This window comes from Pleurodeles waltl, chromosome 12 (genome assembly GCF_031143425.1).
Source record: "Pleurodeles waltl isolate 20211129_DDA chromosome 12, aPleWal1.hap1.20221129, whole genome shotgun sequence".
Classification (NCBI taxonomy): domain Eukaryota; kingdom Metazoa; phylum Chordata; class Amphibia; order Caudata; family Salamandridae; genus Pleurodeles; species Pleurodeles waltl.
In genome coordinates this window covers 504,276,143-504,564,500 of record NC_090451.1, presented here as the reverse complement: position 1 = coordinate 504,564,500, position 288,358 = coordinate 504,276,143, and the positions used below count along the sequence as shown (strand labels likewise).

The 288,358-nt window shown below is 44.2% G+C and overlaps 1 protein-coding gene across 2 annotated transcripts; it reads left to right on the top strand.

The window, feature by feature from the left end:
- Positions 1-76,762: 76,762 nt before the first annotated feature.
- On the top strand, positions 76,763-256,791 carry LOC138267965 (receptor-interacting serine/threonine-protein kinase 2-like). Of its 2 annotated transcripts, none has more exons than XM_069217257.1 (12): positions 76,763-76,826; positions 117,244-117,409; positions 134,555-134,708; positions 142,007-142,162; positions 149,592-149,740; positions 208,709-208,758; positions 213,777-213,944; positions 218,995-219,080; positions 223,210-223,281; positions 247,156-247,291; positions 250,417-250,608; positions 254,951-256,791. In XM_069217257.1, the coding sequence occupies exons 2-12, from the start codon at positions 117,258-117,260 to the stop codon at positions 255,256-255,258; spliced, it is 1,623 nt and encodes a 540-aa protein (XP_069073358.1). In that variant the 5' UTR covers positions 76,763-76,826; positions 117,244-117,257; the 3' UTR covers positions 255,259-256,791. The 2 variants fall into 2 exon arrangements, with proteins under 2 accessions (XP_069073358.1, XP_069073360.1); XM_069217259.1 differs by lacking the exon at positions 76,763-76,826 and adding an exon at positions 85,741-85,802 and having other exon boundaries at positions 254,951-255,407.
- Positions 256,792-288,358: the final 31,567 nt, after the last annotated feature.

The following is a 288,358-nucleotide window of genomic DNA, read 5'->3' as shown; positions in this document are numbered from 1 at the left end:
GTGCTCCAGACCTCTGCCATCTTGGAAACAGAGGTGCTGCTGGCACACTGGACTGCCCTGAGTGGCCAGGGCCAGCAGGTGACGTCAGAGACTCCTTCTGATAGGCTCTTACTTGTGTTGCTAGCCTATCCTCATTCCTAAGTAGCCAAACCTCCTTTTCTGGCTATTTAGGGTCTCTGCTTTGGGGAATTCTGTAGATAACGAATGCAAGAGCTCATCAGAGTTCCTCTGCATCTCTCTCTTCACCTTCTGCCAAGGAATCGACCGCTGACTGCTCTGGACGCCTGCAAAACAGCAACAAAGTATCAAAGACGACTACTGCAACCTTGTATCGCTGATCCAGCCACCTTCTCGTCTGCTTTCCTGGTGGTGCATGCTGTGGGGGTAGTCTGCCTCCTCTCTGCACTAGAAGCTCCAAAGAAATCTCCAGTGGGTCGACGGAATCTTCCCCCTGCAACCGCAGGCATCAAAAGACTGCATCACCGGTCCTCTGGCTCCCCTCTCAGCACGACGAGCGTGGTCCCTGGAACTCAGCAACTTTGTCCAAGTGACTCCCACAGTCCAGTGACTCTTCAGTCCAAGTTTGGTGGAGGTAAGTCCTTGCCTCCCCACGCTAGACTGCATTGCTGGGTACGCGTGATTTGCAGCTGCTCCAGCTCCTGTGCACTCTTCCAGGATTTCCTTTGTGCACAGCCAAGCCTGGATCCCCGACACTCTAACCTGCAGTGCACGACCTCCTGAGTTGTCCTCCGGCGTCGTGGGGCCTTCTTTTGTGACTTCGGGTGAGCTCCGGTTCACTCCTCTTCGTAGTGCCTGTTCCGGGACTTCTGCTGGTGCTGCCTGCTTCTGTGAGGGATCCTTGTCTTGCTGCCCCCCCCCCCTGTCTCCTCACGCAATTGGTGACATCCTGGTCCCTCCTGGGCCACACCAGCATCCAAAAACCCTAACCGCGACCCTTGCAGCTAGCAAGGCTTGTTTGCGGTCTTTCTGCGTGGAAACACCTCTGCAAGCTTCTTCACGATGTGGGACATCCATCCTCCAAAGGGGAAGTTCCTAGTCCTCTTCGTTCTTGCAGAATCCACAGCTTCTACCATCCAGTGACAGCTTCTTTGCACCCTCAGCTGGCATTTCTTGGGCATCTGCCCACTCACGACTTGAGTGTGACTCTTGGACTTGGTCCCCTTGTTCCACAGGTACTCTCATCTGGAAATCCATCATTGTTGCATTGCTGGTGTTGGTCTTCCTTGCAGAATTCCCCTATCACGACTTCTGTGCTCTCTGGGGAACTTAGATGCACTTTACACCTACTTTTCAGGGTCTTGGGGTGGGCTATTTTTCTAACCCTCACTGTTTTCTTACAGTCCCAGTAACCCTATACAAGCTCACATAGGTTTGGGGTCCATTCGTGGTTCGCATTCCACTTTTGGAGTATATGGTTTGTGTTGCCCCTATACCTATGTGCTCTCATTGCAATCTATTGTGACTGTACATTGCTTGTACTGCTTTCTATTGCTATTACTGTATATTTTTGGTATTGTGTACATATATCTTGTGTATATTTGCTATCCTCATACTGAGGGTACTCACTGAGATACTTTTGGCATATTGTCATAAACATAAAGTACCTTTATTTTTAGTATATCTGTGTATTGTGTTTTCTTATGATATTGTGCATATGACACCAGTGGTATAGTAGGAGCTTTGCATGTCTCCTAGTTCAGCCTAAGCTGCTCTGCTAAGCTACCTTTTCTATCAGCCAAAGCTGACCTCTTCTACACTAATAAGGGATACCTGGACCTGGTGCAGAGTGTAAGTACCCCTTGGTACCACCTACAAACCAGGCCAGCCTCCTACAGTGTAAAGCAGTGATTCCTAACCTTCTGACGTCTGTGGACCCCCACTTGATCATTACCGGAACCCAGGGATCCCTCATTATTGGAATCCAGGGACCCCCACTGAGTCATGACTGGAAGCCGGGGACCCAAGCCTAACTGCAATACACCAAAAATACTGAAACAAGCATTCCATCAAACACATACACAAATAATAAGACATTTTATTTAATTTGCAAACAAATAAAAAAATATACATTTTAATAGGAAGGTTGGAGCTTTTCTAAATTCAATTGAAGCCACACATTGTCCATACTATATTCTGTTTAATGCACCTTCATTGCTCCCACAAATCAATTTGAGGATATTAATTTAATTTGTACCCTCCAATTTCAATTTCCTTGATATTTACAGTACATTTAAAAATTTCAATTGTATATTTAGCCACTTTATTTCTATACACTTTATTAATCTGTTAATATTTGTTAATTTTCTAAGCACTCACGGACCCCTTGAGGAGTATTTGCAGACCCCTAGGAGTCCCTGGACCACAGGTTGGGAACCACTTGTGTAGAGTAAAGTGGCATAGAGGGGTATTGGCATACAACAGAGTTGCATAGAATGGAATGGGGTAGACTAGAATGTTGTTGAGAGGCATTGAGTAGAGCAGTGGTGTAAAGTGGAGTGGCACAGAGTGAATTGGACTAGAGTGTCAAACAAAAGAGTGGAGTAAAGTAGCATGGCATGGCATAGAGAGAGCTGTGTAGAGTGTCGTAGAGTGGAGTAGTGTAGAGTGAGGTAGAGTGTAATAGAGTATTTGTTGTAGAATGGAGTAGAGTGTAATAGAGTGGAGTACAGTTTACAGGAGTAGAGTGTAATGGAGTGAAGTATCATTGAGTGCAGTGTCAGAGAGTGGAATGTCATAGAGTGCCGTTGAGTGACCTAGGATGAAGTGACGTAAAGTACAGTGGTGCAGATTAGAATGGAATTGAGGGCAGCGGCTAGAGTGCGTTGGTTTTTAGTAAAGTGGTGAAGAGTGCATTGATGCATAGTTGTGATGCTATTAATTGTGTTTGACCAATGACTTTGTGTTTCACCACTGTGCATATTAGTTGCTCAATGTTCACCAGTAACACATTACATGTTGTATTCAGTTTAGCTGCCTATTGGCTTTAACATGACATTAGACATTACGGGGGTCATTCTGACCCCGGCGGGCGGCGGGAGGCGCCCGCCTGGAGGGAACCGCCAGAAGACCGTACCGCAGTCAAAAGACCGCGGCGGTCATTCTGGGTTTCCCACTGGGCTGGCGGGCGACCGCCAAAAGGCCGCCCGCCAGCCCAGTGGGAAACAGCCCTCCATGAGGATGCCGGCTCTGAATGGAGCCGGCGGAGTGGAGGATGTGCGACGGGTGCAGTGGCACCTGTCACGTATTTCAGTGTCTGCAATGCAGACACTGAAATACAAAGTGGGGCCCTCTTACGGGGGCACCTGCAGTGCCCATGCCATTGGCATGGGCACTGCAGGGGCCCCCAGGGGCCCCGCAGCACCCCATACCGCCATCCTGTTCCCGCCAGGAACAGGATGGCGGTATGGGGTGTCAGAATCCCCATGGCGGCGGAGCGATTCACATGGGTTGCGGAAAACCGGCGGGAGACCGGCGGTTTTCCGCATCTGACCGCGGCTGAACCGCCGTGGTCAGAATGCCCTGCGGGGCACCGCCGGCCTGTCGGCGGTGCTCCCGCCGACCCTGGCCCCGGCGGTCTCTGACCGCCGGGGTCAGAATGACCCCCTACATTTGGTATTTGGATCAGCTGCCTATTGGCTTTAACATGGAGTTAGACATTACATTCTGTATTCAGTTCAGCTGCCTATTGGCTTTGACATGGCATTAGACATTACATTTGGTATTTAGGTTATCTGCCTATTGGCTTTAACGTGGAGTTAGACATTGCAGTTGAGACATTGCAGATGAGCTGTGTTTTTCCAAGCTGTGTTTTTTCACATGATAGACCAAGCTGTGTTTTTCATACCAGACCCTAGCTGATAAGAGAGAGTACATTTGGTGTGTTCCTTTCTGCTCAGCCTTGGGAAGAGGAGGGGTCTAGGAGATCTGGCCAGTCTCCAAGGGCTTGCCTTCCTTTCCAAAGTCTGAGAGGAGGGGGCACGTTTTTGGAACGATGGCTCTGGGCAACGGCAGAGTTAGTTAGAAACTATCTTGACTTCAGACAAGAATGGAGACCTCAGTTGCCTGTGTCCGTTTGGGTAGAAAAATCTTTCTCGCAGTTGAACCGGAGTCATCAACTTGAAGCCCCAGAAAGATGAAGCTGGGTTATAGGCCCTACAGCCTTGCCTTACGGTGATGCAATTTTGACTTTTATGCTTTGCTTTGAAGTTATGCTATAATATAATCACATGTATTTGCTGTGTACATTGCAACTGAGAAGTACTTTGATATATTTTGCTTTCATTGCTGCGACTACTTTTGAACGTGTGCTTCCAATCTTCTAATTTCATCTCTCAGGAACCTCGTGGTGAAGTAATAATAACAATAAATATCTTCTTTAAACTCAGAAGTGCATTCCAGAGAGGTTCTGTAAGCTCGGTCATGAGATAAGAGCAGGAAAGCAGAACAATAGTTCAGTGATACAGAGTAAAGTGGCATAGAGTGCAGTGACATACACACTCAGAGTAGAGTGCAGTGGCATAGATTGGAGTACTTCAGGGTAGAGTGGAGTGGTGAAGACTGCAGTGGTGCAGAACAGAGTAGTGAAACATACAGTGGCGTGGAGTGAAGTGGTGTAGAATAGATTAGAGTGGTGTGAAGTGTTGCAGAGTGTATTGGCGTGGTGTGCAGTAGAGTGCTATGGAGTTAAGTGGTGCAGAGTAGAGTGCAGTTGCAGTGAGTGGTACAGAGTAGGGTGGTGCAAACACAAGTGGCACAGAGTACAGTACTGCAGAGTAGAATAGAGTGGTGTAGAGTTCAGGGACGTAGTGTGCAATGATACAGAGTGCAGTGGTGCAGAGAAGGGTGTTGTTGAGTTCAGTGGCAGAGAGGGCAGTCTTGCAGAGTGTAGTGCCATAGTGTTCAGTGGCACAGAGTAGAGTGGTGCAGTGTAAAGTGGTGCGAGTGGCACAGAGTAAAGCAGCGTGGAGTACAGTGGTGCAGATTAGAACTGAGTGGAGTTGAGTGCACTGACATAAAGTGCAATGGTGTAGAGTGGCAAAGCTTGCAGTGGCATAGAGTGCAGTGAGATAGAATGCAGTGAGATAGAATGCAGTGGTGCAGAGTAAAGTGGCATTAAGTTCAGTGGCTGAGAGTGCAGTCTAGCAGAGTACAGTGACAGAGTGCAGTGGTGTAGAGCAGAGTGGCGCAGAGTAGAGTGCAGTGGCATAGAGTACAAGGGTGTAGCATAGATTGTTACAGAGTAGAGTGAAATGGCAGAGAGTGGAGTGGTTCAGGGTAGAGGGGAGTGATGCAGGGTAGAGTGCAAATGTGTAGAGTAGACTGGCTAGAGTGTAGTGCTGTTGAGTAGAGTGGCATAGTGTGCAGTGGTGCAGAATAGATTAGAATGGCATGGAGTGATGAGTGTAGTGGCGCAGAGGGGCATAGAGTTGAGTGATGCAGAGTAGAGTGCAGTGGCATGGAGTACATTGGTGCAGAGTAGAATAGAGTGGCATAGTGTGCAGTGACATAGAGCACAATGGTGTGGAGTGCAGTTGTGCAGAGTAGAGTGATGTTGAGTGTAGTGGGATAGAGTGCAGTCTTGCAGAGTAGAGTGTCGCAGAGTGCAGTGGTTCAAAGTACAATGGAGCAGTGTAGACTGGCGCAGAGTAAAATGATGCAGAGTAAAGTGTCATACAGGTCAGTGGAACCGAGTATAACAGAATGGCATAGAGTGTGGTGACACAGAATGCAATGGTGTAGAGTTGTACAGCTTGCAGTGGCATAACATGCAGTGGTGTAGAGTGCAGTGGTGCAGAGTAAAGTGGCGTTGGATTCAGTGGGTGAGAGTGCAGTCTTGCAGAGTAGAGAGGCGTAGAGTACAGTGGCGCAGAATAGAGTAACATAGAGTAGAGTGGCATGGAGTAGAGTGAAGCAGAAGAGAATGGCACAGAATAGAGTGGTGCAGAGTAGGATAGAATTGCATAACATGCAGGAGCGTAAAGTGCATTGGTTTTGAGTAAAGTGGTATTGAGCACTTTTGCATAGAATGCAGTGGTTTAGAATACAGTGACGTAGAGGGCAGTGGCATAGAGCACAGTGGTGCAGTGTAGAATGCAGTGGCACCAAGTGAAGTGGCATAGAGTGACGCGGAGGGGAGTAGTGTGGAATAGAGCACAGAGATATGGATTGCAGTGGCATAAAGTAGATTATTTCACAATAGAGTCAAATAGTGTATAGTGGACTGACTGGTGCACGGTAAAATGGAGATGTGCAGGGTACAGTGCAGTAGCATAGTCTAGTAGAGTAAAGCACAGTGGCATAGAGTAAGGTAGAGTAGAGCAGTGTGGTGTAAAGTGGAGTGGCACAGAGTGGAGTAGAGTGGTAAAGAATTCAGTGGTATAGAGTAGATTGTTTCAGAGTAGAGTGAAGTGGCGTAGAGTGCAGACGTGCAGGGAAGAGTGGAGTGGTGCAGGATAAAGTGCAGTGGCATAAAGTAGTGACACAGAGTGCATTGGCATAGAGTGCAGTGGCATAGAGTGCAGTGTTGCAGAGTAGAGTGGTATAGAGTGGATTAGCGTAGAGTGGAGTGCTGAAGAGTACAGTGGAGTAGCCTTGACTGGACTGATATAGTGCAGTGGCGAAGAGTGTTGTGGTGCATAGTATAGTGGGACAGAATGCACTTGCATAGAGTAGAGTGGAGTTGAGTAGAGTAGAAAGGCATAGAGTGAATCGGCATAGAGTATCGCACCAGACACCAGCAGAGTGCTAAAGCATGCTGTGATGGTAGCCATTGTTGTTTCAGTGGAACACGTTTATCTAGTTCATTGTCGCCAACAATTGCATCCCTCAAATAATATAAAAAAACTATGTTTTGACAGAGCCAGGATGTTTAAGGCTGTTTTGTAAATAATGGAGTTGTTTCTGGGCTCCTGTTTGTAGTTTTCTCGAACGCAGTAATCTGTGTTGTCTAGGTTTTTATGGCACGACCCTGTTGCCCATGTTTCACTTACTGAGGCTATTGCTTATTAAGTGCAGTTGTGTAGCCTACACCTTTTGTCTTGCCAATGTGTGTTATTATCAAAAGGGTTTGGTACTGCAAATTGCTGACTGTAAACGGAAAGATCATTAGACATTCACTAGAAGGTCACATTAAACAAAAACCAATAGTGCTTTGATAGGAGAACCTCAACATGAATAATTGTTGCCACAGAAAGTGTGCGAGCCTCCACTCTATAGGCCTGTATTGAGAGTTATGGTACAGCCTTGTACTCTGGAGCACATGAAGGGCAGGAGTGGGCTCCACAGGGAGAGTAATCTGCATTCCTCTTGCTTTTCTAGAAACGCTCTCACTTTGAAGTCACAGAAAAAAAAGTAAACTCCAAGCTCCCTCAGAAGTAGGGGCCTGACATTTGACTTTCATGTTTAAATGCACAGCAAATGTGACAAGATAAGAGCAAAATATTCTTCACATGGCCAGTTTACAGTAAGTGTGATCGTAGAAGGATACAGTATGCAAGGTCTGGGCAAGGGAAGGGACAAACTTAAAACAAAAAAGCCAGTAAATGGAAAGCAAGGTAATGTGAGTCACAAACCACAGAGCAAATGTCAAGCAAAGGGCAGAATGCATTCCCAGGGAAGCTTTCTGAATGTTCACAAGATTTCTTCAGCAAACCAGACAGCTGCACTGTGTGGTAGGCTTCGACCGAAAAAAGACTTCTACTTGACCTCACAAATTCATATTTTTAGATCTAGGACCCCCACAGTGTCCTCAGTTCTAGAGATTCCCAGAACTAAAAACGACTCTTTTATGAATGAATGACAGGGAATTTCTCATTAATCTTCCTGAACTGATTTGAGAGATAGAAAAAGAGAGAGAAAGCTGATCCCACCTACTATAATACTATTGTGAATGAAATCAGCCAGACTGTTATTCAACATGAAGAAATAATGGAACATTTGACGTCATGGATCATGTGTGAACGAGTGCTGACAAATACTGAGAATAAATACATTTCCCTTAACAAAAGCCAGAGTCCCTTCTAGGAGGAAATATAACATGTTTCTACAATGAAAGAGTAACTTCCATTTTTTCTGTAATGAAAGCAATGTCATGGTACAACATCAGTCCCTGCCTTGGTAAAGGGTGGAGCCACTATAGTATTTAGTGAGCATGGGCAAAGAGATCTAGATGGTACAACCGGTTGTACTAGTTATAGTATGTATATGCGTGACCTTGCCTTATGGGTGATTTGTAATCTTCACATTAGATATTGTGACACCACAAGATGCGGGGTACTACCATACCATAGTCTTAACAGAGCTGGAGAGGTTATCACAGGAGAGAGGATGAAGAAACAAGGATTGTGGATTTCCGGACCACTTCTAGGGAACAGAAGTTTATACTGAATACTGCATAGACCCATGCCACATGGGTCAATCTAACATTGAGTTTACATTATTGCTTCAAAGCTTGCCACTTTTGATGCCTCCCAGGACCTGTGCCCTATTATGTTAGGTTTTACCCATTGTGACTCTTATCATTCCACTGTTGGCCACCAGCCATACTTTAAATGCTTTTGTCTGAACATCCTAATCATAGTTCATTAAGACGAGGATTTATCATAAGATAGCTAAAGTGAGGTTGGGCTAACCAAAGACATCACACAGTTTGAAGACAAATGCAAAAATAACGAGCGATGAATGATACCACATGAAAGAGGAAGTGAACTTGTAGACAAAGGCAGCAACGCGACTGATTAAACCAAAAATGCTTTAAATTAGTCTGCGGTGTGCCTTAAATCACTACTTGTGTCAGCGTTCTGTGCGTCTATTTTTTTTATTTAAATATTTTAATGTTAGTCATCAACCTCAACCAAGTAGGCTAACGGATGTTTTACATGATTCAAATATAACAAATAAATACATATCATATATATTTATATATTACGATGAAATTGTAACAACAAGATTAGACTACCATGAAAAGAAAAGCGCAAAAAGAAAACTGAAGCACGGGCTGAACATTTTTATCGATGAAAGGGTGTTCAAAACAGGATGACCGACACTCTAGCCCTCCTCCCTCCTGCAGAACAGACACTTGGGAGTGACCATGCCTGGGTACGGCCAGCCTAGTCACATCCGGGCTGCATATCGGCCTTGACCTCTAGCATTTGGAAAGGCTCCTCAGAATTACTGCAGAGAAGCTTGCAAAGAAAATACTAGTGCAGGAACAACCAGTAATAACGGATGAACACGGGTGTGATGTACTCATACTCACAGGCACTAGTCTATGCCTCACCGTGGAGTGCAATGTATTTGTTTTACTGCGAGGAAGCTGATAAACCGACCAAGATGCCAGTTTTTCAATTTTGTAAAAACACAAGATTTAGAAGTCACAGAATTATGTGATTATCAGCTTAGATTCAAAATGAGTGCCGAGCCCTATGGTTCAACTGACACCAGTGAGGGAGTGGCAGAGTGAGGCCAAGGAGAGATTGAATACTAAGTCAGCTGTCAGCAAGGGTAGACAAGAGTGAAGTGGAACCAAGAAGAAACTTAGGGCCTAATTTGGAGTTCAGAGGTTACTCCATCACAAACGTGAGGGATATCCTCTACGCTGCATTACTCCATCACAAACGTGAGGGATATCCTCTCCGCTGCATTACTCCATCACAAACGTGAAGGATATCCTCTACGCTGCATTACTCCATCACAAACGTGAGGGATATCCTCTCTGCTGCATTACTCCATCACAAACGTAAAGGATATCCTCTACGCTGCATTACTCCATCACAAACGTAAAGGATATCCTCTACGCTGCATTACTCCATCACAAACGTGAGGGATATCCTCTCCGCTGCATTACTCCATCACAAACGTAAAGGATATCCTCTACGCTGCATTACTCCATCACAAACGTGAGGGATATCCCATCTGCTAGAGTAACCTGTCTTCCAAAGTCTAAATCAGGCTCTTATTCCTTTAAGGAAGGAGCTTTAAAAAGAGAAAGGGTATTCAGAAAGGATGATGGGAGTCTAGCAGGAAGTGGACATCCCCTAATGACGACATTGAAAGCTATAAGAGGATGTCTTTTGTACATTGTTGAATGGGGATCTGCATTCCAGCCACCAGATCTTACTGTGGATCCACACAGGTGTTAAAATGTGTTGGAAGCAGGATAAAAAACCCTGGCTGGCACTCTACAGGTCATAGGAAGAAAGACAGTCCTTGAAAAACCCAGATGTATTATCTGGGTGTTTGCTTAAATGAAGAAGAATTTGTTGATAGATTGATGGAACAGGTAAAATGTATTCTTCAATACCTCATTACCAAGTCTCGTAAGTTTTCCTTCTGCTATCATGCACCGGTTAGCAAGAGCCACATGCGCAAATGTTATAGGTGGAAAAGCTAAGGTAACTTGAAAGTAGAGGTGAAAAGGAAGGGAAGATGCCATCATGAAGTACTTATGTATGAGAAGAAAAACTCATTTTTTGCAAAAATGTTATAAAGAACAAAGGGCCTGATGTAGAGTTTGACTGCTAGTACTCCATTACAAACATTATGGAAAGCTCACCAGCCATATTACAAGTGCTTTAGGATATAATGCACTCGTAATAAGGTGGGTGTGATATCCGTCAAGTTTGAGACAGATTATGCATCTGACAAACTCTTAATCAGACCCATAGACTGTAAATTGTTAGAATGTACATCACTGTGAGATTACAGAGAACGAACATAAAGATAACAGTACAGAATGAACAGTGAGGTTTCACAGTCATGAAAATGCAAGAACCACAAAAAAGCCTCGAAGTAAGGAGAAATCCACTCCAAGACTCGACTCGCCAGTCCCATATATAGAGTAAGAAAACAATGGTTTATTTAGAATCATTCACTGTGAATTGAACACTTTAAACGAACGTATGAATATATATTACATGGAACTAGTTGATCAGTCCCATATGGACAGAAAGCGTGTTGCTCAGTGATTTGCGGCTGCCCAGGTGAAGGACTGCTGAGGTATGTAGGACAAAAAATAGACTTCCCACCCTCTAGCACTCACGAGGCAACATCTGCCCATGAAGATAACTATAAGGGTGCTGCCAGACGTCAACAAGCCCGATCAAAATAAAGTATATATATGGTGCTGCGAAAGGTGCCAGAAAGGGACCTTTGCTGAACACCATCACTGCAGAAGCTTGCTCCAACATGGCAGCCCCACAACTGTACAGAAGGTTGGGAAATCTGAGGGGTCATGATTAGGTTTCTTCAAAACGACCAAAGCCAGGACTCCTTTCAAAGGATCGGAAAAGTAGTCATGCAGAAATAAATCTTTCATATTGGGCAGCCACTGGTGACAAATGGCAACAAATATTGATCTGATATTTGAGGCAACCAAGGACTAACTTTTAAAGGATGTTTCCTATCAACACATAAGCATCGTCTTAAATTCAGCCTTGCAAACAGGTGGAAAATCATCACCCCAACTGTGGTCAGGTCTACGTCCTTCATTTAAAGCGGGTGAGAAACAATTAAGGCTTTTATTATTGTTTTGATCGTATTGTATTTTATTCGATTTTTACATGGATAGGAAGTGGGTTGCAGAATGGGCCATTATACTGATGGGAAGAATCAGATTTTTAGCGCTCGCCGGAATTCTAGGGGATTGTCAATTCCCCTGATCATGGGTATTAACAACATTGGAAGAAAAAAAATGTGCGACATAGCCTAAGGCAATAAGTTTGCGTAAAGGCAAACAACTTGGAAACTTTTTTTATTTAGACTTGGTGTTCCTGCTGAAATATGGGAAGAAGAATGTTCCTTCCTTACATCGGCAAAAGAAATGTCAGCTGATGTGCAGTGATAGATTTATGGATTCCGGCCAACTCTTGTCACAACGACGTAGAAAATGAAATCTAAGGGTTGAAGGCCTCATTTTCTATGGTGACTTTGACAAGTAGGCAAACTTTGCTTGTGTAATTAAGTGCTATAGCGGAGGGTACATTCTTAGAAGGCTCCACAGCAGAGACATTATTTAACTCTGAAGGTTTTGAGCCAATGAACCTGTTAGAAATGTTTTAAAGGACCTGCAAGACGTCTTGTGCATAACCTAATTTTGAGGAAAAAAAAGAGCAGGAAGTTGAAAAAGAAGGTAAACATTTGTCCTATTTTTCAATGAAGCATTTCTACAAGCAATTTTGTAGCTAGAGATTCGTAAAATTAAAGAGGACTTAGGGCGAGATGTATCAAGGCTTTTTGCATTCGCAAACGGTGCGAATGCCCTTTTGCGAATGCAAAAATGCCTTTCAGTATTTTTGAAAGGCATTCGCAACGCAAATTTAAGGAATTGCTAAAATAGCGATTCCTTAAATTTGAGAGCCCGTTTAGAGAATCGCAAATTGTGATTCTCTAAATAAGAAATCGCAAATGAGGAATCCTTATTTGTGATTTCTAAACCAAATGTATCAAGCAATTCCTTAATGCGAATTTGGCATTAAGGAATCACAATTACCACCAAGTAAAACTTGGTGGTAACCATGTGCAAATTTTAAAAATGCTTTTAAAATGCATTTTTAAAATTGACATGTAACGCCACATGCCTGGGGTTTTGCATTTCCAAAATTGCGAATTCCAGTTAGGAATTCACTATTTGGGAAATGCAAAAAAATCACAAATATGGGCCTACAGGCCCATAGGTGCGAATGGGGGCTGTATCACTATTTGCGATTCGGTAATAGCATTTGCGATTTTTAAGAAATCGCTATTACCGAATCGCAAATATGATACATAGCATTTTGCGAATCAGAAATAGCGATTTCTTAAAATTCGCTGTTACCGGTACGCAAAAGGCTTTTTTGATACATCTGGCCCTTAGTCTTCTAAAATGAATCCGAGTACACATGGCTAATGCAGAACAATGGTCTCTTACGAATTATTCTGATAATAAAAAAACATATCTAGCAATACTTGGGCAAAAGGTCATATGTGCCGAAAGTGATCAATTTCAAAACAATTACCACAATGGAATTCGATCCATAACGGTAATCCAGCCTAGCTTCACATGTACCGATGGACGATACCTACAAGGCATCTTAAACTTAAATTGCAGTTTTTATTAAAATGATATACAGTCTATTAGGTATAAATACATACACAACATTTTTCATAACACAAGTAGTCCTGACGGGGCTGTGCAGGTAAACAAAGTGAGTGAAAAGCAATCCAAAAGACAATTGAATGGACAGGGCGCCGTGGACAGTGACAGGCAAACTTCCTCTCTACTGCCCCTCCCCGTTCCTCTAGGAATAACGCTCACAATTTATGTGACTTGCACCCCCCAGCCAGGCACATTTTGATCTACGACAAATATTTTTCTGGCTGATACATCCACCTGCAGCACCCTGACGTATGTCCTGAATAGACCCAATGATATATGTTGCCATTTAGGATCGAAACATTATCAGATAGTGATAGGACTGAGCTATTGTTGAAAAATGGAAAAAGAGATCCCGGAGCACCCGTTATCATTTTTGTTACGCTGCCGTGTATCTTTCCCCCGACGTGTAAGATGCTTTCAGCAGCTGGACTGGCCCAGTGACAAAGCACCAGAATGGCAGTGACTGCGCATCTTGTAAAGGATGGGATTACCCCGAAAGCTAAGTCAATGCATTCCTTGGAACGGGGTTTTACGTTAGATCAATTACACGATAAATAAGATTTACTCAGGAAACTTGGAGCTGCCTCTCAGGCACGGGCACCCTCTCAAAGTGGGTTCGAGTTGTGAACGATAACCATTTTTATTTCTCGTGTATAGAGTGAATCGTTGCAAAATATTTAAATAAAACCGTTGAACCCAAAAAACAAAAGTCTTTAGAAAGCAAAAAAAACTCTTGCCTTGTGTCTTGCCCTTTTGTTGGTCTGAACTCGCATTTCCCATAATCTGTTTATGCTTTTGTGTGTTTTTCTTCGTTTTTCTTTTATTTTCCTCCTGGATTCTGGTTGTGAGCATTAGTGTGACCGAGACATCTCAGCAATGATTTTAGGGGCTTTCTCCATTGTGATATCTGACAGTAAATAGCTCGCACAACGTGGAGAAAATCTCGCAGACGAATTGTGCAATATTTTCGATGGCTTGTTGCCCAGGTTTATTTTTGGATGCCGGGAAAGGTTAGAATGCATTTTGGAAGATAATTAACCACTGACGTGATTTCTAAATATTTTGTTGGGAAATGTATTCCGGGCCAGTCACCTGGTTATGTCCACTGCCAAAATAAAAAATCCATATCTGCAAAGACAAAAATAACACACTGCGTCACAGCATGTGGTCTGACTAAAATGGAATCATTTTATAGTTTCCTTTTATATCACACGGGTTTTATAAGAGGCTACAGTCAGTCAGATACTGGGGCTGTGAAGCTTCCTGGAAGCCCTCGATAATTCACTCCTTAAACCAAGCGCAGACAAACACCGAGGCCATGCCTGGGTATTGTGGCACTACTGGCAAAGTAGATTGTTTGTGCCCCCCACTTTTGTTTTTCAGGGCATGCAAAGGGCGCTGCTTCCCTTCTTCCAAAACGTCCTCATGTTTCTTCCCTGCTCGTTGTTTCTGTCAATGGAAGAAAGAGCTTCTCTCACCACCAACCTGGCGGTGTCAGACACTGCACTGGTGATGTCCAAAAACCAGTGAAAAGGATAACACCGTAGTAAGGTAAGGGAGTGCTGGAGTTCATGGAGTTAAGATGAGGAGACAGAAGTGGAAAGTCAACCAGAGATGATATGTCAGAGAAAGCGAAATCGACGCACAACCTGCATCCACTAGGCCCTGTGGCGAGACATGAGATGTATTGAGTTGGAATAAGACAGGTTGTAAGGATACCTGATATCACGATGTATGTAGAAAGGAGATGAAGGGGTGGTAAGCTTGTTCTGTACCAAACCTGTAGCAAAATAGTACATTTCACAGGGTGAATGCGTTATTGAGTATAAAAGTAAAATAAAGAATAGCAACTAACTAAGCAACCTATTGACACAATACTGTTGCGTGCTATAGTATAACAGAGGCGTGTTGATAAGAGAATGCTAGTCGAGTTCTATCAAAGCATCTCAGACCTCGTCTGCCACTCTCTTGCATTTTTACTTCTGGGTCTCATGTGCAATTCTTTTACAGTGCCTTCATCTGAACGTGTCCGACCACCTACTTTTCCAGTTCTGAGGCCCAAAGAGCACCTGTGCTAAAGGGTATCTCAGTGTTATCTGTAAATGCACCTCCAAATATCTGCAACCTTTTGTGGACAACAATCCTATCCACCTCGCTGCAGCATCCTTAGCATTATGTGAAATTCCATAAATTATCCTTTGTGACTGCTTGACTATTGTAGCCAGTAGCTGCCATGTTTTCTCGCTTACGCTAGTTCTGTTAACCGAAGTGTCTGTCTCTGAGCTAAGAGGCACCGCTTGCACCCAATGTGAGGATTTTAGATTTCTGCTATGAAGGTGGAACTGTGTACAATGTCGATACTTCCTGTGGGCTGTCTGCACCCACTCATATGAGGCCCAAGCTGCACCCGCTTGTGTGGCAGTGAAACTCTACAGACACGTGACTGGTTCTAGAAGCTTCTGCATTAGTGTAAGAATGTGTGCTCGGGCTCGCTTCGGGGAACTCGATTCCAGAGCTCAGATGGGGGAGGGGGATTTTTCGTTGAGACTTACAAACTTTATTCTTGGTACGTTTTCAGACTCAAGTGAAACTTGAAGCCTAATTTTCTCCTACCGTACACACAGGTCTACCAATGCGTTTTGCATCTGACCTGCAGCACGCCTGTTATTCCTAAAACGGGACTACACAAAACCGCTAAGGCACTCCTTTAGCACTACTTGTTCAGCGAGGGCCGAGTGGCCATTTGTGGCACTATGCAAATTCCACGGTGTTGGGGTTGAATAATGTCACTTTTATAAGGTGACGGGTTCCTGCTGGGCTTGTAAGCACCCCACCTCTGCATATTTCCGTGTTTTGTAGACTGCAGTTTGGTCGGTCCATGCCCTCAACTCACATAACTGAGACATGGCCTCCTTTAGGCTCACCAGTTGCCATAAGGCACCAGCAGGCAGCCTGAGTCGAAGCACTGTGCTCACTCCCTAGCAATCCTGATCTATGTATTTTCTAAAAATACAACTGAAAGATTGACTTTTAAAACAATCACGTTCTTATTAATGAAGAGGCCTAGGTTGATGCTCATTGCTCAGTTGCCAGGGCTGGCCCTTTCAGCGAGCAAGTAGCAGTTTATATGAAGCCCGGTGCTGCAGTTCTAAGCCCAGGCCAGCAGCTCCACTGAAGCCAGTGCACGTCTGGACATTCATTCAGACAGTTAGTATTCCAGCCTGCAGCTAGATTAGGTGGCTAGATGGAACGGGCAGAGATCCCGGGCTACCCTGACATGGCGGGCAGGTTGTGACCTTCGGATGCTAGGCCTGCCCTGTGGGGGGCAGTATTTGCTCACAAGGAGGTCACGAGTGGGGCCCTGCAGCACAAAGATCACTCTGCACGGGTAATTGGCAGTAAATAACACCATTGCGTTTACACATGCTAAAGAAAGTGTGCTTTGCTGAAGAGGAGCTGCATCAGCAGGAGAGCACTCCAAAGCCTATGATTCACCCCAACTCATCGTTCCTAATGAGTTTGTGTGGGAGCACGTGTCTGTGTGTGAGCATGTGGGTGTAAGTGAGAATGAGTGAGTGAGAGTGACAGCCATTGAGTGAGGATGAATGTTGGTAAATTAGTATGCCTGAGTCAGAGTGGGTGAAAATGAGTGAGTTGAAGAAAAATTGTGTGTGTGAGCGTGAATGTATAAAAATCAGTGTGAGGGAATGTTAGTGAAAATGAGAGTGAAAGACAGCAAGTGAACGAATATAGCTGTGAGTGAGATTGAGAGTCACAGTGAATGAGAATTAGAGAGAATGAAAGGGACTAAAAGTGAGTGTGAGTGTGGAAGAATGAGTTTGAGTAAGCGTGAGTGCAAAACAGTGAGTGAATGAGTGCAGGTGAGTGAGCATGAGTGTAAGTGAACGTGAGTGAGAGTAAGAACATATTGTTATGCTTGCTAGTCTACCATTGGAGCTGGCATACTCAAGGTAATTCCTGGCCTATAAAGGCACCAATGGCAAAATACTTTCACTGCTGCATTGTTATATTATTCTTGCAATTATCATGAAACTTTAGCATTGGTAATTATTGTGATGTCGTCAGAGTATAGGTCATATGACATCACTTTCTGGAAAGAGTAATGTCATATGATGCCACTTGCCGTGATGTCACTAAGGCTACAGAGTATATGATCTTACTTCCGCTACCACCAGCATTTTGGTGAATTTGCGTCTATGGTGCTTGCTGCAGTACTCTTTGTTCAGGGTTCTTTGCTGGTGGCTTGGTTGGGTGGCTTGGTATACCTGCTGCATGGGTGATGTGTCTCCGTGTATGTTTGTTTTGCTGCTCTCCAAACTCTGCTGTGAACCCCCTTGCAGCCTCATTTTCTGAACACCTCACTTTCCTCACCTGCCCTTCAACCTCACTCAGTGCTTCCTGCCTCACACGTCTGATCCTCCTGTTTGGAATGCACCCAAAGCTCTGTTCTTCCCCATGTTTGCCTGAAAACCCCTGTCCCACAAAATGCAATAAATGTCAGTGGGAGCTATAAAAACTTCTTAGAACTACTTAAACCTACATTCTACTTATTGATCCATTTTATTCAAAATATGATTAAAAACCATATATCAAATACATATATCAAAAAGCAATTCTTTAATGACCAGTAGTCAAAATCAACTTCCTATAGCAGTAATTATTTACATATTAGTAATAGTCCTTTGTATGATGCCATTCATGTGCTATACATATATTCCTTCTTAGTTATTGTAGAATGACCATCATTCCACTGTATATTTGATTCTCACAGGTTACAGCCAACACGTGCTTCGCAGCCATGTTACAACTTCTTCAGGGCTGTGAGAATAACAGTTCCAAGAAAAGCTAGAGAAAATATATATTACCAAACATGTCAAAAGGATTTAAAAGACCTGCAATATCTGTACATTTCCTGTTTAATCACACAAACAATTTGAAACATATGCACAATTGTTCACAATTACCACTGCATCTTGATAAACGGACAGGTTCAAATTTCATGGGTTTACATACTTTAAGAAACACAAGGGCATGGGTGAATATCTAGAGAAAACATCAAAACAAATACAAATCAATTCTAAGACTACACTTAATTAAATCCATTTCTGCTATTACAAATATTGTTCAATCCAAAATATTGCAGAGCTGCATTGTTAGAAACTGGGTCTCCAGTTGGCAGAGGTAGAGGCATGCACCCTATCCAGGTAGGGACCATAATTCTAGTCAGGGTAAGTCACAACACAAACTAAATTATCCTGTGCTCACCCTCTGGTAGCTTGGCAGAGAGCGGGTAGCCTTAACTTAGAAGGAAATGTGTAAAGTATTTGTGCAATAATTTATATAGTAACAGAGCAAAAACACCACAAAAAGACTCCACACATGTTGGAAAAATACATTATAATTTTATAAATAAAATAAGATCAGAATGGCAAAAATCCAATATGTAGAAGTCGAGATATGAATTTTTAAAGAATAAATGCAAAGTAGCGCTTAGAATCAAATAGCACTCTTAGAGGTAACTTTAGGCCAAGCTGGACCAATGCAAAGTAAAATTTCAGGCTCACAACGATGAAGCGCAGGCTGGCTACAAGAACCACACAGGCCCCGGGGAACAAAGTACCTTTCCTGGACACAACAGCAACATGCGTGGTGAGACTGCTCGATCGGGTCATCGCAGGGATGGTGATGTGTTGATCTGTCCCATGCAGTGAGGGCGACGCATCAGTTCCGAGAGATTAATTGATTCCAAAAGGCAATGCACTGGGTTTTCCCACTCAGTTGAAGGATGCGTTGATCTCCTTAGACTGCTGTTAGGGCGAAGCTTGGTTCCGATGTGTCAGCCTCTCAAGGAAGGGCAGCAGTTCAAGAGAAATGCGCAGATTCTACTCCTGCAACTAGGTCACTGCTCTGGTTCTGCTACATGCAGACAGGAGAAGAGTCAATTTCTGTGATGCAAGGCTCTGGGTCCACTTCCAGTGAACAAGGCACAAGAGAAGGGACAGCAACCTTGATGTCCTTAAGTCTCAAGCAATAGGAGACCAGTCCGCAAGCCCTTGGAGATTACTTGTGGTGCAAGGCAGAGCCCATCTCTCCCTCAGCAGGGTCAGAGAGCAGTGGGCAGCAAGGCAGTAGAGCACAAAAACAGTCCTTCCAGGTCAGCAGTCAGGCAGAGTAACAGTCCTTGTTGCAGCACAATCGTTCTTCTGAAAGAGTCCATTTGTAAGTCCAGAAGTGTCTGATTTGGTGGGGTCAGAGACCCAGTACGTATACCCAGTGGTGCCTTTGAAATAGGGGGACTTTAAAGAAGGGTCTTTGAAGTGCACAGAGGCCCTTTCTTCCCAGCCCTGGCTCCATACTGGCAGTAGAGGGCAATCAGTCCTTTGTGTGGGGACAAGCAGTCCCTATTTAGGTGTAAATGTTGTCTTCCCTTCACCCTTCCTGCCCAGGAAGAGCTATTAGAATGCAGATGAATGTAGATGAGTGCTCAGACACACCTAACCTTCCTGTATTTGTGGCTGCCTAGAAGGAACGCACAAAGTTTAGCTGTCACCCACTCCAGACATGAGCTGTAAGAGCACAGAAATGCTCACTTTCGAAAAGTGGCATTTCTAAAGAAGTAAATCTAGATTCAACTTTACCAAAAAAGAGGATTCATCATCACTATTCCAATGATGTGAAACATGATGCAGCTACTCCTTTCTGATCAGGAATTACAGCTTAAAAGTGTATGAAGGAATTCCCAAAGCTGGCCTGTGTGATGACAGGCCTCACAGTAGTGAAAAACGGCTTTGGAGGGCTTTCACTAGTAGGAAATGTCAAACTTAAAAGTACATGTCCTGCCTTTTAAATACACTGCACCCTGCCTTGTGGATCACAAAGGGCCTCACGTAGGGGTGACATATATAAATAAAAGGGGAGTTTAAGGCTTGGCAAGGGGTTTTAAATGGCAACTTGAAGTGGAATTAAACTGTACACACAGGCCCTGCCAAGGCAGGCCTGAGACAGGTTTAAAGGCTACTTGTGTGGGAGGCTTAATCAGTGCTGCAGGCCTACTAGTAGCATTCATTTACAGGCCGCTTTCAAGGGACATACAAGGACATTAAATATGTCAATCTGGTACGAGCCAATATGAACATATTTAGGGTGGAGAGCACATGTACTTTAGCACTGGTCAGCAGTGGTAAATTGCACAGAGTCCTAAAACCAGCAAAAACAAGGTCAGAAAAATGGAGAGTGGCAGGTAAAAAGTTGGAGGAAGACCACAGGTGCTTTTTGTAAATAATCAAAATAATATTTGAGGAAAAACTCCTACATGTATGAGGGGCAATAATACCCTAAACAATACTAAAGGATCACAAAACTATTTATATTTTAACTTTTTCCTTACCAATATGTTAATCTGTATGGCCATCAAATTATTTTTATTTTTACAGTACCCTCCAAATTGACTTCTTCAAAGTATTAGATCTAACACCCAAGTGAAGATTTTGGTTGGTTAATGTCTTGCACCATTAAAGTAATTAATCAAATTTCAATGTCTCTGGTTAAATCCAAAATAATGTTGCATCCTCACTTTTCATGAACAGCATAATGCTTACTGTCTAGTAGTTCATTTCTACTGTAATGTATGCAACAACTTATACATATTTCTAAAATCCACCTGAATCTCACTGAAAAGCTTATCTCAAATAGTAAACATTATTAATCAATTCATCCAAAAGATATCACAAACCGTCCCATTGAGATAAATGTCTCATAATATCATACATTACAGCAGTTAAAACCATCTCCTAAACACATTAATGACCACATATTTAATCCAAAAAGTCATGAATGAAAGTTATTTTTGTTGCTATTTCCCCTAATGAAAGATATGTCATTGATTAGGTTTGATTGAGAAAGAACAATCATAATACTGAATCTCTACAAATAATGTGTAAAATGAATTTGCTTTGAACTCAGAAATTCAATCAGACTATGCTATGAATTATTCCAAAAGGATAAACACCCTATCTTCTCATTTGAAAGCTGTTGCAACATTCAAATCCTTGTTTTTATTAAAATTAGTATTGCAGCAACACGCAATCTATATATTTAATTCAAAATCTCACTTTTGTGTGTCACCACAAGCATCTCCAATAGTATGAACAAAAAGCACACTAACCCAAATTTTTCCTGTCTCTACCTGAAGGCTGAATACTGGAGTCTATCATCACTTCCAGTCTCTACCATGCTTGCGATGTATCCAAAGTTTAAACAATTTTAGATTACATTTTTTGGCAGTTCTTGTTATCCAATCGCATGTCTCATCAGCAAATATCAAGTCCTCTATACCCACAACCCTTCGCAAATTATCTTACCTAACTCCATAATCTTCTGAGTCACACACAAAATCTAACAAACACAATTAAATGTAAATATATATATATATATATATATATATATATATATATATATATATATATATATATATATATACAAAAAATATAATATGAAATATACACAATAAAGTCAACCTGTTTCTAATATCATCACCAACTTCAAATCAAGGGCTCAATTGTCCCCTTTATTACAATGCTATATACACTAGCAAATAAAGTCACTTTATGTAACAATCAACAGACTTCTCAACATACAATTCCCAATCAAAAAATTATAGGCAGTCTTGAAAATATTTGAAATAGGAATTTCATATGAAATCACACTATATTTCATAGTATAGGTGAAAGGACACACATTTAGAAGAGGCACATCTTTTATACTCTAAAAGCCTCATGCATTAATGTACTCACTATGTGCTGATCGAATATTGTGACATGGAAATTCTTATGTTCAACATTACATAAATTGTAGTTACTGACATAACATTTGAATCTCCTACAGTTTAAGGGAGTACCCACACCCTCTAATACTACAGAAATCATGTTAATTAAATTATTACCTCTTTATCATCAACAAGTTTTATAACACAATAACTATAGCATCACGACTTCACTAATCAATGCTGTTCTCTACAGTTAATTTAAAACAAAAAATGTCATAACTTCCCCGGTGTATTTAAGGTGAATAAATTGTATGACTTACTTGCCAATGTCAAACAGGATCAACCCTACACCTCCCCAAGGGAGGTTATCAACTTATAGTGAAGAAGCGACAAACACAGCCCATGAAATCATTGAACAAAATACAACAACTAATTATGTGGATGGTTCGTCGGCAATATTAATAGTTTCATACAATGTAACAGGACTGGCAAATAAACCCACAATGGTGATTGTTCAAAATATGTTATTGAAGCACAAATAGTCTGTCTTCAAGAAATTTGGTTAACTAACTCATTTGATTTTGCTGGGTTTATATCACTTTGTACAGCGCCCACCCAATCCAGCATGGGTAGGGCTAAATGAATCTTCTTGTTCTGGTCTCTTCTAGAGTATCCCTAAAAGTGTGAATACCATTTTAAACATCATCATATTCTAAGTTTGTGTTATTAATCTTGGATGGTATTCCTGTTCTTCTCATAAATAATTTATACAATAAAATTTTGAGTGTTTCACTGGCTGAAGTGGTAGAAGCTTTGGAGAATGATCTAAAATCTTCTATCCACTACAACACAAATTATGTTTACATAATTTGGGCCTGTGATTTTAATGTTACCAAATGTCCTCTTTCCTCAAAACAGGTGTGAAGCCTTTCTGATATCCAGGGTTAGAACATTGGCCATTTTATACATTCTCCTTATGGTTCGGCCTTAAACAATTTAAAGTTTAAATACAATTTAAATTTAACAGATGTGTATTGCCCTAGCTGTGACTCCCAATGTCCTACCTTTATTGGTAGAGGAAGCAATAGTAAAACTGGTCATATTCTTGCACCAGTGAACAATAGGATTACAGCTACTAATTTTCAGGTGGGGGAAAATTATACTAGAGATCACAATCTGATAACCTTTACAACCGGAAAATCAGCTAGATTGAATATCAAATATCAACCCAGTCGGGCATAATTATATTAAAATAAAATGGACTAGAGTTGAACCCTCTAGCTTCACCTGAGTTAATAACTGGAAACCTAGGTCATATTTACCTTGCCTTGATCTTGAAGCTGACCATGAGCAGAATATAAAAGCACACATTCTAGTCTCTAAATCTATAAGTAAAATTCTGACTAGGAGAATTAAGGATAAATGACATAGGGTTAAAGGATGGTTTAATCAGAAATGCACTTGTGCTCGCAATGATCTTATCAAGTTGTTTCCTTGCCATTCTAGGGATCCTGTTGCTAGCCAAGCTAGTAGAAACAGGCATATAAGGGCATTAAAGGATAGGAAAAAAAGATCTATAAAAGGAGGTCTGGGAAAAAATTTATTCAGTCTGCAGAGACCACCATGGATGATACATTATTCCAAAAGACAATAAATGTTGTTGTTTTAGAAATAATTCTGCACCTAATCTTGATTGCTGAATTCCGGCAGCAGCTTGGGTAGATCATTTTGCCTCAATTTTCTTACAATTTTTAAGATCAGATATATAAGTTGTGTCTCCTTTGGTATCCCCCTTACCCTGTATTGTCTTTACCTTAAAAGAGGTAACTAGAGTATTTGGGAAAACTCCAGTGGGAAAGGCTCCCACCTCTGACAGTGTCCAAGTGGACACCTATAAATACCCTTGCTAACTAAGGTCTTAAATGCTGTGGGTGCTGGATTTATACCAGCATCCTGGTCTGAATTATCAATCATCCCGATCTTTAACAAGGGCTCAAAAAGTGACCCAAAGGGTAATCAACCCAACTCCCTGTTTGATTCTTCAACCAAAGTACTAGGATGAGATTTCCTACAAAGATTAGAACATTGGGCTGAAGGTAACAGTATTCTGACCACTGCACAATATGGCTTTAGGAGAGGGGTGGGAACTGTGAAACAGTTCCTCAACCTGACCCTCTTGGTGGAGAAGTACATAAAGGCAAAGGAAGAGAGCTCATATGTGTTTCATGGACCTTAGTTATGCTTTTGATTTGACAAACCACGAGAAGTTGTGGAAGTGTATGGATTCACTGGGGGCCCTGAAGGACATATTTTCGCTGCTAGGCTATATATATATATATATATATAGTAATTTATTGTCAAGAGTGCAGTATGGGCCACTGTGGTAACTAACACAATTGTTAAGGAAAGGAGGAGGGGTACATCAAGGATGTGTTTTAGCGCTATTTCCTTTCTCTCTCGTGCTCTCTCTCTCTCTCTCTCTCTCTATATATATATATATATATATATATATATATATATATATATATATATATATATATAATGGTATTGATGAGAAATTTCAATCTCTTGCTCCTGAAACTCCTAGAGTTGCTCAACAGCCTGTACTGATTCTTTTGTATGTGGACAATGCAGTTCTACTATTCCTAACCCCAGTACATTTGCACAGTCTTATTAGTAGTAGTAGAAATACTTTATTCGGTTTTCCAAAATCATCAAGGCAAATATCACAAACAAACAGTCTTATAAGTACCTTCACTGAGTTTGTGGAGAAGATAGATTTAAGGATTAATCAATCAGGGAAAACATTTAGCCGACCGCCAAAGCTGCCGGGATGAGACTGCCGTCAAACCGGCGGCCTCACCCCCCATTGTATTACAATGTTTCCACAGGTCTGACCGGCGGTAACATCATTTTACAATGTTTCCGCTGGTCAGCTCAGCGGAAACAGTACCACGGCATTGGCCTCGGCTCCCTTAAGGGAACCAAGGCCAATGCCATCACACAACAGCACCCTTGGAATGTGCATGTCTGCAGAGCAGACAGTGCACATTCCAAGGGTGCTGGAAGGGGCAGTGCAGGCCCCCACCCGCAGCACTGGCTTTCTGTGAGTTTTCTATGATGGCGAAACTGCAATGGAAAGGCTGTCGGAGAGCAGATTCCTGAACAGCATGGTGGTGCTGCTATGGGCACTGCCGTGGCTGAATACAACTCCGACTGCCGCCACCCCATCGGGATCAGTGATCCTGGCGTTGGTGGCGGTCCCCAGGTGGTCAGACTGCCAGGATTGTAATCTGGTGGTAGGAACACCAGGTTTGCAGCTGTCGGACCACCACTGCAAGTTTAGTGGTGTTAAGATTGCCAAACTCAAAATGAGGCCCTAGGTATTGAGCCGATTAAGGAAAAAGCTGGCCCTCTATAATGGGAAAACAGTTGCTGTAGCAACATATGGTGCAGGAATAAGGGCGGGCAATATAATAGTCCAAAGGCAAGAGAATAGGTTTCTGAGAGGACTCCTTGTAGTACCACATTGAATCCCAGAGATTGTTATGCATAAGTAATTAGGTCTCCACTTTTTAATGGCTAGATAGAGGCTAGACCATTACTATTATGGCATTCAGTCTGATCTAAAACTGAGACTAGGTTTATCCAAAAAAATCCTTATAGACTGTTTAGCACTGGACCAAGCACTGAAAATCCCTTGGATAGCCTGTATTAGAAATATTATAAAGGGTCTCGATAATTCAGCTAGGACACTCTGAAAGACTTCTAAAGATATCGTACAGTTCTCAAAAAGGAATTTATGAGATGATGCCTTTGGATTGAGTGCACAGAAAAGGCATTTGAGAGATAAGACAAAGATTACTGTCATGAGTTATATGTTACTTCATAAGTATCCAGAGAAGATCCGCCCCAAGTGCGGACATAAAGACACTGCTCGTAAATGCCCATTGTGAATTCCCAAAGTCGTAAACTTCAACGTTTGGTCTAAGATTAGACCAAACGTCTAGGTTTACCTTTGTGAATAGGGCCCTATGGCAATAGACAACAGAAAGGTGACCAGTCCAGCTTTGCAAAGGGCCTTCCACTGTTTGGCAACATGTGCCACTACATTTTCAATAACCTTTGAACCTTTTGAGCTAGAAACAATTTTTTTGTTACAATCGACAATTGTTTTGACTACTCCATTTTTAAATATAGATGTACTAAGTTTTCCATGAAATCAAGATGTATATATTTAGAAACAAAGATATAATATTTGAACTAAGTATCATGACATGAACCTCTTCCAGCCTTAATTATTCTATTTTCTACATCGCAATGCATTAGCGGTGCATGCTATCTGATGAAGTCACTGCTGTTAAAGATTTGTGGCATCTATGCTATACAAGGATTAAATAACCAATAGATTAGCACCAAACTAACATACTGTTTCACATGGGGCTTTTTCTTTAAAGCCTGACAAAGATCATATTTTAATAAAAGAAGCTCTCCAAGTGGTATCTGTAAATGATCACTACTATACAGAATGAGCCTTCTTTAAACAAAAGGGGGTAGGGCTTGATAGGACACATGGAGTGATATTTAACCTTTTACTTTACATCTGATGTCAAGTATATTGAAGGCAATATTTATCACAATCCTAACTAAAACTAGTTAGTTTATATATAGGTTAAACTGTGGTGTAGAGTGACTTCAATGGTCCCTAATATATCGATCCACTAGATCTGTTTTAGGCATAATGTGTGTTGTCTATCACCACCTCTGTGATATACTTAGAAGCAAAATATAATTAACATTAGACTCACTCAGCAAAATTGGTACCAAGAGGGAATCTATTATCTGTCTTCTTATTGGGATTGAGATGATCCTTCAATTGTTTTTTGTGGGTTTTGATTATTGAGGCAACATATTGCAAACATATATACAAATTACTAGATAGACACTATGGGGGTCATTACAACATTGGCGGTAAAAGCCGCTTACCGCCGCGCAGAAGACCGCCAACACACCGCCGCAGCCGCGGAATTCCGCCACAGCTATTACGACCCACATCTCGAAATCCGACAAAATTCAGACACCCACACAAGTCCGCCACACCAAAGGTCAGTGATAAACTGGCAAAAACAAAACCTCCACCATCACGCCAACAGAAATATGCCCATGCTATCACGACCCAAGAATCCACGTGGCGGTCTTTCAACCGCAGTTTTCCATTGGCGGTACACACCGCCGCGCTCAAAATACACACACACATACAAAACACCGCCACATTGGACAATTCCAAATACACACCTGATACACATACACACACCACTCCCACACACTCAATACAATATAAAACACACACCCACATCACCCACAAACCCCTACTACCACAAATTTCCGAAAGAAGGCCAGAGAGCGACACCACCATCCACAAACTAGCAGCCACAGGCACTCAACACCATCACCCACACAACTTCCATGCACAAAACACCACACACCACTACATATCACCACACTTATCACCACACATACCACCCCACACATCACCCACACTACCCCATGGCACGCCAAAGACACCCCAGGTTCTCGGAGGAGGAGCTCAGTGTCATGGTGGAGGAAATCGTCCGGGTAGAGCCACAGGTATTTGGATCACAGGTGCAGCACACCTCCATAGCTAGGAAGATGGAGCTATGGCGAAGAATAGTCGACAGGGTCAACGCAGTGGGACAGCACCCAAGAAATCGGGACGACATCAGGAAGAGATGGAACGACCTACGGGGGAAGGTGCGTTCTGTGGTCTCAAGACACAACCTGGCGGTACAGCGGACTGGGGGCGGACCGCCACCTCCTCCCCCACAACTAACAACATGGGAGGAGCAGGTCTTGGCGATTCTGCACAATGAGGGCCTCGCAGGAGTCGGTGGAGGAATGGACCCTGGTAAGTCAAACCTTCAACTATCATATCCTCCACCCTACCTGCATGCTATCACAGACCCCCACCCTCGCCCCCTCCCCTATCACTCCAACTCCTCACAAATGTACTAATAAAACAAACCACATATCCCAACACCAAGCCCTGCATGACACAACAAAGCATGGACACCCATCACTAAAGCATGCCCACTGCACATACCCATAACACCCCCCTCAACCATCATCACACTAGCCCCCACACAGGAATGCTAGCACTGGGGTACACGGTCACCCACCCATTGCACACCATGACACACACAGATGCAATAATCATGCTTTTACACCCCTGCAGGACCACTACCCAACGTCACCAGACAGGAGGGTCCAGACATCTCCACCCCACCCCCAGAAGAGGTCCACAGTGATGACAGAAGCTCTGTCCAACTGGATCCAGATGACCAGCCCGGACCATCGTGGGCCTCGGGACAGTCGGTTCCCCTCACACAGGCACAGCCCACCACAGTCCTTCCACCCTCTGGTAACACCAGCACAGCACCCACCCAGCGGGCCCATACCTCCGTCCCCAGGACACGTCAATCAGCTGTGTGTCCACCACTACAGGGAACCCAGGATAACCCACCACCCCAACAACAACAGGTACCTGGGGGCAGTGGCAGTGGGCACACGGTCCAGGGGACGGAAGCACAGGAACACAGGGGAACTGGGAGGGCTGCCGTGCGACAGGGGGCGGACAGGCCAAGGGAACCCACTCTCACGAGGCCCTCTCCTCCACCATGGGAGCATGCCACCACTCCCAGGAGACAATGGCAACGATCCTGGCCAAGTTTCAGGAGACCCAGCGCCTGCAGGAGGAACAGTATTTGGAGTTCAGGGAGGAACTCAGAACCATCAGCTCCACCCTGGGCACCATCATAGGGGTGCTGAAGGAAATACTTAACACCAGGAGGGACACTGTGGCACTCCAAGGGGCCCCTGACTCTAGCATGGACGATGAACTGCCCACCACCTCCGCCGGCGCTAGTGGACAGGAGGCACCGCCACTGGACCACCACACCAGCACCCCCCCCCCTGCAGACGGAGAACCACCCCGCCAGCGGTCCCTGAGATCCAGGAACAAGACAGAACACGATGCCAAGACCCCGCCAAGAAATGAGACCACCCTGATTGTCAAACCACTGTCCCACTTTGTAACCCTGTCCATATTGGAACTGCCCCTGCTCCACTTCCTATGCCCATATGGGCAATGCATCTGTGAGACCAATAGACTGGACTCTGCCATGGACATTCCTCCACCGTCACCCTCACCATTTTACAACCCCCTCCAATACTGAGCACTTCAATAAACACACTTGAAGCACAAAACAATCTGGAGTCAGTCTGTGATTTCGAAATTGTGTATTAGCAATGACAGTGACAAAATGCTTTTTCTCATTTAATGACAACATACCTATGTCACACATCTCAAGTCCATGAGGAATCTAAGCAGATGACACACATTGGAAACCACACCTGTGAAACCGTAAGGGAAATGTGACCATATACTGGTTGAAATCGACAGACAGGATAGAGGTAGAAGTGTTAAAGTACTTGTAGTAGGCAGATATGTTTTCTCACCTGTGTGTCACTGGAAATGTTGCTGGATGACTGAGTCCCTGTTGTCAATGTCTTCTTCCTCTGCTTCCTCCTCATCACTGTCCACAGGCTCCACAGCTGCCACAACACCGCCATCTGGACCACCCTCCTGCAGAAAAGGCACCTGTCGTCGCAAAGCCAAGTTGTGAAGCATACAGCAGGCCACGATGATCTGGCACACCTTCTTTGGTGAGTAGAATAGGGAACCACCTGTCAAATGGAGGCACCTGAACCTGGCCTTCAGGAGGCCGAAGGTGCGTTCGATCACCCTCCTAGTCCGCCCATGGGCCTCATTGTAGAGTTCCTCTGCCCTGGTCCTGGGATTCCTCACTGGGGTCAGTAGCCATGACAAGTTGGGGTAACCAGGGTCCCCTAATAGCCACACCCTGTGCCTCTGGAGTTACCCCATCACATAAGGGATGCTGCTATTCCGCAGGATGTAGGCGTCATGCACAGAGCCAGGGAACATAGCATTTACCTGGGAGATGTACTGGTCTGCCAAACATACCATCTGTACATTCATGGAATGATAACTCTTCAGGTTCCTGTACACCTGTTCACTCCTGTGGGGGGGGACCAGAGCTACATGGGTCCCATCAATGGCACCTATGATGTTGGGGATATGTCCAAGGGCATAGAAGTCACCTTTCACTGTAGGCAAGTCCTCCACCTGAGGGAAAACGATATAGCTCTGCATCTGTTTCAGAAGGGCAGACAACACTCTGGACAACACGTTGGAAAACATAGGCTGGGACATCCCTGATGCCATGGCCACTGTTGTTTGAAATTACCCACTTGCCAGGAAATGGAACACTGATAGCACCTGCACTTGAGGGGGGATTCCTGTGGGATGGCGAATTGCTGACATCAGGTCAGGCTCCAACTGGGTACACAGTTCCTGGATTGTGGCACGGTCAAACTTGTAGGTGATGATCAAACTTCTTTCCTCCATTGTCGACAGGTCCACCAGCGGTCGGTACACCGGAGGATTCCACCATCTCCTCACATGTCCCAGCGGACGGTGCCTATGAAGGACAACAGCGACCACAGAGTCAAACAACTCAGAGGTATGTACCCACAGTCTACACAGTACACCATTCATACACAAAATGTGGCCTGTATTTGTGTTGTGAGACAAGGCCTAGGTATGTGTGACGCAGTTGGTAATTAGGCCATGTGGGCCCCTGAAATGGCGGCTGCCTGATCTCTAAACTGGGACAATGGCATGTGAGGTAACTGCGCTGGCGTTGTACACCGTTGTGGTAGGCGGTCGAAGACCGCGGCGCAATGCTGCATTGGTTAACATTGGACCCTATGGGTCCCAGGAGCCACTGACGATGTACGCCGGCGGTGATGGTACGCACCGCCGCGGACGTCACCGCCGCGGACGTGACTGCCAATTTCTATCTGTTGAATCACTCGATACCTGATCTTCGACAGGAGAGGACCTACACTGCAAGTGCTGCTGTGACCTCGGTCTGGAAGAGACAATGGCTCGTGCATCTGGAGAAAGGGCCCCTGCCTTCACTGCAGAGGAGTTGGAGAAGCTCGTCGAAGGGGTCCTCCCCCAGTACACGCTACTCTACGGTCCTCCAGACCAACAGGTAAGTACACAGGAAGCATGTTGTATGGGCTATGCCTGTGTGAAGAGGGCTGGTTGTAAGAAGGAAGGGGGCACAGTTCTGCGTGCATGAAGGACTGTGAATGCATGTGCCACATGGCAAGGGTAGGGATGTGGGCCACTCACTTTGACGGTGTAGTTGGTAATGACTTCTCTTCTTCCCCTGTACATGCGTTGTAGGTCAGCGCCCACCAGAAGAAGGATATTTGGCATGCCATCGCCAAGGACATCCACCACAGACGGAGCACCCACTGCCGGAAAAGATGGGAGGACATTCACCACTGGAGTAAGAAGACGGCGGAGGCTCAGCTGGGGATGGCCTCCCAACGTGGGAGGGGTGCCCGTCGAACCATGATCCCCCTGATGTTCCGGATCCTGGCGGTTGCCTACCCTGAGTTGGATGGGCGCTTGAGGGCATCACAGCAGACACAAGGGGGTGAGTACACTATCATTCAGCAGGATTTGCACGCAGTGAAGGTCTCTGGGTGGGGGGGGAGGGCTGTGGGTTTCCATAGGCCAGGGCGAGTTCCGTAGGCTAGGCCCCTACGTAATGCAGGCCATGTGGCACCCCACCCCACCTCTGTAGAGTGCCAAGTACAGTATTCATGCCCCTGTGTCATCTATGTGTGCAGATGTCGGCCATAGCCATGTAGGCCATTTCCCAGGAATTGTATCTGTAGAGCCCAACAGCGCGACGTAGTGCAGGGGGCTGCTGTGTCTGTATTGTCCGCCAACGGTAGCGGTAAGCCATGTACTCAACCTGTCTTTCCTTTGTCGTTTCCCCCCCCTTTTTGTGGTCTCCCTGTTCTTGTGTGCATTAGCATCATCAGGCGGAGGTACAGTGGCACCGGAGCACGAGGGAGCTGCATCCCACATGGCCATGGAGGGCCACACCACGGACTCAGAATACACCAGTGGGACGGAGGGCGAGGGGAGCACCACGGCGGTCACAGGATCTGCAACCAGCGACATGGACTCGTCCTCCGATGGGAGCTCCCTTGTGGTGGCGGCAACATCTGTGCCCCCCACTTCTACAGGTACAGCCGCCACCCCCCTTACCAGCACCGCCCTCCCACCAGCCCCTCAGCCTTCGCCCCATGCCCGCTCACCCTGGAGGGTGGGCATCAGCTTCACCCCAGGCACCTCAGCCCCTTCCCCTGTCACCTCTGCTGCCCTCAGTGAGGAGGCCATTGACCTCCTCAGGTCCCTCACTTTTGGGCAGTCTACCATTTTGAATGCCATCCATGGTGTAGAAAGGGAGTTGCAACACACAAATGCATTCCTGGAGGGCATTCATTCTGGTCAGGCTGCCCTTCATCGAACCCTGCAAATTCTGGCCTCAGCACTGATGGCAGCCATTGTCCCTGTGTCTAGCCTCCCCCCTCCAACTTCCTCCACCCAGACCCAATCCCCTGTACCCCAGCCTGTCCAAAGCACACCATCAGACCAGCCTGCACACACCTCACCACACAAGGGAAGCTCAGGCAAACATAAGCACCACACATCCCACAGGCACTCACGCAAGCATCACACACATACAGACACACCAACATCCACTGCCTCCACTGTGTCCCCCTCCTCCTCGTCTCCCTCCTCCCTCCCAGTCTCGTCTACACTCACACCTGCATGCACTACCACTACAGCCACTACGTCCCGCACCAGCACCCCACCACCACACCCCGCTCACGTGCAGTCACCACCCCACTACCATTTCCACGTCCCCTGTGTCCTCTCCCAGTGTGTCTGTGACGCCCCCTCCGAAGATACACAAACGCAGGCACACACCCACCGAACAGCCATCCACCTCACGACAGCCTCCAGCCTATGCACCTGCACCCAAATCCACAAAAGTTACACCTCCTACAACCACCACCTCTTCCTCCACTCCCAAACCCCCTCCAGCTACCTGTCCCAGTGTCTCCCAAAAACGTTTCCTGTCCACCCTTAACCTATTTCCCCCCACCCCCGTCCAACTCATAGGTCCCGTACTAGCACCTCAGCCAAAAAATCTCCGGGACCTGTGGTGCCTGTTGTTATAGGTATGTGGAGTGCACCGGCCACCAGGCCAGCCAGTGTGGCACGGAGCCACAGCACAGCCAGTCCCCCCCGTGAAGCACCAGAAGTTGGACAGTGCCCGGCGGGAGAGGGGGAAGACTCCAGCCAGCAAAGCCGCTCACAGGGGTCCCGGGGGGAGTGTCGACTCAGCTGTGACTCCTCCCAAGGTGGGGAAGGGTCAGAAGAAATCTCCAAAGTCTGGGAGGAGCAGCAGGGCGGAGAAGACCGACATCATCCCCGCTGCCCAGGAGGCCACCACCAGCCCCATCGTCAGTGGCCAGGAGGCCACCGCCAGCCCCATCGTCAGTGGCCAGGAGGCCACCGCCAGCCCCATCGTCACTGGCCAGGAGGCCACCGCCAGCCCCAGAGTCACTGGCCAGGAGGACACCGCCAGCCCCAGAGTCACTGGCCAGGAGGCCACCGCAAGCCCCAGAGTCACTGGCCAAGAGGCCACCGCCAGCCCCATCATCACTGGCCGGGAGGCCACCGCCAGCCCCAGAGTCACTGGCCAGGAGGCCACCGCCAGCCCCAGAATCACTGGCCAGGAGGCCACCGCCAGCCCCAGAGTCACTGGCCAGGAGGCCACCGCAAGCCCCAGAGTCACTGGCCAGGAGGCCACCGCCAGAGTCACTGGCCAGGAGGCCACCGCCAGCCCCATCGTCATTGGCCAGGAGGCCACCGCCAGAGTCACTGCCCAGGAGGCCACTGCCAGCCACAGCCCAGCTGGCCAGGAGGGCCCCGCAAGCCACAGCCCAGCTGACCCATGAAGGACCGCCAGCCACAGCCCTGCTGGGCAATGAAGGACGGCCTTGGCAAGGACCGCTGAACAGGGCAAAGACCGCCATGGAAAGCACCGCTGAACAGGTCTGACACTGGCAACTCAAGCACCGCTGAACAGGCCAAGGACCGCTGAACAGGGCAAAGACCGCCATGTAAAGCACCGCTGAACAGGTCTGACACTGGCAACTCAAGCACCGCTGAACAGGCCAAGGACCGCTGAACAGGGCAAAGACCGCCATGGAAAGCACCGCTGAACAGGTCTGACACTGGCAACTCAAGCACCGCTGAACAGGCCAAGGACCGCTGAACAGGGCAAAGACCACCATGGAAAGCACCGCTAGCCCATTAGCGGCAGGGGCAGTGATGCAACTGGGACCGTCACGGGGTGTGTGCTGCACTCTGGGCACCAGTCCCCCTCCAGATCCAGTAGAGAACAACATCCACTCCGTCTGTCCTTGGCAGGATGAAGCACTCTGGGCACCAGTCCCCCTCCAGAACCAATGGAGAACAGCATCCACTCCGCCTGTCCTTGGCAGGATGAAGCACTCTGGGCACCAGTCCCCCTCCAGAACCAGTGGAGAACAGCATCCACTTGAGAGACTTTGGCTTTGCACTCCCCAGGATGTTACAGTGGGCAAACCACCCACTGTAGAGACTTGAGAGACTGTGGCTTTGCACTCCCCAGGATGTTACAGTGGGCAAACCACCCACTGTAGAGACTTGAGAGACTGTGGCTTTGCACTCCCCAGGATATGGCAGTGGGCAAGCCACCCACTGTAGAGACTTGAGAGACTGTGGCTTTGTACTCCCCAGGATTGAACAGTGGGCAACCCACCCACTGTAGAGACTTGAGAGACTGTGGCTTTGCCCTCCCCAGGATATGGCAGTGGGCAACCCACCCACTTGTGAGGCTTGAGAGACTGTGGCTTTGCACTCCCCAGGATTGAACAGTGGGCAACCCACCCACATGTGAGACTTGAGAGACTGTGGCTTTGCACTCCCCAGGATACATCAATGGGCATGGAGCCCCCTCGTGGATCTGGCGTGGTGCACTCATCTGACTGAGGTGCCCCCCCTTCCCTTCCCCCTGAGGTGCCTGTTGTATTTCGATCTGATGCCCCTGCAGTGTTCTCTCCGTTTGGATCGGGTATCTTGTGTGGGCCTCGCCCATGCATTTTGGGCCCAGTGGTCCACGGACTATGAATGGTGCAATACCTGCACTACTAATCGTGGTGTATATTTTGTTTATTGTGTATATATATATGTATATTTTTGTTTACTGTATTTTTAGATATTACAATGGTTCCACTCATTTCCTTTTGTCTTTGCATTCTTCGGGGGGGTTGGGGGTGTTACTGTAATGTATAGATATGCATTGGTGTGTGTGTTGTAGTGGGTGAGGGTCGGGGTGGGGGTTGGGATGTTGGTTGTGTGTGTCCCTGTGTTTTTGCCTCCCCCCCCCCTATGTCGTAGGGGCAGTACTCACCGTGGTCTTCGCCGCCGGCGTTGATGATCCTCGTAGAGGAGCAGGAAGACTAGCGCTGGCAGAATATGGAGTTCTGGCTCCATGGTGCCCTCCTTCCCCGTGGAGTGTGTAGAGGTGAGCGTTTTCCCTTTGAAATTGCTGTTTCCGCCGTGTTTTTATCCGCGGTGAATCCGCCCCGGAAAAGGTGGCGGATTGGTAGGTTGTGATACTGTGGGCGGTACATTGTCTTCCGCCTGTCTGTTGGCGGTGACCGCTGCGCTGTTTGTTTGTACCGCCATGGCGGTCGGAGTGTTAAAGTGGCTGTCTTTGTTGGCGGTTTCCGCCACGGTCATAATTCCAATAATTTTACCGCCGGCCTGTTGGCGGTCTTACCGCAGCTTTAACACCGTCCGCCAGGGTTGTAATGACCCCCTATATGTGGAATTTCAATTTAAGAAATGTCTATTGTAAACATCCTAGTTTTCTCAAAATTATCAAATGTTTATGTTTTCTCTCTTATGTACTCACAGCATATGCAGTTTTTGCATCTGTAACATCCTACAGGTTTTCTGAGAAGCCAATAGAAAAAAATCCTTATTGCAAATCTAATGGCATCACTGACACTCAGGATACTTTTCAGATTTTCAGATTTCCCATAGTTTATTGAAGGAAATCAAGAACAATAACATCCAATTCTTTTATTGTTTTCAAAATGGTCCAATGTTTTTGCACTATTATTATGAGTCTTGTCATAAAAGCTCCTCATAAAAATTCAGTAGTATATTCCTATTGTTTAAATCTATTGATGGTAGTCTCCTCATCTTTTTTGTTTTCCACTTCCTCACTGCAATCGCGTTTATGTCTCAGCAATTCCCTGAGTGGAAATTATTTTTCTGTTTGTATGGGTGACCAGAATCAGAATGGAAAATGCTTTTTTTTAGACATTTGTTTTCTGTAAGAGCTGCTATGCAATTAATTGTCTTCCACATACAGTTCCAGATCTAAGAAAGTTATCTTTGATTGATGATATTTCAAAGACAGTTTAACATTGACATTGTTACTATTCAAAAAACTGTGATAATCTTGATAATCTTTCAATTCATACTCAGGGCCATTCCCTATGAGCAATATAATATCAATATAACATACCCATGTAATCACATGATTGCATCCTTTTCTGTAGATCGTCATTTCATGCATGCTCCGTCTCATACCAACCTACAAAGAGGTTGAAATAACAGGAAGCAAACCTGGCACCCATCGATGCTCCACAAAGTTGATGATACAGATCATCCTGGTATAAGAAATAGTTACTAAAAAATACAAGTCATTCAGCTCCAATGACATATTGATATGTTGCAAAAACTTGCAGATTTAGATGCCAAAAAGGTTTTCTGGTTTAAGGTTTTCTGAGCAGCCAATTGAAAGAATCCTTCTTCATAAATCTAATGGCATTAGTGGGATGGGATTCAAGATAGATTTAAGAGTTTCAGATTTCCTATAGGTTATCAAAGGAAATTGGGAATGATACCAAGTCTTTCACCGTTTTCAAAATGGTCCAATGTTTTTGCAATATACTATATATTTTAACATTTCCTCCACAAACCTTAATTATGACTCTAATGTTCCTTTTTTGTTGTTGCTTTTCAGATATTCTCTTTTAACTTGTAGATGTTTATTATAATTGCAGTTATGAGCTTTCCCATAAAAGCTTCTCGTAAAACCTTAGTGGAATATTCTCATTGTTTAAATCTATTGATCGTAGTCCCCTCCTCTTTTCTGTATTCCACTTCCTCACTACAATCATGTTTATGTCTCAGCAATTCTCTGAGTGGAAAATTATTTTTTGTTTGTATGTTTGACAGAATCAAAATAGACAATGGCATTTCTAGCCTTTAGTTTCCTGTAAGATCTGCTATGCAATTATTGTCCTTCACATGCAGTTCCAGATCCAAAAAAGTCATCATTGATCAATGATATTTCAGAGACAATTCAACATTGATATTGTTACTGTTCAAAAAGCTGTGATAATCTTTCAATTAATTCTCAGAGCATTCCAAATGAACAATATAACATCAATATAACATACCCATGTAATCACATGATTACGTCCTTTCTGTAGATTGGCATTTCATGCATGCTCCCTCGCATACCACCTATAAAGAGGTTGGTATAGCAGGGAGCAAACCTGGCAGCCATTGATGTTCCACAAAGTTGATGGTAAAGATCACACTGGTATAAGAAATGTACATAATACAAAGTCAGTCAGTTCCAACAACATATTTACGTGTTGCAAAAACTTGCTGATTTAGATACAAAAAAGTGTTGTAATGTTCATGTGTGATTGTATTATAAAGACTTTTTGCATCCATGGTTTCTAATATAAAAGAGCCATCCTTCTAGATCTCGCACAGGTTTTCTTTTAGTTTTTTGTGTATATGATTGTTAGTGGCCAACCATAGATGCCGAACTATATCAACATATTTGGACATCCTCTCTGTACATGAAGTGACTCCTGCAATTATTGGCCTACACAGGGGAAATATGTTCATCCGAATGTATTTGGGAAAGAAATATATAACCAGTGTTATCAGATTTTCCTTCCAAATAACTCCTTTCTTCCTGATCCAGTATACCTATATTAAAGCATTTCCTAAGCTGGCAAGAATGTGACCTTTAGATAGTACCATTGTTGTTGCTCTTGCATTTTTCATATTCATACACAACTTCAAGTTGTTTTTAGCTCCTTCATTATAACTTTCAAAGTCAAGAATGCAACATTCCCTCCCTCATCTGCCTGGCATCTAAGTGTGGAGTAATTCTACAAATTTGTCAAAGCTTCTCTCCCTTCATTGGTCAAGTTGTTTTTTCCCAGAAAAGTTTATCACTTTGCCAAAATCATCACAAACCCTTTGGAAAATGGTTCTGTGTCACACATGCTTCAATATTAAAATATATGGCTAAGTCTTCTATATCATGGGGAAGCATTTCCAAGACTATGAAGAATCGGAGTATTATATAGATCTTTTGTAGTAATATTAGCCACTTTGGGGAAGTGACACTTGCACAATGTTTGTGTGGATTAGTAAAATACTTTTTAAACTTAAGGTTTCTGATATACTTTACAAGATAAATTCAAATACATTTGTTACAATGCCTAGTGAGTGCAAAAGGGAGTCCCTTTTATAATAGCTTCATGTCTTCACTGTAAAGTGGTCTGCCAGATAGGTTTACATTTGTGTTGTATTCTCTTTGTTCTCCTCTCTCATCTTTGATCTTGTTTTGACTCCCTTATTTTGCACATTTTCCCTTTTTATGTTTTTGGCCCTGTTCCACAAACCTAGAGTTATGGGATAAAAACAAGAAGGACTTTTCTGTAGGTACAATCGTGCATTTTTAGGCCTCTATTTGAAGTCATTTTTCTAAACTATGGTGGATCTGACGAGTCAGGCAAGTGTTCCAAAGAGACTGCCAGTTTCTATCGGTCCCCCAGACTCTCTGGTCCATTGCAGATACATCTGCATTCCTGCTATGCAATTCCATGATCATGCTCCCAAATCCCCGCTCAAAATTACCATCTTATTTCCTGTTCATCTTCTTTCCTTGCTACTCTATATTTTCTTCTCTGTCTCCCTTTTTCAGATCACTCTATTTGGTTGCATCTTTCTCCCTCTTTCTCCTTCCATTCTCTTTCTGCTGTTTCCTTTCCCTGTTCTCTCATTCTTTCTGTCTCACTAATTTTTTCTCCTCTCCTTCCTTTACTAAATTCGTTTCCTCTCCACAATGTTTCTGTACCTCACTCCTTCTAGTCCTGGTCACTTTTCATCTGTACACATATTTATTTTATTTGTTATCTTCTTCCCCATCTGTTCTTCTTTTTCATCTTACCCCTTGCCCTACTAACCTCTTTTTCTTCCTCTCTCCTCTTTCCCTTCTTTCTCCTGATCTCTCCTTTCACCATTGTCCCTGTAAGCCTTTCTTCTTTCCATAATCTCTCCACCTTACCTTTGACCTGTGCTCTCTTTGTTTCTCCTGTTCCTTCCTTTGTACTACACTCACTGAACCTTTCATTGACCATCCGTTTCCCCGTTTTCCTTTCACATCTCACAGTGGCTGAAATGTTTCGGGATTTTTCTGAGTGAAAAGAGGTTCCTTTAGAAGAAATGTTGCTGCAGGTCCTCCGTGCAAAACACTGTTATTTGGCAGCAACTACCATCACAATCAGCAATAGAACATTTGCCTTGTGCAAGATGTGCAAGAGATTCTGTAATTTTTAGGTGATTTATGTTTGTTAACCTTTAAAGAAACCCAGATCAGGTAAGACACCCATGCTACATCTGCATAGTCTAGCAATGCCTTGCAGGAACAGAATGCTTTATCAGTAATATGTCATGGTGATTTGTGGCATACTGTAGGGAGCAACGACATGATTGTTTTTGTTGGACTTGGAATACTGATGGCAAAGTTTTGCATAAGGTGAGCGATTATTCCTATTTCCCTTCCATGGCAAAATGGTGGTAATTTCCTAGCCTATTGTGGGCATCAGTTGCATTATTATACCCACCCCTAGTATAATGCTGGCCCTAACATAATGGTGTAAATTGCTGGCCTATTGTGGGCATTCTTGGCATAATGGTATACTTCTGTAGGATAATGCTGGGCCAGGCTTAGTATCAGTGATTCTTGGCATATTGAGGGTGTCTGTAGTATGACAGTCCCCCCCCCCCCCCACTGGTGTAATGCTGCCCGTGACAAATTGGGGTTATTCCCAGGCTATGATGGACATTACTGTCACAATAATATCAATTCTTGCCATATAGGTACCCCTCGCATAAAAGTGGTAACGATTGACATATTGCAGGCATTCAGGGCACAAGATGTGATTCGTGGAGATATAAGGCAGAATCTATCCACGTGTGGTCATAGGTCATGTTAGCACATAATTACATAGAGATGATGTCTGGGCAACAGAAATAGAATTATGAAAACAAAACTGAAAAGCTGTTATTATAAGATTTATTTATTTTTACCTGAAAATAATAAGTATTTGCTCGGCACAAGTTATGTTTCCAAGTTAAAAATCACATATCTTAGATGTGCATTTTTTTATAATTTCGCAAGCTGATTTTTGGTCACAACATCACTGTACTTCCAAATATGTATTCAAAATAGATAACTGGATGATACTCACTACCTCTATTTGAACCACTAATCTGTATGATTTGTGCATACTGATTTAGTCGAGAGATGACAATAGTTGGAGAAGTACAACACAAAACTGCATCAGCACTGGAAAGCACTTTGAAATTGACTCGAATGTAAGTTGAGAACCAGAGTAAGGTCTTTAGAAGTGGTTTGCATGTCCAAGCATGAAACATAAAGAATTCTACAAGCAGTCAGGTTATGAATTACTTAAACCTTTCAAATAAGGCACTTTAGAAGGCCCAAGTAGAGTGCGGTTAAAAACACCAACCTAGTATCCAACCAGAGCAAAAACAGCAACAGACATTAGTCTTCTGCAGTCAAATAATGAAGACTTTTCTCAGTTTCAAATACTGCAGAGCACAGGTTGCGATGACAAATAAAATCTGGAGGGCATGACTTATGCCGGCATCAATCATGATTCCCACATTTCTAACATTGTAGGCAAAGGCTGAGCAACCTTCCATGTTTACAGTCCAGAAATAATTAATGATGCTCGGATTGCTGCTCTTCAGAATCATTATTACTCTTTTATTGGAGTTTATCTTCACCCATTTATCATCCATCCAATTCCTAACTTGAGATAAACAAGATTACTGATGAAACCCTCTGCAGATAGAACGATGACAAATTAGGTAGCATGGGAGTTACTGTAAAGCTTAAAGTAAGCCAAGCAGAGGAAGTTCACCAAAGGTTCCTTAGGATGAGAGATAATACTGAACACTGTGGAACCCCACAGTTTCAAGTATATGAGTTGTTGACATAAACAAAAAGAGAATCACCGTTTGTGAGTGACCTTTGAAAAAGAGAGCAACCAAGCCTGTGCTGTCAGTAATGCCTCTGAAGGCTTAATGGTCAAGTAGGGTGGTGAATGGTATCCAACGTTGCAGAAAGATCTAGAAGGATCAATGCACCAACACAGCCCATACCCATCTCTTTCCTCATATTATCTAGAGAGGCAATAAGTGCAGCCTCCATCCTAAAATTAATACCTAAGCCTCATTGATGGGAGTCGTAAAGACCATGTTGGAAGAACTTTCTCAGATGGATTGCAACATGATTCTGAAGAATATTTGCACAGACCTGAAGTAGTGAAATTGAGGGAAAAGGGGTAAAATCATGAATATTGGATTTGGGCTTCTTTAGTACAGAGACGACATGCTTAAATTATTCAGGAATCATTGTGAAGGTCAATGTCAGATTCAGTATTTGTTTGATAGCATATAGGACCACTAGGGCGAGTTGCCTAAAGATTGATGTAGGAAAAGTATTTGAAGGTGCTCCAGACTTTAAACAAGCAAGAGCAGTTGTAAGTGATAACAACTCCCAAAAGTGTAAAGTGTACCAACAAAGAGAACTTTCCCTTCCATCACTAATTTTTTAATGTGTGGTTTTAGCTGTCAAGTTTGGATCCTGATAAGTTGAAAGATTATTGATTATGCAGTCTTAAAATTCAAATTAAATAAAACTCTCACCATTAAGCTGCTTTCAGACACAAAGACATCAACTTGAAAAGGAAAAATCAAAATTCACCCCCCCCCCCCAACTGTCAGCCACTGTCATCATTTGCACATGAAGTAGAGGGCAAAATAAACAATAAAAGTGCTCACAGTCAACAGTTTTTATTCCATTTCTTTGATCTCTAGAAGAGGAGTGTGAGGCTGTCAGTGGTAAAACATGCTTCGTTAGGAAAGATGTCAGGGCTTCTCAGAGCTGACTGACTTATGGTATTTCAGGATGGCTAAGAAAGGTGATAAGGGAATCTCGGTTAGATATGAACAGGGCTGGCCTACATGTCCCAAGGTCAGCAGGCCTGAAACCTTCTCTGACCTCAACGTCACTCTTGTCTGGTACCAGCCCTGCTGGGGCATAAGGCAGGAATTCTGCCAGCTTTTGTTTTGAGGGGCTTGTCTGCATTTGGGAGTACTCAGGAAAGATGACTTAGCTGAACAAAGATTGCCTAGAATTGGCTTCTCCTTTGCAATATGGAGTAGCCAAAATCTAACATTAGAAATAACCACTCAGCACCAGCAGACGCTAATGAGATGGAGGACTCTAAGCATAGACCCTCACCATGCATCAGTCGCATAGTAAGCAGTGTCTGCACTAGGTCCAGCTTCTTATCACAAGATGGAGGGCAGTATCTCTAGTCTTTCCGATGGTTCTGCTCATCTCAGTGAAATATTGTCTGCATCACCATTTGATTTCATATACCCATTCAGTTCCAGACCCGTTGTCAATGGGACTGGCATGTCATTTATGGAGGAAGTGTAGATCCCTAGTGGCGACTGGAGGGCACATATCCTGGTTATCCCAGCCTGCTTAACTAACCACTCAGCACCAAGCAAACACTCCTGTAAAGACTGAAGAGATCTATCATATATTGCTGATTCTAGAGGGCTGTAACAGAGCCCAAACTTCAGGACTCAATTACACTGAGCACTGCTGTCCAGTGCGCTATACACGTTACAATACAATACATAGTAAGTATTAGAACGTGGCATGTGTAAACGTGATAGATATCAAAATTACAAGTAAACAAATTAAACTTTTCCTGTTCCCATAGTTTGCTTTAGGATGAATGTTACAGCCCCTTAGCTTTCGTTCTAGGGGTTAGTCAGAGTATCCTTAGTTACAATGTGTTAAATCTTATATGGTTCCTTTTCGCCATTGTTATTTTTCATATTTTAAAATAAACTATTGAGTACATTTTAAATAGTTCATAAAACCTTGGCTTGGACCCGTATTGTCTTAAATGTATTGCTTTTTGAAATTTTGAGACACTGTCACATTTGTTTTAACACACCAACCTTTGGAGAAGATCCTCAAAAAGGCAAGCATAGGGAGTCGCTGACGAATCACAGGCTCATCTTTTAGATGTCACTCAGGCTTGACATTTACCTTACCAGAGGTGTCCCCAGCAAGTGAAGGTGCTAATGGGTTCTGACTACCATCAGGTTAAATGACTGCAGAGGCAGCTGAATTCTCATAAATGAAAAGACACCTGTTTGCCATATCTTATATTTCATCTCACCTGAGTGTATCTGTTATCAACGAACAATTTTGAGATACAAAACAACACAACAAACACGCTCAGTCTAATTCTTAAGCATACTTCTGTCTGTACCCAAATCAGAGTTATGAGTAACATATAAAATGCACTCTGTGTAGGTTTTTGCTTGTGTTTTTTTTACCTGTGAAACGTGATCCAAGTCCTTCAGGCAAGTAGTGAATTGTTTGCAGGCCCTTTTGGGTTTCAAAGGCCTGGCACCTCACTGGACGCCCTTATGGGTATATTCAGTGTTCATAAACAAACTCTGAAAACTAAATACTGGATATTTCTTTGCACAAATATTTACTGTTGCTTGTTTCACAATGACTGTCCATTGCTGTACATTCCCCAATGCATTTCACGCAATAGCTCTTCTTCTGCGGGGATTACATTTTTTCTTTATTACGTAATTCGTTTTTTAGCGGATTAAGGGGCTGAACAGTGAGGTCTCCTTAAGGATATTACAGATCATCATTTGTCCTGCTGCCCTCTTGACAGTCTGGGATTATGTGTTAGTAGCACTCATATTGACTACCTGCCAATGCTCTAGACTGTTGTGAAACCCTGCATAGGAGTGGCTTCACTGGTGTACAGTCTGGACCAGTACTGTGCGGATGTTAGCACGCTACAAAATTGAAACAATTGTACGAGTTCATGTTGTTTGAGAAACAGTAGGTATGCTTGTGAATGGAGAGGAACTACTACACAGCTAATGTGTGAGAGACATTGTTAAGGGAACAAACGGGAAGGTCTTTTTCTACAACCTAAAGTAGGACATAGTAAAAGACAGATTTAATAGAAGACATGATAGGGATCAATGGTTGGGCTAGTAAGGCTAAACGAATGGATGGAAAAATACTGACTTTTACATGGAAACATATGTATCCGAAAAGTGTTTTATCTTGTGAAACATTGAGTTCTGGACTACAATTTTAGTTACAATACACTTGAGACAACTGGGATAGTTCTTGGGGAGCAATCAGGGGATCACAATGTTTGCCTCATACATAGTGCTAAAATTTTCCTTTGAATAAATATATTAGATATATTTTGTGGACAAACACATACGCCAATCCCAGCTCCCTGAACTCTGCAGAATGGTTATGGGAGAAGCTGGATTATCAATGCGCCACTCAACACTGATACGCGGATACAGAGATTGGATGGAAGAGATGCAAGAATTGAACAAGCATAACCTGGCAAAGCACTCCATGAGTGACTACTTTTCTAGGGCAGAAGTCAACATGACCAAACCCCAAATTAATACCATACTCACCTGAATTAAGCTCAGTGATTCAAATTAGCAGATCTCTTCTAGAGGTATCACTGCAAAGGTGTCCATGTTAGACTTCACAGAAAATAAGATTTTCATAAAGAGCAGCAACATTCAATATTACGAAAAACATAGTCTCAAGATTATGCCAACTAATGAACCCCAAATAGCTCTAAAGTAGACTATTCTGTTGCTCAGCTAGGTTTCCCCATTAAAAGACGTCTGGATGAAGAAGTGTTTGTTCATTGGTACTGGACTGCAATAGTAGTTATCTCCATTAGTATATCTCACAGATTTTTCCTTAGCAAAAATGCCTCTTCTTGGAAATTTAGGGAGTCATTCCAATCCAGGTGCACTGTTGCAATACTCTGGTATGTGGTAATTTTCAATTGTGCAATTACTGCACCATTCCAAATTTTGAACTTCAGGTTGGAGGATAACACACTAACTGTGTTCCTCTGTTCCAAGATGGACCTTTCCCACATATTTCCTTCCGTAGCATATGTTAATGTTTGCCAAGGGTTGAGAGGGAAAATTACATTAAATATCAAACAATTGTGTAATTAACTGTTGGATCCTGTATCAGTGAAACTGTTGAACTCTTGACTGAACTTTTGGTACTGTGACCTATTGAACCTTTGACTTCATTCGTATGTGCTCACACCTGCTCCTGCTCCTCTCTACCTGCCTCGGGCCCTGAAAGACCAGGGTTTGACAGGTGTAGGGCTGCTTGGAATTTGGTTTGAGTCAGACAAGATGAATAGCAGGCTCTAGGGTCTCTTAAGGGTCACGGGAAAATGCCAGAGTCCATCTCTTTGTTACTCTTGTTCCTATGATATGTATGATTTAGGATCTGAACTGTCTTCTTGAACATTCCTGCCCTCCATATGTAACCTGTAAAAAGTGTATAAATACGTGCTCAATGAAGCACTCTGTGTGACACGCTTTCGGACCTCTGCTGAGTGCGTTACACCGCATTGTACAATGCAATAAACTTATCACACTTTTTCCAGACACAAGGACTGTGGTTTATTGGGTAGCACCCAGGTTGAACTGGCGAGACTCTGATTACACTGAGAGTCAGTCCTGTGACAATTCACTGGGGTCAAATTTGGGACTGCCTGGTGTACTGTCTGCGGGGGCTGCTGTGATATGAACAGACAAAGACTGGCAAGTCGGCAATTTGTGCAGGGTCTCTTCCTGTCCACCGATCAGCCAAGGACAGCGGCAATCAGCAGCCCAGAAGCATCCAGGTAAGGTATATGGGGACCAGGGTTTAATTAAGGTTGGCAAGATAATAGGGTCATTCCCTGTTACAAGGGATCCACTTGAGCCTTCTTCATCAGCTCCTTGATGCCTGCCCCTGAGATTCTCCGGACCTGTGAAGAACAGGAAAATAGTACTGCATGTGACTATCTATGTGAGTGCTTTTCCTCTTCTGAGTGTATGCAGCTTGTGACTCTTGTGTGCGTGTGTTCTTTCCTGATTGCAGGATCTGTTGACTCTAGGTATACAGTTGACAGCCAAACAAATTACAGTGTAAAGGCTCTGTAGTTGAAAGCAAGGGTCCCCGTGTGTCCGACTTTATTTACATGCAAACACATTTCCTTCTCTCTTCACTGTGTCTCTGCTGATTTTTCTCCTTCTCCCTTTTCAGCGGCAAGGACGGGGATGACCTTTGTGATTCGACTCCTATAACAACCTACTATCTGTGTGACTGCCTCTGTGCCCTGGAGAGTGAAGAGAGGGTGTTGCAAAAGAGGAGCAGAACAGACAGTGAAATAATGGGGGGAAAGTTTTCTTGTCCCACTGGATCACTCGAGTGGCACATATGTGTAAGCATTTTTCTGAGTTTTGGGAAAAATTTGGTATCATTGTGTCAGGTTTGGAATAGTTATACGGCTGATAAGCCTGGGTTACAATTTCCTGATGAGGGCACATTTGACCTAAATAGGTTGAGATATCTGCATGGCTTCAAAGAAGTGCCCTTTCTAGGGCAAATGGGCTATTTGTATTTGTGGTACAACGAAGCTTCACGCAGACATGATAAATCTATTAATGCTAGCTTAGAGGACACTAACAAAAAGCTTGAAACAAGAATCATGGCACTAGTGTCTAGTCTTAGTGTTATGTTATCCCAAGGGATGTCATCGTTGAGTCCCAGGACATGTGTCTTAAGTTTGAAAATCCGGCATTGTTCAATCCTAAAAAGGATCCTGGAATCATTTTGTGTTAATTGAGGAACTTGTAGCACCACCCACCATTAGTCATCAGGGCCCTGTTTTTCCGCCAAAAATGTACGCTCAATTTAGTAGTTGAGCAAGCGCACCTAATATTACTACGATGTTCATTGATCCTATGTTTAACTGGTCCCGTGGTCATGCCCACATACCGTAATCCACACGGGAAAGTGATCATGTAGATGCAGTTACGTGTGTTACAGTTAGTGTGTCTATTCAGGTGCCAAAACCAATTTCTCCAGGTGCTTTGTCAAGGGGCAGACATTACATGTGCCACCTGGATAATGGCCAGTTACTGGAGGGAGATTCCATAGAGTAGTCTGTTGGGGCCGATCTGGGTTACTGCGAGGGGGGGTATGTACCACCAGATCCCTAATGTTTGCAGTCCTCTTAAATGCAAACAGGGGCTTCTGCACCTGGGTCCCACCACTAAGTAGAATTGCCCATCTTTTATTCATTAATTTCTTAACAGAATTGGACATAGGGGTATAAATAGAAACACATGTTAATCGGGTCTCAGGGACCTTTGTAGTGGGCATCAGTAGAGCGTCCCTATGGTTATTACGAGGCCTCTTATAGGCAGAACTGATGACATGCAGCGGATAGTGTCTCTCCTAAAGTTTAGCCTTGAGATCATTTGCCTGGGTCTCAAAAGACTGTGTGGAGCTACAATTGCGACGCAGTCTAAGGGATTGACCAAAGGGTAAATTGTCATGTAGAGCCTTCGGATGATGGCTATTGTAGAGTAATAGACTATTGCTGTCAGTGTTCTTCTGATATGTACTGGACGTCAATTTACCATTGTCAATCTTGATCACGAGATCAAGGAAGGCGACATGAGACATAAAAACATAAGCAGTAAAATTAAGATAATGATCAAGGGTATTTATCCATTGGATGAAGGGCTCTACGTCTCCAAAGGTTCCATGCCACACAATCAGAATATCATCGATATACCTCCGCCATAGTTTGACGTGCTCATGAAACGGGTTGGTAGTAGGTAGAATGAATTGTCGTTCAAATTCATACATATAGAGGCAGGCGAGGCTTGGAGCAAAGGTACTCCCCATAGAAGTGCCACGAATTTGATGGTAAAGAGAATCTTCAAATTGAAAGAAAAATGTTGTCATCGCTAAAGTAGTGCATTGCATATTGAACTGCACAGGAGTAGGAGAATTCCAAGTACATTGTAAGAGGGCATTCTCTACCACTTGGAGAGTAGCATCTAGCACTAGCACTAGTGCCATGATTCTTGCACATCCAGTATCACATAGTGAGAATTTTCCTGTTTTGGCCATATATATATATTTTTGAGAATTTGGCCCATCTACCCCTTTTTTGTCACATATATTGTGACAGATTATGCTATTCTATGGTTTAGGCCATTAAGGATATTACATGTTGTACATCCTTTTTCATACTAATATTTAGCTATGGACCCTAGCTTGCCCTATTTTTAACATGGGGTGGGCAAAATTAAATAGCCTGCATGTCCGGGGTATGAGACTACTATTATTTGACTTTTATGTTTTGTCGATATACCATCTATATAGATATGCCGATACATTGCTGATCAACATTATCGGCACTAGTCCTATTGTTATTACAACTGTTTATGAACACTCGTGACTCTGGACGTCCTATAGGAATGTTGGCCTCGGCACCTAGGACTAGCTTTATTATTTGTTGCTAGTCCGTTTTTGATTTTGATTGGGCACGTGGCCGCGTAAACCCAATCGGAACACCGGCAGTACTTCCGGGTTCCGCGGCACTCTGCAGTTTGCTCCGTTTTTAAAAACGCTATGACTATGTTTTCCTGCTGTCTACAGGAGCGTAGCCCCCGGGTAGGTTCCCGGTCTGAAACGGCGGTATGAGCAAGTGAGTATTCACGTCCCCTCTTTGTATATTTGTTCTTTTTTCTCCAAGTGATTACGGACTCTGTTTCCCTTGGTCTTTTTGCCCTACACCTACAGTATTTGTGGTCGGTATGACAAACTCTTCTATATGGATATGGGGATAGCATTATCTTACGACTCATAATCCCTTATGCTTTTTTGATTGGGTGAGTGTGATTTTTATATTTATATATATATATATTTTGACATTATTGGATTATGTGATCTTTTTATCCTGAAACTACGTATGAGCCATGATTCCAAATATGTTTATGACGACCAACGTTACATGCCTATGCCCCTCTAATTCTGTACATATTGTATATTTCTGTTTAGTAACACATATCTGTTTCTGGGCGCGTTTATTCCTATGGAGCCTGTGCCATAATTTGGGACGATAAGCTCATATGTGCTTTTGACTGCCTTCACCTCTTATTATTCACAAGCACAGAGGTTTATTATCACATGCCTGTTTCTGAAACACAACCTGCTTATTATTATATGTACCATTGCTTTTTAGACTCTACGGGCGACTTGCTGACTAAGACTGACCACAACGTGCAGTTACTATGAGTAAGTGACCGTAATTATTTTGTTTTACTGTATCCGTACTGGACCTGGTCACTATCTGTTAGGAGAAGATATGTTTTTTTGGTCCTAAAGAAGCGTCACTGGACCCTATGTGGCCACCTGGGCGCGAAACATGTTGACCTGGCACTCTCTGAATTTGGAATACTGTCCATCTTCCTGGATATGGTACGTGAGTGCAGCTGAGCATTATCTCTATAAGCACTCCCCATACTTTTTTAATCTTGACCTGAACCACTTTCTGAAGTATTAAATGTGATGGGTCTGGTTTAGAGCCAATTTTATATTTTACATATCTTTCGCTCCTCCACACATCTAGAGTTAGTGTCCACTATATGCACCTCCACCATTGGTAGATAAATCTCCGATTAAGAGCCACTTTCTTTTTCTAATAGGGGTGGCCCATCAGACATTGCTGTGCCGGCCTGATGAGGAGCTTGCCCAGTGATGAAGCTTGACATCCTATTGGACGTGTGAGGGCTGTTCCGCTCCTTATGATGCATGCTTGCCTGTATTTTAGGTGTGTTCATTTTCTTTTTTTGTGGAACAGTGTACTTCATTATTTTTATTGATGCATGGAGTTGGTCGACGGTGATGTGAAGGTCAGCACTGCAGCCCTGGAGTCTGTGAAGAGTTCCTGAGGGATGCAGATGACGTCCCACGCTGGAGGAAGAATTGAAGTTGGGTTCTGGTGCAGGAATTCCACCAACAAGCCTTGGCAAAGGAAAATGTCGCGGTTGACGGAAAGTGAAGCTGGTGGTGACCAGCAAGGCCCTGGAGGACTCAATCCAGGAGGGGGAGCCAGAGGGGACCCTCAGCAACACAGACAGCCAACAGGAGCAGAGGCAGCACCCACAGGAGTCCAACAGGAGGGGGACACAGGAGTCTCAGAAGGGCCCATACAGCACAACTGAAGACGTGTCCCACGCCACAGGAGAACCATTCAGAGGGCTGTGTGTCACAGGAAGGAGTGCTGGGGGCTGGAGCTACACCGAGCCTGAAGATCCCTTGGAGGAGATGCAAACAAGCCTTGGCAGCTGCAAGAGACCCGGTGCCCCGGAATACTGTCCTGCGTGGGAAGGCAAGGGCTTACCTCCACCAAAGTTGGACAGCTGGCAGAGAGGACCAAGAGGACTACTCCAGACCACCACTCGTGATGCAGGATCAAAGCAGCTCAGGATGAGAGGAGATCCACGCAGCCATTTGTCATTGCAGTAGGTGCCTGCGGATGCAGGAGAGAGATTCCTTCTTCCTTCTCATGCAGACTGAAGACTTGCCACCCTCAGAGGATACACAGCTGGGGAAATATTGCAGAAGCTGGAAGGAGCCGTGGATACAATGTTGCAAGAAGAGTCTTCTTCGTGGATGCAGCGTATCGGTTCCTGGAGGGTCCAGACGTGGTTCTAGTGGCTAGAAGTCAAAATAGAGGTTGCAGAGGAGTCCTGCTGGAATCTTGCAAGCCGAATCTGAGGACCCATCCAAGAGAAAGACCCTAAATAGCCCTGAAAGGGGGATTGGTCACCTAGTCAGATGACCACCTATCAGGAGGGGGCCCTGACATCACCTGCTTAGCCTGGCCCCTGAGATGCTCCCAGAGGTCCCTGCCAACCTTGAATTTAAGATGGCAGACCCCTGCGAAACTCTGGAGGAGCTCTGAGCACCACCCCTAGGGTGGTGAAGGAAAGGGGAGTGGTCACTCCCCTTTTCATTGTCCTGTTTCTAGTGGCTTGAGGAGGCTACCACTCCCAAGCCATGTAACACCTATTTCCAAAGGGATAGGGTGTTACCTCCGCCTCTCTCACAGGAAATCCTTTGTTCTTCCTTCCTGGGCTTGAGCTGTTCAAGCAGCAGGAGGGCAGAAACCTGTTTAAGGGTGTCAGCAGGTTGGGCTGCCTGGAAGACTAGTAGGAGCAATGCTAAGGGGTCCTCTAAGGAGCCCCCAGAATGAATGGAATCATACTTCCAATACTGGCAACAGTTTTGGGGTATGATTCTGACATGTTTGATACCAAAAATGTCTGGGTTCGGAGTTCCCATTATGTAGTTGGATATAGGTAGTGACCTATGTCCAGTACCCTATGTCCAGTACACGCATAAAATGGCATCCCCTCACTCGCGAAGTCCATGAAAATGGCATTGGAGTTCGTGGGGGCACCTCTGCTAGTGCAGGGGTGCTCTCACACACAGGTACTTGCATCCTGCCCTCTGGGCTAGGAGGGCCTGCAATAGGGGTGACTTATAGTGACCTGGTGCAGTGACCTAAGGTGAAAAAGGGTGCATGCACACTTTTTACGCAGGCTGCAATGGCAGGCCTGCAGAACACTTTGCATGGGCTCCCAATGGATGGCATAATACATGCTGCAGCACATGAGGATCCCCTGGCACCCCAAAGCCCTAGGTGCCTATGTACCATATACTAGGGACTTACATGGGGGTAACTATGCCAAATGTGTGGTGAAAATGATACTAGTTACCAAGTTAGAAGGGAGAGAGCATAATCACCGGGTTCCTGGTTAGCAGAATCCCAGTGAACACAAACACACTGACAAACAGGCAAAATTGGGGCAACCATGCTAAAAAAAGGCTACTTTCCTACAATGTAAGACACTTTTCTTACTCCAGCTGAGAAGCAAGCAGTGGTTGCCCAATCACTTGAGGCTCACAACACTCACATAGAACCTCCTTTGGGACATACAAGCAACAGACAGTGCCCAGTTAGGCACCTTAAGCAATGCCAGGAGGGCCCTCACACAGGCAATGGAAGAGGTGGAAAATCACAAGTAAACTGGACTAGAGTTGAATCATGCATGTAGGGAGTAAATGAACACTCAGTGGATTTTGCTTCTAGAGTACTGGAATTCCTTAGAGCACATGGGGGAGTAAATCCAGACTTCATGGGCTCTGACCCCTTAGTGGTTGAAGTCTATGTCATAAATTCATTTCTTTACATTAGAGGGTACATTGAGGTACATAGCATGGGGTGGTAGGGTATGGGGCTCCTGCAGCTCATTGCCATAGCAGCTCATCTGTGGCAGAGAAAACAGAGAGATAAGTTGAAGAAGGAGGATAAGAAGGGTAAGGTTGCATTTCAGCCAAAAAACCTGCAAGCGTCAGTACAGGTGCCTGGGATGGAGCACAGACAGTGAGCCAAGTAGGTAGAGGGAGACTGAGTGGTAGGAGACAGTGGGGACCCCACCCCGTTGATGAGTGTTGGTATTGTCATGGGAAGGGATACGGGGTGCGGACCTGCCCCAAAAAAAGAAATACGGACATTAGATCTGATGCACCCCAGCCCCAGCATGACCAGCCCCATCATGACCAGTCCCAGCAGGACAGCTCCAGAAATCCCAATGCCATGTACCCCTTTAGCTCTTGACAGTGTTCCCCATCTCCTCAGGTACCTACCGCCATGATGCCCTGTTATATTTAGGACCCTAAGACCCTTATGTTACTGTCACTATTGATGGACTTCCCTATGAAATGCTGGTCGACACTGGGGCATCACTGAGCTCTTTGGGTGACGGGCAAATACTGCCTTCAGATGTTAACACCATTGTTCAAGGCTTTGTTGGTGCCTCCCTAAGCCTCCTACTATCTGAACCTATTTTTGTCTCCTTTGGCCCCATCAAAGATACACACATGTTTCTACTCAGCATGCAAGCCGGAAGTAAACTGTTGGGCCATGATCTCCTTTATAAAATGAGAGCAACAATTCATTGTGACCTTAAAGGAATATACTTCTCTCTCCCAAGTGATGAAGTGCACAGCCTTTGCTTAATACTGACGGCCAACTCATTTGAAGATAATAGACTTAGCATACCTTCCTATGTGGAGAGTGTACCTGTTTATTTATGGTCTTCCCATCCAAATGAAGTTGGATTACTGAAATTTGCCCATACTGTACAAATTACCTACCGTACTGATCATACGTTCCTTTGCAAACCACAGTACCCTCTCCCCATGGAAGCCATTAAGTGCATATGCCCAATCATTACGTCTCTCCTACAAATGGCATATTGGTTCCTTATACTTCACCATGTAACACCCCTATACTTTCAGTGAAGAAGCCAAAATCCTTACCATATGGAACCCCTCATTACCATTTTGTTCAAGACTTTAAAGCAGTAAACAAATTTGTCATCCCCCACACTCAGGTGGTTCCCAATCCAGGCTACTATTCGTACCACTATTCGCGCAAGTGCTACCCACTTTACTGCGGTTGGCCTTTGCTTTTCTTTCTTCTCCATCCAACTACACCCTGATTCTCAGTTCTTATTTGTGTTCAAATTTGAGGGACGTCAGCTTTCTTGGACAAGGCTCCCCGTGGGGTATTGTGAGAGTCCAACCATCTTTTCCCAGATATTGAAAGAAGATTTGTAGAATACTGAGCTCCCGGGGCCTCTGTCCTGACATAGTACGTTGACAAACTTTAGTTGTCCAGTGTCTCTGCTGAAGTCTGCCATTCTGATACCTTCGCCCTACTTACTGAGCTTCCTTAGCAGGGCCACAAAGCGTCACTCTCTTTGCTCCATTTTTACCTTCCCGAGTCACATATCTAGGTCATGTCATCTCCTATGCTTCCACCTTAATGACCCCTGACTGCATACAAGCAGTGCTCACCATTCCAAAGCCTGCCAGCAAGTGGCAAGAGCGCCAGTTTCTAGGTGCTGCTGGATTTTGCTGGTCGTGTATCCCGAATTTCACTCTGTTTGCGCTGATCGCTCAGAGCACCCCAGAACCGCTATGGTGGACCCCTTTAGGAAAGGAGGCCTTTACTCCTCTCAAGCAAGCCTAGCCTCTGCCCCTGCTCTGCGTCACCCTGATAACAAACAGACATTCCCATTGTACTGCCATGAGTGCCAGGGAGTGGCCTCTGGTGTCTTTACACAGCCCTTTTCGGATAAGCAAAGACCAGTGGGCTACGATTCTGCCCTCCTTGACCCTGTGGCACGGGCATGCCACCTTGCCTTCGTGTACCACTCCAGCAGCCACCCTTGTGAAGCGAGTGGCTGATATTGTCCTGAGACGTCCAGTGACTCTTGCAGTGCCACATGAAGTTGCAACTCTGCTTCTCCACTCTAATACCCAGCATCTCTCAGTCCAGCACCAAACCCACTATGAAGAGGCTCTTCTTGGAGACACGAACCTTACAATAGTTTGGTGTACCACCCTAAATCCTGCCACTCTTCTCCCTACAGCGGAAGATGGAGAGTCTCATGATTGCAGAAAAGTTGTGGGCATCACTACCACTCCATGTCCAGATCTCACTGACACACAGCTGCCCAATGCAGACTCTATTCTCTACACTGATGGTTCTGCTTTGCAGGGTAATTTTGGTGCGCTATGCATTGGTGATGTGGTGTGTTCACAATCCGCTACACTATGGGCCGTTGCCCTCCCACAAGCCCACAGTGCTCAAGTTGCAGAACTGGTTGCTCTCACTAAAGGGTGTGAGGTGTCTGTTGCAAATTGGGTCACTAATTGCACTAATTCACTGTATGCTTTTAATGTCTGTCATGCTACTGGTTAGCTAAGGAAGATGTGAGAGTTTCTCACGTCCTCTGGTTCCACTATTTCTCTTGCTGTACTTATTAAAGCTCTGCTTGAGGCTATTCACCTTCCCAAAGAAATTGCAGTTGTCCACTGTCGTGCCCACACTAGAGAACGGACGGATGTAGCCCAAGGTAACGCCCGAGCAGATGCCGCTGCACTCCATGCTGCGCTGCAGGGGACTGCTGCCACTTTCCCTTACTTATGTGCTTTGCAGAAACCCCTGTCTCATTCTTCTCTGACTTGCTTGAAACGTAACAATAGACCACTATTGAACTTATTGCATTTTGGACTTCCTAGGGCTACACCCTAGACCCTGCTTTGCAATTGTATGTTTCTCATGATGGAAGGCCCGAATTTCAACAACAGCTGACATGTGTTTCATTTAATGTCACACATGTGCAAAGGGGGGAGTGCAAATGAGATACTGAAAGATTGGTATGCCCCTGGGATACACCAGCTAGCGAAGGATGTGACCTGCAACTGCATCACTTGTGGGAGGAATAATCCAGGAGGGGCATTAAACAGCAAGAGAAGGGTGCAAGGCAATGAGCAGAATGGCCAATGCCGCATCGTCAGATTGATGTTATGGACTTACCACCATCACAAGGCTACAAACATGTGCTAGTAATGGTGGATAAAATGCCGGGGGCCAAGGCCTTCCCATGCAGGAAAGAGGATGCAATAACTACAGGGAAAAAAGGTAATTTTTGATGTAATCCGCCTGTTTTGGGGTACCAGACTCTACTTACTCAGATATGGACTAAGATGAGAAGTAGATGACAGTGATTTAATTGCAAATCTAATCCACCGTACCCAGAGAGGTAAAGACTGAACATTCATTAGAACTTGCTACACCAAGACTTATAAAAATGTCATCGTTGAGTATTTATATTTACTGAGATAATAAAGTATAATCAAACATTAGTTGGCAGGAATGTGCTGCTTTGATGAACTTGATGGTTACCTGTGTTACCCTCCTGTTGCAGAAGCCAGCATTGCACCCCTTGGTCAAGGTTCATGAGCAGCTTGCCAAAGGTTTGAGTCTTAAGAACTGTTGGATCTGTTGACAACTGTCCAGGCATCCTGGGGACCCTATGTCAGGACCACGAGAGCATGTGGGCGCTATTGTACTAATGTAGTAATGAAAACACACATTGTATATGGTAAAAGACAGTACTTTAGCAGAACAGGTCATTGGTGGTATCATTGTGCTCAAAACAAGAAAAGGTATTGAGGATCAGCATCATGGAAGACTCTAGAATACAGTGGAAACTCCAAGTCCCAGTCTTCCCTTTAATCCAATCATGTTTGGGTATGGTCAGGCTATAAATACCTGCCACACCGTTCAACTGACGCTTCCTATTGTGAGCGTCTACGGAGCGGCTGTGTTCCTGGTGAACAGCTGTCTGGGTTCTGGTATTTGCGAGCAATCGACTCGCGGCGGTGGTGCGTTCCCTTTTTGGAGTCAGCTGAATCTAATTGCCAGCGATCTTTTGGTCTGACGAGCGGACGGCTCGCAGCGGTAAGGAATTCCCTTTTTAAAGACGGCTGAACCTAATTTCCAGGAAGCTGTTTATTTAGCGAGCGGACGGCTCGCGACGGTAAGGAATTTCTTTTTTTTTACTCTAGAGTGACAGCTGAGAATAATTACCAGAGATCTGTTTAGCGCGTGTTCAGCACGCGACGGAGAGGAATTTCTTTGATACTTTGGCACTTTGGAAATCCAGCGTTTATTTTTTGTTTTAAAAATAGGAAACGCTACGCTACGGTGGTGTGCAACAATGTATCTTTGAATATTGATTTTCTCTGGGAACTCTACGACAGCAAATATTCTTTGGACACAATTTTTGAAAGAAAGCTAATGCCAATAATCGTTTCTTTATTTTCATGTTCAAAGAATTCTAAAAGTGTTGGTTTTTTCATTTATATCATGTTTTAAAGATGACATGGTGTATTTCCTTTTAAAAACAGGAACTTGTCTCTTAAAGGAAAGAGATTAATATTTGAGTTTTCTTGTAGTAGAGAATAATTTGAGGAATTTCTTTGTACTGAATTTCAAGTCCATGCAAGAAGTTATTTGGGTGAAATATTCAGCTAAATGTTTAATGCTTAGTTTTTTGGTACAAGGTGTGCTGCTGATGTAACTTCTGAAAACCAATACTCTCTGAGGAATAGTGAATGTTATTTTGTATATACTAAAATTAACCCATTCCTTTTCAGATCTCCCTCCTTGCTGTTCCTTCCCGATTAACCCTTCCCCCGGCTGGGCCACTCGAAAGTTCAGTGCTATTACAGTATCTGACTTTGGTGTTGCCTGGAAGTGGGACCCTGTTCAGCATCGTGCAGATCCCGAGAACTTGGACCTCCTGACAGAATAGGAAGCCCACGAGTTTTCTCTTCTCCTGATCTGCACGACTGCTGAAAAGATGGCCAGAAGAAAAGAGAGCTGCACTTTATTACCAAGGTCTTAAGGAAGAATTAAAGGATGTGCTTGCTCAAATCGATCCTCAACCTAAATCATGTACAGATTTAATAAATCTAACTTTGAGACTTGATCATAGACTTTCTGAAAGAAAGGGAGATAAAAAAAGACCAGATCGCAACTCTTGGCGTCAAGATAAATATTGTCCTGTTAATTCCTCTATTTCCTCAGATGTTACTAACGAACCAATGGAAATTGGAACACTTAGACAACCTTTAACGAAAGAAGAAAAAGAACAAAGACGACGTCGAGGTTTGTGTTTATATTGTGGAAAGAAGGGACATTTCGTAAGGGATTGTTTGGCAAAGCCAAAAAACAAAACTGATTCTTTTGTAAACATTAAGAGTCAAGTGGCCTCTATAGAAAATATCAAGGAAAACTAAAAAACCCAAGAGATGGAGAAGGGAATCCCTTGGGTATTCTTACAATCCCTTCTGTACATTCTCGTTCAAGTCAACAGAATAGACATTTCCGTATTTCAATACAGCTCTTGATAAAGGATAAATGGCAAGAAACTTTTGCATTGATAGATTCAGGAGCTACAGGAAATTTTGTGGACTCTCAAACTGCAAATCGTCTACTTCTTGCATGTCAAAAGAAGACAATACCTGAAAGTGTACAAGTGGTGGATGGCAGTGAACTCGCTGGGGGTCCAATCACTACTCATACCTTTCCAATTCAAATGAGATGTTCCAATTCTAATGGTAAACACCATTTTGAACAAATACAGTTCGATGTCATTAAAGCCCCACAATATGGCTTTATTTTAGGAATGCCTTGGCTAAGGTTACATAACCCTCTTATAGATTGGAAAGAAAACACAGTGACATTCTCATCATCTCTCTGTTCAAGAGTTTGTCTTTCTAATCAATCTTGTATTCAACAGATTGCTACGGCAGCAGAAAAAGTAATAGATTTACCATCTCGATATGCCACATTTGCAGATGTTTTTAGCGAACAAGCAGCTGGTACACTACCACCCCATCGACCGTATGATTGCCAAATTGATTTGGTGCCCGGATCTGCAATCCCTAATTGTAGAATATATGCTCTATCCGAAAAAGAAAATCAACATTTACGGGAATATCTTGATCAATGTTTAGCAAATAAGTTGATTCGACCCTCACGTTCTCCAGCAGCTTCTCCTCTGTTCTTCGTTCCCAAAGATAATGGAGATTTAAAACCGTGCATTGATTGTAGAGCTTTGAACAAGATTACTATAAAAAATAAATATCCTTTACCCCTAATTCCCGTGTTATTGGATCAAGTCAAGGAAGCTGTCATATATACGAAACTTGACCTTCGGGGGGCTTATCATTTGGTTCGCATACGAGAAGGAGATGAATGGAAAACGGCATTCAAAACTCGCTATGGCTTGTTTGAATATTAAGTTATGCCCTTCGGTCTTTGCAATGCTCCTGCTGCATTTCAATATTTTCTTAATGATGTCTTAAGAGAATATCTAGATTTATTTGTCATAGTTTACATAGATGATATTTTAATCTATTCCAGTGCAAAAGAAGATCATGAAGAACATGTGCGGAAGGTATTACAAACTTTACGAGAACATAATCTTTATTGTAAACTCAGCAAATGCGAATTTCATACAGAAGAAGTAGAATTTTTGGGTGTTACTTTAACACCTAAAGGTATGCAAATGACCGACCGAAAAATTCAAGCTGTGAAAGATTGGCCCACACCTAAATCTGTCAGAGATGTTCAGTGTTTTCTGGGATTTGCCAATTTTTATCGGCGTTTTATTGATCATTTTTCCCAGAAGGTAGCCCCCATTACAAGACTACTTCACAAAAATACCCCTTTTCATTGGTCATCACAAACGGAAGAAGCATTCCAGATGTTAAAACAAGCTTTTACCACAGCCCCTATTCTAGCTCATCCACGAAGCTCAGATCCATTTATAGTGGAAGCAGACGCTTCGGACGTAACCATTGGAGCCATTCTTTCACAAAGACATCCTACTACAGGACAATTACATCCTGTAGCTTACATGTCTAAAAAACTTAATACAGCGGAACAAAATTATACTATTGCAGAAAAAGAACTATTGGCAATACGTGCAGCATTCAAAGAATGGAGACACTATCTTTCTGGAACAATCCATCGAATCACAGTCTATACCGATCATCGGAATTTACAATTCATGAGTTCAGCTCGAGTATTGACCCCTAGACAATTGCGGTGGATGTTATTTTTTGCTGAATTCGACTTTGTTGTTACCTTCAGACCAGGTAGTGATAATAGAAAAGCGGATGCTTTAACCAGACGAGACTCAACTTTAGTACATGAAAAGTCTCAACCAATGTCAATCATTAATCCTTCTAAGGTTTTATGTTTAATAGCTGCTGACGAATTTCTGGATTCTGTTCGTGCACATTTCAACAGTATGGAATGGTCAATCTGGTTGGAAAAAGGCACTGACTATTCAATACGACAAGGTTTACCATTCTATAAGTCAACCATTTTTTTACCCACAAAGGAATTACAAAACACAGCTTTTCAATGGTTGCATACTCATCCAGTAGCAGGCCATCCCGCACCCCAAAAAACGCTTGAACTTCTGAAAAGATATTTTTGGTGGCCCACTTTGATTAAAGATGTCAAGCAAATGATAGAGTCATGTGATATTTGTGCCCGTTGCAAAGGTTCTCATGTGAAACCTAAGGGATTATTAATACCTCTGCCAACTCCTAATTCGCCGTGGGAACATATTTCAATGGACTTTATCACAGGTCTCCCCAAAATTAACCAGGTAAACACAATATTAGTAGTTATAGACAGTTTAACTAAATATGCACATTTTATTGCGTGCAAAAGACTTCCCACATCAAGTATCCTGGTTGATCTTATTCTACAAAATATTGTGCGGCTTCATGGTCTCCCAAAAGTTCTGACAGAGGCTCGCAGTTTTCGGCTCATTTCTGGCAGAAATGGTGTCAGGCTTTACATATTAAATCCAATCTATCTACAAGTTATCATCCACAAACTGACAGCCAGACTGAAAGGTTAAATCAAACTTTAAAACAATATCTGCGATGTTACGCAGAAGAAGATCCCTCTTCTTGGCCTTCGCTTCTATGGCTTGCAGAATTGGCATACAATAATTCTTGTCATTCCTCAACAAAAAACACTCCATTCTATGGCCTCTACGGTCAACACCCTCGTATTCTACCAGTTGATCTTCCAAGTTCTACTGACACGATGCCAGCAGTACAAGGAATGATATCCCAGTTAGAAAAGATTCATTTGCAACTTCAACAAAATCTTCAACAAGCCAAAATAAAATATAAACAACAATATGACAAGAAACATCAATCGGGTCCTGAATACAAAAGAAAAGATATGGTCTAGTTATCTACAAAGAATTTAAATTTTAAAGACAAGAAAGCATTTCATCCAAAATTCATTGGGCCGTATGAAATTCTTCAACGTATTAATCCAGTGACATACAAATTAAAATTACCCCCATCTTTGCGAATTCATCCTGTGTTCCACACCTCTTTACTGAAACCTGCCATTACTCACCATAGAACACGTCCACCTCCAATTCTTGTTCAAGACCAATGGGAATATGAAGTACAAGCCATTAGGGATTCCAAATTTAAGGGTAATTCCTTGTGGTATTTAATATCCTGGAAAGGATATGGTTCTGAGGAGGACTCATGGGAACCTGCTTCACAAATTCATGCTCCACGTTTAATACGTCAATTTCATCTCCGTTACCCCAATAAACCAGGTCCGCGCCCACGTTCGGGGAGGGGATGTACTGTCAGGACCACGAGAGCATGTGGGCGCTATTGTGCTAATGTAGTAATGAAAACACACATTGTATATGGTAAAAGACAGTACTTTAGCAGAACAGGTCATTGGTGGTATCATTGTGCTCAAAACAAGAAAAGGTATTGAGGATCAGCATCATGGAAGACTCTAGAATACAGTGGAAACTCCAAGTCCCAGTCTTCCCTTTAATCCAATCATGTTTGGGTATGGTCAGGCTATAAATACCTGCCACACCGTTCAACTGACGCTTCCTATTGTGAGCGTCTACGGAGCGGCTGTGTTCCTGGTGAACAGCTGTCTGGGTTCTGGTATTTGCGAGCAATCGACTTGCGGCGGTGGTGCGTTCCCTTTTTGGAGTCAGCTGAATCTAATTGCCAGCGATCTTTTGGTCTGACGAGCGGACGGCTCGCGGCGGTAAGGAATTCCCTTTTTAAAGACGGCTGAACCTAATTTCCAGGAAGCTGTTTATTTAGCGAGCGGACGGCTCGCGACGGTAAGGAATTTCTTTTTTTTTACTCTAGAGTGACAGCTGAGAATAATTACCAGAGATCTGTTTAGCGCGTGTTCAGCACGCGACGGAGAGGAATTTCTTTGATACTTTGGCACTTTGGAAATCCAGCGTTTATTTTTTGTTTTAAAAATAGGAAACGCTACGCTACGGTGGTGTGCAACAATGTATCTTTGAATATTGATTTTCTCTGGGAACTCTACGACAGCAAATATTCTTTGGACACAATTTTTGAAAGAAAGCTAATGCCAATAATCGTTTCTTTATTTTCATGTTCAAAGAATTCTAAAAGTGTTGTTTTTTTCATTTATATCATGTTTTAAAGATGACATGGTGTATTTCCTTTTAAAAACAGGAACTTGTCTCTTAAAGGAAAGAGATTAATATTAGAGTTTTCTTGTAGTAGAGAATAATTTGAGGAATTTCTTGGTACTGAATTTCAAGTCCATGCAAGAAGTTATTTGGGTGAAATATTCAGCTAAATGTTTAATGCTTAGTTTTTTGGTACAAGGTGTGCTGCTGATGTCACTTCTGAAAACCAATACTCTCTGAGGAATAGTGAATGTTATTTTGTATATACTAAAATTAACCCATTCCTTTTCAGATCTCCCTCCTTGCTGTTCCTTCCCGATTAACCCTTCCCCCGGCTGGGCCACTCGAAAGTTCAGCGCTATTACAGTATCTGACTTTGGTGTTGCCTGGAAGTGGGACCCTGTTCAGCATCGTGCAGATCCCGAGAACTTGGACCTCCTGACACCCTATAGGGCTATATGCCACACATGTGGGGATGGAAGAATATCAAGAAGGTGATGTGTGCCATGTACCAGACGTCATCTGGACGTGTGCAGCAGGGTTAGATGGGAAGCAGCCCCATTCCACCTTGAAATCTAATGTCCAAGCCTAGTATGAATTGTCCCCCTCTCCTGGGGAAAACTCTACCCAAGACAAGTTCCAATTGTGCTTCCGACATCAGTCACTGGGATGCAACCCTGAGGCCCAGCATCTGGGAAAATTAAATGAGGATGAGTGTTTTAACCTACTGGAGTTTGATGAGTCACAGAGAACTGGGAGATGAATGTGAAAGAATTACAGAGTAGAAACTGGACCCTTGTGACCAGGTCACAGAGCCTCAACTACACAGTCCATTATTGAAACCTGGCTATAGACAGAGATACTGTGCTGGTGGCCCCTGTGGGTGCCATATATGATCCCTTGATTGAGGCTCAGAGTTCAAACTCTACCCCTCCACATATAGGCCCTCATTATGATTTTGACGGTATTTCACAAGACCGCCAAAGCCACGGGTGCAAGAAGACCGCAATAATAATACGCAGTGGCAGTGTCCTGATGGTGGGGTGCTGCCGGTGGTGGAAGTGCCTGTTCCTGTTCCCTGACGGACGACCTCCTCACCCGACAAAGTAAGTCGGGCATCCGACAAGGGAGGTGGGTGGGAGGATGAAGGGTGTTGTGTGTGAGTATGCGTTTGTCTGCGTGTGAGTATGCGTATTTGCCTGTGTGTATGCATTTCTGCGTGTGTGTATGCATGTTTGTCTGTGTGTGAGTATGCATGTGTGTATGGGTGTGTGCTTGCGTGGTTGAATGCGAGTATGAGTGCTGAGGTGAATGCGTGTGTGAGTGCTGTGGTGAATGCATGTATGTAAGTGTAGGTGAATGAGTGTATACATGGTGCGTGTGGGTGTCTGTGTGCATGTATGTGGGGAGGGGGTGCTGTACGTTAAGGCGGGGAGGGGGGTGCTGTACCAGAAGGTGGGGGTTTCTGATATGGAGGGGGGTGGGGGGATATTGTGCGTGCTGGGGGGGAGGAAGTCATCTGCCGGTGACAGAGAAGAAATTCCCTGTCACCGGTAGCCTTTCCGCCAGGGTTTTCGTGGCAGTGCTACCGCTGTGGAAACCCTGATGGAAAGCTGGCTCATAGTACCACTGGCGGTCTCCTGTGGATCGCTGGGTCAGAGATGCTCATCTCGGCCCGGCAGGTCCAACCACCCTTGCGGTATGAGTGGGGATGTGGGGGCTTGGCAGAGACCAACCCGCCACACTCATAATGTGGCAGTCGTCACGGCCAGCCAGTTAGCGGTGACATCGCTACCGTGGCCCTGGCGGTCAGAAGACCACCAGGGTCATAATAAGGGCCATAGTCTCTAGACTCCTGGAGTTCCTGCTCTGGACGGCCCAATGCTCATACGCTTCCTTTTGGATGAATTTCACTGGCTTGAAAATAACCTGGAGAGACTACAATTGGTGTAGCAGCTTCCGTCATGATGTGCTAGAAGGGGTAGGCCTCTGCACTAGAGAATATTATAAACCAGGCAAGGACCACCACTCTAGTCAGGGCAAGAGAGCTACACACCCCAGATTACCCCTGCTCACCCCCTAGGTAGCTTGGCAGAAGCAGTCAGGCTTATCCCAGAGGCAAAGTGTAAAGCGTTTGCACAACACACACACTAGTGACACAATAAATACACCACAAAGAAAACTCTACAAGTTATCTTAAAATATACTGTGTTGCATAAAACATCCTTATATCAAAAAAATGTAAACTAAGAAAAGTCTGTAAACAGTTGTCAGATCACCATCATTATCAATGCAAATAAAAGAAATATCCTCATACTTTGCATATACCACAATAGAAACATCACCAATGCAAAATTACCACTCATATTATTCAGCCCCTACAACCACAGACAGTGCTCCTGACTGGAGGAAGCATGACAGACATAAGTATGGGAACATGGATATGCAGCAAGTAATAATAATGACCCCGGAATCAGCCAACACCCGTCCACAACTGGGCTCAGTGTATGAATACAGCGCACCTGCGCTTATATTATATGGTGGACGGTAATTCCTGGGACTCACATGCCGAACACAGGAGCTCTTGAGCTCCTACTACCTCAGGTCAATACTTGTCCAGGCAAGTCATTCTAGCAGGAATTGGGGACCTCCATTGCCACCCCATCCTGCTAGCTTCACACTCAATGCCCCGTGAACAAAGATATGCCCCCAACAGCAAAGGGGAGGGTGGGCACTCACACCTCCCTTGCTGGCAGGAAGATTCCTCTGTGCTCCTTCCTCCTGACAATCAGTGGTCTCCGGCATCTGCACGGCGGCGGGTAACTTTAGCAGCTTCTTCTCAAGCCACCTAGTCACAGATAGCGTGTCTGGAGTGCTGTCTCAGTGCTCCACAAGGCAGCTGCCCACAAGCAGTTGCTCCAGCTGTTGCTACAATTGGGAGGCGGGGCTGCCTGCAGAGGTAGTGCAGCGGCCATAACACTCCCTCCGGATCTGCTGGTGGAGACACAGCCTGTTGCAGCTCCTTGTGGCGGTGACAGCCTGGGCCGTGCCGATGAAAACACCCTGGGAAGAATAGCGGAGCAGAGTGTGGCCATCTTCACAGCTCCAACTCAGCAATAACGTCCTGCTAGGGCCCCGGGGGCACCAAAGAGTGCGCACTACAATCGCACTGACTTCAAACACGGACACTGCCCTACTCGTTCATCTTATCCCCTCCTGGGACTAGAAGACACCTTCCAGCAGAAAAAGACAGAATCCTGAAGTGCCCTCCAGGCACTTCTCCTTGGGCCACAATGCTTGTTGTGCACTAGAAATCCTGAAACAGGGGGAAGGAGGGCACACCATCCAGCCCCTGGAGATCACATGGAGTAGGCCAGCACACCAGGGTTCTTGCAGGCGAAGTGGTAGTCCTTCTTATGGTTCAGCAGGCCACAGGTAAGTACAACAGCAAGTAAGCTAAACGGTTGTTCCTTGCAGCATAACAGCCCTCTCAGCATCATCTGGATCCAGGTCCCTGTAGTGTCCCAGTGTGGCTCAGTGGCTCTGTCCTCTCTGTTTTTTAACATGGGGAACAACCCCTACACTTATACTCAGTTTGCCCAGCTTCTAGAAGTGGGGAGACTGTTCCAACCAGCTCTAACCAGTTTCAGGAATGTCCCTTCTCCTCCAAACAGGCTCCAGACATCAGTAAGGGGTACACAAGCAGTTTGTGTCAGGGCAGGACACAGCCTATGCAAATGTAAGTGTGCCCTGCCTCTACCTCTCCCAGCCCAGGAAGACCGCTCAGTATGCAGATGTACTCCTATTACACCTCCACTCTCCCTGTGTGATGGCTGTTTGGAAAATATCCACAAAGCACAGCTGTCACTCTGCCCCAGACATAGCCCTCATTATGTACTTGGCGGTCGTGACCCGCATGCCGGCGGCGGAAATTTCTGCCTCCGGCATGGCGGTCTCGACCGCCACATAATGTACACAGTGGGGACCGCCAAAGGCGGCCTTCCACCACTGCCAGGCTACCGTGGACAGGCAGTCTCACGATGACTGAATTCTTCTTCTGACAGGATAAAGAACCCTTGTTCTGCCAGCCATTCCCTGGCGGGTTCACCCGCCAAGAAAAGGCTGGCAGAAGAGGTGCTCCGGGGCCTCCCTGGGGACCCCTGCACTGCCCATGCACTTGGCATGGGCAGTGCAGGGGCCCCCGTGCAGAGCCCCGTCGTGCAGGTCACTGCCCGATTTACGGGCAGTGATCTGCGTGATGGGTTCTTCTGCACCCGCCGCTCAGCGGCATTGATGACGGCTCCATGTGCAGCCGTCGGCAATGTCAAAGCGCAGCATTCTGCTGTGCTGGCTGGCGGAAACACTATTTCTACCTACCGCCCCAGCGGAATGTTAATTATTCGTCCGTTGGGGTCTCAAGGGGGCTGGCGGTCTGTGATAAGACCGCCAGCATGGACACGGCAGGAGCTAAGGACCATGGTGGACGAAGTCGAGCCACAACTATTCAGGGCACAGGTGCAGCAGACACCTGTGGCCAGGAAGATGGAGCTATGGCAGAGGATAGTCAACAAGGTCAACGCAGTGGGAAACCATCTACCCACAAGGGACGACATCAGGAAGAGATGGACCGACCTGCGCAGAAAGGTTCGGTCTATGGCATCCAGGCACAACATCGCCATACAGTAGACTGGTGGTGGTCCCCCACCTCCATCCCCAAATACACCGACTTGGAGGAGAAGGTCCTGGCTATCCTGCACCTGGAGGGCCTCACCGGACTCACTGGAGGACTGGACTCAGGTAAGTCAACTACAATATCTTCATAGTCACCACACCTTTAATGCATGTGTCACACCATCCCCTCACTACCACGAGGACCCCATCCACTACCCAGTCCACAACACCCACTTCCAAGTCCCCTGCATGCTCAGAATCCCACAAATAAATCTCCATCCAGCCCCCTGCACAGTCACCTACCTCTGCATGGAATCCCAGTGGCACAGCAGCACCCACAGTGTACCTCCAACCCCCATAAAAAAAATGCACCAAAATGTACACAAAGGGATCTTGGATGCCACTACAGGGGAATATAAGCAAGAAATAGTGCAGACCAGTGCAGCAATTGCCGAAAAAGTACAGGACACCCACATGTCTATTCTCCCATACACAGGCCTCACCACCCATGCCACCAGGGCGGAGACGTCAAGGAGTACCAGTCCTCCACCTGAAGATGGATGCCCCATTCAGGAGAGTGCAGAGGGATGTCTGGACACAGATGAAATCCCTGGCCCATCCCACAGTCCTAGACTGTAACCCTCCAGAAGCTCCACCCAGGAAACCACTGACACCCCTAACACACAGCCACCATCATCAGCTCTGGCCAAATGACCCCACACCAGTGTCTCCCAGCCACGGACTGGATGCCCACATGTACAGAGGCCAGAGTCTCCACCCACCAACAGGCAGGATGATGATGGGCCCAGTGCAAGTGGGACTGCCAGACCTGTGCAGGGGACAGAGGCACAGGTGGCTAGGGCCAGTGGGAGGGCATCAGTGGCCCAGGGGGGTGGCCAAAGGATGGATGCTACAGCCCAGGAGGTGATATCTGAGGTCCTGGGAGCATACCACCATACCCAGGACAGGATGGGTAAGATCCTGGCCACCCTGGGGCAGAATCAGAGGCTGCAGATAGCACACCACCAGGAGACCATGAAGCAATGGAAACAGCTCAATGCCACCATGGCCTCCATTGCAGGGGTGTGCAGCACCAGTACCACAGCCAGCCTGAGTCCTCCACCCACCTGCAAGCCCCTACCACTAGCCAGGACACTGCCCTCTCTTTTACATCTGCAGCATCCACTGGTCTGGTGGCACTGCCAGAGTACTCACAGAAAACCAGTACCCCTACCCCTGTAGCCCTGCTTCACCTTCGCAAACGTGCCCTCAGACCCAGATATCCCACTGAAACACCAGCCAAGACCAAGCCCAGGAAGTGACTCTGCCCTGAACTGTCTCTCCTATGTGCCACAAAGCGACCTTGTTGACATGCCACTGCCATCACACTATCTTCCAATTGCCACATGGTCTATACCCCAGTGCAACCAACAGCTGAGCATATGTACCTTAGAATGTTTTTCACCATGTGCCCACTTCCTTTCACTGCCCCAACACTTATGTATATATTCCCATTAAATAAATACACCTACGCACTTAAATAATATACCCTTCATCAATATGAGAGATCAGTTTTGAATGTGAATGCATTAGCCAGTTACTATCATAATCTCACTTTTATTGCAGAAGGGGATCCAACATACTGTAATGTTTGAAGTATGTCTCACTGTCCCTAAAATTGCATTCCCTGGCACATGCCACTTCAGTCATGATTTAGCATTGTCACTGACAAAAGACACCACAGTACTTATTACATGAGCCAGACTGTAACTATGCAGTGAAGACATCAGCTTCATTGAACAGTACCTTAGAGTCACTGGAAGTATAGCCGGATTAGCTGGGTCCAGGAGTTGAGGTCTTCCCCCTCTTCTTCCTCACTATCACTCTCATACCCTCTCTGAGGTTGCAGGGCTGGTTGGAAAGCACTCTCCTCTTCCAGAAGGGGGATAGCTTTCCTCACAGCCAAGTTGTGCAGCATGCAGCAGGTCCCCACTATCTTACACGCCTTGTCAGGGACATAGCACAGGGATCCCCCAGAGAGACGGAGGCAACAAAATCTTGCCTTCAGGAGTCCTATAGTGTGCTCTCTCGCCCTCCTAGTATGACAATGGGCTTCATTACAATTCCTCGCTGCATCTGTCCTGGGATTCCTCACAGGTGTCAGGAGCCATTGCAAGTTTGGGTAGCCAGAATCACCTGCAAAAGTGGGCGAAAGAGTGTTGAAACACACACATCTTACTTGCATACAGCCTGGCTGTCAGCTATGTAACTGATCCAGTGTCATACACACTCACTTATGAGCCAAGCTCTGTCCCCATGTAGTTGTCCCATCATGTATTGCACACTGCTGTTTCTCAGGACAAATGAATCATGGACTGATCCTGGGAACCTGGCATTGACATTTGATATGTACTGATCAGCAGTACACACTAGTTGTACATTCATGGAGTGATAGTTCTTACGATTCCGATGCACCTGTTCATTCACTCTTGGGGGTATGAGAGCTATGTGGGTACCATCAATGGCACCTATCACATGGGGGATATTAGCGAAGGCATAGAATCCTGATTTGATGGCATTGAGCTCAGCCCTTTGGGGAAACTGGACATAAGTTTGCAAGTGTTGAACGAATGCATCCAGGAAATTGGACAGGATGTGGCTGAACATTGGCTGTGAGACCCCTGCAGCCATTCCCACTGTCATCTGAAATGAGATTGTGGCCAAGAAATGGAGCACAGATAGCACTTGCACAGTTGTGGAAATGGCATGCTGATTCCGATTGGATGGCTTCAGAACAGGATCCATTAATGCACAGAGGTCATGGATTGTAACTCTATTGAGTCGGTAGGTGATAATGATGTGACGTTCCTCCATAGTGGCCAGATCTACCAGGGGTCAGTAAACAGATAGGGACCTCCCTCGCCACATGGGTCTGTACCTATGGGGGAGAAAAGAACACATATTGAGTGTCAACATACACTTGCATCATATGATGTCACTCTACTTTTCAAAATGCGTCACATAGGTAACGCACCAAAACAGAAAGACTGAGGTACACTGTCAGGCTAATATGTGCTGAGGTTTCTCTGTCATAATGGCATCACATTTGTATACACACTTCCAACCGTGACTACATGTGTGGATCAAGGAATCATGTCAGTAATCAACGAATGGAAGAGAGAATGGGGCCAAGGATGAGGCCCCCGGCAAGGCTATTGAGACATGGTGAAAGCAAAACGGCAGCCTCCTGCAATCCAGGTATGGTAGTGTGGAAGTCTGGGCGTCTCCTTTGTCCCAGGCACCTCATCCCCGCCCCAGTCAGCCCTGCTGCCCTCACGGAGGAGGCTATTGACCTCCTGAGAACCATCTCTGTAGGACAAACAACCATCGCGAATGCCATCCAAGGGCTAGCATCCTAGATGCAGCAATGCACTGCATACCTGGAAGGCATTCACCGTACCATGTCTGGCCTGCAGAGATCTTTTCAGGTGCTGGCCTCCTCTTTGATGGCAGCCAGTGTCCCTGGTTTTTCCGTCCCCCCGCCCACCACGTCTACCCCTTCAAGCACCCTTCACCCATCCCAAGCACACATACAGACAGCCATGCACACAGATCAACACACAAGAAGCACACAGACAAACACAGGCACCGCACTTCCCACCACAGGCAGTCACACACCTAACATACCAAAGCACACACAACAACATCCACTTCCCCCAGTGTGTCAACCTCCCCGCCAACCTGTCTGTCACCTCACCATGCACACTCACATACACTGCACCCTCAGTCACTGCTGTTGCCCCCATTCATGCAGTCACCACAACATCTGACATCCAGACATGCACCCCAGACACCATACCTGCAGTCACCATGATTACATTTACAGACACTTGCAGCACACTCACCAGAGCTGCAGACACGCAGAAAGACATCCATCTACACTGGCAGCCTGTCTTATCCCACTGTGTCCACCCCCCTCCTCCAAAAACAATAAAACGTTCACACACATCCACACCACACACATCCGCCACACATAAGCATACTATACAGGCACCTGCATCCACGTTCGGCACACCTACACCTGGTACAAGCACTCCCTCAACCTCCACTACCAGACCTCCCTCAAAATCCCCTCCAACTGCACCTAAGAAGCTTTTCCTATCCCATGTTGACCTGTTTGAACCCACTGGCCTACCCCGTCTTGTCCCTAAACCTTCCCATCATATTCTTGCCCAGTCCACTCCTTCCTCGTCTAAGTCTGCCCTTCCCATTCTTGTGCCCCTTCCCCAGGGAGGAAGAAGCCCTATGTTGCCCCAGGTCCCGCTGCCACCCCCCCCCGGGTCCAGGCCCAATCCCCCTCCTTCCAAGGGCAAGCCCAAAACCCCTCCACTTTCCAAACCTAAGCCCAAGACCCCCCCTTCCGGGCCTAAGTCCCCAACCCCACGCCCACCACCCCCTGCCCCTGTTCCCTGAGGTGCCACGCTGCCCTGTTGATGCCCCTTTGCAGTGGAGTTCCCTTTGAACATGTGGGAGTCAAGTTTGGGCTATATTTGCCCTTCGGGCACTTTACGATGGACTGGCCAATGGCCTTATTTGGACATTACCTTTGATAATTCAAATACATTTTAAGTGGCCAGCAGTGCCGTTGGCACAATATAGTGACGTGGTTCAGCTTTTCACTGTGGGGGTGTGGGGTTCACAGGTGTATACATTTGTGCAGGTATTTGTTGGCCTGTGTCTGGTAACTACATCTTGTTATGGTAAGAATGGCTTGGGATGGTGGGAGGTGTTGGGAGTGCGTTGTGGGGTGGGTTGGTGTGTAACTTTGCCCTTTCTTCCCATGTGTACTAGGCTGTGGTACTTACCGTCATCGTCTTTGTCATCAGTCAGGATCCTAGAGGAATATAGAAAGGAGAAGCACTGCCATTATTTCCACTCTCGCTCCATGTCTGTGTCGGCGTGTTCTGTGTCCCTATGGTGAGTGTTTCCTTTTATATTGTTTGTATCCGTCACGCTTTGCCTGGCAGTGGTTCCCACCCCGGAACTGATGGCAGTGTGGTGTTTCATTATTTGGTGGGTGGGTAGGGCCTTTCCGCCAGCCTGAGGGCGGCCTCCTCCGTCGTCATCCGGACTACAAAAATGGTGGTGTGTGGATGGACTGCTACTTGTTTCTCATGGGCTTCATTATTTGGCGGTCTGGACCGCCAGCCTGTTGGTGGTAGTAACTGCTACCGCCGCCGGTGCGGTGTTTACCGCCATGTTCATGATGATCACCTTTGATTTAGCCCATTACTGCGGTGCACAGGTTGATATAGGGATTTCTGAATACCAGATAAAGTCTGGAATGGAACCCTTGCGTGCTAAGGGGAGATCTAAGAGAACAATATGAGTGTGAAAACACTAAGCCTCACCTCTAGGGGGTCTCAGTATGGAAAGATTCGACAGGGAGAGATCCTTAACACCCACTGACAAAAGAATGTTAGTGCACAATGCCATGTACAATATAACTTGTGGGAATGGAAGCAACCCCACAAACTTGACTGGGCAGACACCAGCCACATACTGCAGCAGCCAACAAGCAGTGTGCAGCGTAGGAGTATCAAATCTATCTAGGTGCTGCACCCTGCTCACCTTCCTACTTCAGATAATGCTGCCACACTGTGTGTTTTTAGCATACCTTTGTTTACTATCTGCAAGGTTGCAAATGCATGGCACTGGGCAGCTCTGTGGTCAACTGGCTCGGATGGCACCAGGTAACATGTTGCACACTCCTCCTCTTCAGGTGACTTTGAGAGCAGAACTAAAGGCACAAGTGATTGGGCTGGGCATGCGTACTTAACAGACATATAGCTAAGCTCAATCAGAACCTGACTACCCTGATGTCGTCATTCATTCTTGTGCTCAACTTTGCAATTTTTAGGAGAACAGGGCCCAGCTGGCACACAGAAGAATAAACAAATGAAATAAAGAAAGAAGTAACTGTGTTTTTAAAATAGTTATTACAATGTGACAGTCCTGATCAATTAATGAGGACCCCCTTGAAAGGTGGGGCATGGGGCCAGACCCCACTTCACTGATGCCCTACATTGTCTCTGGGTAACTGGATATTCAAGGATAAGCTGCGAGTAAATTGAGTACATTTTTTAGTGGTTAGAAGAGTTGTTGAGGTTGAGCAGAACAGAAACTGATTAGAACATTATTGTAGGATTGTTTAGCGGAACTGAAATGGTATGATTTCTCACAACTCATCTAAAAATATTCTTAAATGAATCCAAGTAACTTACTACACTGATTCCATTTGCTGAACTTCAGATTCACTCAGGTTTTTTCTTGCAGCAGTTGTGTTCTATTCCTGATGTAGGTGTGACTTGATACTGGATTTTCATGGAAATCATACACTTAAGGAAAAACTAAGTGATGGTTATTTCATCCAGTAGCTGCACATATGTAGTTCAATTCAACCAATTATTATTACCATATATTGATAGGACCAGAGCAAGCAATCAGCTGTTAAAAACTTCCTCTGCATATTGCTAATGTAAAGGGAAGCACTGATGCTACATTCTTGTTCAGAGTGCCTTCACACCTCTGGCACCACATGAAAGAGTGCTGAACATTTACTTTTCAAGACATTAACAGATCTGCAAACCCTGCAGCCCCCTTACTCCTTTGTTTATAATAAGTACCATACTACATTACTACTACATGCACTACCATTTCACCTTCAAGAACATTACAGCACCACAATTACAGAAGGTTCAGCTTCCCTGTTAGAAAGGTCTGGGATTCCCTGATTTTGAGTTTTTTTGTGTCTCAGGGTAAGGGGTAACCAAGTGGTTTGCAGACATGTCCGAGTGAAGATGCAATATGTGACGGAAAGTTCACTAAACATGATCATGAACATGTTATTTTCCTCTGACACTTCACATTGGAGGCTGACACAATTGCTAATATAGACTTATAGCCTGCCGTAGCGGGTTATAACGGCCATTAGAGGCCCAAGACAGCGTTAACAAGGGAGCAGGCCTTTAATGCCTGGTGTAGCCCAGCTACTGAGGACTAAAAGACTACTAGAACATTCCACCACTAGAGGGCAGAGTATTCTAATAAATAAAACAAAGGTGTTCACAGAGCTCAAGGAGATTAGAATCCCCTCGGGTTCCCTGAGGCCGTTGTGCGACAAACATTGGAAAGTTGGAGCTCCGGCTTTTACCACCCATTAGAAGCCTAGAGCACTCTATTGTCTTCAGTGGAGCTCCCAACATTCAAGTTTTCCTAATGGCAGTTAAGTCCTGTTGGACATGGTGCCTACAGTGGAAGTCCTTCAGGACGGTGATTGCTCCTTGGCTCCTAATCAAGATGCAAGGCAGAGGTGTACCTTTGGGGGCAGTGTTTGGAGTGTGATACCCCCCAAAAAATGTTTTCTAAATTTGCTAGTTTGGTCTAGGGGCACTGAGTCGGGTCTGCTATCTCTTTGTTAGTTTTTCTCATCTTGAAACTAGAATGTAATATAAAACATGGGAGCAGGTTTAAATGTCGTACATTGGACTCTAATTTTACGATAAGCAAATGGTCTGTAGAAGCACGAGATTCAAAATGCAGCAGTTTAACTATCTACACAGATTGTATATACCCCCAAAAGAATGTCCACGGTATACCCTCCAGTGTGCAATCAAATCATCCTAGGTGCAGTGCCTCATGGCAGGCTTCTACCACATGGTTTGGATATGATTGTTAATTGTTGAATACTGGTGGAAAGGTGTTCTTGCATTTGAGGGAATTTTGAACAGAACAAGGGTTCTGAAACCCAAAGACAGCTTACTAGGTTTAATATCCTGACCGAAGACCGAAGAAAAAGAAGCTTGGCTATTGGTATATTTATTTGGCAATGATAACTGTCAACAGATGCATAGTGCAGGTGTGGAAGTCACCCAGAGCCCCAGGGTTTAAGCAATGTGTTGGACGGGTCCATAGGCTGACATCGAGGAGATGGTCCTCTGCTCAGAAAGGTACAAAGGGGGTGGTATCATGGGCACTACTCTCATGTAGGACGAGATTATGGTCATTGAATAATGTATTGAATGATCATAAACCACCACCACTTTGATTACCCTCTGAGAGATAGTTGAAGTACCCACCCCACTGCCTCCTTGCATCAAGGCATTAACCTTACAAAAACTAGGAACCCCCAAACAGTTACTGTCCTTGTCCCACAATGCCCCATCATCGATCCTTGGTGCCACCACCAGCTAGACTAGATTATAAGAGAACTATTTCAACACACCAGAACTCATGGTAGGGAATGTTGCAGACATTACCAATGTGCTATGATAGTCACGTAATAGTACAATTTGACATTCATGACATAATTTATCATCATTGCTATGTTGACAGCCAGACCTTGACAAGGTATTGCTTGCTTTTGCGTATCAAACATGTAGGATTATATTTGAATTAAAAAACAATAAAACTTGTGTGGGAAAAAAAACACTACAACTCCACGACTACAGCATCTCAATTACAGCACCACAACACTGCATTTACAAACTACCAGACCAGCACCACAACTATAACACCAAGATTACTCTAGACATCCAGCTCTATAGATCTACATCACTCTAACTACAACAGGACTGCAGCACAACACCACAGCTACAACATTACATTAGAAACACAGCAACACACAGCGCTAAACCCACTGCACACTGCAAGGACAACAAAATATCACTACAGTTATGTATGTCTTAATACTCCCTCATATCCCTGAAGGATAATGTTGAAGAACAAGGAGCATTAGGCGCACCCAGTTAAACGTGCCCCGGTGTGACCAGAGGCAACAACCCCTTCTGTAATACGGTCCCAGATGTCCAAAGGTTCTTCGTGGCCAGACACACGCACACCACCCGGAAGTGTAAAACTGTAACAAAACCACATCTACTGAGTTTTTGAGTTCCTTTTATTAAGGTTGTGGCGTTATGACAGCCACTTGTTGAATATAGGAAGCCACTAAACAATCTCAATGGCACGACAAATGAATAGATAGGAAACGTATCCACTTGTATATACGGTTAAAAAGTTGGATTCTACGTTACGTCAAGGCAACGCCATTGGAATAATGCAGCAGGGAGAGAACACATTTAATATCCGGTTTGACTAAATTATGCAGTATAATACTGCTCATTTTGTAATAATGTTACTTTATTATTTGTTCATTTTTCCACAGTTTAATGCATCTAGACAAAGATTTCAACTCATTACTACCAGTTAACACCGAAATTCAGCAATATGCAACGGAAAACAGACCCATTAACCTTTGCATACGGCCTTCCACTGTGAAGCCATACTTGTATTTGCGTTTTTAGTACCTTTTGATCCATTTGAACTATTTTTTTTAACAATTATTTTTTCTACAATCTGCAGGTTATGCAGTAGATGATGGATTATTTGGCAAATGTGGCAAATCCATAATGGTGCGCAAAGCGCTGCGGACCCAGAATCCTGCACAAAGGCACAGCACTGCAGCTCCCGTCAGTGAATGAATTTGCCCCTAAATAGAGAGCAGTGGAAAAACTCTGCATGAGGAACGCCAGGCGCACCCCCTAGCTTCAAAGACATCCTGCGAAAGCTCAGAATTATTTATCTCGTAATCTAAAGGGAAGGAAATAAACGGCTGCACTGCGGCGAGGGCAGAGTTAAACTGAAAGGGGAATTTTGATATACAGCAACCAATTAAAACGAGGAAAACAAAGCAGCCTGACTCATACTGGCACGCGCCCTGGTCCCAGGGAGCCCTGCCACTCTGCCACGGCTTAGAGTGCACACAGCAGCTCCAGAGTGAGGTAAGCCTCTAACCGCTTTTTAAATCAGAAGTTTGATCTTATTTATTATAAACACATGTAAGAAAAGTCTTGAGTGGCACAAAGCTAAGGGGCGTCTCAATTCCAGGCATGGCAAGCACATTTTAGGTCAGTGTGAAAGTGAAAGAGATGTGGCTGGGCTTTTAGCACATCAACGGCTTCTTTCCGTTTTAACGCTTGTTTTCTGAAGATTAGTATTTTGTGACATTTTAGATATACAGGAGGTATTACTACGAGTCACACATTATGATTATCTGATACTAAAGAGCATCTAGGTTAAATTAGTTGATTGCAGCTAAAAACAAGCAATATCGTATTGCCACCCCCTGCTCTGTTTCTTCTTACATTTTGTGGTTTTGTCGTTGCTTTAGGCATATTGATTTTTTAAGTATGTGTTATGTTTGTGGCAGGCAGGCACAGTTATGTTGTGTCATGCTATAGGTGTTTGTGTAGCTCTGGTTCTCTCTTTACTAGGGCCTCGAACGTTAACTGATGGAAGAATCACGTGTCTCCAGTGTATCATATTGTTAATATAAAGGTACGTAAAAGCTGTCCACTAGGCCGTATCTAGAAATGAATAGGAATATTTGTGAATGATAAACTGCTTTTATGTAGGAGATGTCGATACAGTTTTAGCGTTTTGCATCACTGTGCGATTTTAGCCTCATAATGAACCGGCAGACTATCTTTATCCAAGTGATCCAGCAGCCAAAGCAGTATACAATATAGGGCGATCCACTCAGTAGTTCTTCCCAGGTGTTTCTGAAATAAACAGCTCTCAAAACAACCATGTCACTCCAGCAGGTTTCAGAAGAGTCTGTGCAGGTTTCAAAGGCCTTGAGTCAACTCTCTAGGACTCTGAAGTGTTCCAGGCAGCTCTAGGCAGAGAAGGCGCTATGTGATTCTGAAGATGCACAGTCCTGGATTGGAGCATTGTATGTCCTGTATAGTTCATTTTGTTTTGGTGCTAGGAACACAAAACAGGAAAGCTGAACATGGTATTTACCTTAATTTTCCTTTGAATCTCTGGATGCTTGAATGTTTCTATTCTAAGTGGTTTCATTTTGGATGTATCTTTGTGAAACTATCGTTTACCACTGATGTCCTAGGGTTTTGGAATCTTCTATGCTATGCACTTAATGTTGGATATTACTGTTTGGCTCTACAAAGACAGAATATTCAAACCGTTTCAGCTCACTTTAAAGTGGGTAAGGATTTGCAAATCAAATGCGATAGGACACAAAGTAAAAATATTCAAGAAAGGTCACTGTATAGTCAGAGCTGTATATTTTGAACAGCATAGGTCTTGTTTACCATATGAAAATACATATACATTATATACAATATCAAAGTGGCAGCAACTTCTGGGGTCAAAACACACCTAAAAAATTATGGTAGCATATACACACCTTATCTCTATTTCCATTTAACATAGTCAGGTGCACTACAACATTAGTTCCGACACACTCAGTCAGCGGATTAAATATGTTAGAGAATCTGTAATGGTGTGTTATTAGGGCAATGTCCTAATTCCACAGTACCCCTGGACCTAAACAAGGTAGTTCAGTAGACCTCAACAAATACTGCGGCACCCGTGCTAAACTCAACCTTCCCACATTCAGAAGGGCTATTGGGATCCCCACCAAAATTGAAATGTAAGTGGTGGCTGGCATTGGATGCACTTGATAGTGTGTCTGGTTACTGGACTATCTATTATACTGGAAATCAGCATAGCAGGAAGATACTAGACACAATGCAGGGAAGAGCTGCGGCTCAGACTGGTCTCCACCAACTTACTGGTTGCCAAGGTTCCTGGCAAATAGAATTGGTGCAACATTTCTAAGGTCAATTCAGCCGACCTTAGTTGAGAGAGCACTCTACAGGTGCCCATGGTGAAATGGAGTAAAACTGGTGGATTCAGGAATGGGCAGTACAAGATTCCACCAACTCAACCTTTTTCTTTTTTGTTTTTATATAGCACACAATCACTCATGCTACAGAGTCTCTTTGAACATAAGACAAGATACCAGAAACCACAGCTTGGAATGCCCTCCCCTTGAATTTATGGGCAATGAAGGATGAACATTGTTTCAGACACAGTCTTAAAACCTGGTTATTCCAATCGGCTTATCAGTAGGATAGCCTTTGTAATTGTTTTCAACTATTCTGCCCACCGCTAGGACACTCTTCGAGTAGCCATGCACTTTACAAATCCTTTGACTGAATATTTTTTGCTTGGTTTGCAGACATTTTCATTAAATGTAAAAAAGGTTGCTCTCCTGCTAATATAACTATTACTATCCAACCTGCACCTGCCCTGTCCTGCGCTATAAAGCGCCTACAACAGCCCTGTGGCGTGTGACGCTATCTTCACATCAAAGCCCTCCTGGAGGACTCTCTTTACCAGCGTCCACAGCTTCTTGGAGGAGGGGCCAGTAATTGACTGTATATGCAATTTCCTGCACTATAAAGCACCTACAACAACTCCACGGCACAAGAAACGTGCGGGACGTGCCTGGACGCTAGGCCAAGACCGGGCCAAGTGCAGCCCTGTCCAAGCCCAGAGGAGGCTGGGCAGGGTCCACTCACTTTGGTTCATTGCTTTAGAGACATACTTTCCCCCTGTTTTAACATTATGTCATCATGGGAAAAAGAAAAGCTTTAACTTCTGCCCCCACCCCCCATTAAAATGTACCACATTTGATAGAAAGCTTGAGAAGGCAGTGGGGATCATCGGCACTGAAATAGCTTTGACTGAAAGGGTGTTGTCTTTGCATTGCAGCACCACAGTAACTCCATCTGGTGAACTTTCAGCAGACCCCTTACTTAGCTCCACTTGGCAATTCTTTAGTTGCCTTTTCAATCTCAGGTCTGGGAAACTCAGGTCAGAGCCCATCTTCATTAGATACTTTCCGGAACACACGACCAAAAGGCAGGACCCAGGGGAAAAAAGACCAAGACACACTTTGGAGCTATGGCAGCACAACTTAAGTCTATCTTTCAGTACCACCTTACCACCTTGGTCAGGAGCAAATCTCCCTAATCACCAGAGAGCACAATAATGTAGGCGTGCCAATGATTCCTGGGCATGCCCATCCTGGAAGGGTGGTTGATGCGCCTTCACCTTCTAGCTGCCCAACATCTCATGCCACAGGAACCTCTGCACACTGCGCAGGCGGTGGGACCACCAAAAAACCTAAAACTCTCAACCGCACCATTTTGAACCTCCCGCCAGCTGAGTGCTTGTATGTTGTGGTGCTGACAAGTGTTACCCCCTTAGGGGAAAACCAAGAGGAGTTTTACCCTAAGCTACGGAATAAAGTGCTGCACTGGTTAGTACGGAACAAAGATTTTCCCCCTGTTCTGGCCAGGGAGATTTTGTTTGTGCAAAGCGTTTGATGGATCGGGCCTGGCCACGCTAATGGCAAAAGTGATTGTGGCTGTGTTGCTATAAATCGTAAATATCCAATTATAGTAGCAAACATTCTAGCTGTAAAAAAAAATTAGTAAGTTCACCTAGTTTCATCGTCCTCGTTTCCCTTGGGTATTTTTTATAAATGCCACCATTTGCTCACCCCTGTAGATAATGCACAGCAGTGAGTCGAACCAGGGGGTGGTGAATATTTCCTTAGTGCCTGCTGTATTAGGGGACATTGTCCAGCCCCTGTATCCCACACTGCTAACTGGGATCAGTTTTCTGTCCCAGTGAGAAACCGGTTTGACGTTTTGTCGTAAGTCGACTGACTGCAGCAGCTTCCCACTAGAGATTTGTTTACCACAAGTGATGTGGGCTGTGAGGCTGGGGCAGTTCCTGTTGGTGTGGCGCACTCTTTCTCCCCAGTTAGCTGGAATATAGCTGGTCTTAAAGACAAGGTCAATATTCCTGACTGGTTGGACTTTATTGACAGGTTCGACTTTGTCGTCCTTCAGGAAGCCTAAGCTTCAAAAGAAATTTCTTGCAGTGGTTTTTCATGTTAGTCCTCTCCCGCTATACCCTCTATCCATGAGAGAGCCAAAAAGGTGGCCTATCAATTTGGATCAACCTGGATCTTGAAGTGGCGGTAACCTCCCTTTGCTACTGGTTACCTTGCTTTCCAGGCAGTGCTTATTAAAGATGTAGTGGGGTCTTTTTATTTCTATTTAGTTAGTTTTTATAATAGGGTTTTTCCTAATTCTTTTATCATCTTTTTGATGAAGTGTTGCTGTTTATTACCAGCCTGAAACCAGTTGGCATCAGTAATATCTTCCAGTGAAGATTTTTGCTTTGTGACGATTTTAATGCCAAACTGGGGGAACCTACAGGATGATTTATGCCCCGCTGGCCCATTAAGCACTTTAAGAGATATGGACACCAGGCGAAGAAAGCTGACTTTTTAGCCTCACATGATTTAGTGGATGTGCTTGCTTGCTGACTATCATAAAAATGGGCGGAGTGTTCCTACTTTTAGGGGGAGGGGCGGTCCTCGGTCATTGACTACGTCTTTGCCTCAAGGAGTTTTTACCTGTGGCTCACCAGCTGCACTATATCTGAGTCTCAGTGGGGAGACCATAATCTGCAGTGTCTTGATCGGGCTCTCCCGCTGGGCAGGGAAAATGGGCCTGTAAGGGGTGGTGTAATAAATAAACATTCCAATGATGGCTTGAGGTTTCCTAAGCATCCTGAAGCCACATTAAGGCCCTCATTATGACATTGGTGGTGACTTTTAAAGTGGCAGTAATACCGCCAACAGGCTGGCGGTAATTACTGCCATATTATGACCATGGCGGTGATAACTCCCATAGACAGCCAATGTACCACACAAACCACCAGGGCGTAAACACCACTGGCCATGGCGGTGGCCATCAACAACCAGGCGGAAGCCAAGGTACCGGCCACCATATTATGACACTGCAAACCGCCACGATTTCCGTGGCGGTACGAGCGCCTTCAAAAACCTAGCGGAAACACATCACAAAAGACCAAAGACTCACCAACAGAGACACAGAGAAGACCAACGCCGCCATGGAACCTGAACTGCAAGTCTTCTCAATGCTGTTCTACGCCATGCTCCACTTGGAACGCCAATGCCGACAAAGACGGTGAGTACAGCCACCTAGCACACAAAGGAGGGAGAGAGGAAAAGGAGGGTGACACACACACGCATGACACACACCAGACACACACACACCATACACTCAACCAGCTGCAGACGTAAACCAATGGCACGACGCATGGCATAATAATACAAGGACTACAGTTCGGCAGTACTAACATAGTAATAGCAAGGCAACACCCACCATATGAACCAATTTTAGAACAAAGATACATGAACAATTGTCCAGAAAGGGACAAGTCCAAAGTGCATAAGGCCCACATGGCACAGTCCAAGCCACAACTTGACGAATTCCGCACAACACTGTGCAGGGGAAACATCTCGGAAGGAGACAGGCACCTCAGGGGGAAGAGGTGTGGGGGGCACCTCTGCTGAAGTTGGGAACTTGCCCACTGCTCCTGGAGGGATCTCCATGCCCATTTCCCAATGCTGGGAGTGCAAGGTCACAGTCTCTGAGGTGGGGAACTTGTCCACTGCTCCTAGAGGGGGCTCCATGCCCATTTCCCAAAGCTGGGGAGTGCAAGGTCACAGTCTCTGAGGAGGGGAACTTGCCCACTGCTCCTGGAGGGGGCTCCATGTACAACCGTCCCTGAAGGGTGGCCTACATGCCCTTTGCTGGAGGTGAGGGCTGCATTGTCTCTGCTGGGGAGGTGTCTCCTGGGCAGCCTCTGCTGGAGGTGAGGGCTGCATTGTCTCTGCTGGGGGAGGTGTCTCCTGGGCACCCTCTGCTGGAGGTGAGGGCTTCTTGCCTGTCATTGGTGGTTGAGTGGGAACCTTTTCCGACATTGGTGGTTGAGTGGGAACCTCTTCTGCCATTGGTGGTTGAGTGGGAATCTTTTCTGACATTGGTGGTTGAGCGCTGAGGGGCTACTGGGAGGGCAGTGCTGGTACGGGGGTGGCAGCTGTACCTGCAGCTGGGGTGGTCAAAGAGGTGCCCGCCACCACCAGGGAGATTTCATCGGAGGAGGTATGTGAGTCAGTGTTGTCACCTCCTGTTTCCGCCGTGGTGCTCCAACGGCATCCGTCCCACTGGTTCCCTCAGCGTCGGTGGCCTCCTGTGTCCTGTGGGATGCAGCTCCCTCTGTCGCCGGTGCCCCTGCTCCTCCGCCAGATGATGCTAATGCACACATGGACAGGATGACAGAAGGAGAAAGGGCGGGAGAGAAAGGGAGCACTGGGTCAATTACAGCACCAACACCACAGTTGGCATACACAGCACCGTCACACACAGGCATCAGGATTGAACACTATGTACTGCACTGGCATTGAGTTGGCTAGATGCCACAGCAAGATGAGGGCCAAACACCGTCAACTACACACCTCCTGGGACCCACAAAGCAGTGACTGACATGGAATGCTAACGACCTAGGTTACCTGCATTTGCCATACACCCATCACCCTTGAGCTTGATCACGCTGCAATGTCTGGCCTGACATTAAGGGGCACCCACTAACTAACAACCACCACCCGGATCCCATGCCACCTAACAATTATTGTAGTTAGGCCCACTGTACGCACCCCCTTATGGCCGCTGTGATGCCCTCAAGGGCCATCTAGCTCTGGGTAGGCACCGCCATCAGGGGAATCAGGTTCCAACAGGCACCTCATCCTCGCTGGGAGGCCATCCCCAGCTGTGCCTCTGCGGTCTTCCGTGCCCAGCGTCTCAGGTCCTCCCACCGTTTCCTGCAGTGCATGCTCCACCTGCTGTAGACCCCCGGGCTCTGCACGTCCTTGGCGATGGCACGCCACAATCCCTTCTTTTGATGGGCGCTGAGCTGCAGAGGGAATACAGACAGGAGGACAGCATTACACATACAATCTAGCCTGTCACACATGTGCCCCACAAATCCCGTTTCCAACTCAATTGGCACACACATCGCCCGGAGCACACTATGTACACTACATCCAGACATCCCACCCCACATATGACACGATGCCTGCACACACATCTCCATGCAACCCACCCACATGTATCGTGGCCAAGGTGTACTCATCTGTTGGTCTGGAAGCCCATACAGCTGTCCATACTGGGGCAGGACCCCATCCACCAAGCGCTCCCACTCCAGCGAAGTGAGGGGAGGGGCCCTTTCCCTGGTCACACGGGCCATGATAGGTTCCAGACACAGGTCACAGCAGCACACGCAGTGTAGGTGTTGTCCTGTGGAAAGTCAGGGATCAAGTGAGATTATAGACAGAAAATGGCAGTTATGTCCATAGCGATGTACACCGTCACCGCCGATCCCCATTGCCCACTGTACTCCATAGAGCCCCATATTAGCCAATGAGGAATTGCACGGCGGTGCAAGACCGCCTTCAGCCACGACTGCCAGTGTCAGCGGAGTTACCTCACTTCCACCTGTCTCTAGATACAGAACAGGCGGTTGCCATTTCATGGTGGTGGACTACATACAGATCTTCCATAAATGCGGCATTTAAGGAAGTCGCACATACATTGCCATTTCCTCTGTCCCATCACATTAATGTTGTATGCACACTGAGGTGGTGGTTTCATTGTACAAATTGTGACAGCCTACTCACTCTTTTGTCCCTTAGATATCTACCACTGTCGATGAATAGGAGGAGGAGACAAACCCCCGTGTACAGATCCCTTGTGGACTTGGCTACACTGGAGGACAGGCACATTATACTCACCTATAGATTGGACATGGCCACAATCACACAGCTGTGTGACCAATTGGAGTCTGACCTGATATCAGCTAACCGTCATCCCACTGGGATCGCCCTCTAGTGCAGGTTCTATCAGTGCTCCATTTCCTGGCAACTGGTTCTTTCCAAGTGCCGGTGGGCTTGGCAGCAGTAATGTCACAGTCAATGTTCTTAATCGTGCTGGAAAGGGTATTGTCTGCCCTGGTGAAACACATGTGCAGATACATTTCTTTCTTCCAGGTGGAAGATTTGGCCATTGTGAAAGCGGGATTCTATGCAATGGGTCATATTCCCAATAATATTGGGGCGATTGATGGTACACATATTGCATTTGTCCCCCCGCCAGAATGAACAGATGTTCAAGAATCAGAAGAGTTTCCACTCATGTAATGTGCAAATGGTGTGCCTGGCGGACGAGTACATCTCTCACATTACTGCCAAGTATCTTGGGTCGTTGCATGACACCTTCGTTCTGAGGAATAGCAGCATCCCAAATGTGATGGCCCAACTACAGAAGCACAGGGTGTGGCTAGTAGGTGAGCCTGAGTCCCCACCCACTGTATGTCAGTGTATGTCTTAAAGTGTTATCCCCATAGCATTGTGTAAGGAAAGACTTTGTCCCTCAATACTTGCTGGTGACTCTGGCTACCCAAACCTATTGTGGCTCCTGACCCCTGTGAGGAATGCCTGGACAGGGGCTGCAAACCGTTATAATGATGCACATGGGCAAACCAGGAGAATAACCGAGAGGACCTTTGGCCTCCTGAGGGCGAGGTTCAGATGCCTGCATCTGACAGGTGGATCCCTGTGCTACTCACCCAAGAAGGTCTGCCAGATAGTAGTGGCATGCTGCATGTTGCACAACCTGTCCCTCGAGCGACGTGTGCCTTTTCTGCAGGAGGAGGGGACCGGAGATGACCCTGTGGCAGCAGTGGACCCTGAGGACAGTGAGGATGAGGAGGCTGAGCATGAGGATGAGGACAACAGAACATCAGTTATACGTCAATACTTCCAATGACACACAGGTGAGACAGTGGAACTGACCATTGCTCTGACTATTGATGTTTTCTGTGTGGCTGTAGCATGAAGGCATTCACTTCCTTTGCATCTCAACTGACTGTCACCTATGGCTTGTCCTTTTACAGATGATGGTGAAATGACACCAGTGTCCTGATGTGTTTACTGCCGACAAATACAGGTAATTATTTGTTTGCTATCACAGTGTTCAGATCCTTTGCACTAGATGTGACTGTTCCCATAAATGCACATTTTCAGCACATAAAACGGTGTCACTCAAGTTGTGTTCAAGGGTGTTTTAGTAGTGCAAATTATTGATGGAAAAGTGCAATGGAATTCGGTGATGGTAGAGGAAAGTCCAGGGTATTGTTCCAGTCTGTTTTTAGCACAGTGTCGAAGGGGCCATCGGAAGGGGAGCAAAGGCAGTTCAAAGTGGACATGGTGACAGGGTGGGACACAAGGGGAGCAATGAGGAGAGTCTCATTTCCTGGTGGTGGTCTTGGTCTTGGCAAGTGTCTCTGGCTTCGTCTGGGTTGCAGGAACGTTTGCGGGGTGGTTCTCCTTCTGCAGGGGAGGAGTGCTGGTGGCCTATGGGTTTTGTTGCAGGGGCTCCTGCCCACTAGCTGCAGCAGAAGTGGAGGGCTGGTCAATAGACTGGCTAGTGGTAGGGGCCTGCTGGTGTGCTGTCGATTCCCTCATAATGTTGGCCATGTCTGCCAGCACCCCTGCTATGGAGATCATGGTGGTGTTGAGAGCCTGCAAGTCCTCCCTGATCTCCTGATGGTGTTCCTCCTGCAGCCGCTTATTCTCCTGCATGTTGTTAAGGATCTGGACCATTGTGTCCTGGGATTGTTGGTAGGCCCCCAGGTACATGGTGAGTGCCTCCTGGAGAGTCGGTTCCCTGGGCCTATCCTCCCCCTGGCGCACAGCGGTCCTCCCAGTGTCCCTGTTGCCCTGTGCCTCTGTCCCCTGAACGGTGTGCCCACTGACTCCAGGTCCCTGATTGTCTTGTGTGCGAGGTGTGGATTGGGGTCCCTGTACAGATAGGCACACTGCTGATTGACGTATCCTGAGGACAGAGGTGTGGCAACGCTGGGTGGGTGCTGTAGTTTTGGATACTGAAGGGGGAGGCTCTGTGGTTGACTGTGAGTAGGCTGGGGTGACCGACTGACTAGTGGTCCCTGATGGGCCAGATAGTTCATCCAGATCCTGAAGTCCAGAGTTACTGTCATCACTGGGGGCATCTTCTGTTGGGGGACTGGTTTGTAGTGGCACCTCCTCTCCGTTGATATTGGCTGGGGCACCTGTGGGGATGTAAGTGATGTATTATGCTTTATGTCTGTGACATATTGTACATCCCTAGCTTCCCCTCTATCGTTGCTGTTGCCCTGCCCCCTTTGTTTGTGTATGGTGATGTATTGTGGTTCTCCATGTTGTGCATGCTTTTGTGATGGATGTCCATGCAGGGCTGGGAGGGCTGTCCATGCAGGGCTTGATATTGGGGTTAGTCATATGTGTAGGTCCAGTGTGTGGGATTGAGTGGAGTGATGGGAGTGGGAGTGAGGGTGAGGGTGTGAGAGGGCATGCAGGTATGGGGAGTGATAAGTAGTAAATGTTGACTCACCAGTGTCTAGTCCTCTGGCAACTCCAGTAAGTCCCTCAGGATGCAGTAATGTCAAGACTTGCTCCTCACATGCTGTGAGCTGTGGGGGAGGAGGTGGGGATCCACCGCCAGTCCTGTGTATGGCAAGCTGGTGCCTTGCTGCCACGGAACGTACCTTCCCCTGTAGGTTGTTCCACCTCTTCCTGATGTCGTCCTTTGTTCTTGGATGCTGTCCTACGGCGTTCATCCTGTCCATGATGCTCCACCATAGCTCCAGCTTCCTGGCAATGGATATTTGCTGTACCTGTGCTCCCAACACCTATAGCTCTACCCCGACTATTTCCTCCACCATGACCACAACTCCTCATCTGTGAAATGGGGGTTCCTTTGTGGGGACATGGGTGTTGTGTGTAAGTATGTGGATGTTGAGTACTGTGGTTGGATGTGTGAAGTGGGGTGCATGAGGGGTGTATGGGTTAGTGTCTAGCTGTCGCAGTGGTCTTGGTGTAAGTCTGGTGGCAATAATCTGTGTTTGTAAAGGTTTGTGGTTAATGTGGGTGTGTGTTTTATAGTGCTGTGGGTGGGTAGGTGTGGTGTGGTGTGTGTATGAGTCTCGGGTGTGTGTTTTTAGTATTGGCCAATGTTGTGTAGTTTAGTACATGGGTGTCTTTTTAGAGGGTGCCACTGAGTACCGCCAATGGTTTACCACTATTGAATGTCCGCCGTGGTGATTTGTGGGTCATAAGGTGGTGGGCGTTGTTTTGTTTGCCGTAACGGTATGGGTGTTGGTACAGCCACTTTAGCACTGACCTCTGGGTGGCAGATGTGTGTATGTGGCAGTATTCTGTCGGATTCGTGTGTGTGTATCACAATTTGGCGAACGGATGTTCGTCTCCGCGGCGGTATGTTGGCGGCTGTCACCACAGTGGTAAGCGGGATTTACTACCAATGTCATGATGAGGGCCTAAGTTCTTTACTGAAGAAGTACTTACCTATATTCTTGGGGTATTTATCGGATAATTCAGGAGATACTTTAGCTGCGTGTTTCCAGAGCCTATGCCTATGCATCAGGAACTTTCTGTCATAACCCCTTATCCCCGAATCAGGCTATCCACATTGGTTAGAAGGCCAGTGCTTGGCGGCCAACCGTAGCCTGAGGAAGGCCCTTTCGGAGCAGCCTAGAGACATCAAGGAGGTGCAGGAGGCTAGAAGGGCCTGCTATTGTGTCCTCAAGGACAGAAAAAAGCTTTTAACTAATAGGGACTGGGACTTTTTGGAGCAAGCTGCCTTGCAGAAAAGTAGTAAAGCTTTTTGGGGTACTATTGCAGGTTGCGCCAAAGTGATGTACTGCCCTGAAAATGGCTAGAGTGCAATATTTGCACCACAGACGGGGTTAGACACTTTTCTTCTATTTATCAGCTTGACAGAGTGAGAGTTGAACCACCCTCCTGAGTGCCCACTTGGGTAATTCTCCCATCCCTTGCAAGTTTCTCTAGAGGAAGTTGATTTATCAATTAGACAGAGCTCAGGCGGTAAGGCCCCAGGGCCAAATGGAATACTCATGGATCTTTAAAAATCTAATATTGGGTTATGGGGCAACCTGTTGACATACTTGTTTAATAATGTCTTATGTGTTAAGCCACCCAAATCCTGGGCTCAGGAAATCATAGTTCCTATTTTTAAAAAAGGAGACCGGGGTTCACCCAAATGGTATTGCCCCCATCTCACTGGTCGATAGCACGGTGAAGATAGTTGAGCGAGTAATCTTTAACCATTTGCAAAGTTGGGTTAATCTTAATAAAATCTTATCCCCCTGCCAGTACCACTTTCAGCCAGGGCTAGGCACAGTGAAGCAGTGCTTAATCTTACATCTGATAATGGGAAAGTATGTCATTGCTAAATGCTGTCCACTGTAGCTCGCCTTCATGGACATTTCCACTGCTTTTTATTGCGTTGATAGGACTAAGCTGTGGTTAACCCTCTTAGATCTCGGGGTGGAAGTCTCACTGTGAAAATATTATACACTCTTCATGAGAATCTAGGGGTGACGGTTAAATGCAGTCGCTCAGGGGAAATCACAGATGTTTTCCCCATAGACAAGGGAGTGTGGCAGGGTGTATTTTAGCTCCTTTGCTATTCATCATTTACATAAATGGGATTATTTGAAAACAGCTGCACAGATGTACCTAACATAGCCAACGCCTTGGTTCCGGTGTTGTTGTATGCTGACAACACTGTTTTAATGGCACATATTGCAAAAGCTCTGCTCAGTTTGGCCAAATCATTTATAAGCTTTATGGGGAACCTAAATTTGACAACTAACTTTGGGAAATCCCACCTCATGGCCTGCTGCCCGAGGAAGAGAAGTTTGGGGTCTTTAAGAGTCCTAGGTCAGTCCATGAGCTCAGTCCAAAGTTTTAATTACCTAGGGTGTCCTTTTGGATTCTTCTAGTTCCTGGCGGTCACAGGTGAACACCCAGACTCAGTAATGCCTCAGGCTCTCTATCTAACCTCACCTGGAAGGAAGGCAGAGGTTTGGTAACCCCTTATTTTAAAATGTATAATTTGCAGTGTGTTCCCACAGCAACGTATGGGGCTAGGGTGTGAGGTTACCATAATGTTATGCCCATTCAAGTGGAGGAAAGCTAGGTTTGTAGATGGCTTCTTAACCTCCCTCCTCCTACCTCAAATTACATTTTGTATGCAGAACTTAGTCTGCATCTCTGACATAGTTAAGCTGGCACCTCTTCTATTATGGGTGAAAATTTGGACTGAAATGTCTTAGCCTCAAACCCTGGTCCATACCCTGGTTGAAATATATTAAGAGGTCACTCACAGACATTGGGTTATGTGAACTGTTTACAACTCCAGCAAATCTGAAAATGTCTGATAGGCAGCTAGTTAAATCTAGATTTGCTGTGCACACCAGCTCATTAAGAACACAGAAAGTGTGCCCAGGAAGCCCTATTCCAGAGATTATTATATTGTTTTTACCTCAGGGGATATGGCCTTCTAGATATGGCCTTCTATCTGTGCCTGGAACTTTCGTGTTGCGAAAGGTCACTTCTTTTTAGATTTACATTGGGCACGGTCTGGCTCCTGTTGAGCTTCCCTGAATGTCAAACCCCTGGGGGGGTCGTTTGCCACCCTGTCCATTAAACGGGTCGGCAACACAGTCTTGATGCACTTTATGTTTTTTTATGTTTTTTTACAAACTTTTCTTTTTAAGCTGCCACAAGAATGTTCTTAAACCCTGGGCTTTTCCCAGATGTACTGATGCTCTCTCATGTTCACAGCTGCTCGATAGCCCACTGGTTTGTTACAAGCATTAGCTGTTTTCTTAAACTCTCTGTTAGAAGTAGGAAAACGATGAACGGTTAAGCCGTATTGTCCCATAGCTGAAGGAAAATTTACTTGTTTCTTGTAGGGATGTGGTTTTTATGTGACAACTGGGAGGGGATTTTGCCTCTTTTAGCAAATTGTATCTGTTTTTATTTTTATTTGGTTCTTGCAAATGCTTTGTAGCTTCCAATTTATTGTTTTAATGCTCTTTTATGATTTTATCTGTAAACTCGAATTTGAACTATTACTATCCAAAATAATTTCATATTTCAATTTCTTTGTTTTAAAATGTTGTACTTGAACTTCTGTCTGTTTTAACATGTAATTTTAAGAGCAATAATTTTTATATTATTTTAAAGTTTTAAGATTAATATGTACATTGTTTTACTGCTGTTTGTATTTTTAAATATATATTACAATTAAACAAGATTTACCTTTTCATTTTGAACATAGTATACTTTCTTTTATGTTTGTGGGGAAGTAGTTAGAATTTTGAATATGATCTTCCAAATTGATGCACTTTCCCCAATGCTTCTTTGACTGCAGATTGAATAGTTAATGTGACCCCAACCCCACAAATATATACACTTCACCCAATGTTTGTTGGACTGAAGTTAGAATAGTAAATATGACACACCAAGATATACGCATTTCCCCAATATTTGTTGGATTAGAGTTACAATAGTAAAGTAAGTGCATGAGTAAATCAGGTTGGTTAAATTTTGATTTTTTTTCTGTGTTTGACTTAAAATTCTTCACCACCTCATTCACTTCCCTGGTGTTATATGCAACATTTGTGCTGGTAGATGAGGGCAGCGGCCACTCCTCCCTAACACTAAATATAATGATATTCCTCCTTGTATGTTGGACTGGAGTAAGAATAGTGAATGTAACCTCGCCTCAAACTATATTCACATTTCCCTATATTTGTTGAACCCAAGTTATATTAGGATTGTTTACCCCCCTCATCCTTCAAAATATATGCATGTTTGTCAATGTCTGTTCATTCACTGTACTGGATTTACGATAGTAAATTTAAACCCCCAAAATTATGTACTCTCCCCAATGTTTGTTTTGGCTGGTGTTTGAATAGTAAATATGACCCCTTATCCACCCAAACAGGATCACTTTCTCCAATATTTGTTGAATGAAAGTTAGAATAGTAAACCCTCTCAAATGTAAGTATTTTCCCTAATTTTTGCTGGAATAAGAATGGTAAATGTAAACCAGCTTCCCCTAATGTCTCTACCTTCCTCAATATTTGTTGGACTGGAGTTACAAAAGTAAATTGTACCATCTCCAAATAGTTGCACTTTCCCTGATATTTGTTGGATTGGAGTTAGAATAGTAAATCTGTCCTGACATTTTCCCCAGTGTTTGTTTGACTGGAATAAGAATAGTAAATCTACCTTCCTGTTAATATAATTTTACCAATGTTTGTTGGACTTGAGTTAGAAAAGTAAATATGATCCTCCCAGCTCCCCAAACATGTTTACTTTCCTAAGTAAGAATAGTAAACCTGGCTCACCCCAGCCACCCAAACATATGCACTTCTCCTAATCATAAATGTATTTACATTATTGTATTTTAAATACATTATTAATGCCAGGAGTATTATTAAAGCTCTCCATTAAAAACAAAGGTTGCAAAAAAAACTCCTGGCAACTATAGGCAAATTGTTCTCTTGGATGCAGTTGAGAAATGTTTGCAAGTAGTGTACTGGATTATTGGAGCATCTACAGTTGTGGGTTTAGGAGAAAAATAGTATCCTCTTTGAGCAACTGGGTTTTAGGCCTAATTTTTCAGTTGTAGATAACATTGCTCTGGTTAAGACTATTTTAAATAAATACATAGCTGTAAAGAGTCAAACTGTTAGCTAATATTGACTTCGTAACAGCCTTGCAGACAGGTTACCATTTTGTTGAAAATCGCTTCAATTAGGTGTACCAGCTAATCTATTGAGACTGATAGAATCTTTACACACATCCACTTGGTGCACAATTGTACTGGGGGAAACAAAGGTTTGTCACCATTGATCAAGACACATAATGGATTGAAGCAACTTTGTCTTTTAGTCTTACATTTTGTTTTCTTTATATCTGTATGATTTACCATCCCAATTTACTAATTTGAAGAATTTGTCACCAAAAATAGGTCACAAATCTTTATACATTCTTTTGAATGCTGATAATGTGGTTCTGTTTGACTGAACACAAATAGACCTTCAACATGATTTGAGGAGTTGAATAAATATGCCCAAAAGCATTTTTTAAAGATCAGCAGCTCCAAAACAAATGTTTTACCATTTAGGGGAAAGAAACAAAGCATATCATATAATTGGACCCCATGGCAAGAAAAGCATGAGGCAGTTATAACTTAAACATATTTGGGTAGACTTGTTTTGAGCTACTTGACTAAGACATTTCACTTTACTGAACTAGGAAGGAAGGCCCTGGCTCAATTTTTTGCCTTTAATACTTATATGTCATGGGGGAGAAGACATTTTAATTTTCTAAAAAATCTCTATAAAATAAAAATACATGCCACCATAAACTATGCATAGAATTTATCCCAAATTCAAAATTATCTTTTTAAAATGTTTATGAAGGGTAGATTGTGCACAAATTGTGTGCTCGCTCGAAGCTTAGCAGTCCCTGTCTACTTACTGCAAACAGAACTTGGATTATCTGGGTAATAAATCCAATCACTTGCTAAAGTCATCTGATGCAATTCTCTGTATACCACATGCTTCTGAAGGATTCCTGAGAGCACTTTTATATGAGGATTTGGTTAAGAGCCCTTGTAAGCAATAGAGTTACAATCTAAATATATAACATTGTGAAAAACTAAAAACCTTTTTCTAAACATACCATTCAGTCATGCCCAGCCTTAACTTTCGTTTTTTTATCAAGCATAAAGTAAGGTGATTAATAATGATAATGTGAATAGGAAATATGCCTCTCAAATTCTTGATGGGAGATGGGTAAGACAATCATAAGACTTTCTCAAATTGATCTCTGTCAGTGAGGACATCAACCTCTGTTCCCATTTTGCAAGTATGACCCGCACTATTTGATTACAGAAGGTGGTATCCAGGTCCACTAATTTATTAAATATAAGGTTGATGTGTATAATGAATGAATTAATCTTATATTGAATCCTCCAAATGATCAAGTATGCTATAATGTGTTCACATTTTTCTGAATTTTTCAAAAATATTTCAAAGATACACATTTTTTTACAATTGGATTAACAAACAGGTTTACTTTTTTAATCTATTTATTAGTTGCTCTATTATTATTTTATATTGTTGACATCAGTCTGGATCTAAATCAATTAAATAAAAACGTGAACTTGAAAATTGGAAAAATATTGAACAAATAATGTCATATTTGTTTTTTATTTAGATGTGTTAGTATTAATCTAAACACTGTAATTTATACATATTAAACTTACGTAGATGTCCTGTAATAAAATTAATTAAATTTTTACTCATTTTAAAAAAAACATATTTTTTAAAAATTATGGTGCTTGAACTTTGTTTCATTTAACATATAACATTTAAAAACAATATTTTTGATTTCATGTAAAAAAAAGATAATGATTATAACTTGTTTTTAATGTTCTATATCCTATTTATAAATATATTGCTTTTTCCAAAACATTTAGGGCCTCATTATGAGTGTGGCGGTACAAGGACCACCACACTTGTGGTGACAGTCAAACCGCCACACTCCAGGAGGTCCGACCTCCACATTACAACTCTGGCAGGTGGACCAACCAGGGGCCTGCTGTCCCCGCCGGGTGAGCGGGGACAGTAGGCATGAGTCCCCGTCTGAGTTGTACTCAGTCACGGCGGTGCTAGGCACGGCTCCTCTGTTTGGGGGGAGGAATGTCGCCCCCCTGGCAGCAGCAGGAGACTAAATGGAGTCGTAAACTGGTATAATGTAGCCAAATATAATACAATACCATACCCGCATGTAAATATTAGCATTATATACAAATATTTGGGCCTGTATTTAAGGAACTCTCATCTTGTTTTACACCCTCCCATGCTATCTATGTGCATAGAAAGTCATTCACAAGAAGCACAATTTTCTGAATTTTCTTTATTTTTCCACTTTTACAGTAATTACAGACAAAAAGCAATGTGTTTTCTGTTTGTATTTATCTGTAAATAACAGTAACAACTGGAAACTGGGAGCCTAATTACAACAGATCAGATTTGTTTTTTGCTCTTGAGGCCTCACAATAATATTCTGGAATCCTTCATTGTAATTCACACTTTCCCATCCTTTTTTCTAAGCTTTATTTTGTTTTATTTTCCTTTTCCGTTCATACAGTGATGGCATACAACTTTATCTGTGCACCACAAAGAGCACAACCATTACTATGGGCCTGATTACGACTTTGGTGGAGAGTAATACTCTGTCTCAAATGTGATGGCTATCCACCTGCTGTATTACGAGTTCCATAGGATATAATGGACTCGTAATTCGGCAGGCGGGATATCCGTCACATTTAGGACGGAGTAATCCCCTCCGCCGAAGTCGTAATCAGGGCCAATGTCCTTTATTACTGCCAGTCTGCTTTGGGTTTTTGAAAGGCCACATGTATACTAAAACTAAATGGATCCAAAAAGAACAACTGTTCATCAATGCTAACTTTTCTACCACCCAACATTGGAGGAAGCAACAGGTTTGGCAGAAGCAACATGGAGAGTCTGAGAGAAGCAACACAGGGAGCTGGGTGGGTTGGAAGCAACATGAAGGACTTGAGTGGGGGAAGGAAAGCAACGGGCAAGAGAGCTAATGGAAGAAGCTTGGGAGTAGCAGGAGAGTACAGGGGTTGGGAGGAAAAGCAATGGCCTAAAGAGGATAATTCACAGAGGGAGAAGCCGCACAGATGACGGGGTGGGGAAGAGAAGCAATGAGCCAGAGAGCAACATGGGGTTGTCAGGGGACAAGCACACAGACAAGAAAACAACAGAAGGAGAGTAGAAGGACACTAGGGTGAGAGCAACATGAAGTGGGTTCGGGAGAAACACACAGATGACACAGAGCAACACGTTGTGCAGGGAGAGAGAATTACATAATGGAGACAGCTGGAAAAAACATGAACTCCCGTGGGGAGGTTAGCCGAAAAGAAAATAGTAGTGCTTGAAAAGCAGCAGTGGAAGGATGATAACCATCCAATCAAAAGTTGCTCCATTGGAGGGTCAAGCACAAGACTGACAAACTGGGATATGAATAAGAAGCAGACAAATGAAAGTGAAAGAAAAGCTAACCAATAGTACACAGTGGGAGGGCTCAGAGTCCCTGTCAGTTCTTGGTAAGTCCACAATATGCTTCACAACAGATAGGGCATGCGCTGTCTCCTAGGTGAGGCCTAGAAATGATGTTTGAGGCCCATATACAGTCCATAGCCAGTACATCCTAAAATTACTTGGTTCTAGTCGAAAGACATCTAGTGTAGGTCCCAGAGGTTTTCATCAGTGCTCGAACTTCGGGATATTCATGTGATAAATGTCTGTTTTTAGAAAGAAATGCTAACCCACTATTTTTTTAAACCTATTCACATCTCCAACGTTAAGCTAGCTCATGCCTTGTGCTGAATCAGAGAGGTGTGCTTTAATTACAAACAATCATCCATTTATTCATACATTGATGCAACGTGCAGTTTGTCTGGTAGTATTTGTGATGGATGTGTCAAATATCTTCAAAGAGGTAGGGAAGGCTTTGTGCAACATGCATAGTGTCATTTGTATCTTTCAAAAAAGGTACACTGTTCCAAAGTATGACAACTCCTGAAAATCTCCAGGCTGTCTTCAAGTATGGCTACTTCAGAAGCAAGGGCCCTCAAATGTCATTGGGCTTGCTCCACGTCAGACGGGCACTACAATGTCTGACAGGACCCTAATAGGGGCCACTTAGCCAAGTTTCTGTGAAAAAAGTAGAAAAGGATGGTGGAGAGACAGAAAGAGTGTTAAAATTGACTCAACTCTCCCTAAGAACTTCTTTTAATTAGTATCAGAGAGCGTTGGTCAAGGTTAAAAATAAAAATCGAGTTAAGGGAATTAATGATCCTTTACTCTAATAAGAGATGGTTTAGAATAATATTTCATAAAGCACTCTGAAAGTCATTTGTAGTCTGGAATATGCGGTTTATAGCAATGCTTCAAGAACCGAAAACTAGCTGTTATTGACCCAGCAGAGGTTGATTTCAAGCCTGTTTATGGTGCTTAGCTGCTATGTACATTGGAATGACTTTCCGCAGAGGAAAGGAACGTTTGTGATGATTTGCACATGGGAGAGGCACTTTTGTATTGGTCAAAGTTAATTGTTTTTGTCAATAAGAGGGCCGTGAAATATTCAGTGCTTCACAAGCTCAAACACTACAATTTCAATAGGGAGCAAATATACGTTATACACTTTTGAAAATCCATGATTTGATTAATGAAGTCAGTTCTATATATTTAGGGATCCTGTTGGCCCAATTGTTGCTTTTGATATCAGGGAAGGCCTCTCTTCATAAAGAGAGTTTCTTCCGCTGCTACAAATAAACGCCCAAAGCTGAGTACTCTTGCAAAATAGAAACAGATAATGCAATCTGCCTGTGTGTCTAGAATTACATTTTCAGGAACGGGTGGAGGGCTGTCTGAACAAAGGAAGTCATTGCAAAGGCTGTGTCTCCATCTTCTTCAATTAGAGCCTTCCGGAAGCATCTGTGTTGACCTCTGAGTAATACATGACTGTCCATGTCATACCCCCAGATGTGGTACAGACTGTTCATATTGTCTCCCTATAGTGCCATTAAATCTTAGGCGGTAGTGGGTGAACAACAGTTACTCAGGAACAGCTTTTTGCATAAGCCAATGTCAGGTTGAATGCACATGTAGTGATGGTAGATGTTTGGCAAGTTACAACCAGGCAACAGCATGTATGTGACAGCTCATTCAGTACAGATTTACAGAAATTAACCTGCCAGGGTTTGGAGTGGGGGGGTGTCCCTCAGGGAGGTGGAACAAGATGTTTTTAGATGTTATGTTGCTCTGCTTCAAGGAGGTGACCTCTGAGTGCAGTTTTGAATTTATGGATGAAGGGGCCTGCTCTCATGTCTGCAGAAAGCAGGTTCCAATGGAGGAGTCTAAGTAAGGCAAAGGATCAGGCCCTCGAGAGAGGAGAAGGTTTGGAAGTGAACAGTTGATTTTGATTGGTGGCCTCTAGTTCTGTATTAACTCGTTAACTACTGTAATACTGCAGGGCTCTTGGCATCTATGTGTCATTAAAAACACTTCCTACAACATATATTGTATACAATCAGTTGTCTTCACCCACAGTGATATATTATGGTAAGACTTTCAGTTCTCTGCATACATTGATTACATTTTGCACAGTAAGAAAGACATTTTCTTGGTAGGCAGAAGATTAAACCCGGAGTCCAAAGCTGATCCTATTAAAGTCAGTAAGACAGTCTCTCATAGGGCTGCCCGTTCCCTTCACTTCTTTGCGCAAACCTGGTAATGCTCATTGATGTGTCTCTTTAATCTACCCTTGACACGCTGGTAGCTCTGGAAATATGTGATATTATGATGTGATGATGTGTGAACAATAATGTGAATTTGCTGTGCGCCTACATATCACTGTGGTGGCCTCCATGATCAAAGACAACTAATGCATTTGAATAGGGAAATTGAGGGAGGAAGTGAAGCTCCTTTCAAGAACACTCAAATCCTTAGCTGTTTGAAAAATGTCAGAGGATCATCCAGTATTTTCACCAGCATTGGCCTAGCATTCAATTGGACAGAAAATACCCTAATCCACAGGAGTAAGGAGATACTGTCATTGCTCTATATCATATGACCAGTTGTAAAGCAATAATGTTAAGTAAAGTTAGGAGATGGGGGCAGATGGATGAGGTTCCAGCTTTATCCTAACTGGGAGTAGACTCATGAGGTAAGTAGAGGTGTCTTAGGGCCTGATTCACAAAGGTAAACGTACACTTTCGTGTAAGGTAGGGATTGTTTGTTATTCACAAAGGCATTTTACTGGTAGTACCTGTTGGAGCAGAGATCACAGTTTAAATATTGGTTTATGAGGTAAGGCTGACCAACTCATCAGGGAGAAACCCCTGATCACTTGGCAGTAGATTTTTGACGTTAGCTGAAATTAACCAGGAGCTGTACATCAACAGTAAATCCTCATTACAATTATTTCTATTCTACGTTCAGTCAGTAATGAGATTTAGTGAAGTTTAAAGGGTATTATTAATCAAATCTTTTAGTGTTTAATCTTTGTTAGAATAAGTACATAAGTTTATGAATCAGTCATTGGTTTTGTAAATATTCAAGTCAGTATTCAATAGATCATAATAATAAATGCATTGTGTGTTCCATAAAGGATATACTATTCTAAGTATGGGGATGAAAAGATGTCAGCTAGAACTCATAGAGAGTTCAAAATCGAGAGACAGAGAGTGAGAGAGAAAGAAAGTGAAATTATAGGCATAAAACTTTCAATCAATCAAAGCAAAAAAAAATATTAAGAGAGGTTCAAGTGAACCTCAGTAGAGTCTCTGCATGACCAGTGTAATCTGTGAGTGCACAAAGGGCAAGTGAAAAGTGGGTAACCTACTCTAGGAACGAACGCACTATATTATAAAACATCATAATCAAAGCTTTTGCAACATGTCGTTCTTTCTTCAGTCAACTAATCTGCTCTCAGTGTCTTCACAGGAACAGGGTCGGTCCTCAATTTCTCATCAAGAATACAACCGATCACAGACAGCAGTACTGAAGGAAACAATTCTTATCGAGCATAAAGTTATTCTTTACACTTTAAATTGACAAAATGCATGTAAATAGCCAAGGTCTTGTCTCCATAAATAAACAGGTTTTGTTTCTGCAGGAAGCCATACTGTAGGGAAAGCCTAATGAATACCTGGAGCATACTCCGAGCTCTACATTCTTGTAAAATGGCATGTGAGACACTAAGTAGTGATATGCATTGCTTAAAAATGCAAACATCATATACAAACTCAATCATTGGATTTGTCAGCCCACAGCACACCTGACTTCTTTCGTCTTTCTCTCTTCCTTGATATAGGGCAGAAAATGTGGGCTAGATGGCAGAGCAACAGTGGGTCACATATTTTGAAGATGTCTTAGAATCGGTGATATTTGGGGCAAAATCTTTCAAAATGTGAGCTCCAACATTGATCTTGCCTACACCTTCTTTATGCATACTGGACTGGAGCTCCCACGTTGGTCCGAATTACAAAGAGGGAAATACATTTTAGTGGCATGCACACTTCTGTTTACATAGAATCATAATTCTGACACACTGAATTCCAACAGTTTTACCCTGAGAAATGTTGACAGGTCAAACTTGCCGAAATTTACCTGGGAAACACATGCATTAACTTTCCATACAGAAATAGGTGTGGAAAATACGAATTCCACATGTAATTCCTCATTTTCCAGAAGTATTTACCAAAACACATAAATATTGCACACTGCAGTAAATGAATTTACAGGGTGCAGTAAATAACTCGCACTTTCCTGTCCCTCTTGTGATTAGAGCTTTAGATGTGTTCTCTGTGCTGTTCTGGTCGGGCGGCACAAGGATCTTTGCCTAATCTGTTCATAAGGCTCCTTCCTGTTTGTGATTCTTTTTTTTAAAATTTGTTTTTATTGATTTTCCATTAAACAGAATACAGTAGATCATGTTTGATTGTAAGGAATACACAGGTAACATTCGTATGCGTTGTACATCACCGAAAGACAACTGCAACAATATTTCGGTTATTATTACTAACAAGAGCAAACAATTGGGGGGTAAAAGGGTTGAGGGGTGAAAGAGAAGGTTACAGGCAATTAATCTAGGAGCAATTCTTGTCAAGTCCAATAAAACATTAACAGGGTACTCATCGTCATTACAGGCAGTTCACTAATCCTGGTAGCAGCAGTGGCATTAATTCATATATAAATAAATGTATAAGCATAAGTGCATTTGACAAGTTGTCCTGTTAAGTTAGGAATTGTGGTCAAAGGGAGGGTGTTGCATTGGGGACAACTGCTTTAGGTATCACCGGTGCCTGATGACTCGGTGTCATGCAAATGGGCGTGTAAAGATCTGCCAGAACTAGTTCCTATTGAGTCGCAAGTGGATATCTGTGCAGGCCTAGGCTGCCTTCATGACAGAGAGCCATTCCCTCCGCTCGCCCCAGACGCTCAGCGACTGTGTCCATGCCTCATAGGATGGTAGATCAGGGGAGTGCCATCTGAGAGTTACAAGGTACTTGGCTAATAATAGGCCCAGGTCAACAAAATGAGCCGTAGCTTTTTGTTTCTTGCTCAGTCTAAACAACTCCAAGATACAGGTTTCCCAGGTCTGTGGTTCAGGGGTGCCTATGCACTGGGTCAAGCAGCCTGGGATTGTGATCCAATAGTGTTGTGATGTGATCACACCCGCAACATGTGTAATAAGTCTGTTCCCACCCGATGGCAGCGTGCGCGTGCTGCATCATTACGGTTATAGTATTTGTTAGTTTTGTCAGGGGTTAGGTAGGTTCATTGTGTAACATAGGTCTGTATTAGGCGAAGTTGCGCAGGACACATATGGGTCCCTCCAATATTGCCGACCATTCCTTCTCAGCAAAGGGTCTTCCCCTGTCTATCTCCTAGTGGTCTCAGAGATCTGTGAGTGGGCCAGCAGTGAGGTGTTGTAAGGAGCCTGCTAGCCAACGCACTAAGTGGCGTCCCTCTCCAAATACATGTAGATACTGTAATGTAAGATGTATCGGGGGTTCGTGTGTCAGGTCACCCCATGCTTGCTATAGCGCACACTTGATGGAACTATGCACTAAAAAAGTTCCAGGGGGTAGACCAGTGTTTTCCATCAGTGTGTCATGCTTAGGTGGTCATTTTCACCCTGTCACTCCGAAGACTGCCAGGTCCGCGGTGGCAGTCTCACCGCCAACGAGCTGGAAGTGAAGGCCACCACATTACGAGAGTGGCAGTTTGGCCACTGCCAAAGTGCCACATCCCCGTTGGTACCGCCAGGGCGGTAGGACAGCCGGGCTGGACGACAGCATCTCCGGCCCGACTGTCCACTGAAGACCGCCAGCGGTATTAGGAGTCGCCTGTCTGCCAGGGTTTCCGCAGCGGTAGCACCTCCACGAAAACCCTGCCAGAAAGGCTGCGGGCGACAGGAAATTTGTTTCCTGTCGCCGGCAGACGACTCTCTCAACCCCCATTCCAACACAGCACCCCCTTCCATTGACGCACGCACCCCGCATACACGCATTCACCAACACACATACATACATGCATTCACCAACACATATACATGCACGCATTCACCAACACACATACATACACGCATTCACTTGCACCAAAAGACACTCATTGACACACACATACCAACACGCACTCACTTCAGTAATCACACACGAATACACACACGCATAAACACTTACATTCACACATGCATACACACTTACATTCACACATGCATACATAACACCCCCCACCCTCCCGCCCCTTCCCCTGTCGGAAGATCAAATACCTTGTTCAGCAAAGAGGTCGTCCGCCAGGGAATGGGAACAGGCGCTTCCACCGCCGGCAGCGTCCTGCCATCAGGACGCCGCCACACCGTATTACTGCTAGTAATATGGAGGGCAGAGTCCTTGTGGCATAGTGGTGGGGGCTGTGGAACCGCCTCTGCTCTGCCAGCATGACTGCTGATGGATTTCCACCCAAATTGTGGTGAAACTCCTCATTAATTACTCGAACAATTGCAGTCAGAAGACCACAACGATCTTCTGGCACCCATGGCCAGAATGACCACCTTAGTATGTGGATTCCCACTTCGTGCCAGGAAGCCAGTTCTCCATCTGACGTGCTCTGTTTGCCATATGGCGTCCCCAGGAGTGGGATGGGTGGTGCATAGGGGACCAGTTCTCTAGTGAGGTAACGGCATCTACAGCAACAACGATATACAATGTTTAATAACAGGGCCTCAGGAGCAGGAGGTTTGGTACATGGATGAAATTAATGTAACAATGTAACAATTTGCGATGTGACCATGCACTTGATGTGGTAGCAGTGTCCAAGAGACATTGAGAGGAGAGCCAGCGGCCCACCCACTGTAGCTGGGCAGCTAAATATTAGTGCTTAAGGTTGGGCAGTGCTAGTCCTCCCTGATCTGTTGGCCAGTAAAGTTTAGCGAGGACTACTCACCAGCATGAGGCTTTCCAGATGAAGCAACGTATTTAACGCATTAGGGAATTGAAAAAGGAGGTTGCTACGTGCAGTGGGAGATGGTAAAATAATAGAACAAGTGGGGTAAGAGTACCATTTTAACGAGTGCCTCTCTGCCCACCACCGACAAGGACAACAGCTACGGAGAGAGGTGAAAGCACATAATAAGTTACTATCAAGTAGATCAGCCTCTGCATGGTATACATGTATACCGAGATACCTAAATGTAGTTGGTTGCCAATTTAAAGCAGGGGCAGCAGGTATAGGGTCTGGGTCAGTCATAGTGCAGGATCAGGGTGAATACAAGATTTGGACTAATTAACTCATAGTCCCAATAGTTCTGCAATTTTCTAAGTCGGTCAGGTCCTTATTGTATATAAGAGGATTGTCTGTGTACAGCGACACAGAGTGGACCCCTTTTCCCCTTTCCCCAGAGAACTACCTCAGTCACAACCGCCACGGCAAAGTGCAACAGCCAAAGGTTCCATAGCCAGAGTTAAAAGTAAAGGGAATAGCAGGCACCCCTGCCTCATGCCTCTCTCTATATAAAGTGGAGGCGAGATGCGAGGACCAAGTTTTATACAAGCAGTTGGGTGGTTATATTATAGTCTCACCAGCTGTAGAAAACGGGGGCCCAAGCCAAATCGCGGTACAACACTAAAGTGAAAGGGCCATTCCAATTAATCAAAAGCTTTCTCTAGGTCTAGTACAAGGCAGCCTGCTATGGGCCAATAGAGTGGTGCATATTTCAGAATATGGAAAAAACGTTGTAGATTAAGAGATGTTGTGTGAACTGGTACAAACCTGTTCTGATCTGCATGAACCAGCTCAGGGACCTAGGGCCAGATGTAGCAAAAATCCAAATTGCAACTTGTTATTTGCGAGTCCCTGCGACTCGCAAATTGCAAGTCGCAATTTGGTATGCAGAAAGGTGTCTCAGACACCTTCTGCAACTCGCAATGGGGTCGCAAAGACCCACCTCATTAATATTAATGAGGTGGGTCGCAGTTTGCGACCCCATTGCGAGTATGGGCACTCACGGGGATGGTGGCCTGCTGGAGACAGCAGACCACCATGTCCGTGACTGCTTTTTAATAAAGCGTTTTTTTTTTTTCTAAGTGCAGACCGTTTTCCTTAAAGGAAAACGAGCTGCACTTTGAAAAAAAAAACGAAACCTTTAGTTTCGGATTTTTTCAGGGCAGGTAGTGGTCCATTGGACCACTGCCTGCTCTGAATTTTTTTTTTTTTTCCAGTCACAAAGGGGAAGTGGTCCCATGGGGACCCCTTCCCCTTTGCGACTGGGTTACCATCCACTTCAAGTGGATGGTAACTGCGATTCCATTTGCGACCGCGAAATTGCGAGTCGCAAATAGGAAGGGAACACCCTTCCTATTTGCGAGTCGGAAATGCATTTTGCGAGTCGTTTCTGCATACCGGAGAGGCTTTTGCGCCTTGCAAACTGCGTTTTTCGCTGTTTGCGAGGCGCAAAACCCTTTCTACATCTGGCCCTAAGGAGCTAAGCGTGTAGCTATAATTTTAGCTAATATTTTATAGTCCATATTTAGGAGTGCAAAAGGACTATAAGAGTGAAGGCTAGTGGGGTCCTTATGTGGTTTGAGCAGGGAAATTAACGTGGCCTCATAGAGTGTGTGTAGGTGAGGTGCAAGCTGCGGGGAATATGTTTAATAGAACTCCTCTTGTAGTTCGTTTGGGCCAGGGGTTTTGCCATTAGCTAAAGAATGGATAGCAGCCTGAATCTCAGCAAGGGTGATAGGTTCCTCCAGTATTAATCGCTGATCGACTGTGATACCAGGGAGGGGTGTATCCACAAGAAACCAATCAAGTGCATCTGGTGTGGAGTCTGTAGTGGAGCGGTATAGGGCTTCACAATGTTCCATAACTCTTTGCTCCAAGTCTGGGGAAGCAGGGGGGCTACACCCGTCCGATGATCGCAGTCTCCGGCTGCCACGTCGAGTACGCTAGGGCCTCAGGACCTCCATTCCTCTTGTACGGTCAGTGCATTTAGACCGGGCTTTGGGGCTCTGCAGCCAGGCCCACACCTCTTCAGGGGTGGTGAAGAAATATGTGGCTCCACTGGCCACCATGTGGAGCTTGGCCTGGAAAAGAAGGGAATACTGAAGTCCCAGTTCACGTAGCCAGCGTTTAGCTGCCAAGACGGAGCCACAGTGTTTCTGGACAGTAGCCGTATAATCTGGAAAAAGCATAATCTTTGCATTGTCCATGTTTATGCTGTCGAGTAGGTGCGTTTTATTTAACACCGTGTCCCTATCGCAGTAGTGTAGAAATCATACCACCATCGGGTGCGTGTTGGTGCCAGGTGGGGGCCTGCATGCGGGGACACAGTGTGCCCTCTCCATGGAGTAGTATTGTGACAACTTGCCTGGGGGGAGAGCAGCTAGTATCCAGTCCTCCACATATCTCACTGAGTCGTGACCCTTAGCACCGTCCGGTAACCCCACTATACAGATATTATTTCTGCGGGATCTGCCTTCAGCGTCTTCTGCTCTTTGTTCCCGCACACGCTCTTGGTCTGTAAGCGCTTGCAAGGAGCAATCCAAACTGTGTGTCTTATGTTGTAGAATTACAATAGTTTGCTCCACTGTCGCTACTCTGTCTGCAAATTTTCTATGTTCAGCATGTAGGAGGCTGAGATCGGAGGCAAGTGTGTCCATTTGGACTCTAATGAGGTCTTCGAGTTCTCTATTGCCAACAGAACTACATTCAGCTTTTCCTCCAACGTGCCAGGGCACGCATAGCGGATCTCAGTGGGTGACAGAGTTTTCGGCTGTGGTGTGGGCGCCGGGGACTGAGAGGCAGCTGGTTGGCCTGCAACATGCTGGTGGCCCATCTCCAAGCCTGTAACATTGTCTGATGCAGCAGTCAAGTATATGTGCAGTTGTGAAGCAGCTTCCGTTGGCAGGGAGATCAATGAGGCGTACACTCCATAGCATAATTGGGTTAGCTGCTCCCTATCCTGTAACACCACTTGTCACTTACCAGGGCACACGGCAGGGCCCAGGGAGGTCAGCGGAGGGGTGGGCATATCCAGAGTTCTGAGTAGGGTTTCAGCGCAATGGTTCGCAGTGCTCTCTCCCCGTTGGCAGCTCAAGAGACACACCCTACAGCAATGCCAGGAGTCCACGCGATTTCCAAAACAAGAGCCAGATGACACATGTAGTAGGCCCAATTGGTTACAGCTCAGGGGTGTATACAGGCAGATGACTGGCAGAACCTTATGATTGATACAGTGTACAAGGAGGTCGTATAGAACCGCAGCAACGCAAAACTGCAGGTGTCCTCAGGGACTCTGAAATCAGGTGGCATCCACTTATATTGTCCACTTACTTCATAAGCCAGTGTCTGATGAAGTCTTCTAGGCGTGGCCCACACGGGATCCAGGACACTATTGCAGAGTGTATGATCAAGCGTTTTGAGGATAATGGGGAGGGAAATAAAAGAGGGGGGAGGGGTGTCCCAGGCCGCAGCAAACTCACAAGGCCACAAGACAAGGGGGAAATCACCCCGACTGAAAAGTGCTAGGGTCCAGCACCCCTGGCCTCTGCCCTACTCAAGGTGCCAGCTGCTTGTCGGCCCTCAGCAACGATCGCAGGCCGCAGCCCCAAGCAACCGCCACACTCCGCTGGACCCCCAGCAGTGTCCACAGCAGCAACAGTGGGCCAAGGCTCAGAGCGATCACAGCGCACCAAGCACGCTCAGGCTCACCCGCAGTCTCGAAGGGCTTCACTGGCTACAGCTCTGCTTGCGGCACTCCCAGCGGCATCCCAGGGGTGACACAGCTTGTCTCCGACTTCAGGAGGCAGCTGTGGGTCCAGCGGTCAGTGCCACAGAAGCGCGATGCAGCCTATGCGCTCCGCGCTCACCAGGCAGCAGGCCAGAGCACAATGCAGTGCAGATCCCCAGGCCAACCCCTACCTTTCCGTACACCCCCAGACACGGCAATATTATTGTTCAGCAGCGCAGTGTCACAGTTTGCTGCTCACATGGAGGACAAGTTGGATGGCCCAGTATGCACAAGATTTCCTCTGGATATTAAGAAGCTCCGTTAAAATGCGTCTCCCATGTTGGCTCCTCTAGCCATGCCCCTTCCTGTTTCTGACTCATATGGCAGTTTGATGCTGTTGAATATTCACTCTCCCCTTTCTCCTAATATGACTTGCTGCCTGTGGTAAAATGTAGAATGTAGTGTTGTGAGACTAGGTGCGTTAAAACCCTTGCTGTTCTGTATGGACTCAACAGATAGACCACATAACTTACTCCGAGGTGTTAAAGTGTGGTAATTAACTGTTATGACTTAATCATTGAGTAGTGTGTAATTGTGTGTTGGGGAATAAAGACATGTAATCTAGAGTTCTGTGTGTGGCATGTTCTTTTGCATGCTCCCAAGCTAGGGGGGCATTACAGTTGGCGACAAGGAAGGGATATGTGCCCCAAAGAAACAAGGCTGCTCTCCCTGAGAGTTTGCAGCGCCACAGCAAAAAGCTTGTGCATGCCACATGTGCTCAATGTGATGAGAAGCAGCTTGAAGTTGCCGCATGTGGATTCAAAACACTGCTCTAGCCGCTATACAACCCTCGAAGAAGTTAAAGGCCCTGAAGAGGAGAACACCTGAAAGACCCACCAGGATCCATTGGTAAGGCTTAAAGAAGAAAAACTGTGTCGCACCATAACACAGAACCATCGTCGATACAAAGCAAAACTCTAAAGGCAGTGACAACCAGGTATGATGCAGAAAGCTAAATACAACAACGATCAAGTGTGAGAAACTGAATTATTGCCCACCGTCAGCAAAGTGGACGACGATCTACAACTTCAGCTTGGGTGGGATGACCTAAGTACAAGCACAATGCTGGTGCTTGCAGAAGTTGCATGTCCAGGTTAACAGAGGCTGCCATCTGAAAAGCATATGATCTCAACAGCAGTAGAAAAGATCACAAAGTACGATGCAGCTGTGTTTCTAAAACCACCACAGCTCTTTGACACCACCAAGAAACAGAATATTGGTGCCAAGTGGACCACATAAATCGAGACGTTTGATGAGTTCATAGATGCCCTGGAAGAAATAGATGATAAAAAAATTACTAAGTATTTAAAAGCCTTGAAAACCTTGCCTGTGATGGAGTAAAAGAAGTATTGAAGAAAATCTTGCAGACTGATGCAATACTGTACCGTCAGATCAAAGAAGCATTGAATACCAAGTTCAATCCGATGCTGAATGTTGACTATGAAAGGTACATTTTCAATCAAGCAAGAAAGCAAGCTGGAGAAACAATGGATGAGTTTGTTGGAAGACTTGCTGTGCTCATCAAACACTGTACATTTAGTGAATGTAATGAAGAAGAAGTCATAAGCCTTAGTCATCGTTGGCTGTTCATCAGATTCTTTCAGAAGATGCATATTGAGAGAGACGCACAGTTAAGACAAAATACCAATGGCTGCAAAAGCTGATGAAAGAGCAGCCCGCCAAGCTGCTGATATGGAAGCTAGAACAGCAAAAAATCAATCACTTTTGGTCACGAAAAACAAGCACAGGCACCAGGCCTATGCACACAAGTTGACATCTTCAAAGAAGGAAAAATTGTGTTTCCAATGTGTGTTTTCATATCTCCATGAAAGTAAAGATCCAGCAATAGGACAAAATTGTAAAGGTTGTGGAAAAGAAAACCGCTTCATAACAGTTTGTAAAGCAAAAGAGAAACCAAATATGTCAGAGCGAGAATAGAAAATGGACGCCAGAAAGTTCCAGAAGCATTCTTGTCACACCCACAAGGCCAAAAAGCAACACCAGTTACGACAAATAGAACCAGAACAAGTCAATCATCTTCAAGCTCATCCTGCAAAGGTTCTTCAATGTCACCATCAAGGGCCAGGTGAGGTAGATGGATGTGTGATGATGATGTCGACCAAAGTACTCAAGCCGCATGTTGGTTTGGCTGCCTGCAAGGAAGAGCAAAAGACACAGACAGATCATCAAATGAAGCAGCAAAGTTCTTTTGGTCACTGTCCCAAGATTACAATAAAGGTCAAAGGTTGCCCTATAACCTTCATCATGGACAGTGTTGCGTGGATTAACATCATGCCAGTTGAGAAATTCCATAGCCTGTTTCCTGTGCAACACCTCAACCCGTCAAACACAAAGGTATACACGCAGGCTACTTGTAAACCATTGTAAAGTCAAGGGTCGTTCACAGTGACAATTTAGTGCAAAGCAGTGTCCATGTAAGCCTTTATTCATGTACTTCAAGTCAAATTCATCCAGTGCATGCCTGCACTGTTTTGCCACTTCTGCTGGCATGGGATCGCTATCTCTCAATTACAACCTACACACTCAGTCAGTTTTGGTCATTGTTTCATGGCCTAGGAAGTCTCAAGAAAATGAAAGTGTGACTTCACATTAACAAGGACATACGCCCTGTTGCCCAATGGCACCACAGAATTGCAAGAAGCTGTTGAGAAAGAACTGACAAAGTTGAAGCATGAAAACATTGAGTGATGCAGCGGTCCTACGCCATGGGTTTCGCCCATAGTGGCGGTGCCAAAAATGGACAGTGAAGGTGCAGTGCGCATCTATGTTGAAAAGCACCAGGTTGACAAAGCAATTGAGAGAGAAAGACATCCTAGTCAACACATAGTGGACATGATCGTGCAACTGCGATGTCAAAGTTTTTTTCCGTCTAGACCTGAACAAGGGATACCACTAACTCAAGCTGGTACAGAATTGCAGGCACATCACTACTTTTTTGACTCATGTTGGTTTGTTCAAATATAAAAGTTTGAGTTTTGGAGTGTTGTCAGCTGTAGAAATATTCCTGGATGTTATATGTCGAATAATTCAACCTGTCATGCAAGCTTTTAGCTACAGTGATTACATACTGGTATTTGAGCAAAAAGAAAGGATCATAACAAAGCTCTTACACAAGTGTGCCAACTGCTTGCTTATGCAGGTATCACTCTGAATGCAACAAAGTGTGAGTTTCACAAGAACAAGCTTAAATTATTTGGGCACTTATTCTCTGATGGGGGAAGGACTCCTGACCCAGGTAAAGCGCAGGCACTGTCAGCTACTTGCCCCCCACAAGATGTCACCATGCTGCGATCCTTCTTGTGCATGGCCAGTTATTGCTCAAGGTACATTTGTGACTTTGCTACAGTGAGTGCCCCACTAGGAGAGTTGATAAAATGAAATGTCCCTTTTCAGTGGTCTGCTGAATGTGATCTGAGGTTACAAAAATAAAACATGTGATTGAAAATGCAACCGAAATGGTCTATTGTGATCCTAAGCTATATACTGAAATCACTGTGGATACAAAGCCTTTGGGCCTGGGGGCAATTCTTGTTCAACATAATGGTAATCCTAATGCTTAGAGACACATCGTGGCCTATGCCAGTTGAAGCCTGTCTGGCAGAGAACATACCTATTCTCCACAGGAGAAGGAGAGTCTGGCTGTAGTGTGGGCCTGCAAACATATTCATGTGTTTCTATACAGTAAACATTTCACTATCATTACAAATCACCAAGCGCTGCTCACTATTTTTGAGAACCTGAAAGCAAAGATGGTTGCGATTGCAAGAGTGCGATTATGTGATTGCATATAAGTCAGATAAAGATCAAAACCCTCATAATTACTTTTCACGAGTACCTCTACAAAGACACAGTTTGACACCCAACACAGCTGAAGAGTACATCAATGTTTTGTGAGGTGCAGCACACCGACAGCCTTACCCATCGAACAGATTATTGCTGCTGCCAATGCTAATAAGAATATGCTCATTCTTAAAGGCATCATTTCAAATCAATTGTGGAAGAAGAGTGTTCAACCTCTTGGACACAAGCCAATGGTGTTGCTGAGTGATTCATGGACACCCTAAAGAGGGTAATTCAATGAGAATCAATGGAGGGAGTCAAGCTAAATCAAGCCTTGTGTCAAGCCCTCCGTGCTTATCGCTCAACTCCTCACTCCACAACTCATGAGAGTCCTGCCACTTTGCTATTTGGGATAGCCATCAGAACCAAATTGCCACAGTGGACAGTGGACAATCCTTAAATGCTGAAACGTTTTGTGCCCTGGTAACTTCTCAAAAGTGCAAGACGAAAACATATGTCGATCAGTATCGACGAACTCAGGAAACAGTCTTCGATGAAGGTGATTGGGTCCTGGTCAAGCAGAAACAAAAGTGGAAAACAGACACTCCGTTTGCTGACGATATTTTGAGGGTGGTGATGTGCAAAGGACTCATGATGACAGCACAGCATCCCAGATGGTCTATCACGCAGGACTTGTCACATTTTAAGGACCTACCTCGATGTTCGGCAGATCTTGCAATTATGAATCAGGCGATCCTGTCTGACAGTCCAGATCAAGTATCAGATCATGGGCCACCAGTGCGTGACCAGGGTGCATCTCATCTGCCACATACCACATGACCTGGCTGACTAGTGCAAGCGCCTTGACGACTTATTGAAGAGATATGATGTAACTGTTGTTTGTAATTTTTATTTAACAAGGGGGAAGAACTAGTGTTGTGAGACTAGGGGCCTCATTTACAAGGCCCGAGGAGCAGGCGGCGCAGTAAGTGCCTTGGTGCTCCACCCTACGCCACCGGAAAAAGGCTAAATTGCACCATATCTATAAGATGCATGGCATTTCTGTCCTCTCATCCTGCACTGCCCCACAAATTGCTGCCATGCGCCAACACAGGCACCCTTGCACCATAGTGCAATGGTGCTTGCGATGTGGAGATGATTGTTTTTGTACAGGAAGGGACACCTTCCTGCACAAAAAAAATCACAAGAGGTGTTTTCCTCTTTCTGTGTGTGCTGTAGAATGGAGGGAAAAAAACGGGAGAAATAAAAGATATTTCTTCCCGTTGCATCACTTTTATGCCACCCCTGAGGTGGCGTGGGAATCTGACGCATTCCCAGACTTGTAAATCTGGGAATGCATCAGATTTCTTCGGGTTTCATGGGTTCTTTTATGGGAACACCCCAAGCAACACCCATGGAACGCCCATTTCAAACAGTATTATGCGTGAAAGGGGTCTATATTTACAAGGCCACGAAAAGCCACGCAAGGCAGCTTTGCGTGGTCTTGTAAATATGGGCTGGTACACTGCGCCACAATGCGTAAAAACAAATGGCGCTTTGGTGGCGCAGTGTGCTGCTTGGACCTTGTAAATGAGGTCCTAAGTGCGATAGGAACCTTGCAGTTCTCGGCGCACTCAACAAAGAGACCACATCACTTGCTGGGTGGTGTTAAGGTGTGGTTCTTAACGTTTTGACATCATTACTGAGCAGTGTGTGATCGTATGCTGAGGAAAAAAGACTTCTAATGTAGAGCTCTGTGTGTGGCAAGTTCTTTTGTTTGCTCTGGGGCTGGTGAGGATGCACATATCTTTTTTATCAAGTATAGATAAAAAAAACTGTTTCAGAAAATGTGGCGTGACTTTTGGTTAAATGATCTTCCTCAGAATACATATTAAGTGCTGGTGTATATTTGTAAGACATGTTTCAAAGCAAGTGTCTTCTTGTTATAACATCAGGCAAGGAGGCTCAGGCACTGTATGAACAATGTATCTTAGTAGCAGGTGTAGTCAAGTAGGTCAGCATTAGTCTAACAATGCAGTCAGGCATGCTGTAAGACCTGCTTGTTTGCTTTCACAGATCCAAACTGATTACCATTTACAGACCAAGGGCAGGATCACATTTTTATGTTTTAGCTGATAAGTTAAGAGCGTGCTTGCTACAAATACCTTTTACTACCGCATTATTAGAACAGTTGTCGGGAAGTGGCACTGTGTGACAAAACTGTTTTTTCTTATTTATTGTGTGGCATTTTGTTGTATTGGCAAAGTGTTCTTCTGTTGTTTTGTGCTGCTGCGTTTTTGTGCTGTCTTACTGCAATGTTATGATGTGTTGAACTGAGGTTGTTGTGTTGAGTTAGAATTTGACTGTTTGGTTATGCTGTGACCTGTCATGTTTTAATTGTGTATTTATGTTCTTTTGTGTATATTATTGTGTTCTTATGTTGTTTATTTCGATATGTCAATAAATGTTCTCCTGTATTTTGAGCCAAAAACCGCATGTGCCTTAACCCCTTCGCTGCCAGGCCTTTTCCCCCTCAGGTGCCAAGCCTTTTTTTGGCTATTTGGGGCAGTTTGCGCTTAGGCCCTTATAACTTTTTGTTCACATAAGCTACCCACGCCAAATTTGCTTTCTTTTTTTTCCAACATCCTAGGGATTCTAGAGGTACCCAGACTTTGTGGGTTCCCCAGAAGGAGGCCAAGAAATTAGCCAAAATACAGTGAAAATTTCGTTTTTTTCAAAAAAATGGGAACAAGGGGCTGCAGACGAAGGCTTGTGGTTTTTTCCCTGAAAATGGCATCAACAAAGGATTTGCGGTGCTAAAATCACCAGCTTCCCAGCTTTCAGGAACAGACAGGCTTGAATCAGAAAACCCAATTTTTCAACACAATTTTGGCATTTTTCTGGGACATACCCCATTTTTATGATTTTTTGTGCTTTCAGCCTCCTTCCAGTCAGTGACCGAAATGGGCATGAAACCAATGCTGGATCCCAGAAACCGCAACATTTCTGAAAAGTAGACAAAATTCTGAATTCAGCAAGTGGTAATTTGTGTAGATCCTACAAGGGTTTCCTACAGAAAATAACAACTGAAAAAACAAAATATTGAAATTGAGGTGAAAAAATCTGCAATTTTTCTCTACATTTTACTCTGTAACTTTTTCCTGCAATGTCAGACTTTTGAAAGCAATCTACCGTTACGTCTGCTGGACTCTTCTGGTTGCGGGGATATATAGGGCTTGTAGGTTCATCAAGAACTCTAGGTACCCAGAGCCAATAAATGACCTGCACCCTGCAGTGGGTTTTCATTCTATACCGGGTATACAGCAATTAATTTGCTGAAATATAAAGAGTGAAAAATAGCTATCAAGAAAACCTTTGTATTTCCAAAATGGGCACAAGATAAGGTGTTGAGGAGCAGTGGTTATTTGCACATCTCTGAATTCCGGGGTGCCCATACTAGCATGTGAATTACAGGGCATTTCTCAAATAGACGTCTTTTTAACACACTCTCTTATATTTGGAAGGAAAAAATGTAGAGAAAGACAAGGGGCAATAACACTTGTTTTGCTATTCTATGTTCCCCCAAGTCTCCCGATAAAAATGATACCTCACTTGTGTGGGTAGGCCTAGCGCCCGCAACATGAAATGCCCCAAAACACAACGTGGACACATCCCATTTTTTTACAGAAAACAGGGGTGTTTTTTGCCAAGTGCCTACCTGTAGATTTTGGCCCCTAGCTCAGCCGGCACCTAGGGAAACCTACCAAACCTGTGCATTTTTGAAAACTAGAGACCATGGGGAATCCAAGATGGGGTGGCTTGTGGGGCTCTGGCCAGGTTCTCTTACCCAGAATCCTTTGCAAACCTCAAAATTTGGCTAACAAAACACATTTTCCTCACATTTCGGTGACAAAAAGTTCTGGAATCTGAGAGGAGCCACAAATTTCCTTCCACCCAGCGTTCCCCCAAGTCTCCCGATAAAAATGATACCTCACTTGTGTGGGTAGGCCTAGCGCCCGCAACAGGAAATGCCCCAAAACGCAACGTGGACACATCACATTTTTTGAAAGAAAACAGGGGTGTTTTTTGCAAAGTGCCTACCTGTAGATTTTGGCCTCTAGCTCAGCCGGCACCTAGGGAAACCTACCAAACCTGTGCATTTTTGAAAACTAAAGACCTTAGGGAATCCAAGATGGGGTGACTTGTGGGGCTCTGACCAGGTTCTGTTACCCAGAATCCTTTGCAAACCTCAACATTTGGCTAAAAAAACACATTTTCCTCATATTTTGGTGACAGAAAGTTCTGGAATCTGAGAGGAGGCACAAATTTCATTCCACCCAGCGTTCCCCCAAGTCTCCCGATACAAATGGCACCTCACTTGTGCGGGTAGGCCTAGCGCCCACGAAAGGAAATGGCCCAAAACACAACGTGGACACATCCCTTTTTTTTTACAGACAACAGAGGTGTTTTTTGCCAAGTGCCTACCTGTAGATTTTGGCCCCTAGCTCAGCCGGCACCTAGGGAAACCTACCAAACCTGTGCATTTTTGAAAACTAGAGACCTAGGGAAATCCAAGATGGGGTGACTTGTGGGGCTCTGACCAGGTTCTGTTACCCAGAATCCTTTGCAAACCTCAAAATGTGGCTAAAAAAACTCATTTTCCTCACGTTTCGGTGACAGAAAGTTCTGGAATCTGAGAGGAGACACAAATTTCCTTCCAACCAGCGTTCCCCCAAGTCTCCCGATAAAAATGGTACCTCACTTGTGCGGGTAGGCCTAGCTCCCACAAAAGGAAATGGCCCAAAACACAACATGGACACATCACATTTTTTCACAGAAAACAGTGCCTACCTGTGGATGTTGGCCTCTAGCTCAGCCGGCACCTGGGGAAACCTAGCAAACCAGCACATTTCTGAACACTAGACACCTAGGGGAATCCAAGATGGGGTGACTTGTGGTGCTCTGACCAGGTTCTGTTACTCAGAATCCTGTGCAAACCTCAAAATTTAGCCAAAAAAACACTTTTTCCTCTCATTTCGGTGACAGAAAGTTCTGGAATCTGAGAGGAGCCACAAATGTCCTTCCACCCAGCGTTCTCCCAAGTCTCCCGCTAAAAATGGTACCTCACTTGTGTGGGTGGGCCCAGCGCCCACAAAAGGAAAGGGCCCAAAACACAACGTGGACACATCACAATTTTTCACAGAAAACAGAGGTGTTTTTTGCAAAGTGCCTACCTGTGGATTTTGGCCTCTAGCTCAGCCGCCCAAGGGGGGGCAGAAATGGCCTAAAATACATTCCCCCCCCCCACGGGAGCGACCCTTGCCTACGGGGTTGCTCCCCTTGCGTGACGGCGCAAAAAAAAAAGATCCCTGGTACCTAGTGGGCAGAAATGGCCTAAATATAATTTGCCCCCTATGGGAGCGACCGTTGCCTAAGGGGTCGCTCCCTACACCTAAAACACAAAACAAAACAAAAAACAAAAACAATATTATCCCTGGTGCCTAGAGGTTTCTGCACCCACCCCCCCAGGGGCAGAAAAGGCCTTAAAAATTGCCCCCTGGGAACGACCCTTGCCCAAGGGATCGCTCCCTTATGTCACTTAAAAAAAAAAAATACATCCCTGGTGTCTAGTGGGGTTTCAAAAGCCGGATTGCAAGCAATCAGGCTTTTGAAACCCTGGGAAAGACTTCAAAGGTAAGGAAATACATTTCCTTCCCTTTGAAGCCTCTCCGGGCCTCCCCCACGTGATCGAAAGAGAAATGCTGAGCATTTCTCTTTCGATCGCGCTGGAAGCTGGCTCTGTGATTGTCAGCGCGCGATTCGCCTGGAGGGGTGGGGGGCGGCCCTCGGGGAGCGCTAGTGCTTCCCCCGAGGGCCGGTAGCAGGACGTAATGGTTACGTCCATGGCGCCACACGGGCGCTGACATGGACGTAACCATTACGTCCATGGCGGGGAAGGGGTTAAACGTTCCAATGACAAGCAAACATCTTACCTGTCTAAAGTCAGGAGATAGTGCTGCTCTAATGCTTCGGGTATTCAAGACAACAGTAAGCCCAAAACTGTAGGGAAGATTGTGTCTTAAATTAGTACTTGCAGTGTTCACTTTATGTGATATGGCCCCAATATTCATGTACTACTTCATACATTTCTCTGGTGTATGTTTTTTATCTACTCGTAACAGCCCCCCTCCGATGGTGTCCTTTAGGGATTTTCAGGGATAGCAGCTTTTCTCTTTAGTACCACTACAACTGCCTTGCCCCTTGTCCTCAGGAATTGTGAAAACAACAGCAGGAAAAGCAACTAGCAATCTAGGACCCATATTTCGTCTCTGGAGTTTGTACTTAATTTCCTTGCCTTGTTCTTCACCAGCAAATGAAAGCAGTTGAGGGACAAAGGATGGGACAAGCAAGCAACCTGTTATGTCATCTGAGGTTTAGTGGACTATGATGTAACTTCCGCTACTCCATGCTTTTCAGTGAGTGCACATCCATGCCATCCTCCTTCCGAACGGGTTCACTTGGTGGGCACTGATTGACAGATAGTTTGGTTTTCATTACTGTATCTAAAAAGTAAAGCTATTTTTTTTTAAGGCAGTGAAGGCGTATTAACCTCAAGAGGCATACATTTGTATTTTTCAAAAATTGCTTTGAAAAACAATTCTTTCTAATCAAGCTTTCTTAACATCTACTGTCGTCTATCTACAAATTTCCACTTTTTCTCACCCATATCCCCAAATGAGTTTCTATTCAATTAGTGGTCTAATACGTACACCTTTTTCTCTCCTCTTCAGATTAAAAAGCAGAAATGTCTGCTCACATTCCAATAATTCCGCCGGAGGGTTTGGAACAATTTTGCCTGATCACTACTGGCTGTGGGTTTTGCATCAAAGCCCTTTTGCGACCTCAAAATGCTGAAGTCTCTCTGAAGCTGCTGACCAGACATACCGTGACAGAAAAGTAGGTGGAAGAGGATGGCTGGAGTGAGTGTGCTGCACGTTTACCAGAACAGAAAGGATTATGGAGACCAGCAGTTCCTTGCATGCTTTTGTGGTGTGTGTGTGTGTGTGAGAGATATTTTTATTGACAGATGTGTAATTTCAACAGTATCTGTAGATGCTATTGTCCCCATACTTGTCAAAAATCATTATACTTACTGATCTAAAGATGAATTAGGTACCAGCTGATGTGGTTACAGTGCAAAATGTTTCAGTTTTTTTCTTTTACAAAGAATTATTTTTTCTATTTTTTTCCCCTTTAAGACAGGAACACGATTTAATAGGCTACAATTGCCCTGTGCTCTGAAGCTAGGAGAAATGGAAACATGAAGCACTGCTTATTGTGCTCATGATAATTTGTTTAGATACCTTGTTTAATCAGTGTTTTCCACTGACCTTTCATTTCTTTGTGTAAGTGTGCACAGGACTGTTAAGTGTTTCCTCCTCTATTTTTTGCATTTTTCACTGGGATTGTGTTGTTTCATCTGATTCTCCATAAGGGGACAGAGAAAGTGATGTTCAATGATCTCCATAAAACGGCTATCTTTAGAGACTGCATCCTTAGCTAGATTAATTATAATGGACCACAATAAAGCAATTATTAATCTATATATGCCGGTTAACCTTAGAGACTGAGGGCCTGATTTAGATCTTGGCAGATGGAATACTTTGTCATAAACATGATGTACATCCTGTCTGCTGTACTACAAGTGCATCATATCCTATGGCACCTTTAATACGGAGGATGGGATATGCATCACCTTCGTATCCTCATTAATGCTTTTAGGTGGACTTGAACCACTTTATCATTAGATGAACAAGGGAAGAGGAGGTAATTATGAGGACAACTGTCAGAACCTGTCAGTCAACACAAGCTTTATTCGATGAACAGATCATCAAAGCAATACACAATAAATATAATCATAAAAATATAAAATACAGTTTCATTTTAAAATCATGATACCAAATATAAAGTATATAAGCTTTTGCCTAAAATGTCAGGTATAATGTCTAGATATAGTTCAAACTGTGGATAAAACTTGATGTCAATAAAAAGATTGGTTAAGCGACCACAGGATTTGCGATTAATGGAATTGTTCCTCACGTGAGACCGGAAGACACGCTTCATCACTTTTAAATGGACTTTCTCTAATGTATGGGGATTCTCCCAATAGTCTCCCAAACCCAAGTTCTTAAACTAACTAGATACATGCTTGACCCATGGAGTAGAGGGCGAATTAATGGATTTTAACAGATCTAGGGGTGAGACCTTATAAACATCTAATTCAGGAACGGTCGATAGCCTTACCCGGTATAAAAGAGGTCTTAAAATAATTAGGTCGGCTATCCGTTTTAGTCCCAAATCTAGAAACAGTGGAATCAATAGGGGGATAGGAGGCCAAGCACATAGAGCCCTCGCAAAGCTATTCTCTCCAATGGTTAACCTATTACTTTCAGAAAAGCCCCATACCTCCGCACCATAGACGGCAGCTCCCTGTGCCTTGGCAACATAGATCTTAATAGCTGGGGAGATCGTTTTTACCATCGTGCCCCTATAAAAGCGCAGAATGGATGCTGCACTATGCTGTAGAAGTCCAGTACTTTTATTAACCTGTTCTTCCCAGTGTAGATTATCAGTAAGCCTTACACCTAAATAATCAATAGCGCTAACCTTATCCAAGGGATCGCCATCTAGAAAAATAGTACACTTCTTCAGCATTCCCGGAACGCAGACCCATCAACTTCGTTTTCTTAGAGTTTAGCTCTAAACCATAATCCCGACAAAATACATTAAATCTGTCAATGAGGATTTGTAAGCCCATGGGTGTCTTGGAAATAAGAAGGGAATCATCTTCAAAGAGAAGGATTGGGATTTTTTGGGCAACTAAGGTGGGGGCATCACTCTGACATGCCATCATGACCTGTACCACCTCATTGATAAAAATGGAAAACGAGAACGGTGCCAACACACATCCCTGGCGAACACCCCTATTTATGGGGAATTTGTCTGTCATTTCGCCTCGATTACCCCATCTCACTTGTGTAAAAGTGTCTTCGTGCATGTGCTTCAGTAATAAAATTAAATTGGCTGGGACCCCTATTCTATGTAAAACTACCCACAGCTTCTCTCTTGGGACCAGGTCAAAGGCTGATCTCAAGTCAACAAAAGCAACGTATAAGGTCTGTTTTGCAAGAGCTGTGTATTTCCAATAAAGCACAGCCAGCCTAAAGACCTGATCCACTGTACTGATTCTGGGTCGAAACCCCGCCTGAAGGGGAGAGAGAATCCTGTGTTCCATGGCCCATCTCATTAGTCTGCCTAGAAGTTGTTTAGCAAAGATTTTTTTGCAGATTGTCTATAAAACTAATCCGCCTATAATTTTCTGGAAGATTTACATTGCCCTTTTTCTAAATGGGAATGATTTTGGCACCCTTCCAAGTCATTGGAATCTGCCCCCCTTCAGCAATTTTGTTGGAAAGTGTGTTAATGTACCAGGTCCATATTAATGGCTCCGATCTGTAAAGGTCCCCTGGGATCTTATCGGGTCCTGGTGCTTTGCCGGATTTTAACGAACAAATTGCCTCAGCAGTTTCTTCTATGGAGAAACTGATGTGGACTTCGGTATCCAATGGATCCCCTCTTACAAATGCGGAAGGAAGTTTCATGTCTTGCGGGGAAAGAGTGGCTTGCCCCACATCGTGATTAACGAGGGCCACAGGAGTAACAATTTTATCGTAGAGGCATGAAAAGTGTTCCACCCACCTTCGGGTTCTATATGGTTCCTTAGACTGGCCCTACCCCCTTTCTCTCTCTTAGACAGCAATTCCCAGAACAACGTATTGTTATTGGATTCCATCGCATCTAACAGCTCCTGCCAAATTGAGTTCTCCCAAGATTTTTTTGCTCTAGAAATGGACTCCTTGTATGTACGTCTGGCTTGCTGAATTTCCCCCATGGGTCCCTTCCATGATAGCGTTTTTTATCCCTGACTCAGCCCTGGAGCATGCTTCATCAAACCAAGTATTATTTGCCATGATCCCTTCTTGCAGTCTTGCCCCAGCCTTCCTATAAAAGATATTTTGGAGTAGGACAACCATGGTTTCATGTGTACGAAGAAAGGGAATATCCTTAGGATCATGCTCTTGATAGGGTGCCAAAATGTCTAAAAAGAATGAGTAAATCTCACGTAGTAGATAGGGGTTCGACACCACCTTCGGCCACCTGACCTTCATGGATAAGTTCTTCTCAGGGGGAGTAGGGACCATAGTAGATTGATTATTAATGGTTCTACAAAATACATCCCCAGAAAAGGACAGTACCAATGGATAATGATCACTCTCACATCTAAAATCCTCCTTCATATCTCTCAGCTGGGGTCACAATCTTACATCAACTAAAAAATAATCAATTACACTTGTGATTGTACCTCGCTTAAATGTAGGTGCAATGTCCAGGTCGGAGGGCATACGACCATTGCAGGCCTTAAGGCCATGTTTCAGACAGGGAGAAGCCAGCTGGGCCGCGACACGGGAGCGAGGGCAAAAACGATCAGAATTCAGCTGTGCAATCCCCCATATTTGATCCTCCTCCTCCGTTAGACCACTAAGTAACACCGATGGTTCAAAAGTACAATTTACATCCCCAGCTATAATCAAATAGGATGTTAATTGTATAGTGTCTAAAAAGTCGAGGAGCTGGATTAAAGTCTGAGATTCTGCTCCACGTGAATCAGATCGGGCATAAACATTGATAAGGGTTATATTAAAGTTCTGTTGAAACGTAATTTGCAACCCCATCAAATCAGCACAGTCAAATTGTAGGATCTTATATTCACATTGTAATCTTTTATTCAATAAAATTAGCAGCCCCCCTTTTGCACGACCTGTCGCCTTTTCAGATGGTTGAGCAGGTATATTGAAGGAAAGAAACCCATCTATATTGATTCTGTCCTCAACCCAGGTTTCTTGGAAGAGGCATATGTCTTGGGTGTTTATATATGAGCACCAGTCCATATCGTCCAGTTTCCTCCCGATGCCAGCTAGGTTCCATGCCATTATTGATAGACCATTACTAACAGGCACTGCACAATGTGTCTGTGGGACATCCTCTAAGGTTAACTCATTGACAGAAGGACTGTTAGAGCTAATCCTCTGTGGCTCCTCTAAACTACCTCCGCAGAAAATTTCCTGAGCTGTCGACAGTCATACAGACTTGTTCTGGGTGGGCTCAGTGCACCCACATTGATTCCTGATAATGTTATGAGCCAAATAACCATCGACTGAAACCTGGCATACATCGTCTATTTCTGACTCTAAGGTAATACCTCCCTTTTTTAGGTCACAGAACCTGTTTTAGAAGGCCATGGGGCAGGTATGGGTTACTGGGCTCAACTGTGGTGGTTGAGGTCTTTTACTCCTGATATCCTCAGGCCCGACCTACTGTGGATCCTGCTCAACTGAGCTAAGTCCACCTTATGTGCTTGCACGTTGACCGCACTCAAGAGTTTCCCTTTTACTCTTCAGTAATTAGTCAAAAGTGTAAATGGTGCCGCAGTACCATTAGCAGCGAGTCCTCTGGTGCTCAACTGCCCACGTTCATGTCTTACCCGCTGTTGCAGCAGGGAAGAGTCAGCAATGCAGTGTGTGCCCTCAGCTTGAGCACACGTGACTACTGCTCAATTTGGAGAAGTTGGGCTGCTTCCAGCTCACACAGCAGAACCCGGCGGCACAGGCTCCCTCAACCAAATGGCACTGCCAGAGTCCTTTTCAGCTGTCAGAGCAGCTCACACCTTGCAAAGACTTAGGGCCTCATTACGAGGCTGGTGGGCCCCCAGAATATGTCTTGAGGGGACCCAAATAATCCTACAATTACACTGTGTTGGGGCTGAGTTAATTGAGGTTGCTTTCTGACCCACTCCAGGCCTAAGCTGTGCTCATGCATTTCCCACTATTTTGTCCCATCATTTATTGATTGTTTCACTGTTGTTCCTCTTTTTACACACTCTGTAATCAAGATCATTACTCACCTTCCTTTATAAGTTTGTGGAAACTTTCAATTGCAGTCTGCATCTCTCTTTTATCTATTTACCTGAAGATCCTTTTCAAATAAATCTATCATTGGTAGGTTTACAAAGTCTGTTTCTGCTTTGCACCTTTGGGTAATGTGTAGCCAAAATAAACATTTATAATCTTTCTGCATGGTTAGAAATAAGACTGCAAGTGACCCATAAGTATAATGCCAACCATTAAAAACCACAGGCCCTGTGGAGCGGGAGGTCATGATTAAGATGGTTAGCTGTATAATAGTGCAGATATAGTATAGCCAGCACATTCGAACAGACATGGTAACCTGTGCCTAGGTACTGCACTGGGAAACCTCCAACAGAGGGTCTACAGTCTTCCTGAAACAGAGCCATTGCGGGACAGAAGGCTGAGTCCTTCCCTAAAAGGACAGTCAAGGCCCAAGCAGCAGCAGTACTACAATCCCCAGATTAGTTGAGGCTTCAGGATTGGATTCACCATCAGATATCCAGGATCTGGTTGTCTAAGGTACCATTGTACCAATGTATGCCCCAAAAAAGGGGTTGATCTTTTCAGAACTGCAAAGGGTAGTGAAAGCCCCCAGACCAATATATGAAAGGAGAGTGGAATCTAAGGGCCTGATTACGACCTTGGCGGATAGGATACTTCGTCACAAACGTGACGGATATCCCGTCCGCCATATTACAAGTTCCATTATATCCTATTGAACTTGTAAAAAGGCAGGCAGGATATCCATCACGTTTGTGATGGAGTATCCCATCTGCAAAGGTCGTAATCAGGCCCTTAGTAATCTGCAGAATGATAATAACGTAGCCTCTTGTCTGCTGCTAGGGTACCAACACCTTTCATCATTAGTCTAAAAGTCTTTCTAGTGTTCACTAGTTAATCCTGGATTTGAAGCTTCCTTCCTCATCCTCACTACTGATATCTCATAACAACCCACAACAACCCTTTATTTCCAAGGAAAATTGAGCATCGGATTTAGCCAATTAAAATTAACAAAGACAAGATCCCTCCATCAAACTTATAGATTGTGAATTTCATTCTACTTGTCTCTACACCACCTGGTCAGTTAGATACCCTGGATGAAGCTTCTGCCCACCATGGCTGGCACATTGATTGAAAATCTCCCTGGAATCCGGTGTTAATTGTTTCCCTCAACATCAAACTAGCTACCAGTACCACTACCACAATGACAATGACTGCCAAAACATTATACAGACATTGAAGCAAACTCAACCTTGTTGTACTCAACTCTCACCTGCTCACCATCCAATTACTTAACAGAAGGTAACCATTTCCGTCACTCGCTAATTTAAAAGTACAAGGCCTCTACATGGTAGAATCACCCATATCTAGAGGCTCTGAAAGCACATAACATAAGTTTGGTACATAAATGTAAGAAATTGAAATATGCTACTGACAAACTCCACTTCCAGCACCACAGAAGGATTTACAAATCGGTCATGAAAAATCATCAAAGCCAGATGCTCATCGCAGGAACCTCACAATGTACCCCTGGAAGCCTATAATCCTGAATGCACCACAACCAAAATCCCCCGCAGTCAAGGTGCGATGCTCTTGCAGACCACCATGTCACCCAAACCAAGTCAGTACCGTAGCCAGTACCACAGATTCATGTCTTTCACTCTTGTTTATCAAACCATTAAACACAAAAAGGCTACATTAAAAGATAGTAGAACGTATCCACCTTCAAGAAAGTATCTCTAACCCATTTGATGAAATTGTGGTCCAATGCGGCAGATGCTGTGGCAAAGGAAACTAATCATTCCTGATCTCCAACTCTAAACACATAAAGATGGGAATCAGCAATTTGGAGATGCAACTATATGATTTCTGTATCAAGTTGTCTCCTTTTATACATTCCACCAACCAACCTTACCATAGACAGTATCTGCATAAGTGGATTCCTCTTCTCTTCTCTTTTTCTCTGACAGATCAAGTATCATCTTGCTCCCTCTGTACTTGTCAACTCCCATCCACATGGGCTATAGTGTGTCTAGGATTCCATCATCCTCCTCTTCCCTTCACTGTCTATTTCAGCATGTTCAGCACACATGTTTAGACTCTTGGCCTAGACCAGTACGCACAAGTGGTTAATCAGTGGATTATAATGAACAATCTGAAATGGAATTTACCTACAACTGAGATCCTCACCTCTAGAAAATGGGAGAATTATCACCCTTTGACCGTATGAAGCCTAGAACTTGTCAACCAATAACCCATTTTGTTTGAGCGGATTAGTTCCTATAGGAGAATACGGGATTTAGGATTATAGCAATTGGGTCTACTGCCTAAAGCACCCCAATACTGATATAAAGAAACTGCTTCTTTTTTACACATAGGGCTTCATTACAACTTTGGCGGGCGGCAACCGCCACCCGCCAAGTTGCACTCCAGCGGTGCCCATTTTGACATCCCTGCTGGGCCGGCGGGCGGAAACCAAGTTTCCGCCCGCCGGCCTAGCGGGGATGTGGGCCACAACATGGGAGTCGGCTCCAAATGGAGCTGGCAGGGTTGCGGCCGTGCGACAGGTGCAGTTGCACCCGTCGCACTTTGCAGACAGTGAAAAGCCCCAGGGGCCCGCAACTCCCCGTACCGACAGCCTTTTCCTGGCGTTTAAAACCGCCAGGAAAAGGCTGGTGGTCGGGGACTCGTAATCCCCTGGCTGCCCTGGCGGATTATCACCGCCGGGGCAAATGTGTCGGGAAACCACTGGCCCCGGCGGTGCGACCGCGGCGCAACCGCCGCAGTCGTAATGACCTCGGAAGCACCGCCAGCCTGTTGGCGGTGCTTCTGTCATTTCAGCCCTGGCGGTCCTGTACCGCCAGGGTTGAAATGACCCCCTTAGTTCCTCATTCTGAGTTGGGCAGAGCACAATTCTGAGCTTTACCAGGTACGAAGCACTTCCCGCCACAAGGTGGAAAATGTCTGTGTAAAAAACACTGCAGTGTGTGAAAGCTCTCATTCCGGGGACAAAAATGTGTGACGTTCGGTCATGGGGGTGGTGGTGTAGGTGGACTGGCTGGGGGAGAAACTGATTGAAATTGCTAAATCTGCCCCAGTATTTCCCCTTTTAGTTACTGGTGATAACAGAATCAGGGACTGAATGTGCTGGATGCTGTGCAAATAAACACTTAAAAAAACAGTAAGCGGCAAAAATGTGTCCCAATGGAAGTGATCAAAACTCAATTGGCAACAGAAAAAACACTAGCAACGAACAGGACGGTCCCAATATAATATAAATAGCTTTCATAAGGTTCAAATTGCAACATAATTACAGCTGTGTTAGATATTTTCTTTTTTTTTTATTTAAAAGAGGCACGCTAATGCGAAGGTAAACTTTTTTAAGCAACAGTTCATTTCTTACAGACTTGGAATTTTGCTGGGACGGACGAGGCAAAGCACAAGGGAGGCAGATCACAGTGCTCGATTCACATGCTAAATATTCACAGCACAAGCAGCAAAAAACTCCTGGTCATCCTAGTGAAAGAGGCTCTGGACCCGGGTCATATCCAACATTTCTATTGCCTTAAAAGATGCCTGCATAGGACACGTTCAATAGGTTGCTCGCCTCAATTTTTGTTGGCCAGTTTGGCATGCTTTATGTTTTTTAGAACAATTATTAATTTGGCTGCTCTGTTTTTTACTTTCTGGAGTTGCTTAATTTAGTTTCTATATTGCTTGGGACAATGTATTGGATATTTATGTAGCCCTGTTTACTTAAGGCTAGGGTAAAGGCAAGGTCTATTGTTAAGACCTGATTGATAACATGTAAGGATTTCCATGAAAAGTAACTGGAGGTGGACTCTTTCTGCGATGGCATTGCTTTGTGTTTTAAATGCTAGGAGTGACATTTTAAATTATATGTGTGGAAAGCAGGTATGGAATTCCTCAAAGTTAGCAAACCAGTGCCTAACCATAGTGTAAAGAGGATAGTTTGACTTAATCTGTGACAGCAATTGCACAAAGCACCAGGCTTTTCTCCAAAGAGATAGAAGTATTTGAGTAACAGTCATCAGGTTAGTCATTTATCTTACACTGATGACTTTGCTTAAGAGTTAACATTACATAGACAAAAATGATTTCCATTAGGAGGACGACAAGGAAATGTAACTGGAAAATAGACCAATAATTAATTGATTCTGCAGAAACCTGTGATTATCTATTCTTTACACCTCAACACCCGGAAAAATTAAATCTAAATAGTCCATGGTAAATAAGTCTTTGAAAGATTTGCATAATTATATGGTGAATGAGAAATTAGCCTGACAGTTGAAGCCTTGAATGCAAAACTTGTCTCAGTTTTGACCTATGTATCCATTGTACTCAATGAAAAGAGTCTTGATGAGTTGGAAACTGTATACAAAATGTGAGATCTCTATTCAATCTCTGTCCTTCGACAACTCATGAGATGATGATAGCTTAGAGCTCAGTCTTCCTTCTATTAAATCATTTCATTTATCCCAGAAAATTAACTATTTTTGTGAATGTGCTATCTCAAAAGAAGATTTGATGATGGGCATAATCTGTCAAGATCTCAATAATAAAGTAATCAAATTCTTCCCTATTTTCAGTTACTGATATTGTCGCTTTAATTAAAGAACATAGTTTACCTCCAATTGAATATCTATTGAAAATGTTGAAATCCAGCCGTAAACATGGCATCAGAAAAGCATTACTTGACTCATTTCGAATGAAGGATCTAGTAGATGTGTCCTTTTAGAAACATTCAGGATACCTTCAGGAATCCTACTTTCAACACAGACAGCGGTATATTGACTCCAACCTGGCAGCTGCAGCAAATATTTTAAAGATTTGTTTGCTTTATACTCCTTTACAAATTGTTTTATGTCCTTACCCTGGTTTGTGCTATATATGTAATAAATATATGCTGCCAACATTTAGGAAACTTTCACTTCGTACAATAAAAGAAGCTAAAAAGGTGTGCCTTTCTCTGCAAACCAATCATTTTATTGGGAACTTGACAACGTTTCTGAATATAGTCTATGATGGACTTAATTCTGCAGATGCCAGCTAGTAGGAAGTTACAGTTATGACCAATTAGAGCACCGCAGTGGGCTTTACAAAATGGTGTAAATCATGGCTTATATCCAAAGTTGTGGTTTCCCTCTCTTACTTCATATGTTTATAATCCATCTTTATTTATTTATTCAGTTTTAACATTATATAAGGAAAGAATTGTTATCTTTTTTTTTTTTTTAAGGGGTGTGTCTCAAATGACCTCCGCAGTCGTGGCAGAGGCCCCGCAGTCGTGGCGGGGGAGCCCGCACTCGTTGCGGGGCCCTGGTCTTGTGGCAAGATCTCCGCAATGGTTAATTGAAGTATGGAGGTCTTGCCATGAGTATGGACCCCGCAGCCACAACCGTGGGACCTCCGCCACAAGCGCGGAGGCCCTTTGTGAAATGGGTGCAAATTGTTTGAGGCATTTATTCTAATGTATTTCTAAGATGTATGCAATAATATAAAAAAAAGTTACTTATTTAACTAGCTTCAAAAATTGACAAGAAACTTTGAAGGTTGCCCTATTATGGCAATCCAGAACCAAAAGGAGAGGTGCTAATTTCCTCACTTCTCTAAACCCACTGGTGACCATGCAAAGGATTTGTGTGCTAGTCAGCAGTAGCTCAGGGGAAAGGGGATGGCACATGAGAGAGAGAAACAGAGACACTGGATAGGTTCACCTCACCTATTCTTCATGCCATTCTTAACTTGCTCTGTAGAAATCTCGATGTCTACAACAAAATAATTTTTTTGGTCAGCAAGATTACAGTTTATTGGTTCAGCTATGTATTCGCTCATAATAATCTCTGTATAACCCACTGTTTGAAGTTGCTGAAAACTAAATTATTTCCTAGAGCAGAAATAAAGGAATAATATTTAGAAACACTATGTAGAATAACTTGTACTGTAATACAAGTTTACAAGTAATACACAGTGTCTGTAGCCACTTGAAAGGTCGTAGTCTCACTTAGCACCTCCAGCTTCAGTCCCCTCTCAGACTGTGGAACCTGGATTTGGAGGTGTAGCATTTCCCAATTGTAACAAGCATGTGACGGGTAGCACTAATTCCACATCCATCCCACCTCTTGACCAAGGGTAAGAGAGGCCTACTTGCATCAATGCACATACTCCACTACAATTGGCAGTGATAGTCCAGTGGGTGGGAGGAGAAGAGTGTAAGGGGAGGATGGGGTGGATGGGAAATTGGCCCAGCAGGGACCATGCCTCCCTACAATCAGTCTTCCCTCTTGGGCATGTGCATATGTGGTAGTATTTTAAAACATTCAGTGCCTGGCCTAAAATAGTATTAAATCTCCCACTCAGTTACAAAACAAAGGCTTACACTGGCTTTATACTAATGGTGATTTTTGTTTTTCTAATGTGTCTGATATTTTGATGGTATGCAGGGTTGGTTGCGTGGGCCCTCTGAAGGCGGTATTAATGGGACATTGCGTAAATATACATTTTAGGCATCCAACTATTGCTCAGGGGTGTTGTTTAAATGTGCCCAAACACTGGTAAACAAAAGCACTGTTAAAACCCTTCCATTGAGTTACTTTTATTGTCACCTGCAATTGATGTATTTGAAAGCAGTCCATCAACCAAGGGCGTCCCCCTTCTGCATTCCCACCGCAAATCACTTTTTGGCACTCAGTAGTTTCCCAGAGACTGATTGATGTGTTCTTGCCCATAAAGCCCAAGATATTTTCTGTGCAATCTACCTCCCATTGTTGTAAGTCAGGGTTTGTGCTTCTAAATTATTTGCTAGCACATCCACTTTTACCCACACTCCTGGATTGCTATGGTTAAATCTCCATCAATTTCTGGTTCCAGACTAGCCCACACTTAAATAACTTGCCAGCATCTACTGCTGTCTTAGCGGACCCTCCATTAGTTGGCATAGACATAGCAGCAAAACTTCCTGTCACATTACCAGCGCACTTAAAAACTGCAACCATTCTTAGTTGGAATGTTATTGGGATTAAGTCTAAATTAGAGGAGTCAGAGGGGTCAATTTATTGATGGACAAGAAATTTGCCTTTTCTTTTCTAGGAGACATGGGCCATAGAAAATGTTCTATAGTGAATTTAAAAGCTTCTGCGTCCCTGCTGTGTATTTAAGAGCTTCTGCGTCAGGTGGTTTTCCTGTTTCTCTGAATATTACATTGATTTGCCTCATAACGGAGTTGCCTTTTTTCGTCGCCTGACCTGAATTTATCCCACAAACCAAATAGCATTGCCCTGGATTTTGTTCCAACAAAAACTCATTGTGGAGTACTCCTGAGGTAACAATCCCCTCTCTAGGGTCGCCCTCCAAATGGTCGATCTAACCCTGACACACAGCCTTCAAGCTTGTAATGGCTGCCAACTCTCTGCTGCCACTACTGTTCCCACCTTCCGGAGAGCGATGTTCTTCAACCATATCGGTAATATTATTCTTGACATCAGGAAATGAAGATTTATGTGGGACATGAAATGGTATGTAGGTTGAGAGTGACTATAACCAAGCCGAGGACTTGTTACCATGTGCCATGTTGACACCTATCCAGCCAAGCAAGAATGTGCTGGTGGTGACTGACAACCATATGAATGTGTGAGAACTGTGAAGTGGTCACTTACATGCACAGTAACCTATTCACAGGACTCAGGATTGTTTTGTGAAGAATTACAAGCAGACCCTTAGGAACCTGTATTTAGCTCTTCCTACTTTCCTGCTAGCAAACCAAGAAAACTCCCTTCCTTTAGGAAATCGTTTTCACACCTTATCATCAGAGAAAGTCAGTGTCACGTCACTGGAGAAGGGTAAGTCTAGTCAGGACTGATTTAATTACTGTATGGCTTTTAGGCAAAGAACATCAAGCTTCAATCTAATTTTATTTGTGGCCTTTCTAACAAAATATACCATTACCATTGATTTAGATTTTTGTTAAACTTTATAATGGTTCACGGATGAAGTCTGTTGAATGATATTTCCCAAGTGATTTGTGATAAATATGACTTTTAGTCACAAATACAGTTTTACTATAACAAGAGTTATTTTAGCATATGCTGTGAAATGACTAGGTATGCCTCACTTGTACATTATGCACCCAGACCTTATGGGCTTTGAGATACTACTTACAGGTGACTTAGCGTCAAATGTACTTTTTGAACATGCCCAAAAGGTTTCTGGTGCAATGGGGCCGTTGCAGCTTTACTCACTGCAGTTCAAGGCTGCAATGGCAGGCCTGAGCAAATGTTTTTAAAGCCACTCATGTTGGTGGTATAAATATACACTGCAGCGAATATGTGACATTTAACTTTTAATAGTAACAAAAGGAGGAATGAGAAGTATTTTAAAAGGGATACGTTGGGGCGCTCTCCCAAAGAGTGGTATACACATAGCAAGTAACAGGGCACCCACTGAAGTTTTTTTAATTTGCTGAAAGTTCTGATTCAGAACAAAGAATGATATTTAACAATTTTGCCTTAAGAGACTGTCATTAACCTCGCTCATGGGTATTCCTAAAACAAGACCGTAAACATCACTCGCTGTCAGTGGCATGCTTCTTCATCTGGTACCTCCTCACTACGACCATCCTGTTGGTGCATAGTTGTCCCTCTTGGGAGCAGTGACGTTTTAAAGCATGGGCAAGGTGGGCTCTGGTCCAGGGCCCCAGTCTTTTAGGAGGCCTCCTGATAGAGCCAGCTATGTTCTGCAAAGAGTTTTGTCTTTATGCTCTTGAATAAATCTTACATAGACGGTTTTAAAAGCCATTTTTCTTTCATTTATTTTTTATTGTGGGTGACGTGTGAGAGTCTATTGCAGCTTTTTTTCAGAGAAATGTGTTTATGTTTCACGCAACATCCATAAAAAAAAGTTTATTTCTTTCGATCAAACAGGACCTCACATATGAGAAATGCGAGGGGGTCACGGAGATAATAGCAGCTCACTAGTATTACTGCCAATTGTGTACCAAAATTAAAAACACACGGTACCCTGAATATTAGATATAATCCCCATATGAATTTGGTTAGTGTGCTTGTGCACTGTCAATGGCCTGGCCAAAGAGGGCACAAAAGGACTTAATCTGGATCATAAATTGAAAGCTGTTCCAAACACGGGGCCCCAAAATATGTTTGGCCCAGACCCTCCAAAATCCTTAAGATGTCCCTACTTGGGAGCTCTTAGCTGGGCTAGAGATGAGCATGTCGTTGGGTATGCCCAAATGACGAGTAAAAGATTTTTACTCTAAAAGATGTGTACTGGAATATTCTTATCCAGCAACCCTCCCTATTGATATGGGTGGTAACCTAAGAGATCACAGATATTAAAAATCCTTGTATGGTGACCACAATCAATTGTTTTTATCCCTAAATCCCTCTCAAGCCTATAGGTAACAGCAGTGTCCTAATAGGGGCTGTGCGAGGCAATCCACTAGTCTTGTGGCCAGCTTGTTTCTTTCCACTATTAAGACTTGCAGATGGTCGGGGGGTTTTCACAGTACTGAACCACACCATCTGCTTGCTCAAATAAACCCTAATTGAGAAGGTGTCAAAAGTAATAGGGAACGATAAAGGAAAAGGTACACCTGTATTTCAAGGTGAAGAAACTGGCTTTTGGAACCCCGCTGGCCACGTGTAGATACAAGAGTGTATAGGATCCTTGATATTTGCTAGAACATTTAGCCTGCAACTTGTGCACACAAAGGTGACCAGGGAATACATGTTTCTATCCACCTCGAACTAGGATGTGTGCCCCCTCCTTTAGAACTTGGGACCCGTTTCTCACGCTGGCTATCCCTAAAGAGCATTACATCACGATAAAAATACACTTACAATGGATATGTGTTGATTTTGCAGATCACAATGGGGTAACTTTCATTGTTTAAGACAAGAAAATATGTGAAACTCTCCCACATTATTCATTAAAGCGATTTTTTTCTGAGAGGATATATCACCAGGTTCCTTGTAATTTGTGACCAATCATATCATGACTAGGCACCTATGTTTTTTTAATATATTTTTATTTGTCATTTTATACCTTAAATTTGGGTAATACATGATGCTCATTATACTGCGACATCACCAATCCCTTTCCATTCACATCATATCACTATAGTGGAACATTGCATACAGTGCACATCGTTCAATGTCTTGTCACAGGTAAGACCATCATCTGGTGTTCAGTCAGTCAATATACATTTCAACAAAAGAAGATAGCAACATTAACAGCTTGCTGACATCGGTTCCCCTGGAGTTTAAAGGTCATACCTTTCTCGCAAGTGTCTCACCACCACCCCACCCCACCGCTCACCACCCCACCGCTCTCCGTGCCTCACGAACCGGTATCTAGAATCTCTGCTCCTATTGAGTCCAGAAGTCATACACTCATGCCCTTGTGGGAAGTCATGCTTCCCCCCCATCTACCAGCATGCTGTAATGTTACGGGAATATGTACCCGTTTTTGGCTTCAATTTCTCAAGGTAGGTGTGATCCACCTCCCATCCCTGGTAAAATAAATGGTCCTTTGGCATCCTTAGTAATTATTTTGTTTTGCTGTATGGTGAACCAATGTTTCTTACATGCGTAGAAGGATTGCTTTTTGCATACAGTGCATGTTTGAGATGAATGAATGTGACATGTTGATTGAGTCTACTTTTTTTTTAAATAGTCCCTCTGAATTCCAGTGGAAGTATTTACTAAGAGGAAGGGAACCTCCAAACAACTAAAAGCATGATGGTCAGACTGAAATACTCATCTGGGCTGATGCAGGATGTGGCTGGCAATGTCTCCCACAAATAGCTGAAAGAATCTCACACAAACAGACCCATATTTTGGGGTTGGCAGACCCAAAGCCTTTGCCAAACCTAAAAATGCCACAGCCTTAAATGAAAAATTGACATTGATGAATCATAATTGTGATGAGAGATCTTTTTAACAAAATAGTTTAATTATTTTTCACTGAGGCCCTTAATACAAATGTGGCAGTCCGAGGACTGCCACACTCATCTTGATAGTCAGACTGCCGCATTCCAGGTGGTCCCACCACCAAATTACAACCTTGGCAAGCAGACCCACCAACAGACCGCCGTCCCAGCCAGGAACATTGTTCCTGACATGGTGATGGCAGTCGGGATTGTACTCAGCCAGGGCTAGCGGATTACAACCCCACTTCCTGCCTGCCTTTTCATGGCGGGACCCAGCCATAAAAAGGCTGGTGGAAAGCCAGTCCTTGGGGCCACAAGGGGGACCCATGCCCCTATGGCCATGGCCAGCCTCCCATGCCCTCCTGTCCAGCACCGTCAATGTGCACTGTCTGCTTTGCAGGCAGTGCACATTCCGAGGGTGCTGGTAGGTCCCCTCTGTGCTGCGGTACAGGACTCGGCTCCCTTAAAGGAACCGCATCCTATATCATAGCACTGTTACAATGTTCCCCCGGTAACAAGAACATTGTAATGGCGGTGGCATCTTCCCCGTGAGTTTGGTGGTCCTGCGGTGGGACCTCCAAGCTCATAATGAGGCCCTTAGTTTTTAGGTCAGAATCTCATACCGCCTTCCTGGCTACATCTTTTTACCTTCTGCAAATTTTGTTCCCCTGTGACACTTCTCACCTTCTTCGTCTCCCACTCTTCCTTGTGTATCACTCTGCTGTCTACTATTTTTTTTGTCCTATAAGGTCAGTATGTTGTTGGACATCTCGCAGCAGGGCAGCTATCGGCCTTTCATGTGAATGACTGCGTGCTGTAAGTCTCATTTCTATTTAAGTGCTTCTTACTTAGCATATTTTCATCATGTAAGACAATTCTTATTATCATGTTTAGTTTAGTTGTCATGTTTGATTTTCAGGAGAGTAGATTAGTCACGCTTGGTTTTGCTATTGTTACTCTATTTCGATCCCATAACCAGTTAAAGTAAATCCTTAAAATACAGTCAGTGCAATATTTTGATTCAAACCTCTTCATGAACTATAATGTTCAAAATATCAGATTCCTTCCTAATTTGTATTTAAGTTGACAAATTATTTTGTTTCCTCACAGTGATTGGCAGGAGCTGCTGAAAGAAGTAGCAAGAGCTCGGTGTATTCAGCCTGAGCGAGTCCTGCATGTGATCGGCTTCTACCGGTTCCAGGGATTGCATGGACTTCTCACAAAATGGATTCCTGGTGGATCCTTGGACTCTCTCATACACCAGGTAGACACAACACACCAAAAAGTAGCATGGTGTATTAACTAGTTGGAGTTGGGGCAAGAGCAAGAGGAGGGGCATTAAATATCATCTTATCATTTTTTCAAAATGCATCATGTCAGATTGTTTGACCACACAGAGAAATTTAGATTTTCTTTCTGAAGGATGGTGACTTTAAGTAAAATGTAACAAATGCACCATCTGCACCAGTGATGTGATAAAAGTCAGTTCAATATGAATGCACCTACATCATATTTCTTCTGCTTTGAGTTATTTGTAGACAGAGTTTATAGCATAGGTTCCACTCCAGGGTTTCTATCTACAAGCCGCCCTTGTCAAAGCTCTCATTTCATCATGCATACCTTCTCCAAACTCCCGCCAGCCTGCTGTGCATTCTATCTGACTCTTTAAATTTGTGATATGCAACATTGCAGGTCCATTCGCTCTTAAGCGTAAACAGGGGCTGGGTGGAAACAATGTTGATATTAATGAAATGGGGCTGTTTTCATGCAAAAGCCTTTATGGTATGGCACAGAAGCTCTCCACAGTAAGAGCATTTCATTACCCAGGGGCTTTAAAAGCAACCTGTTATTACCCTATGGCTTGATTCTAGAGGTAGAACACCATGTTGACTTGAACTGCAAAGCAAAAGTTTTATTTTAGAACGAAAGGTCAATCTTTTGTTCAAGGTAGCATTTATTTCCCAGCTCTAAGGGTTTGGCCATCCGCTTCCAGATGTGGAGCAATCCCCTTCTCTGTTCTCCATATATGTTGCAACCTTCCTGTATTCATGTAGGGTTGGGTGGTTCCCTAGTCTGTATAGCATTTCCCTTTTGACTGAAACCAGTGATCTCCACCTGCACTGCTCGTTTCTCTGTCTGTTTTCTCTCTAGGCCACTCTGTGAAATTCAATTTTAATCTCCATATTATTTTTCTGCTTCAGTCCTGCTCTAAGTATTGCTGAGCATCACTTGTGTTCCATCTCCAGACACTTTGGTTACACACTGTTCTCAGTTGCTCAGGACACTGGTGAGTGCATGGGTGTACGCTTCACTATGAACCATAAATGGAAGTATCTTTTGAAGGATTCTTTCATGTACAGAGATGAGTTTGGGTATTTACAAATTATTCAAAAGGTTGTGGAACTTTGTACCTCTTCCTTTTTCACTATACAAAGTCTGGGACTGATTTTTCAAAAGTAGAACATGGTTTAGTATTTGATGATGTCTTCGGATCCTCAGAACTTTGTCCATTTGGCTTTGTTTGCGTCACTCAGTCCTGAAGATGGTCTTGCTGACTCTTTAGTCTTCAGACCGAAACTTCATCAGTACATCCTCTCTGACGTCTATCATCTGACTTCACTCACTTGCAATTTGGTTTTCAGTCTTTGATGGACTATGGTCAGAAAGTCTATGATGTGTTAGATGGATCCCAATAAATCCCCAGTAAATATACTACAAATTGACCTTTGTGATTAGTGTGGGTGGGCTGTGGTCTTTGTAATGTTTTATTTTCGACCCAGATTGAACATGGATTGAATAGACAATATATAGGTATAGATACTCATTGCTGAAGTATTGCAAATGTAAATATAAAATAAAATAAAACTTTTTTACAGTTTATTTTGTGGTACGCCTTATATGTATGTTTTGTTCTGACCCTCCAGCATTTTGCGATTTTGCAGTTCACAAAATAATTGTGAAATCAGCCGAGGAGTGCGATGAACGCAATATCCACCTTTTTGGCCACAAAAAAGGTCTTCAAGAAGCATCCGTCCGACAGGGAATACAGAGAGGTTTAGGGAGTAGAAATAGGCTACACCAGACTTACTCTGCTACATACAGCAGAGCAGGTAGGAGTACAAAACCCATGGCTGAGGCCCAGCACTGACATATCAATGAGAAAACTAGACAGCATAATCACAAAAGGTCTCCATGAGGAACTTTCTCATTATTAAACCTGTTCTAATTTCTGTGAAATAAGCATCTTTATATTTGGGATGTAAATCAGCGTGATACCTCAGACCTGGAGCTGGTATATCAAAGTCTCAAAAAGCTATGAGTCCTTATCTCAAAGAAAAACAAGAAATCACTTTTGAGTGCAAAATATTCCCTATTGACAGCTGAGCTGGCATTCAGGGAAACGCTGTTTGCTCAGAGTAGGCCCGCTTGACAAGCAGTTCTATTAGGACAGACTTTTTCAACTAGCAATACAAGGGCTGGAGTTTTGTATGTATCTTTATATATATATATATATATATATATATATATATATATATGAATTAAAAGGGAGCATGATTTATTAAAGTTTACAAATGCCCCAAATAAGTTGTCCTCTATGTTCGATTTTATGTAATATTCCCTTTAGAAGGTGTAGTTAAGTGGTGAGTATGGCCCACTAGGAATGATAAAAGGGACTGGCCACAAATTGCAAGCAAATGAATCCCTCTAGCTTCCAGCAAACGAAGGGACTGCAGATTCCTTCTCGTGATTCAGTTACAATAGAGGGTTATTTATTCAATTAATTAATTAGTTAGTAACTTCTACGCTATAAGTGTTACTTGGGGGAAGCAACAATTAATTATGCCTTTGCTTTCACTATCTCTCTTTGACACTCTGGATGCTGCTATTGTTATGTTCAGACTTCCACTGTGAGGGCTCGGAAGGACTGCTTTGTTTTGTAAATTTAAGAATAACTGCCCGTATCTGCCACTTAGCTGAAGATGGCAGGAGGCGAGCTCCAGGCAGGGATAAACAGGCCTTCCTGCCACTCTGAAATTTCCCCTGTAGAAATTAGAGGGCTACTTTCAGTGCGGGGTGGGCTGCCATGATCCAGCCAACCTCCTTCTCTGAGTACAGGATTCCCATAGTATGGTGATAGTATGAACATTTTTGCCGGGCTGATGTTGGTTTTCAGTCCAGTCCTGGCTCCAGCAGAATGCATGAGGGGATGTTGATGAATGGAGGAAAGATTAATCACCTGTGGTGATTACAGAGCTCTTTCATTCTATAAACTCATTTTGGCTGCAAGCAGGGCTAGAGTCCATGTGGGCATTTTTCCCTGTCCAGATTGGCTTATGGAATGCAGGATGTTCTTGAAATCCCAATCTAAGATGGCCTCAACTAAAAACAACCTTCAACCTTTTTATGATATCTCTGACCCAAATAACAGACCCAATATATATATATAAAGTTTAAAGTAGTAAATCTTTAAATATTTTATTATAAACCATTAATATAATGTTAATTAAATAAAGCTATATATATATATATATGTCTGTATAAATATATATTTATATAAACACACATACATATATATATATATATCTGTGCGTGTTTATATTTATATAAAACAGTAAATAAATGACCAAATAACTAAAATAAATAAACTAAAAAAACACATTTACAAAAAATAAAATAACAATTTAAAAAGTAATTAAAATATAAACAAATACTATAAAATTTAAATTATGAACAGGTATTAATTAAACTATTTTAACTAATATTAGGAAATGTATTGGAATCTGGGACTAATATATATACTATTCCGACTCCAATTTATGCAACAGCAGAGAAATTGTAAAACTTCAGAGGGGCCAAATATGTTATTACCACTCCAAACAGAGCAACAGTAGGGAAAGCGTTGGAATTGTGTTGGTGTTAAATTTCCTATTCCCACTACAGTCTATGCAACAGTAGGGAATGCGTTAGACTTCAGAGGGGTTAAATATACTATTCCCACTCTGGTCTGTGCAACAGTGGGGAAAGCAATGGACATTAAAAGGGTTGATTTACTATACCCACTCCAGGCTGTGCAACGGTAGGGAAAACGTTGGACTTGAGCAGGTTAAATTTACCATTTCCACTCCAGTCTCTGCAACAGTAGGGAAAGTGTTGGATTTAGCTGGGCAATGGGTTTGCTATTCCTGCTCCAGTCTGTGCAACAGTAGAGAAAATTTACTATTCCCACTCCAGTCTGTTCAACAGTAGGGAAAGCGCTGGACTTCGGAAGGATAAGATTTACTATTCCAACTCCAGTCTGTACAACAGTAGGGGAAGCATTGGAATTCAGAGGGACAAAATTTTCTATTCCCACTCCAGTCTGTGCAATAGTAGAGAAAGGGTTGGACTTCTGAAGGGTTACATTTACCAATACCACTCCAGTTTATTTAAGCAACAATAGATAAACTACTCCACTTCAAGAGCATTACATATTTGAATAACCGTATTAATTTACAAAAAAAATAAAACTCTAAATATGAACATTATTACTTAACGTAAAATATATACAAAAATTAAAAAACAATAAACAACAATTATCCAATTTACAAATTCATAATGTAATAGTTAATTTTCAATTTAAAAACAAGGGTTGTTTAATTATTATCAAACTAACTTTCCAGCCTATACCCCTACAAACTTAGCAACCCACACTCAAAATATAATTAAAATAAATAAGTATAACCAAATTTACATAATTGTTAAACAATTACATAATTAATTATTAATTATTAGTTAATTATTAAGCAAGTATTACTTAATTAACTTCCACCCTACAAACCCGGGCGCCCACACATAAATTATAACAAAAATATATAATTATTACACAATTTACATAATTAATAATCAATTAAATATTGACTTATACATGAATGATTTTTTGAAATGACTATTTAACTAAAATATAATTACAATGAATCAATATTGTACAAAATCCATGTACAAAATTAAAAATCAAATAAATACTTAATAATAAATTATGAATTTGTTGTTAAGTATTACTTAATCAACATAATAGCCTATTTCCCTCCAGTCCCAGCAGCTTACACCTAAAATATAACTAAAATATATGATTATTACACAATTGTCATAATTAATGATCAATTAAATATTTCATAATAAATTATAAATTAATTGTTAATTAATTATTACCTAATTACCTTCCCACCCTCTACTCATACAAACGTATCGACCAGCACCTAAAATATAAGTATATTAAATCAATATTATATAATAAATCTCAATTACATAGTTACCTAAAAATTAATAATTGATTAATAATTATTACCTAACTTTCCACCCTATTTCCTTATAAACCCAACAACCGGATACAATACTATAAATTGCTATAGTGAGAATTTGGGTGTATTATATGATGTGGCTGTGCGGTCTTTACTGCGGATTACACTCGCAAAAACTGTTGGGTCCAGTCAGGCTTGTCTGAACAACCTTTAGCTCACCCTTGGGTAGCTATGTCTTTCGAGCAGCAAGGCTTGTACAAAGGAACGAGAGGCCTCATTATGAGGTTGGCAGTCGGATGAGCCAACCGCCAAGGTCGCGGGGAGGACGCCACCGTCATACTGCTGGTGCCCCCACAAGCGTATAACAATGTCCGGCAGGAACAGTGTATTACGCGTTCCTGCTGGGCTGACGGGTGGGAACAGGGAGCCGAGGCCACTACTGTAGCACACCAGCACCATCGGAATGAGATTTTGCTGGGCAGGGGCCACCCTGTGGCGCCCGGCACTGGTTTTTCACCAGCCTTTCCATGGCAGGGTGACAGCCATGGAAGGCTGGCAGAAAGCTGAGTTGTACTCAGCTGCCATGGCTGACTACAATTCAGACCACCGTCAACCCCGTCGGGAACCATGTTCCTGGCGGGGCAGAGGTCCCATGGTGGGTCCACCCACTTGAGTTGTAATGTGGCAGTCGGACCGCTTGGAATGAGGCGGTTCGACCATCACCTGGAGTGTGGCAGTCCTCAGACTGCCACACTCGTAATGAGGCCCTTAGTGTAAAGCATTTAACAGTACCAAACAACAGAATAAGAAATTCACTCAGCACGAAATAACCAGGACACAAATTTATAAAAATAGATTATATTTTTATGAATGTTGAGAGACCTATTTCAGGAAAATCCTCTGGATTTTTAAGGATATTATCACTTTTAAATCCAACTGCTAACAAGCATTAGTCAACAAAAAGTTTGGAAACTTTTCAAAAGTTTGTTAGAGATAGTTTGACTACTTGTGCCTGTTTTGGGTGACCAAATCAGGATGAAGGCCTGGGTGGGGTGGGGGGGGGGTTAATGGGGTCCTTTTGGACTATTACCTGGCCACCAGAGCATTTTCCAGTCCAGTTCTAAACTTTATAGCATGACTGCCATAGACTATATTGGAGTGGTCTGGATGCTGAAGTTGCAGGATGTACCGATGCTCAAGGATGCTCTGATTGCTGTGCAGTCAACAGAGGTGCCTTTGAGGTGATTCCTCGGTCCACGGGTGATGTGGGGTGACTTTCGCCACAGAGGTCAGGGTCCCACAATGTCCTCTTTGAGCCAGTAGAAGGACTGAGATGAAGTAGAGAGCACTACTCCTCAAAAACCTGAAATGTACTCTATGTGGTGGAGGTCTGTGTGCCCCTCTTGTACCAGACTGGCGTAGCCTCCGGGGATTCTTATAGTGGCAGACCTTCACATATTGCCCCTTTCTACTTCAGCCTGCTGGTATTTGCTACTTTTGAGAGACAGATTATGCCTTTCATACTCACTAGGTGCAGCATCAGCATGCTCACACAATACTACTTTGCTGACTCAATTCAGTTCAATCAAAATGTTAGCTCCAGTCGATCTGCTCTAAACACAGACAACAATGAGACCTAATGCACCCACCTATTGTTAAAATCCCTTGGGACATTCACAGGATTTCACCAAGTGAAGACATATACAAGGTTTGAGCATCTGCCAGGGAGCCATGTAGCTACTGGCACCCTGGCTGACAACCACCACTATCGTTACTTCACAAAGGACATGCTCAGCACCTCCAAACAGACGTTGCACCATCTTGTTTGCTGCTAACTGCTCCTTTTCCTGTATACTACAGTCTTTAAACTCCAGACCTCCATCTCTCATGCACCGCACAACTTCTACATCTGTTGCACTGGCTAAGCTATAGAAACTTTGAGATATGAATTTACCCGAAGGGGCAAGCTAGTGTATGATTCCACAATAGGTTTTACAACCTCACAAGTCACCATTAAGCAGTGGGGGCCTCTACAGCCCTTATTGTTGGGGTTTGTTAATGGTGCAATATTGGGTAGAAAAACTACGCTTTATTCTTATCACTGGATGGCCTTTCTAAAGTACTTAATAGATATAGGACCTTGAAAATGATGTGTATAGAAAATCTGCTGTGAGTACATTGTTACCCCAAGAACTGCATTTAGCAACCCAAGAAGCTGAACAATTTGGCATGCTTTCATGGGGTCAGATGATGAATGAAAATATGTTAATTCTACATTTTCTAGCCTGATATTTACCCCGAGCTGCCTTTGTGCATCATTACAAGGATCCTCACAGATGTGGCAGAGGGACTATGCCATCTGCACCGCCTTCAACCTCCGCTTCTCCACCAGGGCCTCAAGCCATCGAATATCCTCCTAGATGCAACATACAGAGCTAAGGTAAGTCTGTATTTTCGATCACATTTTGACATTAACTTGAAGGTATTACTCCCTTCCTCTGCTCTCTTCCCACGAGGCAACTGACTGTTGTCCGGTCCATGGCACATCGATGTAACATTGTAAACAATAATCTCTTTCGTGGTCTGACTTTCAAGTTGACACATTCCTCTGTGGTGGTCATTACTAGTTCATTTGTTTTACCAACCCACTTCGATTGTGCTTTATTGCTGTATTAGCAAAAGTTAAGAATTTGTTGTTCCACCATCCCTTGGTTTCGCAATCATAGCGTAGACAGTGCACAATGTGGCACCATTTTATGAGCTTTGGCAGCCTTTAAAGGACATTGCTTTGCCTTTCTGCAACATAAGAATGAAGTATGTCAGTTGCATGATTTAAAACTTTTTCTGACCTGTCACACCTGCTCTGACTGGAGAGAGTGGATTATACATAAGTGCTTCGTACCATCAACTGTGAGCTCTCAGAAGGGGATCATGGAGGCTTCGGGCAGCACAGAGAAACCCCACTTTTTCAAACTTTTAATGCTTTTTGGGGAGTGGTTGCCTCAAGGAAAAATGCATTTTGTTTCATTTGTAGAGGCCTGCTTAATTTGGTGGGCCATGATGCAGCATTGCCTCTCCTGCTGTCCTGCAGCTTTGTAGGTTCTTCCCCCACGTGTCCTTCAATAACAAGGTGTTTTTGTTTTAAAATAATACATTTTGCTCCATTTGTGACTGGTATAACACATTGGGGGGCATATTTATACTCCGTTTGCGCCGAATTTGCGTCATTTTTTTCGATGCAAATTCGACGCAAAACTAACTCCATATTTATACTTTGGTGTTAGACGCGTCTAGCACCAAAGTTCATGGAGTTAGCGTAATTTTTTTGCGTGAACACCTTCCTTGCGTTAATGATATGCAAGGTAGGCGTTCCCGTCTTAAAAAATGACTGCGATGCATATGCGTCGTATTTATACTCCCGGGCAAAAATGACGCCCGGGAGTGGGCGGGACTAAAAAACCTGCATTTGCGCCGGATTTTAGCACCTGGGTCAGGGCAGGCGTTAAGGGACCTGTGGGCTCAGAATGAGCCCAGAGGTGCCCTCCCAAGCCCCCAGGGACACCCCCTGTCACCCTTGCCCACCCCAGGAGGACACCCAAGGCTGGAGGGACCCATCCCAGGGACATTAAGGTAAGTTCAGGTAAGTGTTTTTTTTCATTTTTTTTGGTGGCATAGGGGGGCCTGAATTGTGCCCCCCTACATGCCACTATGCCCAATGACCATGCCCAGGGGACAGAAGTCCCCTGGGCATGGCCATTGGGCAAGGGGGCATGACTCCTGTCTTTGCTAAGACAGGAGTCATTTCAATGGGGGATGGGCGTTGTAAAAAAATGGCGCAAATCGGGTTGTGGCAAATTTTTTGCCTCAGCCTGACTTGCACCATTTCTGGACGCCCATATGCCATTTTCCCCCTACGCCGGCGCTGCCTGGTGTACGTCGTTTTTTTTAACGCACACCAGACAGCGCCGGCGGCTAACGCCGGCTAACGTCATTCAATAAATACGGCGCCCGCATGGCGCTTCAGAATGGCGTTAGCCGGCGCTAATTTTTTTGACGCAAAACTGCGTTAGCGCAGTTTTGCGTCAAAAAGTATAAAAATAAATAGTAAAATAAAAGTATAAAAATAAAGTATAAATATGGGCCTACATATCTCATTATTCCTTCCTCTGACCAGTGAACATCTTCCTGTGAGTGATCAAATGTGGTGGAAACAATGGGCCTGATGTATGAAAAGCAAGGTAGCAAATAGTGGACACAAATTGCATTCTGACTTTTTGCGATCCCTCACTGGGATGTGACCTATATTACTAATAAGCTGCGTCACAAAATGTACAGTCTCAGGGTTTCGGAGAATGACCAACCCAATGAATACTTACTGGACCGCCTCCTTTGAGGTCTCTTTAAGTGTTCAATAGTCTGCAGCCGAAATTGCAGTTACAAACCGTTGATATATGTCATTACAAATCACCAATGTGATGGGGCGCTCCTTTTATGCTCCCTCCTATATATGATTTAAAATGAGGCACAAACCCCTGTTTGCTATCTGGAATTGCCTACCTGTATTGCAGAAGGGTGTAGCACATTGTAAAACAAAAACATTTTACGGACACAGGGTCCTCCTGGCATTCAGTCAGACATTTTTATTATTAAAGTAGTTACATTTTCTGACTACCTGGGTGAGCTTCTGAAAGCAACTGGGCTGGGTTTTGGTTGACTTTCCTTTTTTTTCACCTGCAAAGCAGCCTGATTTTGCTCCAAGGGTGGGGAAAAAAACAATACATTTCAACTATTGTGATTGTCACCTGAAAATGTTGCGCACTGCTTGTTAGCATGGTTGCCTGTGTTTTAATTTAAACTTAATTGTTACAACAGGGGCAGCCCAAACAACACCTTAAACTAGGGGCAATACTATTTAAATGCGCAACAGGGGCTCAAAGTAGAACAAGTAGAACGTATGGGTATAAAAGTAGTTAGTTTCAAAGGGAACTCCAAGCAAAAACGATCATTCATTAAAACAATAGGCCTTCTTTGCAGTATCAGTATTTTAAATACTGATCATATTCAAAAAGGTGTGTGCTCAGTTGTCAGAAGATCACACAGTGAATATAAATTAAAACTGTGTGTGTATAAAGAGAAGAAAAAATACACAGGAACATCACAATTATGGGTGCATTCTGCAGCACATATAGAAAGAGAAAAAAGCCTCCCACGATTGTTTTTGTGCAGGAAGGTACTCCTTCCTGTACAAAATCAATCCCGCCCCAACACGGACCCCCTTGCATCATGGTGGAAAGGTTCATGTGTTGACACTAGGCAGTTCCATTGTGTGCCAGCGCAGGGTGAAAGGACAGGAGTGTGCCGTATTCCTTAAATTACGGCATCTCCCTGCCTTGTTCAAATGACGCAATGCAAGGTAGCAAGGTGACTTGCTGTGCTGCACTGCCCCACTTTTTTTATAAATCTGCCTGTAAGTCTCCTGTGAGATTCAGTCACCTTTTTCCCACAGCATTACAGGATATGTGCATTTTTGTTCTTTGCTTCTGAAGTTTTTAGCAACGAGTTTGGTGCTTTGCATATGTCAGATTTTAAATACAATCCCAAACTATATGTCAATAACATTATCCTATCACATCTGAATATTTAACTGTATGCAGATAGTCAACATGTGTGTAGCATGCCCTTATTCAGGACTGTTAGGTGCTTTTTTAATATCTGAGATCTAATGAGAAGGAGGTTCTGAAACTGGCAAACCCAGGTAGTTGTTGCCAGACACTTTATAATTTGGTCGATTATTGTGACTATTAGAGGATCTGAAACCAGGCATGAAACATAATACATCAGGCTGCTAAAATTAAAAAAAACTAAATTAGCTGACTACAATGACTGTCTTTGTGGGTAATCTTTTGGAAAGCATAAAAAATGACATGTAGTCTATGTCCTATCTCCTCCCCTAAATTAAACGTCCCATTTCTCCTTCAGCTTCTTCTAAAACACATGGTTTTGTCCTTACATCCCTTTCTGTAAGCATTAATATAACGCAAGGAGCAGGAGGACAGTATAGTTTGAATTGCTCTTTCCCTAGCTTATTATTGTAAACAATGTCTGACCCTGAGTAAGAAGGTTGTTGTTACATTGTTTTTTTTAATTGAAAATATCAGTGGTTTGTGATAAACCAAAACAAACCATACGTTATTTTTCAGTATTCACTCGAGCCACAAAACATAGTAATAACTGAGCTGCATGAGGTGGATTTGGACTGCTATATTATATATACTTTGCAATTTAAAGTAATTCCCGCTGAAGGCTGGGCAAAACAATGGCATGTGCAAAAATATTATCAGTTTAGGTCATTTAAAAATACTTTGAGTAGTCTTAATTTTGACTTTTAAGGATCAAAGTTGTTAAAATATTGTAGGATGATAGTCTGAGTGGTGCCTAGATAGACAAAAACATAAGTCAACCCTGCCCAGCCGGAACCTGTGACTTGCAGATTACACATTGACCTCTGTAGCAAGTACAATACTACACTATCTTACTGCCATTTGGCCATTAAACAGCAGATGTCACAGAAGGAGCTTAATTCTGCTGTATTATCCTACTGGGATGTTAATCTGGGACCTGCAGAGCACATATACATCTGTGCAGCAGTTGCATAAACCCACTAAGTGCCCTCCTGAGATGAGAATTTAGGACCTTTGAGTTACCCACAGATCACTACAGAAGTCAAAGTGATACAGTTTATCTTTCTAGCATTATATGTGTGTTCTGGTGGTTACACAGAAGTCGCTGCAGTGCTAGCATCACCTGCTGACCTATGTTACCAGAAAAGAGATCAGTGAGGTCCTGGTATGCCTCCCATAGCCTCCACCTGAGTTTGCTGAAGTAATACATATATAATATTTGGATTTAAACAGTGCATGGCTACCCAGGCATGGTTTCCAAGTGCTATTCTACCAAACGGACCCAGAAACACATCAGAAAGCTGTTCCTTTTCCAAGAAATTTAGAACAACCAAGTTTTCAACCTCTTTCAGAAAATCAGAAGGGACTAACTGGCCCCTGTATCAAGCTTTGGATCCAAAAAAGAAAAAGGCACAGCCTCCTTGCTGGGATTTCCTAATTCTAGGAACTGAGGCAAGGTCGCAATTGCTTGACCACAAGAATCAACTGGGTGTGTACGGTGCCACCAGGGACCTGAGATATAAATAGGGCCAGAATTAGATAGACATTTATGAAAATAGCACATTGCTTTGAATTGTACACAACACTCAATAGGGAGACAATGAAGTTCACGGAGCAAGCGGGGCGTCAGATAGAACTTTGTAGGGTGTAGTAGGAGCCTAGCCGCTGCATTTTGCACAATCTGCAACCACCTGAGTAAGCTCTCCTTGACTCCCAGATAGAGTATATTTCCATGATCTAGTCTGGAAATAACTACGTCCTGGTTGACCATTCTTTGGGCCAGGCTGGGAAGATAGCAATTTTTTTTTAGACATCTTAAGATACCAAAACAGATGGCGTCCACCTTTGTGATTTGGTGGCACATGGATAATTCATTGTCAAACCAAACTCCCAAATTCTTAACTACAAGGACTCCTGCCATAGATTGGGATGATGGGGAAGGTTACTTACCAGCAACACCTTGGTCTTGTCCCCATTTAATTTGAGGGCGCTAGCGTTCATCCGTGAAAATCCTTGTGTAAGACAGCTGTTCTAGGCCACTGCGCTGTTAGTCTCTTGGGCTAACAAAGAGACAACAGTCTGAGGGGGTCATTCCGACCCCGACCGCCCAAACACCGCCCCGCGGTCAAATGACCGCGGGGACCATTCTAACTTTCCCGTTGGGCCGGCGGGCGATCTTCAAAAGATCGCCCGTCGGCCCAGCGGGAAAGCCCCAGCAAAGATGAAGCCGGCTCCGAATGGAGCCGGCGGATTTGCTGGGGTGCGACGGGTGCAGTTGCACCCGTCGCGATTTTCAGTGTCTGCCAAGCAGACACTGAAAATCTGAATGGGGCCCTGTTAGGGGGCCCCACGACACCCGTTCCCGCCAGCCTCTTCCTGGCGGTGTAAACCGCCAGGAACAGGCTGGCGGGAAGGGGGTCGGAATCCCCATGGCGGCGCTGCATGCAGCGCCGCCATGGAGGATTCCCCCAGCCGGGGGGAAATCCGGCGGGAAACCGCCGGACCCGGCTGGACGACCGCGGCTTCACAGCTGCGGTCGGAATACCTAATGTAGCACCGCCAGCCTGTTGGCGGTGCTACCTCCGGCCTCCACCCTGGCGGTCTATGACCGCCAGGGTCGTAATGAGGCCCTGAGTGTCATCAGCATATGACAAGAGACCAAGACCATCATTTTTCACAAGATTTGCAAGTGGATATACATAAAGATTGAACAAGGTTATACTTAAAGTAAAACCCTTAGATGCTCCATAGGGTAGAAGGTGTGGCTTGGAGCAGTGCTGATGAGGGTGGACCTGAAACACACGGTCTTGCAAAGAAGAGCTCAAGCAAGACAAGGCTGTGTCATTCACACCCATGGCCTCTAATTTTTGAAGAGGTTTGTTGTAGTTCACCATATTGAAGGCAGAACTAAGGACCAAGAGAACTCACTACAGCTGTGTCACCATTATCTAGTTGAACCCTAACATAGTCCGTAACTGCTAGGAGAGCTGACTCCATACTATGACCTGATCTAAAGCCTGATTGAGAGTAATGGAGCCGCCCATTAGTTACTGTGAAAGACATGCACTGTTTATTCACATGCCTTTCTAGCACTTTGGATAGGGTAGGCAGAAGACAGATCAGCCTGTAATTTGACCAGGTAGAAGAATCCAAATTAGGTTTCTTCAATAAGGGTTGACCATTGCATGTTTCCATCAGTACCTTCAGAGAAGGAGATATTTAAAAGCTGAGTAAGTAAATCCAGTGCTGGTGATTCCAATTTACAGAACACTGAAGGAGGACAGGGGTCAAGAGGTGAACCTGATTTAATATTAGACAGGAGAGAAGAAAGAGTTGGTGAGTCCAGAGACTGAAAAGTACTCAATACACAGGCCCAACCCAGGCAGACCAGTTGAGGTATACATTCTGGTGTGGGGGGAAAAGGAAGCCTGAATATCAGCCACATTTTTTACACAAAATATGGCTAACTCTTCACACTGGGGTTGTAAGAGAGGCACGGCCAGATACGTATTTGTGGGGTCAAAAAGTGTTTTAACAACTTGAAAAAGAGCTTTTGAGCAGTTGTGGGCTGAGCTAATTTTATCTGACAAAAGGAGGCTCTAGCAGCTCTCCATTGTTTATGATACTCTTAAAGCCATCTTATATTTGAACTTATCCAATGCACAATAAGATTTACACCGGATATTTTCGAGCAATTTCGCATAGATTGCCTCTGAACTGGGGGGCAGGGGGAAGGATTCTATGATGTTTTCTAACCGTGACAGGGATAAGGGAGTCAAGTGCAGACCGAATCCACCCATCAATGATGGGTGCATCGGAATTAGCCGAATTGGCCAATGTTGGGCAGGTTACCTCTTACCTACAATTCAGAGCAGTTGTATTAAGCTTCAACCAGTTCCTTCCAGCAGAAACAGGATGGGTTACCCCTGAGCGAAGGGCACCTGGAATAAAAAGGGAAAAATGCAAAATGGCCTGACCAGGATAAAAGTAATGCCTGACTTGGCTATAATATGGATATGGCCTCTATTCAATTTTATTCATACAAACAAAATGCAGAGGGCATAAAAGAGATGCTACGCAATGATTTGATAATTCCCTGCCCAAGAGTTCAGTTTTGTCCTTGTATGTTTGTTTCCATTTCACTGATGCTTTGCAAACCAATTTTTTTCTTTCTATACCTAACTCTAGATCACAGATTATGGCCTTTCACACTGGCGAATGCAGAACTTGAGGTCATTCTCGCTAACTTCCAGCAATGCAGAGACCTCTGATTTGGTGTACCTCTCTCCAGAGACACTCAGAGGAGATATTCCCACAGCTGCAGGAGATGTCTACAGGTAAGAATGTGCACTACAGTTTAAATACAGCACTGCAAATTTTGCATAGAGTAATTTCACATCGAATGCTGTTAAGGCTAACTTGAACCCATGCAGTAAAATCTGGGTGTGAACCTATCCATCTAGTCTCCAGTTAGGTTATGATGTCACTGAGGTTTTGACGTTCAATTTACACATATGCCTAAATGTGTGCTTTTGTATGCGTGCAGTGGCCACTAGCTGGAATCTGGGGGTTGTTGTGACCAAACATCTCAAGGAAGGGCCATTTGACATTTGTACTAGGCTCCTAAGAGATCTAGGGGCATATTTACAAGCCTGTGACACACAGATAGCGCATAGTGCTGAGCTATGTCTACAAAGCCATGCAAAGCCACTTTGCGTGGCTTTTCATAGCCTTATAGATATGGTGTTAGGCAACCCAGCACAAGTCGCTGTGTCGCCTTACACTGCGTCAGGGAGGCATACCATGGGCGTTGGGGTGGGTGTTCCCACGCAACACTCATGAGTTTTGACGCTTTCCCAGGTTTACAAGAATCTGCAAACCTGGGAATGCATCAGGACTGTACGCCTCCCAAGGGCAGGTCCAACAAGGAGAATTATCTTTATTCCTCCACATTGTTTCCTCTTTCTATGTGTTCTGCATCCTGAAGCACACACATAAAGAGGTAAGTGCCTCTCTGGATTGTTTTTGTGCAGGAAGGTGTCGATTCCTGCACAAAAACAATCCTACCAACAGCACAGACACCCTAGCACCATGGTGCAAGGGGGCCTGCATTGGCCCTAGGCAGCAATTTGTGCACCAGTGCAGGGGGAATTGGCATAGGGCACAGTGCAAAAAGGCTTGCAGCCCTGCCATATGCCAATTCCTTGTCAGTATGCCCCTCAGTGATAAACCAGGAGCAAATACCATTTGCAGCAGATTTAACACTGCATCACAGGACTAAGGGACCCTAAGTCACTGAGTGACACCAAGGCCCAAATTTAAGAAAAGTGGCACCGCATTACATGCCTCTTATCTTGTCCCCCTTAGAGCCCCCTCACGCCACCATTTGCGCACTGTATTAAACATATGGCGCAGGTTAGGGACAATATCATAATTTTTTTTGACGCTATTGTTGTACTTTGCAGGATTAGCAACAAAAATGTTGGCGCTAATCCTGTAAGGTACTTGGAGGCCCATTAGAAATCATGGTGGTCCTTCTTTTAAAACCTGCTCTGTGCAGGTGTTAAAAAATGCCACAAAATGGTGCCGAGGAATCTCAAAGATTCCACTGTGCCGTTTTTGCAGTTCTACTAACAGGGGAATGCGCCCCTTGCATACATTATGCCATTCAAAATGGTTTCCCTCCCGAAGTTTCGTTATATTTCGCAGAATTATTTTTGCACTGAATATCTAAGGTGTTCTTTCAATCAGTTGTGAGAGTGCTAAGGAACTTATTGCTGCGTTGGGAAGCATTGCAGATTTCTATAGCTTTGTGGATAAGTATATAAAGGAGGTACCTTCCTCTCACATATCAGGGCTTATTGGGTCAAGAATTTAATGTATGCCTCAGTTGGGGATCAATTTGCTAGTAACACCTAAATGGTAGTGGCAGGTATGCTGCAAATTCACCACGGATCACAAAATGTATAGTAAGGATTTGGAGGGTTGCTACTGATATGGATGGATGGAACGGTAGGTTGATTAAGGTGATGGTCAGGTTCTGGGGGAGGTAACTGACCAACAACGCTTTAAAAGGTGGGACTTGCAGGCTAGGAGACTTCAGACTCTTCAGTCTAGGAAACATATGTGGTCAATGTGCTTTGAAGCTGTTTGATCAACTTAGGTCAGAATATGACCTTCATGATGGGGAAATATTGAGGTGTCTGCAGGTTTGACTACACATATTGCCTCAGTTCGAGCCTGACAAGGGTGACCTACCTACTGGAGGGAAGTGGCCTTTCAGGCTGATCTTCAAACAAATTAAGATTTTGCACTGAGCCTGTTACAATAGGTCTAGACCTAATGTTATGGTGTTTTTGCAGTACGGATGACACCTTTCTTCATAAGATCTGAACGTGACGACCACTGAATACAGGTCTTCTGGGAAAGGGTGGGGTTTGAGCTTACCTCAATACTGGAGATGAATGACCCTTACATACAGCAGAGCACATTGTTGGGCCAGCTCACTCCACTTAAACTGTCCCGATTTCAGACTTGGATGACCTTTAACACTGGCTTGAAAACCTGCATTTTGAGTACTTTTAGACCTGCAGGGTGCCTTTGATACGTTCTCCTACGAGATTCTCCTGCATCGTCTAGCTGACCAGGGTGTGAGAGGTTAGTCCTTGCTATGGTTCATGAATTAACTTTGGGTTCCATCAGGGGTCTTCAATCAGCCCCCCTACTTCATATCTATGTAAAACCTGTCTCCCTTAATGTGATATTTTGGAATTTCTATACAAGGTTATGCTGCTGACATGCAATTAGCGGTGAGGGAAGAAGGAGAGTTGCAAGAAATTCAAGCTAAATTTCAAAATTGCCTGACTACTGTTACTAAATGAATGAGGGAAAACGAGCTGCAACTGAGCTCTGAGAAAATTGAAGGTTTAACTTATTGGCAACAGCCCAGATATCATATCTAATCTAACTTGTGGATGCCAAGCAATTTAGGATTTTCTTAAGGTTCCTCCCAACACGGTGAGAAATCTACGTGTTATATAAGATTTCAAATGTACTGGCTTCTTGGATCAATAAATTCACAACTACTGTATTTTGGTCCTTAAAACCCTGAGAGAAATCTTTCTGGTGCTCTTTTTGAGTGTTCAGGGTCATATTTATACTCAGTTTGCACTGAATTAGCATCAAAATACATTACGCTAATTCAGCGCAAACCTAACTCCATATTTATACTTTGACGCAAGACCCATCTTGCGCCGAAGTAATGGATTTAACGTCATTTTCTGGATGTGGAAACCTACCTTGCATCAATGAGATGCAAGGTAGGCGATCCCGTGCAAAAAATGCCAATATGGCCTTAACACCATATTTACTCCCCCATGCTAAATTTAAGCACGGGGAGGGGGTCCTTAAATAATGACGCTAAGCTTGCTTAGCGCCATTATCTAATGCCTGGGTATGGGCAGGCTTTAGGGGACCTGTGGGCATGTTTCCATGGTCAGAGACCATGGAAAGAGCCAGCAGGTGCCATTCACTGGCCCCACACCAGAGGGACACCACAGGATGGGGGACCCATCTCAGGTAGGTCCCAGTAAGTATATATTTTTTTCTTTTTCTTTTTTTTTTCACACTCTGGGGCCCTAACCTGGGGCACCCTGCATGGTACTGGCCCCAATGGCCATGCCCAGGAGACATTTGTCCCCTGGTCATGGCCATTGGGGTGCTGGTCATGACTCATGTCTTTACTGAGACAGGAGCCATGTCCATGGGGGTTGTGCACCAGGAAATGGCGTTACTCTGCTAAGAGTTTTTTTTTTTTGCCTCTAAACAGTGTAGCACCATAATTCGCGCACAGCCTCTGCTTCCCCCATGCGTCCCCACTCAGTTAGCGTAATTTAAAATGACGCTAACGGGGCAATACCCGCCGGCTAGTGCCATTCCATAAATATGGCACTCGGCCAGCGTCCAGGAATGGCACAGTTTTGCCTGTAAACATATAAATATGGGCCTCAGTGTTTCAGGCAGCAGTTACTTCTCCTCTGGATCATGGGATCTTGCTTTGACCTTAGTCTTCCCAGATACTCAAGTGACATAATTGAAACAATTCAATCAGAACATGTCTGCAAGACTGATTTTAGCCCTAAATACGAAAAATTCTGGCCCACAACACTTCACTGACCTGCACTGGCTCCCTGTTACAAACTATTTTGAATAGGGCTGCTCTCCAGTGGCAGTCTGTAGGTTTAAAATATGGTGCGGTGCCATGGCGCCAAACTCACCATATTTGTGGCTCCTTCTCTGTGCGGCACTTCTCCCCTGCATCCAAAAGCAGCAACGGAAGGACTTCCGTCTTGCTCAGTAGAACGGGATTCCAACCAATCCTGGAGCTGCTCTCAAGCTGTTGTCAGCATGAGAGCAGTTCCAGGATTGGTGGGAGCAGGGTAACCCCAGCACTCATTTTAAAGCTGGGGGCCTGTGCCAGCAATCCCCCGGCTGTTTGACAGCCCTGGGATAGTTGGGTCTACAGTGCGCATGTCAGGCTGGCCGTAGTTAAACAGCCGGCCAACTCAACATGCACCCTGAATGGGGCAGCAGTCACCCTGCAATTGCAGAATGCACCTCCGTCCCATGCCCGCATGCTTGTGTGGTACACAGCACGAGTGTGAGTGCAAAATAAATGGTATTATGCCATTTTATTTATTTGTGTTCGCCTGCTGCACTTGCAGCAGGCGGGCGACACTCCTCTGCTCCTTAGGAGGAACCGCCCCTTGTGCTCTTCCAAGCAAGAAGCGATGCAGACAGTTTCTGAAAGTGTAAGACATCACATTAGAATGTTGTCAAGTAGAATTAGCCGATTACGGTCCAGGAAGTTTAGTAAGCAAATTCGTATAGCTCCCTATGTTTTGCACATAAAGTCCATTATGAGAAGATACCAATGTGTTTACAAACATAATTTGTTGGTTATTGCCCTTCACGTAAGGCATGCTTGATAAACGCACCATGTTAGTTTGTCAGACTTTGAGGAACCTGAATGGGGTATTGTGTACTGGAGCAAAAGTATGTAGCAGACTCGACTGGCCTTAGCTGATTACTTGGAACCAGATTACGACCTTGGCAGAGGGGATTACTCTGTCCAAATGTGACAGATATCCCGTCTGCTGTGTTACAAGTTCCATAGGAAGTAATGGAACCTGTAATATTGTGGGCAGGATATCCGTCACATTTAGGATGGAGTAATACCCTCCGCCAAGGTCGTAATTAGGCCCTTAGTTTGTGTATTGCGACCATGTACCTGATTTGGACCTCCTCCTGCGGGTTCACGCTCTCATATGGCCATTCATATACTGTATATGTGTTTTAGTGGAATGCACCCCAGCTTACCCTTCTCGGAAGACTTGTTTTCTGCGTTTGATGCAAATCCTTAAATAAAAACAATTTGAAAAATAGAATGATTAGAAGTCATTGTCTTCTCGGTTATGCTGAGCAAGCCTCCTTGGTTCATGAAACCTGAAACAAACATTGGCAAAGTCAATAGCTACTGCCTTGGCAAGCTAGTGAGATGGTTAAATGTTTTAATTGAGGGCCTGTGTCACGAAAGTAAAAGAAATCATGCCACCGCCTAAACATATGTTTGCACTTACAATAAAAATTATAACTTTAAAAAAATAAACATTGCATAGAGTTTTATTAAAAAGGTTGTGATTGTGTTTTAACAGCCAGTTGTACTTATAAGGCGTATAGAAACCTTTTTAGTTTAAATGCCAACACACTGAAATATAATTGTTATTGGTGCACAGAAAGAGTGCTACATTCTTTGAATTACTATAAACTAAAGACATAGTTTAACCAAACAAAAATTAATCGAAAACTAAAAAAAGAGTGGAACAAAAAAACTATTGGCAAAGTAATGTATTGGCCGATCAGCCTTCCACTGAATTTCACTTCTCTTTTTGTAAATGTGCACATCTGATCAGGCAAAATGTCATCATTCGCAATTGCTAGCGCGTCTGACCTTAATAAGTAAACTTACAAGGGGACGCAAATAGGTTGATGAACCTTTTGACTTGTAATTCAGATGTTGTTACCATAGCTCAAGTATATTATTAATCACCAATAGACAACATCAATAATCAACAACAATCAATAACAATAATGATCAATAGAGTCAGTAACTATCACGCCCAATGACCTTTCAGTCATGAATCACCACACCTTTGAGTAAAAGTTAGAATATTTATTTCCCTATATTAACAATGCTAAGGTCATGTATATTAATCTCAAAATCAAATGAAACACATACAGAAACAATACTGGCTGTCCAAAGCGGCAGAAGAAACATAATCTAATCAGAGCTTGAACTACAACACATTCTAAGGTTACAGTGCAAATGAATAACAAAGTCAACTGTGTCAAAGTGATTGCATACATTTAAGTTCAGTGGATAAATTCATCAAGCATTATTCCCTCTGAGCATAATCTCATTAGGCAGGAACCTTAACTAACATCAGATTAGCATCAGCATGTTGGGCTTCATGCAAAACAATTTAGCAACACAAATTGTGGACAAACATCTAACTATGGCTCTATCAAAACAGTGCAATTGGTATCTAGAAAGAAAAAGCAAATATGCATAATAATCAATAGTCTAATTCATAATACCTGTCCTCAATGTGGATCAGCAAGCAGAGTCAGTCTTCGTCCTCAGGACATCAGTCGATCAGCAAGGCATCAGGATTCAGCACCAATGTTCGGGAAATGCAAAGTCTTTAATCAGTAAAGTTAAGCACGTCTCTTGTCAAGACGCAGAAGGAATATTGACCTTTCGGCCAGCAAGAAAATGGGCAAAGAATCTGTCTAGTCTCAGTGCGTCTTCATTATATGAAAACTAGTAAAACTACTTCCCAAATCTCTATTGGTCAGTTAATCGCATGTTCATACTTTGTCCAATAAAACTAAAACTCCAAATCTATGAATTCTACCATTACCCCGTTCACGTCATTGATTGGTTGTCCTGTAATCTCCTCATCATCCGGCTTGTCAGGAAACAATATTGTTGCAGCTTCTACTCCAATCAGTATCTCCATTGTTCTTCTCCTGAGAAAGTTAGTCTCACAACCATTACACACAAAATGTTACATTAGCAAGAACAACATCTTCTAGCAGTTGGTTCTCATGAGAAAGACTTCAAGTATGAGCACATTTAAACAATGCAAAATGAAATCACAGTGTAACTCTCTAGGACAGCCATTTATTAAACGTTAAGAAATACAGCTTCGACATGAGGCCTGGCAAGTAGGCCAAGACAATCACTAAGTTAAGGCCTACAATTAATAAAGCTAAAGCATAATGCATACCCTTTAATATGACATATTACTACATTGGTCAAATATATATTCAACATTTTACAGTGTTATGATATTAATAAGTACACTTCGTGAACATTGGTGGTCACTCTTTGTAATCCCATTTTCAAATGTGTGCATTATTTTTCTACGTTATTATTTTTTCTACACAAATCACTTATTCAGAATACATGAACAGTCATTAATAATTTTTGTTAATACACCATTCCAGATGTTGCTGAGCCAATCTCCCACTGAAGCAAAGCCCTTGCCAACCCTTTCTCAAACACCTGGTTCTTTCAATTCTTTCATATCAGCACTTTCATTAGTCAGATTAGTAATTAAGCCTATAATTTCTTTAGAATTAATCATTCTACTGACTCCACCATCCTTCGCTCAAACAAATGTCTAAAGCAAGACGATTTTGAAGAGTCACAGCTCTATCAGCAGCTAACTCAGTATCTATCAGGAGAATGGGAGAAACATTTGTCAGCATGTTATCCACAATAGTAGACAACTTTCGAATCTTGATAAAATTCAGAATGACTCCCGCTGAAGGAATTACTGCTCCAAATATAATTCCCGCTATACCAGAAGAGGACTCCCTCCTCTGTCTCAATTGATGTAATTCGGTCATTTTCGGAAACTTCTTCAAATCATCCATTTGATAAATCTTTGGTAAAAAAAAAAACCAAAGAACATGTCCCATACCATACTCTCGGAAGACGGTAATAAGCATCAGGACCACAAATATAATAAATTCCAGGAAACGCTAGGTCCTGTCCATTCAACATAAACGTCCATTTACTCTGAAACAAAAACACATGCCTGCATTTACTCATTCCCACAAACTAAGTGTCAGTGTGTGATTTAGGCCTGTATATACAAGGTTTCCCTATGTGTAGCGCATCTAAAGCTAATTTCCCTTGCGTTTTAATTGCACTATAAGTATAATCATTCTTGTAAGTCCTTTTCTCTAAGCCTTTTTCTAACTTCTCCTTCAATGCCTTTCTCCTGTCATCTGTGTGATCTAAGAAGCTTTTCTCTAAAGGTGTAACCAAGCATGTCTGATTATTTTTATGTGCATAAGCTGTGCCAAACGTCAATGTAGGCTCAAAGAAACCTCTAACTATTACTATGCCAATACCTAATTATAGGAACAAACAAAAACAAGACATCATAGTTTGAATAAAAGTACTGTGTGTACTCCTGGTTATAAAACCTTGTTAGTAGCAGACTACAACTAAATTCCATATGTTAATGGCAAGCTTTGGTAGGTAACTCCTTCCTCAACTGATGAAGGAATCTGCTTACACACATAACAATTCCTCGCATCCATCGTCTCAACATACTCACTCAACAAGCGACAGAAGACATTAGAATAAAGTTCTCCTTGCACATTAGCATTCTCATTCAAATATTTCTCACCTAATCTAAACTTCTTTATTGCTGTTAGTACAGTAGTTGTCTCAAAAGCAGAAGTATTGTTGTCTTCACTCTTATCAAGAACAGACGTACCCACAATCAACACCCCAAACAGCCAAACCAATACTCATATATTTGCAGCGCCTAGCATTTCTACCCTGTTGACTAATGTTACTCATGATCTGTAAAGAATCAGAAAGCAGAAGAAATTTAGAAAAACTGCATCAAAAATCAAAAATAGACAACTCTTCTTTCAGTAGTTATTTACAGCTTTCAGTCTCACTTCCAGGATCCCTTGTCAAAATTGGTAAGCAGCTTGTCAAAATCAGGTTTTAAAGTCAAATCAGGTTATCAATGTCTCTTACGGTTACTTCCATCAGTCTCTTTTTCTCAAAAGTTTTCTCTCAAATTGTTTCAACAGTTCAGTTCATCAGCTTCCTTTAAGTGCCAAAATACTGACCCGAAATGTCTCTATCAAAACAAAAAGACAAAACTCTTGCTGCCACTCACTTGTAGTTGCATACGCCCATTCAGGTCCTGTGTATTTTCAACTTGCTATTCTCTTTCTTTTCAACTTCCGATCACCATTCAGTTCTCCTTCACTTAGATCTTCTCTCCTTGTTGTAGCTACTTCTTCCTCTATTGTTGTCTCAACATCCACTTCTTTTCCTCTTTCTACGTGCAACTCCGGACACTTGTCTCCTTTCAGTGGGCCTTTTGTTTGTGTTCTCTTCAGAGTAGAATTTGAACCTTCTCCTTGTTCTGCAGTGTTTTCTCTTGACGGACCTGCAATCAGTTCAGGAGGAGTCAGATCACATTGGCTTTGATCCACCTCAACTCCTTTCACTTCTGGGTCTGGCAATTGCTCTGTTTGTCTCTCAAGATCATCTGCTTCTGAGAAAGCCCTCCTCTGACTAGGTTCTCCTGCTGCCTGAATTGAGATAGGCTCTCCGTCATCCTCCTGGAGGTCTTCTCCTTCATCTCTCACAGGAGTGACTGAACTGTCCTCAACGGGCTCAGATGCGGTCTCAGTTCCCCTTTCCGGCCCTGAGACTTGTTTTGCTGTTGTTGGTACTCTCAACAGCTCTTCTTCCTCATGATCCAGTGGACATGCCACTTTCTTCGTGTGAATCGCATGAACCCAGTTAAGAATTCCAGTACACTTCACAGCTGTGTTAGTTGTCAGAACTACCTGATACAGTCCCTTCCAACGAGTCTCCAAACACATTTTCCTCACGTGTTTCTGGACCACACAACTCAGTCTCCAGCTCTCAGATTGTGCCCTGGGACATGGATCGGTGGCAGTGTGGTGGCTTCCACCTGCTGAGAGAAAGAGCAAACCACATCAGCCAGACCTTTGCAGTAGTCCAACACCATGTCATCTGTAATGTTGACAAGTGCATTTGCAGGCACCGCTGGTAACTTCATGGCTCAGCCCATAAGGATTTAGTGCGGCGACAATTGTGTCTTACTGTCAGGTGTGTTTCTCATTGACATCAACACAAAAGGCAATGTGTCAAGCCATTTCAAATTTGTGGATGCACACATCTTTGCAACTCTTGACTTTAAGGTACCATTCATCTGTTCCACTAGCCCTGATGCTTCAGGGCGGTAACTACAATGCAACTTCTGCTCAATTTTCAATGCTGCACACAGTAATTTAATTACTTCATTGTTGAAGTGACTTCCCCTATCTGATTCTAAAGAGATCGGAAACCAGAAACGCGGTATCAGTTCCCTAAGCAGTAGTTTCGCTACTGTGAGACTATCATTTCTTTGTGTAGGGTACGCTTCAATCCAGTGACTAAAAATGCAAACAATCACCAACACATATCTCAAACCCCCACAACCAGGCATCTCAATGAAATCCATCTGCATTCTGCTGAATGGACCTCCCGCTCTTCCAATATAGCTCAAATTAACCACAGTCCCTTTCCCTGCATTCAACTGTTGGCAAATGACACACAATGGCAAACTGCTTCAGCAACTTGTCTAAACTTTGGGTTAAACCAATCATTTTTGAACAATCGAATCATTGCATCCCTCCCAATATGTGATTGACCATGATAGTATCAATCCATTTGAGACAACAGACTATTTGGCAAAACCAAATGACCCTCTTCTGAAACCCACAGTTCATCTTGTCTTTGCACACATTTCATTTTGCTCCATGAACGTTTTTCCTCCCTGTCAGCATTATTTTGCAATTTTTTCAATTCCTCCAGGGTGTCTATTACTTTCAATGCATAGCTTAGAGTGGTTTCGTGTTAATCAGATAACAATTCCCACTTGTCTTTGAATGATATACAGTTCAATGCGCGAAACCTTTCGACTTGATCCGCATATCCATTTCCCAATTATACAAAGTCTTGCGATTTCAGATGTGCACTGCATTTCACCATGGCAATCTTTTCAGGCATTTGAATAGCATGTAACAATTCTTTAATTCTCTCACCGCTTCTCACTGGTGAACCAGAAGAGGTCATGAAACCTCTCTGTGACCACCACTGGCCAAAATCATGGACTATTCCAAATCCATATGGGCTATCCGTGTAGATTGTGACTTTTAGCTGAGCAGAAACATGGCACGCTCTATAAAGGGCTACCAGTTCTGTTACTTGGGCAGAATACACTCCTCTAAGCCAAGAAGCTTCCAAAATACCAGTATTTGGGCACACAGCATATCCTGCTCTCAATGTCCCTTCATTGTCTGTTAGACAAGAACCATCAACAAAGATAATGTGATCATTTTCTTCCTCTGGTTTCTCTAATGTCAGGTCTCGGTTTTGTGCTCAAGTCAGTTACTTCAAGACAGTTGTGCTCAGCATCTTCCATTTTTTCAATTTCGACATTTTCATTTGGGAGTACGGTTCCAGATTCAGCACTGTACATCTTTTCAATGACACATTCGGTGACTCCAGAATTCTCGTTTCATATTTGGTCAACCTCGCACCAGTCAAATATTGGGTTTTCGTCCTTGTAAGTAGAATCTCAATAGAGTGAGGGACCATTGCAAGCAGGGGATGTGCCTTCACACTGTATAAGGCTTTGACCAACTACTGCAACTGCACGCAAACAACCTGGTAAGGCTGCTGCAACTGCGTCCAAAGTACCTGACAAATATGCTATCGGGCGGTTTACACCTCCATGGACCTGTATCAAGACAGACAAAGAACATGCATCACGCTCATGACAGAACAATGTGAAAGGTTTCATGCAATTAGGCATAGGCAATGCTGGGGCCTTGCACAGACTCTCTCTCAATACAGTCAACGCTTTCATTCCAGACTGGTCTCACACTATAGGATCAGTGACCTCCTTGTGAGTCAGCTTCTGCAATGGTCTTGAAATGACTGAAAAATGTGGAATCCTTTGGCAACAATAGCGTACCATCCCTAAAAACATCCTGACATCTCTCTGTGTGGTCGGGGGATTTATCTGCAATATGGTTCTGATTCTTTCTCTGGATATCTTTCTTGATACTTTCTCCATCTGGTGACCCAAATATTTCTCTACTTTTTGACAGTATTGCAGTTTAAGCAGAGACACTTTGTGACCATTCTTTCCCCAATTGTTCAACAGGGCAATCGTATCATACTTGCACTCGTCCCTAGTTTTGGACGCAATCAGCAAGTCATCAATGTACTGCACCAAGGTCGATTGGAAAGGCAATTCCAACGACTCCAAATTCTTTTTCAAGATCTGATTAAATATGAAAGGTGACTCTGAAAACCCTTGAGGAATTCTGCACCAGCAATAAACTCGGTCCAGAAATTTGGAACAGAAGAGAAATTGTCTATCCTCATGAAGAGGCACAGAAAAGAAGGCTTGTGACAAATCAATGACAGTCAGCATCACATGGAATCTGAAACATTATCACAGCTGGATTTGGTACTACAAGACAGCATTTGACCACAATCTTGTTTATTATTCTCAAATCCTGGACAATTTGAACTTTCCCACAAGGCTTCTGAAGAACCATTATCTGTGAATTGCATGGACTGCTCAATACTTCCTTCAAAACCTCTTGCTTTACAAAGTCTGCAATTATCTGGGCAACCTTCATAAGGACATCCTGCGGCATGTGGTACTGCGGAAGTTGAGGAAAAACTGCATTTGGCTTCACAGTAACTTTAACGGGCTCAACTTCCTTTAACAGACCTACTTCTTTTCCTGTCAAATCTCACAGTTTCTCTTTAACCATTCCCTGTAGATCAGGATGAAGCTCTTTCACTGTGAACATCGGGAAACATTCAATCAACGGGTACTCCTCATTTGTAGTCTCCTCCTCTATCTCTGGGGCTAGGTCATCTTCATCATCACTGTTCATCTGAATCTAAATTCCCTTATTTCGACAAGTTATCAAACACTTCGTTTTACAAAGCAGTCTCTTCCCAGTAGGGATACCGGACCTGAATCGCAGACTACGAATTTGTGCAATCCCTGAAAGTTGCCAATCCTAACTTGGACTGGATCTGTAATTGGGTTTGTCGAATAGTGGTTTGCTACTACCACAACCTGAACTGTTCTACCTGAAAGGGGCAAATTTGGAACTTCTGCACTTCTTACTGTACAACGTGTAGCTCCTGTGTCAACCATGAATGAAATGCTGTGACCCAAAACCTTTCCCTTCACATAGGGTCCTCTTCGATCTACTTTTAAGGAGGTTGCAAGCACACACTGCCCCTCATCTGAGCTATTACTCGTCCAATCATCATTTATTCCATTCTCACTGTGTAACGGGAATAGGTGCACTGTGTTACTACTTTGATTAAGCCTCTGACCTGTGACCTGTTGAGAAAGCATCATCTGTTGCTTTTCCATCCGGGCTTGAGGTATTTGAATTTTCTGTCTAGGTACCATGGGAACCTGTTGTTGCAATGGCTGCAACTGTGTCATTTGTACACATGGCATTTGTACCTGCTGCATGGGCTAGAAATTCTGCATTTAATTCATATTATTCTGAAAATTTGGATTAGGACCTCTCACTCTTGGTCCTCTCACATTCTGGAATGAGTTGATGTCATTACTCTGCTGAACAACACCTTCCTGCACCATCAATGGACACTCCCGTTTCCAATGTCCAACGGTTCGGCAAACGTGACATGACAATAACTTCTTCATTCCCTGCACATCATTCTGAACCCCTACAGTACTCAAGTCTGGACCACAAGTCATATTTCCTCCACGACCTCTACCTCTCATCTGAGGCTGAAACATCATGTTTCCCTGCTGCTGCGGCAACTGCTGCAGAAAATTCTGTTGCACTCCCATCTGAGCTGCGTTAATCTGCATCACCATCGTCTTCTCTTTCAACTTTTTCTTCTTCAACTCAGTCTCATCACTACAGTAATTCGCATACTGCAACACCTCATCAATCTGCTTTGCTTGCCAGCAAATCAAATGACTCTTAATCATCTGGCTAATTTCAGATCTCAACCCTTCCACAAATCTGAACACAAAATGAAACATGCCTTTCACCTCAATTATTTCTGTACCACTGTAATGTTTGAATGCCTGCAACAATCTCTCATAATAAGCATGAATCGACTCCTTTGCTTCCTGAGCTGTCCTGGCAGTCCTCTACCAATCAATATTCTTGGGTGAAATTCTCGTTTTCAAAAATTCATTCACCTTATAGTAATATTTCATTACCTCAGGAGATGGTGCACCTGTATTTTTGTCTCTCTCCCGTTCACTTGTTGGCTAATCTACACTCCTATTACACTCGATCCACAGATCTGCAGGAACTACTATTCCTAGTAATGTGTTCAAGTCTTCTCATAGGCACTTTGTGAGTTTCATAAACCTGTCTGTCTGCTGATACCACTCTACTGGCTTTTCTCTTATTTTTGGATAATCATTCATAAATGACGAGATGTCACCTCTGCTCCACGGGACATGAACAAAATTCCCCCCTGGAATCTCTCTCATTGATAAAATTTTCACCGGATCTTTATCCTGCTGTACATTTGCAGTCAGCTCCACAGAAACCCTTTTTTCTTTTTGTCTCTCTTCTTTACCCATCTGCCTTCCCATTTGTCTAATGCTCTCCAGGTCTGGGCACTTTGGAGCAATTCCTTAAGATGTACCTTCATTCCGACAGATCTCATGTGTTCAAAATCTTTAGTTTCAAAATCTAATCTGTTACTCCTTTTCAAATGCTTTGTTTTCTCTATTTCTATGATGTGCTTCTCTTCCAAATCTGATCATTTCTGATGCACATTTTTCACTTCTCTCGTAATCTTCGGGCACAATATCTCAATTCTGCCTCCATGTGGGATTCTAACCTGTTCACCCCCATAGTTCCCTCAATGAGTTCACCGGCTTCCATGCTTAACCTGGCATAATTCAAATACTCCTCTCCTTTAGGAGCACTCTGTGGGGTATTCAGCTTATCTAACCATTCAGTTAACTGCTGCGCTGTCAATCCTTGTAATGAAATGCTATTTGCTTGGACTGGTGGCACCTGCTGTGCAATTGCATTCAGGGTCTGCGGTGTTAACAATTTCAAACTCTGGCTAACGCTTGACCCTGCCGTAGTATTTGGAAGTGCCACAAATGGACTGAGGTCTAGTAATGATCTTGATCCGTCAAAGGTCTGTCCCACAGGAGAGACTACCTGAATATTTTCATTATGTCCTCCCCTCATCATACTCTGGGACATTGCTCCCTGTTCACCTACAGTAGGCTTCTTCTGGGCAAATAAGGGTACAGCTGGACCAACAGTAATAGGTAACGATATAGCATCTGGAGCTGTTCTGGCACTTCCACTCTCTAGGAGAGTAGCTCCCATATTCTGATTCATCATTGGTGTCCCTGTTACTGGAGTAAACCTTGGCATTACCTGCGGCTGCACTCGGGGCAGTAAAAGTGGAGTTGGTTCAGTCTGAACCAACATTGATCTCGGGTAAACCTGTTCCGTAGGCACCATTAAGTTCGAAGTTGTTTCCATAATGGGCATATCAGGATAAATTCTGTGAACCTGTAGCGGTTGCACCTGATTGTGTACTACAGGAGTTGTAGGCACATTAAGACCATTCTGCATTGCATTCTGTGTCAGGCTAGCATTAACCTGCATCGGACTCATTGTCCCATTAACCTGTTGGGGCTGTCGGATCAGCACTGGCACTTGGACCGCTCTCATGGGCTGTATATGGTGCTGGGCGATTTCTCAATAACTGTGTCATAAACTCATCATCATCTGATTCTTCCTCCACTGTTGAAGACTTTCTAGCCTCCCTACTTTTGGGTGGACTTCTGTTAGTTTTCCTAGTAGCTTTCCTTCCTTCCTTCTCATTGATCTGCGTAATTGCCGGAAACAACTTATTCCGTGCAAAGTCTCCATCCTCTAAACTCTCTGGGCACTGTCCCACCTAGCCTCTGTTAAAGTCTTTTCTGCCTTTCTCATTCTCCTCTAGAATTTCTGTATTGTTGCTGTCTGGCTACTAATTCCCAAATCGATAATGCCTCAACTGTGCTGGTCTCGGAAGGGCCTTCGACTCGTATAGCACCATCCCTAAATGCTCCAAAACCCTCAAAATGAACGTCCCATTTGTAGGAAACTCTAAGTTTCCCATCCTTCTCTGTCAATTTGCACTATTGCTTTACCCAAAGACATGGCATGCCACCCTTCTCTTCCATTACAATGTAAGCTGGTGTACCTTCGGGTGGTGTAGCCTCACCTATACTCGATGTAATATACGTATCTCCCCTTAAAGCACTCTTTAAAGCTTTGAAAAATGTCATCTTTTTGTTATTCCAAATCAAATCAGGAAGTTACTTTTAATCCCAAGATTCCTTTCACCTACTTTTTCACCCAATTGCCTCTCACAGACGGCTGCCAAGCAGTGCGCGACCCTTCTCACTAACTGACCTATTCCAGCGCGGCTCCAATGATGTCACACTCACACGTACTGTGGCTGACAAAGCCTTGCAGCTTGTCCTCCCAAACTCTGATTCACACAAACTAATGCAAAAATTGCGAGCACAAATCAAAACTCAAAAACCCAAGTCTGCTGGTTTACTACAGGAAAGGTAACACAATCGCTTCAGAAACTTTACGGATTTTTCACTGACGGCTCTTCCTGTACTTACAGCTACTCCTTCTTTCTCAGTCTCCCAGATTCCCAAGCAAAATTCGACCTGGTGCACATAGGACTCGCCAAATCTCAGTCTAAATTATCTTTTACTCACTTTAACTCACACCCTGACTTGTTGAACACACCCGATCAACCTACTAAACCAGTTTACAACATAAAACCAAGTGCCTCATACACTTTTTAATATACTCCGGGGTCTTAGACCACGCAGGGTCCGTACATCAACAACCACGCGGACAATTTTTGAGCACAAAGCGCCACACACATCTGAAGTTTGACAACTTCCCTACTCTCACACTGTGAAGTACGCACACTCCTTCTACAAACCCCACAATTCACCTGCATTTTGCATAAGCTGTGCAAGTGCAACCTACTTCATTCACACTGTCACTAGAACGCTGACAACATCCTCAAACAACCATTAGCATGATACAGGATTCTGGGAAAGTCACTTCTGGGCCCACGAGAACATCATTTTCTCTCATATTAGAATCAGTGAAAAATAAAATCCAAATCTCAATAATAATGAACCTTCACCTCTGTTACTATCTCTGGACCATCTACTGTGGGCATTTAAGGAGTCAAACCTACGCCTCTCTTTACCAATACTGTTAACACCTGTTACTCTGTTACGGACGTCTATGGTAAGCTTTTAAGGAGACGAACCATCAGTCTGCTACCATCTCTGCTAGCGCGTCTGACCTTAATAAGTAAACTTACAAGGGGGCGCGAACAGGTCGATTAACCTTTTGACTCGCAATTAAGATGTTCTTACCATAGCTCCAGTACATAATCAATAACCAATACAGAACATCAATAATCAACAACAATCAATAACAGTAATAATCAATGGAGTCAGTAATTATCACACACCATGACCTTTCAGTCCACACCACACCTTTTAGTAAATGTTAGAATATTTATTTCCCTATATCAACAATGCTAAGGTCATGTAGATTAATCTCAAAATCAAATAAAACATGTACAGAAACAATACTGGCTTTCCAAAGCGGCGGAAGAAACATAATCTGATCAAAGCTTGAACTACAACACATTCTAAGGCTACAGTGCAAATGAATAACAAAGTCAACTGCGTCAAAATGATTACATACATTTAAGTTCAGCGGAGAAATTCATCAAGCATTATTTCCTATTAGCATAATCCCATTAGTGAGGAACCTTAACTAACATCAGAATAGCATCAGCATGTTGGGCTTCATGCAAAACAATTTAGCAACACAAATTTGAGAAAAACATCTAACTATGGCTCTATCAAAACAGTGCAGTTGGTACCTAGAAAGAAAAAGCAAATATGCATAATAATCAGTAGTCTAATTCATAATACCTATCCTCAATGTGGATCAGCAAGCAGAGTCAGTCTTCATCCTCAGGACATCAGTCGATCAGCAAGGCATCAGGTTTCAGCATAAAAGTTCGGGAAATGCAAAGTCTTTAATCAGTAAAGTTAAGCATGTCTCTTGTCAAGACGAACAAGAAATATTGACCTTTCAGCCAGCAAGAAAATGGGCAAAGAATATGTCTTCTTTCAGTGCAGCGTCATTATATTAAAACTAGTAAAACTACTTCCCAAATCTCTATTGGTGAGTTAATCGCATGTTCATACTTTGTCCAATAAAACTAAAACGCCAAATCTATGAATTCTACCATTACTCCGTTCACATGTCATTGATTGGTTGTCCTGCAATGTCCTCATCATCCGGCTTGTCAGGTAACAATATTGTTGCAGCTTCTACTCTAATCAGTATCTCCATTGTTCTTCTCCTGAGAAAGTCAGTCTCACACACATTACACACAAAATTTTACATTAGCAAGAACAGCATCTTCTAGCAGTCGGTTCTCATGAGAAAGACTTCAGCTATAAGCACATTTAAACAATGCAAAATGAAATCACAGTTTAACTCTCTAGGACAGCCATTTATTAAACGTTAAGAAACACAACTTTGACACGAGGCCTGGCAAGTCGGTCAAGAGACTCGCTAAGTTAAGGCCTACAATTAATAAAGCTAAAGCATAATGCATAACCTTTAATATGACATATTACTACATTAGTCAAACATATAATTTCACAGTGTTAGGATATTAATAAGTACACTTTGTGAACATTGGCAACCACTCTCCGTAATCACATTTTCAAATGCGTGCATTATTTTTCTACGTTATTATTTTTTCTACACAAATCACTTAATCAGAATACATGAACACTCATTAATAATTTTTGTTAATACACCTGTGTTAGCACAATATAAGAGAGCCCATGACTGAAGTGGGCTGGCCTACTGCCCCGTTCTGTGTGTTAAGGTGGGTGGAAACCCCCAGAGCATGCAAAATTGTAAATGACTGTTGAACAGACCGATATATAAAGAGGGTGACCTAAAGCCCGTCTAAGTATGTTTTTTAATATATATATAGATATATATATTGCAGGAGTCTGTTTAAGCTGTCTCGAGGCCACACCTAAATTGTGATGCTTAGGGAGACTAAAACTGATGGAAGTGAATTATCAATTGATATTTTAAGTGTCATTCTTTATTTAGGCTGCACAGAGGTGGATGACAATGTCAAAAGCAATTTGAAACACTGCTAATTACATAAGGCATATTCTGTTCCATTGTTTTTTAGCTCATTTTTTTCTATTTCAAGCGGGTATTAACCATACCCCAATCAATTTTGCCTGTGTCATAAAAATACCAAGATTGGCCTAAAATGCTGTGCCTCCTATCCTTTGATTTGCAACACTAGAACTCAATTCATTCCGGCCTTATTGGGCGTCATAGCTTATGTGCCAGTGAGTTCTTATGTTATAGCGAACTGGAAGCACATGTATGGGCAACCTCCTGCCATTTAGGACGGTAAATATTGACTGGTTCTTGCGTCTGAAGTTCCATTTCTACCATCCATCCAGGGACTTGGTGCAAGTTGCGACTTAGAGGTGAGTAATACAGTGTTTCTTCTTATGTGCACTGTGACATTTGGTGGAGACTTTGGTGCCTATTCAGACTTTTTTGGGGTCCCCGAGATTCAGAAGGTGCCTGGTGTAGGCTGTTTCTAATCCCAAGCCTTGCTATCAATAGGCATCTCCCCCTGGAAGGTAAGCGTGACCGCACAGTATTGAGGAAAATGCCCTCCTATTTGTTAGACTGACGTTCGTATTCCCATTCTTCTCCGTATCAGTCCCCCTCTTGTGTGCTTCTGGAGAGTTCCACTTATGTATTCCGGATTGCCTGTGATGCCAGGGGTGCCTGTAATTGAAACTCAAATGCCTGCTTGTTAATGTAGCACTATCCAACCTGTATGCTTCTGCTGCCACCTACTGTCGAATTTAAGCCACGTATCAATCACCTATTTGCTATTAGTAGGGTGTTTTAAAGGTCATAAGCTTTGTATTTATTTTAAATTCCATATATATATATATATATATATATAAATATATATATATATATATATATATATATATATATATATATATATATTTTCACTGCAAAAACCCAAAGGTTACAGGGGACGTTAAGAAATATAATTTTTTTAAAACATAGAAATTCACTGAAAAATCCAAAGGTTACAGGGACGTTATAGTTAGGCCCACATTCTAAACATACAAAACCTTAGAAATGTGCATGTTATAGTTAGAGTTATTTGAGGTAACTATAACTTGTGTCCTTGCCATGCACAGTTTTTTTTTTTTTGGGGGGGGTGGTCCCTGGAGCTTCGGGGGGTTGGGTGCAGCACGGCCCCCTGAAAAATAAATTGCCCCCTGAAAATAAATTTGCTGGGGGGTGGTGGTCCCCGGGGAGCGTGGCTGCGCAGCTCCCCCTTCGGATAAAGTGGAGCCCGGGGGTGGGCCTCAGAGTGTGGGGGGTCCACAGCCCCCCGCATCAGTTACGTTGATTGCCCCAGGGAGGTGGTTGTCCCCAGGGCTGTGGGATAGGCCATCGGGCCTCCCTCACTTAAAAAAAAACATGTTTGCTCTTATTTGGATATTCGTCCCGGGGAGTTGGCGGTCCCCGGGGCTTATTAAAGCCCAAGGAGGGGGGCCCCGTGCACCCTCCTCTATGATGTCCATGGGATCTGGCCCACCCAGGAGCAATTAAAAGAAAGAGCTGGAGACTGCATTTAAAAAAAATGCTTTTTAGCCCTGGCGGGGTCCCTCAGGGGCCCCAGCACCAGAGCTATGGGGTCAGGGTGAGTCTACCCTGGCCCTTTGCTTTTTTTTTTGTTTGTTTTTCTGGGACTTGAGTCCCAAGATGGCGGCCAATACTTCCTTGCTGAAGGGTTGACAGCCAATGAGATATCAGCACGGGGACAGTTAGATCCACAGTGGATCCACATCCCTATATATATATATTTTTGGCCATTAAGTTTCTCCAAAACTACTGAACGAATTTGCACCAAATCGCACAAAGCATGATCTGCATAACTGAATCTAACTTTGTAACAAATTTAGTGTAATTCCGTTCAGTGGTTCGTAGCGTAGATGTGTCATAGGGTCCTATGGAAATATGAATTGGGAAAACGCATTATCTCAGATCACCCCGAAACTTTCAAGACAGAAGTTGTACTTAGCAAAGTGTACATTTTGAAATATTTGTGAAGATTCGTCAAGCGACGGCAAAGTTATAGGCAAAACAAAAAATGATCTTTCTATTCAAACTAGGTCCTAACTATAACCGCCACTAGGTTTATATATATAAATATATATATATGCATGTATTTTTTTCACTGTCTCTCTGGGTGTGAGAATAGGTGTAATAGGATGTATCTAGGGATGAGGGTGACTTTGAGAGTCTCTGTCTGGGTGTGAGAGTGCATGCATCAGTGTCTTAGTGGGTCCGTCAGTGTCTGCACAGGTCTGTGAGTGGGTGCATGAGAGTGTCAGTGGGTCTGTGAGTGGGTGTGTGTGAGTCTTGAGTTGGGTCTGTGAGTGGGTGCATGAGTGTCTGAGTGGGTCTGTGAGTGGGTGCGTAAGGGTCTGAGTGGGAGAAAGTGAGTGAAAGACAGAGAGAGAGAGAGAAAGAGAGGGAGATGGAGAGAGATAGAGAGTTTTTTTAGGCTTTGATGGATTATATACTCAGAATGAGATCTTTCTGCACAAATTTTTTAAAAAAAATATTTGTCAATTATAAAGAGCAGGATCACCTTGTATGTATATAGGCCACTATGTATTTATAGTAAGGAGTTAGGACCATGTTTCTGTAGAAAAAACATTTTTTGACTTGCCTACATCTTTGGCACTGTTTGACGAATCTTCACAAAATTTTCCATAATAAGTGTGCTGGCGATTCTTGTTGTGCATGGAAAGTTTAGGGGTGATCTGTCAAGCAGGGGCCTAGAAAAAGGGGGAGGGGGTCAAAAAGTTGCATTTCCCATGTTACATCAAATTTGGCAGAAAGATAGCTTTCATGTCACAGATTATGCTTTCACTTATTTGGAGTGAATCTGTTCAATAGGTTTGGAGAAATAAAAGGTAAAACAAATTTGTATACCTTGGGCTGTGGATCCTTTATGACAATTTCACAAAAAGTAACAAGGTTGTGCACGGAAATGCACAGCTCTGATTGGCTGCCAACACTTCCAACCAGGAAGTGTTGGCAGCCATCTTGGGACTCGACGTCAGCTACATGCACAATTAATTACTCCACGTTATTTAATTGATGACATCTTCTGTCCCACCTTTCATATTATCAATGCAACTGTGCATGGCGAAGGCACGAGCTATAGTTACCTTAGGGTGCGAGGTATAGTTACTTGAAAGAATTCTGCTGAATTTTTATGTTTTTGTACTAATAAATTCAGAACCTAACTATAACGTCCCTGTAACCTTTGTTTTGTTCAATGAATATATATATATATATTTATATTTATTTTTTAGAGACATATATAGGTACTAGTACTTTTGGCTGTGCTATATACCCGTAATGCTGGCTGTGTGAAGCGTGTTGTCTCAAGGTCGAAATCTCCCCTGATCGAAAGGTATAGAATGCTCTTAAGTGGGGAATGGCAAAAATAAGGAAAAGGCTGGCTACGTTAAAAAAGGATTATACCACCAAGTAGAAAAAACGCTGACAAACTCATTGTTTTTAAAACAGTGCCTTGGTGAAATCACTAAGGCAAGAATGCTGGAGCGTCTAGTCCTTTCCTGGCTGCTGACGTCTGAGCATGGTATTGTCTTATCCCTGGTACTAGATAATAACTACTGCCAGTATGCTACTCACTTTAAAGCCCCTATGTGCTCTCCTGAATTAAGCAGTATTTTGTGGGATTACAACCCCTCCAGGCAGTTGCACTGCGGCATCATCACCTTCATCCTGAATTGCATGATGTTGTAAATTTAGCGAAGGCGTTTCTTCATTTCTTGTCTCTGGCCTGATTTCTGTATGCACTAACCTGTATATGTGGGGTAACGTTGCCCGCTTTTAAAAACTTTAATTCATCACATGAATGGTGTCAAAATAGATATCAAAGCCACAGCTAACATTATCAAATAAACATTACAAAATGCCAATGCTTGCGATTATTAGAAATGCAGGACTGGGCAGAGGAAACCTTTATTCTCTCTACCTTGGATGGGCCCCTTTGCCTTAATAGAGCCATGAGAATACCCTCTCATCTGTCCGTGCTGTTTTCACCTATTAAACTGTATCACTGATGTTCCTTTTTAAGGACACTTCCGTGGACCCTGCATTATTTTTTCTCTGGAATGATCATTTGGAGAACCCATGCCACCTGACGTGTGGCCTAGTTCCGGTTAATTGCACGAGGGTTATCATATTAAATACAATGATTTATATAAGCCTAATTCAGTAGAAAATATGTTCTAGAATGATATGCTTAAAGTCATCCAAAAAGCTGTAGTGACATCTTCCTGAGTCGGGATTTAATTATAAAATGTTTGGAAATTAACAAGAAATCAGATCACTGGACTGGCTGCTATGTTTAGGATCTAACACACTGTAAAAGGCCGCGCTCTAAAAGGCTTTGTTATATTTTCATCACTGCTCGAATATTCAAGTTTTCACATTTGCTAAAGGATACAGGGGTGCAGGGAGGCCCCTTTCTATTACTATTTCTGTGACCAGGGCCGGATTGGGTTCAACATTAGGCAAGTGGTGGCCCACGCTTGTGGCTAATGACTTTTCATAAGATGTTGCTTAGTATCAGGTGAGTTATTTTCCTGTCTCTTAATTTCCTTTTCTCATTTCCTCTTTTTGTCATTCTCCACTCTGTCCGTCTGCTTTTCCTTTTGTCTTCACACTGCTCCCCTCACTCATTCCATTTTGTTACTCCACCACCATGTCTATCCTCTCTTCCCTTTGTCATTTTGTCTCAGGATGAATGTTTTTCACAGTGATATTGTCAAAAAACAGTTGTTGAGTTGGCAAAACAATTTTGTTTTTGCTTAATTTGGTTACTAGCCTTATTTTTTCCTTTTCTCTCAATGGAAAATGGGAGCCCCTTTTTCAGTTTTGAAGATAACTAGGTGGCAGCAGACACCCGAAGCTCATCTGTCTGCTACTGGTGACAAACGTAGAACCTCTTAAATATAATCTGACTTCTTGTACAAGACCATTTTCACTCCACCCCAAAGTAACATTAGTGCAAGCTGTGACGCTCAAAAACAGAACCGTCACTCCCCGAGGCCTCATTGTCACGCTCAGTGACTCAGGATGGGGGAAAGACCCACCACAAGCTGTGTCTGCTCAGTTTGGTCCATTGTCCTACAGCACATGACAGTGAGCTGCCCACGGTCTGTACTTGGTCATACTGAGGTATGGCCTCTGCTCTTAGCCTTCAGCAGGCTTTCGGGTTGTGTCCCAGCAGCCAAAGTAGCCCAGCCAAATGTTGGGAGTTTATTTGCAGCTGAAATAATAATGTACAGCTGAACAAAATGGCCCACAAGATTGCCTTTGCCACAGGGCCCTTGGGCAATGGCCGATTGTCCACCTAGCCAATCCGACCCTGTCTGTGACAACAGATAAAGGGCATAGTGAAACTGCCAAGAATAGACCATAAGCGGACCCAGGGGCCTAGTGAGATCACAGAACAGTTGTCATTCATGCACCAACAAAGTAAAGTGTTCTCCGTGTGCTGCTGCAAACACAAAATACCACAGGTTAAATGTATCCATTTACTACATGCTCTAACACATGCATAATTTTACAGTGACATAATTACCTGACAGTTCTATCCTCTACAGGCCCTTGGCAACTGACTTTCTACAGCTGCCACTTGCAACACCCTTCAATGCTCTCTGTTTGGAAGTTTTTCATATTAATTCAGGCCCCCTGATATACCTCTGTAAACAAAGTGTTGTCCAGAGATTTTGATTTTTGATTTGTGTTTTTGGATCATTAGAGAAATAATTTAGCTTTGGTAGACATTGCTGATCTGGGCCGAATTTTTCTCGACCGCATTTTTAAAAATGGCAGATGTGAGCAGTGATGATGTAATATTTCAGTAACCATGATACCTGTATACTTCATTTTGGTATCCAAACATATGTTTTTTAGGAGTGAAGCAGACTTAAAGAGGCAGAAAGTAACTCCTCAGAGCAACCATTCTGCCATTTTCCAAAATGGCGGCTATAGTAGAGGAAAAAGAGACATATATAGAAATGAAACAAATAATAATGTTTTTTAATCCTTTTATGTATACACCCAACCATGGTTATGATCTGAATATGAAAAAGATAATGTTTATCACTCCTGTTTTAGACACATTGTCATATATCACTTTTTTTAGTTGTTTTGGTAATTGCTTCTGGTATATTTACAGAATGCTGAACATTTCAGAAGAGCATATCAACAGAGACATCTTTTTGTAGCACAGGTTTTGCAAGTACGTATAAGTTTCGTGTGTAGAGGCTTTAGAAATTCGTAGGTTTTAGCACCCCATCAATACCTTCCCAACCAAATTCACATGGATCTTTCTCTACATGTGCATGATCAAAAAGATTTACACATCATCTGATCAAGTAGAACGCTCTTTTAATGTGTCCACGCACAGAATATGATGTCGGTGGAAGGTCACTAAGCAGATCTGACCACTCCCTGTAACGAAGATTGTCAAATGTGTGACAGTCAGAACTCATTTTCCACACACGCACAAGGTATTTTTCTACGTCTTTAAAGTCACATTCTTCTTCCATCCCAGCAAATGCTTTTCAAAACTTCACACGTTCAGCAGTTAAAGCTCTAAGCTTTGCTCCACTTTTTCTCATAGTCTTATCACCCGTAAGAATATGTGCCTTGATATGAACACTGGGCACCTCTGGGTCAAAATTATTTTACAGAATATGAAGTGGGATTAAGTGTCTTTTCTCACCTGTTCCATAACGTATCCATAACTCTGACTATCTTTTACTTGTGCACATTGCAATAAATCTAAGTAGCACAATAATACAATCTGTGTCATTTGAGAGTACAATGACTTGATTGGAACCATTTTGAACAGCCCACTCAACATGGGCTCAAGGGTCAGCTTCCTCCAATTTGCTGTTAAGTTCTTGAACAATATTGCCTGTACCTTTTGAATATATCTCTTCAGCCACCCACTCCTCATTGACAATCATTCCACTTGCAATAATTGGAAGTCAGTGTTCACTAAAACATCAGCAGTGTTTTGGTGAGTTAACATCTCCAAGTTCATCTTGTTTGATGGTGATGACCAGAATTTATCAAGTTGCACATTTGTAGTTGTTGTATTTTTGATGCAGCAACGTTAATTGTTCCTCTTGTAGACATTCATCTGACTCTCACATTCTTTGACAGATAGTTCAAGATAACTGTCAAAGACTACTGTGCAGTTCTTGCAGGTTGCACACTGATTTTGATATCTGTAGAACAGTTTGAACAACCTCTCCAAAGTTTTACATGTATGAAATCTTGACCATTCTCGACTGTAACATACAGTCCACAACAACAGCAGTTTTCAATGAGGACACCTTTTGAACTGAAATTCTTCAGGTGAAAGTTTTTTTTTTAGCTCTTGTACGAGTTTGTGCTTCACTGGTTTTGATTACAGCATCTCCATCAAATAATGCGTTTGTTGGAAGAAGATCCTGCAACAAAATAACCTTGATAAATTCACCCCTTTTGGTTGCTACATCCATCTCTATGTGCTTGCAAAAGTTGTTTTTTTGTAACCCGTTTTGTAGTGGCTGGTTGGATGAAACTCTTACTGTGGCATTTAAAACGTGTAAGTTTGGCTTTAGTGATTATGTCAAACAGCTTTTTCTCTTTCAATAAAATTCTCTCCTCTTCAGATCTGCATATAATTTCGATCCATCTTTCATATCATCCAGTAGACTTGTTTTCATATTGTTATCCACATAAGGTTTGGTTACAAAGTTGTGTAGTCGCACAGGCTCTGTCATTTCAAATGGGTTCCTCTGCTGGTGTATGAAATGAAGAAGGCTGCCAACATATTTATTCAAACGTTCCCCCCTCTTTCCCTCAAGTTCGTGGTGAGTAACAGTTTCACGATGGTCCATTAGTTTTGAATTTGTTATCTCTCTGAAAACATTGCAAATAGAAAGGACTTCATGGTAAACTACCTGCGATTGAGCAACATATTCACTTTTACATGTCTGACCAACAAGTTTTTGTAGAGGTATGGTTTTTCCACCTCTAGGTTCTTCAATCTTTCCAAATACCAGGACCCATACGTCAGGTAATATATGCAGTGAAATCCACGAAACACAGTAATCAGTGACTCCACAGACTTCATGTGCAGCTCCCAAATACCTTCTCGATCAGCATATACCAAGTTTTTCACTAGAGATTTCATTTGTAAAACATTTCCCCAGCACTTGCTTGACATTCTTTGACAAACTCTACAAACTTGGTTTTCATGTTTTTTTATTTTGAACTGAGTGCATTGAACATTGCATGGCTTTGCAATATGTCTTTTGAATGAAGTGCACCCTGTGCCTTGTTCACTTCTGAAACATGATATGCAAAACCTAATTTGTTATTCTTGTTCCAGATAGCATTCCAATGCAATATTTCTATAGCCTCAGATATGATGAGCATACCTTTTAATTAACATACGTAATGAATTCTGTTCAATACTGATTGGCCAGTTTTGCGTCCAAAGACTTCAGCCTCAATAAGTACATTTCCTATGCCACGTTAGAAACACAAAAGGATGATGGACGGAGTGTTGAAACTTTTCAAACACTCACCCCCAGTCACAGATCTGGGTTTAATCCATCGTTCTTTTGCTCACCGTGCCACCCCAGTTTGTACCCAGCCATATACAAATCCATCTTCACCCTGTTCCCCATGGGAACAGTACAGCCCAAACTGCCAGGCCAGGTCCTCCCTGGACTGGAAACAAGCATCCTGGGACCAGTTTCAGGGTATCACCCTTCATCAGCCAGGCTAGCTTGAATCCAGTGGCACAGTGAGCAAGTGATCCACTGAGATAACTTTCTGCACACCGCAACACAACTTTTGTCATGTGGAAAACACCCACCATTGAATAAGGATCATTAAATTCTACCGGATTGCTCATACAAATGTCAGCTACAATACTGAAAACACCTTCATTGCTGGAAATTGGCAGGATAGGCTGGTCTTCAAGCTGAGCACACACATTTTGGAATTTTTTTAGAACTGTGTATACTGTTGCATAGTTTGTGACTGGAGATGGTATTACTGGTAAAAACCCAACTTTCTTCAGTGGAATGGTTTTCTGGGAGATCAGAGCTTGAATTCCAGCCCATGGAGTGTTAGAAATGGGGTCTCTAGTTGGCTGAGGTATTCACCTTTGTCCAAGTAGGGACCACAATCCTATTCAGGGTAAGTCACAACACAATCCAAATTATCCTGTCCCACCATCCGGAAGCTTGGCACTGAGCAGTCAGGCTTAACTTAGAAGGCAATGTGTAAAATATTTGTGCAGATCTTTTACAAAATACACAGTGAAAACACCACAAAAATACACCACACAGGTTTGGAAACAATAGAGAATATGTATCTGATAAAATACTGTTGATACAATTAAAATCCAATGTACACAAGCAAAGTTATGAATTTTTAAAGATTACATCCCACTAAAGTGCTTAGAAACACAGTAGCTCCAACTGGGGCTATAACTGCATCGTTGACAGACTCGTTACCAATAATCTGATGCCACAGGTCCCAGTCACTATGTCACATGGACCCCCAGGTACAGTACCTTTTAAAAACAAAGAAACACAGATGTGGCACAGAGACAGGGAGATGAGGCGTCACTGGGGCTGGTGCAATGTCAGTCCCTTACGGTGTCCGGGAGATGAGGCATCAGTACCACTCTGCGAGGCAGGTGGAGGTGAGGCATCTGTTCGGTCTGGTTGCAGGGGGAGCTGATGCTGTGTCGGTGGTGATGTGTTGTTTCCTTGTGACCCGGCAGAGTCAATGGTTCAAGCCGGTCTAGACGTGCTGTGTCAACTTCGCTGTGTTGTGAAGGCCCTGCGGGATGTCAGAGGTATTGCAGCAAGGTCGGACTTGCATTGCAGGCCTCGGTTGTTGCGTGCAGCGATGTCCACAGAGCAGAAAAAGGGTGCCGCATTAGTGCTGGGTTCGCTGAAGTCGTTCCAGGTATCGTTGAAGTCGGAAAACTAGGTAAAAGCCAGTAGATGAAGTCTTTGCTGTCCCTGAGACTTCGGAACAGGAGGCAAGCTGAATCCAAGCCCTGGGAGAGCACTTTTGGGGAAGGCAGAATCCTTCCAGCACAGTCAGAGGCCAGCAGCCAGCAGGGCAACAGTAGGGCAGCAGTCCTTCTCAGCAAAGCAGTCCAGATGAGTCCTTTGGGAAGCAGGCAGGTTTATTTTATCGAGGGCAGGCCACTGGCCTTTGAAATGTAAGTGAGAGCCCCTCCAACCTTCCTGCCCAGGGAGACCCATCCAGTATGCAGATGAATGCAGATGTGACTGAGGGGGTCATTCCAACCCTGGCGGTCGGTGTTAAAGCGGCGGCTAACCCGCCAACAGGCTGGCGGTTAAAAAAATGGAATTCTGACCCTGGCGGAAACCGCCAACAGAGACCGCCACTTCAACACTCCGACCGCCACGGCGGGACAAACAAACAGCGCGGCGGTCACCGCCAACAGACAGGCGGGAGACAATGTACCGGCCACCCTATTACAACCCACCAATCCGCCACCTTTTCCGGGGCGGTAGCCCCGCCGATAAAAACACGGCGGAAACAGCCATTTCGAACAGAAAACGCTCACCTCCATACACCCCACGAGGAATCTGGACAGCATGGAACCCGAACTCCACATCCTCCCAGCTATTGTCTTCCTGCTCCTCTACCAGGAGCACGAACGCCGGCGCAGAAGACAACGGTGAATACTGCACCTACGACACAGGGGAGGGGGGAGGGAAAAAATTACGTGGACACACATACGCGACACACCCACCCCCACCCTCACCCACTACAACACACACATAAATGCATAGCAATACATCACAGTTACACCCCCCAAACCCCCTGGAAGAATGCAAAGACAAAAGGAAATGATCATAAACAGTCGAATATATTGTATCACTGGCTTATAAAAATATCACACATTTAAAACTATTATATACATAAATATTAAAAGTCCGATAATTTTTGCAGGCATTGTCCGTGGACCACTGGGCCCAAATCACATGGGCAAAGCCCACACAGGATACCTGACACCAACGGAGAGAACACTGAAGGGGCATCAGATAGCAAAACTACAGGCACCTCAGGGGGAAGGGAAGGGGGGGCACCTCAGCCAGATGAGTCCACGACGTCAGATCCACAAGGGGCCTCCATGGCCACTGTAACATCCTGGGGAGTGCAAAGCCACAGTCTCACAAGTCTCTACAGTGGGTGGTTTGCCCACTGTGCCATCCTGGGGAGTGCAAAGCCACAGTCTCACAAGTCTCTACAGTGGGTGGTTTGCCCACTGTGCCATCCTGGGGAGTGCAAAGCCACAGTCTCCCAAGTCTCTACAGTGGGTGGGTTGCCCACTGTGCCATCCTGGGGAGTGCAAAGCCACAGTCTCTCAAGTCTCTACAGTGGGTGGTTTGCCCACTGTGCCATCCTGGGGAGTGCAAAGCCACAGTCTCTCAAGTCTCTACAGTGGGTGGTTTGCCCACTGTGCCATCCTAGGGAGTGCAAAGCCACAGTCTCTCAAGTGGATGACAGTCTACACTGGTTCTGGAGGGGGCTTGGTGCCCAGAGTGCTTCGTGCAGCCCTGCCCGACACAGATGAGGGCCTGCCCCTTCTGCCAATGGGCCAGCGGTGCTTGAGACGGCGGTGCCCTGTTCAGCGGTGCTTGAGATGAAGGGCCCAGTTCAGCGGTGCTTGAGATGAAGGGCCCAGTTCAGCGGTGCTTGAGACGGCGGTGCCCTGTTCAGCGGTGCTTGAGATGAAGGGCCCAGTTCAGCGGTGCTTGAGATGAAGGGCCCAGTTCAGCGGTGCTTGAGACGGCGGTGCCCTGTTCAGCGGTGCTTGGGATGAAGGGCCCAGTTCAGCGGTGCTTGAGATGAAGGGCCCAGTTCAGCGGTGCTTGAGACGGCGGTGCCCTGTTCAGCGTTGCTTGGGATGAAGGGCCCAGTTCAGCGGTGCTTGAGATGAAGGGCCCAGTTCAGCGGTGCTTGAGACGGCGGTGCCCTGTTCAGCGGTGCTTGAGATGAAGGGCCCAGTTCAGCGGTGCTTGAGACGGCGGTGCCCTGTTCAGCGGTGCTTGAGATGAAGGGCCCAGTTCAGCGGTGCTTGAGATGAAGGGCCCAGTTCAGCGGTGCTTGAGACGGCGGTGCCCTGTTCAGCGGTGCTTGAGATGAAGGGCCCAGTTCAGCGGTGCTTGAGTGAAAGGGCCCAGTTCAGCGGTGCTTGAGATGAAGGGCCCAGTTCAGCGGTGCTTGAGATGAAGGGCCCAGTTCAGCGGTGCTTGAGACGGCGGTGCCCTGTTCAGCGGTGCTTGAGATGAAGGGCCCAGTTCAGCGGTGCTTGAGACGGCGGTGCCCTGTTCAGTGGTGCTTGAGATGAAGGGCCCAGTTCAGCGGTGCTTGAGATGAAGGGCCCAGTTCAGCGGTGCTTGAGACGGCGGTGCCCTGTTCAGCGGTGCTTGAGATGAAGGGCCCAGTTCAGCGGTGCTTGAGTGAAAGGGCCCAGTTCAGCGGTGCTTGAGATGAAGGGCCCAGTTCAGCGGTGCTTGAGACGGCGGTGCCCAGTTCAGCGGTGCTTGAGATGAGTGTCCAGGTCAGCGGATCCGGCCATGGCATGGATGTCACTCGCCACCTGACATGTGGCTGGCGGGGCCTTCCTGCCCATCTGTCTGGTGGCTTGCGGGGCCCTCCTGGGCTGCAGTACCGGGCCTGTGGGTGTCCTCCTGCACACCTGGGATGGGGCTGGTGGGGCCCTCCTGGCCAGCTGGCCTGCTGCCGGACTTGTCGGGCGTGCTGCCCTTCCCACCCTTCCCTGGTCGCCTGTGGCCCTTTCCCACCTTTGGCGGTGTGCCAGGTGGCACCCCACTGCCTGCCGGAGCCATGGTAGGGATTTTGGTCCCTGGTGTCTTTGGCCTCTCGCGCCGGGCACTGGCAATCTTCGGGTGCTTTTCCGGGGGTGGGCTGGCTGTGCCTTGGCTCCTAGCTGAACTGGCTGCCCTTGAGGGTGGGGGACTCCACAGTCCTTGGCAAACAGTCTTTATAGGTCCTCGTTTTGTGGTGGCTGAGGTGCTGATTGGAGTCTTATGATATGGACGGGGTGGGGGAGTTGTTGGAAAGAGGTCCAGTTTGGAAAGGAAAAGCAATTTAGAAAGAGAGGGACGGGTAGGTGTAGTGGGTATGGGAGTGGAGGAAGAGGATGTGGTTGTAGGAGTGTGAAGTCTGGTGTCTTTGGGTGCAGGTGCTTGGGCCATTGTCTCTTCCAGACCGAGGTCACAGCAGCACTTGCAGTGTAGGTCCTCTCCTGTGGAAGATCAGGTATCGAGTGATTAAGCAGATAGAAAATGGCGGTCACGCCCGCGGCGGTGCGTACCGCGGCGGTGCGTACCGCGACCGCCGGCACACACCGTCATTGGCTCCTGAAACCCATAGGGTTCAATGTTAACCAATGCTGCTTTGCGCCGCGGTCTTCGACCGCCTACCGCCACGGTGTGCCACGCCAGCACATTGACCTCACATCCCACTGTCGCACTTCACAGGTCAGGCAGCCGCCATTTCAAGGGCCCACATGGCTTAATTTCTACTGCGTCACACATACCTAGGCCTTGCATCAACAATCATACAAGCCATTCAATGCATTGTGAATCGTGTTATGTGCAAGCTGTGGGAACGTACCTGTGGGTTGATTGACTCTGTGCTCGCTGTTGTCCTTCATAGGCACCGTCCGCTGGGACATGCGAGGAGATGGAGGAATCTTCCCGTGTACAGACCGCTGGTGGACCTGTCGACAATGGAGGAACGACATGTCATACTGACATGCAGGCTTGACCGAGCCACTATACAGGAACTGTGTGCCCAGCTGGAGCCAGACCTGATGTCACCAATCCGCCAACCCACAGGGATCCCCCCTCTAGTGCAGGTGCTGTCAGTACTCCATTTCTTTGCAAGTGGGTCATTTCAAACAACAGTGGCCATATCATCAGGGATGTCCCAGCCCATGTTTTCCAAAGTATTGTCCAGAGTGTTGTCTGCCCTGCTCAAACACATGCGGAGCTACATCATTTTCCCTGAGGTGGGGGATTTGGTTACAGTGAAGGGTGATTTCTATGCCCTTGGACATATTCCCAACATCATTGGTGCCATTGATGGGACACATGTTGCTTTGGTCCCCCCCAGCGGGAGTGAACAGGTGTACAGGAACAGGAAGAGTTATCATTCCATGAATGTACAGATGGTGTGTTTGGCAGACCAGTACATCTCCCATGTTAATGCCAAGTTCCCTGGGTCAGTCCATGATGCCTACATCCTGCGGAATAGCAGCATCCCGTATGTGATGGGTCAACTCCAGAGGCACCCGGTGTGGCTATTAGGGGACTCTGGTTACCCCAACCTGTCATGGCTACTGACCCCAGTGAGGAATCCCAGGACAAGGGCAGAGGAACGGTACAATGAGGCCCATGGGCGGACTAGGAGGGTGATCGAGCGAACCTTTGGCCTCCTGAAGGCCAGGTTCAGGTGCCTCCATATGACAGGTGGATCCCTAATGTACTCACCAAAGAAGGTGTGCCAGATCATCGTGGCCTGCTGTATGCTTCACAACCTGGCTTTGCGACGCCAGGTGCCTTTTCTGCAGGAGGATGGTCCAGATGGTGGTGTTGTAGCAGCTGTGGAGCCTGTGGAGAGTGAAGAGGAGGAAGCCGAAGAGGACGACATAGAGAACAGGAACACAGTAATACAGCAGTATTTTCAATGACACACAGGTAAGAGTACACACCGGCATATTACATTTACTTAAAGACTTCTACCTCTCTACTGTCTGACTTTTTCCCCCAGTGTATAGTAACTGTGTTGTGACTTTCCCTTCCGTTTTCAGAGATGTGGGCCCCACTGCGTGACATCTGCTTTGTTTCCCCATGGACTACAGCTGTGTGACAGCGGTTTGTTGGCATCACAATGTGAATGAACATTTTGGCACGGTCATGTCTAATACATTTGTTCAAAATCACAGCCAGACTCCAGATTGTTTATGTGCAATAAGTGTGTTTATTCAAGTGCTCTAAATTGGATGGGTGGTTGCAAATCGGTGAGGGGTGATGGTGGAGGATTGTCCATGGCAGAGTCCAGACTATCAGTATCACAGGTGCATTGTCCAAATGCCTGTGGAAAGTGGAGCAGGGGCAGTTTAAGGTTGGATAGGGTGACAATGTGGGACAGTGGGATGACAATCAGGGCGGTATCCTTTGCTGGCGGGGGTATTGACATCTTACTCTGTCTTCTTCCTGGATCTCAGGGCCCACTTGCGGGGTGGTTCTCCTTCTGCAGGGGGTGGGGTTCTGGTGGCCTGTTGGTCTTGTGTCGGGGCCTCCTGTCCACTAGCGCCGGCGGAGGTGGTAGGCAGTTCTTGGTCCATGCTAGTGTCAGGGGCCCTTTGAGGTGCCACAGTGTCCCGCAATGTGGTGACTACCTGATTCAGGGCCACTACGATGGTACCCATGGCGGAACTGATGTTTCTTAGTTCCTCCCTGAACCCCATATACTGTTGCTCCTGCAGAAGCTGGATCTCCTGAAACCTGGCCAGGACCGTCGCCATCGTCTCCTGGGAGTGGTGGTATGCTCCCATGATGGAGGAGAGGGCCTCGTGGAGAGTGGGTTCCCTGGGCCTGTCCCCCCCCCTGTCGCACAGCAGCCCTCCCAGTTCCCCTGTTTCCCTGGGCCTCTGTCCCCTGGACCGTGTGCCCACTACCACTGCCCCCAGGTCCCTGTTGTTGTTGGGGTGTTGGGTTAGCCTGGGTTCCCTGTAGTGGTGGACACACTGCTGATTGACGGGTCCTGGGGACAGAGGTATGGGCCCGCTGGGTGGGTGCTGTGCTGGTGTTCCCAGAGGGGGGAAGGTCTGCTGTGGCCTGTGGCTGTCTGAGGGGAACCGACTGTCCCGAGGTCCCCGATGGACCGGGCTGGTCATCTAGATCCAGGGAGACAGAGCTGCTGTCCTCACTGTGGGCCTCTTCTGGGGGTGGAGTGGACATTTGTGGACCCTCCTGCGCGGTGACCTGGCGTTCGGGTCCTGCAGGGGTACAAAAGTATGGTTATTGCTTCTGTGTGTGCCATGGCGTGCAATGGGTGGGTGCCTGTGTACCCCAGTGGTGGCATTCCTTTGTGGGGGCTGTTGTGACGGTGGTTTGGGGGGGGGGGGTTGTATGTGTACGTGCAGTGGGCATGCTTTGGTGATGGGTGTCCATGCTTTGTGGACGCATGCAGGGCTAGGTGTTGGGATGGGTGGGTTGTGATGGTGAGACATTTGCAAGGAGTAGGTGTGATGGGGGTGGTGGTGAGGGTGGGGGTATGAGCTGGCATGCTGGTGGGGTGGGGGGGATGAAGTAGTAAAGATGAGACTTACCAGAGTCCGCTACTCCTGCGAGGCCCTCAGGATGCAGGATGTTCAAGACCTGCTCCTCCCATGTTGTAAATTCTGGGGGAGGAGGTGGGGGTCCGCCGCCAGTCCGCTGCACCGCGATGTTGTGCCTGGATACCATGGAACGCACCTTCCCCCGTAGGTCATTCCACCTCTTCCTGATGTCCTCCCGATTTCTTGGGTGCTGTCCCACAGCGTTGACCCTGTCCACCATTCTGCTCCATAGCTCCATCTTCCTGGCAATGGTGGTGTGCTGCACCTGTGTCCCGAACAGCTGTGGCTCTACTCGTACAATTTCCTCCACCATGACCCTGAGTTCATCATCAGAGAACCTGGGGTGTCTTTGCAGTGCCATGGGGTGGTGTGGGTGATGTGTAGGGTGGATTGTGTGGTGCTAAGTGTGGTGATGTGTATTGTTGTGTTGTGTGAAGTGCGTGCAAATATTGCTGGGTGACAGTGAATTGGGCGTCTGGGTGCTCGGATGTCTTTTCTCGGTGCATGTTCACGAATCTCTAGGAGTGGAGGTTTGTGGGTGATGTGGGTGTGTGTTTTATATTGTATTGGGTGTGTGGGAGTGGTGTGTGTATGTGTATCAGGTGTGTGTATTTTGAATTGTCCAATGTGGTTGTGTTTTGTAAGTGTGTGTGTATTTTGAGTGCGGCGGTGTGTACCGCCAATGGAATACCGCGGTTGAAAGACCGCCGCGTGGATTCGTGTGTCGTGATAGTGTGGGCGTATTTCTGTTGGCGTGATGGTGGAGGTTTGGTCATCGCCAGTTTCTCGCTGGCCTTTGGTGTGGCGGACTTTTGTGGATGTCAGTATTTTGGCGGTTTGCCTGTTTTGGGTCAGAATGACCGTGGCGGTTTACCGCGACCGCGGCGGTGTTATGGCGGTCTTCTGCATGGCGGTAAGTGCCTTTTACCGCCGAGGTTGGAATGACCCCCTGAGTGTCCTGTGTTTGTGGCTGTCTGGGTGGAATGCACAAGGGGAGCTGTCAACCAACACAGACCAGACATGGATTGGAGACAGGCTGTAAGGCACAGATGGCAGTAAGTGCAGAGAAATACCCACTTTCTAAAAGTGGCATTTATAAAATATGAATATTAACTCCAGCTTCACCAAGAAACATGACTTTCTGTTATCATTCTGGCCATACTAAACATGGCAGGGCTACTCCTTCTAGATCAGAATCTATCCCTTAAAAGTATATGAGGGCATTTCTCATGCTAGCCTACGAGAGAAGCAGGCCTTATAGTAGTGGAAAATGAATTTGTGAGATTTTCACTATCAGGACATGTAAAACACATAAGTACATGTCCTGCCTTTTACTTACCTAGCAACCTGCCCTATAGGTTACCTAGGGCCTACCTTAGGGGTGACGTATATGAAGAAAAATGGGAGTTTAAGGCTTGGCAAGTAGTTTTAAGTGCCCAGTCGAAGTGGCAGTGAAACTGCACACACAGGTCTTACAATGGCAAGCCTGAGACATGGTTAAGGAGCTACTTATGTGGGTGGCACAATCAGTGCTGCTGGACCACTAGTAGCATTTAATCTACAGGCCCTTGGCACATGTAGTGGACTTTACTAGGGACTTACAAGTAAATTAAATATGCCAGTTGGGTATGAGCCAGTGTTACCATGTTTTAGAGAGGGAGAACATGCACTTTAGCACTGGTTAGCAGTGGTAAAGTGTCCAGAGACCTAGCACCATCAAAAATGAGGTCAGAAAAAGGGAGGAGAAAGGCAAAACATTGGGGTGACCCTTCATAGAGGACCCTTTTCCAACATGGAGGAACTTGCTTTTCTTCATCCTTCAGTCCACACCGAATAAGCGATGTGATAAATTTAGTTAAATCAGCTTTGCCAACTGCAGCATCAAGGAGAAGATCCATGTCCCCTGCCACTTTGAAATTATCTTGGAGAGAGAGACGTGTTGATGGCTTGTAGTGATTTTGTACATGTTGGCAAGGCATTTGGGTTATAAGTTTGCAGCTTCGTTTGTTTATGCCCACAGCTGAAACAGTTTGTTTTCCAACAGCTACTTCATTGGTACAGTCTTGAAAAAGGACCATGGCAGTATCATGTGTGATGGATGTTCCAGACAAAGATGAGCTGTCTTAAAAATCTAAATTATCAAGAGCAGTAATTGTAAATCCTTTCCTGGTAAAGTGACATGGAAATGGTGTGCTGTCGGGTTCATGAGATTTTACAGCATGAGCTGCTCACAAATTCCTGCTCCGTACTATGTCATTATAACTTGTTGATACACCAATCCTATTCATTGAAGTGATTAGCTCTCCACTTTTGCACTTATCATAGAATGCAGTAATCATGTAGCAGAGTTTTATTTTTGCCGTGATGTAATTCATAAACATGATTTGAAAAAGGCAGTACCTTTGCACGTTATAAGCCTGTCGGTTCATGAGATTGTCTTCTGCTTCTTTGCTTATATATTCAAATCCATTATCAATGGTGTTGACTTCTGTTCCGAACTCGAGAACTTTAGTTTGTAACAGTTTTGCTTTGCTGATATTAAACAATGATGTATAAAATGTGAAGACAACATCAGGCATTCTTGTTGACATCAATGATTTGCGGAGCTCTGTGGCATCACAAAATTCTTCATTAGGTCCAAAATATAAATTGTTCAGGGCATCTTTTAAAATGGTTCCTTCTGCTTTTACTGCATCCTGTGATCTTATTTTGGCAGCAAGAACTTCAGGAGTCAAAAGAACTGAGAACACCATAAATGGCTCATTCTTTTTGTTGGACTGACAAAAACGAATCTGTCGTACATTCTCACCAGAAAAATCTTAATTTCATTGTTATGCATTAATATAGTTTCATCAATGTTGACCATTATTTCTCGGATCTCACTGAGTGTGAACCCTTAGCCAGCACTCAAGAGTGCCTTTGAAACGTAATTTGCTTTTGCAAAGAGGGCGGAATTTACTGAAGGCTGGTGGTTACGTTGCAGCTGGGAGCTCCTTGTATATTCATATTTTTGAATGTATGCATGCATGCAGTTCAGGTGGGCATACAAATCCGCTGCAAATACTTTCACCTCACTGATTAGATCAGCTACTCGGCTGAAAACTTAATCTTGGAAGAAACTAGCTGCAGATAAAAACATGTTTGCTCTTTGAGACTCACATACTATGTACTTTGTTCTTTCATCAATTCCTTTGGCCCTTGTTCTGGCTTAACCACAGATAACATCCTCTGATAAGTTGTTGGAGGTGCACAAGGGGTAGCTATCGATCTTTTAAGTGGATGGGCACTGGGTTTGGTTGTCGTCGCTTTCTCAGATGACTCGGATTATTGTTGTGATTCACTGGTTTCTGCTGTATTTTTACAATCTTTTTCCAGGCTTTTCTATTGTATACGACTTATAGCACTTGTTGTTACAATGATAAAATATTTCCTCCTCTTCACCCATCAGTTTAAATCTTTTGTGAACTTCGTCTTGCTGTATTTCTGCAGCATCTCAAACTCTCTGCTGTCCAGCCGCAGTTGATGTTAGCTTTTCTATCAGATTAGTTTGCCATTTGACAATTATTTTTTTGTTGAAGGAGTGCTCAGATTTTGTACTCTGTCAGGAGGTAACGATCCTCTGCTACCACCTGCTTCACTCATGTTTACGATTTTGAATCAACAGAAAACTTGAAACAAAAACAATATTAAAATAAATTACCAATATGATGGCTAAAACACATCATTATATTGCCGCCATTTTGGAAAATGGCAGAAGGGTTGCTCTGAGGAGTTCTTTTCTGTCTCTATAAGACTACTTGGCCCCCAAATCTATATTTTGACACCAAAATGAAGTATATTGGTCTTATGGTTCCTGAAATATTACATCATCACTGCAACACATCCTCCATTTTTAAAACTGCCGTCTAGAAAAAAATGGCATAAATTACCAATGTCTACCCAAGCTTAATTACATCTCTAATGATACAAAAACAAAAATCAAAAATCAAAATCACTGGACAACAGTTTTTTTACGGAGGTATATCAAGGGATCAGGACTATATTGTTTGGGGAAAGTATCTCATACACTTTGTAGCCTGACCCACTGGTTGTATTATTAGGGTACAATGGTGCCATAAAGGCTGTTAAATATCATTTTGCTCCTTCAGAAAAGAAGGCTAACCAAGAACTGGTTTGAAGGTACTTTGTCAACTATAGACATATGGCTCTGAGCAGACTTCTTTTGTGAACACACCTCCAGGCCGTACCTGGTCACTATATTGCATGAGACATATTGACGGATAAAGGGATAGCAACCACTACATCAACCGAACCACTAACTTGCATGGTAAGTCTAGTGTAAGTGGATATGGTGTTAAAAACAGTAAATCTATACTCACCCTATGATTTAGTTGTAGGTGAAGTAGTGCATTTTATATTTTTGAAGGACAATCTTATTGACCTTGCTATAGCTACAGCCAACCTTCTGACTTGGCTTTAGTAACTTATAGTTAGTAGTACTCATTTAAATTCAGACTCTGAATGGAAACTAAAAGGTGAAATGATACCAGTCATGCCTCCCTGTTTCTTTTAACATGTGGCTGCCCAACATGTTTTATCATAAGAAGTGCTTAGTACTAAAAGCCAACTTTTACTAAATATTATGTCAGCATTGCAGTGTTTTAATATTGCAAAAACCTTCTCATTGGCATCCATCTTTCATTCTCTCTGCTGATTTTAATTGCCTTACTACGAGTAAAACCTGAACTCTTCTCAAGGTAATACTCTATATTCATTCCTGAGTTATGTTTTTATTCTTTATAAATGCAATGCACCTGAAAACGTGTTTTAAGGAATGTCAGTTTGTGCACTTGACTACTTCTGTGCCCAGAACGTGTCATATACTCATGTTTTTTTCATCCCAGCTACCAATTCATTCACTTAATCCCAGTGAGGATCTGCTTACTATTGTGCTGCAAAGCTATCTGTATCCTGGCGATACCGGGAAATATCCTTTACGCAGACTTTTTTATAACGAAGTCCTGGTTAACGAAAGCGGAACAACGCTTTCTTTAACCACGACTTCGTTATTTTGTGCCTTAACCACGCATGTCCTGAACAACGAACATGCGTGGTTAAGGTACAAACAAGGGAGTCGGCTGAGGAGGACGACGCAGATGACGAGGCGACGACTCAGGTAAGTGAGGGGTTTTAGGTTTTGGGGTGGGGTTGGGGGGTGGGGCGTTTTAGGTTTTGGGGAGGGAGTGGGGGATCAGGGGGTTTTAGGTTTTGGGGTGGGGTTGGGGGGGTGGGGTGGGGCGTTTTAGGTTTTGGGGAGGGGGTGGGGGGTCAGGGGTTTTAGGTTTTGGGGTGGGGTTGGGGGGTGGGGCGTTATAGGTTTTGGGGAGGGGGTGGAGGGTCGGGGGTTTTATGTTTTGGGGTGGGGTTGGGGGGGTGGGGCGTTTTAGGTTTTGGGGAGGGGGTGGGGGTTTTAGGTTTTGGGTTGGGGTTGGTAGGTGGGGCGTTTTAGGTTTTAGGGAGGGGTGGGGGTCAGGGGGTTTTAGGTTTTGGGGTGGGGTGTTTTTAGTTTTGGGGATGGGGTGGGGGGTCGGGGTTTTAGGTTTTGGGGTGGGGTTGGGGGGTGGGGCGTTTTAGGTTTTGGGGAGGGGGTGGGGGTCAGGGGGTTTTAGGTTTTGGGGTGGGGCTTTTTAGGTTTTGGGGAGGGCTGGGGGGTCAGGGTTTTAGGTTTTGGGGTGGGGTTGGGAGGGTGGGGCGTTTTAGGTTTTGGGGAGGGGGTTGTGGGTCAGGGGTTTTAGGTTTTGGGGGTGGGGCATTTTTGGTTTTGGGGAGGTGGTGGGGGGTCGGGGTTTTAGGTTTTGGGGTGGGGTGGGGGGGTGGGGCGTGTTAGGTTTTGGGGAGGGGGTGGGGGTTTTAGATTTTGGGGTGTGTTTGGGGGGGTGGGGTGTTTTTGGTTTTGGGGAGGGGGCGAGGGGTCAGGAGGTTTTAGGTTTTGGGGTGGGGTTGGGGGCGGGGCGTTTTAGGTTTTGGGGTGGGGTGGGGAGTTGGGGGTTTTAGGTTTTGGGGAGGGGGGGTCGGGGTTTTAGGTTTTGGGGTGGGGTTGAGGGGTTGGGGCGTTTTTGGTTTTGGGGAGGGGGTGGTGGGTCGGGGGTTTTAGGTTTTGGGGTGGGGTTGGGGGGTGGGGCATTTTAGGTTTTGGGGAGGGGGGGTCGGGGTTTTAGGTTTTGGGGTGGGGTTGAGGGGTTGGGGCGTTTTTGGTTTTGGGGAGGGGGTGGTGGGTCGGGGGTTTTAGGTTTTGGGGTGGGGTTGGGGGGTGAGGCGTTTTTGGTTTTGGGGAGGGGTGGGGCGTCGGGGGTTTAAGGTTTTTGGGGTGGGGTTGGGGAGGTGGGGCGTTTTAGGTTTTGGGGGGGTGGGGGTTTTAGGTTTTGGGGTGGGGTTGGGGGGGTGGGGCATTTTTGGTTTTGGGGAGGTGGTGGGGGTCAGGGGTTTTAGGTTTTGGGGTGGGGTTGGGGGGTGGGGCGTTTTAGGTTTTGGTGAGGGGGTGGGGGGTCGGGGGTTTTACGTTTTGGGGTGGGGTTGGGGGGGTGGGGCGTTTTAGGTTTTGGGGAGGGGGTCGGTGGTCGGGGGTTTTAGGTTTTGGGGTGGGGTTGGGGGGTGGGGCGTTTTAGGTTTTGGGGAGGGGTGGGGGGTCAGGGGGTTTTAGGTTTTGGGGTGGGGTTGGGGTTGGGGGGTTGGGGTGTTTTTGGTTTTGGGGCGGGGTGGGGGGTCAGGGGGTTTTAGGTTTTGTGGTGGGGTTGGGGTGAGGCATGCAGGATCAATTGGTGCCTGTTACTTATGACTTTACCAGGAATGCCTTTACAACGAAATATCGTTGTTAAGGCATTCGTGGTAAAGGCATTAGTAGTAACAACGAGGTTGGTGTTCCGACCTCGTTGTTTAGGCACTCGTTGTTTTGTCAGTCGGCGTTCCGTCGTACAACCGGCGATACCTAATCTCCACCATTTAACTCAGCACGGTCGTGTACTCACTTAATAATACAATATGCTAATCTTCCAAACAAAATAAACTGGATATTCAGGAGTAGTAACTATGGTTAATATTCAATTTATCCACACCTCTCCAAATCTCCATAACTAGTAACATTCTCCCATGTTGCTCCAGTCCATATTGCATTATATATTTATTTACATTTATATAGTGTTTCATACCCCTGACATGGCTTTGAAGTGCATTAGCGGATGAGGAGTGCTTAGGTGGAAGAATGTTGAATTCCAGTGTGGCCTATGTGGAAATGTACTGATATTCATCACTGCACCTATGTGAGTAGTGGAGTGAATGGGAGTGAGGAATAGATCACATAAACTTTAAATGAACTTATTTTGTTTGGATGCGCAAGTGTGAATTATGAGTGTGGATTGTGTGAGAGATAGGTGCACATGTGGTCGTGCCTACCATTCTTTAGGGTGGATAGGTTTTTGTTGAAAGTGACTCTTTCTGCTGGGTTATCTCCAAGCTTTTTGCCGTCCTCCTCCTATTTTTCTGACCATGTTTTTGATGGCCTTAAGACTCACATGGTAACGTTGGTGTATCCACAATTGGCATATTTTATTTACCAGTAAGTTCCTTGTAAAGTGGTATACCATATACAGAGGGCCTGTAAATTGAATGGTACTACTGGGCTTGCAGCACTGATTGTGCCACCCACTCGTGTAACCTGTAAAACATGTCTCAGACCTGCCAGTGCAGAGCCTGTTTGTGCAGTTTCAGTGCCACCCCAACTTGACATTTAAAACTCTTTACCAAGCCTTAAACTCCTCTTTTCTTACATATAGTTCACCCCTAAAGTAGGTCCTAGGGAGCCCATAGGGCAGGATACCATGTAAGTGAAAGGCAAGACATGTACTTTAAGTGAACAAGAGAATATCAGGGGTGATTAAACCGAGTGGTCTTGACCAGATTACAAGCACAATTGTACTGTTGTTTTACCTCAACATCCCGGACAGATCTGAATGTCCCTGACCAAACCTCATGGTGCTTCTTGCAGAAAAACAGCTTGTTTCCAAGAAGTACTGTAAATATTCTAAAACAAGCACAACATAAAGCACTCTTGTTTTGACAGATTCTAAAGCAAATTGCAATTGATATTCATTGGATTTTGTTGTTTTGGTCTTGCATAAACCTTTGTGGAGTTGTTTTGTGGTGTTTCCATGGTGAGTGCTGTGTATGTGCGGCTCAAATACTTTACACATTGCCTTCTAAGTTAAGCCTCCTCTCTGTGCCAAGCTACCAGAGGGTGAGCACAGGTTAATTTCAATTGTCTATCTGACTTACCCTGACTAGGATTGTGGTCCTTACTTGACAGGGCACATGCCTCTGCCACTTAGAGACCCAGTTTCTAACAGTTTTGATTGGGAATGGTTTGAGATCATCTGATGTCCACACTTGCCTTGTGAACAATAGAATATGTTTGGTGGTCATTGTGATTATTGTTTTATGTATTTTATTTATGTATTTATAAGACCCAGTCTACACCCTAAATGATCTCTTGACAGCTATCTGAAAAGGAATAAAACAATAAGAACGTGTTAGTAGTCTCTATTTAGACATCCAAGCAATAAAAAGTTAATAGGGTTTTCACTGCTGTGATAACAATAATACAAAAGAAAAAACATGTATCTAGGCTCTGCTTCCTAAAACCGCATAAGTCCTCAATACACCTGCAAGAAAAACATAGATCTTCAGTGGAAATACATGTTATCAGAAAGGACCTGAAACAAATAAGAAACACACTGTACACAGCTAAGCAGGCAACCGCCAAATTCACTAAATGACAAATACACTTCACATGGAAAAAAACAAATCAAAATGAATATGTATAACGTAATTTCTGAACAAAATAGAGAAGAAATAACAGCTGAAAATTCCACTTTATAATAGTCTAAATAAACAGCTTCCTTTGTTTACAAATACGTTAATATCCTTTTACTACTTTTAGAAAAAAAATGAGTTATTGATATTAACCTTCTATGAGCCACCAATATATGACATAATATTAAGGATGGGTAGCTGTTAACAAGCAGATATTTGGTGTCTAGGGCTTTCGAGTGACAGTATATTACGTATGATTTCACACAGAACCACTAATCCGAAAATACCCCTGTTGTTGGCAGCTACCCAACTCCACCAAATTTATTTTTATGATTTGTTTTGCTCACAACAGGCCTCTGTTAATTAAGTCTGAAATAATGCATGATTTCTAGTGAATCGGTCAAATGATTATCTGTTTTGCTACAAAATCCTATTTAAGCATGAGTCAGTATGTACAGTTAAATCATTCATTTTCTGTTGAAGATGTTCCTGAACTTTGAGACATCTCTCTTTGTATAATTAACTCAGGACACATAACCTGAAGCTTGCCATACATTATTAAACTGCAAAAAAAAGTACCTGGTAGGATCTGTCAAAACAACAATGTTCAGACCAAACATTTCGCTTACAGCTACCCAGAGTGTATAATACAATACAGAGAGTTTTTCCTTTGCAGCTCCTAGAACTTGAAGTATCCTTCCCCTTAAAATCTATAGACAATCTTATTTGACCTTCCTTAGGAAATCCCTCAAGATACATCTTTTTAACAAGTAAATTGGTATCATTGTGCTCGTTCTGTCTTTTCAGTCTCACAGCACCACCTGGTGTATGATGTGCTCTTTAAATACCCTTACCAAAAACATCACTGTTTAACTGTATTGACCAAATTAATAAATACGGTCAGGAATTTGCTCTCCTAGTGTTATGTCTGGGTTTGAAACAAATGTATGGCTTTCTTGCCTTAACACAGCCTTCCAGGAGTACTAGCACACATAAACATATACTTTTCAAACATATTTTCATAATATATTTTCAAATGCATAATTGTAACACGTCAGCGCGATTGAACAGCTTTTCCTGTTTCTCCACAACAACATTTCCCCCTCCTAATTTGGTGATGTACCTTCCCATTCCCATCAGTGTTGTAACGAAACTTGAGGGGGCCACACAGCAAAGTACATGGAGGGCCCCCTCCAGACTTAGTTAGGAGCTTTCAGACTCTGGTACTTTGTTAAGGAGGCCTCCTGGAGCTCGGGGCCTCCCACACCACAAGGGTTGCGGGGGTCTTTGTTACGCCAGTGTTCCCCATCCCAAAAACAGATTTGCTCATGCCATTTTAAAGTCTTTAACGGTTATTAAGGTGGGAAACTACTCACAAGCTGTTTGCCAACAACAAACAACGTACAAGTTTGTGTTTGTTCACCTCTTTTCGGGCGCAGTTGTCCTGAAACACCGACATTCCACCCTTTTTTAGCCGATTTGCCCATGAATAAAATTAGGCCATACTGGAGTCATTTTTTGCTTAGAAAGATCCATTTATGAGTGAAAATTCAGGTTTTCGGAATCACAGACTCAAAGTGTCAGCGCAAATAGATTTGTGAATTGGCAGCTATTTGTTCTAAGCACAACCCAGGGATCAGATGGGATAGAATTCCAGTTGTCCATCTCACAAATTCTACTCTCAATTGCCTGTCCAGCATTTAATATGATAGTGTCTGAGTGGATCCTACTCTGTTTACAGAATTTGCTACTGTATTACTGCAAACTTACTAATCATAAATCTTTAACACTCCTGTTTAAAGATTCCTTGTAGTCTAACAATATTTAACCTCCTTTAGCTTGTCTATTCATCCCACCTCCCATTTTGCATAAGTTCATGCTAATGATCACACCAATTAGCTTAAAATAGCACAAAGAAACTGGAGGAAGTAACAGTTTACTGAGAGCTCTAGACTAATCCCAGTAACCAGCAATAACTAATAACCACCGGATTAACTACTAACTGTGGTTTTCGGAGTAGCAATGCTCCTGCTGTAAACCTCTTCAACGCTTCATCAGAGCTAATAGGACTATATAAGGCTATATACATGATGTTACAATTCAAACACTAGTTCCCCTGTGAATTAAGCTGGTAATTTTATAGGTCTAAAATAAAGTAAGCCGTCAATGTAGTTCATTATTTCTTGAAACATGTAAAAAAAAATAGTGTCTAAAATGTATTGCTGTATTATAAACCAGTAGGCGTATATAGTTCAAACATGATACAGAAAATGGCAAATGTATATTTGAAATACATACAATAACTCGTTAAGTAACCATGGAAGCTGCACAGTACATATAGGATCTGATTATATTATAGCTTCTAAAAGCAAACATGTTTTACATGCAATTTATCCATCTTACTTATAACTTTTAAATAAGTATTTTTCTTTTTTCCTCTATTTTTAACCAGAAAAATACTTCCCCTAAGGAGAAAATCTTTATTCTACACACAGACGAAATGTTGTGTGTTAATTTTCCACTACTGAAACACATTTACAAATCCTAGTTGAACATTTACCCTGGCTTAAGCCTACATTAGAATTAAATGTGTGCCTGTCACGGAATTCAGAAACGATTCCAGAACTCCTACTGTGTCACTCTCAGATTCCAGTAGTGTTTCTGGAATCCTTTGTAAATTGCATGTTACCCCAATGCATAACTGCACTTTTATACTAATGAGTATGGGTTTATGCTTGCAAATTCGTGCTTCGTTATACACAAAGTTAAGTTTGTACTTGTTAATTTTGCACACCTAACACAAAATAGGGGGCACAAATTATTTTGTGAATTGGGTCTAACATTTACTGAACATTTTTATGGGAGAGATTATACTAGTGTTTCCATGGTTTTTAAATTTCAGCATCATTTTTGTGGCCAGGTCATAGATTTTCTGTGGCCAACATGTGTACTGTTGTTGCAGCTGGTGGGCACTGGCACTCCTTTTTGAGGATCTAAACGTATTCATCCTTATTATACTATATGGCCTAGAGCAAGATAGAGAAAATGCAGAAAAGGGAGAAGGAATGGAGGAAAAGAAACATAGGAAAACAGTGACAAAGGAATGGAAAAGAACCCAAACAACAGTGAGATAACAAGACAAGGGGAAGAATGTGGAAGAAAGAGGCAGGTAGTGTATTCCAAACTAGACAGCCATGGCACACAATGACCCCAGCATTCGGCAGCAGTAGCTCCTGAGAAAATCTTTGGGCTCCTGCACTTCGGTTTAGTTTTATAAAAAAATGAAGCACTATGCCAACCTCCTCCAGCTGCCGTCAGCCGTTCTCTCCACCGTTGACATCAGCTTTTGCACCCTTACTCCCATAATTAGAGGTTCCTAAAATCTGCTTTAAAGTTGAATTTATTGTACTGTATTGGTAAGTAGGGACATTAAGAAGACGTGCAGTCCCTTCGAGGCAGTGATCACTCTTCATGGAACGCCTGCTGTGCTCAAGACCCTTGTATATCTGTGAGGCACTTGGCCTGCAGAACATCCTAGGGGCACCTCATCAGCTTTTCTGCAGAATGAACCCACCATCTTGATTATGTCACTGGTTATGAATGGCAATGCCACAATCGCACTTATCCTAATTTTGTGACTCAAAATGTGGAATTTAGAAATCTGCGGTGTTTAATTTGTGCTGTTGGTTTCAAGTGGTGGGCACTGGCACTCATGTTTGGGGACCAGGATTTATTTTTCTTCATCAGGCCTTGCCCTGAACAAGAGAAAGAAAGGCAGAAATTTGAAAAACGAAAAAATAGGGAAAAGTGAGAAAGGGGAAACGCAAGCCTGCAGAAGTGAGATGAAGAGACAGGAAGTGTTGGGTGATGGAAGAAAGAGGTAGGATGTGGAGTGAAGAGTGGGCAGCCTTTTTATTTGTCAACCCAGCATTCGGAATCGCTGCCAATGGATGGTAGAAAGACTTTGGGCTCCTTCACTCATGTTTTACAAACTAAGCACTGGAATAGTGATTGCTGTTTTTGTGCCCCCAACGGTGTTGTCAAAAGTGCACAGAGGGTGCTTTTTGTGCCCCCAGAGTACTTTGGCAGACGCTTCTGTGCCCTCTTCCATGCTACAGATTGTGATGGAACACAGGAAACACTTTGGCCCATATTTATACTTTTATATATACCTGTGAGGTACTTGGCCTGCAGAACATCCTAGGGACACCTCATCAGCTTTTCTGCAGAATGAACCCACCATCTTGATTATGTCACTGGTTATGAATGGCAATGCTACAGTCAAACTTATCCTAATTTTGTGACTTGCATGTCATTAGCGCAAGGTAGGTTTTCACGTACAAAAAATGACTCAAACTCCATAATTTTGGCGCTAGACCCGTATAAATATGGAGTTAGGTTTGCGCCAAATTTACGCCAAAAACAGTGATGCAAATCTGGCGCAAACAGAGTATAAATATGGGCCTTTGCCTCTAGGCAGAGGCTGTCAGGAGACATATGACTGTGCCCCACAAAGTGGTGATGGGACTTCACCGTGGACCCCAAGGATGCCCATTGAAATGGCCCCCTTCAGACATCCCAATGTAGACAGGTGCAGGCATTTACTTCACTGGACTGCAAGTAGTTCTCTGCCCCACTTTCAAATTCAGGATGGACTGCTGCCTGCATAATGAAGGACTGATCGCTAATGAATGGAGTGCTTTGTTTCTAATGAATGTTACGTGACTGCGCTTAGATGTCCAACTCATGTGGTGATGTCACAGTGTTTATCTTACGCTGACCTGTGTGAAATGAGAAGAAAGTGCACCGGTCACCAGGTTTTAACCGGGCACATACACAGGAACCTTATTTACCAAAGCCTAGAGGGAATATGCGCAGCTCGCCCATGGGATTACCGATTAACACTGTAACTTGGCCTTTCTCTGAAGGGCTGCATTGTTTATGTGGTTAATCATGTTCTAGCTGGAACGTTGTTTTCTCACCACTTCATACCGTTCAAGTATATTTCATTCATTAACTTACTTTCAGATTTCTTTGAGGACTAAGTTAGCTCTGATATATGTTTTTAAATCGGGCTGCTCAGTTAAAGAAAGCGAAACAACTCCTTGGCTAACTCTTTTACCCTTATTTATACTTTTTTAGCGCCGCATTTGCGTCATTTTTTGACGCAATAGCGGCGCAAACTTGCAAAATACCATTGTATTTTGTAAGTTTGCGCCGTTTTTGCATCAAAAAGTGGCGCAAATGTGGCGCTAAAAATGTATAAATATGGGTGTGCAGCGCTGTCCACTGGGCGACTTGCACTAAAAGTTTGAACGTGCGTGTAATAGAAAATCTGCTTTGGATATTACTGAGTGTCGTTAACTACCGTTATTGATATGTGAACCTGAAATTAAATCTGTTTGCTCTAAACGACTTTTCCGTATTGTAAGTCGTTTGCAGCCATTGCAAAAAGGCAGCCAGTTGTACTGTCTAATCTCAGGGTCTCTGTGGATGTATGTGTATGTTTTTTTAATTTGCTTCCGCAGAATTCCTTCCTCAGAATAATTACCAAAATTCATTTAAAATTGCTTGCCTCTTCATGCCGCTGCACAAGCTTGTACCTTTAAAAAAGAAATGCTTCTCAAGAAGTTTTACATTGACCTTTATGGGTCTGCTGCAGGGAATCACAGATGTTAGGTGGGGAGGGGGGTGGAGTATACTCTCGATGTGATGTGTAATTGAGGTCCCTTCCTCCCCATACCGGGTGACCCTCAGTGGTGACAGCACCATAACTATCTAATGGTAGAGAAGCCTGAGCGACAATACAGTCCCCTGAGGAAGTGCCTGAGGTGGGTCTCTAACAAATTTATAAACCAACTGTTTAAAAAAAAATTGAACCAAAGAGCATTTGATATCTGCACCACATTAGGTAAAACGATAAATATTTAATTAAAAAGTGACAGACAAATGTGCATGCAACTGCTTATCAGATGTTTCCAGATTGTTTTAGTAAAACTCCTTGTGGCATCACACTGGCCCAAATGCAACAAGGTAGGGGAGGGGGTCTGCACCCCTGATGCAGGGGTGTAACGGAGGCCTCTGCAGCTCCCGCGGTGGGGGGGGGGGGTACACCTCCTGTGTCAGCGGGGGCCTCTACCAGTTCACCAAAGGACTACAAACGTTATTTCAGCGAGGACTTTGGCTGCTGCAGGCCTAGAAAGTGCCTGTGGTAATGGGATTCATCGTGCCCCCAGTCACTAAAAAAATAAAACGCAGAGTAGATTTCTGTCTATCAAAGCAGACTCGTTTGCACTTGTTGAGCCAAAAGAAGGAGCAATGGATGGGCACTTCCTTGCAGCATCTCTGGAAGGTGGGGCCTCTCCGGGGTAGGATGGGCCTAACACCTACTTCTGCACAGAGTGTGATGTGTAGCAGAAAGTTAATTTTATTAAGAGATGGGTGAACTGAGAAATGAACACTGAAGATCCAGGGGTAAGAGATGGTTGAGCCAAGCCATGTAAATATTTGTGTAATATTTGGTAATTTGTGAAACAAGCATCTAAATTAAAAAATGCGTATTTCTTTAAAACGTGTTAGTGTTTCACTTTAGAACATCAGATTACATCACTGCATTGAGAAACGTTATTTCATTTTTTTAAACATCAACCCACCTGACAATGCCACACATGAAACTAGTTTTATGTTTAACTCATCCACACCCTGACAACAGTGCCACCAGTGAACTTAGAGGCCAGTCACTTATCATGTACTTCCAACATGTGGCCCAGATTCATATTACACAAGGATCAACATTGTAGTCGATTAAATTAAAGACAAAACATTTTTGTAAGGTGCTCATCCTGAAACCCTATATTTGAATGTGCTCCGATATTTGATAATGAAGAAAATGGAGGCTCATTGAAATTATATAATGGCACAGTTTAGTGAAGTGGGGAAGCCAGGACTGACCCTATGATTTTAGATTCAACATTGTGCAAAATGATTAGTGTATAAATTAGAGTATGTGAGGTGTGTAGATGGGAGCATAGACGGGGGAATGAAAGAGAGAGAGATAGAGGTTGGTGCGGGATAGGTAGAGAAAGAGTACAGAGAGTGGGAGAGATAGAGCTGTAGACAGTACTTAATTTGTACTAATAAATCCTGTTGGGTATCACCATCACTTGTTTCAGGGGACTGTAAAACTCTTGGCATCTTCTACACTAGACAGCACCTGATCACCTAAGCAGCAAGAGAAATCAAATCGTCAGACCCTCTTTTATTTTCACTCAGGTCATTTAAATAGAAGACGGACCACCACTGATAATTAACCATTCATTGAATAGGCAGCTCCTCTATTTTAAACAAACCATAGCGGAAGTAAAAGGACTGTGTTTCACACTCCAAGATAGTGTCCTTCCTAAGCCAATGCGGTGGCAGTGACCATTGGTGGTCAGGGGCTCCAGCCTATCATGGTGCTGCCTCCATAAATTTGGGGCGCAACACTTAAGGGGATATTTATACTTTTTGATGCAAAACTGTGCTAAGTTTTGCATAAAAAAGTTTAGCGCCGGCTTGCGCCATTCTACAGCGCCGGCCGGGCGCCATATTAAAGGAATAGTGCAAGCTAGCGCTAAGCTTGGGCTAGCATTAAAATAACAGACGCTAGCCGGGTGGGGGTGGCGGTAGAGAAGATGGAGGTTGAGCATCAAACAATGACACCAGGCTGGATAGAGGCACAAAAAATGCCGCTACCCAAACTAGCTTCATTTCCTGACGCACAGCCATCCATAACACATGACTCCTGTCTTATAAAAGACAGAAGTCATGCCCACCACCCCAGTGGCCAGCACAGGGGACCAGTGTCCCCTAGGCATGGCCATTGCACCCAGTGCCATGCTCGGAGCCCCATCTCAGGGCCCCCAATGGCACTTGCACATTTTTTAACAAATACCTATACTTACCTGGGATGGGGTCCCCCATTCTCTGGTGTCCCTCTGGTGTGGTTGGGAGTGTTCCTGAGCTTGGGGTGGGCTCCTGTGGGCCCATTCGATGGCTTTTAACCATGAAAATGGGTCCACAGGTCCCCTAACACCTGGTTTGACCCAGGCGTTAAATAATGGCGCTAAGTGAGCTTAACACCATTATTTGGCTCCGCCTCCCACCTGTGCATCATTTTAGCACAGGGGGATAAACATGGTGCTATGGTGATAGCGTAATTTTTTGGATGGGAACGCCTACCTTCCATCTCATTGACGAAAGGTGGGTTCACGCATCCAAGAAATGTCACAAACCCCAATATTTTGATGCTAGATGGTTCTATCGTCAAAATATAAATATGGAGTTAAGTTTGCACCGTTTTTGCGTTAAAAAAAATGACACGCAAACAGAGTATAAATATGCCCCTTACTTTTTAACAAATTAAGCAATAAATGGAGATAAGCAGCAACACTGAAGAGATAGGGTGAACTAGTAATAGAGATGGAGGTGCACAGAAGCTTAAGAGACATAGAGGCAAGTGCAAGGCTGGTTAGTTACAGATGTGAACAAACTAGAATGAGAGGAGTGAGAGATAGAAATTTCACTGTGAAGGCAATTGAATGAGAAGGATGTAATAAGAGTACTTAGATGGAGTTAAGAGGGGAACTCAAAGAGGGAGGAGAAGAGAATGAAGGAGCGTAAAACTGATTGATACTAGTGTGAATGATACAAGATGAGAGCAGCAGCGAAGGCGATGGGGGCAGAAATGTTTTGGCGAGAGTAGAAGGGGTGAAAGAAAGAGAAACTTAGTGAAATGATCAGAGGAACAAGGGAGATGGAGAAATGAGAATTAGTGATGCAGACATAGTGATGTGGGATAGACTAGGAAAGGTAGAAGAGAAAACTGTGACAGATAGGAAGGACGCGTCACAAATGCACTGCTGTGTTGTAAATGTACTTTTCAACAACAGAAAGGCAGCACTTTTTTCTCACTGTCGTCTTTGCCTGAGCCTTGGGATCTCCATGTGTTGCCAAGTATTTCTTCTTTCTAAGCACTTATAAGCATATGCTTCACTATATATAGAGCCTGGTTCCACCTATATCAAATAGGGATATTAAACATGTTTCTATTTTACAGTTACTTCTCCAAAGAGATGTCATGCTTTTGGAAAGCGACTGTGCTAATTTTGCCACATAAAGCAGCATCATTCCCCACGTGGCGTAATATTTGAAATGTTGCAATACAAACTTAAAACAAAATTCCTGAAATGATACCGTGATTCCAATTTCACTCTGGTCCAGTGTTAATAGGTAGCCTGCATGTAAATGCTTGCTGTGGTAGGGCAGAGGGCAGAATGGCATCCTGCCCATAACTGCAAGCCAGGGATGAAACTACTGCACAGCTGGCAAGAACTGATGCACAAGAGTAACATTTTACAGTCACTTGCCGTGGAACCCTGAGCAGAGCCAGGCATGATAAGCATCCAAAACATACTTCAGTAGTACCACTGATACACCGGCCACACTTTGTTAATTGATCAGGAACCTTGACAAACTGTTTCACACATTGACCATTATGTTATGAGTAGCCCATATAGAATTTTGAACAGTATACTGACATATTCGAGAAGAATGCATAGATATTGTTAGTACTCTGGAATCTTTATTGCATGTATACATTTGCTTGCAATAAGATACAATAATATCAGATTAGCTACTATTATACTAGTCTATACAATTCTGATGATATTTTATTTTCTGTCACACACATTGTGATGGCCTAGTATCTTGCAAGAGGACAGTAATGGGCATACAGTCACAAATGCTGCATCTTCTGTGGTACAAATATTTGTCTTTTCGGCATCCAGTGTTTCGTATTGGGTACACAATTTTCTGAAAGGTGCATATGTGTTTGGTTGATGGAACGAGATACAGCTCATGTGTGCTTTGGCACACACTGATATAATGACGCACCATAAACACCCCCTCAGAACAATCTGTAAAAACCTGAGAATTATTGAATATTCCTTTTCTTGAATTGTGTGGTATAGAGCACAGTTGGGCGCTATTTTTTCCAGTTTTGTTTAAGAGAGCCACCTCTGCCCCATCCCTTGAATAGGAGGCTTCCCTACTCACTAGGACATAGTTATGGAATTTGTTTCTCAACTACACACTGAATCACCTCTAAGCAATCCCACTTGTGGCACATGAGGCAAACAAGATAGTGCTAGCTACTGAGACCTAACTCGGATCATTGAATATGGGGAATTGCCCAAACCCAAGTCCCATATGTCCTTTCTCTGTAAGGCGATATCTCAACCCAGATATAAAATGTTTCTTTACCAGTGGTACATAGGTCCACCACACAGGGTGAACTATGGTTCTATGAGATGTAAAAAACAGATTGAAAAAGTAAGATAACCCAGTTTTCATTCGTTTCTACACATCCCTCACAAAGTAAACCCCTGAAGACATTTTTTTGTTTTTTGGTGGATGCTTTGATGTAAATGTTTCTTATGATCATCACCTCATCCTCCATTCTGTAAGTCAGTAACACCAAAAACATGTCTCATATGGAAATAAGTTACTTACCTGTAACTCCTGTTCTCCAGAATCGTTATCTTCCATACATTCACATGCTTAAACCCTTCCCAATCTGACGATCGGGAAGGATTCAAACATGTGAACCTATGAAAGATCCAGTGCTGGAGAAGACATGATGTCACACTGACTGCAGAGCATATTGATCTTCTTGAAGCTATTAGGATCAATAAAACTCCTGCGATTTCTTGGGGTAGATTACAGGGGCAAGGTGCTTGAAAAAAGGCCAGGTGTTGGGGTGAATCTAATGGAGACCCAACCTCCATAGTACCTAGCGGGGGGCCCTTTAAGGTTGTGTCACGCCACTGCGCTGATATTGCCTATTATTGAACTAGGTGGTAATGTTTTACACGTCTGCATGTCAGTCTGGTATAGTGACTTACATTCATGCAGTAAAGCAGTCACAGAGGACTACACCTATGAAAGAAAAATGTATTGTTAAACAAAGTTTAAATGGGCTTAGGTCTGGTTAGCAATCATCAGACACCAGTAGAGGTCCAATTCCATGAGCCAAAAACAATTCCAGTACTATAGATACACCAGGCTAGAGGGACATCTTACATCAGCAAATCTCCATGTTCCAGTACACTGAATTTGAAAATTATCAAGGCCCTCAATTTGAGGTTTGTGTAATTCACGATTCAGCCAGAAACACTATTTTCTGACAGCTTGCAAATTAAAACAAGTGAGAAAATACATACCCCTTTACGGTAGGGTACATGGTTACAGGAAGTTGCCAATCTGGAGGGCTTTTTGCGATGCAACATCATAGGCCTCACGTGGTGGGAGATGTCTGGGAGGGTACACACATGATGTCTTTCCAAAAACTCCAAGAAACATATGCTCTGACCCAGAAACAATTCCACAAGTTTCTACAATTGAGACATGCACAGAGCACACATATTAGCAATGACACCTTCATACATGAATTTAGCACTATGTAGGCGAAAGTAATGATGGGGGCTCTGTGGACCCGGAAGATCTCACAGATTTACCGCTCCCTCGTACTGAACGCTTCACCACCTCTCCAACCCCTAAGGACACGCTGGGAACCCTGAGCTGGCCCACTGGACGACAAGGACTGGCTGGATGCACTGATGGCGCTGCGAGTCATTGCACTCTCAGTCAGACTGCGAATGGTGCAAATGTATTACATACACTCTGCCTACGTAACTCCAGCTAGGCTTTTCCATGCCAGGATCAGGCCAAACCCCCAATGCAACAGATGTCCCTACTCACAGGCTGACGTCTTCCTTGTTGCTTGGTCCTTCAGCGGTGCTGTACACAAATCCTAAACAAACTCTTCACACTGTTGAACCTCACCCTGGAGCCCTCTCCCAAAATGTGCCACTGGGGGTTCCCAAGCGTTCCAAACACTCTTGGGTACGGCCCTACTAATAGCGAAAAGAGACATTGCTGGACACTGGGTGTCCAACCCCCCCCTCCTCGCTACAACAGTGGAGGCAGGGGATGGATTGGTGCGCCCAAATGGAGAGACCCCTATACCAAGCGAGGGGGTGTGTTGGTAAATACCACAAGATCTGGGATACATGGCTGGGACCTGCTTGAACACTAGCATGTTATTTGGCCTATGTATCAAATAGATCTGTCAACCCATGAATCTCCACTCGAATGCGATATTGAGATATTGAAATATGCTTTCCTGCATGTGACGTGCTGTTATATACATTACTTAATTAATAAAAGTTGGTTATCAAAATACAAGTGAGAAAATATTGAATTCCTTTAATGCCCTGGCTCACCCTGCACCCTCAGACAGTTCACCGACTCGGTGAGAATGGGTGGTAAAAAGGGAAATTACTATTGGAATCAGGTGTGGTATTTTCAATCCCTACAATATTTCGGCGCTTCTCAGGATACAATCTGGAGGGTTTTTTCCGATGTGACACCATAGGCCTCACGGTGGTGGGAGATGTCTGGGAGGGCACACACATAATGTCTTTTCAAAAACTCCAAGAAACATATGCACTGACCCAGGCACAATTCCACAAGCTTCTACAATTGAGACATGCACTGAGCACACATATTAGCTAGCAATGACACCTTCATACCTGAATTTAGCCCTATGGAGGCCAAAGTAATGATGGGGAATCAGCGGACCCAGGGGATCTCACAGATTTACCGCTCCCTCGTACTGACCGCTTCACCACCTCTCCAATCCCTATGGACCCGCTGGGAACCATGTGCTGGCCCAATGGACGACAAGGACTGGCTGGATGCACTGATGGCACCGCGAGTCATTGCACTCTCAGCCGGACTGCGAATGGTGCAAATGTATTACGTACACTGTGCCTACGTAACTCCAGCTAGGCTTTTCCGTGCCGGGATCAGACCGAACCCCGAATGCAACAGATGTCCCTACTCACAGACTGACTTCTTCCTTGTGGCTTCGTTCTTCAGAGGTACTGTACACAAATCCTAAACAAACTCTCCACACTGTTGAACCTCACCCTGGAGCCCTCTCCCAAAATGTCCCATTGGGGGTTCCCAAGCGTTCCGAACACTTTTGGGTACGGCCCTACTAAAAGTGAAAAGAGACATTGCCGGACACTGGGCATCCAAACCCCCCCCTCGCTACAACAGTGGAGGCGGGGGATGGATTGGTGCCCCAAATGGAGAGACCCCTATACCAAGCGAGGGGGTGTGTTGGTAAATACCACAAGATCTGGGATACATGGCTGGGTCCTGCTTGAACACAAACACATTATTTGGCCTATGTATCAAATAGATCTGTCAACCCATGAGTCTGTACTCGAATGCGATATTGAGATATGGAAATATGCTTTCCTGAATGTGACATGCTGTTATATACATAATTTAATTATTCAAAGTTGGTTATCAAAAAACAAGTGAGAAAATATTGAATTCCTTTAATGTCTTGGCTCACCCCGCCCCCTCAGACAGTTCACCGACTTGGTGAGAACGGGTGGTAAAAAGGGAAATTACTACTGGAATCAGGTGTGGGATTTTCAATCCCTACAATAATTCTGCACTTCTGGAAACTCTCAGGATACAACTCCTATGGTGTTCCTACATCCTGTAATTGCCAAAACCTACAGCATCTTTAATTTTGGAGGCATTATTACTAGTAAGATATTTTCGAAACTTGTGTTGAAGCCCACGAGTCCCACGTTGTTACTATAACATTGTCTGATTATTCTAAATACATAATTATTTCGTATGTTCCCCCCTTCTCTTGCATGAGGTTTCATTACTGCTGCCAGGACAAAAGGAGAGCAGCTGCGATTTTATGCCTCCCCACCCCCATGCTGTGCTTTAGTTGCCATTAAGGAATTAAGTATGTTTTACATTCTGGAGTGCAGCCACATTTCTGTAGTCCCTATGAATAGCAACCTCCTTACACAGCAAACCGGCTCTGCGTTATTTGGCTCATCACATTGTCTGGCTGAGAAGAGACAGAGCATTATAGCTACATTAAAAGAGAAATATCTTGTTTTTAGCAATTTCATCTGTGTCAAAGTTTGGTAACGAAAAGCAGAAAGGCCTGATTCCTAAAACCAATGCAAATATGTAGTTCAGCAGTTTTAGACTAGACCTCTGACACATGATCTGACCTCGCCCTTATGCAAAGGAATGTGACCATGCAACACACAAACTCCAAATGTGCTCCAAGCAGCATTCTGCACAGTGAAAGCCCCTTCTCTTTCAAGGACTGAGGTATAGCTGCAGATCACTCATGTTAACTGCAGCTCATGGTTTGTTGTAGACGCCAGTTTAGCACAAATCCTTTTTTGAACAAACAGGCTTATCCTGTTTTGCAACAATTGCCTCTCGGGGCATTGCTAAATAAGAAGATAAATTGTTTGTGGTATAGGCATGATCTTTTTTTTAATGTTTATGTTAAGATCACTCGCCCACCGAAACATCATCATTTAAAGCTAAGATACAAGTCCTTAATTGATAAGTGTACTTTTTTTCTCCTTAGCTTCGGGATGACCAGTTGGGAGGCATTAAGCCGAAAGAAACCTTATGAAGGTAATGTTGAGTGATTCTGGTGAATGGTTTTATGTCTTGTATTCTTTAAACTAAGCGCTGTTTTTCTACAGGTTCCTATTCGTTACCCCCTGAGTAATGCCCTTGCACTGCTTCACATCATAAACTGTCTATTCATTTAGCATTGATTCTCAAAGATTTATGTTACACAAGAAGGCGCATGCAGGGCCGGACTGGAAAACAAAATTAGTCCTGGCAAAAATGTTCAAACCGGCCCAACATTACAGCACTCTGTAATTAGAATGGGGCCACAAGGACATGAATGGGTTTTGGAAGACCATTCTGCACATATATCAGTTCCATCACCTACAGTCTGCTGGGAAAATGCCAGAGTTGCAGACATTCAGTCTAGCCCTGTTCACAAGATTGCTCCTTGACCCACAGTTGGCTTAAATTTTCAGATTCATGTTTGTAAAATCAGATTGCTGTCTTGCAACCTACTTAGTGCACCACAGCACAATTGGTGGCAATGGTATTAGAATCTCATGTTAAGAGTTAGACTTTGTAAGTCATCAATGATGTCATCACAGTTCGACAAGCTTTTAAGTATATTGATAAAAGCGTCAACATTGCTAACATTAGGTAACAAGGCCAGGTGACAAATGGGATTGCAGGAGGTGGAAGCATGCTTGGCTCCTGGATACTCATCTGGGGACCAACCCTTCCACATCACTTAACAAGTGCAGATCCTCCTAGTATATTAGGAGGCTTACACTGTTTTTCAGAATAGTGTAACATTTGAATTAGTAAGTGTCACACATTTGTTCCCTGACAGTTCTGAGGTAGTTGGCCACGATATTGACAGTAAAGCAATCATTGATAAAGACATCACAATTGAAATCATTGTGAAAGTGATCAGTGCTAGTATACCACTAATAAGAAGGTTGTGTTGCATTGCATCAACTAGTTAACTGTGTTGACTCATCCTATTGGGGACAGAGTTTCAAACACTGAGACAGAAAGAAAACAGTCTCTACAGAGTTAGTACTACAAATAACTGGGGGATAAATCTCACTTGAACCTCTCGTCTAAAAGGGTTCATTTCAAGGCTATAGAGGAAAAGAAGGTAAACCAACACAACACAATGTCATTTTATTTTAATTCAGTGCAAAGTCTAAGTTATACATTCAAACTCAAAGAAAGTGTATAATTTCTCCAGAGAGATGCAGGTTCTTTCACCCAAAAATCCTAATGGATATAGAGATTGTCTGAAATTTCAGTATGATATGTATTCAATGCCCGATTCACCAAACTTTCAGTCTGGAAGGCTGGAAGTGTGACCTTCTCACTTAGGCTTACACCGAAGCTTTTAGGAAATCTCAGTCTTATCTGTAAATTTGAATAAATGCTGCAGAGAATTCTACACCATTTTTTAGAAAAGTAGTCCTGGCTCAGACGCGAAGCACTTTCAGACTAAAATCCCTGCCCAACCAGCAGGAATCCCTATGATTAGCACACCACTGTTTTCTGCTGAACGTCTGTAAACAGGGTCTCTCATCTGCCATAGTGAAGTGGCAGAAAGTACAAATCCCTAAATAAGCCAGAGATAAGAACCACAAATATTGGCTTAACATGACGTTCACCAATGTAAAGCAGTTTTCCCATACAGCTGCACTCTATATAGACATCTTTGAGCATTTTAAGCGAAGTTTAATGCAATCAATTTTTAGGCATTTTGGAACTATATCATTAAGGAGTTAATGATTTTTAGTAGATGCATATGCATGAGCAGAATTTGATGGAGGTTTGGGTTTTGCATGTTGACACGTTGACACTGTAGCTGTAGTGGTAAAGCAGGTGCCAATACCATATGCACTGATTTAGCACTTTCAGCAATTTGGAGTTATGCCCAAATTGCACTCATTAGGTTTATACATGGGTATTCACCACCATATTCTCTGTGACCCATATTACAAATATGGTGTGCTTTCTTTTAAACAAGTGTGCTGAGTGCAAGCAGAGAAAGCGTGCCTTACTATGATGGATGCACTACCCTCAGGACAGCTTTAGACTCGCGCTGCACTGGGCAGTGTTTTCAAGTGAAATACAGAGCCCCTGCTTCAAAACCGCTGCTTGTTAGTGCAGGTGCCAACCCACCCACCCTTTGAAGTTCCTTTTGCAGGCTGGTGCAGTGAGTGGCTGTACCCACCTGCAGGGGGCTGTGTCATCCATAGGTCCCCCTTTCACCACTTGATATGGCTGCCCTTAGGGCGCACTCTGTCAGTGCACCTTCTAAGGGCACGTTCGCCTTAGTGCTGGAGTCTATAATATGCCGAGGGCCCAGAGGCAAAGTGATTCCCTCAATTGTGTGGGGCCACTCCCCCATGCAAATGTGGGAACACCCCTTTATGATAGCTCTGGTGCTAAATGTGCACCACCGCTATCAGTATCACAGGAAGGGGCGCACAGACGTCTGCAGCCCGTCTTTAATTTCAAAGCGCCCGAAGACACACAAAGGGATTTGATCACTCCTGAAGCGCCCAAGAGGCACTTTCTGTAATACTGCCCTGGTGGAAATATTCCAGGGAAAGCTGTGTTTAAAAAGTAACAACTCACCTAGAATAGGTGCAGTTACTATTTGCACATGTTACTGCTCATGCAGTTGTATATCACCATTAACCTGGAACAAGTATTATTAATGCCTATTAATTGTACACATCTACAAAGGACATAATTCAAATACTCATGTGAATAGGGTCCTCCGTTTTTTTTTGCTCATGGATCAATGATCCTAACTTGGTCTGCCATCGAAGAAACCCTTAATCTGAATGTTATTTTATTTTACCTTTTCATTGCGAACATTTATCAAGCGTGAAACAAGACCTCAAGCCATGTAAAGTTTTAGAAACAATCACATGGATATGTACGGCAAACAAAATTAAGTATTTTTCCATTGATAAAGCTGCCCCTAATACCAAAGTATTCCTGTTGATCAAGGAAGTTCTGATCTTTGGGAATTGGTTTATAGATCATTAGCCAGGGCAACTGAGATGGAAATGTTTCCATAATCTGACTACAGTGGAACTAAGAACAATAACACGGAATTATGGGGGTCATTACAACCCTGGCAGACGGTGTAAAAGTGGCGGCAAGACCGCCAACAGGCTGGCGGTCTTATTTTTGGAATTATGACCATGGCGGTTACCGCCATGGTCATCCGCCGCTTCTCCGTTCCGCCCACCAGGGCCGAGACGACCGCTGGGCTGGAGATCTTGGACTCCAGCCCGACGGCCGTGACAATACCGCCGCTAGTATTTTGACCCGGCTTACCGCCGTGGATTTCCAGCGGTAGGAACCGCCTTGAAATCCATGGCGGTAAGCACTATCAGTGGCAGGGAATTCCTTCCCTGGCACTGATAGGGGTCTCCCCCACCCCCACCCTTACTCCCTCCCCTACACCCCCCACCACACCTGCCACCCCCCAAAGGTGGCAGGACCCCCCTCCCCACCCTGACCCCCGACATTACCTTACACACTCACACCCGACACGCACGCAGGCACCACCAACACACATACACGCACACACACCGACACACATGCCAGCATCCACACACACAGTCAGACACGTACACCCACATTCACACATTCACGCACACATCCACACAGACATACCTACAGACATACACGCACTCATTCCCATAACACGCAACACCCCACAAGCATACACGCACTCACCCCCCCTACATACACAGACGCACACCCCCATGCACCCACACAACACCCCCCACCCACCTCCCCTAACGGACAATCGACTTACTTGTTCCGTCGATCCGCCTGGGAGGGGACGGGAGCCATGGGGGCAGCTCCTCCGACACAACACCACCAACAGAACACCGCTGCGCAGAATCACAGGACGTGATTAGCTGGGCATTGTTCTGTTGGCGTGGTGGTGGGGGTGGAGCAACCTCCACTTCCCCGCCGCCCGCAAGTATGGCTGTTGGCGGCTCTCCGTCGGAAAAACGACGGAGGGCAGCCAACGGTCATAATACGCCGAGCGGCAAACCGCCACTACTGGCGGTCTTCCGCACGGCGGTCCCTCGGCGGTCTTGTTAAAAGACCGTCGAGGTTGTAATGACCACCTATGTGTAATGGTGATTTTTTCTGGCAAGAAGTGTACAGGTATTTTAAGGACCAAATGGGGACTTTGGATTTCTTAGTCCCATAAATGAAGTTACAATGGGCTGAAAGTCCCAGTGTGCTATAACATCTGTAACTAAATATATGCACTACCTGTGAAGCCTGCACAGTCAGCTGTCTTTGGAATGCATGCCCCAAAGTTTCGAACTACAGATGTGACTCCCTGGCCTTACCATTATGCAGAATTGCTTTTCGAACACATTCCAAAGTGGTTGTATTATGATTTAATAGGGAGTGTTTCCCCACACACACATCAGTGACTTCTTAATCAGACTAGTATGTGTTACCTTTTGACAACATGTCAGAGTGAACTGCCATCTGAGGGTGGGCTCATTATAAATCAAGTAAGAGTTGGCCTCTGTTTTAGTGTTGTCCCTGTGGAGAAAGTTGGTAGAGGGCATGAAGGATCTTCGGGAGTGCAGGAACCCCCATCTCCCCAGAAAGTTTGCACATCCTGTTGGAGTTGATTAACATATATGGCAGAGAGTACCTTTTCACGTTATAAATAAAACCAAAAGACCTAGTCACAGACAGCACCGTACATCCATAGGTTCTCTCTGCCTTCATCTGTTCCACCTAGAACCTGAAACACAGCTTTTGGAGGATCGTTACTAAATCAGAATAATATGTGTCCATATGAAATTGACTGAATGCCTCCTCAAGCCAAGAAGTAAAATGTCCTGGTGAGGTCCAGTCCCTTTATGGACGCTTAAAGATAAAAAATAATCCCCATGTCAATAACATTTTAAGCAATATACTGAGATTGTGCAATTCTGAACTGCCATTTTATAAAAAAGAGTTGACCAATCTTTGTTCCTTGCAATGTTATCCTTTAAAAAGAAATTCCCACCATTACATTTTAGGCAAGACAACAATGCTCAAGGTTTTAACAGGAGTCAGCAATGGACTCCGCCCCGGGACTGATGAAGAGTTTATAGCCATACCAAGCACCATCCCCCAGCGACACAGACTGGTGCAGCTAATCCATCTCTGTTGGCACAGTGATCCGAACACCAGACCCGCTATCACTGGTAAGTCAAGAAACATTTTGACACTATTATAAAACACAACTTCTTTCTTTTGTCTTTTAGACATTATGAAACACAGCATTTGGCATACAGTATGTTTAGTAGATATTAAGTCACCTTTTCCTTCATGTGTAATAGTAGCTGGTTGTCATGAGTTGCTGCTGTGCATTGTTCCTGTCAAGAACCTCTTTATTATATAAACTGAGATAGACAATAGAGGCACAATCGACCAGTTAGTTCTACAGTTGATTGTGACTTTAGGTTTGCCATTTCATAAATCACAATTTGAGTAGAGGTTTTATTAGACAGTTACTGTCCTAGAAGAGTCTTCCAGTAGTTTAAAATACACACTCTTACTTACTCCATTTATAAATATGAAATTGTTATGACAATAAAAAAGCTACTGAATTTATTGTTGTACCATTCTATACTGTTTTGTCTTGAACCATGCCTATATATTGTATTTTCTTCCTACCCCAAGCTTCCAGTTTCTTAGGCCGAGCCTAGCAGCATGCAAGCACTGCTGTCATACATGTTGTAATCTACTCTGTGTGCTTTAACCACGCCCGTCTCATGTCCAACACTTTCATTCGTTCCTTGGCCTGCCTTTGAAAATTCCCTTAATTTCCTAGGTAAATGCTTTACTTTTGTCCCGCCTTGAGGCTGTTTTGTTATGAATTGCAGACTGACCCTGTTACAAGGAATATTGCACGATCGGCCATATACTTTAGTGTGGGCACATTACTTTATTCTTTTGTCTCTCCCCTTCACGCTTCATTACGGTGGGAGAGCCGCTATGCTTCGGTTTGTTTTGTTAGTTTCCTGCTCGTGTTCTGCTCCTTGCTTTGGGGCACCTAGCTCGTGTCTACGAAATGAGCTCAGCTGAGGCCATTTGACAACCAGAATGTAGGATGTATGCGTGTGTAAACAAACTTTAATTTCTGATGCGCTTTTGAAGCGGACGCAGCTCGGCGCCATGCTTCATATTTCATATTATTGTTCTTTTTCAGTTAACTGCTCCTTGGATTGGACGTTAAGTTTTATAGTTTCTTTTAACTGCTGATGCTGAGACTCGAGCCCGGATTCCCAGTTCCAAAGTCGGCAGCTCTAAATGTTATGCCACATCCTCTCTGTGGTGTCAATAAAGCATTATGTTGTTATATTGAATTGAGGACGTGGGATGCGTAGACCTAGACTAGCAAATTTGGCAGCCGCTTGTTCTCCAGCTTTGGATCATTTGGTGGCCATCTTATACCAGTGGAGTTCCATTTTTAACACATAGCTAACTAAGCAATTAGGCCAAAATTAGACAACAGATTTCAACGAATCCCACATTTAAGTTATTTTAGAAACAAGTTTGAAGTTGGCAGAGTATTCGTTTTTTTTTTTTAATATATGTATAAGTTGACTAACATAGTCTGCTTTTTCAAGCTCACCCATCGTTACTGCCCCACCCCTTTCCGCTTCCAAACCTTCAGTCCCAAATTATGGATTGCAGGAGTATTTGTTTTCCAATTCCAGCATTGTTGTTGCAAGAACTTCACCGAAATGTCACTATGTACTAAAATGTGAGCTACTCAAATGTTTCAGCGAAATGAAGATCACATACATATTACGTTTTGTGATTCCAATACAATGGACTTAAAGTTGTTTTCGATAACTAAAGGAATCATTTATTAATGTACTACGAATGTGTGATTTGTTGCAGATCTGTGGCAACTACACTCATATGTGTATTCCAAGATGAATGCCTTATTCGCTACTCTGGCACGAACTTTAATCCCCATTGGCATTTTTCTGCCACACAACATCTGTGTCTTCTTGAGTAAGCATAGATGAAGGTCAAGACTTCTGTTTTTTACCGAACACCGAGTACAGACAACAACACAGACGCAAAAAAGAGTTTCTTCCAATTGTGGAACATAGAGTAAATGAAATTGCTTTAGTTATATGAAGGGCCAATGGAATTATGTGGCAGAGAGGACCAAATTATGCTACAGGGTTGACCAATTAATGAGGCAAGAAAAGTCCAGTTATGCATTTACAGTGCCAATAGCTCTAACTCTCGCAAATTCGAGACCTATTGCATTGCAACTGCTTGTTTACTTAGGCATTCCACCTTAAAAAGTTTTACTCCTGTCTCCCTTCTCTTTCAGACTCATTGCTTTGAGCTTTCTAGACTGGAGGCGGATTCCTATCATACCTTCTACAGATTGCGCAAAAATATTGCACAATCTCTGAATACTTTTAAACTTGTTTTCCAAAAGTCTTATTTTCTCAGAAACCAGATGGCCCATGCAGAACGGCCTTCCTTTGTAAACAATGCTTTCATGTGTCATTATCAAAACCTTATTGAAGTTCTAGCTCATTATTTTATACGTGTGTTGTGAATTTTGGTCAAATCGACTGCTTTTTCATTTTGAAATTCATCACCGATCGCATCGGATTTCTACATTTATTTTGTAACGTTTAAGACACTGATGTTTGAGCTGCTGCCCCAAGTAGTGTTGCAAATACTTATTTTAACAAACAAGTGGAAATGTTTCTCTCTAAGGCGGTAGCAGTGAAAAAACTTGCTAGGATATCTTTTCTCACGAGGTTGTAGGTTTCAGAATATTAGGTTTCCATGTTCAGATCCAAATACTTGTCACTTTTCATAATTGCCCTCTGTGTAATTTTAATGTAAAATCTTCAGGGTCTTTAGAATCGTAATTTACTGCAGGGTACCACTCTTACTCAGATCTCCCAAAGACTACTGAAACATTTTTGAACACCAATCACGACTCCCATAAGGCATCTTGTCAAACCAAAAATTCCTATTAACACCAAGAAGTTCATTTTTAACCAGTCTGATGGCATGAATAACAAGTTTTTTGGTGTTGAGATTGCCCAATCTGTTTCAGCTAAAAGCTGCAATACCATTGTAGGGATGGAAGCTCCGCTCACCATCAAACTCATAAATCTAAATGCCAGATTGCACAGTGTAAAGAATAAGCAGACAGCCCTTTGTCTCTGCAGCTGTTATTTGTGAAATAAAACCTCAGAAACAAAAATCTGTTTTTGTTCTGTGCTCTATTTCTTATGGTCTTTCCCTATGAGGCGCTCTTTATGCAATAGTTGCTTCATAGGCAAAATAGGAATTTATCCACCTCTTCGGACATTTGTAAGTATGCTGTTTCTTACCTGAAGGTCTTGTAACGCTGGACTCATATACTTGTAATCTCAAGTAGATGTTTCTCAATATTTTTCTTCATTTTGTTCTTTTATTTCTGCGTCTTACAAGACTGTGATACCACCCCCATTTGTTTCTGTTCATGGTCAATCATTAGTTGGCTGTCATGCAAATGTGTGCAATCTCTCTGTACATATTGAGAAGCAGATTTATGGGAAGTGGCACTGCACTCGCCACTTTCACAGCAGCCCTTAGCGCCTCCCTACCGCCACTATGTGTGCGCAGTATTTAAAATACGGCGCACCATGGTGCAGGATAGGGGATTTGTAGGGTAATTTCTCATGACCCAATTGATGTATTCTGCAGTAGTAGCACCACAATATTGGCGCTACTCGTGTAGAGTAGATAGGGGCCCATTCTAAAGAACGGAAGCCCCCAAAAGTGCTGTAAAAAATTGTGCAAGGAAATCTTATAGATTTCCTTGCACCATTTTTCCGCCTCCCCTAACAGGGGACGCCCCCTTTGCATACATTATGCCTGGTGCAGGCATAATGTAGTGCAAAGAGTTACAGAGTGGTGCAATGCATGCATTGCGCCACTCTGTAAATACAGCACAACGATTTCTGCCTCCTTGGACCACATTAACGTCAAAATTAATGACATTAATGTGGTGCAAGGTGGCGCTAGGGGACTATAAATATGCCCCTGAATTTTTTCAGTCTCCTACTCTGTTACCTAAAACTTTGTGATTTCCTTTTGGTATCATGTTCAGCTTACCGATACGATGCTGGCTCAACCCACTTATTGATGACTCCTTTATTGATGGTCACAGCCAAGGTCTTTTCTTCTCAAGGATTTCCACAGCATAGCAATCTTTCATAATTGCTGCTATACTCAAAGGCCGCTGCTTGAGTCATATCTGTGGCAAAATAAGCCTCCACAGCCTCCACTGGAAACTGATGGCAATAGTAAGTGTTATGCCTTTCTACTATAAGGCCCAAGAGGTATAAAAGTGTGTCCCTGTGCTCTTCTTTGACACCAGCCCTTCTCCTCTTTGGGACGCAGAGCACGGAAATTGTGATGAAGTTGTGTTCCTTCATTACCCAGTGCATTCTGGAGCAAAGCCAGGTTCCGTAATGCTAAATATATGTTCCCCTCTGTTGGCACTAAAGACCTTACGAAGCTCATGGTTCATCAACCCCATTTTACTAGTGTATTTCTAAAGGCACTAAGAAATGGAGCCACCACTTATTTAAAAAGTTAAAAAATGGTGTAAGGTGGCCCACTCGCCCACCACAATGGAACTGGCCCACATATGTATGGAGAATGTTCGTGGTGAACGTGGTTAGCAGCAGTCCTTTTGCCAAACAAATCTCAATTGCGAAAATGTATTTTCTTGCATGTTCTGCATAATCAAGGCTCAAGAATATTGGGGTTGCTAAAGGTAATTTCGCTGTTCTCTTACATGTATATTAATGACAGTAAATTAAGACTGTAAATCAAATTTGTTAAAGCTCCTTTTGCCACTTTCTGTGTACTTGCCTTCAGTAAAATTCTAGACTCTTGTGGAGCATTGGATGGGAACCATAATTTGGCAGTGTAACATTGTTTGCTCTCCTTGGCTGATCTGATGTGGGAAAGAAGTTTTGATAGAGTTTTTCAAGAGGGGTCAAAATCAAAGCAAAACTTTTCTTATAGTTAGGATCTTGGCTGTGCTTGAACCTGGAAATCACTCTTGCCGATTTATTGGTATGTGTAATAATTATTACCCATTGTGACTAGTGTGAAGACGATGTGTTAGGATGAAACATGCGTTTTAAAGCCTCCTGAAGACCACTTATATAGCATCTTCTGCATTTAAAATCTGTTTTTCTTACCTAGAGTGCGTGTATGCGCTACAAAGAATCTTGGATAGTTTTCCCAGAGAAATGGTTTCCAGTGCAGTCTATAATCTGATGCAAGCGAAGGTAGGTGACATGTGCTTGTAGCTATGCAGTTTGCTAACTCATGTGCACACTTCATGCATGCAGTCTCACTGGTTTGCAGGGAGCACACTTATAAATAGTTATAATAGCTGTGGTGTAATTATAATTTCTGTGATTTATTTTTGTGAAGTTGTCCTTGAAACTGAGGAGCGGGTGCACGGACCAATTGTATAAGGAGAAATCATATAATGACTCAAAATGATAGAAGCTAGGGAACAGACCTACCCAGAACATGTTGGTATTTACCCACTAAAAGCCAGTATATTAGTGCATGATTGAATTTGGCAGAGATTGAGTTGATACTTTGAGCTTCTTTAATTTTATGCTTAGTGGGAAGGCGACAGGATGGAAATATACATGTGGCTGTAGGAAATAGGTCATGCGAAAATAAACATGAAACACATATAGGATATAAAACAAGGTAAAGTAATGCAACGTGCAACGTATCCCTTGTAAAATAATGGTATATTGATGTCAAGGAAGAGATTTTTGTTGGAGTCTCTTTCCAATTTAAAATATGATCACAACAACTCCAAGAATAAGACACATCTGCATGCATGTCTAACAAGATGCATATCTCACAGAAATTTTATTTTGAAAGAGGGGGAAGAAAACAAAAGACACTAGTTCTATTTTTTTGTATTGGAAAGAGAAGTGTCACCGGAACCTATGCTAGGTCCCAATGGGTACTAAAGGATTTGTGTGAAGTCCATCTAGGCTGTGTCCTTCTTCAAAGAGGAGGCAAGCAAAACCAAGACAAGGAGACTCCTTAGCTTGTCTGTATGGTGAGAGATTCTGGTACAAGGCTATGGTCTCCTCTCTGCCGAAAGCTAGGGACAGGAAAACAAGGACAGAAGATGTATGCCCTAATAAGTCTGGCTACATAGCCACAAGAGAAACCGTTGGAGAAAAGTGCATGAACATCTAGCAGAGAGCAGTAAAAGGATGCCATTCAGCTCTTACTAATATGTTCTCCTTTCCTGGTTTACCTCACTTTTTTCCACTATGCAAGTACAATTTCTGATTGTGACATAAGGTGGCAGTAGTACCCAAAAGCTGGAGAGGATCACATAAGAAACTGATATATATAATGGCTGAAGTGACTGGAAACTGAAGTATCTTCACTTTGGTATCAGTATGGGTAATCAATTGCCAAGTGCTGCTTCCTTATTCAGTCTTGATACCTAACTGTTTTCAGACCTGCTTTTCAATACCAGATCTCAGATAATGCTGAACCATGGATGAACAGCCCATGCCATTCTCAATAGCCCTCAAAAGTGGTGCTGCTAGAGCCTATTTAATAATGGTCATAGTGGAGCCGAAGGCATCCCTGCCTACAATAAACCTAATTCCAGCACTGGCAACAATGGAGCCCATTGCTTAGTTACCCACAGGCCTTGAGAAATCTGCTTGCCCACTTGTTATGGAACCTACTCGCCCATTCTGGGAGTTGACAAAGAACAGGTGTTGCGTTCACCAATACAGTCAGGGCCTGATTTATGAAAAGTTTGCGCCACCTTCGTGTCATTTTTTGACACAAAAGCACAGCAAACTTACAAAATATAATTACATAATTATTTTATATATTAATTTTATATATTGTATAATAATATTATATTATATTCTGTAAGTTTGTGCCACTTTTGCGTAAAACAAATGGCGCAAAGGAGATTTTAAAATGCCTTTAAATCTTCTTTTTATTATGTCCTATTTGCTCCTTATTCAGAGAAACAGATCAGAAGTCAGTTTACTTCCCTAACTGCAGTGTTCCTGGATTTTGTAAAGTGAACTCTCTGACCTGCTGTACAGAGTGTGAAATGAAAGGCTGTAGGGTGTCAGAATTTTCTTAACACACAATATTTAAACAGCTAATAAGTTTACTGCACAAACAGTCCAAAATGTATTTCAGTAGTTGTGAAAACCCATGTTTTGTACTTCTGTGGGATGAACAAAAGATTTTAATGGGATGAAAACAAATCAGAAAACTTCACTTGGTTATGTGCAAATGATAAATGTTTTTTTAAACACTATTTCATAGATCATTTTTAATACACTATATAGTTTTATCAGTAAAGCTGCAAGTTCATGGAAACATTTTTGGCCATTTGAATGGGAAATTTACTGTCTAAAAATGACAGGAGGCTACCACATCATGCTTTAGTAATGTATTTATTAAAAGTAAGTGTTTAACTATAAACTGAGAAACACGTCTGCTGCTGCTATGCTATTAGTAAACTAGAATTCAAGTCAGGGATCGTGTTTATCCTATATGTAGAGCAAATGTTTAGTCTATTTAATCAAACAAAAGGTTTTTTTTGTACAGCAGAAATGCTGAATTCACATATTTGAAGGTGCACTCATATGCCAGAATTAAGAAAAAGGCTGCACTGTAAAATAAAATATTTGCCTGGGATTACACAATTTGAGACCAGTATACGGGCCAAGTACATTTCAGTTCGATCGGGTAGATTATTCAAGTTACTCCGCCTGCAGGTCTAGCAATATTTATATGATTTTTCGATGCCTCACCCACTATAAAACCTCAATGTATCTCAGTACCTAACAGATAACAACATCAGGAGTCATTACATTGGAGCAACTATATCAGGAGTCACTACTTCTGGTGTACCATTACTTTACAACTTTGCAGGCATGTTAATTTTTATGTCTATATATATTGTCATATAAGTATATGCTTATGTAAATTTAGAGAAACTTACCAGCAATGTAGTGACTCCCGATGTAGTGACTGTGAAGTAATTACTGCCAATGCATAGCCATCAATGTAGTTGGAGTATATCATAAAACCCATCCTTTTACTGCCCACAGTAAATCCCATTCCATAATTGCCCACTGTAGAATATGGGTCTCAAAGTTTTGCATTAAGATATTTCGAGGTTTTAGAAAGCTTATGATTCTTGGTACAGTATTTCAGGATCTTGATTTACAATATAATATCAGAACACAAAAATGTTTGTTTAAATGTGTGAGACTCTACTTAAATCTTAAGTGGTGGTGAGCCGTCCCAGGATCAAAATTGTGAGCCTGCTTTTCAATTGGTGACTACGAACGTACCTGGAAAATGTGAGCTATTTACCACTTCTGACAAATACAAACAGATCAAGATTTGGAATTTTCCTGGTTCCTGTAAATCCATCCTAATGTGATTTTTTCCCCGAAATGAGAGGGATTATATGCAGAATTTGACATCTGCCCCACTGAATTCCAAGTTATTGGAATTCAAAGCATATTTCCCTCTGTAAATTTTGACAGGTTTAGCATGTCAGAATTTAACCAGGGAATATTGCAGGGGACTGTTGTTTACCCCAAACCTTAGAATTTCAATCCCTGCTCAAACTCCTATTAAAAAAGGAATTTGACCATGCTTACTTATAATGAAGGACAAAGGGCCTGATTACAACTTTGGCGGAGGGGGTTAATCCGTCCCAAATGTGACCGATATCCCGCCCACCGTATTACGAGTTCCATAGGATATAATGGACTTGTAATACGTGGGCGGGATATCTGTCACATTTGGGACGGATTAACCCCCTCCGCCAAAGTTGTAATCAGGCCCAAAGTCTCTTAATTTCATACTACACCCCCTGCGTCCCAGAACATGAACTGACTTTCAGACTTTCAAAACTTTGGTTTCCCAGTTTGTGCGATCAGAAGAATACAAAACAGATCATTGTATTAAGCTACTTGCTCCAGTTATGATAGAGTGACCATCTCATTCCACGTCATCAAGGACACTTTTTGCAGTCCATAACAATTTACGTATAAATCATTGATGTTCACCGTGGTGGCCTAGTTAGTTCAATGGTCAATTCGGTGGATGCATCCAGAATGTATTAGGTTGCCACACCAAAGTGATGATTGGAAACAGTGACCACACTAACGTGGAATGAGGTTGCCAACATCAGTCCAGACATTTTGCTTCTTTTACTCAAATTATTGGGGTAACCATTTGGATGTGCGATACAAAATATGAACCTGCTTAATTCTGAAACATACTTAATGAACCACTCATCCTGAATAGACTTTTCACTAGGTTGGCTGCGCTCTACATGAATCGGTTGTGCATTTATTTACATTTTTTGCCTTCTAGGACAAAGCAGTGAATGCCTGCAAAGCCTCAACAGACCCCCACTATGTGCAGATTGATATCCATAATTTAGCAGTGAGTCTTTTTTTGTAAGCACTATCATCATTGCCTTTAATTTTTAAGCATTTGTTTGTTGACATGATTAATGTACTTCGTGTGTCAAATGAGATCTTACAGGATGTCAGTGACTCTATCGGGGTTATTACAACTTTGGAGGAGGTGTTAATCCGTCCCAAAAGTGACGGATATACCACCAGCCGTATTACGAGTTCCAAAGGATATAATCGACTCGTAATACGGCTGGTGGTATATCCGTCACTTTACCATCACTTTTGGGACGGATTAACACCTCCTCCAAAGTTGTAATAACCCCCTATGTCTGGATTCTACTGCTTACTTAAATTATATCATAAATATACATATAAATACAATTTACAATTACAGTTACTTACATCATGGGTGATATCACTCACCATTACATATCACATGGCTGTTGGCATGTAATTTATTGCTGTTTTATAATGGTCTGTGTGGGAAGCAAGTCCTACAGAGCAATTCTTTTTGTTGTTTTAGTCTATGCCAAACAAAAACTTGCTGTGGTCTCCTTGTCTTTAAGTCTAATTGTTGACACTGTGGGGATGTGGAGCTTCAGCAATGTGTGTTGTATGTCAACTATTGTGTGATTGTACTATGTGATGTGAGAAAATATTTATCTCCTTCTGTTGAAAGCAAGGAATTTTGGGATTAGGCTGTTTCGTGTTTAGGAATGCTCTACTGTGTATACTTAAATTTTCAGTGTGAAGGGCTACACTCAGCAGATCAATACCACCTAGTAGGGTTTTTTTAGTTGTGCACTAAGGACATACTTCAGTTACTCCTGTAACTTACAATGTTGACATCTCTCACCTCGACAACCACAGCGACCCGAACACCTCATGCTTCATGAGAACCTCACCACCCTCGGGCTCAAGCAACTAGTCATCCTCCCCATGCACTCAGCAGGATACACCAGCGACCCTGTCTTCTCCCCCAGAAACCACATCTCCTTTTCACACATCTCTGAACTCCACTGGACCGACCACCACTGCGTCCACTTTTCCTTCACCAAAAAGTCAAACGGCTCCACGTCCACCGCACGCCTTGCAGGAACTGGACCAAGGTCACTGGAGCCCATCTCACCTCCACTCTCCGTCAGTCCGTATCACCAGACACCATGGACGCCAACGCCTCAGCCCACAACATCCACAAAATAGATCGCCAACTGCACCAACATCCTAGCCCCCCTAAGGAAACCGGCCTGCAATCAACACCACAGGAGACCCAGCTGGTTCTCCTCTGACCTCCAAGAATCTAAAAGCGCATGCAGACGACTCGAGACAAAGTGGAGAAGCAGTAAGAGCACAACAGACCACAAAGCCTTCAAAGACGCCATCACACCACCGGCTCATCAGACCAGCTAGCAAATCGGCCATTCAAGAGCACATCAACGCAAATGCACACAACAGCAAGGAATTTTTCACCATAGTCAAGGAATTTATGAAACCCGGCATGAACACCACAGATATCCCGCCCTCCCAAGACCTCTGCAACAAACTCTCCACCTTCTTCTAACAAAAAATCCAGGACATTTACGAAGGATTTGCTAGCAAGAACCTGCCCACCAGCACCACCATGGACTCCAACTGCTGACTGATCATGAAACACTGGACCCTCCTCCCCCTGAAAGACACATTGAAGCTCATGAATACCATCCACTCTGGGGCACCCTCAGACTCCTGCCCCCACCACAACTTCAATCAAGGCAGTGCCACCATCACACTGAACTATGCCATACCATCAACCGCCCCATCAAGACCGCCACTTTCCCAGCTGGAAACATGTGGAGATACCTCCCCTACTGAAGAAAGCCTCCGCAGACCCAACAGAGCTAAAAAAACTACAAACCAAACTCACTGCTTCCTTTTCCAGCCAAGGTAATCAAAAAAGCGATCAACACACAGCTCACGAGTTCATCGAAACCAATCACAACCTCAACCCCTCCCAATCTAGATTCAGGAGCAACCACAGCACCAAAACCGCACTCCTAGCAGCCACGGATGACATCCACACCCTGCTGGATGTCAGTGAAACAGCTGCCCTCATCCTCCTTGACCTCTCCACCACCTTCAACACTGTCTCCCACAACACCTGTGCTCCAGACTGCACAACGCCGGCATCCACAGCAAAACCCTGGAGTGGATCCACTCCTTCCTCTTCGGCTGAACCCAGAGAGTCAGGCTCCCACCCTTTCACCTCAAAGCCAATAGAAAACAGTTGTGGAGTTCCCCAGGGCTCCTTCCTGAGCCCCATCCTCTTCAATGTCTACATGAACTCACTCGCCAAGATCGTCAGACACCACAGGCTCAACATCGTCTGATATGCTGATGACACACAGCTTGTTTTCTCATACACCGACAATCATCGACAGCCAAAAGAAACTTTCACAATGGAATGAAGGCAGTCGCCAACTTGATGAGAAACAACTGCCACAAGCTCAACTCAGAGAAGATGAAGATCCTCATAATGGATCCCACCCCCACCACCTAGGACGACTCCTGGTGGCCCAGTGCCCTCCGAACTGCCCCATCTCCTACCGACCACGCACACAACCTAGGCATCATTCTCGAATCCTCACTGTCGATGGCCCTCCAGGTCAACGCCATTTCATCCTCCCACACACTCTCTGCCTGCTCCGGAAGATCTTCAAGTGGATCCCCATCAACCCAGAAGAACAGTCACCCAGGCATTCATCAGCAGTAAACTCGACTACGGCAACACACTCTATGCCAGAATCAACAAGAAACTCCAAACAAGGCTCCAGAGAATACAGAATGCCTTGGCAGGTTGATCCTGGACAACCTCCACCACAGCCACATCTCAGCCCACCTGAGAGACCTACACTTGCTCTGTGTCAACAAACGCATCACTTTCAAACTTCTGACACACGCGTACTAGGCCTTTCACAACCTCGAACCCACCTACCTTCACCACCGCCTCTCCTTCTACACACCCTCCAGGCAACTCCGCTCTGCTCAACTAGCCCTTGCCACCATCCCCAGGATCTGGAAAAACACGGCTGGAGGAAGATCCTTCTCCTACCTCGCCGTGCAGACCTGGAACACCATGCGGCTCCACCTCTGGCAGTCTCCCTCGCTGGCTCAGTTCATGAAGGACCTCAAGACCGGGTTCTTCAACTGACCTGCATCTATTTCCCTCACGAATATAGCTGAAATCTTCTTCCCTTTTTAGGCTACCTTCATCAAGAATTTGTTGACCACTTTAGTATCTAATACTCACCTCCCCTCGACTGGTCCAAGGCCTTTCTGTGTGCTTCTATTTCTGGTATTATCACTTTTCCCATGTGCTGTTTAAACAGACACAATCCTCTATTGGTTGTATATCTTGGATGCTGTAGTCCATATTAAAATAATACTGCTTTGCCCTTTTCTAGAGGGACCCTCGCATAGAGGTTATACCTCAAAACGGGGAAACGCAAAGCTCCCAAAAAGTGGGAAATGGAAAAAGCCAAACAATAGCTGAGGCACTCGGCAGATAACTGTACTTGAATAAATCAATGTACTGATAGAAAAGGTTGAGGGTGTACTAGCTACGAAATAAAAAGGGGAAAGGCAGGAAAAAGTATGTAGGGAAATATAACATCTTTAAAAAAAACACCTACCTGAGTAAATCCCCAAAACACAAGTGCCTCAGTACACACTTTCTCTCTGTCACGTACAGTAGTTGTCACATCAGTTCATGACCAGCCCCAGAAAGTAGCCCAGATATGACAACTTGTCATGTTCCTGGGGTGGAAATGTGAAAACAGATTTAAAGTTTTGGGAAGCATAGAAAATGATATACCTGCACATACTCAGATTTCCGAGATATCTAATACTCTCAGTCCCACACCGTTCCTAGTAAATGACACTACTATCCAAATAAACTCACTATAAGTAATGGGCCTAAAAGATTATATAACTAGGCTTTCCATAACCCTGAACGAGAAAATGGATAACCTGACCACCTTACTTTCTAACTTAACCCTCAATTCTAATCAAACTAGGGAGGTTGCCAAAGTAGTGATCCCTCCTTCCATTAGTAGTATAAGAACAACTTCATGTCCTGGGCCTAGAGTCAAGCAACCAGCAGGTAATTTACAACCACCAGTCTGTCCACTTATTGGAACCAGTAGGGCTCCCCTTCCTACAAGCTCAAATGTGCACCCGAGTTTCCTGAGGGTCCCATGTGAGCAACAACAACAGATCTTTCCTAACCTTTTAGCCAAAATTCCATCTTCTTGTGGCACATATTAAACAAGCAATGGCAGAGTATGCATGCCTACTAGAAATTCTGAAGGCTCACCCCCTAGACAAGCTAGGAACCATCTCAGTCCATTGGACATTTATATGACAAACGTCCCCAAACTTCTAAAAGGTGCCAAAGATTCACGCAAATCTCTCATTAATAAAATTATCACTGGTTTAGCAAAATACTATGTTATAGATCAATTATCAGGGAGGACATATTAGATATACACAGTTATACTCATAGACATACATCTTTTGACTATATAGGTGTTTGTCTTGCTAATCATGAACTTGTAGAAAGACTGAGGGCCTGATTACAACTTTGGAGGAGGTGTTAATCCGTCCCAAAAGTGACGGTAAAGTGACTGATTTACCACCAGCCGTATTACGAGTCCATTATATCCTATGGAACTCGTAATACGGCTGGTGGTATATCCGTCACATTTGGGACGGATTAACACCTCCTCCAAAGTTGTAATCAGGCCCTTATTGCTTTAGAACACAGATTCATGCCTAATACTGGCCCAAATATAAGACGTAAGGTAAACCCCCCCTCCTGAGAGTAACCCAGCAAAGAGCACACACCAACAGAACACTTCATGTCCTGATCTGCGTGAAAATCATTATCCTCCTGCTTGCTTCAGTGATTTAGCCACAGTGGACAGACTACCTCAAAATCCTGTAGAGCTTGTACGGCTATGCCCTAAGGATCAAAACATTTAGGGGGTCATTACAACCCTGGCAGTACAAGACCGCCAGGGCTGAAATGACGGAAGCACCACCAACAGGCTGGCGGTGCTTCACTGGTCATTACGACCGCGGCGCTTCGCACCGCCGGGGCCGGCGGTTTCCCGCCACAATGGCCCCGGCTGTAGTAATCCGCCAGGGCAGCGCTGCTAGCAGCGCTGCCCAGGGGATTACGAGTCCCCCTACTGCCATCCATTTCCTGGTGGTTTGAACCACCAGGAAAAGGCTGGCGGTACGGGGAGTCGCGGGCCCCTGGGGGCCCCATGCAGCTTTTCACTGTCTGCTATGCAGACAGTGAAAAGTGCGATGGGTGCAACTGCACCCGTCGCACGCCCGCAACACCGCCGGCTCCTATGTTGCGGCCGAGATCCCCGCTGGGCCGGCAGACGAAAACCAGGTTTCCGCCCGCCGGCCCATCTGGGATTTCATAATGACCGCGGCGGGGGTGCGGCCGCATTGGTTGCGGGGGTGCGGCCGCATTGGCGGCCGTCCGGCGGTCAGATCTTGGCGGGCGGCTACAAGGTCATAATGAGGGCCTTAATCTCATAAACTTTCCCTTACAGCTTTGGAAAGGTTAGTCATGGAATCTAGGGGTAGTGAACTCTCATCTTTGTTTCTTTCATCACCCATAGAGGGAAAGAGTATCTTTGCTGGAGCTTCCACTAAATTTCTCTTGTGGCCCAGCTTTCATGTAAATGAGACCAATAACTTATTGTCCTGGAATATACCAGGGATAACAGTCAGGCTTAACGATCCCGAATGGCATTCATTTGTTGATTGCCTCCACATCATCCTCTTGCAAGAGACTTGGGGTTGGAACCAATCTTTAGAGCAGGGTATCTATCTTTTTCATCAAACACTGTACCACCAAAGGCAGGTAGAGCATCTAATGACTTGTTCATTTGGTTAAGAATCGATGTGTTTAACAGTGCGAAGATTACATCAACGGACTGTAAATATATCCTTGGAATTGTGATTGCATGTGGCAACTGCTTTAAGATTAGACATATTGCCATAATTAATGTCTACATCCACTCCTCTCCAGACAGTCCTTAAATAGGCCCTAAATACCAGGTGCCTTTAATGCTCAACCAACTACATCCTACCTGGCCCAAAATAGTAGCTGGTGATTGTAATATTTCAACTATGTTTGAGGAATCTTTGCTAACTTCATTTAGCGAAGGGGACGAAGCATGTGGGGTGCCTCTGTTAAAACCCGACCCCTGTTACAAGCAAACAAGGATTGCTGAGCAAATCACAGATATTTTGGTAAAACATAGACTTAAAGCACTTAGGGGGTCATTATGACCCTGGCGGTGAGTGTTAATGTGGCGGTAGTACCGCCAACAGGATGGCTGTACATATCGGCACATTATGAGAATGGTGGATTATTCTCCACTCATACCGCCATGGCGGTTTCAGGAGCCGGGCCGGAGATGTCAATGTCCAGCCCAGCGGCTGGCACAGTACCACCGGCGGCATTATGAGCCTGCCTACCACCATGGTTTTCGTGGTGTTAGCAATGCCACAAAAAACCATGGCAGTAGGCCCTACCAATGACAGGGGATTCCTTCCCTGTCACCGGGAGGAGACTCCCCCACCCTCCACAACACTCACCAGATGCCACCACCCCCCATGCATCCAAACTCCCCCTGCCCTCTCTGATCAACACACATACACACCTAGCCCCTCCGATCCACAAACATCCCCCTCCCCCATTCATGCACACACCCACAGACACGCACACACCACAGAACTGAACCCACAGCCAAACACGCACACATCACCCGTCCCCCCAGCCCCACCAGTCACAGCGCCCTTCACCCCACACCCACTCCCCACATACACACACACTGACACGCACCACGCATACACCCATTCACTAACACTGCCATGCACGCATTCATACACACACTACATACACGCATTCATACACACACTGTATACACACATTCATACACACATACTTACAGACATACTGACACACATTCTTACACATTCACACTGACATGCAGACATGCACTCACTTCACCATTCTTACACGCATTCACTCTCATGCTTACAAACACGCAAACTCCACAACACACACAGACTAATTCAACCACGCACTCACACACTCAGACACACACACACAACACCCCCACCCTCCCACCCCCCTTACCTTGTCCAGCGAGGAAGTCATCCAGCAGGGAAAGGGAAGGGGCACTGCTATCGCCAACAGCGCCCCGCCAGCAGAATCCCTCCAGGCCGTATGAATTGTCATAATATGGCTGGTGGTGTTCAACTGACGTAGCGGTGCTGGTGGTAGCAGCGCCAGCTTACTACCATCCGCCAGCATGATCACTGCCGTAATTCCACCCTTCTTGTGGCGGAAGTCCGGCAGTGATCATAATATGGCGGACGGATGGTAGCCGCGGTGACGGTATTTTGGAGGCCGTCACCGCAGCGGTAGGTGGTTTTTACCTCCAATGTCAAAATGGCCACCTAAATAGCTTCTGACGCCTCCTGAAACCCCACCATTAGAAGAGGTCTTTATTCTAGTAACATAGATTGTATCTTTTTTTACATCAAGATGTGGTCCCATGTGGCTGATATGGTGGTGGTGTCAAGAACGGACAGCAACCATGATGGCCTTTGTGCGCAGTTACATCTGTTCCCTTCACAAACAATTCAATGAAACAAAATATGCCTTCAAATTTTATTACCTTAACTAGCAACTGCCGGAATGTAAAATGGGCCATGATCTCCAAAAACAATACAATTCTGAGTTCTATTTACCGGATCTTCTCAACACGATTAAGCCCCCTTGAACTAACTGATAAAAATCTGATTAGCTTTGCTAGTCTTCATTGTGAGTTGTCGGCTCAATTAAAACAATATTTCACCAAAGATGGATGGAGTATTCACTCTCTTGTTATTCATTCCAGTTGGTTTACTGCAAAATGCAAAGCAGCTAAAGAAGCACACCTTAAAGCTGCAAAGAACGGAGATGGCAGAGCAATTAAAGAGACAAAAAAATCCTATAAGGCGATTCTATCAACCTGTAGAAAATCTTGGGAGGAAGATGATTTCACTGAAGCCCTTCGCAACATAAACATGAAGGTGATCTGGAAAATCATAGCTACTGGGAGCCATTCCATAGATATCCAACCTGATTCTGTTGTAACAACCGTTATAGTGGGTGTCTCATTTCACTGAGCTATACAAGGAGTGGGCCACTGTTGCCCCGTTCCACTGATAGTGAACTTAGAACCATTCAGGCAGGTCTCTGGACTGGAAAATTAAAGAGACCTATATGGCTATGGGGTGGGCAGAAACCAACCAGGCCTTGTGCCAAATGAAGAGGGATAAAGCTCCAGGGCCAGATGGCATCCCTGGGGACTTGTACTTTTCTGAACTGTCAGTGTAGGTTACATATATAAACATTCTTAGCAACACGATTTTGAGAGATGAAGCTATTCCTCCTTCTTAGCGGGGAGCAATCATTATACCTATTTACCAGAAGGTGAATCAGGACCTCCCAGCCAACTACAGACCGATCAGTTTGATCGACAATAGCTAGAAAATATTCTGTAGGCAAGACCTTGCAAGACTTTAGGAGTGGATCCCAACCCACCACTTCCTCTCAGATTTCCAGGTGAGGTTCAAAGAGAGGGTTAGTACATTGGATGAGGTGTTCCACTTCAAGCCAATTTGTTGGAAATATGTTGACTTGAAGTGGGACCACCAAAATGTGACCTTCATGGACCTGAGAGCTGCTTTCGACCTTGTTGCTCGGGAAAATCTCTGGAGGGTCCTAAAGAACGATTGTATTCCAGGTGACCTACTAAGAATTCTAATTATTCTCCACTCTGAAGCCAGCGCACAGGTCAGCTACTATACGTACCAAGACCGTACTCAAAGAATTCTGATCAAGCATGGCACAAGGCGAGGGGCATTCTAGCCCCTACACGGTTCAGTTTATACATCAACAGTGTAGTTGAATGGCTTGTTAACTGCAATCATGATACCCCAAAATCAGCAGGCATCAGCATCCCTGCAGCCATGTTTGCAGCTGACACATTCTTACTCTCTATAACATCTATAGGTTTGCAGGTTCTTTATTTAAGATAGATTTGCTTCCTTTTGCATGGCCAGAAACTTAAAAATAAATACCTAAAAACTACATTTATGTCAACTATAGAACAAGTTAAAGGTTTTCACTATTTGGTTGTCAGGTTGGCCAAGAATAGCTATTGTGGATGCAGATAAGAAAAAGCAAGTCCATATTGCAACACAGGGTGGCCGTGGCCCTAAGGAAGTTCACGACCACCTCTAGCGGTACAGTTCACCAGTTTAATGGCCACAGGCTTTGCTGGGGCATCCTACTGCATAGAGCTATGGAGCAATGCAGATTTTTCTCCCTTGATGAAAACAAATTTATTAGATCTATGTTCAACCTCCCTTTAATCACCCCTTCGGTATCCATCCTCTTCTATCTAGCACTGAATAAGGTAGATTCAGTTATATCTCTGAAGATGTTGAAATATTGGATATGAATTTGTTTAGCTGTTGTACTTGATGCTGTTTGTGATGCCTCAATCTCGCTTATTGAGCTGGACAGTAGGGTTTGTACCCCATGGTTTAACTATAATGAAACTCTTCACGCCTTCTCCAAAATTGAAAAAATGTGGCACAGTCTATTGGTATTGAGCAAAGACACAGCCAATAGAGAAAAGAAAAGTTCCTGGGAGAACACGCTATTTAAACTACGGATTGACCAAAGGGAGGAGGGCCTCACTGCAAAATTCCTCCAGCACAAAAGCACCCCCCGCTTTGAATCTTGTGTAAATAGGATTACTCCCAGTTATGCCAAAACCTATATATTAGATTAAGATCTAGCAATCTCCCTTTTAAAACATTGACATCTACATGGGCAAAGGAGTTTTCTACTTCTGCCTATTCTCTTTTTTGCCTGTTGACGCTTGAGTCAGAAGAAATTTTTCTGTATTTTTTGCCAAGAATAGCTGACCCAAACAAAGAGTTGGTTTATCCCATCTGTAGGCTATTAGGCATCACTCATTATTGGGAGTCTGCTAGGCTTATGAGATGCGATACCACTGAACAACTTGTTTTTGCCACCTCCAGGTATTTACTTTGGGCCTGGAGAATTAGATATAGGGAATTTGATAAGTCCCCGACAACTCAGTCTAAAGATCTATACCTCACTGTATTCCCCTTCCTATCTCAAGTATGCAGTATTTATTTATAAGCTTGTAAGTGCACTCTGGTTATCGCGCCAAATGTGCCAAAGGTTTGTGCTATTTGTACATTATTCTACCTGACTCTGTCACCTGAGCTAGAAGAATATCTATCAACTCAAGCACTACGACAGGTGGCCAACAATGTACTCCCCGAAACCGGTCCCAGGATGCTTCTCTTCTAGGAAGGACCTGTCCTGGCAGTTCAGGCTAGACTGTTCCCCTGGGGAGCAGGGTCAAGATTGATTTGCACATTGCTGGGTCCAAACTGGAACCGCATGGCGAGCAAAACAAATGATGGATTAAACACAGATTTATGACTGGGGGTGAATGTTTGATTGGTTCCACATTCCATTCATCATCTGTTCTTTTTGCAATAATTCTCTCTATTAGATCTAGGCCTATTGAACATTACTTCTTTATTATTGATGAACAAGTTGTATTCTATATCAGGACCGGAGGCGAGGATTATGCAGATCTTTCTTCACTTTTTATTAATTAGCAAGTTCAAAGTTAAACACAAAATGAACAGAAAAACTACAAGTTCCATGAAGCCGCCGCCATGGTAACCAGCATCCAATGAGGACCCTTCAATCACGTCCATATAAATATTCCCAGGTGCGTCAACCGTCCTCTTTCTTCACTGCTACGAAGTCAGATAAGTGCCGTTTTTCTGCCTCCGAGTAGAGTTTGTTTGAAGTTTAATGTTTGTTTGCTGGCGCGTTAGCCTTTTTGCTTTCAGGGCTTCGCGCGTTATTTTTTCCTTCGTTTATGGTTGTTGTAGCAACGTTGCTACGCGAACCTCTGCTTTCAGAAGCGTTCCGCTCGGACGTTTCTATTATTATTATTTATAAATACACGTCGGGCCCACTAGAGGGCGCCCGAGGTGTATTTTTGCAGCGTTTTCGGGATTCGAGTGATTCTAAGCTCGACGCTCGAAACTTCAGGGGTTTTTTGCAATATTTTTTGAAGTTGTTTGTAACTAAGTTGCTATTGCTTGGTTTTCCCTGCCCTGTGACACCTCATTGGTAGGATATTACCCCGAAGGGAAGTAATTTTGTTTTTTCTTCACAAAATAATTTCTAATACGACAGAGGGGGTAGGGAATTACCCTTTATAATATCTATAGGGTGTTTTCTCTGTCATTATTTTTTGTATTCGTCTGAACCTCAGTATGCACTCCTCTCAGGAACATGAACCTTTCACCAACATGTCCCCAGGGGAGGGTCCCTCGCACAGTACCCTTTCCCCCTGGGATGGACGCTTTGTTTTCACAGGCAATTTCACACGCGTTGGCCCCCCTTAGGGACACCGTCGCTCAACTGACGGAACAAGTCTCCAAGGGGACGGGCATGTTTGGTATGACGGGAGTGGAGGGTACTACCTCTACCCTTCCGGCTCCCAAGAAACAGCGCAAGCGCGACGCGGGGCACCTGGAGGATAGTGAATTTCTATCTCACTCCAAGAGTGCGCGCGCGCATAAGCGTTTACCCTCCCGGGAGGGCCGTTTGCCCGGAGCAATGGGTGATTTCAGTCACCACCTATGGAACCCTGATAGCGGGTCACCTAGAGGCATCTTGGAAGGTTCAGACGACGGGTCCTCTGGAGACGATGACTCAGGCCGTCCTTGGCGTCCTGGCGCTTCGCTACCAGATCCTTTGGGGCTGGGGGATTCGGACTCGGACATGTTTGAACCGGAGGGTATCTATCATCCGCGTTCATCAGAGTGGCGTCTTGACCACAGGGTGGCCGACTATGTGGCCAGCAAGATTAGGCAACCTTTGGACAAGGAAGTGCGTCCCCGTTTACGGGCGGAATGCCCACGCCCTTTTCTTTCCGATAAGGTTGCTTTTACTCCAGAAATAGACCCAAAAATGTGTAACTTTTTTGCCAAGTACACTAAAGATCCCCTCGAGATTTCGGAGGGAGATTGCGTTTTTTCAAGAACAATTGGAGGCGCATTACATCAGATGCATGGATTCTACAGACAGTATCAGGGTTCCAGATAAAATTCTGGGGTTCCCCGTGTCAGGATTCTCTGCCAACACCGATAGTGTTCTCAGCAGAAAACTCCAGGCTTATAGACTTGGAAGTTCAAGATCTTCTGCACAAGGGCGCCATATCCTTAGCGTCCCTTCACCCCACAGGTTTCGTAAGCAACATCTTCTTGGTAGAAAAGAAAGACAAGGGTTTCGGCCTGTTATCAATCTTCGGGCCTTCAACGATTGGGTCATTTACAGGCATTTCAAAATGGAGGGTATTCATATGCTCCGAGACCTCCTCCTGCAAGGGGACTGGATGGTGCGTCTAGACCTCAAGGACGCATACCTCACAGTCCCTATATTTCCCCCTCATCGCAGGTTCCTGCAATTTTTCTGGAACGATCAGGTCTTCGAATTCACCACTCTCCCTTTCGGGCTATCCTCAGCACCGTGGTGCTTTACCAAACTCCTCAAACCGGTCGTGGAAACCCTGAGATCGCAAGGCATACGTCTCATCATTTACCTGGACGACATCCTCTTAATGGACCAATCCAGGTCTCAACTGCTATTCAATCTGAACACAACTATTGCTCTTTTCCAGGATCTGGGTTTCGTCATCAATCAGCAAAAGTCGGAGCTCACTCCGACCCAGTCATTGATCTTCCTCGGTTTTCGCATCGATTCTCGGTCGGCGTCCCTCAGTCTTCCGACGACCAAGATATCCAAAATAAAAAAGGAAATCAGGAAAGTCCTTCGTCGCGACAGGATCTCGCTACGGCAATTAGCCAGAGTGGTCGGTCTGCTTTCTTTCTCTATTCAGGCCATTTTTCGAGGTCCCCTTCATTACCGGGCTCTACAACGCCTGAAGGCCTTTCACCTTCGTCGAGGGGTAACGTATTCCGAGCTCATCTCCCTGTCTCAGGAGGCAAGCACGGAACTTCGTTGGTGGCTGGATCACATGGAGGCATGGAATGGCAGAGCCATTTTCGGAGCTGCCCCAGACCTGGTAATAGTGTCGGACGCCAGTCGCCAGGGATGGGGAGCTCGATGCGGGGACATCTCGTTTGGGGGACGCTGGACCCCGCAGGAACTGACCATGCATATCAATTGTCTGGAGCTCCTTGCGGGATCGTTTGCGATCAGGTCTCTGACGAGGGACAGGGTCTCATGTGTAGTGCTACTACGGATGGACAATATATCGGCGGTACAATACATAAATCGCTTAGGGGGGACACGATCGAGAGCCTTAGCGGAATTGGCAATGGATTTTTGGCATTTTTTGCCTTCAACACCAAGTCTCGGTAACAGCGGAATATCTTCCAGGAGCCCAGAATGTTCGGGCGGACTGGAATTCCCGGTTTCTCACGGACTCCAGCGATTGGCAACTACATCTTTCAATTTTTCAGGCGATCATGGCCCGTTGGGGTCCTTGTTCGGTAGATCTCTTTGCATCCAGATGGAATGCTCATCTTCCCCTATACTTCAGCTGGCGCCCGGATCCAGGAGCAGCGGCAGTAGATGCGTTTCTCCAGCACTGGGGGACACTTCAGGGTTATGCTTCCCACCTTTTCTTCTTATCCCGCGGGTCGCAGCTCAGGTGCGTCGTCAGGAGGCGACAGTGATTCTAATAACCCCCTGGTGGAGATCTCAGGCGTGGTTCCTGACTCTACTGGAACTCTCTTGCGAGTGCCCTCTTCGTCTCCCGGTTTTTCCATCGATCCTCCGGGATCCGTCGGGGCTTTATCACCCCCTGGTCCTTCAGGGTCATCTTTTCCTCATGGCCTGGAAGATTTCAGGCATCGTTGGCAAGACAACCGACTTTCGCAAGAAGCTAAAAACTTCATTGCACAGGCATGGACCCCTGGGACATGCATGCGATATAGATCTGCATGGAACAGATGGGCCCGTTGGTGTGTGGGCAAACACTGTGATCCCGTGGGGGCCAGTATTACAGATATAATGAATTTCCTCGCAGAATTAGCGGAGTCTGGTCTAGCTTATTCTACGATCAACTCTTTTCGTTCAGCCATCTCCGCGGGCCACCCCCCTCTGAACAATCACCCTATTGGGGAACACTCCTGGATTTGTAAACTTCTCAAGGGTATTAGACTCTCTAGGCCTCCACAACCCAGATACACAGAGCTATGGGATGTCAATACAGTTCTTAATCTGTTAACCTCTTGGCAGGATACTCACCTTTTGTCGAGAAAGGAATTGTCCGCCAAATTAGCCATACTTTTGTGCCTCATCTCATGTAAACGGGTATCAGATATCAGAGCTCTGGATGTTTCATCTCGAATCTTTACTCCAGAGGGAGTCACTTTTACTATCTCTCGGAGAACGAAAAATCTTACCAGGTCAGTATCCTAGCCAGCTTTCCCTGATTCACCAAAACTATGTGTCGTTAGATGTCTTAAAGTGTATGAAGAAGTGACCATGGGTCTTAGGCCTGCAGGCGACAATCAATTATTGATTTCCTTAAAGAACCCATTTAAGGCGGTTTCTTCTCCTTCCATTGCCAGACGGGTCAGATGGATTCTGTCTGAGGCAGGTATTAATATTCAGGTGTTTGGCGCCCATTCGGCTCGTGGAGCCATGGCTTCAAAGGCTGTACAGGTGGGTGGTAGATTAGAAGACATTATGCATGCGGCTGATTGGTCTTCTGAATCTACTTTTAAACGTTTTTACTTTAAACCAATTCATGAGGCAGCCTCTCTGGTGGTGAGTAAGCTTTGAACCTGCATAATCCTCGCCTCCGGTCCTGATATAGAATACGAAATTTCCTAGCTATCGTGAAGGAAAGTTTCAATTCTATTAAGGACACGGAGGCGAGGATTATCCCACCCACATACTACTCACGAGTCTGTTCCCACCCGATCTGGTCTTCTTACTGAGGTGGTATATATCTTTGCAATAATTTCTCTTATATTTGCTCTTATGTTTAGTTTCATTAAGGGGAATTGATAACTATTATGCTTGTACTTTGCATTACAGTTTCAGAAAGTGTATTGTTTCCATTCTTTTCTTAACTACACATTGTGACGTTTTTTTATCAGTATAGTCCTAATATCATCATCTTTTGTAGGTTCCGGGGCTACAACCAAATTGATTCTACCAGGATTCCTTCCGCAGTGAAGTCGAGGACGGTTGACGCACCTGGGAATATTTATATGGACGTGATTGAAGGGTCCTCATTGGATGCTGGTTACCATGGCGGCGGCTTCATGGAACTTGTAGTTTTTCTGTTCATTTTGTGTTTAACTTTGAACTTGCTAATTAATAAAAAGTGAAGAAAGATCTGCATAATCCTCGCCTCCGTGTCCTTAATAGAATTGAAACTTTCCTTCACGATAGCTAGGAAATTTCGTATTCTTATGAATATTGCACATACACTTTAAGATTTTGATTGTTTTTTATAATTGATAGAGGCTGCCAGTTTGCATTTAATTAGCAAATTCTTCTGCAGATATTTTTACTGCTTGGATTCTTATAAATATTGCACATACACTTTAAGATTTTAATTGTTTTTTATAATTGATAGTGGCTGCCAGTTTGCATTTAATTTGTAAATTCTTCTGCAAATATTTTTACCACACTTACTTATGTGTTGGATTATGTATTGCTTCTATTTTTTTTAAATCGAAATAAACCTATTGATTGATTGAATGACAGAATGTTTGCATACCTATTCTGGGGCAATGAATTCCAGAGATTGGGCCCATAATAAAAGAGAGGATTACATTAATACTGATGACAATAATTTTTCAACGCTGTTACAATGTAATTTTTTGGACACATTTTGCCCCATTAACCTTCAACGTCACAATCCAAGCCATTAATTTCCTTATTTTACTAGTACGCTTTATTATGCTTGGGATCAGATATACAAATGTAGGCTTTGCAATACTCGTCAACAGCCCAGCTTCCAACAATGTATTCAGAAACAGGAAGAACAAAAGCAATATCCGTTATCCTAACAAGAGAGACATCAGCGATCATGGCATACTGGAATAGAATGTGCAGTAATGTTCTCTTTATAATTCATACTACAGTAAGATTATCAGGATATCACATTTCATTTCAGTTAATCTGGATAGACCTCAATTACATAGTCAGTGGGTTCTGGGCTCCATTTTTTTACAAAGGAAATGTGATGTTTTTATGACAAAGGGGCCAGACCCAATAAATAGATTAGTTATGGGGCTAGAGAGTTAAGTTTAGGTGAATCGTAATTTACCACTTTGCCCAACATAACCATATAAATCAGTAGTTTACTGTAGCGTTAGAGCATTTTATAAGCAATTGTTCATTGGGTGAACCTGGTACTATATAAGTGAACAGAAGCTAAAGATAGCAAATTTCCATCAATGTCATTGATAAACATCTATTAGATCCCAACAGCCACCCAAATTGCCCTGAGTTAAGGTACGAAATTTAACTTGGACATTTGCAGTGAATGCATCATATTAGAAGGATAGGTGAGTGTGACCCTTCAACTGGGACCAGAAGCATTAAAAGAGAGAGTTAAGCTGTTTTATTTGCACAGGACTGTATCGCAATTTACATTGCTACTGACCAGCCATTGAATTGCCATTTGTTTTTTGTCAAAGAAAACACTGAAAATCACAGATTGGATTAGAGGCGTAGACAACAGCAGAGAAGACATGAAAAATGTCACAAAAGACAAGAAGCTGCTAGATGAATTCGTTGATTTGCAAGTATTTGCTAAGAACTAAGGGCGAGATGTAGCAAAGGTTTTTACCCATTCTGTGTCTATGGGAAAAAGTGTTAGTACATATGGCCCTAAGGCCCATAAGTATGGGCCTTGTGGCGCAGAGCAGTGCAGCAAGTCACCTTGCTGGGCTGCCCTGCATCACAGAGAAAGGGCAGGAATGTGCAGTACTTATACATTATGGCACATTCCTGCCCTTTCCTCCTGTGCTGGAGCCCTTTGGCAGCCTAGCCTAACGCAGGCCCCCTTGCACCATTGGACAATGGTGCCTGTGTTGCATGAGGGATTGTTTTTGTGCAGGAAGGGACAGCTTCCTGCACAGAAACAAGCCTTAAATGCTTTTCCTCTTTCTATGTGTGCTTCAGAATGCAGCAGGCATAAAAAGAGGAAACAAGCATTGGTATAGACTATAGGTCTCGCTTTTGGGACCTTATAAGTTTTTAGCCATGCAGCGTTCAAATAATGCCTTTACTAACTGCAAAGCCTTGAGGAGCTCGAGGCTCTCTCAAAACAAGGTCTGACATTTGTCAGTTATCTTGGTCTTTGTAAAACAACCTGGATAGGCTTTGACTCACTTTGGTGACACTTTCGGCAGCCTGTTTCAAAAGTGGATTAATCTCTGCAGCTGCCGCTGTGACCCGCTGTGCTTTATTCATGCCATTTGAACAAGTGACCTACAAGTTACACAGACATTTATTAATCGGGCCAATAACCCTCAAGGTGTTCTGACAGACCTGTGTAATCCAAGGCTAACAATACAATTGCTTCACAAAATAAATTGAAACAATAGTAAACATTAAAGTGATTTTCCAATGTGTAAATATCAACGGACTGATCTTATGTTGTTATTAAGTAATTAAACTTTCCTTGTAAACCAATTACCATTTCAAAATTAAATATCTGTGAACAGCAGCACTATATTTCAAAGTTACTACACAAACATACTTTGCAATATTTAGCAACAGGATTTAGTCAACACTGACTCATAATTTGGCCTTTCCCTGCTACATAATTCCAGTACTTGTGTGTTAAGTTCAGGGTAAATAAGTGGCCTTAAATTGAGCCATCTCATAATAAATGATAGCAGGGAACAAAATGAAAAGGGTGTTGTTTCTATAATGCACTTTGTAATTTGTTGGGTTTAGTTGCTAATGTCATGGTTAACTATGGTACTATCAATCACAGTTTGGAACAAGTGAAGGGTGTGGGGAATAACACTGAAGCAGATCTTCGAAGGTAGAGTTTGGGCTTAAGGGGGTGAAGGCATGATTGGATTACAGTGAGAGTGATTTAGCACCTTTGAGTAGTTTGTTAGCAGGGTCTAGTAACTTGAGAGTAACACATGGAAGTATTTTGCAACAAGAGATTGAGATGGCCCAAAGCGCAAGTATTTTTAGCTTTTCATCGGCATGTTTCATTGCTCAGCATACTTGTAGCACAAACTTCTCCCACTGGGTTCTAGGCACAGGTCGAACTGGATGTCGTAGATTTGAGATGTTCCATTGAGGATCTTAAGTTTAAATCAGGACCTCAAACATTGTGAATTAAAGACGCCGAAATCATTGACTACAAGTCACCAACTTTACTTGTCCAAGCACTTATACAGTTCACCTGAGTATCTGCAATTTGGTGAACTATGGGCAAAATGTGTTGTCTAGGTTAAGAAGAAAACATGCTTTTTCCGATTCCCTATGAGTGAGCAATTGCTTAGTATTTTTCATGAAATTTATCATACATTTCACAAAATTACACTTTTCAAAAGCAGAGATTTGCCAGTACTTTGCTTCATTTTTCCACGTGAGTTCACACTGGGCGCTTAATACATAAGACATTGAGACACTTGTACGGACCTCAAAGGAATTCATTTCAGCAAGTCAGGGAGGCTCAATTACCCGATTGTCTATTTATTCAGTATGCTTAAATAACAACTAGGATTGTTACGTACCTTAATTATGCTCTAGTTTTGCAGATGGCGATAGGGTGCAAAAGAACCAAAGTGTAAAGATACAGTACTTGGTCTCTGCTCCATGGGAGGAAAAGAAAGTCAAAAAGGAGGGACACCGAAAAAGGATTGACCACTAGCAAGCATGGACTTTTAAAGGAAACTGAAACAAACAAATGAAAAGCAGTGGATGGGCTTTAATCCAACAAAGAAGTATATAGTAAAGTATATACAACAGGTCTCAAAAGCTCGACTTAAAAATGAGGAGAAATAAATATATTTATCCTTGTTATGCCTGTCCCGGGAGATGTATCTTTGGCGCATTCCCAGATTTACAAGTTCTTGTCAATATAGGAATGCGTCAAAATCTATGGATGTTTTGTGGCAACACCCACACTACACCCATGGAAACACCACCTCCTTGGTACCACCTCGTTGGCTAATGTAACACAGCTGTTTGCGCTGCGTTAGATTAGTAAAAATTTATGAAGCCACACAGGGTCACGCAAGATGGCCTTGCATGGCTTCATAAATCTTACTTAAGGTTTGGGTTGCTCTTACACCAACTTTCATGGTGCAAGAGCAATGCGTCAATAGGTCACCTTATATTATTAAATACTGAGTGATAAAACACAGTAATAGTTTACAAAGTGAAAGATTAATATAGACATATAGACTAAAACTTTTTTGCGCGATACAAGGAGATGAAGAAATAACTTAATGTATGTATGATTACCTTAATCTATGTTACACTGAACTTTAATATTACCTCCTTGCAAGCCACATGTTACACATTACCAAATAAAATCAGTAAAAGGAATTATTACAAAAATAGTGGTTAATAGTAACCAAACGCTTGATTATCAGAGATACCTGCCTGAAACAGTAAGCTCCAACCTTTCACTGTGGATCCACAGGGTGCAAACCATTCTTCCACCTCTCACAGGCTTAACCAATGTCTGCATAAAACACAAGTAAGAGGGCCAGTGGTAAAAACAGAGAGAGGAGAGTAAGATAAAAGAGAAAGCAGAGACACCAGACACTTCCACTCTGATCTTTCACTTCTGCTGGCCACTAGTGTCTGCAGATCAAAAAGGATATCTAATGACAATAGGACATTATCTGAGTAGCCCTACATCTGAGCGTGACAGTGAAAATGTGCACTGTAGCTGTATCTTTTGTTATCAAGTCTCTGAGATTTTGATATGAAACTTGATATACCTGTGACTGAAGCACAAGATATGAGTACCTTAATATTTGTTCATCAGCATGTCTCTCAATTAGCATAACTACCTCAAACTTCATAACTATGAGCTCTTTGCTGTAAATTAGTTAAGTTACATTTTTTAACTCTTGGTGCCACTGCAGAAGTAATTAATAGGCATTACAATTCTCTGGTTCAAATGATTCACAATTCATATATCATTGCTAAAAACTCTTATTACTTTACTCATAATAATATACAGGATATTTCCTTGACATGAGAAATATTAATGCTCCTTCACAGGCTCAAGCTCCAAGTTTAAATGCAACAATTTCTAAATCTTTAGCAAGGCTCAAAGTCAAATGTTTAAAACAGTTTAAAGATTTTTTCACAACATGGCTTGGTTTTCATGCATTCAACATATGTCCTCAAAAAGCACTCCAGGAAACAATCCCCATTTTCAAAAAGAAATCCTCAATCCAAGTAGCAAGTTCTGGTTATTGCAACAGTGTATCACTGTTGCTTAGCAAGGATACCATGAAACATCAGGAGAGCTATACTAAATAGTCCAAGATAGCCACTGCATTCTTCAAACAACATAAGAGTTGCGAGAGTGCTGAAAAATGTAATTCGGTTTGGGTTGCCATCTCATAGTGTATTCTCCACACATGTGACATCCTACCCCGAACAGTCCCATTTATAAGGGAAGGCTGCCAGAATTTATTTCTCAAAAATTGCCGAGCCATAAGCAGAAAGCCATGTCTCCCGACAATACCATCCCTTCAGGTTAGATAGGAAAGTTTAGAAAAGGTTTCCCAACAGAAGGTAATTTGCTGAAAAGCAACTGAAATTGATATCTTGTTTATTACCTTTGTTAATACTATTAGTATTTTCAAAAAATGGAGGCACATCTAAGAATAGATTTCAGGAGGTCTTTTGAATATAACAATATTATTCACTTTATACCATAAGTAGGCTTAAAAACCTAAAGTGTTTACAACAATAAAAAAGCATAAGACATAAATAACTTTTATTGTTCAATTTCTATTACATTACCTGAATAAATCATCAACAGCACCACCAGTCTTATGTAAAGATGCAAACAACATTTGAGTACTCATGATGACAGTAGAAGTTTTATAAATCTTAGTTTTACATTTTGTCCCACCAATCATCAGGCCAACAAACATAAATGTGTCTTCTTGTGCATTTTAGCTGGAGATTTAATTATTGGGGAGACACACAAATGAAGATGTATATAAATAATTTACGCTTTTGTAATATTGCAACACCAATAAAGGAAAGTGTGGTGCAGAAATTAAATAAGAAGTAATTAAATTCTGTATGATAGTTCTAAATTTAGAGTATTGTGGAGGATAACTGTAGGGTAAATTAAAATAAATTTGTAAATCCTTAATATTAAGAATGTTTTTAATAACTTTCAATAATAATTCAAAAAAGGCCTTTCTTATATTAGTCTTTCCAAGTATTAGATCTGTTTCTTATTTTATAAGCTTTCAATACTAAATCATAGAGGAAATAATACCCTCATAATTATACATTTTAGAAATATAAATTCTTGCATTAAAACCCAATTGTGTTTAACCACTAGGAATGTAGTTAATTTAGGACAATTACCCAGGTGTGATGTTTAGTTTAAAGAAAACATGTTCAATAATGTGTATTCCAGTGTGACCCATCATAAACTGTTATTGCCAGTATAATAATGATTTAATAAAACAAGAAGCCTGGAGATAATGCCTTTCATCTGGAAATCTAACCGACCCCCTCAAGCCCCCTGTCCCATTTGTTTTGTCTCTTTTTAATATACTTATTGCAAGTCTAGGGAGCTTTTATCACACAAGAAATGTGGCAAAATGGACACTGGATAGTGAATTCTAAAAGGGAGCACCCTCTACAGAAAACTATCTGCCTCTGTCTTACTTTCTGAAACTCAGAACATTGAGTCTTTATGATCTGAGTGATTGCATCATAGAATGATCTATCTATGCCTCCTACTATCAAAATCCAAAGGAGATGAGTACTGAACCTGAGTGAACTACTTAAAGATTTAACAAATATATTAATACACAAAATGCTTTCCAAAAGTAAGCCAGGGGTGAGACCTAAGAAAGAGTGACTCAAGATCTTGAACACCAATAAAAATATAGCCTCAATGTTTTGTATCTGTTTTAAGTAGTTGATTAGTATTAGTTATTGGCAGGTACCAAAGTGTTCACAACGTAGCTAAGCACATATATATATAAGCACTGGCCAGAGTATGGCCGTTTTAGAAATGCAGCATTTTTTGGGAACATCACATCAGGGGAGCGAGATTAATTATGGATTGCTGAGCAGAGGAAAACTCCATGATTAGGACTTGCCTAAATATTGGAAAGATCGAGAATGAGTATAAGGTGAGGTTGATATGTCTATTGGGTCATTTTTCGGAAGTCCAAATATGTTTTTAGAATTACTGTAGAAATTGTTTATTGTCTTGTCAACTTCTATACATTTAATGGAGTGTAATAAAAACCAAGGCCACTCAAAATGTATTGCATACATACTCGAACCTCCTTACTACCACTGCAACATAGAAATGAAGAAAACAAGTACTTTACAGTAGTACTAAAAAAGTAATGAATTGAAAACCATGATGAATTTCAGACATTAGCAACCTGATTTTGAGTTTGTTTTGAATGATTTCATCTGCCTGGGTGGTAGGTTTACAAATTCCACCAAGGTAGTGGTAGTTTAAAGCCATTAATATTAATGTTCATTCACAAAAGTATTGGAGGTTTCCAGACAAAACTGGCTTGCATCCACTTTAGCAAGTGACACTTTTTGGAGAAATATTTTAGTGGGAAGTATTAGTTCTGGGAGGGACCGTCATGAGTAAATACAGTCAATAGAGATATTTCCAAAGCAGAGTACACTGTTAGTGCCCAAACACCAGTGTCCCCAAAAATATGAGAGTATGTCTGAGTTTGCTAAGTACACCATACCTACCCTTTTTTCTGAAGGTCAGCTACCATTTCTATGGCAAGCTTTCATTGAGTCCTGACAGACAACAATCACTCTAAAATGGGCCACTATTCTCAACACACGGTTACTTTGATGATGAAGCCAGTGCTGTCTCTGCCTGCAGCATGCCTACCAATGCTGCATTAATACCTCTGGAGGTGCAGATATTAAATTCACTCTTGTTTATGAGCTAGCTTTTACTGTACCCTTCAAAAACAGGCTCTTGGTGCTAATGCTTCCTATTTTGTCATTCAACAATAAAGTGATTAAATTAATTTTGAAAATATTAGAAACTGACTAGTAAGGAACTTATGAACCAATTTATTGCCAACGTTATAGTGATAACCCTAACATTCTTCTTATGTAAACGTGCCATCAGTATTATCGAAAGAATGCAAATATGCCACACATCACGTAGAGTATGACAACCAAAGGGATATGCCTCATTTCATCTCAGAGTTCAGGGACTCTCCCCAGCGATGGGCCTGTTTGATTAATAAGGGGCAGAAAATAGTGTCTAGATATACATTGATTTACCTTTAAAACTGTAAAAATGTGAATGAGTTTCAAAAGCTAGTGTGTGCATGGATGATGATTCATTATTTCAGCAAAAGGTACTGTGACAACCCCCACACATTTTTCCATGAAAATTCTGACTTTGGACACAATGAAGAATTCAAAATATTTTAAAAAGTGGATTTTAATTTAGAAGTGTGTTCTTTTTGATTAAAGATCTCCTATGGCCAGGCAAGCAGCAAAGTGATGCTCAAGCCAAAACCAGAATTCCGAAGTCGAAGCGTGACGCTAATACCTTTGGTTGGTCAAGACTACAGAATACTTGAAAGTGGAATCCCTTTGGGGAGTACAGGTAATTAATTTCCGCACACCGAAAAGAGACATGATAAGAAGAGATTCTGAACAATGTGTTTGATATCCAAACAAGCACTTTAATCTACAAGGCTGCATCTATTGTCGTTTTCAGGAAGCAATGATTGGAGGACCCTAACCAAAACACATTTAGCAATAGCAGGATATATGTAGAGCATTAGTCTAGGCATGGCATCAGCAATGGGAGCCACTAAATCTTGATTCCAGTTGGAAACATCAGAAGAAGCAGTAGGGTAGGGTTTGAGGGGGAGGCATTGAGGGAGAGCGAGATGGAAGTTGTTGGAGGGTAACTTATAGCAACTGAAGTTGAAGTGTAGAGTTTAGTTCAAGCAGAGTGTGAGTAAATTAGTTTTTAATGCCCTCCTGAAGTAAATTAGGTTTGGATAGGTTCTTAGTGTTTTGCGTAATGAGTTTCATAATCAGTTTGCAATTCCATTATAACACATTGGCCATCTCTGTGACATTGGTGCTTTTTGGGCTTCTCAACCAAAGGTGTGCTCTAGAGTTCAATGGTGTACAAATGTTCGGCCCATTTGTGGGGATGAGAAGTACTCCCCAAATCGTGGGTCCAGGTACTGTTATAGTGGCAGTACAGCTAGGGGGTTAATGTTTGTAAAGCTTCAGCCCACAAACATTTAGCAGAGATGCAGCTAGTCCTCACTTTAATGTCCGAGACAATCCTTACCTATGGTCTGGTTGTCCATGGGGCCTCTATGAAGCCAGTGCCTCAGTTAGTAATGCAATCTTCTCAAGGCATAACTCTACAAATGCAATTTGAAGCAAAAGAGCAAGCAGAGCACATAGTTCACTTTTCACAGTACCAAGTTCAGACCACAAACACCCTATAGCTCTGCATAGAGCTGGGAAGTCCAGAAATTCAGTGTTGAGTGAAAGTCAGCACCCCAACCAGCCTACCCAAATCTGCTGGGGCAACAATATCACACTACAAATATGTAGGCTGCCAAGTGATTACTAATCACAATAGGTAGTACTCACAACAAATGGGGCAAAAAACTCCTCTCGAATCCCATCTGCACAAAAGGTTTGCCTAAAAATAGTTGTCCACAGGCACTCTAGGGTGCAAAAGTGAAAACATACATGAACAATGTGCTCTAATTGGCATTAAGCCAGAAAATGTTAATACCTTACCAAGTCCCAAACAGGTCCAGCCATACAGATTGTGGACACCCGTGTGGTACTGTCATGAAGCTGTTAAGTAAGTATTCTTTTTTTATATTTGGGCTGTTATGGGCTGTTTGTTTATGGTGGTTGTGGTTATTATACCCACTTTGCACTGGAGAAGCATAAGCTAGCAGTAGTATTGTTGGAGGTCAATGGAGGCAGAGATCAAGCTTGGAACAATTATGTATTGAAATTGAACACTGATTACTGAAGTCACTGTAAAATTGCCACTGATTGGACAGTGTGGAATTCTGGCAAAAGTACTTGTGCCCGCCGTTGGTACTAAGCTTAATCATAGGCCCCTTTATGGTGAGATGGGGTTCATAGGTACCAATTACAAATATTTTGCCATTAGGCTCAACCTCTATCCATTTATCATCAATGCTTTTGGGACAATGTGCCTTAATATATATTTATAAGTGAATTTATAATGTTTTGATAGGTGGTACTTCATTTTAACTGGTTTCACATGCAATAATTTGGAGTTGCATCTGCCTCAGACTTATCACATTATAATGGCTTAACATTTTCAAAAATGTATACTGTCTTGAAAATTGTTGGCTCTTTTGTTATCTCCTCAAACGTTTCCATGCTACCCAGGAAGCAAGCATCCTACTGCCTACAAAAAACAAATCCCTCCACCCTAAAGTGTTACTAAAAAGGATCACATCAACCTAGATAGCATCTGTTTTGTCTTTGTCCTTTGGGAAGCAGTAAATCTTGGTTCTTGTCTCTGGGTGGGAGTCCTTACTTTTAATGCAAAGTGTGGGCCTTTTCTGCTTGCTCATGGGGCTTTGGGGTTGGTCTTCCTTAACCTCACCCTACATCCAATCAATTTGCTGCTTCTGGGAAATAATTGGGTTTTTGGTTTGGGGTGGCGACTTTACCCGATCAAATGCACCACAGAAGTCAATAAAGAAGGAAAACAGCCCCTCTCCGCCATTTCCTAGGCAGCTGTTCCCCAATTGCGACAGAGTGTACTCCTGATGAACAGCTCCTATATCTCCTCGGAAGCCAGCCTGATTTATTAGCAAATTTGTACTACTCAATCCAAGGACAGAAACCATTCAATACCACACTTGGTTGTTAAGGGTTCAATTTTCAAAGAAGTACATTATAGGGCCTTCCACAAAGAATCTTCAAAGTGGAAAGCCATCACAATGGCACTCCTAACTCAAGTACTCTCATTCCTCAACTAGATGTTATATATTTTTTTATTTTCTGCAGTTCTTAGCATATTGTAATTAGTCTCCTCTAAGGTGTGTCTCCCAATTATTATCACTTAGGTTTTAGTTTTCAGTACAACTCTCCACAATGTACAACAGCTATTCTTGCTCTGCAATATGAACAGGCGGGTTCTAGTTTATACTGCCAGTCCTGGTCAACTGTTTTGCAATTTTACTCGTTATGACATTTTAGGGCTCCTTTTTAAAATCATTGCCCCAAATATTTCTTTTACTTGGCTAGTTAAATTCAAGCAAAACTAGAGCTTCAGATGTCACACCTAAATTGTCAGTCCTTTGGAGAGAACTTTTATGAAGTATCCACACCTGCCATATAACCTCTAAGGGTATCCCCCTTCATTGAAACAAGCCAGGAAGGCTATTACCTCCACACGTTTCTTCAATTTTAAACCAATTTTCAATTTCCTCCAAATTGGAAAAATCATGATTTTTAACAAGAATGCCAATAGGGCTCCTTTGTTTTCAAAAACAAAGGTCACTGCCTTTGGAACATTTGCTTCGAGTCCTTAAAAGGGTAGCTTAGTCTCTTTGAGTTTATATGGTAATTTGTAATTAGACTTGCCAGATGACTGCTTTGTGCCAATGACCGACCCATCAAAATATAGACATCAGTATCATATGTAATATTTTGTGTACGCTTCTCAGGTTATTGGGCTTATGCATTTTGTTCTTGTTCTAGGTAGTTCAGTGCCTTGCAGTCGAGGACCAGCACTACAGACATCATTTTCCACTCCTCCTACTAGCATTTGTAGGACAGGCCACCCGGATGCAGTTCCATGTCGGAGGAGCACAGGGGCTGCCCAGCTTCCAGGGTCCAGGCATAATGTTCAACAAAACAGTTCAAGCAGGCAACATTCAGAGACTTCTACAGGTCAGTCCTAAATCTGCTGTATATAAAAGCATGCTGCGAAGATCAACTGCCACCTTTGCATTTCAGGTACCCAGGCTAAGGGAAGGCACCTGGGGCCGCATAATATTGCGCTGAATTATATTGAATGCACTGCCCCCAGGGCAGCCACGAACGTGTGCTGCCCTAGAGGTAGCGCATTCAAGTGAAAAATGCAGCAGCTGCTTTAAAGCTGCTATGTGTAACACCGTGAAGGGGACGCACGCCTGCACTTTTCAAGGTGATTAGAGATCCCCTAGCAGATGGTTGCAGTGAGAGACTGCACCGTCCTGCAAAGAGATGTCTGGGGGTCCATAGGACCCCCTTCCCTGATCCAGAGGGCTGTCATCAGGGGGCGCACTGGCAATGCACCACCTTTTAGGTGCTGCACTGTCAGTGTGCCTCCTAAGAGCTTCTTTGCCTCTGCACCCTCATCTATAATACGGCACAGGCGCAGAGGTAAAGGGATTCCCTCATTTGCATGGGGCCATGCCCCCATGCAAATGAGGGAACACCCTCTGATGATAGGGCTGGCGCTATATGTGTGCCAGCGCTATTGGTATTACACAAGTCTGCGGCCCCTTCTGTAATACCACATTGCCCCCAGGGCACGAAAAGTGTGGGCAAACGCCCATTGCGCCCCTGGCACACTTTATGTAATACAGCCCCTGATGATGTTACCACTCTGGATTTAGAGGCATTTATGCAAGTTCTTTAATAATATCGCATTTTGCCTTGCATATATTTATTGACAAGTCGGGCAATACAAACAAACAAGTTCCTAGGGGTAGGAATCAGGCAGTCAAGAGTGGAAATAAGAACAGCAGAGATGCTATTTCGAATAGTATGCTTTTAAAGATAATACATTAACAATAAACAGGTGTATAAGCACGTGCTAGTTAGTGTTTTCTTGCACAAGTAGCCACCGACATGTAATTGCATTACAAACATTATTGATCCATATTAAAGAATTGCCAGGCTTATGGAAGGGAAGTCTATGATTCCCTTACAAACTTTTTGCCCACAACCATCTCATTTCTTTGAGGAACCAGAGGTTTCCACCTATAATGCCTGTTAACGATTCCAACCCCCATGTAATTGGTATCCTTTATATTAGTAAATCTGGGTGGGGAAAGATTAATGGGGAGAAATCTAAGTCACACATAATGATGGAATTTCATCTTGCCTAACGGCTGTGACTTTTCCACCACAGGTTTAAGATTAGGTAAATGTGCAGGAGAATTTAAAAAACTCTCACATGTTACAAATGGCATTCCCTTGCAAACTGGTTCACCCTTTCTAAGAGAGCATCCAATCGTACGTCAAAACACATTATCTACATTAGGATAGCATTACATTTTTTTAATGTTACTCTAGGTTTTTTGCTATAGATTAACTGCGTTCATAGAGGAGTGAAGACCATGTACTACTAGATCCAGTGTTGGCACTAGGACTGAAAAACATCTCGTCAGAGTGCAAGAACACCAGAGGTTTCTCCCATACATGGCAGGCTTGGGTTTATTTTACTAGAGGTGTTAATAATCTATTTAATAACATGCAGTAACATCAAAAAACACTTAGAGGTCTATAGGACAAATTGGATCTGTTGCTCTAGAAGCACATTCTCCCATGAGATACAATACACACACCTCACTCAATTGCTTTGCTCTAATATACTGCTAGCACTCCTAACGTAAGCAAAACCCACCACTCCTGCTTACCCTGCCAGTGGCACGAGCAATGTCGTCTCAACTATGACATATTCTTGAAGTCACTGTTGCCTACCTTATATTTAATGTCATCCTTTACCTCTACATCTTTTTCACCCCCTTTATCTCTTTAGTATAACATTGTGATATGTGTGCATTCTGTCACCTTACCATGTACCAAAGAAAACTGCTTGCAACAACAAAAAATGTTGACATCACCATAATAGATAGGATTTATGGTTAGGTCCTTTGTGCACTCAACTTTTCTTTGTTAATTTTCTCCTGACCCTTGAGAATTAGGAAAACGTTTCATATAAAGAAATGGTAACTGCGCATTTAAATCGTGATTCCACAGTTCTTTGTTCTCAAGAAAACATTTATTCCATTTGAAATTCTTTTCAATATACACACCAAAAAATGGAAATGAGAGTCTGAGAAACATTCCTACACATCCACTGCATAACTTGCAGTAAAGGCCAACGCTTATGTTGGGTCTGTCCCAGCATCTGCTTTTCCAACTTCCACAAAACAAAGTGACTCCCCGTCTTTCGTCCCACATAGAACATAGATACGTAGTAGTAGTGATTGTTTATTTCAGAAAATTACATTCCTTAAAACATACAAGAAATAATATATTTTCAGTATATAAACACAAAAAATGCTAAAACCAGCTAAAAGATAATCGTCAAACTGCAGTATCAATAGCGGGCAAATAACATAGTTCATATTAACCTAATTAAGGTTAAAAGAAGTTTACAAATGGAATTACAGAAGCTTTTAATCATCGAGTTACATGTTAAAGTGCTAGTGCATTTCGTGTTATATAGTGCACTCTGTAGTATCTACTACTTAGTGGTATAATTTCCCATGGGACAGAGCAACACTTATGAAAAAGACTCGTCAGGCCTTTAACACTTACTTTATTTTGTTTCCTCAATAGCCCTACTGCGAATAAATATTTACTCATGATATTCACAGTGTAAGTGGATTTAGCTCCCCTCAGCGCTATTAATGTACATAAACAAATCCAGACACCTTACAGATTTTCCATAGTTATAAATGAAATACTTTCAGGTCTTTATTTTGTGTCTTAGGATGTGTAATTTCAGAGGAGAAATACAAATTTGTGGGCATGTATATTATACTTATGTGCTCCAAGATAGTCTGTGCCAGGAACTATGTAGAGTGAAATCTAAGTCCCAAGTCAAGACCAAGATAAAAAGTAGAAAAACAGTAATTTCATCCAGACGTTTTGATGTAAGAAAAATGATTTCTTAGGCAGTAAAAAGCACACATTTTCAGACTACTGCAAATATTATGTGGCTTTCATTTTAAAACATGGTTCTTGTGCTGCCATTCATGTTCACATTATCAAATAAAAATGTAGTGAGTTATTTACAAGAGGCCTGCACTGCTAGCGCGTCACTTTTTTAGATTTTCCAGTGGCAAGACCTCCCAATCATATGTATGAGGTGACGCAAAGCCACCCTTTGTGTGTGTACAAACTTTAAGGCATGCACGACTGTCCGAAATCCAGGGTCAGCAAACAATGCACTTTGTACTTTGTCCAACCTGTTTAGTTTATGTATACTTTGTTTAAGCATCGGCACTAGCTTGTGGGAAGCTGAAACAAGGGTGTACAGCTCCCTAGCTTGGCATTCCACTTATCCCTCAGTAGCTCAAGTGGGCAGTAAACAGATACATGGCTCTTCTCTGCCTAAGACCACAGAAATAGGGAAGCCAGATGTCAGGTTCAGTGCTTCTGAGTGTGTCCTGTGGTGACACTAAGCCTAAACCCAATACCATCCTTATCTTTTCAACACATCTTAATGGTTTCCCAAACTTTCTTGGTGCACCGCTGTTTTCCTCTTGGCAATTATGTTACAAAAGTTAATCAAGAAGTTTGTGCCAAATCACGTGAACCTGGGGAAGTGCCAAAACCTTATGTCTTCCCAGAGCAGGGGTAACAAGGAGAAATGTTTTCATTTCTCTTCGTTTTTTACCTCTTTCCATGTGTGCTGCATTCTGCATCATACATAGGACAATGCCTCCATAGATTGTTTTTGTGCAGGAAGTTTTCCCTTCCTGCACAAAAACAGTCCTACCAACAATACAGTGCAAGGGTTCCTGCATTGGTGCTAGGCACCAAATTGCGTGCCACTGCAGACTGAAAAGTCAGGAATGCTCTGTATCTCATAAGTACAGTGCATTCCTGCCCTTTTGATTTGGCGTGGCTTAGCAAAAAGACTTATGGTGCTGCTGTATGCAAAATCTTTGTATATGAGGGCCCTCGTGTCTCTTCAGACCAAGAAGCAGCATAAGTTGAACTCTTTCATATGAAATGACAAATGCTGCTGATACCACTAATTTGACACCATCAGTATTGAACCATAGGTTATTTGTAATTGGATTATCATTCCATTCCCATCTTTATGTTGCTTGGGATATTGGCCTGGTTTTAGGAAATGGAATGGGTTAGTTGTCAGTTAATCTAGAGCCCTGATACAAGGAATAGACATTTACTTGCTCATTACCTATAGTGTTTCTTGAATCTATATCAGTGGTTTCCATCTCCAGGGTCTCTGTGTAACATCCGTCTTTTCTATATCCTGTAATAGGTCTATGCTGCAGAGGAAGCTGTTGCCAGATCCTCACCAGTCTACGGGAAACAATTCTGACTTGCATGACGGAGGGCTGTCTCAACAACATACTTGATATTCTACGATCCCAGCAGGTGTTGGCAAAAGCGGACTATGAACTGATCACCTCCTACCCAACCTTAACAGGACGTGCTCGGGCCATGCTCGACACTTGCCTCTGCCTCGGGGAAAAAGTTGCCCACATTGTTGTGACAGTACTTTTGTCAAACAAATGCTGCCCCCTCATCAGCAAGCAGGTTCAGCTCAGGCTAGAGTTGTGGAATTGATGGTCTCAACCTAGACACGTCACAACAAACATGCACATTTGTTCTTCCACATGGATTAGCCTCTTTTCCTGAGCAAAGATACATTTGACCTACATCGAGGGACCACAGAAAAGTTACAGAGTTATTATCAAAAGTTCACAGCATCTCACAGCTCAGTTTCGCAGGGCAGGGGCAGGATTGTGACATTCGTACGTTTACATTGTGTCCTAAGAATTTTTAGGAATGTAAATATATTAATTCTCAAGAAAGACCGAGATTAGATTTATTTCCTAGTATTTTTATTTCCATACAGATTATAGACATGTGGAGCAGTTCCCCGTTGTTGCAGATCTTTATTCAAGCTACTGCAAATTAGCTATTTGGGGACATTCATTATATTTGGAAGCAAACTTCAGTCCATTTCATCTCAGGAACAAACACTGGATCTTTGCTGATTCACTTCAATTCTACAAAATATAAAGGACTGGAAAGAAAAAGCATAGCTGGTGGTTTAAAGAGAACATGGGGAACAAGAAGGATATCCAAGAGCAGAGGCTGTAATGTTTGATAATTGTGTATACTTTTGAAAATGCGAGACTTCTTCTTAGGACTGAAAAACAATAATATGCCTACAGCATATGTGCCAACAGGACATAAGATGAAAAACATCTTGATTTTGCCAAAATGCCAAACATTTAGCATTTCTTTTTGGCTCCATATCTAGGTATTTATTTATGCTTGCCTTCTAGAGTTCTTGTACACGCCCATTGCAACATTTCAGCAGTTTCATGACTGCCAAACATGGTTCCAGCACTGTTACTGAGGATACAATGAGACTACATTGGAACCACCCTTCAGTACCAACCTTGATAATTGATTAATGTACTTATTTAAACTCCTCTGTGCTCTTTCCACCACTCAGCCTTGTTTTGGATTTACCACGCCATACTGGATGACTTTCTTTTCTGCTACAGAAATAGGAAAAGCCTCTACCAGCCACAGAAGAGGTGCTTCAAGCCTCACATTCCCAGAGTGTTCACGCTCCTTCAGCTACACTAATTTCTTCGTCTCGTCTTTGGAATGGGAACCATGAATCTGTTACTGCACTAGAGTCAAGGAGGCAGAAACAATTAATGCTGATCAATACTCACTTCGCTCCTGCTTGGATCGATTGACTTTAACACAGACACAATCATTGAAGTCAACATTTTTCATTAAAACTTCATACTCTGTTGAGAATGCACACATGTCCCAACAAATGTCTAGTCCTGGCTATATGAGCCTCAAACTCTACTGTTTTGCTTTCAGTGTACCTAGAACAAACTTCAACTTCTGTATGTACCAAAGACAATGTATTCAAATCTACCTTTTTAAAGCTTTTCCTTCGTGTCTGGATCAACAAGATTTTGAGTGATTCAGATTTTCTGCTTGTATCTGCCTAGTGTTTTATTTTGCAACATTTTCAACTTAGAACAATCTATTTCAACGTACGCACAAGCTCGGTTTATTCAGCACTACTTCAAATATGTACATAAAATGTGTAAATATCTGTAAGCTCTGTCTTTTTATTGTAGCTAAAGCTAGTATCTGTATTGGTAAAGCACTCTATGAAAGGCTGTTACCACCCAAAAACTTACTACCTCTTTCTGCCTGTCTTTCCCATCGCTACCCTGAACCTGGTTTGTCACAGGCAACACAACATGATATCTGACCATGATGTTGCCCATGTATCATGCCCTGTATTCACCTATATATCTGAGTGAAACCTCCTTCACCCTCTTTCCTGTAAAAGTGAACACCAAAGATCTTTCCATCAAAGCCAACTCCAAGTAGATATAGTCATCGGACCAGTTCCTGGAATATTTCTACCTTCCAAACAACTGAAGCCTCCCGCAAGCACCCTGAGCCAAAACACAAAACATAAATTTTTTTCAATGTATGCAACTCTCACAAACTGTCTCATATAAACGGTCTTATATAGAGGTGAGTGATGATGAGGCATCCGCCAACCATAATGGATGATCAAACCGCCCACTTGTGCATTGACCTTAATGGGAAATAGGCGGACCCAATGTCTTAGAAGGAGGGTGATTGTCTGCCACAGACCACCATGTAAACCATTGATTTCTGTCACAGAATCCCACCAAAGTGCCTCGTAAGCTGGGAGGAAAGAAATCTCGACTCACAAGGTCACAAGAACATTAGACGAAGGGCAACGGCAGAAAGAGGTAGAGTCACGGGGAAGGTGAGTGAACTGGAGATGGCACCAAAGTGACAGGGGTAACATAGATGATGAACAGAGTCACGGAAAGACAATGAAGGAGTCTGCAGTCACAGAAGTGGTTACTTTGGCATGGAGTAATGGAACCAGGGGAATGTCTTGGGCAGAGGACAGCTATCACAGTGCATTTAACACACCTCACCTCCTGCTAAGCACACAGGAACTGCTGTTGGTAAACAAAAACCAGCCACGAAAGTCGCTCCAAACTGATAACCTGGAATATTGTTCTCCACAGTGGTGATTCATTTTCCAAATCAGAAATCGTCTCCTTAGCTCTTCTATCCAGTTCATTTTCAGCCGTTAACATGCCTCACTTAATGACCTTAACATGTCACTGGGATCAAATGATTGACCATGGCACTTCCACTGTCTATGGCGTTTTAGTGAATAGACATCCATGCCTCTCAAAGCCCACATATCCATAAACAAACCACCTTCCTACAAATTAGACAGGTGTCGCATTCTATACCACCAAAAAGAAAGCAAAGCAACCCCCTTTATGCATGGATAATAAGACCATCTACCAGTGGATCACACAACGCACTGAGTATATGGCACCAGAGACCTGCTCAACTGTACTCCAGATCCTCAGCATAGGCACCTTTGGGATAGGAGGCTTATCATTTCCTGGTAAGCCTATAAAGGGGTGTCCCACCATTGTCACACCAATTTTACCACGCATCTATCCAAAGGACCAATTTAAAGTGGTCAAGCCTGAAGTAAAGTCCCCATACATTAGGTGACCTCACTAAACCGATGCTTTGAATAGAGTTATAATGGGGTGGTAGTGGAAGCACTACCCCCTTATTACTGAGCTTCTCACTTCGGAGTCAGAGCCGTCAAATAACAATACTTATTGTTAGACCAGGTTGAGGCATTTGCCTCATATATTATTTACTCTTAAATTAGATCTCGTCTATTGCAGGAGTTTGAATCATTAGTTGGGGAAAGACCCACCACAAACCATTCATTTTATTGCTAAATATGGATCTTGTTGACAAAGAGACCCAAACAACATCTTTTGGAGTACCGAATGAGAGAATTGCCAACAACTGCGGTAGACTAAAATAGATTTAATTAAACTTAGAGATGGTTTTCCCTAATTCTGTCAACAATCTTTGCCAAGCCTTACATTGTGTTTCACTGCTCACAGTTTGGGTAGCGAATAGGTAATAATATTCACAAGAAATCTGGCAGAGAAATTACTCCATTTACTTTCAGACCTAACTCACTGTTAAGGGAGGTAAGCAAACAAAAAGCATCAGCATACGTTGAAAAGAACCAGCAGGTCAGTTGCATCTGATAAAATACCTAAAAGATAAAAGTGTTCATAGCCTGATACCATTTGAGGTTATGCAGCCTGGAACCAAGGATCTGGAACAACTTTCCTATATCCATCAGTACTCCTCAACTCTGATCCAATTTAGTAAGAAGCTGAAGGCACAACTTTTTAAAGAACATGACATCAAGATGCAGTCAGTAACAGTCCACGTCTGCTCTCAGAACCTATCTACCTCCCAAATCATTTGTTAGAAATGGGGTCTTTGGTTGGCAGTCAGATTATCCCCTGTCCATGCAAAGACCCTCACTCTAGTCAGGGTAAAGGAGAATCACACTCAATTAACTCCTGCTCACCCCCTTGGTAGCTTGGCACGAGCAGGCAGGCCTAACTTCAGAGGCAAGGGGTCAAGTATTTGTACCAACACACACAGTAATACAGTGAAAACACTACAAAATGGACACCACACCAGTTTAGAAAAATAGGTAATATTTATCTAAATCAAACAAGACCAAAATGACGAAAGTCCAACATACACCAGTCAAGATATGATTTTTTTTTAAAAAGAGTCTTAATCCTTAGAAAACAGTGAGAATGCTGTTGTTACACAAAGTATCTGGTTAGCATCAAAAATAAAGCTGCACGGGTGAGCGTGCATCAGAAAAGGGTAGTGATGCATTGATTCCTTACTCGCAAGTGAGGCTGTGCGTTGTTTCCTTGTCCAGTCGGGTCAGAGATGCGTAGTTTTTCTCCCTCACAAGACAACAATGCCTCCATTTCAGGACAGGGCACCTCAGATCCGCGCAGAGTCGGGTTGGCTTGGACGCCCAGGGACGATGCGTGGAAAATCCGGTCGCACAGTACCGGAAAAACATGCTTCGTGGGGTTTGCGTCGTTATCAGCCTCCGTACGCGGGTGTTGCGCGTCGTTTCTCCGGCCACGATGTGTTGATCTCCCAGTTGTGATGTAGGTGGAGCATCAATTTCAGTAATGAAGCTGGCAGCTCATTGTTTATTAGCCACGTTGCAGAAGGTGCATCGAAAATTTCCCTGCACACATTCTGTGCGTGGATTATCAGTTATTGTCCGCCAACTTCACCTTTCAAGGGCCCAGGGACTGAATAGGGCACCACTTGGCAGGGCAGGAGTCTCAGCAGAGAGTCCAGGAGCCGGCAGGGGAAGTCTTTGATGGCCCTGAGACTTCAACAACAACTTCTCAAGCAGGAATGCCCAACAAAGTCCAGTCTTTGTCCCCTTTCACAGGCAGAAGCAGCAACTGCAGGATAGCCCAATAAAGCACAGTCACAAGCCGGGGCAGCACTTCTCCTTAGGTCTTCAGCTCTTCTCCTTGGCATAGGTTCCTCTTGAATCCAGAAGTGATCCAATTTTCAGGGTTTTGGGTCCACTACTTATACCCCTTTCTGCCTTTGAAATAGGCAAACTTCAACGGAAAGTCTCTCTTGTTTGTAAGATCCTGATTTGCCCAGGCAAGGCCCCAGACACACACCAGGGGATTGGAGACTGCATTGTGTCCAGTGAGTGACCACTCCTCTCCTCCCTCACAGCACAGATGGCTCATCAGGATATGCAGGCTACACCCCAGCACCCTTTGTGTCACTGTCTAGAGGAGAGGTGCAAACAGCCCAACTGCCAAACTAACCCAGACAGGGGATCCACAAACAGGCAGAGTCACAGAATGGTTTAAGCAACAAAATGCCTACTTTCTAAAAGTGGCATTTTCAAACACACACTCTAAAAACAACCTTCACTAAAATATGTATTTTTAAATTGTGAGCTCAGAGACCCTAATCTCCACATGTCTATCTGCTCTCAAAGGGAATCTGCACTTTAATAACATTTAAGGCCAGCCTCCATGTTAACCTAAGAGAGAGCTAGGCCTTGCAACAGTGAAAAACAACGTTGGCAGTATTTCATTGTCAGGACAAGTACATGTCCCATCTTTAACATACACTGCACCCTGCTCATGGGGCTACCGATGGCCTAACTTAAGGGTGCCTTACATGTATAAAAAGGGAAGGTTTAGGCCTGGCAAGTGGGTACACGTGCTAAGTCAAATTGGCAGTTTAAAGCTGCACACACAGACACTGCAGTGGCAGGTCTGAGCCATGTTTACAGGGCTACTTATGTGGGTGGTACAATCAGTGCTGCAGGCCCACTAGTAGAATTTGATTTTCAGGTCCTTGTTAGCATAACAAATAAAGCCGCTCGGGCGAGTGGGCGTCGGAAAAGGGTAGCAATGCGTCGATTCCTTCCTCGCAAGTGAGGCCATGCGTCGTTTTCTTCTCCAGTCGGGTGGGTGATGCATCACTTTTCTCCCTCACAAGAGAGCAGTGCTTCAATTTCCAGATGGGGCAACTCATATCCACGCAGAGTCGGGTTGACTTGGATGCCCAGGGAAGATGCGTGGAAAATCCGGTCGCACGGTATCAGAAAACCACGCTACGTGGGGTTTGCGTCATTGTCAGCCTCCGAAAACGGGTGTTGCAGGCCGTTTCTCTAGCCGTGATGCTTCGACCTCCAAGCCGCGATAGAGATGGACTTACTAGTAAATCAAATATGCCAACCAGGAATAAACCAATCAGTAATATAATTTACACAGAGAGCATATGCACTTTAGCATTGTTTAACAGTGGTAAAGTGCCCAGAGTCCTAAAGCCAAAAAAAACAGGTCAGAAAAAATAGGAGGAAGGAGGCAAAAAGATTGGGAATGACCCTTCAAAAAGAGCCAGGTCCATCATCATTCAATTACTGTATCTTTGCCTTTGCTACTGTACAGCACTCCGCTGCTGTTTGGCAAGGTTAGATTATACAAAGACGACAGACATAAATACAGAGGGTGAAATATCCCTCATGAACTTTTGTAACATAATTGCCAAGAAAAAACAAGGGGGTGCACCAAGAAAGTTTGGGAAACTGTTAAGAGGCTTTGAAAAGATAAGGATGATATTGGGTTTAGGCTTATTGTCTCCAAGGGACACACTCAGAAGTGAACCTGACATCTGGCTTTCCCATTTCTCTGGTCTTCCGGCAGAGGACAGCCATGTATCTGTTTACTGCCCAATTTTGCTACTGAGGGATAAGTGGAATGCCAAGCAAGGTCGCTGTATGCTCTTGTTTCAGTTTCCCACAAGCTAATGCTGATGTATAAACAAAATATACACAAGGTAAACAGGATGGACAAAGTACACAGTGCATTTTTTGCTGAGCCTAGATTTTGGACAGTCGTGCATGTCATAGAAGTTTGTGGCTATTGCCAAAAGATGTTGTTTCACCACTGATATGTTGACTATTTTTGTACATTATTATTTTTCCTTACTGTTCTATAGTCACAATATAATAGGATCTATTTATATTTTTCATATGACGCAGGTTTTAGCCCACAATTTACAAAATTAATATGATGAAAATTGATAATTAAGGTGCCAATGGTAGCAAGAAAGGCGGGGGAAATAGTTCTGTGGAAAACCGAAGGCAAAGTAAAAACCTTACATGTGAATCATCAGTGCAAATGTGACAGGACAGTCTGAGGGTGAGACAATAACATGAAGAGGAAAGTATAGAGGGAAAAAGAGTGGGAAAATGCGTGAGACTTGAGTAACCCTGTAATAAAGAGGGAGGGAAGAAGATTAGTGGTAGCTGAGACAGAGAGGGGGCATTAACAGCCAGGAAGGAAAGGAAGACAGGGACATGCTGAGTGTGTTCAGCGAAGGTGGGAAGTTTTTGAGAGCTGGCACCATGAAAGGATTCTGAGTATTAATTAGGGGAGATGGAACAAAAGGGGACCATGGTTTGGTCAAACACAACCTTTATCAGTTGTGTCCAATGCCAGGTGGTGTACCGTGTATTTTCAGGGTTGTACTTCATTTGGCAGAGGTGGAAGAACTTTGAGTACAGTGACTACAGGACCAATCTCCTGCACTTTAGGTAAGTATTGGGTGAGGGTCAGGACCACACCAACCGGTGACACCAAGCAGGACTGGGGTGGCCAGGTGCAAGGGTGTAGTACAGCATTGGGTGCTCAATGTTAGTCAACGGGGATTGGTCCGGTTAAAAAGAGGTTGGGACAGGAAGTCAAGTCAAAGGGAACCAATACCACTGACCTGGTCAGTGCACTGCTCTGCCTCCTGTGGCTCCACCTGGTAAGTAGAGCCCTCATCCCTTGCTCCTCTGAACTCCTGACCCCTGTCAGGAGTTAGAGGCCATCCTACACCCGCAGGCCTGGTGTCTAGTGGGAGAGCTCTGCTTTCCTACTAGGCTGCCCCCTGCCTCTCTCCTTTTTTCTGCTTTGCTCTCTGTTCTGCTTTCATTTCTTTGTCTGTCCCTTTTTGTGCTCCTTTTGCCCTCTGCCTCTCTCCTCCTATTTTCTGCTTTGCTCTCCGTTCTGCTTTGCTCTCCGTTCTGCTTTCACTTCTGTGTCTGTCCCTTTTTGTGCTCCTTTTGCTTCCTGTTATACTCTTCACTGTTTTTCTCTCACTCCGCTCTCTCTTTCTCACTTGGCTCCCCCCCCTTTCTTTCTCCCCCACCGCTGCTGCCCCTGCGGCCCGCCTTCTCCTCTCTCTCTCGCACTGCATTCCCGCTGCTGCTGCCCCCGCAGCCCTGACCCCTTTTTTGCACCGTTTTTTGCCTCCGCTCCCGCCTCCCAGCTGTCCTCTCCTCCCCTCTCCCTACTAAATGGTGCCCGCACACGCACTGGGCACGCCGAAGGCGTGCTAAAGGAAAGCCCATCTACCATTGACTACATACTCCTCGGGGACTTAAACTTCCACCTCGAGAACACCAACGAAAACAACACTGCAACCCTGCTCGACAACCTCTCCAACCTCAGCCTCAAACAGCTCATCATAACACCAACCCACTCCGCAGGACACACACTCAACCCTATTTTCTCCACCAGCAATAACTTCTCCTTCAGCCACACCACCGAGCTCCACTGGACAGATCACCAATGCATCCACTTCTCCTGCAAGAAGCCCACAACACGCCACCACCCACAACTGATCCCCCACCACAGATGGAACAAGGTCACCGAAGACCAACTTATCGCGACCCTCTCCCGGAACCCACCCATCGACACCACCAACACTGACGCAGCTGCCCGCAACTTCAGGCAATGGATCGACACCTGTGCCGATACTCTCGCCCCAATCAAGAATCCCTCCAACAGACACACCGACAGAAGGGCCTTCTGGTTCACCGCTGACCTCCATGAATCTAAGCAAACCCGCCGTAGACTCTAAAGGAAGTGGCATCATGATCAGAATCTGGACAACCACACAGCATTCAAAACCGCCATCCGCAGACACCACCAACTCATCCGAACCGCCAAGAGAACCGCCTTCAAAGACAGAATCAACAACAACACACACAGCCACAAGGAGCTCTTCAACATTGTGAAGGAACTCTCCAACCCCTGCTCCAAAGCCAACACCAGCGACATCCGGCCATCTCAAGACCTCTGTGATTCCCTAGCCTCCTACTTCCACTGCAAGATTTCAGACAACCACAACAGCTTCAGGACCCAGATGCCCCCAGCAGCACCACAGATTCACCTTCGACCAACCTCCTGCTCTTCTGGACCCCCGTCAACGACACCATCGAAATCATGAACACCATCCACTCTGGCTCTCCATCTGACCCCTTCCCTCACCACATCCTCAACAAAGCAAGCTCCGTCATCGTACCCCAACTACGGAAGCTCATCAACAGCTCCTTTGTGTCCGCCACCTTCCAGGAGAGCTGGAAACACGCCGAGATCAACGCCCTCTTCAAAAAAAACAAGGCGGACCCAAAGGATCCCAAGAACTTCTGACCTATCTCCATGCCCCCCTTCCCAGTAAACGTCATTGAGAAGGCTGTCAACAGACAACTAACCTACTTCCTCGAGGAGAACTGCACCCTGGACCCTTGCAATCCAGATTCTGCAGCAACCACAGTACCAAAACTGCCCTCATCGCCGCCATAGACGGCCTCAGAACCATACTGGACAATGGCAAAACTTTGGCCCTCATCCTCCTGGACCTCTCAGCGGCGCTCAACACCATCTGCCACCACACCCTACACTCACGCCTCAGCAATGCAGGAATCCGCAACAGAGCCCTGGACTGGGTCACCTCCTTTCTCACTGGCAGAACCCAGAGAGTCCGCCTCCCCCCATTCCGCTCGGATGCCACCAAAATCATCTGCGGCGTACCCCAGAGTTCGTCCCTCAGCCGGAACCTCTTCAACGTTTGCATGGCCCCGCTCGCTAACACCGCCGGATCCCACAACCTCAACATCATCTCATACGCCGACGACACCCAGCTTATCCTATCCCTCACCAAGGACTCTGCCAAGACCAACCTCCACGAGGGAATGAAGGCCTTCGCCGAATGGATGAAGAACTGCTGCCTCAAACTCAATTCCGACAAGATGGAAGTCCTCATCTTCGGCTCCACCCCCTCCGCATGGGGTGACTTCTGTTGGCCTGCCACTCTTGGAGCCTCTCTAAATCCCACCAACCATGCACGCAACCTAGAATCCATCTTGGACTCCTCATTATCCAAGACCCAGCAAGTCAACGGCATCTCCTCCTCCTGCTTCAACACCCTCCTCATGCTCCGAAAGATCTAGACATGGATCCCCACCGAAACCAGAAGAAAAGTCACCCAAGCCCTTCGTAAGCAGCAAACTAGACTACGGGCAAACCCCAGAAGAGGCTGCAACGCATCCAGAATGCCTCCACGCGCCTCATCCTGGACATCCCCCGCCACTGCCACATCACAGACCATCTGAGAGACCTGCACTTGCTCCCAGTCAACAAGAGAATCAGCTTCAAACTCTTTACCCACGCTCACAAAGCACTTCACAACACCGGACCAGAATACCTCAACAGACAGCTCTCCTTATACACCCCGACCCGGCATCTCCGGTCCGCCGACCTCGCCCTCGCAACCGTCCCATGCGGCCACAGAACTACAACCGGTGGCAGATCATTCTCGCACCTCACCGCCAAGATGTAGAACACTCTTCCCACCCACCTGTGTCAGACCAAAGAACTCCTTACCTTCAGGAAACTTCTCAAGACCTGGCTGTTCGAGCAGTAGCCCCCCCTCCCCCCACCTCAGCACCATGAGACCCTCACGGGTGAGTAGTGCGCTTTACAAATTCCTGATTGATTGATTGATTGAACCAACAGATGGGTTGCATTCTTCAGATGCTCAGGGATGGAGTGGCACCTTCGGTTCTCTTCTCCACGGACCAGGGGCGACTGGTGCAAATGCGTCCTGAGGCGTTGGGTTTTCTGTACCTGGAGCACTCGCGGTTGAGGGGGCCTGGAGGCAGATGCTGTGAGCAGAGTCAGTGAGTCCTCAGTGGGCAAGTCCAAGGTGGGCTGTGTCCCAGGAGGGCTGAGGGGACCATGTTGGCACTGTAGGCCCACTTCAGCTCCGGTTAGGTGACACTGGTACAGTGGTGCCTTCCGGTGTCGGGTTTGTGCAGTTACGGAGTCCTCTCATGTATCTTGGGTTGCCTGTAAGATGCAGGGAAGCAGCTCCACTAATCCACAAGGATACCTGGGTCTTTGTTGAAGGCAGGCCGTCCTTCCAGGCTTTTAGAAGCACAGCAGCTTGCAGTATGGGTTAACTTTGACGCAAATTGGTGGGAACAGCAGATAGGCCAACTGTACAGGGGCCGGCCAAACCTGGTGCTTCTTACTCAGGTTTTGCTTTTGTGGCTCTTGAGTGTCCTTCGTAGGTCAGCAAGAATATGCTTTTCTGGTGCCAGGGGCTCCCCTTAATACTGAATTTAGGGGCTTTTCAGGGAATGCAGGGCTGTAGCTAATAGGTTACTTGCCCCTGGGCTCACTACACCCCCATGTGACCACTTCCTGTGAGAAGTGGGCATAACACTGTCTCAGAGTTCCTAAATATTCCAACACCAGGATGGCAGATTTGTAAATGTGATGTCCATATCAGGCAGCACACCTTAGGGGTGGGAATGACCTGAGGGGTGGACACACCTTTCTGAATACTAAATTTCCTACCTCTCCAGGTGCCAAAAGGGGTAGGGGAGTCAGGATCTCTTCTTTGAATGAAGCCAGATCTGCATCCTAAAGGTAGTGGACTTCTTTGAAGCCCCCTGCCTTGGAACACAAATTTACAGGCCATCCTGTTGGGTGGGGTGTGTAAAATCCCTATCCTAGAGCAGGCTTTGTTTCTGACTACCCGAGAGCAAAGGCTTTCACCGTAGGGGGTCCGAGTCATGTCTGGTGGTGGCAGGATGTCTAAAATGAGTCAGTCCGCACACTGGTAGTTGGTAGGTTTTCAGGGTGAACCTCTAATGTGCATGTATTACTAAGTCCAACACTGGCATTTGAGGGTTTATTAATACAGGATGTTTGATACCAAACTTCCGTATTATTAGTGAAGCCATCATGTAGCTGGGGAACTCATATTGACCAGTATCCAGCACACGTGCCTAAAATGGCTTCTTTGTCCGTTCTCCATGTCTGAGAATCAGCAAAGACAAAGCATGGGGCATAACTGCTCTTGCAGATATGTCCTCACATGTAGTACAATGCACCCTGCCTCCGGGCTGTAAGGCCTGCTGCATCGGTGGCTTACATAGATTGCATGCAGTGTTTAATAGGACATGGCACACAGGCTGTGTGCCTTGTCTATTTTTCACTTTTAGCTGCACGAAGACATGCAGCCTTCAATGGCAGTCTGTATGTATTAATCACAAATGTAGATCACTTGATTAGTCAAGCTCATCCGATAACTGTCTTGAAGAGATGTGATCAGGGATACTATCTGCCTAGAGTTTATATGAAATTGTTTCCCTGACTGGTGGGAGCTGTTAAATATCAGTAGGGAGACAACTGATTGATCTGACACACATGCAAGAAAGAATGAGACAGTTTTTTTAGTTTTTTGAACTTTTAGATATGCAGTTTTGATCAGGTTACATTTACCCATAAGAGTTCCACTTATGAACTTGGATAGAGGTATAATTATCTAGTTTCTAAATTAGCTCACCCCATGTAGAGAACTGTTAACAATTAGTGTGTCTCTGACTATTTTTAAGGGGAAGACATATACTCATTACAAACGGCTTATCTTTTTCAGGCACATTTTCATCATTTCTGTCTTGCATGCAATATTTTTCTTACCTTCTTTGTTCCGTTGTCTGCCCCGACTAATATATTTCTTGAACGATCAGCACCCATGTTATTCCCAAGGGGCCCAATCTCCTGAATCTAGGAGGGTAAGAGTAACTCTATTAGGTATTGGTTGTGTGATCTTTTATGGTTGCCTTCACCTTACACGTTCCTCTTTGAGCACCAGTATGGCTTTTTCAATGATTTCCCCTTAGATGTGAGACACTAGTTGGCACACGGAGAACTGCACCTGATGCTGTTCGTATGAAGTATTGATAATGAGAGGTGCTTGCCTTATTTCTACAGCTCCCTGTGTTGCAAATACTGTAGTAAGGATTGTGGTATGTGTCTACTTGACAGTGAGTACTGTTACTCTTAGTGAGGATTAGGATTGTCTAGGTCCTGACGAATCGCCACCAGATCTTCAGACTATTAGAGCGACAAACATGTTGACAAGCCTTTTACGGTAGGTAGTGTAGGAATTACCCACACATGACCTCTCTTTTTTCAGGTACCTAGAACTGAGGTACAGGACACAAATTAGACCGAGTTGGAGGGGAACTAGATAATTATATCCAGATTCCTGCATCTTTTTCGTCTGTTTTTAATCTTGACAGGGGTGCCATATTGCAATAAAGGTCTGTCCTAGTCAATTTTAACATTTTCTTTGGTTCCAATCCCACATTCTTGCATTCATCTCCGGCAATTATATCGAAAAGATCTCTGGCAAAGAGCCCCCTCGACGTGCCCGTCAGGCATTTCAGTGCCGGCCTCATGAGGAGCACTGCCAATGATGAAGCTTGTCACCAGATGGAGAGTGAGGGCCCTTGTTTCTAGTACATAGTGCTCACAGAGACCTAACTGCCTGAGTTGGTAGTAAGGAGCTCATTTTCTTGGAACTGTATTTTTTTGGTTTTCGTCTTTTTTCTGTCTACAGCTGGGCTCATAAAGCCAGACCCTGCATAGGTGTAGTCACCTGTCACATCTAAAGGAAAAGTGAGATCGTAATGAGGTTCTAAGTTTTTTTCAAGGGTCATAAATATTAAAATACAATATCGTCTGCAAGATTCACTGGTGGTGAGGGCTGCAGAACTGTGCATTAACTAGTTCATACCTCAGTGAGACGTTTTTCACATATTTATTGATGTTGAGCAGATTGTGAGGTTGCTCACTGTTGTTAATATATATTATTTTAAATGAAGAGTGAGAAAACGTAAATTATTCTAAGATTAAATCTGGAGTCCGGATCCTTTAAGTTCAACATCACAGCCCTGCGGCCACTGACGGTGTACCAGAAACTCAGCTGCGATGTAAAAAGGCCACGAGGACAGCAAGATAACGAAGTATACGCAGGGAAGGACCCCTTTGCAGCAAAGTGAAAGTGTAAACTAATATTTAAGCATTCCATGGATGAGACCGATGCCTTCTTGTCAGGTTATAGTTGATAGGTTTTAGTGGCTTAATACGAGCATTATGTCAAGAAACGATCTACACCTATAGCTTGAAGAAGTTGGTATCTCCCACGCTAATATGATGTCGTGACTCGAGATGACGTATGTGCTAAACTCCCTATTGTGACATTTTTCGAACTGGGTGGGATGCAGTCATTACCCCAAAAATGAAGAGCCCACGGGTTTGGACACAAGAGTGTAAAAATGATCGAATAAACAAAATAAAACAAACAAAAAACTGAACTAACCACAAAAGTGAATCCCCTCTTCCCTTTAATTCTATCTCCATAAATATCCCTCTTTCTCTAACGCCATTTGCACCAGTCCTAAAACCAACCTTTCCAAAGTCCCATCCCATACCCTCTGCTCCAGTGCTTAATTTGTAAATAAAAACGTGTCTATGCCCAAAGCCCTCCTCTTGAACATGTGGCTGCTGCAATTAAATGTGGGAACACGGAATACAGAGGAAGCGTAATCCTGAAGCCAGCTCGGGCCTCTTCAATCCATTTAAAGCAACTCCCTGCCCCTTCAGCTCATTCTAGCAGCTTTCTACTTTCTACCTTTGTGACGCTTATTTAAAAAATAAGTGCCATTTATCAACACTCGCCCCTAAATCGGTTGTTTAACCGTGTCACTATCCTCCAAGCACTTACTCTTAATCCCGGTCCCCATTCGCCAACCTCTATGGGGATCGTCTTTCCTCAAGACTTCTCCAACCCCTCTATCCACGTTCATCCACCATCGCATTTCCCAACAACCCTTATCTCTCGCCTTCCTTTAGTCTCCTTCCTCTCTGCACAGCCTCTCTTTCCATTCTTTCTTCAAATCTCCTTTCCAGCTCTGCTCCCTCCTTCCAGCCCCATCCAGCTTCCCCACGAGTACCCTTCAAGTGTCTCATCGTCAGCCCTCCAATGATGCCCTTTTTTCAGCCTCCTTTTTCTTTTCTCCCCTTTCATGCCATTCTATCCATTTTCACTTTCCCTCCTTATTTATCTAATTTCTTATCTCTCCCCCAGCTTTCATCTACACCCTTCCCTTTACCTTATTCCCACAATCTCCTTCCGTCACATTTTATCCTCCCAACTTCTGCTCCATTACCCTTCCTTTAATTTTCCCCTTGACTAATCTTTTCCCTCCCCACTGTCTCCATGCCCCTTCCTTCTCCAATTTCGTAAACCCTCTTCCCTCCCAACCTCCCTTCTAACTCTCCTTGTCCACCCTCTCCATCACCTTTTAGGATCGAGCCTGCGAGAGCATGCACTAGCGAATGCTTCTCACTTGCCAGACTTGTTATCAGTAAGGACTTGGAGCCCACCCATTGTTTATCTTTTTTTGGCTTTGCCTGGCAATCTTCTTTACAGTCTCCCAATTTGCCGTTGCATGCCTAGCATCATTTCCCTTCCTCACTGTGGAGCAGGGACCAAGTACTGATTGATTCAACTTAATCAGGTCCCGTCCGATGCTTGCTACGTGATTGAGTTACTATTTGGTTCTTTTTAAATGTTAGTGACAAGCAAACAGAAGATATGTGACTGCCAAAAACGTTCCCAACAGAACAAACACAATTGCAAAGATTAATTTTCTATGGTTAACTTTCTTTTATTTTGCTAAGTCTTCTTTACTCACTTTGCATTCATGTTTTCTTTTGTTTTTGCTCATGGGCGCTGATCTCAAAAGATGAAGATTATCTTGTTTTAAATATTGCAAAGACACATTAGAGGTCATTATGACAATGGCGATGACTGTTAAAGTGGCGATAATACCGCCAAAGGCTGTTGGTAATTACTGCTAAATTATGACCATGGCGGCGATAACTCCCATAGACAGCCAATGTACCACACCAACCGCCAGGCTGTAAAAACCACTGACCACGGTGGCAGCCATCAAAGCCAGACGGAAGACAAGGTACCGCCCATCATATTATGACATAGCAAACCGCCACGGTTATCCGGGCGATACCAACGCCATCAAAAGCCTTGCAATAACAGAACACAGAAGACGAAAGACTCACCATCAGAGACAGAGAGAAGATCAACGCTGCCATGTAACCGGAACTTCAAGTCTTCCCAATGCTCCTCTACGCCATGCTCCACCTGGAACACCAATGCTAATGATGACAACGATGGTGAGTACAGCCGCCTAGCACACAAGGGAGGGAGGGAGGGAAAGGAGAGTCACACACACACATACACACATCATTCACACACACACCATACACACAACCAGCTGCAGAGGAAAACCAGTTTTACAGGACCCACGTCTTAATAATGCAAGGGCAACAGTTAGCAATAACTGATATTGTTATTTGATGCCAACAGCCACCATATTGTCCATGTGAGAAGAGAAATTGGAGTAAATGTTCAGAAAGAGCCAATGGCCAGTCCAAAGTACAAAAAGCCCACATGGCCACAGGGCACAGTCCAGGCCCCAACTTGTTTCCTGACGATATCCGCACTACACTGTGCAGTGGCATCATGTTGGAAATGGGCAGGCACCTCAGGGAGAAGGGTGGTGGGGGGGCACCACAGCTGAAGTGGGGAACTTGCCCACTGGTTCTGGAGTGGGCTCCATGCTCATTTTCCTTTGCTGGGGAGTACAAGGTCACAGTCTCTGAGGTGGGGAACCTGCCCACTGGTTTTGGAGGGGGCTCCATGCCCATTTTTCTATGCTGGGGAGTGCAAGGTCACCGTCTCTGAGGTGGGGAACTTGCCCACTGGTTCTGGAGGGTACTCCATGCCCAATTTCCTTTGCTGGGGAGTGCAAGGTCACAGTGCCTGAGGTGGAGAACATGCCCACTGGCTCTGGAGGGGACTCCATGCCCATTTTCCTTTGCTGGGGCATGCAAGGTCACAGTCTCTGAGGTGGGGAACTTGCCCACTGGTTCTGGAGGGGGCTCCTTGTACAACAGTCCCTTGAGGGTGGGCTACATGCCCTCTGCTGGAGGTGAGGTCTGCTATGTCCCAGCTGGAAGTGAGGGCTGCTGTGTCCCAGCTGGAGGTGAGAGCTGCTGTGTCCCAGCTGGAGGTGAGGGCTGCTGTGTTCCAGCTGGAGGTGAGGGCTGCTGTGTCTCAGCTGGAGGTTAGGGCTCCGTGCCCACTGCTGTTGGAGGGGGCCTCTTGCTTCTCTTAGTTGGTGGAGTGGGAACCTTCCCTTTCTTGGGTGGTGGAGTGGGATCCTTTCCTTTCTTGGGAGGTGGAGTGGGATCCTTCCCTCTCTTGGGTGGTGGAGTGGGACCCTTCCCTTTCTTGGATGGTGGAGTAGGATCCTTCTCTTTCTTGCCTCCACGACTAGGAGGTGCCTCCACTGTCCTCGTGGACTGTTTGGCTGAGGTGCTGGGCGGGGTCATTGTGACCCTGCTCTTACGGGCAGGACGGGGGTGGAGGGGGAGGGAAGACGTCAAGTTGGGCAAGGAAAAGCTTCTTAGGGACGGTGGGGTGGGATGAGGGAGAAGGAATGGTAGTGGAGGTTAAGGGAGTGGTTGTTGGAGGTGTATATCTGCTGGACTTGGGTGCAGGTGCATGGGAAGTGTGCTGATGAGATGTGGATGGCTGAGTCTGAGTGTGTGCGTTTGTGTCTTTTAGGAGGGGCGCAGACAGGGTGGAGGAGGACACAGGGGACGTATTGATGGATGTTGTGGTGGTGTCTGCAAGTGAGGTGTATGTGCTGCTTGGTGTGGTGATGGTGATGGTGGTGGTGGCTGTTGATGCAGTGCATGATGTGACTGTGAGGGAGGAGGAGGGGGAAACAGTGGAAGCAGTGGATGTTGTTGTGTGTGCAACTGTATGTTGTTTGTGTGGCCTGAAGTGTGCTGCTTGTGGTTGTCTGTGCCACTCTTGTGTGATGTTTTGTGTGCATGCTTGTCTGTATGTGTGCGTGGGATGGGTTGAGGTTGAGGAGACTGTGAAGTGGTACTTGGAGGGGGGACGGTAGGAACAGGGACAATGACTGCCATCAGAGAGGAGGCCAGAACACGATCTCTGTTGGGCCACCAATCCACTGTGAATGCCCTCCAGGAATGCGCTGCATTGCAGCATCTGGGATGCCAGCCCCTGGATGGCATTTACAGTGGTTGACTGCCTACAGAGATGGATCTCAGGAGGTCAACAGCCTCCTGACTGAGGGCAGAAGGGCTCACTGGGGCAGGACCTGAGGTGCCTGGGTGAAGGAGATGCCCACCCTTCTAGGTGAGCGGGCACTGGCAACTCAGTGGGGGGTTACTGGGAGGGCAGTGCTGGTACGGGGGTGGCGGCTGTACCTGTAGCTGGGGTGGTCCCAGATGTATCCGTCATCACCAGGGAGCTTCCATAGGAGGAGGAATCAGAGTCAGTGTTGTCACCTCCTGTCTCCGCCGTGGTGCTCCCCTCACCCTCTGTCCCACTGGTTCCCTCGGCGTTGGTGGAATCTGCCTTCTGGGTCCTGTGGGATGCAACTCCCTCTGTCGCCGGTGCCCCTGCTCCTCTGCCAGATGATGTTAATGCACACATTGACAGGATGACAGAAGAAAAAAGGGGGGAAGAGGAAGAAAGGGAGCACTGGGTCAATTACAGCATCAACACCACAGATGGCATACACATTACCGCCACACACAGGGATCAGGATTGACCACCATGGATTGCACTTGCATTCCATTGGCTAGGTACCACAGCAAGATGAGAGCTAACCACCGCCAACTGCACCCCTCCTGGGACCCACTAAGCCCAGTCTGACATGGAATGCAACCTAGCTAGGTTACCAGATTTTGCAATACACCCATTTACCATCAGCTGAATCACGCTGCAATGTCTGAGCTTGCATTAAGTGGCACCCACTTACTGACACCCATCACCAGGATCCCATGCCACCTACCAATTATAGTTGTAATGCCCACTGTACTCACCCCCTTGTGGCCGCTGTGATGCCCTCAAGCGCATATGCAGCTCTGGGTAGGCCACTGCCAGTATGCGGGCCATCAGGGGGGTCAGGTTCCGATGGGCACCCCGCCCTAGTTTGGAAGCCATCTCCAGCTGGGCCTTCGCGGTCTTCCGGGCCCAGCGTCTCAGGTCCTCCCAACGTTTCCTACAGTGGGTGCTCCGCCTGCTGTAGACCCCCAGGGTCCGCACGTCCTTGGCGATGGCATGCCACAATCCCTTCTTCTGATGAGTGCTGACCTGCAGAGGAAACACAGAGAGGAGGACACCATAACATATACAATCCAGCCTGTCACACATATGGCCCACAAATCCCATTTCCATCTTCATTTGCACACACATCACTCAGCGCCCACCATGTACATTACCACCAGACATACCACCCCCCCAAAATGACACAATGCTTGCACACACATCTCCATGCAAACTTGTCACATGCATCATGCCCAAGGTGTACTCACCTGTTGGTCTGGAGGCCCATACAGCTGTCTATACTGGGGTAGGACCCCATCCAGCAAGGGCTCCAACTCCTCCGAAGTGAAGGCAGGGGCCCTCTCCCCGGTCACATGGGCCATGGCAGGATCCAGACACAGGTCACAGCAGCACACGCACTGTAGGTGTTGACCTGTGGAAAGTCAGGAATCAAGTGAGGATTTAGATAGAAAATGGCAGTCAAGTACACAGCTGTGTACACCATCACTGCCGCCACTGATCCCTATTGGCCACTGTACTCCATAGAGCCCCATATTAGCCAATGAGGAATTGCACAGCGGTTCAAGACTGCCTTCTGCCATGACGCCCAACTTCGGGGGAGTTACCTCACTTTCACCTGTCCCTAGATACAGGACAGGAGGTCACCATTTAATGGTGGTGGACAACATTCAGATAATCCATAACTGCCTCATTGCTACCATTTGCACATACATTGCCATTCCCATTGTCCCATCACATAAATGCTCAATGTACACTGAGGTGGTGGTTCCAATGTTCAGATTGTGACAGCCTACTCACCCTTGTGTCCCTTAGATACCTACCACTGCAGATGAATAGGAGGAAGAGACAAGCCCAGTGTACAGACCCCTTGTGGACTTGGCTACACTGGAGGTCAGGCACACAATACTCACCTATAGACTAGACAGGGCCACAATCACAATGCTGTGTGCCCAACTGGAGCCTGATCTGATATCAGCTATCCGTCATCCCACTGGGATCCCCTCTTGTGCAGGTTTTATCAGTGCTCCATTTTCTGGCAACTGGTTCTTTGCAAGTGACAGTGGGCTAGGCAGCAGGAATGTCACAGCCAATGTTCTAAATCTGCTGGCAAGGGTTCTGTCTGCCTTGGTCAAACACATGTGCAGCTATTGCTTTCCCCCTGGTGGAAGATTTGGCCACTCTGAAGGGAGGATTCTATGGAATGGGACATATACCCAATATTATTGGGGTGACTGATTGTACAAATATTGTGTTTGTCCTCCCCCCTGCCAGAACGAACAGGTGTTCAGGAATCAGAAGAGTTTCTACTCACTCAATGTGCAAATGGTTTGCTTGGCGGACCAGTACATCTCCCACGTCGCTGCCTAATATCCTGGGTCGGTGCACGACTTATTCGTACTGAGGAATAGCAGCATCCCAAATGTGATGGCACAACTACAGAGGCACAGGTGTGGCTAATAGGTGAGCCTGACCCCCCCCCCCACACCCAATGTATGGCAGTGTATGCCTTCTGGTGGTGTTAACCCCATATCATTGTGTAAGGCTAATGTTTGTCCCTCAATACTTGCTGGTGACTCTGGCTACTCAAACCTATTGTGGCTCCTGACCCCTGTGAGGAATGCCAGGACAGGGGCTGAGAATCGTTATAATGATGCACATGGGCGAACCAGGAGAATTATTGAAAGGACTTTCGACCTCCTGAAGGCCAGATTCAGATGCCTCCATCTGGCAGGTGGATTCCTGTGCGACTCACTTGAGAAGGTCTGCCAGATAGTAGTAGCATGCTGCATGTTTCACAACCTGGCCCTCAGACGACATGTGCCTTATCTGCAGGAGGAGGAGACTGGAAATGCCCCTGTGGCAGCAGTGGACCCTGAGGACAGTGAGGATGAGGAGGGAGAGGATGTGGACAGGTCAATACTTCCAATGACACACAGGTGAGACAGTGGGACTGACCATTCCTCTGAATATTGATGTTTTCTGTGTGGCTGTAGCAGGATGGCATTCACTTCCTGTGCATCTCAACTTACTGTTACCTATGGCTTCTCATTTTTTAGATGTTGGTGATATAACAACTGTGTACTGATGTGATGACTACAGACAGCTACAGGTCATTAATTGTATGCTATCACAATGTCCAGATCATTTGCACAAGATGTGACTATTTCCATAAATGCACATTGTCATGACATAAAACACTATCATTCAAGTTGTGTTCAAGGGTATTTATTGTAGTGCAAACAGTTGACATAAAAGTGCAATGGAATGGGGTGATGGCAGTCTGTTTGTAGTACAGGTCCAGTGTCCAAGAGACCATAGGAAGGGGAGCAAAGGCAGTTTAAAGTGGACAAGGTGACAGGGTGGGACACAAGGGGGGGTCTTGGTCTTGGCAAGTGTCTCTGGCTTCTGTCTGGGTTGCATGGAATGTTTGTGGGGTGGTTCACCTTCTGCAGGGGGAGGGGTGCTGGGGCCTGTGGTTCAAGTGGCAGGGCCTCCTGCCAACTAGCTGCAGCAGAAGTGGGGGGCTGGTCAGTAGATTGGCTAGTGGTAGGGGCCCGCTGGTGTGCTGTCCATTCTCTCATGATGTTGGCCATATCTGCCAGCACCCCTGCTGTTGAGGGCCTTCAAATCCTCCCTGATCTCCTGATGTGTTCCTCCTGCAGCCGCTTGTTCTCCATGTTGGTAAGGATCTGGCCCATCTTGTCCTGGGATTGTTGGTAAACCCCCAGACATTGGTGAGTACCTCCTGGAGATTCAGATCCCTGGGCCTGTCCTCCCCACCTCTTCCTGATGTCGTCCTTTGTTCTTGGATGCTGCCCCACGGCGTTGACCCTGTCCATGATCCTCCGCCATAGCTCCATCTTCCTGGCAATGGATATTTGCTGAACCTGTGCTCCATACAGAGGTGGCTCTACCCTGACTATTTCCTCCACCATGACCTGCAACGCCTCATCAGTGAAATGGGGGTGCCTTATTGGGGACATGGGTGTTGTGTTGTGTGTGTTACGCAAAGGGTGTTGAGTAATGTGGTGGGGTGTGGGATGTGGGGTGCGTGACGGATGAATGGGTGTTTGTGGTGTGTGTGTATAGTTGTCTCAGTGGTCTTCGTGTTAGTCTCATGGCAATTATTGATGTTCATAAAGGGTTGTGGGTAATGTGGGTCTGTGTTTTATAGTGCTGTGGTTGGGTGTGTGTGTATCAGTGCCAGGTGTGTGATTTTCGTTTAGGCCAGTATTGTGTTGTTTTCTAATTGGGTGGCCATTCAGACCGCGCCGGTGTGTACCACCAATGGTTTAGCACCATTGAATGTCCGCCGTGATGATCATAATGCAGTGGGCGTTGTTTTGTTGGCGTAACGGTGTGGGTGTTCGTACCAACACTTTAACACTGACCTTTGGGCTGGCAGATTTGTGTACATGGCAGTATTCTGTCAGTTTGGTGTGTGTGTGTCATAATATGGCGAACGGATATTCGTCACCACGGCGGTATGTTGGCGACCGTCCCCGCAGCAGTAAGAAGGATTCACCACAAGTGTCATGATGAGGGCCATTGTTTTTTTCTTATGTGTAATTTCTGAAAATATACTTTAGCACATAATTATGCAGTATATGCCAATCTACCCCACTCCAATCTCCCTCACTCAATCCAAACAACCCTACTCCAATCCAAACCACTCACTCCCACAATCCAAAACAATCTGACCCACTCCAATCAAAAACATCTGCCCCACTCCAATCCAAAACAAATTGTCCCACTCTAATCTATCGCAATCTGCCTTACTACAATCTTCCCCACTACCATCTTCCCCACCCCAATCTAAAACTATCTGCCCCACTCTAAATTTCCCTACCCCATTACAAAACAATCTGCCTCACTCCAACTTAAAACATTCTGCCCCACGCCAACCCCAAACTATCTACACCCTCCAATCTGCCCCCCTCAATCTGCCCCTCCAATCTACCTCACTCCAATCTGCCCTACTCCAATCCACCCCACTCCAAACCTCCCCACCCCAGTCCACCCCACTCAATCCAGAACAATCTGTTTCACTTTAATCTGCCACACTCTAATCCATCCCACCACAATCTGCCCCACTCCAAAACAATCTGCTCACTCCAATCTAACCCAGTCCACCTGACCCCAATCCACCGACTCCATTCCAATTTATCCCACTCCAGTTCATCACACTTCACCCCAATATAATCCAATCCACCCCACACCAACCCAATCCACCTCAGTACAATCTACCCCACTCCAATCCAATCCACCCCTTGTCTGACCCACCCTACTCCACCCCAATCCACCTCAGTACAATCTACCCCACTCCATTACAATCCATATCACTCCAATCCAATCCACCCCTTGCCTGATCCACCCCACTTCAATCCAATCCACCAAAATCCACCCCACTCCAATCCAAAATAATCCGCCCCACTCAAGTCCAAAACACTCGGCCCTACTCCAATCTGCCCCACACCAATCTGCCCAACTCCAATCCACCCCACTCTGATCCGCCCCACTCCAATCCAAAACAATCTGATTTGCCCCACTCCAATCTGCCCCACTCGAATTGCTCCACTCCAATCCAAAATAATCTGCCCTCCCCAATCTGCCCATTTCAAACTGCCCGACTCCAAACCAAAATAATCTGCCCCACTCCTATCCATTCCACTCCGATCTATCCTACTCAAATCCAAAGTAATCTGTCACACTCCAATCTGCCTCACTCCAATGTGCCCCACTCCAATCCAAAACAGTCTGCCTATTTCAATTTCCCTCCAATTCAAAATAATCTGACACACTCCAATCTGCTCCACTCCAATCTTCCCCACTTCAATCCAAAACAAACTGCCCCACTCCATTCTGCCCCTCTCTAATCCAAAACAATCTGTCCCACTCCAATCCAAAACACTCTGCCATACTCCACTCTGCCCCACACCAATCTGCCCCACTGCAATCCACCCTACTCCAATCCGCCCCACTCAAATGCAAAACAATCTGCCCCATTCCAATCTATCCCACTCCAATTTACCCCACTCCAATCACCCCATTCCAGTCAAAACAATCTGCCCACTCCAATTCGCCCCACTCCAATCCGCCCCACTCCAGTCTGCCCCACTCCAATCCAAAACAATCTGACCCACTCCAATCTACCCCATTCCAATCTACCCTACTCCAATCCAAAACAATCTGCCTCACTCCAATGTGCCCCACTCTAATCTGACACAATCTGCCTATGCAATTTTGCTCACTCCAATCCAAAACAAAAAGCCCCACTTCAGTACCTCCGAAATAATGTGCCCTACTCCATTCTGCCCCACTCCAATACAAAACAATCTACGTCAATCCAATCGAAAAACATTCTGCCCCACACCAATCTGCCCCACTCCAATCTGCCCCACTCCAATCCAAAACAATCTGCCCCACTCCAATCTATCCCACTCCAATTGCCCCACTCCAATCCAAAACAATCTGTCCACTCCAATTCACCCCACTCCAATCTGCCCCACTCCCATCCAAAACAATCTCCCCCACTCCAATCATCCCACTTCAATCTTCCCCACTCCAATCCAAAACAATCTGCCCCACTCTAAACCAAAACAATCAACCCCATTCCAGTCAGCCTGACTCCAATCTGCCCCACTTCAATCCACTTCACCACACCCCAACCCACCCATGCCAACCCAATTCACCCCGCTGCAATCAACCACAATTCATTCCACTCCAATCTAATCCACCCCATACCAATTCAACCCACCCCACTCCAATCCAATCCAATCCACCTCACCCCAATCCAATGCAACACACCCCACCCAACTCCATTCACCCCAATCCAATCTACCCCATTTTAATTGACCCCACTTCAATCCGATCCACCCCATCCAGTCCACCCCACTCTAATCCACCCCACTCCACTGAAGTTCAGTCCACTCCACTCTACTCCAATCCACTCCACTCTACCCCAATCTAATCCACCCCATCCCAGTTCAGTCCACCCCACTCAAATCCAATCCATCCATCCCACCATACTCAAATCCACCCCATCACAATCCAATCCAACCCACTCCAAATCAACCCACTCCAATCCACTCTACTCCAGTCCAGGCCACCCCACTCCAGTCCAGTCCTCCTGTCTCCAGTTCAGTCCAATCAACCCCTCCTACCCAGTCTATTCCACCCCACTCTACTCTAATTCACCCCACTCCAAACCACCCTACTCTAATCCAATCTACCCCACCCCCAATTTTATCACTCCAGTCCAATACACCCACCCTAGACCAATCCACTCTACTCCAATCCACTCCACCCCATTTTAATCCACTACAATCCACCTCATCAAGTCCACCCACTCCAATCTACCCCACTCAATCCAACCCACTCTACCGCAATCCTATCTACCCAATCTACTCCAATCCAATCCACTTCACTACCCCAATACACTCCACCCTACTCCACCCACTCCTCTCCACACTACTCTACTCTACTCTACAACACTCCACTCTACAACATTCCACTCTATTACACTGCACTCTACGAAACCGCACTCTACCATAATTTGCTGCTGAGCCACTGAATTGTACTCCCTTCTACTCAAGTCTATGACACTCCCCCTACACCACTCTATGACACGCTACTTCAACAATTCCATTTTGTTACACTCTACTCCCCCCACTCCACTCTAGAACACGCCACTCCACTAACTTTTAGCCATGCTGAACAGCAGCCATACTGTTGTATAACATGGCAAAAACACATTGCCAGAGCCAATAGCCTTTACATAGGCGAGATTTATCGGCTTTGCCAATGCTTGTTGAGTTAGCCTCCTTACACCCGTCCCTCACCTGGACCTGGACACATTTCCTGCACAGTCCTCTTCGCCCTATCAAAGTCAATCTCACTCCTATACCCCTTTCTCCTAAGTTGACTTGCCTTGTCTTATCATCCCATCCTTTCCTGTTTAATCTTTCCTCCCTCCTAACCTTGACTCATCCACTCCATTTGTTCTTCAGCCACCATCCCTGTCTCATTCTCATTTACCCTAGCTTCTGTCTCTTCTCCCACATGTACCAATCCCCAAGCTTCTATTGTCTCTCCTTTCCCTGTGCTCTTTCCATTTTTCACAGCTAAGATCACACTATATGAGTACTCCAAACTACCCATACTTCCTTTCATATTTCATCTTGCTCCCTTAAACTTCTCCCTATTCCACACATCTTTCTTTGGTTGTGCTACTTTCTGAAACCTTACCCCAATCACCTCCCTCCCCCATCAATTGCCACTCATCCCAAGCTCTGTGTGGTCTGTTTCCTCGTCTTGTCTCCTTTCCATCCTTTGACCCCCCCGGCATTCTTTTCATCCCCATTCTTATCCACTAATATTTGTCACCTGTATGTTTATCTAGAATATGCCTCTCACCTTTCTCCTCAATCGTTACTCACCTCCTTCCCCTATTTCTCCTGAATTCCCCCACATTCTAATGCATCCACTGTCTCTTTTTATTATGCACCTTCTCATTCACCTATCCCCTCTTTTACCTTCTCTTCACTCATTTCCTGGCTCTACACATTCTCCAATCACTTCTTTTCATCCTTCTGTCTTGTCATCTTGGTGCCATCATCCAACTTCCATCCTCACCCCATGCCCTCCAGCCCATCTCTTCCAATATTCTCTCTCCCTTACCCTCATTCCTCCTTTGTTGAACCTCATTCAACTTCAATCAAAAGTGTTTGCACTCCCCCCTTCTTTTAATCCCATTCTCCCCCTGCAATCAATTATCTCCTTCAAGGCCTCTTCTGCAGTGGCACTTGTCAGTTCTATGCCCCTCCGAACCCAGTTGGATCCCTCTGCCAACACTCTCCAGAGCCACTGGACTGAGGCACAGCAAATTCTTCTCCTTGCCTGTGGGCCCATCTGTGTAGCACCTAACCTGAATTTGCTCACAGATGCACCCCAGTAGACAGACAGTATCACCCTGGGCAACAAAGTGATGTGGCCCATTCTGCCACTTGGAACTTTTGGTTGTGTCCCCAATCCAAGGCAAACTCTGCCCATAAGGACAAAAACCATCAAAGGCCACTGACACTTGTCATTATCAGGAGCTAGACCCCAGGCCATCAACTACAAGGTGAAGGCTCCAAGCTGGGGCTTTGGGCAAGCCTCACTCTCTGCCTTGGGGCGGACAATGAATTCCCGAACTGCTCCTGAGGGTTCTCTGACCTCTGAGGTCTTTCAGAGTCGGGTGCCACAGTCCCCAGTGATAGGCACCCAACATCCACTCTCTTTCCCACCAGTCCAGAGGTGGTATCCTGAAATCAGCCTCACAGCCCAGGGTCTGTAACCTGAGTCTGAACAGGTTCCTGACAGGCTAAGGCTTTCAGGGGAACCAGAACCCTCTTCAAAGGTAACACTCTCTCGGTCATGCAGGGGTCTGCCGGGTGCAGGTCTCTGGCCCTCTGTCTCTGTGACAGCACAGGGAGCATCTCAAGGTCAGAAATGTCCTCATTAGGGGGAAATCTTGGAGTCCTCTGTTCTTACACTTGAAATCCCCTGATCCACTAGTCCCCATCCAGTGAACTGGCTCCACCTGCTACCCCTTCTTCTTTATCTGAGCCTCCATACTCTCCCTGTGGGAGGAGTACTATCATAAACATGAGCTTTCAGGGCACCTTGGGAGGCTGCCCCTCCTGGCTCTTCTAACGCTGGTGGGAATTCATTACCCAGGATGCAAGTCAATGGGCATCTGGGGACTAACTATGACCCTCCTCTAGGCCAATTTCCCACCCTATTCAGGGGGTCAGAGCTATAGGGCAGCAAAAGCCCTGCCCATGGACCTGAGTTAACCTATACACCTGTCTGCTTTACTGCACTGGGGAAGCTAGTCTTTTCACCACCATGGTCTGACTGGCACAGGTATCGCTGAGGGCAGTGACAGGTATCCCATTAAATGTTACTTGCAAAACATGACAACTTCTTCCTGCAGGGATCACAAGTGTACTCTTGGAATCTACCTTCCAGCTCAGGAACATCATGGTGTGTTCCACTCTCTGGTCCTGGGGACTACTTTTGCCTAAGGCCACACTGGTCACTTCTGTGGAGCTCACACTAGTGGGTGGTCTCTTGGTACAGACCAGGTCCCCCTGCTTGTGTCCCAACTGGGAGCAATCAAAGCACCAGGGTTGGAAATGGTGTGCCCTGGTCCACTGCCCACCTGCACCTCTTCCCCTACTCTAAGAATGGGCCTGGGGTCCCTTTCTAGTGTCCTGAACAACTGCCTACCTGAACCTCTTACCCCTATTTTAGGAAGGGCCATGGGATTCCTTTCCCCATGCAATTCTGAGACCAGCCTGGGTCACTGTGGACCTCCCCCTTACTCTGAAGGGGAAAGCCTAAACCACCCTCCTTTATGTCTCTCCCAGGTATCTTCTTGTAGACCGTGATGCCAAGCCAGAGGTCTGCTTCCTTGGCAAGCTCCCTGGGGTCGGTGAGTTTGCTATCTATTAGGTGTTTGTGTAGCTCTGGAAAACAATGGCTGAACATGTGATCTCTTGAAAATAGTTTGTATAGCTCCTCAAAAGTATTCAACTCACAAACCTTTATCTAACCATCAAGTGCCCTACACAATTAGTCCAGAAAATCCACCCAAGACTGGTGAGACAGTTTCCATCTGTCCCTGAATGTCAACCTATACTTCTTAGAGGTGCGACCATACTTCCTGACAAAGGCTTCTTTCATGAGTCAGTACTTCATCCTGTCACAATTCCCTAGGCCTAGCAGCAAAATCCTCCCCTCATTGGGCAGATACGTCCTGCGGCATGCTCCCCAGTCCTCCTCAGGGACCCTATGCATCTCTGGAGGAGGCTGTGAGGAGCAGGGGCAGCATTGCAAATGGTCATCTCTGTAATGCGAAGAATAGGTATTGCAGACAGCCATTGCTGTAACACAAAGATTCAGTCAGGTGTCGCAGACTTTTGGTGCTAGAGCTTCGCTTTAGGGCTACCATGGGCTGTTGCTGTAGCGCGAAGTGCAGATCTTGTGTTGCCAGTCGTCGCTGATGGTCACTGTGGTGCTAAGAGTCAGGCTCGCTGGAGCTTTATATTGCAGTTGTCGTGCGTGGCAGTGTCTTGGTGTGAACATAACCATCTCAAAGAGCCCAAAAAGTCAAGATTTCACCTTTCTTTTCAGGAGGAGCCCAGCTGATTCCCACAAAGGGTCCAGGACCTGAGTAGGTACCTCTTGGGGATCAGGAATACACTCCACCAGAGGCCAGCAGGGCTCAGGCAGGTATATGTTGCAGGTCCAGGAAGGTCCAGTGCAGCAGGCCAGCTGGGCAGCTGCAGGGAGGCCTCTGAAGAATTTTGTGTTCTTGGAGCTTAGACAAGAGGTCAGCCACCAGACCTTTGGAGTCAATCACATTAGCTTGGGATGAAGGAAGCAGATCCAGTTTTCCTTCTCAATCAGCAAGGCAGTCCTCAAGCAGCAGGGCAGCCTTCTGGGAGCCATGGCAGTCCTCAAGTAACAGGGCAATCCTACAGGGGAGCAAGGTAGACCTCATGCAACAGGGTGGGCTCTGAAGGTCAAGGCAGTCCTCCTTCTCTAAAGTCCACAGGTCCAGGAGTGCCCTGATGAGTGGCTCAGGAGGTCCAGTATTTATAGTTGATGGCAGTCTTTGTGTGTGGGAGGAACAGCCTCTCCTACCCCCACAGCTGTTCTTCCCTTCCACTGTCAATGCTCCAAGATGTCCGAGGTAACAAAAGGCAGGTGTTGGGATACTTTGTGTGTGCTGCAGGCAGGCCCTTTTAACTGTAAGTGGAGCAGAGCACAGCTCCACCCCTAGCCATCCATGCAGGATGGTCCATCCTGCCAACGCCTAAGCTCCCTTTGTGTCACTGTATCACCAGTATACACAAACCCCAACAGCAGGGCCTTTAACAGTCATGTGACCCAGGATACTGACAGAAAGCACAATAATGACAAGTAAATACCATCTTTCTAAAAGTGGCATTTTGAGGATTGTAACTTAAAATCCAACTTTCTCTTTAAGAAGGATTTTAAACTAGAAATGATTTGAATCTTAAAAGCAAATTCTTATCTCCTCCCAATCCAAAGTTATCACTTATTAAATATACATAGTTACCTCGGTGTTAATCAATGGGAAGAACAGGCCTTACAGTAGTGAAAAACAACTTTAGGATTTTTGCTCTACCAGGACATGTAAAACTAAAACCCACACGTCGTCATTTTTAAATGCCATGCGCCCTGCCCTATGAACCTTTAGAGCCTACTTTAGGGGAGACTTATAAGCAATAATAAAAAGGAAGGTTTAGGCCTGGCAAAAGCTTTATTTTGCCAGGTCAAAATGACAGTTTAAAACTGCACCACAGACTGTAGTGGCAAGCCTGAGACATGTGTTAAAAGGCTACTTTAGTGGGTGGTACAATGGGTGCTGCTGCCCACTAGTAGCATTTAATTTACAGGCCTGGCCATGTGTAATACCATAGACTAGGGACTTGGAAATAAATTAAATGTACCAATCAGGTGTAAGCCAATTGTACCATGTTTTAGTGAGAGAGCACAAGTACTTTAGCATTGGTTAGCAGTTGTAAAGTGTACAGAGTCCTAAAAACCAACAAAAATGGTTCTGGAAAAGGAGGGAGAGAAGGCAAAAAGTTTGGGCCGATCTTGCAGTGAGGGCCAAGTTTAACAGTGGGGAAACCCCTACTTTGCATAGTCTGTTCTCGGTGGCTAGACTGTACATAGAACCCACTCCCTCCAGATATGAAAGTCCTATTAGAAGGGCAAGCCTCTACTATCCATAGTGAGCGCTCAGTGTGCAGACTGTGCATAGTACCCACTTCCTTCAGAGGCCTAGGTCCCATTTGGTGGGCTAGCTCCTACTATGCATAGTCTGCCTCAGTGTGCAGACTGTGTGTGGAGTCCACTCTCTCCAAGCACCTATGCCCCCTTAGGTTGTGAAACCCTTTTTATGCACAGGCTATGCTCACTGTGCTGCTTTTCATGGAGAGCCCACTCCCTCCAGACACCCAAGCACAATTAGGTGGGCGAGTCAATAATATGCAGAGGCTGACCTCTCTGTGCAGCTCTTCATGAAGAGCTCACACCCTCCACATACTCAAGCCTCCTTATATAGCCAAGGGACTACCACGTAGTTTGGTATGTTAGTCATATTTTACTTTTTGTTTTAAAAAACACTAGAAAATCACTGAATAAAACAAAGGTTAAAGTGACATTAAAGTTAGGGGTGGTAATAACGTGCTACTTTATGTTTACAAAATACTCTAGAAAGTCACACAAAACAAAAGCTACAGTGATGTTATAGTTAGGTCTTGTAATATTATGTTACTTTACATTAAAAAGAACTAGAAATTTATTGAAAAAAGGAAGTTAAAACAGTGTTATAGTTAGGTGAAAATTTCAGTTAAAAATACCATTATGTACTACAAAAAAGCATTGAAATTTACCAGTTATACTTTAATGAGCTAACTATAATGTGTGTCCATGTCATGTACGGCTTATGACCTCACATATTACATCAATCATAACATGTTCAATGACATCATAGATGGATTCTTAAATTGCATTGTGGAAGACGTCACTAAGAACATCATCCACCATACTGATGATCAATTTACTCTACAAAGCAGTACAGCCTTTAAAATGTGTAAATAAGAATCATGTAGCCCATAAATTTGCAGAAACATGTGCATTTATATAAAATAATTAGACTATTATTCACTCCCTCGAGACACGCAAGCCCCATTTGGTGACCAAGTCCCTGTTGCCTAAATTTATCCTCTGGCTCAGCTCTACAAGGTTTATTTTCACACCCACGGGTGACACGATGAACTTAGTTCAATGCTCCAACACTTGAATGTGAAAGACAGGTGTTTGTAGCCTTCTAGATTTCCACCTAATACATAGTTGAAATGACATCAGTGCTTTTGGGTTACTAACAGCTCCCAAACAGGGATCCAGGGACATAGTGGTGTTTGGAAACAACCCTATTTTGTTCTCCTCGCCCACACCTACAAACTACACTAAGAAAAATACACTTTAATTTAAAAAGTGTGTTTATTTAAACAAATGCACCCTGTTGCTTAGTACTTCAAAAATAACCACAAATAATATGATTAAAACAGCACAAACTCATGTGTAAACAACAAGAATAAAATGAACCTTTTACCATGGTTTCTACTTCTATGTGCTATGCTAGGAGTGCATGTAGTTGTATAACTTGCAACTAGAGTTTCTTAGTTAGAATCAGCACACTGCATACCTGTTTATAGCTAAGCCAAGCACTGAAATTATCATCAGTCTGGCAGACCTTGTTCCCTGTGAAAGGCAAACACATATTCCATCAGCATCACCTCCTCCCGGGCTTGGGCACAATATCAGCTCTCAGTAGAAAGTGCAAAACAACAGCCTCTCTGGCAGTCAAGATTGTCTCTTGCAATGTCTTGCTCGATAATCAGGAGAAAAGGACCTCTCTTGACAAGTGGTCAAGAGGCAGTCCTTATATACTATGGCCCTCATTCCAACATTGGCGGTATTGACCACCTACCCCCACGGCAACAGCCGCCAATATACCGCCGCCATCTACGCGTATCATGACCACTGATGGTATTCCGCCAGAATGCTGGCGGAACACCGCCGACTGTCATGGTGGCGAACGGCGGTAAGGCGGCGCTGCTGACAGCAGCAACGCCACGCCAGCAAAACACCGTCGACCGTATCATGAGCAATGATACGGCCTGTCAGTGTTTTGCTGATGGATGCTGCAGCACTGCAGACCATCTCCAGCCGGAGGACCCCCTGC

Bases quoted from the DNA above. Each gene is read 5' to 3' on its own strand.
- LOC138267965 (XM_069217257.1), top strand. From the start codon at position 117,258: ATGTCTGCTCACATTCCAATAATTCCGCCGGAGGGTTTGGAACAATTT. The intron at 219,081-223,209 runs GTAGGTGACATG...TTTGCCTTCTAG, and splicing joins ATAATCTGATGCAAGCGAAG to GACAAAGCAGTGAATGCCTG. The intron at 250,609-254,950 runs GTCAGTCCTAAA...ATCCTGTAATAG, and splicing joins ACATTCAGAGACTTCTACAG to GTCTATGCTGCAGAGGAAGC.